At 41.9% G+C, this 240,446-nt stretch overlaps 18 protein-coding genes, 1 long non-coding RNA gene and 2 other non-coding genes across 36 annotated transcripts; 6 read left to right on the forward strand and 15 right to left on the reverse strand.

Annotated features, from left to right (window-relative positions):
- Positions 1-2,707: 2,707 nt before the first annotated feature.
- Positions 2,708-15,181, reverse strand: LOC110977316 (ras association domain-containing protein 2-like). Its single transcript, XM_087129791.1, is given in 10 exon segments — positions 2,708-6,448; positions 6,803-6,859; positions 7,225-7,321; positions 7,907-8,026; positions 8,487-8,640; positions 9,444-9,887; positions 10,932-10,978; positions 10,981-11,012; positions 11,312-11,431; positions 15,022-15,181. Coding segments are annotated over 9 exon segments (1,089 nt in total). The 5' UTR covers positions 11,371-11,431; positions 15,022-15,181; the 3' UTR covers positions 2,708-6,369.
- Positions 15,182-15,932: 751 nt separating this feature from the next.
- On the forward strand, positions 15,933-32,540 carry LOC110977152 (uncharacterized). Of its 2 annotated transcripts, none has more exons than XM_022231059.2 (16): positions 15,933-16,097; positions 16,745-16,906; positions 17,249-17,341; positions 17,831-17,965; positions 18,637-18,750; positions 19,201-19,280; positions 19,541-19,646; positions 20,286-20,343; positions 20,837-20,931; positions 21,659-21,808; positions 22,265-22,427; positions 22,823-24,553; positions 24,965-25,136; positions 25,879-26,618; positions 29,167-29,219; positions 29,997-32,540. In XM_022231059.2, the coding sequence occupies exons 2-16, from the start codon at positions 16,757-16,759 to the stop codon at positions 30,339-30,341; spliced, it is 4,185 nt and encodes a 1,394-aa protein (XP_022086751.2). In that variant the 5' UTR covers positions 15,933-16,097; positions 16,745-16,756; the 3' UTR covers positions 30,342-32,540. The 2 variants fall into 2 exon arrangements, with proteins under 2 accessions (XP_022086751.2, XP_022086834.2); XM_022231142.2 differs by lacking the exon at positions 15,933-16,097 and adding an exon at positions 16,107-16,235.
- A 421-nt stretch (positions 32,541-32,961) lies between these two features.
- On the reverse strand, positions 32,962-78,666 carry LOC110987097 (dual 3',5'-cyclic-AMP and -GMP phosphodiesterase 11-like). 2 transcript variants are annotated; one of them, XM_022249967.2, is made up of 20 exons: positions 77,069-78,666; positions 62,969-63,136; positions 61,236-61,325; positions 60,512-60,649; positions 58,871-58,906; positions 56,005-56,075; positions 54,230-54,290; positions 53,045-53,092; positions 50,885-51,028; positions 50,110-50,202; positions 48,537-48,587; positions 46,230-46,376; positions 45,906-46,013; positions 44,721-44,830; positions 43,372-43,459; positions 42,602-42,702; positions 42,136-42,277; positions 41,831-41,905; positions 41,330-41,413; positions 32,962-41,058 (listed from the first exon to the last, which is right to left on the reverse strand). In XM_022249967.2, exons 1-20 carry the CDS (start codon positions 77,870-77,872, stop codon positions 40,858-40,860), a joined length of 2,760 nt encoding a protein of 919 aa, XP_022105659.1. In that variant the 5' UTR covers positions 77,873-78,666; the 3' UTR covers positions 32,962-40,857. The 2 variants fall into 2 exon arrangements, with proteins under 2 accessions (XP_022105659.1, XP_022106502.1); XM_022250810.2 differs by lacking the exon at positions 58,871-58,906.
- A 105-nt stretch (positions 78,667-78,771) lies between these two features.
- Positions 78,772-84,608, reverse strand: catsper3 (cation channel sperm associated 3). Its single transcript, XM_022252029.2, has 8 exons — positions 84,193-84,608; positions 83,661-83,816; positions 82,008-82,121; positions 81,329-81,514; positions 80,551-80,739; positions 80,258-80,329; positions 79,550-79,707; positions 78,772-79,362 (listed from the first exon to the last, which is right to left on the reverse strand). The coding sequence occupies exons 1-8, from the start codon at positions 84,418-84,420 to the stop codon at positions 79,278-79,280; spliced, it is 1,188 nt and encodes a 395-aa protein (XP_022107721.1). The 5' UTR covers positions 84,421-84,608; the 3' UTR covers positions 78,772-79,277.
- Positions 84,609-84,960: 352 nt separating this feature from the next.
- polr3d (RNA polymerase III subunit D) lies at positions 84,961-94,410 on the forward strand. 3 transcript variants are annotated; one of them, XM_087129683.1, is made up of 9 exons: positions 84,961-85,125; positions 89,083-89,285; positions 89,702-89,760; positions 90,135-90,316; positions 90,617-90,738; positions 91,322-91,463; positions 91,798-92,099; positions 92,756-92,902; positions 93,336-94,410. In XM_087129683.1, exons 2-9 carry the CDS (start codon positions 89,124-89,126, stop codon positions 93,462-93,464), a joined length of 1,245 nt encoding a protein of 414 aa, XP_086985809.1. In that variant the 5' UTR covers positions 84,961-85,125; positions 89,083-89,123; the 3' UTR covers positions 93,465-94,410. The 3 variants fall into 3 exon arrangements, with proteins under 3 accessions (XP_086985809.1, XP_022083769.2, XP_086985808.1); XM_022228077.2 differs by lacking the exon at positions 84,961-85,125 and adding an exon at positions 88,639-88,774; XM_087129682.1 differs by lacking the exon at positions 84,961-85,125 and adding an exon at positions 88,782-88,877.
- Positions 85,225-107,314, reverse strand: LOC110975861 (THAP domain-containing protein 1-like). 2 transcript variants are annotated; one of them, XM_087129684.1, is made up of 3 exons: positions 107,172-107,314; positions 87,103-87,295; positions 85,225-86,585 (listed from the first exon to the last, which is right to left on the reverse strand). In XM_087129684.1, the coding sequence occupies exons 1-3, from the start codon at positions 107,279-107,281 to the stop codon at positions 86,169-86,171; spliced, it is 720 nt and encodes a 239-aa protein (XP_086985810.1). In that variant the 5' UTR covers positions 107,282-107,314; the 3' UTR covers positions 85,225-86,168. The 2 variants fall into 2 exon arrangements, with proteins under 2 accessions (XP_086985810.1, XP_022084441.1); XM_022228749.2 differs by lacking the exon at positions 107,172-107,314 and adding an exon at positions 88,072-88,308.
- On the forward strand, positions 94,998-98,380 carry LOC110975624 (carbohydrate sulfotransferase 14-like). Of its 5 annotated transcripts, none has more exons than XM_022228277.2 (4): positions 94,998-95,131; positions 95,876-96,094; positions 96,312-96,397; positions 97,535-98,380. In XM_022228277.2, the coding sequence occupies exons 2-4, from the start codon at positions 95,998-96,000 to the stop codon at positions 98,372-98,374; spliced, it is 1,023 nt and encodes a 340-aa protein (XP_022083969.2). In that variant the 5' UTR covers positions 94,998-95,131; positions 95,876-95,997; the 3' UTR covers positions 98,375-98,380. The 5 variants fall into 5 exon arrangements, with proteins under 5 accessions (XP_022083969.2, XP_022084060.2, XP_022084145.2 ...); XM_022228368.2 differs by having other exon boundaries at positions 95,006-95,121; XM_022228453.2 differs by having other exon boundaries at positions 95,010-95,131; positions 95,903-96,094.
- Positions 103,657-122,643, forward strand: LOC110974843 (gamma-aminobutyric acid type B receptor subunit 2-like). Its single transcript, XM_022226789.2, has 17 exons — positions 103,657-104,200; positions 106,021-106,158; positions 109,404-109,571; positions 110,572-110,679; positions 110,844-110,909; positions 111,433-111,624; positions 111,868-112,104; positions 112,306-112,369; positions 112,960-113,040; positions 114,080-114,230; positions 115,179-115,311; positions 116,749-116,862; positions 117,687-117,809; positions 119,111-119,291; positions 119,963-120,126; positions 121,056-121,199; positions 121,501-122,643. The coding sequence occupies exons 1-17, from the start codon at positions 103,934-103,936 to the stop codon at positions 121,537-121,539; spliced, it is 2,370 nt and encodes a 789-aa protein (XP_022082481.2). The 5' UTR covers positions 103,657-103,933; the 3' UTR covers positions 121,540-122,643.
- Positions 122,644-122,800: 157 nt separating this feature from the next.
- Positions 122,801-130,022, reverse strand: LOC110975111 (steroid 17-alpha-hydroxylase/17,20 lyase-like). The gene is made up of 8 exons (XM_022227294.2): positions 128,700-130,022; positions 127,763-127,942; positions 127,143-127,236; positions 126,544-126,702; positions 125,875-126,083; positions 125,391-125,516; positions 124,666-124,905; positions 122,801-124,386 (listed from the first exon to the last, which is right to left on the reverse strand). Exons 1-8 carry the CDS (start codon positions 128,857-128,859, stop codon positions 124,025-124,027), a joined length of 1,530 nt encoding a protein of 509 aa, XP_022082986.2. The 5' UTR covers positions 128,860-130,022; the 3' UTR covers positions 122,801-124,024.
- Positions 130,023-130,215: 193 nt separating this feature from the next.
- LOC110975354 (cytochrome P450 1A5-like) lies at positions 130,216-136,715 on the reverse strand. Its single transcript, XM_022227829.2, has 9 exons — positions 136,396-136,715; positions 135,410-135,589; positions 134,918-135,011; positions 134,309-134,467; positions 133,902-134,110; positions 132,975-133,100; positions 132,237-132,476; positions 131,886-131,984; positions 130,216-131,533 (listed from the first exon to the last, which is right to left on the reverse strand). Exons 1-9 carry the CDS (start codon positions 136,544-136,546, stop codon positions 131,271-131,273), a joined length of 1,521 nt encoding a protein of 506 aa, XP_022083521.2. The 5' UTR covers positions 136,547-136,715; the 3' UTR covers positions 130,216-131,270.
- Positions 136,716-136,824: 109 nt separating this feature from the next.
- On the forward strand, positions 136,825-139,858 carry LOC147795958 (uncharacterized). The gene is made up of 2 exons (XR_015423338.1): positions 136,825-137,212; positions 137,818-139,858. It is a non-coding gene; the product is annotated as an uncharacterized LOC147795958 (long non-coding RNA).
- LOC147795959 (cytochrome P450 2U1-like) lies at positions 139,024-145,794 on the reverse strand. The gene is made up of 9 exons (XM_022226918.2): positions 144,777-145,794; positions 143,846-144,025; positions 143,342-143,435; positions 142,807-142,965; positions 142,404-142,612; positions 141,432-141,557; positions 140,759-140,998; positions 140,532-140,630; positions 139,024-140,169 (listed from the first exon to the last, which is right to left on the reverse strand). The coding sequence occupies exons 1-9, from the start codon at positions 144,925-144,927 to the stop codon at positions 139,907-139,909; spliced, it is 1,521 nt and encodes a 506-aa protein (XP_022082610.2). The 5' UTR covers positions 144,928-145,794; the 3' UTR covers positions 139,024-139,906.
- A 147-nt stretch (positions 145,795-145,941) lies between these two features.
- Positions 145,942-153,400, reverse strand: LOC147795960 (cytochrome P450 1A1-like). 3 transcript variants are annotated; one of them, XM_087129679.1, is made up of 9 exons: positions 153,066-153,400; positions 152,326-152,505; positions 150,964-151,057; positions 150,104-150,262; positions 149,689-149,897; positions 148,745-148,870; positions 148,007-148,243; positions 147,274-147,372; positions 145,942-146,911 (listed from the first exon to the last, which is right to left on the reverse strand). In XM_087129679.1, the coding sequence occupies exons 1-9, from the start codon at positions 153,214-153,216 to the stop codon at positions 146,649-146,651; spliced, it is 1,518 nt and encodes a 505-aa protein (XP_086985805.1). In that variant the 5' UTR covers positions 153,217-153,400; the 3' UTR covers positions 145,942-146,648. The 3 variants fall into 3 exon arrangements, with proteins under 3 accessions (XP_086985805.1, XP_086985804.1, XP_086985806.1); XM_087129678.1 differs by having other exon boundaries at positions 148,007-148,246; positions 153,066-153,399; XM_087129680.1 differs by lacking the exon at positions 152,326-152,505 and having other exon boundaries at positions 148,007-148,246.
- Positions 153,401-154,648: 1,248 nt separating this feature from the next.
- Positions 154,649-162,607, reverse strand: LOC110974916 (steroid 17-alpha-hydroxylase/17,20 lyase-like). The gene is made up of 9 exons (XM_022227176.2): positions 162,198-162,607; positions 161,474-161,656; positions 160,977-161,070; positions 160,366-160,524; positions 158,869-159,077; positions 158,045-158,170; positions 157,434-157,673; positions 156,599-156,697; positions 154,649-155,937 (listed from the first exon to the last, which is right to left on the reverse strand). The coding sequence occupies exons 1-9, from the start codon at positions 162,346-162,348 to the stop codon at positions 155,675-155,677; spliced, it is 1,524 nt and encodes a 507-aa protein (XP_022082868.2). The 5' UTR covers positions 162,349-162,607; the 3' UTR covers positions 154,649-155,674.
- A 1,826-nt stretch (positions 162,608-164,433) lies between these two features.
- Positions 164,434-173,265, reverse strand: LOC110975250 (steroid 17-alpha-hydroxylase/17,20 lyase-like). Its single transcript, XM_022227612.2, has 9 exons — positions 172,815-173,265; positions 172,076-172,258; positions 171,585-171,678; positions 170,902-171,060; positions 169,487-169,695; positions 168,680-168,805; positions 168,059-168,298; positions 167,116-167,214; positions 164,434-166,548 (listed from the first exon to the last, which is right to left on the reverse strand). Exons 1-9 carry the CDS (start codon positions 172,963-172,965, stop codon positions 166,286-166,288), a joined length of 1,524 nt encoding a protein of 507 aa, XP_022083304.2. The 5' UTR covers positions 172,966-173,265; the 3' UTR covers positions 164,434-166,285.
- Positions 173,266-173,418: 153 nt separating this feature from the next.
- LOC110975423 (cytochrome P450 2U1-like) lies at positions 173,419-181,220 on the reverse strand. Of its 3 annotated transcripts, none has more exons than XM_087129676.1 (9): positions 180,510-181,216; positions 178,738-178,917; positions 178,129-178,222; positions 177,483-177,641; positions 176,468-176,676; positions 175,897-176,022; positions 175,430-175,669; positions 174,889-174,987; positions 173,419-174,733 (listed from the first exon to the last, which is right to left on the reverse strand). In XM_087129676.1, the coding sequence occupies exons 1-9, from the start codon at positions 180,691-180,693 to the stop codon at positions 174,471-174,473; spliced, it is 1,554 nt and encodes a 517-aa protein (XP_086985802.1). In that variant the 5' UTR covers positions 180,694-181,216; the 3' UTR covers positions 173,419-174,470. The 3 variants fall into 3 exon arrangements, with proteins under 3 accessions (XP_086985802.1, XP_022083647.2, XP_086985803.1); XM_022227955.2 differs by having other exon boundaries at positions 180,543-181,211; XM_087129677.1 differs by lacking the exon at positions 175,430-175,669 and having other exon boundaries at positions 180,510-181,220.
- A 116-nt stretch (positions 181,221-181,336) lies between these two features.
- On the reverse strand, positions 181,337-188,957 carry LOC110974083 (steroid 17-alpha-hydroxylase/17,20 lyase-like). Of its 2 annotated transcripts, XM_022225447.2 has the most exons (10): positions 188,821-188,948; positions 188,570-188,707; positions 187,610-187,780; positions 187,323-187,416; positions 186,270-186,428; positions 184,745-184,953; positions 184,296-184,421; positions 183,619-183,858; positions 183,087-183,185; positions 181,337-182,734 (listed from the first exon to the last, which is right to left on the reverse strand). In XM_022225447.2, the coding sequence occupies exons 3-10, from the start codon at positions 187,767-187,769 to the stop codon at positions 182,472-182,474; spliced, it is 1,350 nt and encodes a 449-aa protein (XP_022081139.2). In that variant the 5' UTR covers positions 187,770-187,780; positions 188,570-188,707; positions 188,821-188,948; the 3' UTR covers positions 181,337-182,471. The 2 variants fall into 2 exon arrangements, with proteins under 2 accessions (XP_022081139.2, XP_022081129.2); XM_022225437.2 differs by having other exon boundaries at positions 188,570-188,957.
- A 2,318-nt stretch (positions 188,958-191,275) lies between these two features.
- Positions 191,276-199,908, forward strand: LOC110980103 (stearoyl-CoA desaturase 5-like). Of its 2 annotated transcripts, none has more exons than XM_022236878.2 (5): positions 191,276-191,413; positions 194,299-194,626; positions 196,237-196,367; positions 196,961-197,166; positions 197,631-199,908. In XM_022236878.2, the coding sequence occupies exons 2-5, from the start codon at positions 194,341-194,343 to the stop codon at positions 198,067-198,069; spliced, it is 1,062 nt and encodes a 353-aa protein (XP_022092570.2). In that variant the 5' UTR covers positions 191,276-191,413; positions 194,299-194,340; the 3' UTR covers positions 198,070-199,908. The 2 variants fall into 2 exon arrangements, with proteins under 2 accessions (XP_022092570.2, XP_022093410.1); XM_022237718.2 differs by lacking the exon at positions 191,276-191,413 and adding an exon at positions 191,420-191,600.
- On the reverse strand, positions 195,768-195,839 carry Trnap-agg (transfer RNA proline (anticodon AGG)). The gene has a single exon. It is a non-coding gene; the product is annotated as a tRNA-Pro (tRNA).
- Trnap-cgg (transfer RNA proline (anticodon CGG)) lies at positions 195,911-195,982 on the reverse strand. Its single transcript has one exon. It is a non-coding gene; the product is annotated as a tRNA-Pro (tRNA).
- A 375-nt stretch (positions 199,909-200,283) lies between the features above and the next one.
- On the reverse strand, positions 200,284-236,646 carry LOC110978030 (prolactin-releasing peptide receptor-like). Its single transcript, XM_022233916.2, has 7 exons — positions 236,251-236,646; positions 221,843-222,879; positions 208,404-208,817; positions 205,774-205,983; positions 204,421-204,540; positions 203,613-203,737; positions 200,284-202,927 (listed from the first exon to the last, which is right to left on the reverse strand). The coding sequence occupies exons 2-7, from the start codon at positions 222,302-222,304 to the stop codon at positions 202,894-202,896; spliced, it is 1,365 nt and encodes a 454-aa protein (XP_022089608.2). The 5' UTR covers positions 222,305-222,879; positions 236,251-236,646; the 3' UTR covers positions 200,284-202,893.
- Between the last annotated feature and the right edge of the window lie 3,800 nt (positions 236,647-240,446).

A 240,446-nucleotide genomic window follows, 5' to 3' on the forward strand; every position in this document is an offset into this window, starting at 1 on the left:
CAAGGGGTCCTTAAAGGTGATATCGATCCACGGCCTTTTAATGATCCGCACGCGCGGGGATGGCGAAGTCACGTGGTCAAGATGGGTCGATAAAGGACGGAAAGTACAGCCTTAAGAGCAACTTGTCAGGCGTCCGGACAAGTTGCGAGTGAAAAGTGGAATTAACTCTCGCTGTGGGTCTGGCTGTCTGTTTTTTAACTTTCGCGTGCTGCTTAAAGGAGTTGTTCAGCAATGGGTGCACAGACACAATTCCCCCTTACTTAACTGATCTCCACAGCAACCCTTTGCAAGAACAAGAAACTTTTCAAATCATACGATTAAGCCACTATGCTCACACTAGATCTTCAAATACTGTTTAACTAGAAAGTTGTCTCCCAAACCACATCAAGAAAGCACACCTCGATCAATTGTCTCTCTGTATGGACGCGATGCTAACGAAGACACCGTATGCAGCCACATGTGGTTCCCGGACACGTGTACTTGAACCAGCAGTGTGCTCCTATGAGGCATTTAAATTTGAAACATTGTGTTTGAGCGTCGAGGCCCAAAGAGTCGTTGCTCCGTTATGGAATTCCTCTGGAAAATTGTTCCTTGAAAGAAGTTGGTTTGAACATTTGTCAGTGGTTTGGGAGACATATGGACCACGAGGAGTTAGATCGTCCACGCGGCTTCTTGACAGATTCACGAGAGATCGTCCAAGATGTTGCTGCTCCTTTAAAGTGAACCACCTGTTGTTTGTTTTTCAAAGGACTCACAAGTATTGGCATCGCCATTAATATTTCATAGTGACACATTCCACGATTGAAATGCCTTCTATAGCTTCGCAGTCGATGAAAAAAAAGTCCCCTGGGATTCTTTATACCACGGGACCCATTTTTATCAACACTTGTCCTAAAGCCGAGCACCGCCCTCCCGCAAATTCCAAAAAAACATCTCTGCGGAGACCGGGCCATATTCAGACAATTATGCCGGGAACTATCGACCGGCAAATTAGCGGTTTGCAGTTTTCATCAATTCTGTTAGAGCCAGCGCCCAAACCTTCCGACAATTCGCATAGATGCCAGTCCATTGCTCTGCGATCTTGTCACTATATTTATCGGTTAAAAAGTGGAAAAGATACCCACGGAGCTCTGGAAGTGCCATCCGACTTGTTGAAATCTTGACTTATTTTTTTCTCAATATGACGACATCCTTAGATAATTTATTCCAAGACGACGATATCCAGCACGTGTGATGTCTACCCTTTTACGATGTCGTCTTTCCTTGGTAAATTATCGCAGGATGTCGCCATCCAACTTTTACGATGTCGTCATCTCGAGATAAATTAGCTTAGGTTGTGAACATCTTGCCTGTACATATAAGACTTAAAGGTTTTCATGGTGAAAGAAACTAGATTGAGAGTAAAGATTGCGGTAACACCATGTAGTTTATCTCTTCTTTGAGTATGTGTGATTCTGAGAAGAACCGGGGAATAACTCGAAGACGGACAGAGTACACTGTTCGAAACGTCGAGTTATTCCCCGGTTCTTTTCAGAACCACACATACTCGAAGAAGAGATAAATACATGGCGTTACCGCAATCTTTACTATAAATCTTGCCTGCACATGTCGTTATCCCGAGAAACAATGTCAGAATGTCAACATGTTGGATGGCACTTCCAGAGCTCCGTAGATATCTAAAAAAAAAGGGGAAGGATCTTATGACTTGAATGACATTTTCATTTTTTTCCAAGAGAGCTTGGTTAATAAAACAAACCTAAAAAGTTAGGGCAATTATAAGTTCTGGGTTCTCCAAGGTGACTTTTTTTTCCCTAATACACAGACCACAATGAAATGACGAGACGCGTTCCAGATGTTTTCCTGGAAAACAGACGTAATTTTAATACAAAATGGTCGGCAAAATGTCCTTTAATTTTCGTGGAGTGCCGAAATGTTTATAGGCATAGAACTTCAAAAATAGAAACTTAAATGGGGGTACCTGGCCAGTCTTTTAGTTGTGGGTTTCCATATAGCATGTCCAGCATGATACATGTAGGCGGTTTTAGAATTTCCCTCAGTCCAAAATAGTTTTGGGTTTTGCCATGGATACCAAATGAAAGACTTCTATCAGTCAAGTGGTGGGTTTCTGCTCGCCACGAGGGCGCCAATATGCTTTAAAAATATAGTGGTGGTTACAGCTAGCGGTTGTTGGGAAGTTGCACTTGGCAGCTTGCTACTCATCCGACTGGACAGTGTGTCCGCAAGATTATCACAGGCCGTTCACCTGTGTCATTCTGGTCTGTCGCTTGAATTCAACCAAAAAATGCATGGCTGCTAGAAATGCTGTCTCGCCACACCACCGTTTCGTGAGTGATACATCGTCACCGATATTAATTGCCCGATATAAACAACAAACAATTTTTGACTTGCGAATCTCGGGCCACGACCAATGAGATAGAGTCAGAGGCCGTGTATTTGATGGCTCCAAACGATCCTTTTTAACGGGTACATTGCCCATGCTTTGCAAGCATGTTGAGGGCGCTGTGTATGTTGAGTAACACGATCATTGCGGATGAACGGAGTAAAGTGAAATTCTTGATTTGTTAGTTTTTTTTAAATGCGATTCGCTGGCAGTGGCACCCATTTGATGGGATTTTTTCAGCAGGGCATAGGTGCATAAACTTTACTCAACTGAATGCGTGTGATGAATACAAAATTAGTAGACGTATTTTTCAGTTAAAATTTTTATTGACCAAATTGGAGCACCTGGCATTTATGGACTTATAACCCAAATGAGAAATGTCTGCAACGTCTATGTTGCTTTATCTTCTGTAAACGAAAAAAGTCTAGAACAATACTCGACATATGAAATCAGTGCAATTAGTTAAATCAGTGCAATCAATCATTCGTTGGAAAACAAGCAGCTGTGTGCAGTTTCTTGTAGAAATATATCGCCTTTGCACACCATACAGACATGGGTTCAACACCCGGCAATTTCAAGATTAATTCACCTGCTTGCATTCTCCACACGAGACACTCGGATTCTGAACATATCAACAAAAAGTAAAGTATTTGGTGTAGTAAATTTCCATTTACTACACCAAATAAGAAACACACCAACAGTGAGTTACTATGCTCCCAGCTGGATAAAATCCACGATATTCTTCAAAATCTACATCTCATTAGAGACGATGGTGGGCATACAAGAGTAAATACTTTTCAAAAAGTCATCACCATCATCTCGCGTTGACGATATTCAGCCTTGCATATGAAATATGAAAGCAGGAAAAAAAGTCTTCCCTCGATTGGGTAAAACTTGCTGAAGATGTGTGTTGTTAAAATGACGAATGGACAATGAATGGAGTGTACAAGAGACATGAACTACATGTAATGCGATACATCAGCCACATTAACATAAACGTACAGTAGGGTGGACCAGGAACTCCACTGGTTATGTCAACATATCCCAATTTTATCACCTTTTGTAGACTTTAATCACTGAATTATGGTACAATTTTATTATTTTTTTGTAGACTTTAATAGTTGAACAATACACACATATAATCAGTGACAAACACTGATAAACTCTTGATTAACCATATTTCTCCAGTGCCATTTAACACTCCTTAAGGCACAGTCTGTACACACAAAATCAAACCCAGGAATTGATACCCAACATCGTTTGATTAATACTCAAGATGTCATGTAGCTTCGAGTTAGGTGGGAATGTTTTCTTGTACATGGGAATCTTTACCTCTTTCTACCATTTTACCGCTAACAACTGCACACACATTGCAGTATGGAGCATCTCAGTATTATTGCCTAGATCGTCAGGCACTTCCAAATATTCATAAATATATAATATCCTTTCATCAATCTAAATCGAATCTTTATATCGATCCATACATTACTTTGTACATATACAATGATTTAAACTTTAAAATTTCACTGTTTACAAATCATCAATACCATATAATAATACCATATAACTTGGCGTTTGACATTTTTTCAGTATGTACACATATTACAAAAACTTCGGATATTAACCAAAATATACTTTCAAAATATATTTTCACACAGACCGAGTCAAACAAATTTTTCTGGGGAAATACATGTACATGTAGAAATTAGAATCACAGTTGGTGAGGGTTGACAAAAATTGGTAGAATTTTTGAACAACTTTCACCCACAGTTTATTGAAAGGAGCTTCCTTTGGATCTAGAGAGAGACAGGGGTCGTGTTGGGAAGCCTGGCAGTCCAGAGAGCTGTAAATTCAGGTCACTTGTAGGTGACACATTAAAGCCTTGGTCTGCAGAAGCTTCGGTCACAGAGAGGACACCGGCTGATGCCTCGAGAGGCAGATTTAGACCATTCACTATTTCAAAAGGGGGGCATTTTAAGTAGAATTGAGTGACCTTATTTAGAATGCTTTGCAGGAGTTTCTGATACTAGTGGAAGTGATTTGTTTTTTGTACTGACGGCAAGCACGGCTTACCGTGCAAAGGCTTCGACTGTGACACCGGGGGGGGGGGGGGGGGAAGGTACAGCTAGGCTATTTAATAATACATGTCAACTGCACATATTATATGTACAGGGAAACGTCATGCACAGGTGGACTTGTGAAATGTCAAATTATCTAACAATGTGCAAAACTCTTCTATGTGCATTTCTCATGCGCTCTTGTATGTCAAGTTTATTGGCAGAACGGTATCAGACATGTACAAAAAAGCAATGAAGGTATTTTAATCAAAAATGAAGATCACAAGGGCCGAAGTGGATTGTGAAACAAATGACAGTGAAGTTGTGAATTAGACGAATGTGTCCGTATAGATGTGTTTATTTTACTGAAAAAAATATTTGTAAATATCAAAAATGTTTCATTTTTCACGTATCTTTAAGTTTCACACATGGTAGCAAATATATATCACACTGGAGACACATGTATGAAATGATGCTACATAGGTCACTGGACAGATTATCAAGTACATCATAATTGGAGATACACGTATGTAATGCTGATGAACCTCATTTAGGTGGCATATGAAATATAAAAACATGTTAAATGAAGGGTGGGTGATGCCATGTGTGACACTGGGTGGTGAGTTTGATCATGGGTCACACAATAATGCATGAGATGTAATTCTTAGTCTGATTCCCTGACCTGACAATAGGCTATAAAGGCATACTTAAATCACAGTTCTTCAACCTTACACCTGAAACTGTTTTTCTGACTTGGCATTGGCTCATAAATACACAAATTTTACACTCAGAGGTACCTGAGCATTTATGATTTAATTTCATTGGCAATATTTTTTTTCAGAACCGGGAGGAATTCCTCCAAGTTTGGTCTAGTAATGATACTTTCAGCTACCTGACTTTTGTTTTAGAGGAAGCATGCTGACAGGGAACCAGACTATGCCTTTCTGTGAAAACACAGCAAACGCTGGTACGCTGAAGAGATAACGTGCACCTTACCACTCCAGCAACATCCTACCATAGTCAGGACATGCACAAGCTCTCAAGGAACTCTGCATCAACCTCGCTCCCATGCATGGCTTTCGCTCACTATGCTAACCACTAGCCGCTGTCTTGCCCTGGTTATGGATCATTTGCATATTTTAAAAACCGTTGGTTATTATAATTAGACACACTGTGGCTGATGTGTTCTGGCTTGGTGGAAGTGGGTACCAAATGAGAAAATATATTTTTCGAGTTGTTTGAATGGAGTTAATAGAACCCTTTTTTTACCCAAACAGTCCCGAATCCTCCAATTTGCATATAATTTTGAATGCATTTTTGGAAGTTACAGTTAATTCTCTCTCCACTTATGCAAAATTTTACAAAGATGTCAAATTTATCAACAATACTTTAGATTTATGTGGCAGATGAACGTGTAAACAGTGTTGTACTTGAATCCATCACATACATGTATATATGCAAGCCCATCACAGGTCATCCAGTCTTGAGACAAGTTACAAGCTACTCAACTGAATTCCTACAGAAGTGCTGCTTTGTTATTCATGCCGTTAACTGTGACTGGTCTTGTGAAAGAACTTGTGATGGATTCAACGACAACACAGCTTAAAACCGGGCATTCCGCTCACCTCTCTTGCATGCTTGAGTACATCCCTAAGCATGCAGAACATTTAAAGTCACAGATATTCAACTGAATTAAGAAGGTTCATGATTGTCTCAGATTCAACGTAGAAGTTGAGACCTCTTAAGACCATGAAACAAAAGCGGTCTTTCATTTTTTGTTCTCCCTATTACTTGCGTCTGGTCTAGTGAAAGGTCTCAATGATACTGCTGAGGTTACAAATGCTGGAGTTTTGTGACTGGAGACCTGAAGTTGTTCTAACCGGCGAGGGGTTGCTGACGATAATTTTTTTTTTATTTCTTACCCTTGCTCTTCTTGTTTTTCTTCTTCTCTTTGTTCTTGTGCTTCGCATTGAACTTTGCCTCCTTTTCTCTGGGAAAAAACGAAAAAAAAAACACACAAAGAAAAATAAAAACACTTTGGAAGGCTTTCAAATATTGAAGGTGTCAAAAATCAGGTGTGCAACTTGGACTTGACAAAAGCGAGGAAATTCCAATCTCTTTAAGACTTTGTGTGGTGCGTTTTAATATTCCGTAGCATGAGTGTGAAGTGAAACACGAGGAAATCAGCTGATCCGAGGAAAAGTTGCAGGTCTGTGTAAATGTGTAAATAAAACCATTTGGGTAAAAATTTCGACTCAAGGGGAACAGATAGATTTGGCTAATGGGAAGCCAAACTGACACAGGCAACACTGTTATTTTTGGAAGAGGAGGATAATCTACTTACATTTCTGCTTTGAGTAATGCCAATTTCTTATTTAGGGTGGCTCTGTATTGGACATATCTAGGAGAGAATAACAACAGGTGAATGACATAAGCTGAAATTAACAAACTGACAAACTACGCTGAAGGGATTGGTGCACAAATGCCAGGTATGAACAAAATATTTTACTCTCTGATTTTGCAAGGGGCAGGTGTAACCGAACACGGACATCAAGTGCAATTATCATTCAGAAGGCACTGGCTCGTGTGGTGATGACAAGAGCTCTGTGGGCCACCAAGAGGCCACCAAGAGAATGAAGTTAATTTCGACCCCTGTCTCATTCAGTCATTAGTTCAGCCAACTTCAAACGAGCGAATTGCATACGCCACGTTTTTTATGCCTTGATCTTATTTAGACCCAACTGCTTGTGAGACGTTCACATTACCCTCTGCCGAATCTTCATGACTTCTTTCTCTTCCTCTTCTTGGAACCTTCTCAAGATGGCTTTCAACTCAGGGATGCGCAGATTCACATATCCCGCCAACCTGTCGTTATCACGGAAACAAAAAATTCTGATTGAATAATCCAGTCCTGTTGGTGGCACTGCCCTCATGTGCGTTCTCGAGCACGAGGTACATGTGCATGTTGGCAACTGGCAAACCACCCTACAGACCTCTGCACTGATGACGTCACACTTTGTTTACCCATGTGTTTTCCTATGGGGCTCAGTGGGACTCTGGGCCCGAGGTGGCTCCATAGGAAAGTGCACATGTAAAACACAGTGCACAGGGCCATCAGTCCATACAGCTCTGATCTGCCTCGAGCAGAAGCACCCCCTCATCGGTTGAAAAAAGCCATGCTGGTAAGGAGTGTTCACTTTGTGACTGTAACAAGTGCATTTCATAGTTGCTTGTGAACCTGCAGTTCAGAAGTGCAGTTCCCACCAAAGGGGCCTCTGTTTGCTGGGTAAATTGCGCCCTCCTCTTGGTTGGGCAAGGGTCTCATCAGCTGGAGAGGGACCCCGTCGTGTGGTACCACCAGCATCTCGACATGGTGCCCAATGCAGTACTGAATGGGCTTCTGATTGTTGTTGTTAGATTAGTCTATAAGGACAGGTCAGGGTGCTTACCTCAGGAGATATCTCATCTGACTTCTTCTCCTTGATAAATATCTTGGCCACATTTTCATTGGGGCCCAGCTGCACTCTCTTCAGCAGTGGAAAGTCGTTCATTTGGAATGCGTGCGTTTCTGTGGAAGACATCAAATCTGAGATCGTTATCTCGAAATAAAGAAAGTGGGGAGCTTAAGTGGTGTTTCCAATGGTTGGGATTTTAGGATTTAGGAATCAATTTGGTATTCCAAATGACAAAATTTACGCGTAAGAGCTTCGTAGCCTATTCGGAAGAATAAGTACATGTATGTGGGTGGGAATGAATGGTGCACAGCACATCCAAGCCGATGGCCTTCTTGCACCTGAAATACCACAGTGACATATTTGTACGCATCTGAAAAGGAATGAAAAAGCTGTTAGGATGTAGACACTTAGACTTTGTTGAAACTTCAAAATAATCCACAGGTTGGGTAAGGGAGGAGGCGGCTGAGACGGCAAGCCTTTGGGAAGTTTTCTTAAAAGACAGTTTTACTGATCTGAAATTGATGAGAGGATGGGATGGACAAATCTTTCAGAGTTTGATGAAAGGGTACCGACCTCCGTTATGCAAGACAGAGTACAGGTTGAACTCGTCCAGTCTGTTCTCCACGGCAAACTTCTTTAGCAGTAAGGCGATGACTTCGTATGTTGTCTGCCTGCTGGACACCCTCACGTTGGACACGGTTCCGTACTTGGGCCTGAATGCTGCAGTCTGAGAGGAGACAAGTGGCAGATCAGTTTATGTACATGTACAAGTGAGTTTGATTTACACACCCTTTATGGACCTGAGGACAAGAGATCTACAATTTGTAGGGTCTCAAAAAACCTCTATGAACTTGCCATGGTCCACACAGTGATTCTCAATCTCTGATGGACACTTTTTCAGAGGGGTGTTTTGGGATTAAAGTTATCTGAGACAAAAAAACAGGGAAGAGTCACGGATATCATAGTCATTTTAAGAAGTGTACACAATAGGAGAAAAATACATTTTTTTCCCCAAGTTTTCTAAACTACATGTACAGTGAAACAAACAAATGACCAGGTTCATGTACATGCAGATAAAGTGTGCATGAATGTTCACCTACATGTTGTGAATAAAATCCCTATCAAGAAATTATGACTCTCTGGATACAGTGAGCTAATAAGATGGCACCTACTAGAGAGACAAGCCCAATCCAATCTATACCCAGCAAGAAATGAGACCGAGGGGTACCCCCCCAACATGTCCAATCCCTATACACATTCCAGACTATTGTTACTTAACACATCCCCCCAAGATGTCTGAAAGGAATTCCCCAGATTCCTGCGAGACAATGACCAACACAAAGCAGGGGGGGGTTCTTTCCGTCTCATACCTTGCTGCATATGATCCGATCAGCTCTGTCTGATTTTGGAGTGGTTTCTTATTTAAGTCAGTACTGAACTTGAACGCAACATTCTGATCCCAGTCTCACGATGTATGACACTGGAACCTACTCACACCATTTAGCACAAATGCAGACCAACGACACTCACCTTACTGTTGTAGAGATGGCCGCTGAATGACATCGTCCTCCTCTGCAGGTTGCACCTTCGTGGCACGGTGGACGTCTGGCCAGCCCTCATTACTACTTTCTCCCCCAACGTATCTCTGTCTTCCTCAGCGCCCTCCTCATCTGCTCTGTTGTCGGCCCCCGCTCCCGTCTGCTCCGAGCTCCTGTCAGTGTGCGTCTGGCCAGACGGCTTCTGATCCTCACTGCTCTGACTATCTGATTCCTTGTGATCTGATGGCTTTGTGACGGAGCCTTTATTCTCGCCACCACTCTTCAGGATGCTAAGGAGATGCTCGTCCAGGCCATTTTCGAACACGACGCGCGTGCTTCGGCGTTTCCAGCTCAGCTCTTCCTGTTTCAGGCGAATCACTTTTTGCGTTCCCCAGTAAATCTTGAGCATGCCAAACAGAACAGGCATTCCATTCTCCTGCAAAAACCACAACATTAAAAGCCAAGTGCTCAACAAGGTTTCCCAACCTTGCATGGAGGGGCATTAGACAATTTTTGTCACATCATGTGCTTGGATACTGTAATTTCGTTGGTGGAGAATGTATCACCTGGCTGATGTAAAAAAAAATCATGTTTCACAGGTCAACCTCATAAAACACTTCATGTTGTAAGCACAAGCCAAGCCCCCATGCACACTTGAGACTGGGAACGACAACTGCTTATCCAACAGGAAAGCCTGCAGTTATCAGAGGTTGACGCCGGGATTTATTTCATTTCTTGCCTTGTGAGGATGTAACAAAACAATTGTTGACTGCATTGATGTGGTACATGTAATTTTTCGACCTCCTCCTGTACATAAGCATGGAACTACTGCACAGTGGCATAACTACTGACTGGTTGGGGAAGGTCACGTACCTCCCTCTCCTCAGTAGAAGTCCTGTCCCCATATAGTCTTAGCTACAAGAGAAAGTGAATCTGCTTCCAGCTAGAGTCGCTGTGACAAAACAGGGAGGGGAGCACAGGCTTCACCTTAGTGCTGTCACTACCTTACCACCACAGTAAAGTCATCTCATAAACCTTTTGCAGGTTAAGTTTGAATAAAATCTGGTGTCCGAGTTTTTTAAATTCACCTGAACATACCAATTTGAATTCTCCGTACTGAAGACACTACTGGTATACCTCATGATTTGGGGCAAGCTTTTCCTCGGTAACATGTACATAAGAGACAGCTTGCCTCAATACACATTATTTTTTCAATGGATAAGAAGGGCACAAAGGAACCAGTCCATTCCAGGGACGGTGGTCGCTATGCAAAAGGTTACTCTGAATCCCGAGGTATAGCAACAGCATTAGCCTGGGGAATTCAAATTGGTATGTTTACGTGCAATCAGATTTACAACTAAATCAGGGTACCAGATTTTGTTCAAATTTAACTCCCAAAAGGCTTACTCTGGTGGCTGGATATGTCTTGGGCTGTACGTACATGACGTTCTTCCGCAATGGTCATTGGGAACCTCCTTACCTGAATGACTTCCAGTTCTTGATTGGTCTTACTGTCACTCAGATGCATGTGAATGTTTTCAACTGGGACATGAACGTTCCACTGAAATGACAAATGATATCATTCAATTACAATAGAAAACCAGCAAACACTGCAAAGTGGAAGTAAAAGTGGAACTCTAGTCAGGGGTGCAAAAAGAAACAAAAGAGCCACAAATTAATATCTAAACAATGGAACGTTCGATCCCACTAGAAATTGAAGCTGTGCAGCAAGCACAACTGGTGAAAAGGTCAACACTTGAGTGTCCAGTGTTTACGTAACATGTAAGACACATATACAGGACTTTTACTTTCAGTACAATGAGTTTATTCATGTAAAGACCGATGAGGAAATGTACAAACCTTTGAATGATGGTTCTGTAGAACCGATCTTGGTGTTCCTGCAGATCTTGGGAATCCATAGGGCTTCAGTATGGTAGGCACGTTGACATCCAGGAAAACATAAACATCAGCTGCAACTATCTGGCAGCAAGCAAATCCGGGGAAAATTTCACCACAGACTAGAATTTTTAAAACTCACCCCTACAATGCGACTTGTGCTACAAAGTACAGTGTACTGTGCATGTCACATGTACATGTACACACAAAATATGTGCATTTCATTCAATGGGGAGCCTAAAAGTTTCTGAAAAGTATTCTTTTCCTTGGATTATAAAGTTAATGTGATTTTAAGCAACAGTGTCATTAGTGAGGCTGGAATTATGCTGATGCTGGACAGATCAACAGCTGTCATGGGGGAAAAACAGTTTACCTACATCGTTGGAACTGCATGTAACCTGCAGAAGGCAAATTCAGGCCAGACACTGTGGAGCAAATGAGTGTAATGTCGCCAGGTTGGTTTTCCCCCTCGGCAAAATGCATTGGGCAAGCTCCGAACTTTCTCGACGTGGTTCGAGACTACAGTTGTTACTTGGAAAAAATTTAGTCGCTGTCGGTCAAGCATTTGTCGCATATCCGTGTGGCGGTGCCGGTAGCACTTGGAACTAGACCACTTCCCTGGTGTTGTGTAAGCCACAACTAAGCCGCGTTGGGCCGGCCTCTCACAATACAAGGCAGGTCAACATCCTGTGGTAATACCAATCTAGGCCACCCATCCAGTCCTGTTGAATTATGCTGTGATGTGCATTGCCCAGCTTGTCTTGCTCTGCCGGAGCATACTGCCGGCGAAAGGACTGATTATGAGCCAGAAGCAATCCAGTACAGTCTGGAATATAATATGTGCTTCTTTGCAAATTTCTTTAAGATGTACAAAATGAAAGTGTATAAACAAACAGTACATGTACATGTATTTGTACATGTACACGCAATGTATTCAACCATTGAAACCAGTAGCTGGGAAGGCAGAGAGGCACACTGGGGCAAGACAGAAATTTGAAGAAAAACTGTGCCAACGTCAGCAAAACTAGGACAGAGAAAATGAGTTAATTGGGCTTAAAATTCTATTTTATGATGGGAAAAAAGTCCTGGCTGTGCACTGGCTACAATTGCTGTTTTTAAAGCAATAACTTTAGGTTTAGATGTTTGATGCATTCAAAAAAAGAAAAGAAAAATTTACGAAGGAGTAAAGTTAATTTGGGTGTTGAAAAAAAAAGAAGAACAAACAAACAGAATCTGAAACTGAGTTTTGTGCATGGTTAGATGCGGGAAGAGGACCTCAGTATTTTAGAGCCAACATTTCTCTTGGCCAAACTTGATTTCGTTGCAACAAGGTTAGGATAATTAAGAAAATAAATCCAAACATGTCATAATAAGGTCACATGGCTAAAACAGCCACATTGAGTTCTGAACAAATGAATCATTTCTATATGACACACAACTTGTGTCCTTGGACAATCTAGTCACTACATGTACATGTAGGTCCCAGTCTAATATACAACCATGATGTACATGTACATTACACTCGCATGTACCCATGTGACCTTTGAAGGAAGGAAGGCACAAAGTACAGTACAGTACATTTATAATGAGTCAAGGGAAGTCAACACTAGTCTACTTACATTTTGCAATGTGCATACATGGACAGTTTCACGCTATCAGTTCTGTCTGTCATTTCTATACATGTATGTGCGAAATCTGTTTGCAGTTTTGATCAAATCAATAAACTTACATCATACTGGTAATAACTACTGCTCATTAATCTCTGTGACCTGGGTTCAAATCCTGCCTGGGTCAACAGCTTGATTGTTTTCCAGTACCTAGGATGTCAGGCACATCTCTCTGCCCGACTCCATTCAACCAAGTACACGCGAAACTGAAAATAAAAATCTTCCTTGTTATCTCTTTGTACTGGTTTCTCAAGGGCTTAGCACTTTGGGGGGCCTTCAGTTTATGACCAGAAATAAAAAGAAGCCTATCACGACAGTGAAAATGCTAATCTAACAAAGTAACAAAATCAGTATACTCTTCCATTTCCCTCTTGTCCATGTTTCTTCTTACAATCTGCCATTTTTCCCCTCTCCTAAATCCTCTTTTCTTTACAACAATTGGACACAGTTGGGCAATCACCTGATTGTGTTTGATGTCTGTACATGGCCAATGGAGTATTTAAAAACATGAAGTAAAATTATTGAACAAAATGGGTCAGAAATTTGTCATTTTAAAACTTGTTTTGACCGACTCAAAAAGGTGTTTATGATTGGGAAAATGTATGTGCCTGGCTGGTCACGGTAAACTAAAGTATACGACTGGACAAGCGCATTTATTCCCAAATTAAAAATCAGGAAATCACTATGGTGATTGCTTGGGTACCGGGATTTCAATGAAATTTAATACTCATGACGTTTCCTCTTGAATTGAAGCTCTGAAATGAAGCTTACACCACACAGGTGTTCATTCAATATCAGGACATGGGAAATAAGCACTTTCATGGTAATACATGGAGGCCTGGGCGCTTTCATGCTCAGCCTAAAGGGGTAAAAAGGACACACATGCTCATGGTTGGACATGCGGGAAGTTTGGTGCCATCGGACAGCATGATGGGCTGGGTATACGGCCTTTTGCAGTGTGTTAAAAGATGGCATAATGACGTCATGCCAGGAGGAGTGCTGAGCATAGATGCCAATCCAATACTTTCGTGCTTCCAAATATTTTGTGTTCATTCCAATATGCGCTTGCATTTAGTAACTCATGTTCTTTTTGCCCTTATCCGCCCCAAGCTGAAGTGCACCCCCAATCGGCAAAAGACAGACAGACCTGGTTACAAGCGGGTTCTTACACGCGTTATGCGTGTACGCAAAGACCATACAAGCCGAAATAAATTAGTTACGTGAACTCAGAGTGCTCCGTGTCAAACATGCATATACTTGTGCGTCTCATGGCGTGCCTATGCAGTGAGTACCCAAAAAAACACGCCCTCATTTGTTCCACTCGGAGTGGATGACAAGATGGCGCAAACATGTATGGCTGTGAAACTAACCTTGGAGGAATGAAAAATACAAACACTAGGACTAACATGTGTGATGGTGTATATAGTCTTCAGGTGTCTTATCTCGCGACGTAATGTGAAAAGCAATGAGACTTGACAGTAGGGGGCGAAATTAGGGAACCTGGTGACTACACGGTCATGCACGTTACATGTACATGTACTATGTAGGCTAGGCCTACCTGTACCAGGAAATAAAAAGGCAGTTAGCCCGAGTGCCGAGAAAGTTGTTTGTTCAATTGTACTTGTAGAGAGTCTGCTGCAGTGTGTGTTATTCACTGTACATAATTATTATAACCTCCATTCAGCCATACCATGATTACATCTGATCTGTCCCTGTAATCTAAGGAAGAAAGGCCCGGACCTCGGAATTCAATCACAGTGCAAGTTTAACTTCCCGGGCTTCTGGGTCAAGTTTGCATAGGTCTACACATGTACGTGTATTGCGATTGATCGTGTTTGCTGTAATGAACACAACACAACACAAACACTGCCTGCAGCTGGATGGACGTCTGTTGGCAACACGTCACTCAAACGTACATGTCAAAAGCAATTTCTTTCTACGCGTATATTCCTTTCTATTCTGTAAAATTTCACTTCAAAAGGTCTAATAAAGGCTATGCTTACTTACAATTTATCACTCAGTTCGACTGCGGTAAAGTTGCCCGGTACCTATTCATTACATGCAATTTTGTGACCGATGTCCGTTATCGGATCGGTAATCCCCACAACAAAATGACGGCGTATTCCATGTTGTACATAACCTTAACCACTGATAGTGCGGTGAAGTACGTACATATTATTTATGTAGTCTTTTCTCAAGGCGTTTTACTCTTCCTCCCTGTTGTTTTTGATACTCTATGGTTGCGAGAGGGCGTCGTTGAAATTCGCAGTGTACGTTTTCACGTCATCCCAGAGCGATCAGATGATGTTTTGATAGCACAACTCCCCAGGCTCCGCGTGAAAGGGTTGGCGTGCCTTGGTATTTATTTGATGGAAAGCCGACTTTAAACTGACAAAAATTCCCCCTTCTGTATGTGAAAAACAGCTGACCATTTTAATTGATCATCGGTGAACGACTCGAACGGCTGGCATAAAACGATCACCAATAAAAGAAAGGAAGAAAAAAAAAGAGGGATTCTTCACTTTCAATAGGCTGCCAGTCCTGACAAAAGATACCTTTCGTTTATTTTATCATAGGGGTTCTAGGTAGGAACTACTGTGAAAGATTAACCAACAAATTACGAACTAAAAAGAAAAAAATACGTTTTGCCCCCCAAAATTATATTAATAATTCTTGGCAAAAGAAAGGCAGAGAAAAAAATAAAATTCAATTTCGAGGTGCTTTACTGCTATTCTGGTGAAAGAAAAACAGATTGCTACTCTGCATCTTCCATAAATGTACAGGAGGAAATTGATTTCAGGACTTACATGTAGTGTGAACATGAATTTTGCGATGCCGTGAAATGATTTTTTTCTGGACCGATGTCAATTCAGACCCACCATACCGGTAGTATTAGCGTTGATTATTGTGTGTCAAATGCATGTCACGCATAAATTACTCGCATACTATGGTGATCGTCGACATCATGTGAACGCTGGTAACTCAACTGTAGATAAATCTTCCCAACGTTCCGTCAGTGCTGTATCGGTCTTTATTATCATCCGATGTCATTAATCTTACTCTTTTTACGTGTTCTGTTGTTTGTAAGTACACCCTGATATATTTTGAGTTCCTAGAAGTTCATTTGTGTCTCCTATTTGAACAATTTTTGGACAATAAAACTTCGCTTCAATTTCCGTATGACTGTGCGGTGGCTTGGAGCATTGGAGGTCAGTTGTTAGGTATGTTCGTTACACCCGTTGACACCTTGTGTCACTGCCCCAACTGTGTCCACGACCTATGCTACCGCCAGGACACAGCTTGGAAAGAATTCCATGCACGGACATCACTTGACACGTGCACAAAACCTATGACTACGAGACTTGTCCGAAAGAGTCTGTTCTATGAACTGGATAGGCCAGTGTCAGGTGTAGCCTGCATGCATTGTTTGCGCTGACTGTACTGAAGCATACCCTCTCAAAGTTGACTATGAATGCCAACCCCAACCTGTGTATTGGGTGCGATTGGTAGATCAGAACGATTGGCCGTCAGTTGATCTTGTTGGAAACGTTGGACTTTACTTTTCAAAACAATTGACTTGTAGAACCAGAGGTGTGAACTTTGTTAGATTTTTCTATTCAGTTGATTGAAAAACCAAGTTTCTGAAAATAAAAACTTCCTTTCAATTGGTGAGAGAGAATGGTTCAAATCTTCATTCATTGGGAAATTCTCTTCGTTTTTTAACCATCAGGGTTAAGTCACAATGGCTAGCTTGTATCAGAGTCTAGCCAGTCGGAGCAGACAAACAGCATCTCGTGTATGGCAACCGAGGAACACCAGTTCCATCATATTCTCTAAGGGATTGCTGAATGCGCCGGGAGAGAACAATTGTTTCCTCAACAGTGCCGTACAGGTGTGTATGTTACAAAACGAGGTAGTAGTGAGTACAGGTGTGCCAAATTAAACAGACTTCTTGCATTAAATTGCACATCTACGGCATTGATGTACGTATAAGTACTGCAACTGTAACAAAAGTCGGAAAAGATTCCACAGTCACAAATTTTGAGTAGCATGGACACCAGATGGTTTACCTTACATTTTAAACTTGTTCCACCAAGGTACTGAACCCTCTCCTTGCTAAAATGTCCCTGGAATTCACAGGTGTCCCTTATTAAACGTGGTGTGCACGGCTCTTGAAATGTCATGTACAGGATGTTTATTATGTACAATGTGGACATTGTTCCTCTCATTGTAGGTACTGTGGCATCTAGATGTATTTCGAAGGAGTTTTCGGCAAATGGGTGGACATGCCTGCATGGGTAATGCCTGCATCTTCTGTGCGTTGAAGGTAAGAAGCTGTGAATTCTGAAATACTTGTAGTGGAACAGACTGACCCAAGTGTCAAGCAACAGTTAGCACGTGTGCTGGAGGTGATCGGTTCCACCAACAGCTCAACTGTGACCCAACCTAGGAAAGAGAGTCGTAAGTTTCCAGAGCCACTTTTGAGTCGAACGTCTTTTGAATCTTGCCTAATGGAAATCAGTAGGAACCCTCAATATTTTCCACTCTCGGAATGTCCATTTTCATCAGGATGTTCCAGATTTTAAGTTAGACAACTTCACAGATTGTCAAATTTAAGCCCAAAGTGACATTTGAAATGGCCCTATATTCCACCAGTACTGCACTAACTCATAATTAACCTCTTACCCAAATGTGCCAGATTTTGACATACTATGTCATGTTGTTGACTGTTTCCATGAACTAGACAAAAGAATCACATGTCGCAGCCCTTTGGATGCTGTTCATGACTGTGTTGATGTGTTGCTTTCCCTTCAAGGTCTTATTCACTCAGTTGCGGTACAGTGAGCGGCAGTCTCTACCACCTGATGCCCTCAGGAAGGCCCTGGCAGTAGCATTTCAAGATGAACATCGCTTCCAGCTCGGCTGTATGGACGATGCTGCGGAGTGCTTTGTGAGTACATTTGCAATGCAGGACCAAGGTATTGTGCTGCATTTCCCAAAGCCAAATGTTTCAGCAGCATGGATGGCAAAGTTTCAGAGACCGTCAACTTTGACTGACCTTTCTTTGTATTGTGCTGCGTGTACTTGTGAGCAGGTGAGAGCAGGTAGACTGTGGGTGTGTTACTTAGAGTGATGGTATGTGTTCGTCAGGAGCTTGGTCAAAACCTCAGAAAATATGGATCATCCAAGTTCCCATTTTTAACATAGCTACTCCCTTCTGAATTATTTGTGAGTAAATCAAGGACTCACATTCAGAGAGGATGGAGTTTCTTGACCAGATGATTACAAAACAGTTTGTACCTTGTATCTGTTTTCAGATTTATCATGATGTATTGTTGAAACACGGCTTCACTGTAAGCGAACAGTTAGGCCTCTTTGTGGGTAACAGCCACTGTACCATTTTTAATCTGGAAAAAAATTTGTGTATAAGTAGTTCTTTTGGATACAGCAGGCAATGACTAAGCCAAATATCATCAAATTAATGAAAAGCAGTTCATAAAATATGCTGAATTGACATGGATATTACAAAAGGTTGAGTCATGTAACTGGAAATGCTTTTTTGGGGGGGCATTTTGGCCTAATACCCATTTCTACTTGTATTGATGCTTTTTTCCTGCCCAGGAGAATATCTTGACTCGTATTCACTTCCATCTTGCCCGTGACATCAAGGAGGATTTGTGTGACGCCAAATACTGCATCCCACATCGCAAGTTTGCTATGACCCTCATTGAGCATGTATGTATAGTCAACAGATAATGCACTCCACACTTTCAACTTGTACTTTGAGTAGATTAACACTGGGATTAAAAAGCAATGTAATTTTACTTTTCCAAAGTAATTTCAAGAAGTTTGGGTACTGGAAATTATAAGAACATTTTAGGAAGTGTGACGGTAGATGCATATGTGTTTGAATCATCTTAGGTCTCATTTGTTGGCAAATTTTTAAGGCAAGTATCATTACAATGACAATTTTAAAACTCCAGTAAAGGAAGTTATTCAAAAACAGCGGTTGTTCGTTTCTTCAGTCAATTAAAAAAATCACTTGGAACAAAATTAAAAGAGGGGAAAATCATAAGTTTAGGGTAAAAAGAATCTTGTGGCCCAATGAATAGGGGGTTATAATTGAAAACCTCTGTGGCATTATGGAGCCTACATAAACAACACATATTGTCATATGATTTACAGAGTGTTTGCAGGTGCGGAGCTACATCAGAACCATTTCCCTTCACTCAGATGGTACATTACGTGTCCTGTACTGCCTTGTGGTAAGCCCATGCCCTTAACTATTTAGAACTGTAGTTGAGTCCCACCTGTACTTCCTGAGTACCGAGTAAGCTGCAAGATCTTGTGCCGGTCTGATTTAGATAAAGCTGCTTGATAAAAAACTTTGGAATGTGAATACTTACCTTAAGAAAGCAAACGGAGAACTTTGAAGCAGGTTCAGTGTTGCAAGGGCCAGCCAAATATAAGATTCGACAACGGCTGATCAGACTTTGTTTTGCTGTTTGTACTCGTACGTGTACAGCGCTGAAGCTAAGAAGTTGAAGGAGAAACACCATTGGAGTAATTCTGTCTGCTTTGGTCACGTGTTGAGAAATGCTGGCGCTCTGGGAGATATCCGGGATTGTCCGGTAGGAAAGGTCCTATCTAAAGACAGTAGTGATTAATGGAGTAGGTCATACTTCTCTCTGTAGCATGTGTAGAATATATGAAGGTAAAGAACAACTTTATTTATATCCGCTAAATGAAGGCCAATGGCAGCGCTGGTAATTTCTCACTTTCAACAGAAATAGTTACCAAGTACAACACCCACATGTACAAGTCTGCTACAGATTGTAGTTAGAGAGTTTCCCCACTGGTGCTGTATTTCTAGAGTTCCTATCATTTCAGAGAAAAAATGTTGTGCCATTTGTTAAGTGTACTGTAAAAATCAACTTGCGAGGTAACTTTTCCAAGTGGCGATGAATGCCGGACTTGGTTATAGACTAATCTAATGAGAAACCATTACTGCAGTGGCTCCACGCTCATGCACGCTTCCATGAACTCGAGGTGTAGATGCATTTGTTAGTCACAGCAGCCTGGTCGTTGAAGAAGTATCACACACACAACTTCCATGCTGGAATAGTACCATCACAGTAACGGCTTGTAATCCTAGTTGCCGGATTAGTCTACAGACTTTGTGTATGATTATCAGGGTGAAGCTGGCCTTGTTTCCCGTTTACTTCTGGAGGAAAGTTTAATTGAGAAGGTTCGTGTTTTTTTTTTGTTAGAGTGAATGTGGAAGGAAGATCAACATCAGAAGGGTGCTGATGAATAGCCCCGATGTTGGTAAGTTGGAATCTTGAGGTGCGTTCGCGTGGTTACTCTGGTAGGATGCTTGCGCATTACACTCGGGTATATGAGTATACTCTCCCTCAAGCGAGAGTATACTCTTGCTGACCCTCGGGTCGTACTCCAGCTGTTCAGGTGCTCAGGAGTATACTCGTGTTAACGTGAGTAGCTCGCTCGAACGCATCCTTGTAATTTGGGTTCATTCTATCAATTTAGGGTCCAATTTTTTCCTGTCCCTGTTACATCTGGTTTATGATTTTTTTAAGTTTAGAACTTGCGCTTAAATTTCCAAGAGTGCATAAGTACTGCAAATTACCTGCCACACAATTTACACAAAAATAGCTGGAGATCAACTTTATTGATACGTAAAATACGTACGCTTAAATTTCCAAGAGTGCATAAGTACTGCAAATTACCTGCCACACAATTTACACAAAAATAGCTGGAGATCAACTTTATTGATACGTTTGTTTGTCCATGCTTTCTGCAGTGGCCATCGGCCTGGTTTGGGACAGTGACCGGCCAGAGAAGGACCACATTGTGGACGTCATTGACTGTCTTGGCACATCACTACGGATGCCGGATGTAAGTTAAACAAGTCACAGTCTTGAACAAAATCCATATCAAACGTGTAACAAGATGACTCAATGTGTCCATTTTCCAAACTGTTCTTTCAGTAATTGCTTAGAATGTATGCATTTCTAAGTAAAGTTTGACGCTGTTATGTTACTCAGTTTCGACATCCATATGTACGTGTACATAAAAGTAATGTAGGGCCCTGAACATGGAGGCTCGTAGATGTAGGTGACTCTTCTTGAGCTCTGTTAGGGCAAGCGACAGTGTTGGCCTTGGGTTGCCAAGCTCATGCTTGTAAAATATATTACATGGCACATCTATGTCTTGTGAAATTTTCGTCTGAGCAAGCAACCTGTCTTGTGAGAAAATGATGAACTCTCTTCGTGGTTGCAACTCATTAGGGCTTGCCATCAGTTGATTTGAGCCCTCAGCCCCCGAATAGGAAGAAAATATTATGAAATGAATAAATAAAATGGAAAAACACACACATTTATCCGGACGAAAAGCACTCTCCTTAAAAATTCAATGTGGTACGTAACAAGACGAAAGCTGATTGTCATCACAAATTGGCAGTTGTAATTTACCTTTCATATTTGGAATGTTTTGAAGCCTGAGTTTCATTCATTTAAGAAGGACCTACGACTGAAATACATTGATTTAGTTTGTCAAAGTTGATGCTTCAGTGATATCCACACGTGCTCATTTTACTGACCGATGTGTTTCTACTTGTTTTCAGTTATTTAATTCTGTCGTCGATGAAAAAGCGAAGCAGGCTGCTCTTCACTTGGTGGGTGTGGTCACATACTACGGCAAACACTACTCAACGTTCTTCTACAACACGGCGCTGAGAGTCTGGGTGTACTTTGACGATGCGACTGTCAAACAGGTAACAGAGTGCCAGGCTGACTTGTGGGTTAATATAGGTGATTGCTGGCCAACAGTGCACATATCTCTACTTAAAATAGGAGTGAAAGGTACAGATATTACTAGCAAGTAACGATTCCAGACCAAAAGAGGTTCTGTATTTCTGCACTGTGAATGACTCCTGTAGACATGCCATTCAGGAGCAAACCAATCTGGATCGAATGATAAAATGAGTCCATAGGTTATGTTTTCAGTATCGTTTTGATCACGTTAGAAAGAAGTAATTTAGGTCACTGTTGCAATGCATCACTTAGATATTTGTAGATGAGTAGCTGGTTTCACGATCAGTCGAAGTTAGTATCACTGTGCTTGTAATGTTGTGCAAGCAGTTCTCGTCAATTATTTTAGCCTTAGTCACGCCGTTGACATCTTCATTTCTTGCATTATGCATTCCTCCTGCCTCTTTCTTTTGACGAAGGTTGGACCTAACTGGAGGGACGTTGTGAACAGATGTAAGCGAGGCCACTCCCAGCCGTTGCTGCTTCTGTTTGCTAATCCTGACGGCACTCCCGTACCAACAGACACGGCTCCCAAAGAAACCACATTGTTACCTGGTTATACCAAGATGAAAAGTCCCACAGGTACTCCCAACGTTAATGTTTGCATTTCATCTCAGATGGAAATGTGATATTCACTTGAAACTTTATCAAAGAAACTTTGCCATGGAACATCAGATGCAGATGTTCTTTGTGTTGCGCATAGATTTTGATTGATGAATAGGGCCAATCAACCTATTTTAGTATGTGATGAAATGATTACAAAAAAAGCAAAATGGTACCAATAAAATGTCTTTCATACCCTAATCTTCAAAGCAAAGTTACTGTCTTCATAGTGTGAGTGTGTCTGACTGAATTGTATATTCTCAGCTTATTTGGTTTCATTTTGATCAAACAATCTGCAATATTTATCCCAAAGTTTGAAAAATCTAAAGCCCACTATGATCAATAATTCAAAGTGTTAACTGTTTTCTTCACAGATGTCAGAAGTTCAAGAACCCATTTAGCACATGATCCCCACAAAGCCTCAAATGCCGTCAAATTTCGGTCATTGCAGCCAGTTGTGGAGTACAAGCCAGCATACACAATTGCAGAGGAATCGTTGCAGGGATCTAAAACGCATGACAAGTACGTCGTAGAGATCGGGCATGATGCAGTGCAGAAAATCCAGGCAAGACGCGATGGTGGCCATAGTGCAAGTCAAGACAGCTACAGGGGCAAAGGCAACTATGTGGGAAAGACCACTGTGCAGGCAAATCAGGGTTTTGACACCAGCCTAAAGAAACCGTTACCTGTGAAGCAGCCGGATGTCGAAACCCACTATTCACCAGGGGGTGTGTCATCACACCATAACTACCAGAGTTTACATATAGGGCAGAACAGAACAAATGCAAAGACACATGGGGATCAACTTCATCCCTTGTCTGATGGTTTGAGGAGCGACATGGGATATTCTCGGCAGGGTGACGACACGAGTGACAATTTGTCACTTGCCAGTTTTCAAGACCTGTCTGTGCCTATTTTGTCTGCTGCAACATCAGCTGCACCTGATGCTCCTCAAGGTTACAATGCGACTTATCCTCTTCGTCATGTGGCAGATCCTGGTAAACCACCCCATCCTAAAAGATTAGAGAGACATGAATCTTGGAATGGTCGGCCAAATCCTGCCACAGATCTGGCTCCCAAGGTATCCCAGTCATGGCTGAATGGTGATAAAAAGGGTACTGTGCAACGTCACAACTCTTTCAGTCATGGCACAATGTCGGACTCACAGTATAGCATTCCAGTGCAGCAGCAAGATAGTGGACAGATGAGTAAGTCCACCAACAAGATGCTTCACAGCATAGCAAATAGGAACCATGAAGGGGTACACTATCCAAGGAAGGAAAGTAAGATGCAGTTTGGCAGTGTGCCCAACCTGAACCAGGGTTTTGACCTGAGAGCTAGCAAGTCAGTTTCTGTTCAGAACATTGCGATGGCAGAGGACGGCATTCTAGCCAGCGCGGTGAAGAATAACCTCCAGCAGAAGAGAGCTAGCACCAGTGACGTGCCAATGGGCATGGGAAGTAGCAGTGGGCACCGTCCGTTGCAGGTGAATCACAAACAAATGCCTGGTATGGAGAGAACATTTGTATCATCAACTGGTGGTGAGTGCGCTGAAAACATGCAGCCCTTCTGGGCTGGTCAGCACGATCAATCCAACTCAAAGCATTCACAAAGGACGGACAGAGATCACAATCCAGGATCAGAATCTGGTTGGAATGCAAGTCATCTGGAGTTGCTGAACACTGATAGAGCTCAGAGTAGCATGAGCAATGATCACAAAACAAACAGGCCTTCACAACAGCACATGCATAACAGCAGCCCGATGTCAGGCCAGGGTCTTCGCGACAGAGATTCGATTGCAAGCAAAGATTCTGGCTACCGAAGCAGGGACAGATCGAGTGCCAGCTCAGGCAGCCTGCATTCCATTGAGGCACCCACAACTACCTGCAAAGGACTCAACACTGTGGGTGCAGCTGAGAAGTCTAACGAAGAGAAACAACTGGACAAGCTAGAGAGGGATGAGAAAGTTTTGAGTTGGACACAAGATAAGGATACGATCTGTGATGAAGTATGTGCCGAATGTGCCATTCTTGAAGCCCAGTCCAGACAAAAAGGAGATGCAGGGGACTTGGCGACAGCTCTAGCTCTTTGCACTGCATCAGTCAGTGAGTAGGAAACAGTAACCGTCTCTTTGACATTAACATAATAATACAAAATTTATATATAATTAAAATTTGAAGCAGTACACTAAAGCAATCGGGTAGGGTTTGCATTTCTCCCAAGACCTCTGTAGAATAGGAGATTTTGTTATACATATAATACTTCTTACATTATGTTTGGGATTCTCTTGAAATTATGTTGAGTTTTGTTTGGGTATGAATTAGGTCAGTCTGAGTTCAAAGATTCATTTTCTTGTTGAAGAAATTTAATCTCAGAACTTGCTGGGGCTAATCTTGGCCAGATTGGTCTTTAATGTAAATTGGAAATGTTTGGTGATGTTCTAGCAGTAAACATCTCATCAGCATTGGAGTAACCAGGAAATGTAACTGGGCTTTCTCTTTCTTAATTTGTTTCAGCCAAGTTGAAGCAGTGCTTGAGAATGGATGGTATTTCCCCACAGAAGTGGCAGTCGCTACACAACAGATATAACAACGCCGTGCTGCAGTCCAGAAACCTGCACAGGCGTTTGACTCTATTACGTGGGCTAGATTCCCTCCCTGCTTATCAGAATGACACCACTCCCATCGGGTGAGCCTCGTTCTTTCCACAAACTTCCAGTGTCAGGATTACCTGGCTTAGGCTGGCTACAACCAGTAACGGTTCATGTCTGTTGACATGTCTGCAGCCACTAACTCGTGAATTCCATAGACCGTTATCATGATACTGTTGTGTTTGTCTTGTTTCCATAGACCCATTGGCAACAGTAATACATCTCCACTTACTGATAAAAGGGAATAGACTATCCTTCCAGCCTCAGTTTGTTTTGCTTTAGTGGTAGAAAGCAAGATGGCTGCTCCATGACACAGGTCTATAGGGGCATATGCCGCATAGAGCCATAGCTAAGTAATTCGGACACGGCCTTCAAGATTGTAGTCACATTGAAGATTTGGGTTTTAATGGTGGAATCAGGGACTGACTGAAACAGGACTGAGACCTTTAAAGTTCTTGGTAGAGCTAAAAACTGATCGGGAGGTTTTCAGCGTGAGAGGGCTTGACTGAAACAATAGCTAAGACAGAGTAAGGGGCTTCAGAGATTTGAAACAGAGATGTGATTAGATGAGCAAACTTACCTCTTTGTTTTGATGTGTCACTCAGTTCAGCATCATGATGAACACTGATATACCTGGGTGAAAAATGTTGGACATTCTGTATATTTTACACATTGTGCAAGATTTTTTGAAAGGCATTCATTCAACAGTAGCTCTGGTTACTTACTCATATTCAGTACTTGGATCAAAATACACTTTTTTGTATTTTATTTCACACACAGCTCAAGTCAGCTGCTTCAAACAGGCAAAGAACTTGATCTCATCAACTTAGATGATGAGTATGATGAGATCAGTCGCGTTGACGAGCTGAAGCAACAGGTGCATAAGTTGTACATGCAGGAAGAGAAGTTCCACAACACAGTGGTGAGACAGGGCCCAAATGTCCAGACACCTGCAAGAGTGTGGTCAACAGATGCATTGAACGGGAAGAGAACGTTTGAAGAGTCATTGGAGTCCCAAAACAATCACCGTGGAATGACGAGTTTCAACAGGAATCAGAATGCTGACAGTGCGTCATTTATCTCCAAACACTGGTTAACAGACTCACTGAAACCTCTGAGACGTGAAGCGCAGAGAGGCACAGCATATGAATGTCAAAGTTATGGCTTGAGCAAAGATGGAAGGGACAGAAACAGTGCATCCCAGCAAGACTTGCTTGAAGATCCAATGAGGAACAGCTCGGTTCAGCAAGACATGTACAGAGACCTCAGGAGACACAGCATGACACAGCAAGGCACATACAAAGACCTGAGGGGACACGGCACGACACTGCAAGGCATGCGCGAAGATCCAGGAAGACATCTTATGACACAACAATGGAAACACAATGACCCAAGGGGACAAGGCAGGACACAGCAAGGCATTCACCAAGACCAGAGGAGACACAGCATGACACACCAAGGCATACATGTACAAACAGATCCATGGCAAAACAATACGAAGACACCACAGAACAAATATGGTGAGAAATGCAACTTGAAATTTTGATGGACAGTTTCTGTTTGGGTGTGTGTTTTTTATTTTAGTGATTTGCTTTCCTCTTTAGTGGTGTAATTTTTCTTACATTATTTGCACAATAAAGTTTCAGAATGCACTGAGCGTATGGTGCTGATTTAAATTGAATAAACAGAGAATAAGGTGATACTTGTGGAATGTGATTGAAAATCATGATACGGGGTGCATTTAAATAATCTCTGGAAAGCCATATTTGATGTTATGTTAAGGAAGACGAATTAAAGAACTTAGAACAATTTCAAACCAGTGATCTGTTGCCAATGATATACGTACCAGTCCAGAAGAGGAATATGATCCGAGCCAGGCCCTCACCAGTCTGTTGCTGACAGCTCTTTCTCTTTTCATTACAACACCGCTGTAACAGACAGAACAGGATCCACACAAAATGTTTGGTTTGGTTCATTCGGCGACTTTCAGTCATTACAGCATCTGTGCACCTATTCACATGCACATTGTACAAGTACCCATGAATACTACTGACCACACCCGTGTGTTGGCCATTGCTCCTTCGCGAAAAAGATTTTCCTTAATTCTTAAGTCATTATCATCGATCCTATATATACTTTTTTCTTTTGTTTTAAAGCAAAGCTTCAGTTTTTTTCTAAAAGTGTATTGAAAATATGGACCCAAGGGAATGTTTGATATACCTGATTGTTCGGTTTAGCAGTGTTTAATATAGCAGCATTGTTCTGCATTAGTAGTTTCACTTGCAGACCATCGGGATTTTGAACCACTGAAATGAAAAATATAATCAAAGTATAGTTCAAGGATATACATGTACATGTATATGAAAAGTTCCTCAAGAATTAAAATTAAATACATATAGTTCCAATAGATTTGATATGTTTTCACCACACCTGCTGCATGTTAACTGGTTGCGTTCAAGCTTGCATTTTTTTTCAAGCTAAATTATTGCACTGTATTGGGATTGCCCAGATGTTTTTCTATACCACATCAAACGTATTTGCTGTTTGCATTATATAGTGAAGTCAACTCTCATAACAAGATTGGTGTGGCCAAAATTGCCTGATTTTAATCACACATACAAAAGAGAGTTTGCATGGTGCTACTACTAACCTGTTACGTTTGGTTGTCGCCTTCACCGTGGGAAATCTTCAAACCTCAACCAGAATCTTCTTATAAAACGACAGGAAAAAATTAAAGAAAACAAAACAAAACAAGTCAAGACATGGGAACCCTCAAAATTTGCTCTTTAAAATAGCATTTTAAGAGCACTCTTTATACCAAGAGTTGACTGTACTCTTCAGTTGTCCCTCAGCGTTCAAATATTAACCCTCACAGTCCTCAATCCTTCACCTGTTGGAGGACTGATGACTGTTAGGGTTAATACCCAAACTGCCAGAAGCAAATCATGTCTACATACTGGTACATGTAGGATGACTAATGAATGGTCCCCCTTGCCCGCAAAACATGCAAGCTATGTTTGACAATTCTGTCACTTTCCATCACCTTTAAATCAGTAAATAGGTACAGGTCTGTGTTGGGACTTTCGTTTAAGGGCTTGTGCTGGGAGCCTGCAGCACCCTCTGAGTATCTCTGTCAATGCAGGACTCTGAGGTCATCATCATGTGTGAGAGTCTATGTCATGCAGAAATCTGCTGGTACACGTGTGCTTGGCTCCTGTTGTAAGTTCTTCAACTCAAAACCCCAAATGTACCTGTTTATTGATTTGATTCTGTGATGGGATGGTAACAAGCTGTCAGGCTCAATTCTCACCCATTGCCAGTGTTTAATTTCTTGCATTGTTCTCCACTTGTTTTCAACCACATTTGCTTGCTGATCACCATTTCATATGGACTTTTTGTCGGCAGACTTCACAAGGTAAAGTAACTGGTTGCACAATTGTGCTTAATTTCTTTTTGACTAACCTCACACAGTTGAGGCTTACATGCACACCAAGCCAGAAACCATCAAAAATTCCTGCTTGCTAATCTCTGGAGACTTGCCTGAAGGCTTTGGTGGTTGTGTAACTCACTTGTTACATATTTGAACCCAAACCTGTTCCAGTTTTGGAGACATAAAACACAGCCAAAGAGATTTCAGGAATTTACAATGACATGATCAGCAGAGTTTCTACACATGTATGACATTTAAAAAATGTGAGCATTCCCTATTGGTCATTAGTAATGCACATCAGCAAGCAGACTAAATCTAGATTGAATGAAAATAAACTTGACTGTCTTTGTTGAAGATGTTCCTATTAAAATGTTGTAAACTGTCCTATTCTCTCCATTTTCCTAACTGAAAACATGAAAAACTGAAATGAAAAGCTGCTGTGTCTTTTTTGGCTTGAGTGCTGATTTTCGTGTGGAACAGTTGTTGGAAGTTTTGTTGTAGTGACGAAAAGAGGAAATATTGTGTGGATATTACAGGGTTAATGAAGATTGGCCAGGAATTTTGATAGCATTTTGCATTACACGAGTGTGTATTCTATTCATTTTTCATTTTTGTTCCTACATGTACTATGTCTACAGGCAGGGTGACAAATCAGAACCAGCCCCTCACAGCACATATGTCTAATGTACCGGTATGTTGTCCTAATATTGAGATTTACCTGACTATGTGAATTTCATGGGCTAAGTTTTAAACCCTTCCACTTTCTAAGATCTGTTATCTTTGATAGAAACAGTAAAGCCACATGAAGGTTTTGTTTACGATGTACAGTCTGTTCAGATATGTCAAAAAATCGTCAATAAGTTAGTCTTTGTTTTTACTTGGATATTTTTGTTTTTAAGTTGCAATAAAGGAAATTATGCATTGCATGCACCTTGTGTGAGACACGGAGAGCTAAAACACTAGAGTTGATGCTTCTGACATGGACACATGCTTTTGAGGCAGTCACTATTACAGTGCATGAACTTAGACCCTGATTATTTGTCCAGAACAGAAGACATCATATTTGAAGGATTTAGTGCCATGAATGCAACACCTTTCAACCATCTGTCAGACTGGATGGGGATCCACAGACTTTTATTTTAGTGGGCAAACCAAACTCTTCAGATAGATGTGAGCACGTCTTAAAAACATGAGAGTCACAGGTTGCATAGCCACTTTTGAGCTCAAGGCCTTCAAAAAAACTCACAAAAAATTCTTGCAAACAATCTGTAAATCAGCAGGAACGCTCATCACCTTTCACCCACCTGATGTCCATTTTGATCAGGATGCCAGGCTGAGCAATCAAAGAGCTCAGTTCAGTCTTTCTATTGCAAACTAAAACTAAATATGCATGACTGAAGAAAGGCCTTACATGTAGAACTCATTTTGGGGATTCTGTTCCATACTGGCTCTTTTGTTTTGATTCCAGAATTGTACACAGGGAAGTAGAACAAGTCCAAATGCAGTCAACTCAGTGACTGGCAGTGAAACGGCAACCTCAGCACAACAACGTTCACCTAATCAGCAAGAAACTTCCACCAATTACGATGTCAGAGAATTCCACACAGAGCAACCGACAGCATCCAGTACTATGGTGTACCACGTTAATGCTGTCCCCTCACTGGTGGCTCACAAGGCCTACTGCACAGAAGTCCCCAGACCAAAGCCAGCCAGTAATCCTATCCCAGTTGACAGAGAACTTGCGGCCAAGACAAATGCCTTGATGAATAAAAACTTGCATGAACTGGCTGCGGAATGGGACAGTTTCCGATGAATGTTACCGATGAATGACTGATATTTCCTTAAAACATTTGCCACAAAATCCATCCATCAACCTTTTTGGTTTTACTGAGAATAGTCACTATGACCCCCATATACCAAACTGAACTAAATTGAAAAGGGTTCGGCTTAAGCAATTGGGCAATTTGACATGGAATGACCACTCAACCGTGAATATTTTCCTGCCAAGAGAAACTTAGTTTGCCTGCAAAATCATTTGAAATGGGTAAATCATTCAAAATTCAATTTGGCCAGGTAATGTTCTTGAGTTTTGCACAGTATTGATCCTTGCAACAGCTGTCTGTAGGTAAATCCTTACACGTACTGTGAGAACCCTGTTCCTAACACACAGTAGACTTACGCCTATCTATCTTCAGCTGTGAAATTAGCAATAGTTTCCAGTAACCTTACTCACAAAATGACTTCTACATCCTCCACTTACGTAGAAAGAAAACTTTCCATGGCTGCAAAGGTACTTTATACTGAAAACACCTTGTAAGAAGTTAAAAATTTAACTGAAGCAAAACATAAAGACGTCCTGAAGATAAGGATTACTGCATGTAAACCTACAACTTCAGCCATGTGAATATGGCGGGAAAGAAGCCACCTAAAAATTGTCGAAAGACACGACTAACACAGTGAAACACTTTGGCTAATTGTCATTTCACAAATGCAAAGTAAAGACTTACCTATATATACACATAATTTCGTTGGCACAGGATCTGTCATTTTCAAGGAATTCAAGATAAAACTTGCTGCCAGGAACAGACGGTGTGCCGGGGTTCCCTTACCCCGCCATTGGCACGTCTGAGGGGTCATACACCCAGACTCCTTCCTGCGCAAATGGTACCAATTCTCGGAAGTACGTCTTGGTAGGCCTACCTGTCAAAACACCACACGTGCGCACATGCAGCACGCTCGTCTATGCTGCATAGTCTGTGCAATGCGTTCATCGTTTGTGGTATGCATTGTTTACATGGTTTGCGAACAGACCTCGGCCGTTTTCCAATACATGTGCTCAACTTCGTTCCGTCTCAGGCGTCGTTCCCCAAACCAATTCCCGATTGTGGGCCTGAAGCGTTTAAATTAAATTGGATTACTGTAATTGTGGGCTTTTTTTTTGCATCTTATTTGATGTTCAATGGCACTATGAGACTGATTACTGCGCTTATAGCTTCAAAGTCAGCTATTAAAAAAACAGTTGAAGCCTGAGACGGAGCCGAATTGAGTATTGGAAAACGGCCCTGGTGCAAGATCGGATCTACCACTGGTAATTATTTGCACCGTGACAAGTTAAGAATGTTGGGTAAATCATGGTAAATCAACAGGCATTACATTTACTCGCAAGTATTTAAGGCACGCGTATTTATTCCAAAAACAACAGGTAGTCCTTGCGCAATGTTTTCTTGGTTGTAAACAATGAAACAGGTATCAGTAGATGTGGTGTGCAAAATTAATCATGCATTAGTTTTGTTAAAAGTATTCATATTTTTAATCAGCCGCACATGACTTGTAGATTTATATTTGTATATTTGCATCTTATACCAAAGGTATATTTAAGTTTGAACTCAAATACAAAAAAAGTACTGATTGTCGCATAAATTATTGTTTCTTTGTTTTTCATGGCAGCGTTTTTACGAACAGATTTTGGACGTACATACTTAACCGTACGTTTTGTTAGGAATAAATAAGTGAAACTACGATGCAAAAATAAATAGATAAATAAAAGGAAAAAGCAGGCAGAGGAGAATTTTTTTCTCGGCCCATTTTAACGGAATTTTATTTTCAGCTGTTGCATTGAGAAACCTTAATGTTTTACATGAAGTAATTTGTCAAACATCGGTGTTTTTAGTTATGGCATGGCAAGAGCCGTATTCTTTTCTTCGTCTGAGAAAATTTTGAACACACTAGGTTTGTAAACCAGTGCACTGTGAAATGTCTGCATTTTCAACTTTCAACAGTTGCGTATATCTGAACTAGATTACATATACAATGTCAGCACTCTTATCAATGCCAAAGATTTGATACTAACAACGCCCTGAAATGTGGAATTTTATTTTTCTAATGCAACGTCTCTGTAAAAAATTGTTGAAATTAATGTTTTATTCAACGTTTGTTTCCTTTTGGCACGTGCAGTTATTTTGACATGAAAAGTCGTCGCGAGAATTAAAAAAAAATACATGGACTGACATAACTTTTTGTTTTCAAGCTTCATGTAATTTATGTGTAATATTTGAACTGAATTTAAATTTTACAAACTTCCGGTAATTCAACTGTTTCGTGATTGTAATCAGGAATTTTTGGAATGTTTACTATTGTTCGTCTGACCGGGCGGCGATGATCATCGAGCACTTTGATGTGCCCGAGTTGTAACTCCTTCTGTGTCCTTCCTCCATGGTCGGAGCATCTGGACCCCACAACCTGGCCAGAGGTTGTTGTTGAGCATATCTGGCCACTGATACTGTCCGAGTATTTAGCATTGGGCTACACAAGAACGGACCCTCAAAACCTTTGCCTCATCTGTCTCAAAAGGTACAGTGTATTCTCTCCTTTCTGATATAAAGCCGTTACAAGTTAGGACACATACAAGCCAAAATAAGCACAATCACAACATGTCAGAGCAGATAGTTGAATTTAATAAGAATCAGATGAAAGGGTAGTCTCTGTACTCAAATAAATAAATATGTACAAAATATACTACAGTTGGCGCAGCACTGATGAGTTAAACCATAAATACGTAACTTCATGTCCACGAGCTGAGGTGCTTGTACGGGTTTCGAATGGACACCCATCGTCACTATCTCTTCATTATTTTAGAGATAATCAGTTTGATGTTGAGTCACATGAATGGCAACTTGCATTAACACTGTGCTTTTTAATCAAAAACAAAAAAGACAACAAAAGCATCCAGGATTACACATGAAGTGCAGGAGCAGTCTAGCTGGTCCTAAAACGACTGCTCACACAATACACCCCAATAATGATCATGGATCATCCACGTTAGTACTGAAAAAGTCAGTAAAAGAAACTGCTTTACAACAGTACAAAATAAAACTCATATGAAAGATGTACAAACTATGCCACACAACTGAAACGACTTTGGCATACTTTAAGTATGAGCTCTGAGTTGACGTAAATACTTGAAATCCCCACTACGAGGCAATACTATCTTGAGTATATTTTTATATTTAAACGAAAAAAATTCGAACTTGATCCTTAATTAAGAACTTGTCATATTTCATCATTACGACAGTGCTCTGAGGGCATACAGTTGGCTCAAGTAGTACTTGTGACGGGTTATGTCCCAATAGCGCTAAGCAAAGCGCGGTGCTGGTCCAACGATTTCACAAATGAAGCAAGCCAGAGTTTTTGTCCACACACAAGCAAAGATGTGTGTGGGATGCCAAATCTGAAGAAAAACAGACGTCTGGAAAACAAAGACAAAGCTGATTTCCGAACGTGCCAGGATTTTTTCAAAAATGGCCCGACTTGTCATGACCCTGACAAGCCTGTCGTACTGCCGTAAATCCATCAGGTGAATACCGGTAACAAGAGTGAACTCGGCAACGAGCTCATGACTGATATTAACGTGGAACATGCCCACGCCAAGTACATTTGTGAGATGCCTTTCTGTTTTTCTGGAGCATCGTACACCAGAGCCCTATTTCACGGAGCCGCTTAACGCAAAAAAATACCGATACTTTCAAAGCGGTACTTCGCGTGGCAGTACTAACAGTTTCGCGCGCATTGAGATTTTCATTGTCACGCTACGTCACTAAGCTGAGCGCATAGAGTACCGACGTGAATACGTCACGCGCACAATTAGTGTGTAAAAGGCATTAGCGCGTGAACCAACAAGAAGTGTGACGTCACTCTAAACCAGAAGTGCAATGCAAACGAATGGAGTACGCGCGCGTGTTGGTTCACGCACACTAATTGTGCGCGTGACGTATTCAATTCGGTACTCTGTTAGGTGTGCATTTTTGCTGTGTTTACTGCTTACGATAAACACGGTGCCTTGCTAGCGTGAAATTGTGCGCTAAGCAGCACCGCTGCCGGACGACATCATTTTCTAGGTCTGTGGTTTGCTTCTGTCGAAATGGATAATGTAGAAATTCTTATGTTGTCACCAACAACCCCCTTTCAACACCGAAGTAATTCTACAAAGTCTTCCTCCTGTTTTGCGGCAGCCGTTCTAAAGGCTATGTCAGATTTGTGAAGTAAATCAGTTCCAAATCACAGCATGTAAAAGACATTTTCCACTCTGCCATCAGGGCACCTGTCAAAAATACTGACCCAGATTCGAACCTCACTACGTTATAAGAGCGTAACCCTGCGCCACAGTTCTGTTTCAGAACACTACTGGCTCAAATGTCAAATATCAAGTTCTTCTCAACAAAGCTTATATTTAGCAACCCCCAAAATTCAAAAATAATCACTGCTGTTGTTAGTAAATACAGAAGCATTTAAAAGTCAAAATGTATCGGAAAGCCTCAATCATAAATTTTTGGAGTAAAATGAGAGAAGTCACTCAATACTACTCTTACACCCATAGCAATACAAATTTTCTCATAAGGGATTAAACGTGACTACTGCAGAACCATTAATATGCTTGAAGTACCTCAAACTTGACTGTGCACAATTTCATAGAGAAAAAAATCTACTTTTTCCAATTGCCATGAATACAGATCAAACAGGAAAAAAACAGTAAAAATATTTGAATATCAAAGACAAGAAGAATTGTGAACGATTGAGCTACTGGTATACAGCTTCCTATGTACACATACTTTTCATTTCTTTTTTCTAAATTAGCATTTGGCAAAAAGATTTGATGGAGAACATCAAAGATTCTCAAGATGATCCTATTGCTTTAGAAGATAACAGGTACTGCATTCCAGTATTTTTTTTAAAAATCACTGCAAGAACTAGTGATTCACGCCCAATGCACACTGATATTCTGATCATGCAGTCCCCTAATTACAGAAAAAACAAGCAAGAACAATAGAAAAAACAGCAAAGTTGTCGAAAGCAGACAGGCTCCATCGTTTTGTGAAGTGTAGCGGTTCATCTACTTTCAACTGTAACGATTTTGACCATCAACCCAGCTCTACGTGTACCTCGTCCAGAAAAACCCCGCACGGGCAACATGTCTACCATTATTAAGGGGGGGAACAATTTGTTCACTCTTGTTTTGTTGAAAGTCATTCCTTTTATGTTGTCTAGAAATCAAAGTAAATCCAAGGTATAGGCTAGTGTTGCAAGGTATAACATTAAAAGGTTAAGGGGGAGTATTAATGCAGATGTATCGATTGAGCGTCACTGCCACACCTCCAGGGAAGTCTCACACCACTGTCAGCTCCATTCAACACCACGAATTCTAGGAATTCCAAAAATCCATTCATTCCCCGTGACAGGCTCTGAATGACTTATACCGGCACCGATCAAAGGACTTGATTTCACTCAAGACAATTACGCGAATTTTAAATTGCAAATTTTGAACTGCTAACTACTTGTTTCATGGCGTCTATTATTAAAAGAACCTTCCATATTTAAACATCGGTGCTCACATTCGAAATCGGAGGCCTACTTCCCAATGCTACGGCACTTCACCCAAAACACCACAGAATAATTTGCTTACTTGCGCCAAGATTATGAGGACAATTCAAGAGATTTTAAAAAGTACTTATGTTCCGCCATGGGGATGAACTACTTCTAAAAAGTAAAATCTCAACATTGAATCGCAGAATTGAAAAAGAAAACCTTAGATGCCAGCATAACGTGGGAAATGTGTAGGGCGACTGTGACCTCTAAGACACCCAAAACATGTTTTTTTTTTTTAAATTCTGCCTAACAAGAGAAGTTACTCCTTGAATCTACGGATAACCTGCCACGGAGTCTTGAGTTTGAAGCTGGTAAAAATGGTCAATCTGTTCACCTCACAATGTCTCCGTTTGTCACTCATGTTCGAAAGATACACAGAAACAAAGTACTCATGAGTTTCACACCGAAAAAAATTACCTTTCTTGGTCGCTATTATCGTTAAGCTCTTCAACTACTTTAGCTGTAACAAACTACAAGTAAGGAACTGTATATTCTACACAAAAATGTCTATGACAAAGAGCTGGAAACAGCACTTTTTGTTGTCGACCAAAGATCACAGAATACATGGTTACTACGCAGTCCTCTGCTTTCAACAGGTGAAGAATGAGGACTGTCAGGGACAAGCATTTCCTTCCAGAGAGACGCAGAATATGCTATACAAGCTACCACGAGAACTGTATTGCCAGGATGCTTACATCGCCAGTCTTATCACTTACGTATGTATTTGTGAAATAAAAAGAGATTCAACCCCGAAAAGGAATATGCAGCTAAAGGTGTCCGGTTCGTATTTTAATGTGACTTCGTCATACACGCGCACGCACCACTGAGTGCAAGCTTCGATTGGATGAGCACTCTATGCACAGTGGGCGTGGTTTGACTAAAGTGAAGTCACAGTTATGACCCGGCTTGCATGCAAGACGCAGAAGGGGTCTACTCATCAGACCCATTAAGACGTTTGAGGTACAAGTATGTCCAAACAAATTGACTTCCAGCGGCTGTAAGCATCCACACGATCAGCAGCAATTTACCCAAACTGACAGCTCCTAAACGTGAACTATGACCAGTTTCCCAGCTAAAGGGAAGACCATTCACGCCGAACTACTGTGGCCCGAATAATGACGAACGACATCACGTTTGCTTTCCACATGGACAGCAAGCTTAACTGGAACAAAAAAAGGCCTGAAGATTTTGTTTTTCATATCAAAAGAAGTTTGGCTGCAGATGTACACTTTAGCAGCAAACTGATAATGACGATAAATGCCATTTTCAAATGAACACACTCTCCACCAACTTAATAAAACCTGTCTAGTTAAGTGCATAGTTTGGGTACAATTTGTGAAATTCTCAAACATCAAAACTTAAGTTTATTGCTGAGAGCATTAACAATCGTTATTTATAGATACATGTATGACATGATTTATCTGACGTAATATGAACACGCTACAATGAGAAATCATCACTTGGTCCCATTTGGGCAACTCTTCCCAAACGGTCACACGGCGAGACTGCCTTCCTTATACACGTCCACGATTTGATACATACATGAATAAAAACGGCTGACTTAACATGGTGCAATTCTCATGCTATTAGTTCTTTATGCTACTTTCCAGTAGTATTTCTTCAAAATGAAGTTACTTTTTTGTTAATTTTCTACTCTTCTAAATTTTTTTTTAAATACAATTCAGGGCCACACTGCTGTTGTGGCTTCTCTGTGTGTAAAATATGCTGTCTCTGCAAATATGCAGCGAGCATATTTGCACAGCATGTTTCGAGTTTCCTGACTGTTATTTGACAAAAGCTTGAGAAATTCCTCTAAAAAGGCTGAATAAATCACTAGTTACCAACAACTAAGGTTAACACTAGCATTAAAATGTATTGGTTAATACTCATGAAGTACGCACTCATGTCCAGGTAAACACCAAAAAAAATTCAAGGTTCTATTTATGATCAAATCATCATTTAACTGAGAAAACAAGTTTCTTGATGAACGCAACAAGCTGCCAACAAACAGAAACAGTTGAGTACAGCTGGAGGCCAGAAGCACTCAAACCTCTTCACTTTCAGTTTTGAATCCACAGTCTGTCTTAAATTTCCGCACACATGATGCAACGACCCAAAAATCATGTCTAGAAATGCAGGGTTTTTTCCCCCTTCAAGTAAACTCTCAGACTTGCAAGTCTTACAAGACTTGCAAGTCCACAAATTAGGAGATGACGGCACTCACTGTTTGCAACCAAAATGTTCTTGATTGGTCTCGTCCTAAATTTCCTAAGATTGCTACCTGAGTAAACTCTCTTACACACTCCTTTTTTACATTTTCATATTGTTGACAATACCTGGGTATTACCAAGGGTTCCAATAGTTCCCACGGTGCCATCTCTTGCTGTTTTGTTGACAGTGTAACAAGGTGTCAAGAGTAACAAATTAAAACAATTGCAAAATTAAAACACTGTAAAGCGGAAAGATTCTTTCTTAGTAGAGTACCAAAACTGGATGCATCACCCACACGCGTAATACTGTATCGTCTCGAGGAAAAACCAGCAAATAAATTTCCTAGCTATCCATTAAGTACCACTTGGGTTACCACAGAGAATTTGAGCTGGTGGAAAATAAAAGGAAATTCTTTCTCAATACGAACAGAGTTTAAGAAAACAAGACAATGATCAAATGAATAAATTTTCCCCAAAACAAACCGGGCAAAGGTATCAAAACAGAAACTGAAAGTTGAAGAAAAAAACCCCAAATTGTTATAACAAATGTGTATTGCCATCAGGAGGTCAAAGGATCTTCAATTAGAATTCAATAGAGACGAAAAGCAGCAAGGAAATGTAAAGGATTGATATCACTTGGTCAATATCCAAAACTGTGGAAAACACTGAAAGTAAAATTCCCCGCCGCAGGAATCATAATTTTAAAAATTTATCTTCCCACCACCACGATCCACAAATGGCAGCAGCAAATCCACACCCATCTGTCTTGGTGATTCATTTTGGTGGGTACCGGAAGAGAAATAACTCCCCAATTACAACTTGTACATGTAGTTGAACTGATATGACTTTTGGTAAACTGCCAAGTGCCAATGCCCTTTTTTCATTAATAACTTGTGTCTGTCAGATCTTGTTATGCTTAGCATTGTAATATACATGTACTTTTACTTCCTAGCCTGTAGATTGAATATTATGCCGAGGAAACTGCAGCTAAACACTGGCATGATGGGCCAAATGGGCTTGGAACCAAATCAAGGGGTGCACTTCTCTCCTAACAAAGAATGCATGCTCAGCGGAAAACGCATGCCCCGAGTTTCGCTACACATTCAAGTTTCTATATTATCCTGGATAGCAATAATAAAGTGACAACTGAGATTTGTAATGCAGACGGGCTTCAGGGGGACCGCAGTTTGGCCTGAACGTTTGATGTGGTATTCATGAATGCTGCTGTTGAGCCAACTATAGAGGTTATGCGTTGCTGGCGTCTCCACGGTGTCTTAGATATTGGTTTTGTTAATTTAACTTAGTTACAACGAATGCACGAAAGGTTTACTTGAGCCTACCCAGTGTTATAAAACTCTTGCCCTCTCAGGATTCGTTAATTAATGCATAACCTCTACTCAGTCCATCAAGCAGGTGAAATTGCTTGAACACTTTTGAGGGACATACTGCGACACAGCAGCATTTGAAGCCTACCCCAACTAACAAGTAAATTGTGTGCCAGTTCATATATCGTACCGTAACTAGTTTTGTCCCTAAGTACAAACTTAACCTTCAAGAATAAAAAAAAGTTGACTGTTACTGTGAAGAGGTAAGACAAAATAGAAAGTTTCTATTTATGTTGATTTTTGACAAAGTCAAAATTCTGTTCACTTTTTCTTGACCTTCACCAAACACATATAACTTGAAGTTTGAACGTAGCTTTGATGTGAATGCAGTAAAGCTAGAAAAAAGCAAAAAAAGTGTCCAAAAGGGCAATTCATAATTTCATCTCCATTCATCAATTTTAAATGTCTACCCCCCAAGAATTAATTCCGAGAAGCAAATACGTCCACAGATGATCTGGTCACACCACGAGGACAGAATACTTGTACTGGAGCGAAATGTTACTGTTATGTTGTAGCACACATGCTAAACGGAGCACTATTTACAAATATCTGTACAAATACGTCCAAAGGTGGAGAGTGAGCGAATGGCAGAACGAGCTTGCAAGCAACCCTGAGAGTACGGCCGATTGAACCTCCAAATACTGCAGAAATCAACCAGGTGGGATGGACCAAAACACCCACTCAGCTACCCACATCGCAAAGTTGCACTTTCCCATAAATTAATCATAAAAACTATCCAACCACGTTAAATTATATACATACATCTGACAATAAAATTTACCGCAAATTTTTTTTTTTTTTAGAGTGAAACACGGGAGGGATGAACGGTTTCACAAAGAATACTTTCTGCTACGAGGCAGACCGTCTCAACACCACCAAATGCAGCAATTTGCAATTGTACGTGCCTTTGTATGTTTATCCGGCTTAAAACTTGAAGTTGAACGACACAAGAGCTTCAAATTGACTAAAAAATTCGTAGTACGTCCTCTTCTAAAAGTACTAGGAAAAAAGTTCCTCGGTATACTAAATCTATGCCACTAGAATCTTAAATTGAATAAGTAGAAATCGTTGAAAACAGTGCTGTATTCGAGTCCATTACAAGTGCCTTCAAAAGGCCAGTCAAAAGTAACAGGGTGAACAATGACAAAGGAATGCTTTTGTCACAGGTCATTTGAATGGTTTGCGAATTGGCTGAAGACTGAATGACTTGTGATGGACTTATGAAAGGACTTGTGATGGACTCGAATACAACACTGGTTGAAAAGGACTGACTAAAAGGAGCAACATTATGTGGGTACACACTTGTACGATTCAATCAATCTTTATTGCTTGGCTGGACTGGCGCGGAGGCTGGCAGTGCTTCCGATTCGTCGATGTCCTTCTCGTCGGATGACGCCTTCTCCTTCGTCTCTGTCCCCGGCTGCTTGCAGTCCTCGGCGATCTCCTTCCAGTGGTCGCGGTTCTGTTTGCAGCCGCTGAGCAGCGGAGTACACTTCTCTGAGGTCTTTGCCAGGGCCTGTCGCAATGCGTATGAAAAGAATCGTGGGCATTAAAATATCTCAGCCGGTCCTCGTGCAAGACGCTATTACTTGCAGCTACCCTCGGCAACATTTACAACTCCAGCTTGAATTAACGAATGAATTACTTTTATTAGCATTTGAAATCAGCATTTTTCTCAATTGTGGGAGAAATCCTGAAAACCAGAAAAATCCTGATAGAAAAAAAAATCCTGAAAACACGAAACATCCTGACAAATCTCACCCCTGCTAACTGTGATGAGTACGTACCTCATACACCGGCATGCATATTGAGTCCACAAACCCCACTTGCATCTTTGGTAGCAGGTGAAGCTTCTCTCGATTCATCATGTCCTGCCATTAAACGTTATCACAAACCTGTGAGTTCACTGATCACTCGATCCGTTTACTCCAGTAAGGTCCCGTAACAGGTGGCCAAAAACGAAACACTTTCTTGTCCTGAAGTAATAGGCGACTTAATGAATTACTCTACATGTGTGCACTCCGTGGGGGCTCTAAACTAACAGAAATGCCATGTGCATTCTTGAGGAGTGTCTCATAATTCTGAATGGTCGGAACATTCCATTCCAAATGACATTTTCATTCATTCCGGAATAGAAGGCCACTCCACTGGGACCACAGCCTTCCCAATTGGTGGACGTAACCTCAGATTCATCAAAATCTAACAGAAAGCTATTAAAGGCTGGGACATAAACATGTTTTGCAAAAAAACCATGAAGCTATCTTTCACTTATTCTTAGGAACACATACCTCTGGTGTTTTGTTGAATTGCTGTCTTTCTAGATCACCTTGCTCAAAGAACTCCCCAAAAATCAGCTGCGCAACCTGGGTGACATGAACAAAAAATGTACCCAACTCATGCAAATCTGTTCAGTGCCACAGACAAGCTGTCTTCCCAATTCACCTAAAAAACAATTTTTCACAACCTTGAAAGTAACCAAAGCAGTGAAGTACAAGTCAATACGAAGTCATATGTGAACTTTAGCAAATGTGTCGTATGATAAATTTTGACTTAAAGGTGACAATCTGACAATCGTGATAGCAGGGTTTCTGACCTCTTTCTGCACTTCCCAGGGCTTTGTGATGGCTGACACATCGGAGGCTGTCATCAGCATTCCACGAAGCAGCTCCTTGTTGTCGTCATCGGTCCAATCTTCGTTGCCCTCCTCCACCAGTCTGAAGAACTCTCCCCGGAACCTACAAGTCCAATCATTGAATTGAGAACATGCATGCCTATACGGCCCTTATATAAAAGGATGTCGTCAATGAAGAAGCTAACCGAGTAATCCAAGATTATGCCACTCAATTTGTCAACCTGGCCAAAATGGGCTTCATATGGGTAAACAATGGTCAGGGTTCCAACTGATTCATGTTTTCCAAGATTTCTTTTAAAACGTCTTTAACTCAACATGGCTCTAGTGACTTGTGACTTGTATCCCTATGTCGAGCCTCACATTGCTTCAGACTTGACCACCAGCGTACATGTACCGCATGGTCATTGGTCATAGGTTCAATGCTTACTTGAAGTACAGTGCCAAGTCGGTGGCCAGAATAGCATGCTCCAAGAGACGCATAGCCTGGCTGTACTCTTCAGCGTTCAAATTCATGAAGATCTCATTACCCTGTTGAGAACAAGCCGAGATAATCATGGGCCATACATGCACATGCCAGTTTGAACCCTCGCTACGTGACCTGTTGAGTGCAACAGAACTCAACGCAGCTGAAGTAAGAACCACGCTGAATGCAACAAAATGCAACAAAGGGCAATGATGGATTCTGTGACCCTTTGCAGTGGACTGAATACACACCATCCTGGACACTATCAAGGCATGAAGTGTGCTCTACCACTTACGCTGAATGCTAAATGCAACGATACATATGTACAACAACTTTTGTCCAACATTGAATTCTGTTGCATTTAGCAGGGTTGGGATTAATCACGGCTCCCTGCGACATTTTGCGGAGAAATTTTCCCAATCTTCAAAAACCCTCCCCTGTGTGCAAAATCAATGGGTAAGGTAACAGTGGCTGGGCTCTCCCTCCCTGCAGTTTTCACAATCTTCGCAAACTGCTCCAAAATCGCTTGGTACAAGTGCAAACTTGAAACGTGGAGTAAAGTGCTTGATGGTGCACCATCTGCTCCTTTTCAGCTAAAAAAACTGTGCCCTGTTTGTGAGAATGTGGCTTCTGCCTACCCAGAAGAGGTGACAGAGGGCTAAGCAGAGCCCTGACAACACCGATGACCCCGCAGGCAGATAAATAATACAATAAACAGGGACATAACCACCCACCTTGCTACTGAGGATCATGATGCACTGGTCAAAGTGGTGGTGCTCCATGGTCGAGGTAGAGTAGAGCTGGGCGAGTGGTGACTCAGACCTGTCGATGAACACAGGGGAATACTATAACTCCGATGACGTCTTTGAGTCTTTTTATTATTCAAACAAACAGTTCACGCCTTCAAGTCACTCAGGAAACTCTGCACCAGACTATCTTTCGTCTCTTGGGAGTACCCAGGCTACTTTAAAGTCCCTCTGCTCTTCTTGTGGTTCTACACATATCATCCCTATGCCTCAAAAGAAGGCTGGGGACTGGATTTTTCCTATTGCAAGTGCCCACCTGTGGGACAATCTACCCGATCACATAAAGACCACAGACAGTTGAATCATTGTTCAAAGCTGCTCTCAAGATCCTTGTACAGTGTATCCTCTGCTAATTTGGCACTGTTTAATTTACTGTCATTTAAATACTGAAACCCATTGTGGTATACATGTAACCGGGCCTCTTGGATTGGACAATGCGATGAAGTGCTCTTGATGAATACCGGAAATACAAGTGTTTGGACAAACAATCTGAAAAATGCACAAGTATCAGTACAGGGACTCAAAGTTCGAGTGCTTCCGCATGAACGTGTCTTTCGGGCTGTGCGTTCACTCACTGGGTAAATATGAAACAGGCTCGGACAAAAGTTCAAGTACTTCCTGCACAAACGTCGGTGTTTAAGACGTGGGTTCAAAAGCCCATGTTCCTTCTTGTGAGAAAAAAAACAAAGGGAAAGACCAAGGTCAAGTTCAGCTTTCTTCTTCTTCTGGTTATGTAGTCAAACGCTTTCGGTTTCTAATTCAATGGAACAGCCTTTCTGTTCGGTCTCTAACTCTGCGCAGCCTTGTGTTTCATTATTATTGGTGGACTGGTTTCAAGGCAGCTTTGTTTCACTTTGGAAAGACACGTCTCTCAAAAACCATCATTCTGCCAGTTGACGAGGGTAACTCTGCAAAACATATGCTGAGATGTTTTTACGCTGATAATTTTAGGAACGGGAACATAATTGAAATGAAGATATTTGGGGGCTTCCAACACTGATGAACCCGGACATAAACAAGAAGGTACAATCTGTGAAAAGTCTGTGAAATTCAGTGCTGTGGTTGAGTCTGTCATAAGTCCAGTCACAAGTCCTATCACCAGGCCAGTCACAGGTTAACAGCGTGAAAAGTGACTAGAGGATCCTGCAGTCATAGTTATAGTTCACTTGGATTGCTTGTGACCCGACTGAGACTGGATGACTCGTGAGGGACCAGCAGAGTCTTATGACAAACTTGACTGCCAACAGCAGCAAGATTTGCATTTGTCAACCACTCACATGATTTGGTAGTTGTTGGTGGTGCCTCGATGATCTAGGTCATGTGACAAGCAACCAACCAATAGCGCTAGACACTCCAGATCCGTCAGTACATCTCGCATACCTCCGTTCTGTTCAGACCAGATCAAGAATTTGTGAAATTCTGTACACACCGATACTGGAATTGCTGACACTGAATGGTTGGCAAGGACAAACTTACTTCTCCTTGTCTCTTGATGCTTTAACAGGTATATTTTTCAGCTAATACGGTATTTTAACACATTCTCAAAAACTGATAACCTGAATCTGGCAACTTATTACCCATTTCTCTAGAGCCGGTCACAAAAAAGTTTCAAGTTCCATTGACTAATGAAAAATTACATCAGGGTTGATTGAAAAAAAAGTGGAAAGTGCTCGAGATCTACCGTTAATTCGGAGTGCATCAGCACTGACATGTTACCTTGGAGTCAGTCAATTTGCCAACAGAAAAACACTTCCTGCCAATTTCAAGGTACGTGCAATTCGAGAAGTCTACCGTTTGCTCAGGTGTAACTTCCTTCTCAATAACACACGGACTGATAGCTTTGTTTGTCAACTGGTGGAGACCACTGCATTATCAGACCTGCCAACCTGTCGTACTCCTTCCTGAGGTCAGGCATCACCACATAATAGATTAGAATTTTAAATGAACTGAGGGCTCATTTAAATACCTTTTAGGGTATTGTGTGGTATTGCCTAGCCTCAGGAAGGAATATGACGTGTGAGTGGACGGATGATGCAGCCAAACATAACTGATGAATTATTCACAGCATAAGGGGCCTAATTTTACCTTCTTAATCATTTTTAAGAACAGCCATCAAAAGATATTGGCATGGAAACCGCTTGCTCAAATATTCATGAACTGACAGGCATGTCAAACGTACTCTCAATGATCTGAACAGTTCACAGTTTGAAGTTTTTACGACATGATATTTGCATGATACTGGGAGCGCATTTTGTCAATACTAAACAAAAAAAACAACTCAGTTGTGGAAAACGACAACCTTTACTTCAATGAAACATCACCATCGCATAGTTGGTCGCAGAGTGGGCAATCTGACAGGATTTTGTGTGATACCCCAACCACACAGTACTAGTGTTTGATTTTTCCAGTTACTTTACTAATACATTCAACGCTTTTGGGGGGGGGGGCGGACGGTGTCTGACCTTGATCAGCGCAAACATGGTTTGCGTTACTGTGAAGGCGTGGCGCCAGTTGTGGTATCTCACGCTGCGATAGTTCTTCCTGACGCTCAGTAGCCATCTACACAGAGTCTGTGAAAAAAATAAAACGCCAACACTATGGATCAGAGGAAAGCATCAGACGATTCTGATTGGGAAGGTTACTCGCAGGTTCCAGACAATATTTACTGATCAGGTTTATTTCAATGGTCGAGTACGACCTGTCACGTGTCCCAGAAAGTATGGACTGCCACACCAGCACGAACTGGTCAGGGAACTTTTTTCCAGACTTTTCAGAGACTCGTTTACCTCATAATTGATCCGAAAGCGGTTGACGAGATCCAAATCTAAGAACATCCTGAGTGATGCAGTGAGTGTCTCATCCTCCGTTAGTTTCATGTCGCTGAAGAAGTAGTCGTCAAGCCCAACCTCTCTGATTGTAGGAACAGCCAGTTTCTGCAAAGTGAAAAGAACAGGGTTACATGTACTGTATGTGTCCGCAGGTAAGAATGTTCTCCTAACCCTAACCCTGGCTGCCTCAGGCCCCTCAAACTCCAACGGTAGGTTGTGTGAAGTTTGGGCTGATTCTGTGCCACACATTATAAACTTATTCTACTTTGTTGGATTGATGAACAAAGGCGTAGGGTGATGGTTTTAAACCAAGTATGAACATATACGGGCTGTCCGGTGAAGTGGCTGGCTGGTACAGTGTGCTGGACTTGGCTTGATTTTGTCAGGTTTGGTATCTCTACTCTGTATGCTACAAAGATCAATCCATACCACATGACTCAAACTTCGGTGTGTTGACTTGCTGGAGTTCAACAGGTTCTGCCCAGTCATGTGCCATTAATTACATTGACCTGCTTCAATCTGATGAAATGTTAGATTCAGTAATGTTTCTAGTTCAAAGGCTGGAGGGTAAGGTTAATAGTGTACAACAGTTTATGACCAAATCTCACAGCATGGGTCTTAAAGATTTTTTTTACTGATAATTTTGCTTTAATTTCTTTTAATTAGACGAGCAAGCTGATGGTTTTGAAGGAACATTCAGTTTCTAGGCATCCCAATACAAATGGACACAATGTGGGTGAAAAAAGGTTCATGGTTCTCTATTTATTCACACTGAAGATCCTTTCAAAAATCAAAACTGGCTCTAGCAACGTGTGACTCATTTTGTGAGCCTGGGTCATAGATTTGTTTCAGCCACACAAGTACTTTTATGAATAATGCATTTGTATTCTGACATCCCTCATTGAATCTAATTGTTCTGGAATTTACTCTAGCACTGCAGTAAATTGACCACTTCTGACATCTGAATGAGTAAGACAGCCCCTTCCCAAAACTTAGCGCTTTTCCTGACAATCAATCCGCTTGAATTCTCGTTAATCACTGTCATGAAAGCCATCAATTCCAAATAAGTGTATGAGTAACATGGTGTGGTTTATGCATGGGATATGTATACATGGACACGTATGCGTACCAACAAAAAAACATTCACAGGAAGTTTTAAGAAACATGAACCCTTATGATTTTGGAGGCTGAAAGTGGCAAGTTAGCTTGACTTCCTCTTGTAAACCATCAAATCACACATGCATGTAGCTTTTCTTGGAACCCTGCGCCTCAAATGAGACAGTCGTCTGGTGCAGCCGCAGACGTCCGGTGGGTGTGTGATGACCATTCCACTGGGTACATGTTGCAATCTCATCCCAGTGCTAAATTAAAGGTCATTATGCGGATGGCAGCTCTATTTTTGTATATTACGTGTATACTGTTTCAATAATATACAAAACTGTAGAAAAAAAACCCAGGTTTTTGAGAATGCCACTTGCAAAGGTGCTCCAAAATGGTTTGATCTGAAGTTTTCAGGTTTCTGATCAACTAGTTCAATTTCACCGGGAGTTCTGAAAATTTTTAGGCTACTTGGTCACTTCATGAAAAGAACCGCTCACGAGACAGACTGATACATATTACTCCTGGTCACAAACAAATCATAAAATCATTTGGGGTTTGGAGACAGATATGGAAATTTTCGCTACATGTTTGGCTGAACGGAACAAGAATGTGTAACACAGCATTGAGAAGTTAACACACTTTTAATTCCAGGGTAAAACCTTGCCTTTCGAAACTACAATCATGAAACCTTTGTTACAACAGGGATACTTGTAGAACAAGAAGACAGATTTGATTGAACAACCTTGCCCTTGTGTTTGACTGTTACATCACCCATACATCACCGATATAGGGGTGAGATTTGGCGGAGAAGAGAAATCCACGAAACCCTCAGCAAAAGCTTTTTATTTTTTAAAAAATCACAACAAAATGACTAAAAATATTCGAGTATTCCCACAAATGGCTACACTTACATGTGTGTGCATTGTGCACATTCTGAACAATGTTATCAAAACCTGAAGAATAAACCTCTCAAACATCCGACACTTCTGAAATATTCTGGAAATTTCCAGAGGAATCGCATCTCCTGCCCAAAATCTTAAAGGTTGGAATGGTGCATACTGTAACTTGGCCCAAAGAAATCCTTCATGTCTGATTTTTTTTTTATACCCACGGACTCAAGTTAATGGGGGTAAACTTGACCTACGAAGCAAGGCAAGATTCTACCTTTAATCTGATGGCCTCTTCACGCGGAGCTGTTGCATGATATGACAGCGTCTGCAATCAAAGACGAAGAATACACGATATATTGCGGGAAAACGTGGGCAGTGTTTATACGACGAGGCGAGGCCCAGCCGTAAACTGATTAGGGAACCCTATCATGCATATCAAAACACGCCATCCATCCAAGACAGAGGGACAGAAGGGTGTCTTGGGTAGCATGATTCTTGAACCTTACTTACAGGAGGCAGTGGACTATAAAGTGATGACTTGATGACTTTCAACCTCGCTGCCGACCAAGGTTTCAGAATTCCGATCAATCCAATTTTGTCTGCTCAGCCTCAAATTTGGGAAAAACCTGAGGCAATCGTAACGGGACATTTTAAAATCACTTTACACGTCGCTCTGTGGCACGATCCACATTAATCTAAAAGGCATTTTTTTCCCCTCCTGATTGACTCAGCCTTCTCAATTTTTCATGATGTGGAGACAGTGATTATTAATTTGTGATATAGGGGGGTTGAAAATTCCACCTCAAGGTCTCCGATCTGGACTGCATTCATAAACATGGCACTACCGCTCTCAAGTGAGCAGGTATACATTGTTTTAGCTGAACTACATGTACCAAGCAAGATCCCTGTGCCACTGACGATGGGTGACTGGAGGTCAAAGGCACTGAACCGGGGGAAATTTTATCATGCCTGAATGAAGCTCCTCTGGAAGGCAAATTCTAGAGTTAGCGTGCGCTGCAATCAATTTTTCATCGACCTCATCAAACTGTCAATTAGAGGAAGCTATTTTCTTCATTGTTTGTCTTTTAATCCAATTTTGTTTGGGTGGTGGATCTGTGATGTGCATTAAAAAAGAGACCGGATGCACATCAAATACATCCTTATTTAGGAGGCTGCTGTGAGAAGAACCAGGAGTTTGCGATATGCATGCAGGCCAACATGGGAATTCTGTGTGGCATTAACGCATGTATTAATCATTTACCGCCACTTGCTTCTCCACCTGCGTTATACATGCAATTCATTCCAATGGAAACACCATGATTTACGTGATGTTATAGCTACGTGCACATCACCAGCACCATAGTGTATACCATGTTCACCCTTCACACACATGAAAAAGGAAACCTTTCTATGTAATTTTTGCACGTGATTTGGGGGAAAAAGTGTAAACATACGAGAGTAAATGTGGGTAAATCTTGGCCTCCACAGATTATGCAGTGAAACTGTTACTGATGATAGCAATGACTGTGGTCATAAATAAAATTTTTTGGAATGCACACAGAAGGGGAGGAGAAAATACAGTATTACTATCGAGCCTCATCTCTTCATGGACAAAGCAAGCCTTTTCTGTTCACTGATGCGGAGAATTAATGAAACGGAGACCTGTAAAGGATAGTTTACACCCAAGATTTCATCATCATCATCATCATCACGTCACTTTATATTTGACATTTAAGGCATGCATTTTACACTACGCCATTACCTGCGGCTTTATTGCGATTCAAGTAAAGACCCCATTAAAGACAGATGTGTTCGTTAAACAGCACAGACAGTGGTGACTGCCTTACCTCTAAGGCTACCCGTTGCTTAGCAACAGCTCGGCACACATTCTCGTACATGTGGGTGTTGTTGATACCCATTCCGCAGAAGATGGAGAAAGCCTGTTCGTGTTTGACAGAGCGGAGGATAAAAAGGAAAAAAAAAAGCAATCATCAAATTGGTGCCTTCTACAAAACTCTCCCATGTCTGATTGCTCAAGAATATTTTGTGGTACCGCGCAGCACTGAAAGGTTGCAATCAAATGAAGCGGAAAAAAAGAAAGAAAAGAGAATCCTCTTCAGTTCTGCTCATAATGCATTTGCTTTGACCTTTGAGTGAGACCGATTTTCTAGGGCAGAAACAGCTGCAGGGCAGAGCATGGGACAGCAGCCAAGTGTACTTGTAGACTTATGATTAATTCTCACATATTTTATCTTGCCTTTTAGAGTAAGTCGGCAAGACAGCAAGTGCATGTAGACATGGTAAAATCTACTCACACAAACCACTTGCTGATTTCCAGATCATTTCAATGTCCACTTTATTTCTGCTTCAAAGCAGATGGCAAATGTCACCTTAAGACACAACTCCACTGAAGTGAAGATGACACATTTATGAAATGAAACGCATCGGGTTCTTGAACCAGATATTATTTGGATTCGACTTCTAGGCTGTACGAATACGATACTTGGAAATGGTCTATTCTATGCAGTTGGTAGGACAGACCCAATCAATACACGGAACATGTGAACTTAACCAACATCTCTCACGACCGGAATAGGATAACCCCAGACTGATTCTGCATACCTCGAACATGTCCTCATCATTCCTATTGAACGGCGTCCCGTCCTGTTTATTGACCAATAGGATGACACCTAGGATGGACCCGTAGGCATTCTTGATGGGCATGCACAGCATCTGCCGCGTCTTATACCCTGTTTCTTCATCAACCTGTCGACGGCAATCAGGATATTTGAGCGGTACAATACGCACGTGTATTTCACACCATACAGGGGCTGTGACTGGAACAGTCATGCAAGCGGTTATCTATGCACCTCTGACTTGATTCCATGATGTTACTACTTGGACATATGACTGCAAAATCGGGCTAAAGACACAATCTGCTCAGCAAAAGCAGGTTACTAGCCACAATGGCAAGCATTCTATATACTTTTCACCGGTCCCCTGCTGATTTTCATATAGCGCATAAATCTAATCTTAGTTTTTCCAACTGGGTCATTCCATGAGGATGGGGCACAATTTGTGATGGTGTCAATTGTTACACAGGTTCCATAAAAATGGACAGCTATTTCCCTGCATCTGGATTCTAAATTGACATTGTTATACATCTTGCAAGGCTGAATACAGAGGGTGTTATTTTTAGAGTACATGTAAATGACCTACTCTACAGGTGGTAAAAGTTACCAATGTAAACAAGGACACCATCACAAGTTGTGCCCCAACCTCATGGAATGACCCAACTAGCCAGCTTCATTACAATGGGACTAGGAATTCCCTAACCACAAGATATATTATTTTGCTTTGTAAATTCAAGTTACTGATCAATACTTCATGCCATCTACATTATGCCTGAGCGGTAACTGGGCTGATTTTGGCTTAGTATGGAAACTTATAGTGAGCTATTTTTCTTTCTGCATGTACGTGTACATAGGATAGCTCAATAACAAAATTTGGCCCAGGCTGGAAAGCTGTAACAACATGATTATGCTCCGTCAATCCTGAATTAATAGGGAAGGGTGTGACACGACCCAGGAGAAAGATCCCCTGAGCCAGTGTCATACTACAGTGACTCTTTCATAGGATTCAATGCTCCGGGGGGGGGGGGGACTTCTGATGGGCATCAAATGCAGGATCACTGGAGATGATTACCCAAGACACAGCCTGTGGGTCTGCCAGACACAAACGCATACACTGCACATGTAATAATGTTGAGGTTTAGTCTTCATTCAAGGCACCGCTGTATTGATAAACAAAACAATGCCACGGGGAAGAGCTCTCCTATGCAAACCGGCCAGGCATGGCCTTTCCGACGCTCAGTAAGATGATGCAGATCACCTGAGGTGTGAGTACATGTACCTAGTACATCAAAATACTGTACTTGGTACTACGTACTAGTACTTGGGAGCAATCTTGCCAAATACCGTATTAAATGTACATGTGTAAGAACGACATGTTCCTGTGTCGTCACAAACGCAAGCCTGCACTTAATTCATGGCCTAATGAATACGTGCAACATATTACATGTATGAACAATACCGGTAGATAAGACTTAAAGCTTTGCATGGTGGAGATACCGTAGATTAAAGAGAGGGCTTGCAGTGCAGTAACACTATGTGGATAGATCTCTTTTGGGAGAGGTACATGTATGTATGGTTCAGATAAGAACTGTTGAGTGTGAAATCGACATTTCCACCAGTGTGCTCTGGTCGTCTTCAGGTGTGGATATTGCGATCAAGTAACTGCATTACTGTTTGAGGTCAGAGTGGGAGGTCAGTCCAACCAAGCTATGAGACAAATACATGTAGCTTGGCGTGTACATCCATGTAAGAGACAGCTCATTTTGACATGCTGAAATATTAGGAAGTTCCATCAATAGGCAACGGCAGCGTCTTGAACTGTGACTAAAATTCTACAGCACTTGTCTACAATCAAAACTTGATTGACCAATCAAAAATCATGTCGCACATCCAGACAATCTGGAATCATTTTTCAACTGAAAATCTGCTTGTGTGCTCCAACTTAACAATGCTGTGCGTGGTTTCTGTCTGCACAGTGAAGTTCTGTGTAAAGTACATTACCAACACCCAAGATTTACACAACGCAAGATTTACAGAGCACATATTCATTGTGGTCCAACATAACCATGAGCCCATAATTGACTGTTCAAGCCAATCAGCACTACACAAATTCACCACCCATCCCCGAGTTCAATGAACAAGAACCCACCTTTGGATCAAACTTAGAATCCTTGTACACATCGGCGATGTTCAAAGTCTGTGTAAAAAAGCAGAAAAAAGTAAACAGTGCGGCAGTAGACCAATAACAAGGTTGGGTCGACGGAAATGAGGTAAGCAGCAGAAAGCAGTCCCATAACAAATACAGCTGCATACAAGCCACGAAGGAAAATATTTGGGTTGGCCTAGGGCAATTTGAGTTCGCTAATAATGTTCCAGGCTTAAAGGTTGTAATCTATCTCCGACGCCAGCCCTAACTACTTGTATTCTGCATGGGTGCTTTTGCATGTACATGTGTTTACTCCAGGATGATGATCAGAATATCCCATTTTGGACGGTGACCAAGGTCAAGTTTTCCCCCCCCCCCTTTTAATCCGGGCTGGTGAAAACAGTCATGCATGTTACACTTTGTAAAAGTACAGTTACTGCTTGTTTGCAAGGCCACTCTGACTATGGGAAACTATGTACCATACTGTGTATGCACAATCAGCGCTCGGCAATGTACATAGCAACCAATGACATTTCAGTTTCTTAGACGGTGTAAGCTGTCCTTTTACTGTACATGTACACGTATATGACATGTGTATGTGGTCAGCACTGTGGACTGTACTTACAGGCCAACGAGACCTGAACTTACGGGTGTATGGCACATGTATGCATTCAAATGCTTTGCAATTAAAATCTGTTTTATAAATGTCTTGACTAGCGTGTTCACAGCACTTCACAGAGCTTGCAACCATGTTGTCTTTTGAATCCGCCCCGAGCTGAAGTGCGCCCCCAATCAGCGTAAGAAAGACAGGTGTCTACAAGCGGGTTCTTTTAGGCGTTCTGCGTTTACGCAACGACCATACAAGCCGGACTAAATTAGTTACGCGAACTCAGCGTGCTCCGCGTCAAATGTGCACACACTTGCGGGCCTCATGGTGCGCCTATGCGGTGAGTACCCAAAAAACGCCCTCTTTTGTTCCGCTCGGAGCGGATAACCCGGAGGTTTCTATCCCCATGGTAACACCGTACATATGCATGGGGTGGAACATTACACACGTACATGTATTCATGGACATACTTTGGGTTCCCATTATGCAGACAGCTTCCTCAAATGCACACACATGCATCCTTGCTACGCTCGTCGTGTTAAAATAGAAGAGGAGGGCATTCCTGACATTGCTAGTCTTACCTCACCAGTAGTTGCTGTATACCCTGTGATTCCAATGTGGATTGGAAAACGACACTCGGTGCTGGAAAGTAAGAATGATGAGTCATTCAAAAAAATCTTTCTGTCTTCATTACACATGCACAAAACTCCCTGTGGTATATAAACGTACATGTACAGTACCAACAGATACCAACAGTTTCTACCATTGTTACATTTTGTCCGGACTTTATCCTGTCATTAAAACAAAGTCATATTTTGTGAACTGTTATTTTCACCTACATGCACATGTATATATTGTCTACATGTTTGTGGGCATGTCGTTTGGCTTGTTAGTCGAGTTAGAGGGAAAGTATGCCGAGGGTTACAATTATTAATTCCGAACTTTAAAGATGAAGTTCAACAATGGAGGACATTTTCTGCAGTGTGTCTTACAATGTAGAGTGTATCCATTGTATCCATATAAGGGTAATTCCAGAAATTAGGGGTCCCTTTTTTTTGTGTGCCCGTCACATCTGACATATGATAAGTTCAGTTCAGAACACATTTTCTAATTTCCAAGAGTGATGAATTAATGCAAATTACCTGCCAAACAAATAGTAGTAGTTTGAAATCACTTCCAGTGATATTTCCAGTCAAATAAGAAAGGTCAGATGTAACAGGTCAGGTGTCCCACTTTTGGACCCTTATTTCTGGAATTACCGGTACGTATATGTACATGTATCACAGAGACAAGGTCTCAATTTTTTAAACTGTGTATTTCAAACTCAATATGAGAAACAAGTTTGCAGTTTGGAGGTCCAGTGGACTTGAAAAGAGAAACAACAGTCCTCGGTTTCATTTTGCAATGGGAGTCGCAACACCTACATGTACATTTACATGTACGACTTCTTTGCTCCTAAACATGCATAGTCTGTACACAATGAAGGGCTCCGAGCCTACCTGTCTCAGCGCCCGTGTGTTTTTGACAGGGATATGGATGAAAAGTCAATTTTTTTTATCACTTGTATGATGAGAATAATCTTGTCAACCACATCGGCAGCACCGAGGCGGTTTTGCCAAACCAAAAACTTGGCAAGCAGATGCCATTAACTACAAGCATGCAGTTTCAAGCACTGCTGGCATCGACCGGGAAGGACATGACAAGGCGGCAGAATACCGACAGTGTGTTTTATCGTGTGACAGATGCCTTCATATTGTGCATGGTTACTGCATAGACCGCGCTGCATGGAGTGATTTAAAATACCTCACCGGAACTACTCACACGTATCATGTCATAATTTTGGCTGATCACATGCTGCCGTCAACAACTATTTCTAGACAGATAATGACTTTTTTAATAATTCAGTTCAGGAAATAAACTAAGGTTCTAAAAGGCATTTTTAACATTGGTCGGACGGCAAGAATCATGTTTCTTGCGGTTTAGTATGTTTTCAGTTACACATGAGCCAAATTTGACACAATTGCCCTCCATCGTTGAACATCTTCGAAAGGTCAAAAATATCGTACATGCATACTGCAAAGGAATGTAATGCATTCTAGCCAAAGGGGAGCATCTTTTTATTGGTGAAAAATTCTAAAATTTCTAAATGCCACGAGAGCACCTTGAATAAGAAGAATCTATCATAGTTTAATGAAATCAATTTCAAACACGGAAAATACAACACTTCTCCCAATGAACCTGACACCAACCTGGCAAAAGTGACACTGATTTATCGAGTGGCACGGTCTCAACATCTCAAGAAAAACTTTTTCATGCTATCAGTTTACAGTCTGCTGTAAACTGCTCTTTGACCAACCTTCCTCCGTTGTTGGGGCCTTTGTTCTCCAGATCATCCACGCCCATCTCAAACACTTGCGAAAAGATGCTCTGTACATTGCATGAAATAAACATTGCTAATTTAACAACGGGTATGCAGCAACGGCTGGCATCATCTGTTGAACAAGTCTCGCACTTGTGTTGAATATTCACTCCATGTACTATACCTATAATGTTTACAGGCCAATCGTGATTGTTTGAATTGTTTTTTAATAAAACTAAAAATCAGCCATGATGTATTTATAATGAAGACAACAATCACAATATTTTTGCTCATGCACACTACAAATGAAACACATTTATAAACTAAACTGCCACACACAAACTAAACCTAAACTTTAAAGAAGATTCATCACAGGGTGTACCTGTATGTACATGTAATCAGTCACTCTTATGTACATGTACATTATTATCACACACTGCATTACATGTTTACTGTATGTACATGTACATGTGGCAGATAAAAATTAACCCACAAATCGATGGATTCTAGAACATATTGTCTAAAACAATTGGCACACTTGCACGTATTCTGAAATATGAAAAAACCGACACTGCACAAATAATGTATCGGCTACAAACGGCTGATTCAAAAAAAAAGGAACAAAACAGGTACCGGTGAAAGCATGATGAACTGGCCTTCAACCAAGGTAACCAATGAGAAAGGGAACAACTATGATGCATAATACATCTGTCAAAAGCAGGAATATGGCATGGACTGTGTACCGTGCGGATACAGGAAAGTGTGAAAGATGTGCTGATAATGAATGGAAAACTGATAATGACAAAAAATATGAAAAATCACATGCACGCTGATAAATGTCTTGTACAGTATTCCCATACATACCGGTACACCCCAGACCACGGCTGGCACATTTCAAAAGGGACAATGTGGCTATTCCACTTGTAAAATAAAATACACACTTTGTAGAAACTGTAAACACCAATTCTGTGGACACACTTGTGTCAAAAAAAAGAAAACCACCAAAAACACCCCCCCAAAAAATTTCTTAAGTTTTCTTCTATTGTGAGCAAGACAATCTTATCTCCTGTTCAAGAATGTTGGCAAAAGTACAACTTCCAAGGCTTGTGAGGAAAGCTCTTAAAGAAACAGAAAGAAGTAACATCATAGACACAATGACAGATACATGTACACGTGCACATAAATTCCCAGATTTCAATGTCACCACTTCTCATTTTCACTATCGATAGAGCATTACCAATGACAATCATCATTTGAAATTGAAACTGGAGGGCTACACATGAGTACATACATGTACATGTATGCCTCATGGTTTTCAAAGCAAACGCACACGTACAGTACATGTACATTGAACATCACATGCATACTGTGCTACGTACATGTACATGTGCGTGACATGCACTCCTACTCAGAAAAGGGTAATTTATTCAGCACAAGGAGTCACTTGCACATACGAGAGAAAAAAAAAGCAAAGTTAATGATCTGCCCCTTAATTTTCCCACACGGTTTGATTGCTCAATGGTTTAAACGAGTGAGATTTTTGAGTGGTTTACATGTGTGATGAGTGCACGGCACATGGCCCGAGGGAAAATACGTGAAGGGCCACTGCATTGCACCACAGCAGTCGTAATTTTGTCCCAACGTTTCCATATCGACTTCTACTAAACCCCTTTTGGTGTTTTACCTGACATGCGATGCGACCTACATCTACATGTACCGGTACAGGCAGATAACAAATATTGCTGCATCAAAATTTATCAAACTGTCGTGAGGAGAGCATGCCTAAGCTGGACATTCACTGACCTGATGACCTGGAGAGATGGAAACAGGTCATTTGTGCTTTTTCTAACACAATGTACATGTACAGGTGCATCATACATGTACACGTACCATGCATAATATACATACAATGTATGTATAGGGGCATGTACATGTGTGTAAATAATGGCACCTAGCAATGCCAATGCTTGCATCTGAAAAATTTTCTTATCAAATTAGATGGACCAAAGAAATGAAATGCAGAACCAGAGTGAAAAGTGAAATCACAAAGGGGACAGATCTGCTACCGCTGAGTGGTTAGGTTACCCGGGCACACAGTAAATGTGAACGCTAATGTAATATTAGGGTCCATGGGTAACATGTACCAGTACACTGACAAGCTGTAACGGAAGTACATGTACACACATTAAAAATATCGCACAATATGGCTACCGGTACCTGCTGTTTTCACCCGACAGTGGGGTGGAAAAAAAAATGCATAGTAGGGCGGTGAACTGCTGCATAAAACATGGGCATTTTGTTTTTTTTTCTTCAAGAAACAGCTCGGGGACAGAGTGCTCTGGCCAATCGGCAGTCTTGTTAGGTATGACATAATGGACTTTCGATTATTCCAGCAAGGCAGTATTGCTGTGAGTCTGTAATTGCCATTCGGTCTTGTGCAACAAATGTAAAATACTGCACAGCACATGTACCGGTATTGCCTTCGGTAAACACTTTCCGTTACCATTTGTCCGTGTATTTTTCCAAAGGCTCTTGCTGAACTGATTCCAGACCAAACAAAACATCCTGCAGTGTACGGTGATGCTTTTGGAGTTTCTCTATATTTGGAGATCCCCCCCCAGCCATCAAGTAAACATGGTGCAATTAAACACCCCAAAACCTGGCAGTGAAAGAGGAGGAACCAAGACGACAAAACAGCATGTAGCATGACTACAGGGGAACCGGTGAATGTGAGTTGAAACATGCAGGCATTTAGCATGACCACAGGAGAACCGGTGAGAGTCAAAACATGCAGGCAAGACAAGGCCGGGGGCGATGGTAGGGAGGGGGGGAGGGGCATGAAAAGACAAGTTAGCGTATGTACCGTTTCTTTGCTTGGCTGACGCTTATTTTTTCTTCTCTGCAAATATGAGCAAACAGATCCCGTGAGTTTATGAGAGACAACATTACAGTCACACGTACAGTGAAGGCAAAAAAGATTAAACTACATGTATCCTTTGGAGTCTCAACTGCCAAGAAACACGTACCAGACATTTCAAATGCACCTTCCAGAGTTATGATCACACAATAGCATGTGCATGTCCATACATGCATGGCAGCGTCTTCAAGAAAGTGTTCTAGTCAGTCAATACGACATGCTATTATTGAACAATAACTGTAAGAAGATCCATGAAATCTGAGCGCCATATCTGATTGAAGTTAAAGCAAGTTACACGTACTTGTATACACTGGCACATTAATATGGATATATTGAGTTATGTCTTCTTTTTAATATTCAATCTCAATATACATGTAGCATATATGTGATTACTTAAGGAGTTAAACCTTGCTACAAGTAGAACGGGTAGGTACATGTACGTGCATATGACACAAGTTTCCAGAGGAAAAGACAAAAACATCTGGTATCAATGTAGAGTACTTTTTTGGGTTGGTGCATGAAAGCACTCTAATGCATTTGTACAGTCTACATGTACATTAAATTTTATCTGGCAAGGCACAAGAGCGTTCCTACTGGTCCTTGGCATTCACGCGCACCAGTTTGTAAGCTGCCCAAATTACTGGTATAATTGAGATTCAAACGTTGCACATGTACAGCATTTTGGAGGCAAAGAATGACGATCCTGCAGTCTGAGCGCAATCAATCTAAAAATGACTATCCTCCTTGGACTTTCATCCTGCATCGCTGCGTCTCCTCCTGCTTTCCTTCCCCAGCATTTTCCTGGCCCGTAGCCATGGCAACACCTCAACCCATTGGAGAGTTGAGAGTACAATGGCATCCTCGCCGAGTACGTTTTGGGCAATCTGCAGGAGGCCCGTTCAGAAACTGTCTTCTTCCAAAAATGAACGGGGACAGAACGCAATGGAAAACAAACGAAATGCAACAAATACTACACAGACAGTTAAGCAAAAAAAAAAAAAAGTGACCAGCGACGGAAAAAATTACACAGAAAAAAAGAGAGCATGTTGAAGGAAGAGAAACAAATATAGAGCAGTGTGTGCAATGATCAATCTGTCCTGCAGATTCTGTGCATTCTGTACTGACCTGCTTGAAGTTAATACCGTGTATTTATAATACCCTCCACGTATAGAGGTGATCTTATACAGGCATGCAGCTCTACATGTATGCGCTGTCCCTGGCCGCTTCATTATGCACATGGAGATGGCTTTGCCGTCTCCCCGATGCATGCACTGTCACGCACAGCATGGGTCCGTTTCTCCGACGCATTACAAAGACAGCGCTACGCCAACATCGGGCGTTTGTATATGAGTGCAACAGTCTGAAGTATTTGTCCGCATTGCTCCACTGCATAAAAACTGTTCACACAACGGCGCGCGGGCATCGGTTGTTATCAGACAAATGAAGTAAATGTTTATTTTATGTGGGTAGGCATTACAGTTAGTGTCGCCGATATGGGAAGATTTACCGCTGTAATACCTCGGGGCACTGAAATCACTTACATGTACACACATTTACTTTTTTAATACCCATATAATATTAACTGACCTTAGATGTCTCGTCCACTAATAGGATTGAGCACCGTTCACAGCGCAAGAGGGATATGGTCAGTTCCATAATCCGTCGCACTATGTTGGACAGTGTGCTTTGTTCCTCAAACAAAACCTTGGCCAGTTCCAACAACACCTTGGATGAAAGACAGAAACACCAATTCATGTTAGTGCTGAGTGGAAACATTTCAAGAATCCTTGTCTCTTGTTTCGTGCGTAAATCAAGACAGACGTAAACGCTTCATCACTGCAAATGAGTGGAAGTTGAGATTGATGGCTATTGATTGATGGGTGATCACCTCCACAAAACACAATTTGAGAAGGGAACAGTGCATCAATTGGATGTCTCCATTTTGTGTTTGATCATGGCTGTTCTAAACTGTGACACTGACATACATGTATGACGTAAATACATACACAGACATCATATCCAAGTTCATGTACACGAACAGCATGTGCAGGCCACTCATACTGTTTCATGAAATGGATTCGGAAAGGTTTGAAATGTGTGACTTTTATGCAATCTGTACTGCACCGAGACACATTACAATGTTTAGTAGTTACCTCTGCAGGTACCGGTGTGCATATTAAAAGGGAGATTTGTCTGACTTTCTTTGATTACATACATGTACATGTATGAACTCTGTAACAAGTCTACTTTCAGCTTGATCTTTGTATGTACATGTACATGTAAAAATGGCACTTTCTCCAGAATAACTCACCTGGTTTCGTCTTATTTCCATGGTGGCCCGTTCATAGATCCTTGCATTATTGATGCCGATGCCACAAAATTGGAGATATTGAGCAAATACCTATACATATTCAGAGAATAAAATATGAGGCAAAAAAAGCATAAACCATACATGTACGTGTACCATCCTGTAATAGAATGGGCAATGAAAGTGTCTGTGACAGGGAAGCAATGGACCACTTTACCGGTAAGTTGCGTATATGGCTCATACATCGTAGTTGTGTTGGATACACTTTTAGAGGGTAATTTGTCCTGACTTCTACAAACATTTCAAGCTCGTTTTAAAACAGAGCAGAAAAATAGCTACCATCCATGACACGCTACACCTGTACAACGGGTTTAGATCAGGGGTGGGGGTGGGATACATGTATGTCCCCCTTCCCTGTCTGCTGCCCTTGTGACTAGGAAAGGAAGGGTTGCGATGAAAGGATGAAGAAAAATCTAGAAACATCCAGCAGAGGTGCCGTTGCCATGACAACAATAAAATATGGTGACATTCCCAGCTTTTCAACAGCTAAAAACGGCGTGAACTCACTCACAAATGGCTACGATTACCCTGTATTGATTCCCAAATGCATGAGTTTTTCCAAGATGCTAAAATGTACTCGAAGCACAAGCCTGAGAAATATCCAATTTGGGTCAAAACTTTTTGCAATCCCGTAAAAAAGAACGAGAAATCACACCCCTGCCATGCTGGCCATAGCATGTATGGTAGGATCATATCCAAGTTTGTTGGCACCATTCCCAAACAAATTGCACAATCCCTTGATCAATATTGCTTGGGATATGTATTTTGTCTCTGTTTGGTTGTCTCTTTATTCCCGTAAATCTCGAAAATCACAGGTCCCTAATTTCATCCTCGTCATCCTTCCACTTGAACCTATTCTCTTGTTTGTTAATATTCAACAGTTTACATTACAAGTCTGCAACATTCTGTCGTGAGAATTTGCTGTTTCTAAAGCATAAACTGCACGGTAACCAAGAACTTTACTGGTACAATGTAACCAAGAGCTTAACTTCAGAAAACCAGTCTGTGACTGGAGAGGTGATGCAGGTGAACCAGTAAATACAATGCCTAATTCACATGGTTGCAGGTGAACCAGTAAATACAATGCCTAGTTCACATGGTTGCAGGTGAACCAGTAAATACAATGCCTAGTTCACATGGTTGACTGCGAGCAACAGTGGATTTTTTCTATGGGCTTATTTCTGGTGGCAGGCCATGTTCATGATCCGTGTTAGGGAGGGGAGGGAGGTAGTAGGCTTGCACTTTCCGCAAGCTCAGCTGTGAGGTGAATACAGCATCACATCACAAAACATCACACGATGCTTTGATAATGGGGCAGGCCTGGGAGGGGACTGGAAATCACATGACTCAACAGTAGCACTGTGCTTAATCCAGATGCACCTTGTTTCGTGTATGTACATGTATGTGCAAGCTTACACGCCATATCAAAATGGTACTTTTTGTATTGTTGGCTCACCATTTTGGCAGTTGGAAAGTTCAATTTCGCATATAGGACAGTGTCTATATGTACGTGTACATTTAGCCTCAAAATACACTTTTTGTCCCCCACCTCCAAAAAAACAAGTGAGAGGGGAAGGGATACATAGCCCCATCCTCCCAGTGTTTACGCCCATTCATTTGTTTCTTGATAACATTTTTAGGAAGCTGCACAGGTGCATGTCGGCAAACCGCCTTACCTTTTCGTCGCCATCAGTGAAGGCTTCAAGCCTGTCCTTACTGCCAATCTTGTTGATGACCTGCGCCACACCTATCACTTCCCCAGAGGGGGCTTTGATGGGCATAGACAGCATACTTCTGGTTTTGTACCCTGTTTGCAGGTCGATTTCACAATTGAATCGAGGATCCTGCAGTCAACACCACAGAAAAGACAAACAAAAAAATTGTCAGCAGCAGATCATAAAATTTACAGCTGAGTTTGAGGAAACAGTAGCTGAAGCAATGTGACAGAAATACATGTTCACTGTCCGCGTACCATACCAGTAGGTGTATGTAACTAAAGTACAGTCAACATGTACGATCGATTTCTTGAAAAATGTACATGTGTGGAACAGCTGTGCAATGGCTTTCATATTAAACAGTATTTTCGACATGTGGCCCGACGAAAATAGCATAAACACTTGGTTATGCAAACACGTACATGTGTATGCCTGCAGCTGTTTACTAAGACTCCATGACTGCCCCCAAATAGTCCTTGAATTACACTGTACATGAAGCTCCGGGCATTTATGAGAGAAGTACACAACTGTACTAAGTACATGTACATGTACAACAGTATTCACAATTTCAGTCTGCCCGACAGTACAGTCGAACCTCATTAATTTACGGCAATTAATAAGAGCACAGTTAACACGGCATTCTTTTTATAACAAGGACATTTTTAGGTCCCAATCCATTTGTTTACTTATTGTTTCCACTCTAAGTAATACAAGGTTCTTGTTATATAACAGGGTAATCTGCAGCAGTACATCTCAAGGACCTGTTATTATGGTTTAACCATACTTGTAAATATAATACAGTACATGTTCCTGGTACATTTGTAAACACTTCACAGAGAACTATTATTGTTATTATGATTAAATATTATAATTTCTACATTCACATGATGAAAAAATTAAACGAAAAACTGTCAAATATTCACAAAGAGAGCATGTAATGTGCTGGTACCGTGATTATCAGTGTGCACACAGAATCCATCAATACGACTCTCATTTGTTCTCTCGATACTCTACGGGCCGAGGAGAAAAAAAAAAGGTCATAACAAAAGGTCCAGGTACGTGTGTAATTACACAGGACCCGATTAATTTGACCTGTGAGCCACAAGTGGCAAAACGAACGAGTCTACTGGCCATTAGGAATAAGAGTGCCATACACGTACCGGTATGAAGTATCTACTTATGAAGTAGGCTGTGAATTCCCTGCATTATACATGCGCCGGGGGTTCAGTACGTACATACAGTGTACTGTATGTACACAACGTCATTGCGTAGTTGGGACAAAAAATTAGTTCAGAATCCCATTACGTATAGATGCCACTTAAAGACAGGGTACACTTGTAGGTATGGTACAGCAGGTGGGCCAAAATGTTTCTGGCTTTATTTTGTACTGATTCGGGGAGACTGGGTGGCATTTAAATATGGTTCCAACGACAAACCGGTACCATATATACAACACTTCAAAGGTTAGAGCCGGTATACATGTAGTTGTACATGTACATGTATACAGAAATACCCGGTGCACTGTACATGTAAATGTACATACATACTGGTAAGTCTCTTGAACCTTTTGGCACCACATTCAAACCACAATTCACAATTTTTTTCTGTATTTCAAACTTTACTTTTTTCCCCAAATTTCCCCTTCCCACTCAAAAAAACCCCCCAACTTCAGGGTCACACCATGACAATATGTGTACATGTACACGTAGATTGGGAAGCACGAGGAATAACTATTTATTGGGCCTAAACTTGCTAGCTTCAAATGCATGCACAACAAGTACTCTTACTAGTACATGTACGTACACTGAAGTGTATAGCCAGATACACATGGAAGTGAAAATTCTTGAGACTACACGTACATGAATAAATTTCTCAATTTTCTTGAATGTGTCAAGTGCATGTACTTGTACTCCATTATACGGGTATTTTGTAGAAGTGCGCCCTCAAGAGTTTGCATGTGTTGACCACTCACAATGCGCGAAATCTGTCGACCCTTTGCAAATGTGCACTGGGTCAACAGATTTCGCCCATTGTGATTGGCCAACGCATTGCAAACTCTTGGTGGTGCACTATTGTGAAGCGCCCAAATTGTGGGTGTTCCTGTATTGTGTGCGTTTACATACATGTACATAATGTACATGTCCAGCAGTGTACATACATGTACATTCCAGAGGATGTGCTTTGATTAGCTGAAGAGAACGTTAACTGTTAAGATTTTTTGTTGCTAGAGCACCAGTGATACAAAGTACCGGAACATGAGCATTGACACCGTTTCCCTTTTTAAATGTGATATCAATGTAAATCCCATCTGCAGGTTAATAAAGAGACATTTATAACATTGTAAAAGACACTCTTTACTGAGCCAAACCTGAAGTATGTATCCAAGGGAGGGTGGAAGAGGTAGAAAGGTTGGGAGAGGTAGAGAGGTCAATGGAAGGCATGGCCTTCCTTCAAAAAGCAATGTACATGTACACAAGAGGGACTGTCCTGAACTGAAATTGAGAAAATGTCATCATTTTTTTTAAATACAAGAAAAGACAAGAGAAAGGCTGCCCATTTTGTAAATGAACTTTAATGACAACTTCCATACCTTCACCTTTCACACTAACAGCCAGCAACCGAAAAATTGAACAGTGTCTGGCTATCACCTGTGCTGCCCCCCCACTCACTCAGAGCATATGTAGCCAATAGTCTGTAACAGCAGGTTGTTTATGGACAAAATTGGCCTTACATGACACCCATGCAGTTCATCACCAGAACCATTCCCAGGCTGATCAGTGCCATGTTCATGTTCAGTATGAGGTTCCCTCTCTCCTCCATCACTCAGCAGGGGCTTGTAGGGCCCAGCGGCGGTACTCCTGTGCTAACAGTCTGCTACCCCATCCATACTGTTTCCATAGCAACAGGTGATAGTTCGTGGGGGAACCTTTTTTTGTTGTGTATTCTCACATTTTTGGCATGCTTAACGGTTGGGGGATCTTGGAAGCTCATAACCAAGCCACTCGCTGGGCACTGCTTGGGAGGTTACAAGGGTGACTGTCAAGTTCAAGTTTGGTTCAGTAAAAGCTCTCATGAGCATTTTGTTTTTAAGAGCTCTGGGACAGCACTCGGTTAACAATGTTATGAATATTTACATCAGTGTGAAGGGCAAAACCCATAATAATTAACTTCTCCCTCACCAAAAGTTCCAGCATGTCTTTGGAAATGGTTCCGCAAGGTTCTGGGAATTCTGTCCAAAGTGTGAGTCAGAATTGGCAAGCCGCAAATTTGCTGTAAGTCTTGGTCTTCGCCAGGTGCACAACACACTTTCAGCAGGTACATGTACATGTATGGTACATGAACTGTAGACTCAAACCCCTCATTTGGCAAGACACCACAAGAGCATGATACAATAGTGAGTGAGTGATTCACGGTCACACCACCAAGAGGTCAGCCAGGAAACCTTTGCATTCTCCCACACATGGGGAAACCTCCCCACATCTTTCCAGAAGCAAACCCTTCGTGCATTGGGTATTTTCTCTTGCAAACTGATGCAAAAAAAGATGTCAGTGCTTAAATGGGAAATGTTAATGGGCGACTCTGAGTTAATGACGAATGAGAAGAAAACAGAACAGCCTTACGTGTCAATCAAGACTCGTGACAGAAAAAATAATTTATGTCCCCATCCGAGAGTACATGAAGCTCATGCACACTGGTACATGTCCAGCACGATGACTGCAGAATTTCAAAAGTAGCAGCTACGCATGATCACTGTAGAGACATCTTCGTACTGGATCAAAGAAACTTTAGTGGTCCACAAGTGTACCTTTGCAGCTTACCAACATACCCCATGTTGCACACATATGTAAACTGAACCAACAACGGCCTTTTACACATGTTCATGTTCCAGTATGTGTGGCGCTCTACATGTAGTTCTGGCACCTCATGTGTGCACAGAACACAGCATATGTGCATCATTTATGTGTCAGCATCACATTTATTTGTCTATTAATTGTAAGATTCTCGTACATGTATTGTACGGGTACTCAGGAGCACCTCAGATGGTTCTAGTAATTTTGCCTCATCTGCAATGACGGACACTTAAAACCCTCGGACAACTTGCTATATTGCTGAGAAAGGCACACTTCAACCTGACAAGATGCTGTGGAGAGCCTGCGCCAGTGGCACCCCTTTACCTTATTTGCAGAGCTTCCTCAAGAAGGGCCGCATCTTCTTCGACTCTTCTGAACGCGCATCTACCAAGGTACGCGTGCATGTACAGAGGCCGACGATTCAGTGATTTATTTCTGCCGTGGACCTCCTCTTTTGTTCACTGTTGGCTCATCTCCTTTTCTCTGTAGCTAGTTTCCTTCGTCTTGCCTAGAGAATATACATATCTGAATTGAAGCCAAGCAGAAACCTTGTTGTCTCCCCCAGCCACATTTGTTAACTTTTAAGTACGCAGGCAAATCAATTTATAAGGGACACTGTGGAAGTAATCGGAGGGTGAATTATTTAGACAAGGAAAATGCTCAAACAATGTTCATGTTTCGTCTGTAATTGATGGAGATCTGAAGAAGTACATTTACATTTGCAGTGTCGTTCAGACAAAAAAGGCGCAGGTACCATGAATGAGTGGAAAATGCCCCACATCTGACAGGTCTTTCATTCTCTGAGTACATCTACATTGTAGCATTAAAGGGACAGTTTCCAGGGCTGATCATGGTTGACTTAACGGCACACATGAATTGGGAAAAGGTTACTCTGGCTTAGTGACATTTACCACAAAAGTCTGATGTTTACAGAACTTTAGGGCACAACATCCCTCCCTTTACCTCCTCCCCCAATTTATCTTAATGGTCTTACGGTAGGTTCTTGTGCATGTACAAACTGACTAAACAGGTTCATATCAAGAAATCCACTTCAAAAGAAGCAGTCACTGTCTCCAAGCTGGTATACTTGCATCCAACTACATGTACAGTATTACACGGCACAGTGCACAAGAACCTTGTTGACTTGAGTCTAGAGGACAATGTACAAAATATGCAAGGCCATGAAAACCTTTATGTACTGTCATGACTGTTGGCTCCAACTCCGGCACTTTGCAATCAATTAAAGCAAACCAGGCGGGCGTCAAGTTAAATCTTAAACTTTAAGCCATTTTTTGGAAAGTGGCATTCAAGCCTTACTATCTCCCACATTATTTTTTGCCTCATCACAGTTACTAATCTGCACAATCAGCTATGTACACGTACACATTATATGTACATGTATAATGTCCATGAACGTGTGACTACATGAAATTTCCACCCCAGCAAACCGTACAATGTGGATGCGGAGCCCAGGGCCTATTACCTGTGGCATACTGTCGCGTGCGAAGGAATGCACCCATGCATGGGCGCAAGACAGAAATGCCACTGAGGTCACCCCTGCTCATATTCAGCCCAGAGCCCACAGACATGCACACAAGACTTCTTCACCGAATAGCACCATCAATCATGCGACTGTGTTTGTCAAAATATTCTGGCCACAATGTCCCATCGGCGTACAGAGCTGGGAGTCTCAAACATGTCAGCGCTCAAAATGTGATCCTCAACCTTCGCATACCCACTGATGAATGCCCCCTTCAAATATTGTCCAAATAGCCTGCAATATTGTGCGTTGCAGTAAAGCACACCAAGTGTGCAATATTGTACAGCCAGTGTACCATAGCAGTGGTGCATGTACAGTGTATATGGCCACTATAACGCACATGTGCACAGGCCTCCATGTGCCCCACATGTACCTCTATGAATACTGCAAATATGCTAAGTAACGTACCGTACGGTACATGTACCTTTGCAATACTGTACGATGGGCCTACTGTATGATGGGCCTACTGTATGATGGGCCTACTGTATGATGGGCCTACTGTATGATGGGCCTACTGTACGGTGGGCCTACTGTACGGTGGGCCTACTGTTTGATGGGCCTATTGCATGTACATGTACATGCATGTATGTACATGTACAGGAACATGGACACTTGTACCATAGATGTACATGAACCATCCATGGTGGAATGCATATTTACGAATATATGTACCGCTACATGAACATTGTACATATATACGTACATTCATGTACCTGAAAAGCCCCCAAAACTTAAGGGATTATGGCCTCTATTAGCCACCGTAGCTACATGCAGTACCAAAGGCTAACTGCAAAATGCTTGATCTCTGGTGACTCAGGGAGGGTCGCTGCAAAAATGCCTAGAGGGCGAGGGTTAAGTCACAAACGGAGGAGCGGCTGAATGCAAGAGCGCTGGCACGACGACCAACACCAAGACAATGGGATGACTGCCTGTCTTCCTTCCACGGAATGTTAAAGAGCTCCACGATGTAAGCCTGTGAGAACTAACTACATCGTGTGTTGTAGTGTACATCACTCCGTTCCAAATGGAAAATGAATAGAAGAAAGTACGAGAACAACAGTGAACAAAGAAATTAACACAAAACAAGCGAGTTTCCTCTCCCCATGCATAAATGTACAAAGCAAGACAAGCGAACGTTTTTACTGCACCGGTTAATAACATGGCGCGCACACTGTCCAACATATTTACATTTGGGGAAAAGTCACTGAAGCCTCTAATACAATATGCATATGCCCATTATACAAACAGCAGCAGAGGCACTGATGATGTGGCTTCTACTGGGGCTCGTGTTCAGCATGCTTGAGGGGGTGCATAAATGGCATACCAGGAAGCTATTATGAAGATACTGCCTCCAAGGGTGTACAATATAAAATGTACAGACTATAACCCATATATAAACAATGCACTGTTTGATATACAACAGGCTAGTACTATTAATGTACATGTACACCATGCATCTTTTATGATTTTGAAATATGGAAACTATATTGAGTATGTACACATGCAGCAGGATAATTCAATTCAATTACAGTGTGGGAAAATTTATTAGGGCAAAAATCCTTTCCTGTTCTCACTGCATCATGGGTTGCATGACAAACTACGCATTTTATATGTCACATGGACATTACGTGTACATGTACCATACGTGCACAAACCTTTGAAGGAAGTTAAACAGGCCAATAGATGAGGATATGATATACATGTACAGTGTCTGGTGGTAACATTTGTCTTCAGATTATTTCTCAAATGACATCTGCTCATCAAGTCACAGTTGACTCGTTTCTATTCCAAGCAGGAGAAATAGAGGGGAGGATGGGACAAGCTGACAGGGAGGCGAGTTATGGTACACAGCAACGATACCGTAATAATGATAATGGATGGTACTTACAGAGAAACCACATTACAAAGTGTCAATGTGCTTACATTATTAATGCATGTGATCGTTGCATGTACATTGTCCACTGTTGGTATAGACTGAGACAGAGTTGGTACATGTATACTTTCCAGGATGAAGGATTGCCCCGTGCATACTACATGTACATTGAGTTTGCCTCTCATCATCTGAGTAGCCCAGAGGCTGGTGATATCATTCTTATGAGTCATGCCAGGCAGCCACGATGGACTCTACTCCTGAGACAAAGTTGTGGTGACTCGCCCAGGCAAATTACACGTACGTGTACATGAGCATGCAGGCGGAGTTGATCTCAAGACAGCAAAAGTATCGGTCCATCTAACTGTATTAAGGGACACTGGAAACGGAACGGGCTTGGAAGATTAACCCTAACCCTCCTCAATCCTCCAACAGGTGAAGGATTGAGGAGGGTTAGGGTCAACCTTGCATGCAATATGGGCCAAAATCAGATTCCAAGTTATAATGAACGTTTTTCTGTTACTGTTTTTGGAAATTACAGTCGAATTTCCCTTATAAGAGGTCCTACGGACTTGGGAAATTACCTTGTTATAACAGGAACCTTGTATAATATTATCAGGAATTTAAACAATAAAAAAAACAAAGGATTGGGACCTCAAAATTTCCTCGTTAAAAGCCAAATCTTGTATTAACAGTGCTCTTATTCACGAGGTTACACTGCATTCTATTGGAGATTGGTTTGCTCACTTAAAGGTTGTGCATTGTAAATGTATGTATATGGGCCAAAAGATCTCTGTGGATTTTGAAGGTTGACAGGGAAGGTTAGGTTACAAAGTACAACGATATGTAACAGTAGAGCTGAAGGTTGTGTAAAATTTAAAAAAAGATGCATGTGCCACAGGAGTGTGAAAGATACGGTAAGAGTCTTTCCCGCGGATGTTAAAAAGAGGCCAAGACGATTGGCAGCAGATCTACGATCGCCACAGGTATACAATAGGACTACGTGCATTTCAAGTCCTACAAGCCCTTCACTGAAATACAGTGGTGCTTTACAGATCAGAACAGATGGCGGCCTTGCAGGTCTCCAAATGATCAACAGTTACACGTATCAGACTAACATCTGAAGGACCACTTGAAAGATACTGGTACAGACCACTACATGTATGTGCAAATTCAACATGAAACACTCGGCAGTCTCCCTGTGTATGTACAGTCCATCCAAATTACTTGGGAAATTTATTGCTTAATAAATCTGCGTTAATGGTGTCAAATGTCTGTAACTTAATATCACTCAGCCAAAACTGCCTCGGCCATTTTAGTATTGTGATATCAATGAGGTGCACAGGGCCTGAGAAAAAAAAATTGAACCAAATAAAACACAAAATAAAATAATATTAATATGCACGCACAATGTATGCCAATTTTAGCATAAATTCATGGGAATATCATGAAGGCAGGTCATTTGGTCAGGATGGAGATCTTTTCCAGTGGCAGGATAGACAAATGAAGGGACTAACAAGAAGCCAGATTTGTTAGTTCGTTTGTGCTTACTACTCTACCAGAATCCTTCACTTTCAGTATTATTAGCTTCAAAACATTAATGCAAACATTTATGATTTTCTGGGGAAACTTTTGGTGACTTTTGTGAAGTACCGGTAATGCACAGTGCTTTGACTGGTTAATCGGATTTCTTCAGCATGAGCATGAGTCTTCTAATTTCACAATAATGGAGTCAGAAATTTACCTGGAATAAAATGCAATTAATCTGATTCTTTTATTGACGTGGTCGGCTTGAGATTTGATCAAAACTGCAGGTGCGTTTACGCACGTGTACACGTGATGACATTCTTGGGATATTTTTGTCAAGAATTAATGACAGGGTCCCCTCCCCAAAGCCCGCAGAACGGAACCACCGCATCACGTCCATGAACGTGTGCACGTACATGTACACTACGTACGAAATGTACATGTGCATGTACATTTCGATGCAGGTGCGGGAGACTGGTGTGAATTCCCCAGTGAAGGTTGCTGCTGGCCAGGTTGAAATGCCAGGCCCTGAGTACCCAGCTGAGCTGCAGTGGCAGAACTCCATAAGGAGTGAATTTGAGACCTTGCTCATTACCTACGTATTACAGTTCATGCACTGGTACATGCACTGGTACATGTACAGGTGCAAGTATGGTACCGGTGCTCCGTTGTACATGTAGGTACACACCCCACACGTACAGGTGCGTACACTTGTACTTGATGTATACACGTAACTTTACAGGTACATATACCGGTACATGTAGGTCTTTCACATTTTGGTACTAGTAAGTTGGCTGTACAAATACGGTGTTCAATACACTACCCAAATTTTGTCAATTATGCACATTCACATCACACAGCTGCTCCACAATGTTCCATAATTTATGCCGACAGTTTTATTGAAAATCTCACACTCCCTTGTATATATGTACATACGATGTACTGTACGTACATGTACCTACATGTATATGTACGTACATGTTGGTATAATGTGACCATGTGTACAGTGTACCGGTATATGTACATTGTGCGTACATGTTCATGTACATGCATGTACATGTACAGTACATGCAGTTAAATCTCGTTAATAAGAGGTCCTCTCGACTTGGCAAATTATCTTGTTATAACAGGAACCTTGTATTTTCAGGAATGAAAACAAAAGCAAAAGGATTGGCACTTAAATACATGTACATGTATTTCATTGTTTTAAGCAGAATCTTACATTTACAGTGCTCTCATTAATGAGGTTTCACTGTCCCCACATGTACAGTGTACACGTGTTATTGAAACCGCCCATTTGTGTAGTCAGTGTTCGATGTGTGAATCTGTGTGCTTTGGCTTCACAAAAATCCAGACAGTTCTTTGGGAATTCAACATAAACTGCCGCCTCTCTTTCTCCGTCCAACTTCTGTGACATCAATCTCTGTCCATGTACATACACACACTGTACACTACCTTCCCCTATACGATTTGTTAGATTTGTCCTTCATATCGTCATTCTCTCTATTGATTATGCAACCTTTGCAGTCTACGTGTACCGATAACATGATTATCCTCATTGTGAATCGGCTATTAATTTGTCCCGTGCGATTAGAAATATGTCGCTGTGAGAAGTTCTGAGATTGTAGTGACTGTGTGTGAAATTAATGCAACCCATCTCTTCCGAATGCGCAATTCAGATTTGTTCAAGAGTTGATGGGATGTTATTAGACCAAGTGTGCGCACTTATCACACCGATAAAGACTGAACAATGACGCAGTCTACATGTACCTTGTCTCTTGCAGGGTTATCTGCACTGACCTAGATTAGTAACCCTCCCTAAACTCTCAACGATTTTCTTTTCCCATAGTGGGCATTAAGATATATATGATACAAAATTAACAGTGATCTACTCTGTACATATGCAGAACTCTGGGGACAGACTCCCGACCTTTGAAAAACTGTTCAGATGGAAACTTTCCAGAGTTTTAAAGAGGATCCTTACTTTCAAGAAAAAGAGGCAATCAGACAATCTTTTAAAAAGCACCACTGTGTGTACACGTAATCTGAGCGCACAAAATGTGGGTAAATTCAAGGGTACCCTGTACCCTTGGTACTTTATTGGTCCTGCAAAGTATTGATTTGTTGTAAACAGCAGGCTTATTTGACGTCACTGTTTGTCAGAGCTGATTGGTTAGATTACCGAGTGCATTTTTTTGGTTGGCTCTGGATAAGACACCATGAGCATGTTGGTATGTGTTATCCATGTACATACACTTTTGTATTTAATTTCAAATTAACGCGCTCACACTGACATTTTCGACACCTTCTGTTTGACGTCATGAAGCTAAAGTGGCACCCATGCCATAAATACAGTCAGGCGCTGCATCCCTGAATTATTTTCCTGACATGGATCAGGGACCCCACAATCACTTAGCCATGGTAACTGCTGCTGGTAGCATTTAAATGATTAAAAGGGTTCAGAGAACTGTAACCCTTGAACAGGATCTACACGCCGTTTTATCTTTTTATGCACCCTGGCGCCCAGTATCCCACTGAGCACATGTAACAGTAACGAGGGTTCCAGCTAGTAAATTTTGTATACCCAGCAAGAAATGAGACCGAGGGATACCCCCCCCAACATGTCCAATCCCTGTACACATTCCAGACTATTGTTACTTAACACATCCCCCCAAACATGTCTGAAAGGAATTCCCAGATTCCTGCGAGACAATGACCAACACAAAGCAGGGGGGGGTTCTCTCCGTCTCATACCTTGCTGCATATGAAATTTTGAACTTCATGGACCGAGTTTCATTGAAACACAAATTTTGCAATTAATACTTGCCTTTTTATGCAGTGCAACATGCATTCATGATTGCCAAAGTTCTGCTCAGGATAGACGGTGGCAAACTTGGTAGCTATCCACCATGTACGGTACACATTTCTACATGTCGACTTAAACACGTACAATACATGGTTAATTCCAGAAATTAGGGGTCCATTTTTTTGTGTCCCAGTCACATCTGACATGACTTTGTAAGTTTAGAAAACATTTTCCAATTTCCAAGAGTGATGAATTAATGCAAATTACCTACCAAACAAATAGTAATAGTTGGAAATGAATTCTGGTGATATTTCCATGTATAATAACAAAGATCAGATGTACATGTAACAAGGACACAAAAATGTCACACTTTTGGACCCCTAATTTCTGGAATTACCCATCTAAGTGTACAGGTAATTGGAACACCGGTAACTTGTAGGAACTTGTTTCATTTCAAGAGTAACAGCAAGACTGTCAAGTGTGTACTGAATATAAAAACAATGACAACGAAACTGCAGTTCGCTTCTAGGTGCAAACATAGCCAAACATGTACCGTACATGTACATGAACCCTGGAAATTCTTTGATTTACATGTCAGTGAAACTTTCAAATCCCAAAAGTGTTGGAAAGTACATGTACGTTGCTAACACAATATGAACAGGTACAATATGTTCCACAGCAGTGCATGTTACGGTACATGTACATGTACATGTCACATACGCTGCATACATACATGTACATATTCAGTAAGTACGCTTCCTAACCACATATTTTGTTAAATACACATGTACGGGAGTACGTTCGTGTACAAACAGATCACAACATGTACATGTATACATACTTGTACCGTTGTACATCAACTACATGGTATGTACCTCTATGCACCTAGTATGGTACATTTACACATGCATATGCTGATAGACTAGAGGCAACCCAGAAGTTCAGGGATATTGAGATACTGGTGCGGCACATAACTTCTTGTAGTCTACATGTACTACGGTACTCAGCATCTGAGGCTCATTCGAAGGCTCATTCGGAGGGTCTGGTACATTTAAAAGCCACACGTCACGAAACATGAATCAGACTTTAGGGTCTCCTCAAATCCACACAGGGAAAAGAACACACACTCCAGATTTCAAGAGCAAACAGGTTAACAGAGTTCAGCCTAAATGTATTCCCGATCCATGACTGGTTAAAAGTGAGATCCTTGAGCTCTTGATCCACCAAGACACCGATTCCCCCCTTCCCTCGTTAAAAACCCCCCAACAATTAAGCAAGCCCTCTTTTAAACTTGTTGGCGATTCACTCCAAAAAGTGTGATGGTCCGACAGTCTTTCACCAAGGGGGCCAACTATCCACCCCAATCGGACACACCCTTCACCAGCAAGCGGGGGGTGAATTCCTACCAAAGGACCATGTGAACTCAATCTCCTGCACGGAACAGACACACCTCCACATCACATTTAAAACTACGGTGTCCTGGATGGAACCAGTCTCCACTAAACCAATCACAGCAAAGCTTCTTGTAATAGCTGCAGCCATCCCGTAGGTATGCATTCTAAGCCAAGCCTTATGACTGGTTCATTGGGAAATGATTCCTGTCACCGTGCAATATGCCGTCAAACAAAACGAAACAAAATGGCCATGAATGAGAGACAGAAAAGGTGATTGGCTGATGGCAGGCGGATCAGCAAAGCGGTTGGTCCATCTGTGCGATCCCCGCATTGTTACTAAAGCAAGCAATCAATATTGGAATGTGATCAAACAATTAGTTGACTTGATTTCTTTTCCATCATCACCAAATCACCCTTGCGACCGATCCATTCTAGAGTGGTGTTTTGAAAAGGGAATGTAAAGCCCAAAATTTCCCACAAGATTGGCCAAAATCGCAGTGCGATTGTGCCGTAAATACATAGAGCCTTATGCGTACTTGTAGACAGGGGAAATGGAAGGGGTCTGACTGCTGTCTTTAACTCAACAGCTAAGTAAGGTTGAGTCGATTTGAATAATTCACTATTCGAATATTCGACCTTCAATTTGATTGAATATCTGAATATTCAGTTGTACTGAACAAACCATATACAAAATCAATTGCAATAATGCACACAACTGTAAATTATAATCACTATAACAGCTTCTCACATCTGGGAGAATCTCCAGCCATGATTTAGCAAGATTTAAGAGATGAACAATACTTCTTGCCATGTTGTAAATTTCTATTCCTTTTAAATTGTTTAATGAATAATTTACTTTTTGATTCGTTGAAAGATTTGTCGTTTTCTTTGAATCTGCTTGAAACAAGCCTCCATAGTGCAATTTTTCTAATTTAAAACAAAGGAAATTTTCCCTATTCATGAATTTTGCATTCGAATATTCAAATTTGGAAAATAACATTCAAATATTCGATAATCGATCAAATATTGGGTTATTTAGATATTCGGCACAGCCCTACAGCTAACATACGTACCTCGTAAGCATTGGCAATATTGACAGGTTCGCCTGTCTTCGCGACATATCCTATGATTCCTTTGCCCCAGCTCACACGTACTTCCTCATTCCCGGCCACTTCTACGGTCGACTCGCTAGTCACATCGAACAGCTTGGAACCTAGATAGCAGTGGTCTGTCCCTTTGCCGTAAACCAAGAACAGGGACCCGCGATCTGCCTTGGTCAGAATCAGGACATTCTGAAGAATTTTGTGGCACAAGGAGTTCAGGTCCAGGTCATTCGCAATGTCCTTGACTAATTCCATCAGCACAGCTCGGTCATCAAGCTGTTTTAGCTCACTGATGGACTTCCGTGATCGCGTCGGTGAGGACCTGGAATTCCCTTGAAGATGTAGGTGGCTGGTGCCCAGGAAACTCGGGGCCCCATCCACAGTGGAAATCATCCTGCCCAGCGAGCCCCCAGAACCTTGGACTTCAAATTCGGAGGCCGACACCTTCCTGACTGGAGTATTGCTTCCAGACGAGCTGCTCGGTGAATGTGGCGACTCGGCCATTGGAGGCTTGGCAGTTTGGGACACCGCCCGGGCTATGTACCAGCCGTCGATCATGCTCCGTGTAGCCTTGCGAGCGAAATAATCGTGGGCAAACTCCGGGTGAGAGTCCAGCCATTTCTCCATGCGCTCGTAGTCACCGCTGCGATCGCCGTTGTTGTCCGGTATGGTGTCTCCATTTCCCGGCACCGGCCCCATACTGTACGCTGGCCTCAGCAACGCCGGCAGACTCGTTCCCTGTTCAACCCGGTCAGGCCCGGGTGACCGGGCCATTCACAATCCGCCAAATTCCAGTTTGAGGCGTCTCTAACCCCAATCAAATATCCCAGTCTGCTTCCTTGTCCTTTGGTCATGCCAACCCGGCCCGATTAAAAGCGTCTCCTCCCTCTGTCTTCCCGAGGTTTGAGTGTCCTGTTTCCGTCTTGATCTTGATGATCGACCAACTCAGCGCGAGCTGCCGCGATCGGGTTACGTGTGGTCATTAATAATGTGCATCGTCAAGCAGTTTCACCCACTAGCGAAAAATGGCACACCGTCGAGGGCAGTACACACAGTGCATGTGGGGTAAAGCAAATACTACCTATAGTCCGCAAATAAAAAGTGTCCGGCAGGCAAATACAAGTGCTTGACCAAGCAAACCGATGGAGGTATAACATTTTGCATCTGTCGACTCGAAGAGTTCGAAACGAAAGACGCAAACTGACCGGAAAAATGAAACGCAAATACACCTCGCATTGAGGGCGCGCTATAAATTAGACAGTTAAAAAAGTAGGGCTTCCATAGACTGGTTCCCAGTCCCTTCATCATTTAACGGTGACTAATGAAGAGTCTTATCTTGCAGATGTCCTCCTATTTGTACGGGACAAACAAAAATTCATGCTATGTCACAAAAGCAGCTGTTAACCCCCTTGGTGCATTTGACCTACGAATTGAACACCTTAAGGTGACCTGAGTGCGATTTATTTTTATTTTTCCAGCAGAACTTGGCTAGTTGTTGATCATGTTTATGGAGACAGGTATTCACAGTACGTTTTTTCTTCCGGTAAAAAGACGGTGAGAGCTCTTATAATGATGTTTCGTATATTTACCATCGCGTCTCCATATCCCATAAACGAGAGCTCATATATGCGGTAAGAAAAATAAGACTTTAAAAAGCTTTGAACTCGAAAAACTTTTCATATTCAAATGTTTTAATAACGCTATACCTTGTATACGTAGGTAAGTTACATTTGACATGAGTATTTTAATCCACTGCAGGCACAGGTCTAAATACGTTTTGGTAACCGACCACGAGGTTGAAACGCGTTTTTAGGTAACTTTATAAGCGTATTTTACTGTTGATCGTATTTGATTAGGCCCATTAATTGTTTCATATTTAGATTTCAGGTTAGTGCGTCGGTGCAAAGAGACTGTGTTGTTAAATATTGTGAAATATATCTTTTTCGGGAGTGTCGTCCTTCCTAAACTGTCTGTAAGATCGCCAAGTGCAGTTGGAATAATAAATGCTCCAATCGAAAACATCACCGCGGGTTTATACTAATTTCCAGTGAAATATTTCACTGGATCTAGAGCTTTTAACCAATTAGCCTAACGGTCAAAAGTTGTCGTGGGATCAAGGCTCCAAAGGAGAAAGTTCCCGGAGGAATGGCTATATCGGAGTGCCATGCCGGCCACCTCATTAAGCCATGCCGTATCGCTCCCTCAGCTTTCTCTCCAGCACCGTGGCTAGCACGTGACACATCTCGAACTGCAATTGCTGAAGCCTATTGCAAAATGACAGTGAAATGTAATGAATGGGCTTCAGCTCGTTCTTTCACATCTGTGACAGGGTTTTATCGTAATGAAAACTATGGACACAAAATCCTGATTTGAATTGGCGCTATTGACTGGTGTTTTGTTTAGGAATCCTTCCACACTCTCATGGTGATATACTCGAGATAGAGGGCATACCTATACACGGTGTCGTCGTGGTGCTCCATAGAGGCCATGTAGGTTTCTAGCCAAGTCAGATTCGTCGCCAGGTCAACTGAAATGACGTAGTCGTCGTGACTGAGAGTATTCTGAAACTCCCTTACCATCTCGGATAAGTTCTTGAAATGACCACGATTCTGGGCAAAAATCATCGCAAATAGTGGACTTGTAAAATGGTAATCAGACAGACATGATGACTGTGCATGCCACTAATTCACTTTTGAACTCGTGCACGCAAGAGTGGTGCAATGATGCAAGATGTTACATGCTGTTCTTGACAACCGAGGGCGCTTTTGCCATGATGTCTGTATAAGGAAAGGAATAATTTCTGTTCTAATTTAACCTATTTAAACCCATCGAAAACATACGTACTTCTTAAGTTTCCTCCTTACTGACTTAAATCATTGAAATATTACCGATAAATTACCCCCAAGTAAAACAACGAAGCAACCAAACTAAAAAAACCCAGAAGTTTCGCCTGCGGTGTCTTGTTGATATAACAATAAATTACCATAAAAGTTATGAAGTTCCTAAACAGTATGTTCAGACTTGAAAATGTCTACACGGAAATTTTAAATATGAATAAATGAGAGACCTTGACTGCATCAAAAATCTAACACACGCCCAAAGGCACTTTTAGTTAAAAAGAAAAAAGGTTGCCAGACGGATGATGATCTACAAACTGACCTGCTTGTCTAGCATTTGACGAACTTCATTGTGCTGTCTCTGAATCATGTATTCCTTCTTTCGCTGGACGGCCTGATAGCCGAAAATCAAGAAAAAGCCACCAAATCGTTTTATAGCAAAGTTCACCACCAGACTAAGGAAGTCTCTGCATTCTACAAAATGTTTACCAAAAATACCTCCAAAACTAGCCTCAAAATTGCAGAGGTACAAGAGATACTGCGTAAGAAAATCCTAAATTTTAGGGCCCGATTTGCCCCTGATGGGTCTTTGCCGAGGACCATCTTGCACCTTACCTCTTCTCTCTCCAGCTCTTGCTCCCGCCTATAGGCTTCAGTGGCGTCATGAATGTTCATTATAATCATCCCAATGAAGACATTGGTGAAGATGAAGTGGCCCAGAAATATGAACGCAATGGTGTAGAAGCGACTCCCTGTCATGTTGCGCTTGTCCAGCTCGGCCTGGAGGTCTGTCCAACCCTCCACCTGACAAATAAAGCGCCATTGAATTAAAAATGTTCAAACTTAATTAAAGACTGTTAAAGTAGTTGATTCTTGATTTTCCTTGCACTAACAAATGACGTCTCCTCGGGTTAGATTATTCTTAGACGGACTGTGGAGCTGTATTGATATAATTTTGCCATAGGGACCGATCAATCCACCCGTTAGAGGAGTGAACATGAACCTCCATCGATTGCCGCAATGTATGCAGAGATGATAGACCGACCCCAATAAACCCCTCCCATTACGCACGTGGGCAATTTGCACGTGCTCTCCCTAACGCTACGCTACCCGGTTCGTAAGTGTGACGTCACTTCAGTTTAAACCACGCCCGCTGTACATGCACTGCACATAGAGTTACATGTATTAATCGCCGTTTAAGCGCAACTCAGCGATCGTCCAATGGCAGCCTGCAAATCGTGGCGCGTCCGCCTTTGTGACGAAGTCACTTACGAACGGCCGGACAGGTTCGAGCCGCGCGCATCACACGGGCGTGCACTCAAGTCAGGCCTAAATCACGGCCGTGATCGGTCAGAAAACAATGGGGAGGGGCTTAATGGCGCGTGTTCCTCACCGTCACGTAGCTAAACAACGTCAGCATGGCGGAGCCGAGGTTGCCCCAGTGTTCCTTGTCGCTGCCCTCGTTGTATCCGAAGAAATAGTAGCCCATGATGCCGAAGAGGAACATCATGAGAAGCAGCAGGAGCACGACATTCAGGACAGAGTTACGGATGGTGTCCAAAAGGGCGGTTACCAACACCTTTTGCGGCGTGGGAGACAAGAGGGGAACAAGCATAATAGCACATAGACTGACTACCAAGGACATGTCTGGGAAATATCCACTGTTCCCTTCGCTTTCCATCAGTTTCCATCCCCTTGGAGAATAAAGCGTATGATGCCATCATCATATAGTTTAGATTTTCTCGCGTGATTGGCTGCCTCGGTAAATGAGGTGAAAGATTAGTTTGCTGCTCATGTCCAGAAATGTTATTTTTTGTCTGTCATTGAGGGATTCTTTTTTTATGGAATGGATGGACACAATAACTGTTTTTGTGATTCACTGAATGGAGTACGGGCGTACGCTCATTCATAACTTCCCCTAATTGGGTTTTGTATATGCAGTTCCGCATGGTTTTACACTGTTCACACCCATGTTGGAATGGTAGGAAAACTGATAAATTCAAAAAGTTTCACATTATTAAAAAAATTACCAAGATGGGGATTGAAGGATACGAGCATAATGTTAGACTTACCTGGAGGCCGCGAACAAAGGAAACAGTTCGCAAAGTTCTCAATGTGCGAAGAGCCCGCAACGTTCGCAGCGCGCCGAGATTAGTTTGTCCTCCGGCCACGTGAAAAAGAAGTACCTGTCATAGAAACAGTGCGGAAGGATACATGTAATGTGGTTTGACAGAGACTGGTCATTTCTCAGACTTCACCTTTATGATATTATGTGAGATTTCTCCATCTCATTAACATGAATTAAACCAAAGCCTTTAACCCTAGCCCGTATATACCAGGCAAGATATGGGACGGAGGGGTACCCCCCTTACCTGTCCAATCCCTATACACACTGTATACTATTGTTACGTAACACATACCCCAAGAAGTCTGTAAAGAATTCCTGAGATTCCGATCGAACAATGACCACCACAAAGGCGGGGGGGGGGGATTCTCTCCGTCCCATATTTTGCTTCAAATGTTAGCCCGGAGGAGGCGCAATACATATCCAGCAAGAAATGAGACCGAGAGGTACCTCCAACTTTTCCAATCGCTACACACACTATAGACAATTGTTACGTAACAACCCCCCCCATGTCTGAAAAGAACTCCTCAGATTACAGTGAGACATTGACCAACACAAAGCGGGGGGGGGGGTTCCTGTCTCATATATCTTGCTTCATATGGCGCAATACAAGTTTTAAAAATAACCCCTTTTGATCGTTTTGAGTCCAACTTCGTGAAAATCGGTCACACTGTTCTCATGCAAACCCCTTTTGCCGAGAGTATAGGCCTATAGACCAATAAAAAAAATTAAGTTTTCCACTTAAATGCTCAGTGCACAGGGCTGGCAATGAACTTGATAACTTCAACCGTGACAAAACGTTGGATAGATTTTAAATTTCACAGTTGTACTGATAATGGGTGCTTCTACGTGCGTGCAACTAAGTTGCAGAATTATGGGACAGCTGATTTCTTTGGGGCAGAATCTGATCCCAGCTGTGGGATGGTCGGAATAATAGTCAGTTCTTAAATAGCGCATATTATGGAATTTCTCCATGCGCTTATTATCCATTATCCCTGCACACTGGGCTCACATGATAATGAACTTTCCTGAAACCATCTCAGCTCCCTTGGGAGTATACTAGCCTGATGCTGCCATTTCGGCACAAATGGCTGCCCATTCACTCCTTGGTGGAGAGAGGCACATAGGGGTAAAGTGACTTGCCCAAGATCACAACATGTTGCCACCAGCTGGATTCGAACCCCCGACCCTTATCAGAAGCTACAAACCCTAACCACTGGGCCACATGCCCCTTAAGAGCAGGAACTACGGCAGAAGTCCTCGGGTCTTTCAAGGTGAAGGAAGTAAAGGAGAACATCCAGGTTCTGGCTAAATTTTCCAGCTCACAAAGCCGAAACCTTGCAGGAAAATAAGCATGCAATATGCATTGCACGGCATTTAACAAAGGCAAATCGACGTCTTATAAGATGTCGACATCGTGAGATATTTTCTTATCAGAGATGGGATGACTTCATCATGAAAGCAAGTGCTTAAATCGTTGAATTGCACGGATTAAACCGCCTCATTTTCCAAGCTGTACAGCCCCTCCCAAGATAGGCCCAATTGTATTAATCATGAAACCTGTCGACGCTCGACAGGAAAGCTTCTTTTCATCACAAACCTGCACATATGACATCAAGAGAACCAAAAGATCGAACAAGTTGTAACTGCTGTAGAAATAGCGAATCGGCTCCGCATAGATTTTCATCAAGAACTCCAGGGTATAAATCCCAAGAAAGAGCTCATCCAGAACAATGAAAGCTGTTCGGAACCTGGACTGTATGTTCAGAAAAAAGCAACAATGAAAAATTCATCTTAAGGACATAATTATTCACGTCTTTTTTTCTTTTCGTCTGAGTTCATCACACACCATCAAGGAAAACCAAAGGTCCTCAGCCTATGTGAAATGACTGTCGAGATATTCTCTCGACTTTGTCTGATTCCATTACCCTCAAAATTGAATTATACCTAAATTTATACATTTCGAAGTATTTATGTACATGTATGTACGTGACGCTATTTTTCTGATGTATAGAATTTGGGTACTAGCTGTACGTTATCTTAGGTCTTGAAATCATTTTATGGCATTGCAAAATACAACCTAGTGGTAAGCCTACATCTTGCCCACTCGACACTCAGGTCTACTTCCTCACCTTGAGTGTGAAGTCGGTCTCCAGGGCCATTACAATCGCATTGAGGACAATGGTGAACATGATGAAAGCGTTGAAAGGTGTCGACTCGGTGATTTTCATGACGAAGCGGTGAAAAGATAGATCGCAGCGGACCCATCGACGTTCCGGCCCCTCGTCGTCAATGATGAGGTCACTGCCGCTGTCGGAGACGACGCTTTCCTCCGACATCTGTCTTTGCGCGTCTGACATGTCGCCGAAACGTGAAACGATTTAATGTGAGTGGATTAAAGCGTTTACCTAGAGCCAAGGCCTACCTCTGTATTACTTTACGGGGGGCCCTAACACTACGATAAGATTAAATTAACTCGGGAAATGCAGGATACAGATGTCTGCTCGTCACACAGTTACCGCAGTTAACGCGTTCATAACTGAGAACGGAACTCGTTTAAACTAGAAAGTACGCGCGCGTACGCGCCATTTACGCTAAGCCTCTTTTCCACATTACTGAACACAAAGGGATGATGGACGATTTTAAAATGGTTTGTTTGATAATTATTTCGCCAGAATAAAGTATATGTAGGCTATTTCCATCGATGAGAGACCCATGTTTGTGGGAGAGAAACATCAGGAGACAAACAATAGCATCGCATTGGAAGCATTTTCTCTTCAAACGATCTCCAAATCAAAGGTTATCTTTCAGGGCATGCCATGGTGCGCAGGGCGCTCAGTAGACGCGCGCGTAAACTGAACCGAGCTTGCGCGAGCCTTTGGTACCGGTACCGAGAGCCTGGATGAGGTATAACTCATCAGGGCTCTCGCAGTCACATCGCAACAAAAGCTCTTCATTTGAAACTTTTGTGGCTTATTTCTGATCGTAAATAGGAAACGATGTTGTTTTTTCATTAGAGCTGAAAGTGACGAGAAGCCTCAACTGTGCAGTTCTGCTATTTTCCGGTATGGAGAAACTCTGATCTTATATTTCCCATTCATGGCTATTTTTGGCGGCAAGGGGTGTGTTCTAAAAATGAGAACTGACCAGCCAAAGCACACTCATGCGTTCAAAATGGGCTGATTGCGTGTATTTACTATAAAAATGTAATTACAAAATTACCAGAATTACTGTAAATTACTTGTTGCAGTTCATTTGAATAGCTTGTGCTTAAATCCAGACTGGAGGTCTTCAGTGGTCTCGACTACAACACTGGACACTGTCGAGATCATTACACGCTCATGTGAACTTAACACCCTTAATTTTGTTTCAATTCGACTCAACTTCAGTTCCTGTGAATTTCCAAAATGTCACACTATGAACTATTCTACAGAAGAGAACTACTAGAATTTCTGGCTGTAAGAAACAGAACATTAACCGATACACATATGCACTGACAATAAATACAGCAAAAACTGAAGTCCAGTTAGGAATCATTGTAACCAATGGCGCCCCCCGGTGGATGGCAACCCTCCTTCCAAGGTTTTTTGTCACTTTCTGAAAAACAGAGATACACACATCTTGAATAGTTCACTCCGATACACGGTCAGGCTGTAAATCCATTTCCTCTGTGGTGCTATATGGGGGAAGGTCTCGAGCATCTTGAGCTATATTATGGGTAAATTTCGGTCCAAGCCCCTCCCCCCTTCCCCAACATATCCTGGGTGCGTCATTCTTGTAACTTGCCAATGCCCGGTCGAAAAACCCAAGACCATGTTCCAGTTACCGCTGGGGATCTTATTTCATGGCCCTTAAGAATTAGCAGAAAATTTTACTTAACATAACTATGGAGGTGCTTGGCCTGTCTGTGCTTAAGGTTGCACGCACACAGAGATTTCCATAGTTTTGTCACTTCATTAAGTGAGTTTTTCCTCCAAGGTAAAAGTCCCTTTTGCAGTGCTTAATTCTCACCGTCTTTAAGAAATACAAGGAGCCTCTGTTAGTGTGAAGTCGTCTGTTTAGCGCCGCAGTGAAATTGGGCCGAGTTCTTGAAATTTCGACTTGACTGTCAGAGATCATCCCATTCACCCTCTGCATTGTGGTTAGGTCCCGTTCCCTGGCCTTCCTTCAACAATTGAACCATTGAGCTGACAGAGGACTCCAGCATCTCGGCGCAGTCCACCGTGATGTACTGCCGGCGCCGTAGACTGTCCAGCACGGAGTGCAGCCGGTCCACACGGAGCGCCAACCGCCGCCTCCTCTGCTGTTCGATTTTAAGCTTCTTCTTGCAGGCCTGTAACCTGTCCACCACCTCGTTCAGTCTCTGCTTAAGCTGTTTAGGGGTCTCCCTTGTGGCGTAAGTGTGATCTCCTGGGTTCTTCCTCCTCAAACATCGTCCAAGGACCTTTGGTATTCCGTCGGGGTCAATGTTCTGCTTCTCCTGTGACGTTCCAAGCACTGGTGGCAAATTCTGAATTGAAGATTGCTGAAATGTTCACGAAAAATGAACTCAGGTGAATATTAAAAAGGACCTTATAACAGTGGAAAGCAGACTGTTTCATCAACATGAAAGTGTGTGCATGAACCTTTATGTCAGTCCCCCATCACCACAGGACCAACATTTCCAGGTAAAAACATGCCCTCTCCTGCTCAGAGGTGCTACTCTTATCCAGTTGTTATGAAGTACTGCAGAACGATTTAAAGTTTTTCATTACCAGTTTTTTTTTATGGTTTCACATGTAATAAAGTGGATACCAAATAATTTTCATAAATTTCAAAGACAAATTTGTACCAACCAAGTAGCAGAAGACATGCTTTTTCACGCTTCGAGGAAGTTAAACGTGAAGTCTTTTGAAGAAATCTGTTGAATGACCCTGGAAGTTTCTGATGTCCATTGAAAGTTTTCTTGGAATACCCCTAAGAGGCTAAGACTAGCCATTCTTAAGTTGTCTCAAAATATGTCCCAACTTCATTAACAGAACAATAGACCCTCATCACATTACCTTTGGAGGTTGATCTGAAACTGAAAGTATGGTTGGCTCTACACCCTCTCGAAGACGAACAGTCTGTCCTGTTCTGTCAAACGACTGGGGTGTGAAATGGTTGGAGCACACCTGAGCATTCGGCGAGGGCTCCCAGTGGCCTCGTTTCAAGTTGGCTACCCATTTTTTTTGCCTATTTTTGTCAGTCGGAAATCTGAAAAATGATCATATAATGACAAAACAACAAATTTATCCAGCACATCTACATATGTATATCATCTCATCTGTGAACACGTAACTGTTGAACTAAAATGTGTTCTGATTTTTTCATGACAGTACAATCCATCGGCTGGCATGTTCCTTTGAGGTAACAAAATTACTCAAATTCTACAGAATGGCACCTAAGGTTAAAACAAATCTCAACTTTCAGCTCAGTGAATGTGTTATATCCTGACAAAACAGTAGCATATTCGCAGATTTTGATTTCAGATCAAAAGTTGGTGAGTCGTGTTTTAACTTGACTCAGCAAGTCATGCAAGTGGCGATTTGTGGAGACCTAGACTACTTCAAGTACTTGCATCATGGAGGAAGGAATCTACCAACATGACCTAGGCCTATTCCCAAACAGAAATTTTTCTCAGTCTCAAAGTCATGGAAAGAGTTCCATATACGGATGCCACTTGACGCCCTGTGCACAAACCCTATGAGACTTGTCTGAAAAATTCTAGACAAGGCCGGGGGTAATCTCATAAACAACTTGATACTTTCCCTCCAAATTGAACTTCCCTTGACATGTTTTTGCTTTCTGCTGGCCATTATGGTCACACGCTGCAGACAGGAATTACTGGCGTCCGTAAATTCTTCCCTATCACCAACACTTGAAAATAAGCTCACGTTCTTAGGCCTATGTGACCGGGCCATGCATGCCTAGCCTACGGCCCGGACATGCCGCGCTAGCATGGCCGCCTAGGGGGCAGGCTGCTGGCTTACCGATGAAAGGTGATACCCTTCGCGCGTGTTCCTCGGTCGTTGCGATTCGGGCATCCAATTGCTGCACACGGCGTTGGCATTTTGTGTTTGTCTCGGCAAAGACGTTGTCCTGAAAAAACCTTAACTTTTGGGTTTGCTGCCCAAATCGATATAAATCCCACCGTTCACAGAACTGCCTAAACTGAAGCCAAAATAAGTGACCTTAGCAAAATGGCCACTGGCGTGCGCGCGCACTTGCAATTAGACTAGTTGCAAGCCCTCCTATCCTTTTTGGACTAAAAAAGAGAACATATCGGTTGAATTTATTATCACTGTCATGACCATTGTAGAATGGTTTTGAAACAAAATAGTATGCATTTTTCAGGAGATCAAACTGTACTTAATTTATAAAAGAAACATACAACGGGCCAATCACATCATAAATCTTTACATTGACAGACTTTATGAAGTTTGGTAAAAGCCGTTTGCAAGTCTTGTATCTAGAGCTAGGTCTACGTCCTACTGTTCACCGATAGATGGACACACGTATTGACGTAGCCGTTGTACGATGTGCTGAAAGTCCGTACCCGTCACGCAATCACAGTGCAGCATATACAATGCATCCACACGAACGACAGTACGTGTACATGTGTGCACACTGGTCATTTCTGAAATCTTTCTTCATGCATGATTGACATGTATTTAGCAGACGTGACACCTTCAGGTTGTAATGTATTTTAGTAAAATAGTAGTCTTAGCCTGCATGTTTTCTATAATGGTGTATAGATCCAGCTGTTTGGGTGTACCCCCTTTTTGGAATTCTGAGTGTACGTGTAGCTTAAACCATGCTTAAACGTACATGGAGATATGTCATGTTTGTACGCGCTTGACTGAGGCTTGAGGACTTAACATGTTTAGAAAATCCAAAATGTTTTAAACCTCAAATTTGGCAATATTTTTCCTGCAACATAGCACACTGCATTACAGGCCTACATAATAAATCTGCTTGACTGTTACTTTTTGGCAATTAAGGCTTGTCTTGACAGTAGATAAGATTTTAGAAGACGGACGGCATGTCAGACCAGCAGCAACAGCAGAAACAGCATCCCTCGGGGGAGGGTGCAGGCCCCCTACCCAGGGGTCTGATCGGACGGTGTGGGGGTGCAGTCAACCCCAGCACCAGACTCCCATCCCTGCGGCCAGCTAGGGACCTTACCCTTGGGGGAGTACAAAAGGTAATTTCCATATTTTACTAGAAAACCTCAGATTTCCGACGTCATTGGGAGGGAGGGGATATGATGCAGGCTACTTTTTGGCAGAGATGAGGCCAGCAAGATTTTGATAAGCTTTCTCATTGGGTATCATTTCATCCTTGATTGCGAGTTTGATTAATTGAACTATATTGTCTCTTAAGTTTCATGCAAGGTTTAATCGCCAGTGAGAAAGAAATGAACAGTCTGCTGTGAAAACTTTTTCTGTTGGCCATCTTTAGAGTTCATATTGTCCCCTTGCGTGTATCAAGCTACAAACTTTCCTTGCCCCGCATGGTTTGCTCAAGAATGTGCCAGATGTTTGGTGCAAGCAGTTGCCGCCATTAATCACACCAGTTACAGAAACAGGGGAGTACATGTTCTGATTATTTGTCTTGCAGAGAGCGTTTAAGCCCAATCTTAACATGGCTGGAAGAAAAGACAAAAGCCAAAAGGAATCGTAAGTATTTATATATACAAGTTCTTTTTAAAACTTAATTCAAATGGCCCTCAGTTCACCTTTAGTGCGATTCATGTGGGTTTTTTTTCTGTTGGATTATCAACTGAAATTTGTTTACAACTTCAAGAGTTACAAGTCAACTGTTCTCAAGACACAAGCTCTTAAACTTGCAAAGGTCCGGCGTCCTTTTTTGTCACTAGTAACCTGTGTTCAGACTTGTTATTTCAGACTTGATGGTTGATTTCCAGTTTATAATTTGTTTGGCTCATGCATAAATGTGTTCATGTTCACGAAGTGTCTGTGAATTCTGCATGTTATGAGAATGTGTCAGATTTTTGCCCCAAGGATAAGTTTAAGCGTTTTCCACTTTGAAGTTCAAAATGCAACACCGGCAACGGAGTCCCGACATCCTCAACACCAAGGCAAAAAGGTCAAAGTTCAGAAAGGGGTGACAGAGGTCGAGGTCGCGGACGAGGCAGGGGGCGTGGCAGGCCAGAAACTATTCAGTCCCATTCCATTTTTGAGGAGGGCCCCGCTGACAGGCTTAATAAGAGAGGTGAGGTGTTAATTACCAGTTAATAGCTAGGATGAGTTAAAAACATGTGAAAACAGTAATGTGAAAAGCACCCTAGTCTCTAAGGTTTTAATTAATGGTGGAAACATCTTAAGCAGGAAATGTTAGGGTCTCATCTGGGATGAAATTATCTGCCTGTCCACTCCTGATGAGGTTGATTCACCTGTTCTCTCTCAGCCAAATCTTTTCAAACTGACAACCCTGGCCTTGGTACTTTCGGACTGGGACCATAAAATGAGCCAGGTTTTGTTTTTTGTTGCTGTGTATTTTTCTTGGATGCAGGAGGTGGTCATTATGGGGGAGGGGACAGCCGTACCCCGTCGTCCTCATCCAAAACAATCAAGAGGGAGAAGATGACCGAGGAGGAGTCCAAGAGAATGCGAGACATCCTCTTCAGAGATGATGTGAGTCGCCATTCTAAGCTGTCTTGGATCCTTTCAAAATCCTTGAAGATGCTTTGGAAGATTTTTGTATGGGGCTTGATGCTCCGTGAACCCTTTACATACAGATAATGAGCTGTTTGTTTTGGCACAGTGTAGGATGTTGGAGAACACAGAGGCAGTGAGAATTTCTTGGGAGTTTGGGATACATGGTCATTCACGAGTCATTTAGATCTAAAACATCTATGCCAAATCATACCACTGCTTCAGTTCTAGAAGTGCCAAGTGTTATCTACGAACGCTTTAATAGCATTTGTTTACATTATGTGTTCCAGCTCAGGTGCGGTCTTTTGTATGCAGAAAAGCTTTGACTTTGTGCACATTCAGTTGCAAATTGGTTGCATGATATTCCATGCCATTTGCATATTCAAGCAAGCCAGTGTATGCACAAGATACCCACATTTTAGTCATAGTCTTTACAAATTACAAAAGTGTACAGTGTCTCTTCAAGTGGGCTTTTCTAAGACAGTCTTGATCACTGGATGGAAGTCTGAAAAGGCCAAACTGTGCAGGACTGCATTGAGTTTGTGATGTTGTTCTTTGTCAGTTTGTTAGCGACTTGGATAAAGATGAAGACACAAAGTACTGCCCCATCCACCTCCCCCTCCAGTCCTCACTGACGGTAAAAAAAGAACTGAAGAAAGAGAAAGACTCAGATGCGATGGAATGTACAGATGACAGCATGAAAGGTATTCGGATCAATGTTCTTGGTATACACTTTCAATCTGAAAAGACTTTTGATTAGTTAGGAATCCTGTGGCAGTTGGAACTGTTGAAATGTCAGGTTTTATATTCATTGTATCCTTGGGTCATTTTGGATTGAAGTCTAATTTCGTAATTCAAAATCTGGAGAGATTTTTTTATTTATGTTGGTTGATACAAATTAATGGGTAAATTGTTGCAGTACCAGTAGACAGAATGTTGCAAGTCACCAACCTGTCACATTGCTAAATTAATCTTAAATATGACTGCTTTTCAAGTCCGTCATTTTAACCACAGTCCTAATTTTCATTTTTTTGTCAGAAATTAAAAAAGAGCTCACCGATGACAATGACATTGAAATGATGGAAGTTGACACCAAACCAGTCCCCGAAAAGCTCAGCACGCAGCCCAAAACAGCAACAAAGTCCCTGCCTAAGAGGACCACGTGTGCTGCCTTGTTTGGCCGCCGCTTGAAATCGGAGGGCGAACTCATGTTCTTCCAGTTGCCCGACACCCTCCCCGGTCAGCCCCTGTCGAAGGAGGATGAGGACCAGAGGCCAAAGGTCAAGCGGGAGCCGGGCACCCCGATAGCTGAGCAAGATGCAAAGAAGAAACAAAAAGAGGTGAAATGGAAACACAACCAAAAGTTTGTGTCGTTTTGTTTTTTGCAGTTATCATGTCTTGAATTTGATTCACAACCTCTTGTCTTGAATTGTTTGACATCAGATTTGCTCTGCTCAATTTGTCACAAAGATTTTGGCAAGGCTCATGGCCACATTGTGTGAATTCAAGAAGTTTATCGTAAATCTTTTTTTTTTACACTTGACTTTTTTCCTAAGTACTGAACTTTTTTCCCAAGTGAAATACATCATAAGGGATTTATGGTACCCCAATTTATTTGTCAGAAAGAACTACTCTGCTTCCAAAAGTGACATATAAAAGGGGGGGTGTAAATTCAACCTGCTGAGCTTTTAGTGTTTGGGGAATACAGTTTTGCAGTGTGATATTAATGCTGGAGGGCAACCTCTTTGTGGTACAGTGTAGTGTCAATCATAATTTTTTCAGTAGTTGTGGAGTTTCCAAACAGAGTACCGAAGTGAATACGTCACGTGCACAGTTGCGTGTGAAAGGCACTAGGGCAAAACCCAGTGCGTGATCCAACACATGCACTCCATTTGTTTGTACTGCACTCCCTTGTTCATAATGACGTCAAGCGTCGGTACTCTGTAGTGAATGGTCCAACTGATCGTTGGTTTCAAACTGAATGTGTGACTTTCAGGAGAAGAGATCAAACAAGTGCACCCTTGAGAGTCTACCTGAAGGGTATCTGGGCAAGCTACAAGTGCTGAAATCTGGAAGGACGAGGCTCCTCCTCGGAAACGTCACTCTTGATGTAACCACGGGAGCACCCTGTGGGTTTTTACAGGTTCGTCACCGAATCACAGACTTACATGCACATGCGTACTCGTGTGTTAAAGCTGTAATTCCCAGAGCAGAAATGTTGGCCATGTTTCTTTCATACAGGTCTGGATCACAATCAGTGATCCGTCCTTGGTTTACAGACATCAAAACCTGCTTAATAGATGGTGCAAACCAGCATCAGAATCACTGATCGAGTTCTGGATCCATGTGAAACAAACAGGCCCCAAGACACATCTTACAGAAGGAAACAAGCCTACCTCAAATTAGTACATGTGTCGACTGAGACAATGTGGTTAACGAGATCTTGTTAATAGGGTGACGTTGCAAACCAAATGTTGAAGTACCCAAACCTTTAATTATACCCACAACCAGATTGTCACATTCTTCTGTACTCACTGTGTAAAAGCGTTTCATTTGTGTGTTTACTTTTTGGTCAGGATCTGATGTCCATCCGGCTGGACGATGACGAAAGGACAGGGGAGATGACCAGGTTAGGACAAGTCAGTCATCGGATTGTCTGCACACCGGACTTTGAAAGTCTGTTACGCCTAGCACCTTCAAAGTGAATCCCACTCCTAGAGGTTGATGGACTGAAAGGCTAAAAATCTGAAGGCTATCCTTGGGCATACCATTTGACATAATCAACCATTGCAATGCAGAAATGGACACAGTTCCTTGAGCCACCATGACGAGCTTTACGCCAGATGAATGAATTTTTCTTTCAAGACATGCGTCACTTAAAAGGATGTGTACTCCAGACTCTAGGCATGTCTGTTTTTACAACAGATAAAAGCTAATGACTTCTGTAATCAACAGACAATTGCATTATCACCCAAGCTCAGGTGCATTTCTGTAAAAATGAAGGCAGTACCATTTGTGCACATTCAGTTTATAACCGATCACACCCACCTCTTGCCATTTGCGCAGTGATTAACTGAAAAATCTTTTCCTTTGTTGGACAACACCTCCTGCCCTTGCATTCAACGTTATCAAAGACAGTAAATTAAACCAGTTCAAGTAGAAAGCTTTACAGTTACTGCAGTGCAACTCCTATAACGATGTCTCTCTTTCTTCTCTATTATATTGCACTATGGCTTCCCACTGTTGTCCCCTGAACAAATGTATTGACACTTGGGAATAATCCCAAACTGGGTAGCTCAGTTGGCAGAGCATTCCAGAGGCTGCAGATCACGTCTCACTCGTTATATATCGTTGTTTACCTGTATAATTTACTTTGTACCACTAAGAAATCTAGACCATTGCTCATGTACTCGGATAAATCCATCCTTTGTGAATACTTGTACATTAACCAGGACCTCTGGTTGGAGTGAATACCATGTAACACAGGTACACTCTTGGCCAATCAGGACAGAGTATTCTGCTTATGTCGTGGTAAGCAACTAGTCGTATGAGAAAATTGTGAAGACTGACTTTCCAGTTTAACTGAGTTACCTGTTTATATTTGACAATTTTGTTATTAAAATACATCTGTGTAAAGTGATAACTAGCAAACCCTGTGTCCAGCAATTTCATGCGTTTTGTGTTCTTTTCCCACTCTGCTAAATTTGGACGGTGAAAAGCCCAGAATATTATTCCGCTCATCACATGTAATTCAAAGTGAAAAGTACTGCACGTACTTTTCTGAGAGTGCTTTCAATGCTCAGAAATATACAGAATACCGACAGGAACTTTGTCTTGAAGTTCACAAATTTGGTTCTCTTTGTCTGAATCTGTCATAGTTAATTCTCATCACCATCTATCACATAAGGGGTAGTGAAGACAAAGAAGGAAAGTCCCCCCCCCCCTGCGGTTCCATTAGCGTCAACGACGCGTTTGTGCCAAATCTGTCCGCCTCCCCCGTCCATTGTTAAACGTGTAGAGCGTCAAAAATACACGTACAGTACACATACACGGGGCATCACAGCGTAGCAGCAGCCTGGAACAGGAGAGGGCGCGCGCAAGATCAGCAGACGGGATTTATGCTGAATTCACGACTTGAACTGCGTCTAGATGATATCCTGACACCTCATTCTCCGCGATTTCTGCGCCGGTGATCTTTTGTATGCCTGCTAGCGTGGCGCCGCGGGTACGAGGCTCGAGTTTATTTACTTTGAGTTCGATTACGTAGAGTGCATGCACGTTATCAAGTTAGGATAGGTGAACCATGATGGGGGATCCGGGAAGGAGTAACACAGCGTCTCTATGATTTCTCGCAGAATTCCTGTATGGAGTGGTAGGAGGATATTTATGCCATATGTTACCGCCATTTGTCCTGTGAAGTGCTGTCGATTGTTTGTTGAAATTTACAGGGACTGTATTACCTGCATTTCTGACATGCATGACATGTCTGCATGCAGTGAGTGCAATGTGAAATGTCAAGGCTGGAACATTTGAGTTAGGCCTACGGGTCGACTTCCACTGGAAGTTCCAGTGGATGTCGACCCGTAAACTCTACGTAGGCTAGGCTATAGACTACTCCTTCGTCGATATACGGTATATCGACGAAGGACGATGTAGGGCCCTGTTTATGGGTGGTGTAGGCTGCAACTTGCTACTCATCTGCTCCGGTACTTAACCTACATGGACTAAAACGGTAACATGCCCAACCTAAAAACTCAACCCCTTGCCAAATCGCCCGCTTTCATAGTCGGCCAACGCAACAATTACTCTCACAATTGTGAAGTACAGGGCTGTATTGTCAGGTAAATTCCAGTGCATTTATACTATACTAGGGAGGTGGGCAGGGATTGGGGGTTCGGCTAGAGATTACCCAACCCAGGTACTCCTAGGTATGAACTAGGCCTACCGTCACTGTTTACCACCAGTGCAAGTGGTGTGTTTGCATTTACAAATAACAGCATTTAACAAAGATGAACCCTGAACATAACTCATCCGCAGATCGATCAAAAAAATGGAAATTATATCTAACTGATTAATTAACGAAATTAATTTTGATTGGTGTCTTTTTCGTGTGCAGGAACACTAATGGCTGATTACATTTCAGTGTAGAACAAGGGTACAGTACCAACTGTAGTCTGTCATCAGATGCACTGAGTTAGTGTACACTGCCAGGAACCTATCTTCAAGCCACATCCAACTATGGCCCGTATTTCTCTGAAGAAGGGATTGACGCTGGCAATAGCCTTTGCTGTGGTGTATATCTTGGGTCTAAAGTCATGTTGGCTGAAGAATAAAGGCAAGCACAATTTTAGGATATGTAAATTGTCAGTATTTGCCAAGTTTATCGCGGGAGGTTATGTTTCAGATTTTGGCAAAGTTGGCCTGATACTAAGTATTTGCTGCATGGAACACCAGAGATATTTTCGAATGATTGGACATTAATATTTACAGATGATCCTGTGAAACTGGATTTGACCGATTACAAATTTAAAACGATACCTATTGTATTGCAGGATTGATTGAAAAGAGACAGATGTCAGATTTAAGTAATGATGAAGAAATAGAAGCTGGTTTTCCAGTTGCGGACACAAATCTGAAGGTAATAAAGCATTTTTAGAAGGTCTGACTTCTAGACTCCATTCAGTGATATGAAAATCTACGTGTTTGGTCCACTTGTACATTATGTGCCATACATGTACATGCACATGAACTTCACATTATGCTGAGAAAAGATCTCCATTGGAATGCTTTTATGGGTGTGTTTGATTACACAGGGCAACCTGACCAGGGGATCACTGTGTGGGCTGTGTCAAACAAGCATGATAATGGGAGCAAGGTTAAACGTGTCAACTTGTTTAAGCTAATCGAATGCACCTTAAATTTCTTTTATTACGGACAACTTGCAAGTCACTTCCTTTGTTTTAATTGCTAGTCAAATATGCAAGTGCCATGGTTAAGTACATGTAGCTGATTAGAGTGCCTATTATTAATTCTGTGATCTTGGAAAAGATGTTAAAAACACAGGCATCAGATACTAGGTTAATCACCTGGCATTAATGAGTCATTTCGGTATTCCAACAGTGCCTGCCCCAAATGAAGTGTATCTGAGCTCTTAAGTCATTCAAGAACAGCAATACAAGTGCAAGGCTTGCCTTATTAGCGTGGCCATGCACTGACCTGACTTACACGTGCGCATGCTTTGTTTCTCAAGTACCTTGCCTTCAGAAATACTGAACTGGCTTAGAATGAATATGGGTGATTCACAATGCAGTGCGCCACCAAGAGGTCATTATGGAGAGGCCTTTTTTGCAGTGCATTATGGTATAAATAGTTCACAAAGTTACATTCTCTAACTGCGTTGTGCGCGGAAAGCTTGAACTTTTCCCGAATTTTTGTTTATCTTGGTTGAAAATTCAAAATTCCTTTTTTTGCGAATGGGTGTTAGGTAGTCCAAATAATTGTTTGTGTGGTGCACGGAATGGCCCAATCAGCCTAATATCTCCAAATTAAGTATGCAGTGAGCTTTATCACGGCAGCTCGTGTCGACGATAAACTTGAAAAGTGGCCTGTTCAAGTCAAACTCTTGGTTGCGCGCTGTATTGTGAATTGTCTGTATTTATGGTTGAGAAGTCCAGAGAAAAGAGTACTATTTGCGGGTTTGTGAAAATAATAAGAACAAAAAAATGGACGACCTCTAAATAAATGGGTTGACGTATTTTTATACATGTATTTGCAGGATGAACAGGCATGGTTGAAAAAGATGGACGAAAAACACGAAACCCGCATTAATGCTCTTCGCAGAGCATGTTCAGATCATTACAACATGTCGTTAGAGAGTGTGACTTCACTGGCGACTCAGCCAGGCAGACTACGGCCCCTGATCGTAAATGACGAACACCAGTTTATCTACAGCATCGTCTACAAAGTGGGTTCCACTAATTGGGAACGATTGCTGGTTGAAGACCTTGGTGGTTACAAGAACGTGCCCAATCAGAAGTTGTATAGCCATAAAGCTATTCACTGGATGCCTAGGTTCAATTCGACAGATATTCAGCAGCGTCTGTCTAAATACACAATCTTTATGTTTGTTAGGAATCCCCTAGCCCGAATTCTGTCTGCGTACAGAGATAAGTTTGTCAACCACCACAACAGCGTTTTCTCGAAAATGGGCCGAAGCATCGTCGAAAATTACCGCGAGAAGTCTGACGGCTCGCCGGCCACGGGAAACGTGACCCTGACCGAATTTGTGAGGTACCTGGTGGACTCGCCCGCGCATCGGGCGAACCCTCACTGGAAACCGATATTTGGCCAGAACCTTCCGTGTCAGATAAGATACGACATCGTTGGCAAGCTGGAGGAAGCTGCCGACGACATCCCCTATGTGCTGAGGCGGCTCCGGATCGATCAACTAGTCAGCTACGCACGGGGACAGAAGAAAAGCACCTCGGAAAAAGATTTGTTACGGAAACACTTTTCACAGGTGCCAAACGACCTGCTCCAGAAGCTGTGTTTGATATACCGGGCGGATTTTATTTTGTTTGGTTATGACATTCCTGAAAGAAATACAGAAGTATGAACTGTTGTTTTTCTGACTGTGACCAAAGCTTCCCGAGGCGATGTTCCCTGGGTCGCTTAATGAATTGTCAGGGTCCTTTGAATTTTAACACGCAGCGGGTATATATTGAGCCACAGCCATTTTCCAATACTTAACTTCGTCTCCGTCTCAGGCTTCGTCGCCGAAACCAATTCCCAATTGTGGACCCGAATTAAGTTGAAGTACAGTGGTTAAATCACAGCTTCTCGTGGTTATCAGCCCACTAAGCAGTGTCCATTTCACATTCATATGCTCGCGTATACACACATAGGTGTTTTAGAATAACCGCACAACTGGCGATATTACCTCCGAGTTTTCCCAGCCGCATAGGCCTATCCCACATTCACTCCATTTTGAATGGTCCTCCGATTGTGATTTAGATGCAGATACATGTGTATACAAAGCGAACGTACACATGGTGATATAGGCATGGGTGTCCATTGTGTTGAGGGTAAGGGTGCTTCCCCCCTCCCCCAAATAAAAAAGCTAAAAAATATATAAAGAAAAACGGGTAAAAATGAAAGGAGCGGAAGGGAAGGGGATCATGACCGGATGAAAATCCGCAATGTACCCGGAAACAACTTGGAATGTACCCTCTTCCCTACGGAGCCTAACGGTTTGCTAGTTCGCTGCTTTGCTCCTCTGAAAAAAATCTTGGCAACACCCTCGAGCGTAAGCTCTGTCTCCAATCTCGTTTGACAAGTTCAAATGCCTAGTAGAGCTGACGTCATTTCAAATTTAACTAAATAGACTAAAATTGTCAAACTTTCTTTTGTTTCTAAAATGACTTATTAGGCGTGTGTGCCTAAAATGTGACTGTCGACGTGAGTTTACTTTTCTGATGCAACTACACGAAGTTGCAGGTGGAAACCTTCCGTCAGTTTTCTTGATTCATGAATTTTCTTATAATAGACCTATATTGATAGTTACATTGGTTTATTAATTTCACTCGTACATTTTCGAAATGGCAGGATATTTGTAAATTTTTACTGTTTGTACATTTTGACATTTGTATTTGGTAGTCATGGTATTCATTATTTATATCTGTACGAGCGTTTATACAGTATATCGTTAAAATTATGTGGAAATTTCCATTCCAGTGGAGAACTAGAAGTTGGTTAGAATCCAAAGAAACGTATGAAGTAACTATAGGTATACCGTATGGTGCAATAATCACAGATCGGACATGTAATTTTCTGATTAAAAATATTTATAAGGCCCTCCTCTATCTGATATGATTACGTTGTATTTATGGCACGTATATGTGGTTTATTTTGCGTTTTCAGGGTCTGCGTTTTTCAGGTCGTGTTGCAAGCAGGTATCTACATGTACCTGTACGTACTTGGCATACAAAGAGTGTTGCAACATTCCACTTTTCGATCCAGTTTATTAGCTTTATCTTGTTTGAAATTTATGTACAATATATTAAATATACCAACAACCGAGGTTTCTTGAAACACTAACATTTTCCAAAAGCCCCGCTTTGTATTGCGTCACTGAGTTTAGAACGTCGCGCTGTTTCCAATGGTTAGAAGTGAAGTCAATGCCACGCTATAATGTACGGTTTAAACGCGCGTGGAAGCTTTTATTTATAACGGCTTAGTAAAAACATTTCCCAGTGTGAGAACCATAAGGAAAGTGCATTAACCACATGAAAATCGGGGCATAAAGGCGCTCGAAGTGCAGATGTCTGTCAGTTCAGTTGAATTGCCATAAAAGTGCATCATTCCTCGAAAGTTGCTTGGATGTTTCTCATCCAAATGAGGACATCGAAACAGATCGATAGGTTTTACCCTGCCTTTGCATAAGAGTGTGCTTTAGGATCAAACGTCGGGCCAGCTTCGTTTTAAGCTTTAAGTTACTCCAGGTCACTTTAGTCGACCTACGTTTCTGATGGCAACACCCACAATGTTTTCCATTAGCTTTTATCCTTGTTAAGATGTCCTGCTACCGTATACCCCCTGCGAGGGCATTTCCAGCTGGTGAATGGTTGAGATTCGTCAGCCATCCAGCGCTCCAGCGAGAGACGCCAGCTGAGCTCACGATGCCACTCAACACTCAACATTGTGGATCAACATTGACGGGAGCGTCGCTGTTGTCCAATATTGACAATGCGTGACCTTGTGGAGCAAAGCAAAGATTTTTTAAGGCATTACTGCCGGAGTTGCCACGTAGTAATTTTGATATACGTTTTGACAACGGAAGCGAATCAAAAGTACGGTCAAATAAGGACCCATTACATATCGATTATCGATAGTAATCACGGTGGACGTTGGAAATCTTTTTTATGTTTTGTTGAGAGATTTGTTTTAACGTGCAACATGCAACAGTCGAAGCGGAATGACTTTAGAGACTAGAACATTGGGTTTTTTTTTTGCCTTCTGGCCCAAAGTGCCAATATCCTTATATAAATGGCATATTTTGGTGCCAGTTCAGTGTACTGCAGGTGAAGCCTAGTTAACCCAAGTGAGCCCCAAGCTGAACCAAGAGCGGGCGCTATTTCCCTAACGACGCAGGCTCCTTTCGTAGGAACTACACTTCGCAGGTCCACAAGTGAATATGAAATGCCCATTACAGTTGCATCGCAACCATAAAAGGAGCAGTCCCAGTCAGCCGACGAAGTGTGCTTCTGGGGCCAATGTCATAGAGCTGCCAAGCACAAAATTTGCTTAAGCATGAAAAAACCTTGCTTGACAAATCAGGTTACCAGCCAAAACTCCATGTGATGTACATATTGTTTTGGAATGGTATTCACCTGTCTTTTGGTTAGCATGACAATCACATAGATTTTGAGCTGGTAACCTTTTTTAAACAAGGTTTCTAGCGCTTAAGCAAATTCAGTGCTTATGCAGCTCTGTGAAATTGGCCCCAGCTCAGGGCGGATAGGGGCGTGAATCGCAAAAACTTCTGGGATCAAGTCAACCTATATAAACATTACCCTTTAAGGCACCATGTGCCTCTCTGTGCAGATCTTTTTAATTAAGTAGCATAATATTGCCCTCATCACTCGGCCTAAAAAAATACAGTACGGGGCAAGGAAATTCTGAGAAGGCTTATTTTAGGTAGAGCTTCTCGAATTGGTTGACATCTACTGCGACATTTTAAGTGTTTTTATTTGCAACCAGACCTTGTTTGTTTCTTTGAGTGCTTTATCGGACCTTCGCTGCCCTCTTTCTCAAAGTTTTCCATTTTTATCGGGTTATCAGCGACGTCTGGCAAGGCCAGAATGACCTAATTGGGGTTTCCAACAGCGCGTGCGTAAAATGAAGTGTGTCCGAGGTCATTCAGACACATACACGGCGTGCGAGGTCTTCCCTATTAGCGCGGCCCTCATAGATATAGAATAAACAGTCCTTTTTTATTCCATAATTTGTTGTTCCCCAAAGACCCCTTTTTTTGAAAAACTGAACTGGCTCACTCCGCAAATCAAGAAATCCTTGCAAGGGGTTCAGTCCCTTGACAGGAAATTTTTTCTACAAAGCTCCTTTTTTAAAATAAGTGAAACTCTGACGGTCAGTCCCACAAGGTCCTAGCTTTTTTGGGAAGTAACGAATTTGACAAATCAATTCCGGTGTGTAACTAGGCGAAAGAATTCGATGCCTCAATTTGCCATGGGTAGACAATGTAGTCAGTAATTGACGCTGAATTTTGAGTAAAATTCCTATGGGGATACAACTGGAAAAATAATTAAGCCCACAGAGACCGAAGTATTCCATGCTTCAAGGCAATTTGAAAGGCACGGGTTTATGTAATTGAATTTTGAATACTCGGGAGGATGGAGTATTCTTCTGGGGAGGCAGAATGTGGGGTGTAGCAGATTGGTGACAACTTAAAAACAAGAAATATAGCAGCTCCGTACCGTTCCCCTTTGTGAAGCGATCTCATACATGCTCAGCGCCAGTTTGACCGGACTGAATGTATGAAAAATGATGGATTTGCAGTTGAAATGAAATCAAAACCTCCAAGAGAGGTATCTCAACTGTTACCTTTTCAAGTTACCCGTCATGACAGACGTACTATCCTCTCTTCTTCTCACGCTAAAACTTAAGGGAAATTTAATCGTTAACGTTAATTTTGCGCATTAATGGAACAGAAAATAAACATTTTAACTGATGCCTCAATATACTCTCAAGGCTTGATATCTGCCAACGCAAATAAAGCCTGTACAACATAAATATACGCCCAATTAATATGCCTCCGTATACTACAGACCCCTTTGCCAAAGGTAAAAGAAAATATTCAGAACCATGTAGATTGAAATACCACTTTTCATTGCCCGGAGAATGGAAAAGGAAAGTTCTTGTCCAAATGGCGTTTGCACACGTGATGTCCTATGACAAGGTAATCTTTCCCGTGCCATTATAATCATGTGGCATTTTATGATGAATTCTGCCCTTTCAAGAGCACGTTTGGTGACCTTCTGTCCCCCATCATTATGATTCTTTGTAAAGCGACCTGGTGCATAAAAAATACCATACGGTTAAGTGGTATTCACGGTAGGGGTATTAAAAATTGCATCGAGTTCTCTACCAAGTACGGTCTCTTCGTCAATAGAGGAGAGGATGTTTTACGCTTCGAGTGTGCACCACTTTGTACCCCCCTTCGTTCAGCAGTGAGACATGGGATAAATTGTATAGACCAACAGCTTTGTCATGTAAACGTCATGTCCATCGGGTTTCCGACATAAAATGTTAGTTTCCACTTCATAACAGCGCGTCATAGACAGTTTCACTCCGTACGATTGATCGATTAGAAATGATCAACTTTGATTCAACGTACGGTTGAAGGGCGTTGATAAATTCGAACGCTTGTTGGTAGAGTAGTACTCCCAACATGTGTACAATAGAAATAACAGTTTTTTTAGATGACTTAACCGCACGTCTTGAGTATTGTTTAGAGAGAAGTGTGCATCTTTCGTCAAACATTCAACCTTAAACTGGGATTCTAAAATATTAAAGTCTTGATGGACCACATAACGCACAGCTTTGTGATAACACGTGTGACTTTGAGAACGCCATCGCATAGGGCTGCACGTGACTATGGTGATGTAGCCATTTACAATTAAGATATAAGATATATGTATATATAATAAACTGAACCCGCCAATAGCAACAGACTTGAATTAAGGCTATAAGTGCTTCGGATCAATATTCATCATTTTGCTGCTCGTCACAACTTCGGCGCAACGGTCTTCAGTTTCGGACAGCGAGGGTGGCAATTAACACGACGAGCTGTGGCTGAACTGTTGGAAACAGCTTGCTCGACGCGAAACGACAAACAAAACAAAACACGTTTCCTCAACGCCTGCCAGCCTGAAACTTTGAAGGCTCTGAGAGTGTATGCTTAACTGCACAAAGGTGCACAGACTTGAAATATGGCGTCAAAGAGAGAAGTTGTCAAGGGGTAGACTTCATTTCTCTACAAGTTGTCACCAACCCCCCCCAAAAAAAGGGCAATGTGAAAACCATCTTCTTTTAAATTTTCACCAGTTCCCAGGTAATGACAGTTAGTTTCTAACTGTATAGAACAGTACTGTTCACCATGCGGTTTGGCGTTCCGCCAACGGTCTGCTTGCTTCTGACGATAGCAGTCTGTATTGATGAACTACCCGAGTTAGGAGGAATGGCATTCGCCTACCGAGACGGCGATGAACCTCTACCGGTGTATGTTGGCGGATTCTTCCCGATTGGATTCCAGCCCTTCTTTTCTTCTCTCCCCTTGACCGTGCAGTCGGCAGTGGACCATGTCAACAACTTGACGGGAATATTGGACGGCTACGAGTTGCGGATGCGGTGGAACTGGACTCAGGTATGAGAAATACTAATAATAATCCAGGAAAGCAAGTAGAAAAGAACCCGAAAAACACACTGTAGACTAACAGCGTAAACAAAAGTGTCAAAAGTGCTCTTTGACAATAGGGTTTTTAAAGTGCTGCTACGGAATTAAAATCTTCGTAGGCCTATATCCGAATTTTACTCTTTTCATCATTTGCTTTTGCTTGTGTTGGAAATCGATCGCAAAACGTCACACCCCTTGGTGACTTAGCCGATGATTTAATAATTGATTTATAATCACTAAAAATCTCCGATCTAGCACAGTGGTTATGATTTCAGTGATGCAAAGCGTCGCACAATGGATTTTTTTCTCAGGGAATCTTGCTTTTTGATCACTTTATATTATCTATAAAATCCACACACATGTAAAATAAAATTTTTTTAACGAGCATATAAACAATTTACGAAATACTTGAGTTCGACATTTTCTTAGAATTAGAACGAGTTTCATAGGATACATCATAAATTTAATCCGAAACCATAGTTCTTTTTCAAAATCATTAGTGTTTGCTGTTTGACGCCTTTTCATTTCTTATTCATTTTTCGTTATTTTGCATTTTTTTCAAATAAACGGATTTTCCGAGAAAAGAGTTTGCTTAAAACATGAAAACACTGTCTAAAAAGGAGTTGTTTAAATGTTGATTATATTATGTTAAGGAAATTCAAGCACTGTGTTGGTCGTTTTCCCTGATATAGACACACGGGAAGACCATAACCAATACTCGGACATTAATTTTGTTGAGGGCCTTTGTGTATTTTTGAATATTGGCAGTATCAGAGTTAATACTCTGCCCCATTGAATCACGATCAAAGTAAGCAACCCGACTGTGCAATGGAGATTGAACTATGACTCAACGACGCCAACTCGTATTCGAACTTGCATTTGATTTTTAGAAGGTTTAGTTTTGCAGATTTATTATACGCTTTTTTTTGAAAAAGCGGCCAGCACTCATTTTGTCTTCAGCAAACCTCGTTTCTTGATAAGTAGTAGATAGTGTCGATGCAAAACAAAACAATGAAAACCACGCCATTTCCGTCTGGGAGCAAGTGTTTGCTTGGCCGGCTGATCGTTGGCCAACGTCGACTTAGAAACCGTCTGAATAAACACAGTTTACTTTGTTTAATGATATCTCAAGAAGGAAAACATTCGGGGGAAATTTTGGGATCTTAATGAAATTTTAAGGGGTTAAGCTTTAAACAGCACAGGACGTACATTCAGTTTATTATATTTATATAGGCCTAGGTTTTGTTAAAGCGCTGATTTTGGCGAATCGAACTCGGGCGCATGTTACTATACGTCAACTGCAAAACTGAAAAATATCAACGTTGCAGCATTATTGTTTTATATATTGGTCAACTTCAAGTACATTCATTGGACGGAGCAAGACGGTTATAAACGTCAGCAACAATTATCTAAACGTTCTTATTGAAAGTGTCTGTTTTAAATAAGAATTCATGGCCAAGACCCGAGTGTTTCATCCCACTAAGGGTGTTTATGATTCTGTAGGTTCTCTGGAGTAGATTAAAAAAAGGCCAGTCCTTAAACGAGATAATTGTCTTTAATATCTCAACAACACTTTGAATTTCAAAAATCCCAGCTTTCTCAGACACTAAACATGTGCATTCATAGATGTTCTCAGTTCCTCGCAGATGGCAAACAGTAGGGCTATAATTAGTATTAAAACAAAGTGCAATAAACCTGTTTCTAGTTTTAAACAGTTGTAAAGTCAGTTAATTGTTACTGATGGTATCTGATGGCAGCAATTTTGTTCATTTGATTTCGACGAAACTAAGGGAAGTCCCGCCAACGCCCTGGGACTCCTGAACGACTTCATCCAGAATGGGCCACCGGTTGTAATGACATGGGGCCCCATGTTCTCCAGTGTCGCAGTGGTGGTGAATGAGGTGGTGCCTCTCTATGGTATCGTTCAGGTGAGGTTTGAGGACTATACCACCAAGATCCCCTTTAAATATTCCAATTGAAAAGAATCAGATTTGGGATAAATTGATTCAGCATTTTATTTATTGCCACGGTAGTGAGGGTAGCGTGACCCGTTGAAGCCGGGTACACCTAATTATGAATACTAGGATCAATCTCTTTGGCAATGAAAAAAAATATTCGCAAGATTAATTCCGATTCAAAATGCTGAGTGTACAAAAATAATAGAGAATAGAGTGTTGATCTTAGAACGAGTATTCAATGGGCTAGCGAAGATACAAATATGATAATAGAACTAAGCGAATAGAATTGGTAATGCAATGGGTTAATGGTGAAAGCCAATAGCTTCATATGTTCATTATGATTGATTGATGTTGGGCAACTGATTAATGAAAGACTAAATTAGTATTGTATGAGCTCTACGTGGTAAAAGCAGCGGTGTGGGCAAGGGCACTGTGCAAACCTACTCTCTCTCCCTTCAGAGCCAATGTCTTGGCAAAATTAACTCTTGCCAAAAACAGGCACTTTGTCACGGCGAGCACGTCGTGCATAAGCTTACAAAACTGGGCCAGCGTTCGGTACGAGACAATCGTAATTTGGGACAAGCGATAAAAGACTGGTCGCTCCTTAAAGCCCTATGAATCGTATGGTGATTGCATAATTGGTCACGAGGAGTGACTGAAGGAGTTTAGCCAGTCACAGGGAACATAGAATAGAATTTTTTAACGACAAACCCACGATTGCAACTCAAGCAACACAAGAAAACTAGGAAATCTATACCCAGTTTCAAAGGTTTAGAGTTACTTCAAATTTATTAATAGGCATTCTTTCACCAAACAGTATGAATAATCCATTAGGGGAGAGCAAATCAGTTCACAATAATGTAATACAAAAAAGGAAAATAGTTACTGACATAGCAAAGAATGTGGATATGAATTGATGGTGAAGGTGTGACACCCAAAAATTTCTGGACAAGGTAAAAGTAGTAAAATTGGATCGTACTTACATTGAGACTTTACAGACCACTGGATCCTTCCTGAAAAAACTGGGTTGGTGACGGTGGTGCAAAGTAACAAACGTGATACAAGGCAGAGTAACTATAAGGAACGAAACCATCCACCACTACACCTCAGTCGTAAGTCCACGCCCTACTGGCCTCCATGCACATTTTATATAGCCCTGGTCACAATAATTTCAAGGAATGTTCACCTGGACTAACAAAATGCACAGAATTCACAGAACTTAATGAACCAAAGGAACATCGTGATTACTCAAAGCACAGAGCCACGGAAAAGACTCCTCGGTGAGAATGACAACAAAAGGTACATCAACAATGGGGGCTCTGAAGTACTGTAGCCAAAACGCTAATCTGATTTAAAGGTGCAACTGCATGTCTCAAAAAAGAAGATATTGACTCAAATTTAGTCCTTCAAATAGACCCCTTTCACCCTTGATGTTTGCACGTTTGGGGCCAAGTTCTTGGCCCCCCCATAATTAAAAGACCTCTGCCTCCTCCCTGGCAACGTGATTGCTGTACCCTCTGCTGTCTCAAACTCGGGTGACCCTAATGAACTCGGTTTTCAAGTGGACAGTGTTGGAATCAAGTCCTCAAATCCGAGTACAGAGTACTCTAAGACTGGCGAAGACCTACCTACACCAGTAAGCAGGGAGCCTTGGGTTCCCCTCCAACCCGAGCAAGTTTGCGAATTTTCATTCGTGCGCACTCTCCGAAGCCCTGAGTGCGTCGTGCTTTGTAACTCCCTTCACTGTTTTATGATGAGCAACGTGCCGATTATTAGAACCCACGCAAGCTTTCGTCAGCAAAACTATCAAACGAGCGATTGAACTTCAACCTAAACTCGTGAACGTCACCAACTTAATTGATATCAATTCCGAAGATCGTTCATCACTGCACGTAAATTTGCCAGCGATTAAATTAACCTTGACTGTGTACGAGGACGGCAAATTACATGCAATCTTGGTTCCAGGCATGTGCACAATCACGTGATTTTAAATTGTGCAGCAGTAAGTGCACTTACAAAGTTCATTTAAAATGGCCCACTGATCAAACCAACCATGACATTCAAGATTCTTTAAAAAGACGACCACGCGCATTGATATGACGTGACGACGAATTACGTGTACTTTCGATTCATGGTCGCAAGACACTTATTAAGTAAGAAGCATGCAGCTCTCTTGAACGTGTTTTATGCTCATATTTAATTTTTGTACCAGTTAATGTCTGCCCTTAAAGTTCACTAGCGCTTGCACCTTTTTGCTGAGCGTGAAAATACATTTGGAGATGTTCAATTTAGATCTTTTTAGAAAATGCTCCTCGGCATATAGACAATAACCTGGGTTTGAAGCATGGAGCAATCAATGAAAAAAGTCCGTTTTATTAAGCAGGGTAAGAGATCGATTGCGCCAGCTAAGTCACATGACATAAAGTAGGTATCAAATAACAATAAACTCGGTGTGTTTCCATATATCCAGCAAGAAATAGGGGTAACCCCGAACATGTCCAATCCCTATACACACTCTGGACTGTTGTTACCTAACACATCTCCCAGATGAATTCCTAAGATTCCAGTGAAAAAATGACCAACACAAATGCGAGGGGTTCTCTCAGTCTCTTATCTTGCTTCATATAATTATCCTTCCATGGCAACGTGTGTCGCAAGTATTGTTTACCAAAAATAAACCCGGATTTCGGTATAATTTCGCCATTTCCGAAGTGAGACGAAAATGACGAAAAATGGGACTCAGTCTAATAAGTGTGTTTTTTTGTGATTTACAACGCTCTGAAATTGAAATGTAGTGGTGTTATTTCGAAATTAGAATAAACATTTAGAGTGAGTGACCCCTCTTTGACGAAATTAAACTTTCGTTTAAGCAATTTTAAGTGAAAGACAGAAGTGCTAAATTAACCGGGAAACGTTATGTGAAACCAAGGCGTCAGAGATAAAGCTGTTTGACTTTTTGTGATTCATCCAAGAGGCCTGCTCCACTTAAAAGAGCAAAACTGCACTGCAATACATGTTCTTTGTTCAGAGCAGAGACGGGGGAATATCATGGGACATTTAAACTCGACTGTAGACTGTGCAAGTCCAAGTTTGAGTGAATGACCGTCGAGGGGGCACTTTGCGTTGAGTTTCCTCATATGCAATTCTAAAAGCTTTCTGTAATTCAAAATTAGAAACCACCTGTCTGTCTGTCTGTGTACATCACGCATGTCTAGGTGGTAATCGCATCATCAACCACTCTGAAGGACCGGGCCCGTTATCCGCTGACGGTGCAAGTCTCCGTGGACGAGGATTTGTTGAATCCCACCCGAGTGGCTTTTGTAAAGCGCATGGGATGGAGGAGGGTGGCGCTGATATTCGAAGATAACGAGTATTTCAGACAGGTAAATGACATTACAATATGGCTATAAGCACCAACCATGAACAAGTTCTGATCGCTAAACGAAGAATACAATGGTGTGCTGACTACAGCTATCGGTAACTTAATCACAAAACAAACTGACGCAGGCTTATATGCGAACGGTAAGCATATTACTTCCACTTCATCAGTGACACCTGCTATGGAAGCATTTGCCACGTGTCATTGATGGAAGTCAGCAATACATTCAGATACGCTAATTTTACCAAAACAACTCTGATTTGGCGCCAATACTGAAGCCACCTGTCCAACGTCGCTTCCGCTGTCAATAGCAGATAAATACTTCCTGATATGCTCAAAGGGAAGTAGATTGTTTCCTATTGCACCTATCGTCATAGTTAGAACAGAAACTTTAACGTACATTTCGAGAGACATTATTGAGGCACCTCCGGGGCGCTTAAATGACCAAAACTGCCGGAGTAACACTGGTATTATTGTATTATAATTTTATTTTTGGTAATGACACCAAGGATTCCTCAAAAGCGCCCCAGGTACTGTAGCTTGCAAGCCTGAAAGTTACCTGTAGAGAGGAGACAATGAGAAGCAGTTGCAGTTTTAGAGGTGGGAGGAAAACCCTAGAGGAATATTATGGGTAAAACCCACGAAATCAGGCAAGAAATGAAGATACAATCTACATGTGGACCGAGCCGGGAACTGAACCCGGACCGCAGAGGTGGAAGGCGAGAAAAGAATCACTACACCAACCTGACTCCCTTTCTACGGTTAGTTTTTTCCATTTTGTAGCCAAATCTTCCCAGTTGCTTCAAGAAGCTTTCCCTCCCTCGTGGATGAAAGGATAGGCAAGTCCTTGTAGGCTGTCGTGAAAACAGCCAGTGGCCACCACTGCATTCCTCAAACATTCTAAAGAAAGAACAATTAAAGCAGAGAACTCCCAACTTCTCAATAGGATAATTCAATTCCCTAAGTGAAACAAATAAGTGCTGTCTTACCATTTTGTTCAACAGAATATGGCAAAGCTTGCTCACCAACTGCGGGAAAATAACATCACTGTTTTGACGACAGAAGCTGTCACGGATCCGGACAATTCCGATGAACAAATACAAAGTCTCAAGGTAAAAGCAAAGAGACGCCTTTATTAGCACTTTAATGACCGTGGACCTGAACTAATGTCTTTATGTATCATCTTCACAGCGCAGTGGTGATTTTTTAGGCACTGTTAATTATGATCAGCTGGATGATTTCTTTGTCAGTAATTCTTTATCTTTGCTTGTGCCAGAGGCATGATGCCCGGGTGATCATTACGGCGTTCTATCCTGATCCAGCAGCTAAACTATTTTGTAAGGTAAAGTGCCTCTTGCCAGTGTCTCTAGTCCTATTTTAAAGTCTAATAGGTTCTGCTCACTAACAATATTTACGAAAAGATACAGGGTGACCGACAGTTTACCAGGGATTCGACTGAGTGATCGACTGACCATGCAGACAACTGACTGTTGCCAGATCAATAACCAAGCGATCACCTCGGCTGATGCCATATAGCGCTAAATAGGGCTGATGCAGTCATTTTGAACTATTGACCGACTTTTCCAGAATCATTTTGCAGCCTCTGCCAAAAAGACCGTCAAAGTAAAAAACTGAAAGTACGTCTGTCAAATTAACTACCAGTATTTGGTCCGTTACAGGAGAACTCAACCGAATTTCGCTACAAAAATACCTCCTCTCTATTACAAAATCTTTACACTCAATCCACATGTTCTTCCCGCAGCATACTCATGTGTGATCGTCAACATGTATGATTGCTTTTACCCTAAAAAGTGATCATTTCACACAGAGGGATTATGTCAAACGAGATCAGTATTTTTTACCAGGTCTATAAAGCCAAGCTGTTTGGCGCGAAGTATGTGTGGATTTTGCCAGGCTGGTACCCTGACGGCTGGTGGCGTGATCTGCCTGATGTGTCCTGCTCCAATGACGAAATTGCCGCAGCGCTGGATCTGCACGTGGCTTTTGACGGTGACCAGGCTGTGAGTGACGTTTCCCTGATCGATTTCAATGGAGTGGTAAGTATTGTATGCATGAACAGACTATGGAGACGTATAATGAATCATTACAGCTAACAAAAAGTTGGTACCATCATTAATTACATGTAGCAGAATTTGAAATATTCCGCCCTCAAAAGGACTCAAAGCAGGGAACCAGCCACGATTGTTAATCTGAACATTTTCCATGTACTGGGCACGATCTTGGCATGTTCTAATGATCTGCTTTGGCGAACATTTTGCTGTGTCCTCCTGAACATCCAGAAACCATTTCCAGAGCAACTTGAATATCTGGAAAGGCTTCACAATATGGAGGACAATTCTCGTGACATTTATGCCTACGACTGTCTGTTCACGATGGCCATGGCTCTCAACGCCTCGATAGGCGAGCTGCTGCAGCTGACACCACCAAGGCGGCTGGACCAGTTTGAGTACGGAGATAAGAATATGGCCGAGATTCTCTTGCGAAATACACTGAAGGCAGAATTCGTCGGTTTGACGGTAGGTTACTAATTCCGTGTCAACCTAAACTTTTCTGGGCTCTCTAAGGCGACTTTCTTCTCGCGCTATGTTGATGTCGGTATAGTTTAGTCAGTTTACACACCGAGAACGAAGGAGCCGGTGATTGTCTGAATTCCAGAAAATGAACGTGCAGTGTTGATCGACCTCCACGGCAAATTATAGATGCTTGTTTTTCCGCAGGATCTTGTTGTCATAGGTGAAGAAGGAGTTCGCCATTCAACAGTCTACGTTGAACAGTTTCAAGGTAAATTATTGGGAGACATTTTGTCGTAAATCTTTCAACATCAGGGAGACATCGATCATTATAGGGAGACATTTCAATGTCTCCCTAATGCTCCAACTACCAAAAGGAGGAAAATTGTTATCGTCCACATTTTGAGAGATGATAAATTAGGGTCTGAAAGGAAAACATGCAAAGTTTGGTTAAGATCGGATTAGGAAATATTGAATCATTGGATGGTAAAGTGTGAAAAATTTTGTGTACGTTCCTATGGGAATGTCTCCCAAGTGCCCATTTTTGGTAATAAACAAATCTATCATTATTAAAGGATCATGATAGGATGCTTTTGAAATATCAATAAAGGGGGATTCATGAGAATAACAATTTCTTCTTGAAATAACACCATGCACAAAACAAGACGAGTTCCTTAATTTTATTTGTGTTCCATATACACTGTGTTGGCCTTGCGGAATGAAAAGCACGAAGATTGCAATTAACCAATCGAATTCTCCCGAATTTGCCCAACCGTTGGAGATTGCCTTGAAGTTGTTTATCCATGCTAAATGTGTTTTCTTATAATATCGACAATGCTATCATTACTTTCGGAACTGCAGACGGACAACCGGTGAGGATCACCAATTACCTTGCCGATGGCGATTACAAGAACATTCCCAATGCGACAATTCGGTGGAAAGGTTAGGAAATATGGTCATGTTTATTGGCCATTGGGGGCAGTCGGAATCCGGGTATTGTATAGCCGTGCAGTGGCGGATTTTATTTGCACACGAATGTAGACGAATTCATGTTCATTAAATCGAAATGATTGAGTTTAGTTAAATTCGCTTTGTATTGCCACTGAAAGACACTCTTTGTGGAAAATTTTGGCACTGTTCCAGTCTTCGCTTGGGGTTTTGTTAAATTTGCCAGTTGCAGAAATGATGTTTACTGTCGTTTATAGGTTTATAAGACGACACGAGTAAGATAAAACGTTGATTTGGTAGCATTTCTGTAGCACATTATTCAGTGAGAGGTTTTATTATTTAGATATATTTTCATCTTCCCCATTTTGAAATTTATCAGCCAATTTGACGCCCCCATTTAGCGTCTGCCAGTGAACTGATTTCTATTTGTATTCTGCCTATTCACTCCTCCGGCTATATGCACCACTGCATTTCTTGAGAACAGTGTGCTCAAAGTGCACCGCAAACAACACTTTGCCACATTGACAAGATAAGCAGACGGGCCGGTGCACATGTCAGGATTCGGCTTATGCCTGTGAGACAGCGCGGGTTGTCAGTTGGGGCGTCGGTATACGTCTGCTTTTTTTCTTACCAGTTGAAGCAACTTTTATTGTTGGAACCACGAGAAAAATCCTTAACAGTAGTTTCTCTTCGGTTTGAGGGTTTAATAATAATAAATTAAGGTTTAATAATAACCAATTAATAATAATGAACATTTATAGAGCTCCGGTATTCACCACGACATAAAACGACTTGATAGAAATATCTGGCGTCACTTCCGCCATTGTCTTTTCACGGATTAACGTATTTAATGCCGTGATTTAATGCCGTTGCATAATTATTGTACTCTTTTTTATCAGGAAACACTGAACTTACATCACTGAACTATTTTCATAAATTCAAAATCGGGACATTGTTAGTATTAATACCTCCCTGGCATAAACTTGCAGCTTGTGAAATAGTTTAAGTTTGTATCATGTGCCCTTAATGACAGGCTCGGGAGTACCCATTGACGGGAGGACAGAAATACCGCGGCTCGTTCAAATCTCCTTGCCCTATCAAATCGGAATTTTCACCGTAGCAGGCTTTGGCGTTCTTCTTGCTTTGTTATTCCTTGCCCTGAACATTGCTCTCCGTAACCAAAGGTATTATCATATCCTTGAAGGGATAAATCTGTTTGTTTTGTTTTGTTTGTTTTTTTGCTTTTGGTTGTTTTCTCTTTGGATGTGCCTCGTTCAATTCCTTCCCTAGGAAAGTTGTACACAAAGTAATAGTGACGAATTACGTAAAATCACGCAGTAAATTTTATTACCCAAATATGACAAAATCATTGGTATTTGCTAATTGTTTAATTCCGTTATGTCGTTTTTATGTTTCTTCGTCTCCTATTGTTTTTAAAGGAGAGATTGTTTTATGAAGTTTTCTAGGCTACAATAATTGTTATCATTGTTAGAAATACTTTTTAACTTTTCCACGAATGACCATGATGAGCAACATTTTATCGCTTCTTTGCTTTACAAAAATTATAAGGAATTAATCATTGTTAAAACAATTAAAAGTTAGAGCATTTATAATTATTCACGATGTACCAAAGTAGGAACGAGGCTAAGCGAAGATGGAGGGTGTATTGCATTGTAAAGCCATTCTATGACTACTTGCCGATTGATGTGTTTACCTAAACCCGCAATGTGCGGGATTCTGCTTTGAACAGCGGACCTTTTCGAAAGAAATTCCATTCGGCACAAGTGTCAAAATACCTGTCAGCTCTGTGTGTTTGACCGAAAAGCGCATTAGCGAGCCCGGCTTAAAGAACCAAATTGTCACGAGCGCCAGACAGTTTGACATACTTTGTCCCACAGTTTTCAGTTCACTGCTTGGACGAAACATGCTAGCTGTGGCAGGGAAAGCAATATTAATCTGTCGCTTTTGTTAAATTAACTGACAGATATCATCCGACAGCTATTTCATTTTTTTCGCTCGAACCAACATTTAGATTTGTTACTTTTGTTGTAGATTGAAAGGACAGCTGTCAACTGGATGCTTATTTTATTATCGTTCCAACTAGAATTTTTCCCTTTTGTTCCATTCAACAGAGCCATTAAGATTTCCAGCCCGCTTATCAACAATCTGATTGTCTTGGGCTGTCTTCTCCTCTATTCGTCTGTGTTTGTGTCTGGCCTCGACACATCTGGCATAACAGATGGTTCTTTCATCCTCTTGTGCCATGTAAGTTTTAACAATTACCGGCCCCGTATTGAGAAATATCCACGCTAACGCGGCGGAATTCAAGACATGCCTATTGTTAGACATATCCTGTAATTAACACATAGAATTAATAGGAGTGCCGTGAGTAACATGAAATGTCTTGAGGCAGTTCTGTGATAAGTCCATACGATTCATAGGTGAGCTGAGAATTACTGGTTTATTGACATTTTGAAGATGTATAATTATCTCTAAATCCATTTCACAACATCTCTGTAGGACTGTAGTTTATCTTGATGCCATTATGGAAATGAAAATAAATACAGGGTAGTCTATCATGATGTTTATATAGATATCTAGGAATACAGCGCGGCTAAGATCCAATCGATTTAAGGCTGGTTCATACAGTGAAATTTGCTAGAGTTGAAATAATGTTCACAAATTCGCAGAAGGAGTATTTAATCTGATGTCTTAATTTGGTTTCGTACTTGCTTTTGCGCTGAGAGTATGGACCGGCCTTTACAGAGATACTTGGCGCTCGTTTATTTCTTCGGTTCTCATTGGGACCGGTCCCAATGTTGGCCCCCGATCGAACAAAAAACCTTTTCATGCTGCCGACCCTTCCTGCAACGCGTAGACCAATAAAACCAAAGGAAAAGACCGTATGCCACAATTCTCCAACAATTGCAACGTAGAGTGCGCCCAGTGGGCGCCGATCTGTAAGATTTAATGAAGATCCGAAAGAAATGACCAATTTTTCCCCATTCGACATAATGCAATATGTCCGTCACAACCGTCGTCTGAGAACCTGAGATGAAAAGAGCCTATAATTGCATTACCCTGAACAAATTCACTGCGGTTGGCACAAATATGCAAGATCTTAATTTGTAATATTTGATTGGAAAAAATGATAAGAAATCTTTTTTTTTTCCATGCGACGTTATTCAATATGCCCTTGACCGCCTCAGAACGAGAGATCCCATTCTTATCATCTGATATCGCGTGCTGTCTGATCTCCGGAGTAGGCTGTGATCCTAAAATACCCCTACATTCAAGAAAAGCAAGATTTGCAATATATTCAGATGTTAGAAAGCAGAAATACGACTTCCATGGGGGGATGAAAATAGTTTCCTGCTCAAGCTCGTAAATAATTTGTAAATTATAGTATTAATAGTAAAATTGAATGACTTAGGTAAAATTGAATGTGATTTGATGGCGCCTTCTACGTTTTCTTGAAACAGTCTATGAAATTGGACCATTTTTCTTACTAATACCAGAGCTGATGCCTATACCTCTGTATACAAAGTAAATAAATACAATACACGTGCCAGGTTTTGGTATCACAGACGCACTGTTTTGCTAATCTGTATAGCCAAATGATTCGTTGCTCGGGAAAAAGCTGGCGGGTTCCAAACGCTTTCACTAAAAGGTGGACTAACCCGCAACTTCTGTATTTTCCAGGTGAAAGTCGGCTTGATATGTGTCGGTATATCACTGTCGTTCGGGTCTCTGTTGGTCAAGACGTATCGCATCTTTGCCATCTTCCAAAAGGCTGTTGCCAGATTCAAGAAGATCGTAAGTGACGCGTGAAAACCAACCACGTTCAACCTTGACAGGGAGGGTTTAATTTTCTCCATTTGAAAGTGAGAACGGAAAGCGTGATTTTAACGATATTGCTTGCTTCAGGCTTGTCTGCTTTAGGCTATCGCTGAATACGACGAGCGGTTCCCTTTCCGTTGCTTCACCAATATTGCGTCTCGAAGCTTTCCTTCCTGAGTGCGTGCGCAAGGCTTTGATGTTTAAAACAAAAGGATTGTTTCAATGGAATGGCTTTTACGGAAAAAGTACGGCGGAGTACAGACAGGAAGTGGGAGCTCTTATGACAGATGTCACTCTGGGAATAAAGTTGAAGGTGTTTGTAGAAGGGACCCAAGCGTGTATTAATCTTCGCAGAGTCGTAAACGACATTGTATACCTATAAATAATGTCGAAATACCAAAAGGCTGCATCTTAGGGGAATATCTCTCATGAAGATCCTCTTACTCCGCAGCTCAAGTCTGTTTGAGCAACACTGGCGACGTGGGCGTCGCCAGGATTTTTTAATCTCTACCTTTTGAATAGTCATATAATGAATATTTAACTTCGAATAATCATCTTATCAATTTGACGAAAGATCTTTTGTAGAATAACCCATGGAATTCAAATCAATATTAGACCTTGCTAACTCAACAGTTTTTGTCATGTCTCTGTTTAAAGATTCCAAGGAAGTGTTCAAACACGAAAACCTGAGTGATTTATACCACGGTTGTAAGAAAAGAACACAATTTACAGCATTTACATGTTCGAATTTTGTAATCTTTATAATCATTATTTTCAACTTGGGATGCCCCCTTCTTCAGGATCTGCCCGATAAGAAATTGATTTTCGTTGTCTTGGGTCTTGTACTGGTCGATTGTATCATCATCATACTATGGGTTTTCGTCGGACAGTCCACAGTCAACACCTTCCACCTTGAGGCCCAAGTAAGTTTAGATGACGACATTTTGACCGATTGAATTAAATTTCTTTGCTTTTCGACTTTTCTGAGGTCAGTTGGAGCCAACGTTGCTTCCATGCTGATAACGTTTACATGCTTTATTCATGATCAAAGTAAAGTATAACATGCAAACTTGTTCTCTCCAAATATCTCAAAACACGTTTTAGACATTCACACTCTAAAATATTCCTATAGTGTTGTTATCCATTTCTCAGAAAAGTCGTAACCAATAAAATGGTACCCAAAACTGATATGTGAATACAGTTTTGTATTTACCAACGGTTGTCCCCTATAAATTTTATCTAGGGTGAATTGTAGGCAGTCCATATAGGAAGTCCCGGATTGAGGCCTTAAGACGGCACTTCATTCGACACGTTCAAATGGCATACAAAGTACAAGAGAGCTCCCAAACCAAACGTTCACAAGTGCATGTATAACTAAGCATGGGCGTAAATCCAGGGGGAGTATGTATCACTCACTTTATTGGGGGGGTTATTATTTTTAGATTGAAGGGCTTATTTTTGGACAACAAACTGTCACACATCCGACGTAATTTGTCCTTGCTTTACGTTCCTGGCATTAAACCTCTCTTGCGAATGAAGAGCACAGACAAACAGTTTCAAGAATCTCAATGAAACTAATTATACCTTACTCAAGCTAAGTGTACACAACCTTATCACGAGCAAAATCTGTAACGAACTTAGAATTCATTGAAAGAATTGGAAAAGGACCTTTTTCTCTAAAGAGGATTGGCACTGAAAGGGAAAATGCAGACAACATTATGTATTATGCTATCACAAAAATATAGATAAAAACACGGCAAACCAAACTTTCACTTATGTCCAAAGTCTCGTTTTTATTTAAATTGTCAGTTAAAGAATGCTTAATGTGACACTCTATCTAAGGCTGTGGATGAACGTGGTTTGTTATGGAATTGAGACAATAGAGCGATTTCACCAGCTAAGTCACGTGACCTAAATAGTGGGTATCAAACATATCAACAAACCTGGCGTCCTTCCATAGCAGAGTGTGTCATAAGTCATATGTTTACCAAAAATAATGCCAATCTTCTGCATAGTGTTCAACACTTTGCCGACTGTCGGCTTTATTTTTGGTAAATGACACATATGACACATTTTAGTGTGGGAAGACGCTATGTTTGCTGATGTTTGATACCTACTATATCACTTGACGTAGCGGGCGCAATCGGTCTATTCTTATCTATTGTCTCTGTGCGCTCCGAAACACGCACTTTAGTGATTCTCAACATGACCCTTGTTTTTTAAGTTGTCAGACACGGCAAGTCCAGAGAGCGAGACGTATATTATACCTGTCCTGAGACAGTGTGGGTCCAACCATGAGATTTACTTCATCTGCGCCATCTACGGCTTCAAAGGAATCCTTTTGGTTTTTGGCGTATTTCTGTCGTGGGAGAACAGAAATATCACCGTCGCAGGACTCAACGATAGTGAGTATAACAGCCCATAAGAGAGGGCAAGGTCGGGAAACGACAGTAGGTAAATGTACATGTAGTTTGACCAAAGTTACCAAAACGATGGATGATATGATTATACATGTGCATGTACAGTTGACTATCTCGAACCGGTCCATGTAGCTTGGTTCCACCTCTGGCTATCGACAGTCTTAAGCATAGGGATGGTCGCTGGCATGTATGAAATGACAGATACCGTGAAAGCAACTAGGGCGCTACAAATGGCAAAATTTGACAGACGATGGCATGTCGTGAAACGGGGTAGTGCTCACTGATCAGAAGCATATTGACCAAACTGCAGGAACCGTGCAATAACAACGTTGCGAAGAGGTAGCTAGCGAGTGTTGTTGACGATGACGGTGACGATGTGGTGGCAATCACACGAAGACAATGACAACTGAGTTGGTGACAAAGTCAACGATATGACGATGACACCGACAGAGACAACAAAGTAAGAGTTCAACAGGGAATACAAAATTCTAATTGATTTCATATTTTCCAATAAGATTAAAAATTACATGTATGTATTCTTGTCGGAAGACGCGATTCTCAATCTTCTGGGGGAAAAAAACAAAGCGCATACGCTTAAACTACCAATCAGCAACATGTACAATGTACCGAGCTCTGCCAGTTTGTTTTCTATGCAGGTAAATATCTAGCTTTGTCCGTTTACATCGTCGGGATCACCATTGTTCTAGCTGTCCCCGCTCTTCAAGTCTTCGTCAACAATGTCGATGTGCATTTCTGCATCTTGGGTTTCGCAATCGTCTTTGCTAACACTGCCGTCTTGTGCTTGGTCTTTGCTCCCAAGGTAAAAGGGGGGGGGATGATAGTATCGGATACTGCGAAGGGGGTGTTTGTGTAGTACATGTATTCACTTTTCTCTTATTTAAAAACATTGACTGCCATCTTAGGGCAGGCAACATTTATGGTTGCATTCGACAAACACTAAAGTTATAAAGGTACTTCGTCACGGTCAGCAAATTTGTTGGGGTTTCAATCAGGGTCTCAGACATAACGAGAAAATGGGTGAAATTCGTGGTGGGGTTTATACATGCCATAGTCGTCATGTAGTAGTGGGCCTACTCTTACAACTCGGCGCAGACAGTAGGCAAAGTCGAACTTGATACCAATTTGTTTACTGTGTTTGCCTGTGCAAACCTGTTTCGGTATAATTATGACGTGTCAACGGACATCGTTCGGCGATGCTGTTGGCGACTTTTACATCGATATGGAAACTACTGTAACGAGCCAAGCAGGCCGGTGCGTGAGAAAATGAATACAAATCGACAACCCCCCAAAACACGCAACAAGACAGACTTCAGGGGCGCCTCCCGAATTTAGTTTCGAAATCACACAAAGCAAACGAGTATTTACAAAGATATGAAAAAGGCAAATTAAGAAATGTAGGCCTAGATAAATTACAATATTGGGTATCACTTACAAGTAATAAGACCAGTGCAGGTGCGGAGCTGGAGGAGAGGGCGTGGCTAAGGCAAAGAAACCCAAACGTCTCAGTGGCTACAAAAATAAAGAAGCTGGAAGAATGACCAACGCCCCAATGCGCGCAGCAGTCTTATATACCTGCAGATTGCACCTAACCAAAAAGGTATTAAAAGAATTTGTGGAGTGTGTGCGGTATGCCAGCAGGTGGAGTTCAGGTATACTGTTACACTACAAAGCAAAGAGTATCTGGCGTGTTATCACTTTGTCCCTGGGCTGTTGTACCAATCATTGCAGTTTGCTCTGTGCTACTCCACCCGCGGAAATCAACTTCGCATCAGTTTGATGGAAGCATCCAGCGTGTCGACGGGTACCAAGTCAGTATCATCGAGTTATCGAGACAAGACCAGGCTCAGCGAGCTCCAAGATGAGCTTCGACAGGTACACGATGAAAAACATTCAAGTTTGTTTCTAGAAGTTTCCTTGGGCAGCTCAATGTCTAGCGGGGTATTTTGGCAGGTCTGCAATGAAAGGGATCCAATATTAAGCATTTACAGCAAGAGTGATGTTGATATTTGAGTATTATAATTCTTTAAACATGAATTTTTTCCTCAGAATCTGCTCTCAACTTCTCTTTGATAAAAAACGCTGCCGGGAAAAAATTACCAACAAAAGTTATGCCGAGAGCATGACATTTCTAATAATTTGGGCAATGCCTTATTTTTTTTTTTACTTCCGGCAGAAACGGCACACTCTTGCTGGTCTCCTGGCAGATTTATAAGGTGCAAGCGACTTCTCAGACTACATCTGACAGCAGAAAACTGTAGGGCGAGAATAATCGCTGTGTATATGTATTATAGTCCGTCTGACCGTAAGGAACCACAGCATCACCACTGAAAGAGGCACAGTACCACAAACACAGATGGCACTTAACGACAATAAAACTATAGTCTCAATCAAAGATAATACGGAGCCGCGTAGCGGCGCAAGATGGGTAATTCTGCCATAAAGGTGTTATCACCATGGGCGCAATTTGAGTGTGAACGTTAGTGTGTGTGCGTGCCTGTCGCGGCGCCTACGCGCACGTACATTAACATGCACTGCGCAGGCGTAGTCCAACCAGAATGGCGCCCATGTGATAACAACGTTTTACGCGTATTCATGTTGAAGTTCCCCATCTTGCGCCGCGCGCTACGCGCGATACGATCTTTGGTCTCAATGACTGAACAATGTATCTGTGCACTTTTCAAGGGAGACTTGCACGACATATGTCAATGGAGGCCACTGTGCGTCCTTTAAATATTATTTTCATTGCGTTCCCTCCCCTTGTATTTCCAATTTTCAATCGCTGTTGCTTTCTTGTGTACTCCAAAATGAATGTTGTCTACATGTGCATTTAACTTCACATCTTATATAGTGTATCACCGATAATAGTGTGCAGTAATATCATTCCAGGGCACCACTCAGTGAGATCATGCAGACGTTTCGATCTTCTTTCTGCATTAAAATAAAATGGCTGAGTTTTTGCTTCATTCTGTGATGTGTAATATGGCTTGTAATCTAATTCTGCTTGATATATGTTTACACTTTTTGTGATTTGTAAGTTCGGTTGTTGATTACTATGTTTAACGAATTTACAAGCACGCTCGTTCACACAGCTTAAAGCACTGGATATACATTATGTCAATTCAAGATAACATCTGGAGTGTTTACTTTTGTTTATGTGAAAAATCGATTATCTTATTTTTATCATGGGAATCACTGGTATGCGTATTAATTATGCATCTGTATCTTGTCACTGGAAACACTCGTGTACATGTGATAACCAATGTCGATGGACCGAAGATTTAAACAAAAAAATTAATATGTTTATTTATGTTTCTATTTACTATGTTTATAAGAATATAAAGTATGGTCAAATGGAATACAACATGAACTAGTGGTGAATTTGACTTAGATGGTAGTCTTTTAAGTGTGGTAAGGCTTGAGCCAAAACTAGAGAGATGAGATTGGGAGCTGAGGAAAACAAAACGAGGGGCACATTATGTTTTGCACCGCCTTTTGTATTGCATCACTTTTTGTTGGACAAGCCATTCAGTAAGAAAGTGGAAGACTTATCACTCCTTTTAAAATAAATTACATGTACTCGGCGGAGCGATGTTAATTTCGGCCAAGTCAACGGGTAGCATGCGATTGTGTAACGACTTATTATCAAGTGAGGTTTGACTAAAACAGATCACAACTGCAGAAACAGAAAAAGGTGGCACACAGCAAACGTTGAACAACAAGTGTTCAGGGTTACCGGCAAGAAAATCAAGAAGAAAGACAGGACAAGAAAAATCACGTGAATGTATTCAATAGTTCTGCATCACTGCAAACTGAAAACTGCAATCAACCAGCACAGCTGAAATGCAAGGAAGAAATATTTTGTATCCTGAGCTTTCTTGGAAGTTACTTCGTTGAAATAGGAACAAGCAGTACAAAATATATACATCATTACAATACAAAACCCAAATTAAGTCACAATGTACAGAAAAAGACAAAATGGATGTGTCTATCTTTACTTGATGCCACCCATTCAAGGAATAAGATGTGGCACATGTATTGGGGAAGAAGATTCTCACTTCCCCAGAAAGTAAACACATATAGGCGAAAAATCAGTTTCCATCTTGCAGTTGAGTCCGAGTATTATAAATATCCCCTACTTCTTTGACAAGATATCTACTTCACCCGATGAGGTTGTGGCTTCCATGCAGACTGCCATTGACAGTGCGGTGTGGTTAACTAACTGGAGACGAAGAACACTGCACTGACACACAGGTAGAATGTTAAACGGACACACAGGCAAATAACCGTGCACTGGGTTCATCTTTCAATAACAGACATCCTTTACATTTTGACAATTCGGGGTCTACGTGGTAAAAATCTTTATTTCTCATAGGCCCTACATGTACTTTGAAAATATCCTCTTTTAAGGTAAACCTTTAAAACAATATTTCTATATAATTTGGACGCACTCCAGTCTTCCAAAAACTAAAAAATATATTTCTTATAAAAATATTTCACCATTGTTTTGACGATTTCCTTTCTTCCCCATTATCTACACCTACATTCAGTAAATCAACCTTATATCAGAATAAAACTGCACTGCATGAAGACTAACTCGTACAGCCTTCCTAACATATAAACTCTTGCCAAACCCTACAAAAGGTACAGGACTGACACGACATGGGTATCACTCTTAACATGGCCCTCAATCATTGAGCCTAGAAGCGTCTCTTCACGCAGACTTCAATCTCGTCGTAGGGTTGGTGAGCAAAGGCTGCCGACTCTTTCACCGTCAGCAAGGACTCCCCTTCCCTGCCCGGTACCTTGTAGACCGTGTAACGGCTCAGCAGCCACGTGAAAAGCAAGAAGATTTCCTTCTGGGCGAAGTCCTTACCGAGGCAGACGCGGCGTCCGCAGGAGAAGGGTAAGAAGCTGTTTGGGAGTTGAGAGGCCAGCCGCCCATTGCTATCCAGAAAACGTTTTGGTTGGAATATCTCTGGCTCAACCCATTGACTGCGGTCGTAGTGCAAAGCAAAAAGATTGATCAACACCGTTGTTCCCTTTGGAATGCTGTATCCACCTGAAGAAAAAGTATGTCTACAATGTATTACGTTGGTCCGTAAAATAGCACTCTCCCATATAAGCAAAGTTTCATACACCAGAGGACAGACTTGCGCAAATGAGACCGCCTTTTGTTTCTGTCTCCTCTAGTCTGTTTTTCTCGTCAAGTAAGCCATTGTCCTTCATTGTCTTTAAAAAATCCAAATGGACAAATTATAACAAATGTTAGACCTCATCTTTTTAAACTGGTTGAAATACAACCGGAATGAGAACACTTAAATAGAGAGGGGACACTTACCCAAAGTTGTGTCAGCCATCACACGATGTGGAACACCAAAGGGAATTACTGAACCATAGCGCAGAATCTCCAGGATGGTGGCTTCAGTGAAAGGCAGTGAACCCATGTCATCCAGCGACGGCATGCGATCCCGGCCTACGACCTCATCAATTTCCATGGCAATCTTTTCCTGAATGCTGGGGTGCTCTGCCATTAGAGCGACAGCCCAGTGTAAGCTTACCGTTGTTGTCTCTGTTGCCGCTAAAATAAAGGAAAAACAGACCCACGGCTCTTTTTAAGAGGAATGACACTTGACATGACACTATTAAATAACTGCAAAGTCACATGGGTCTTTCCATGATAGTGCAGACTGACCTGTGACATTGGGAACATTTTGTGGATATGGTACAAGCGTTCTCTCGGGGAAACAAAATAGCTAAAAAATATTATGATGAAAATTCAACGTAAAGTCTAAGCGATTGAACAAATAACTTGACCATATATAATCAGACTTTTAATTTGGTGTTTAGTGACAGTTTTTATCAAATATCTGTAAAGCTTTACGTGAATTTTCTCAAATACAAGTTAATTAAATGGTGTGTTGCAATCTTAGCTAGTTTAACTAAAGTAAAACTAAAGAAACTGTTGCAAAAAACTTTACCAAACTTGTCTCCCTATTTGAGGGATTTATGAACGGCACAGCTTTACGTATACATCATCTTCTTCACGGTGCCTTCTTTACCTACCCACAACAGTATCTACCACTGTCTGGACGAGGTGAGTGTCTGTCAGACGATCAGCTCCCTCCTCTCCCGCTTCCATGTTCTCCTTCTGGGTGCGCAGCAACGAGTCCAAGAAATCATTTATGCACTCTATTTATGCAAAAGAAAGCTGGTTGTTACTACCTTTATTTCACTGTGTTAGGCCAAAAAAGCGGTATCATTTCGCACACACAGATATTTCGGCAGGGGCAAAAACATTAAAACTGTTACAGGTTAATTTTCTAGGAACATTCTTTAACCTACTGAAGCCAGTGAACATTCTTTACTCTCAAACATTCAAGTTGTCTCATGACCCTTGCAAATTGGAGAAGATCTAGTCCACCTTCCTAAGCCACATAGAATCTTCTCAAACACCTCCTGGTCTGTTTTAGGAACAAAGAGGTAGATGTCTACCTCCTTTACTATGTCAGTTCCTCAGAATCCTAGCACGTTTGTCTTCACCACTCACCTGGATCGAAGCTGTGACGATGTTTGTTGAACTCATGATAAAACTTGTCATGGAATATTTTCAGGAATTTCTTGAATTTGGTCTCCTTTGGGGTTGGGATGTACCGAAAGAGGGGTATGTAATCGGCTGGTAGACCATCAATCAGACACTGAATCACATTAGTGTAGGCGTCAATCCATTTCATGAGTTCTGGTTCATTGAACTGGTACCTGTTGAGATGTACAGGAATGGAAGCAATGAAGTTCTATTGTTTGGTTTAACTTCTTTTTTGTTGTGTAAGTTTCAGCTGCTTAACAGCTTTCCATACTACTTGCATTAATTTGAAGCAACGTAATAACTTAAGGATTACTGGAAAGATTGTACGTAAACAGTATTGTGAAACGAACATTAATCTTGCTCATTTTTGAGCAAATAGATTCATTGAACAAGTCTCATATTTGGAAAATGGATTATTCTTTTGTCAAGCATGTCAAGCCAGGGTGCATTTACGAAATCTTGATCATATGTTTATCTTGAACACAAAGCTGATTATTTTCTGAACCAGCTGCTTTATACAAGTTGGAAAAACTCCTTAAATTCAAACGATAACTAGTCCTATCCTAGTCACTTTAAACATATTGTGCTTAGTGCGTGGTTATTATTAATATTGTACTTTTAACCGATACTCACTGCTTCCCGAAGCACAAGTTGGCTATGACAGTGAAGACGATTTGGCCCATTATCCATTTAGGAGCAAATGGCTTATCTCCCAGGTCGTCAAGATATTTGGAGATTTGAGGGATGGTGTCAAACACAAGCTTCTCCAACTGCTCCTTCTGTGCGAAATGCCTGATCATGAAAGCATTGGTACAATGCTCTTCGTTGTAACTACATGTACCTGCAATGTGCTCATCACTCAACAAGTACGTATCTCAGCATGAAAACTTTCTGTCCAAATCCATTCGTTGACCACGTCAAGGTTGAGTTGGAAGTCATTCTTTTGGTGTGAATTAGTATTCAAATGGTGTAATTAATTGGTACTCATGCAAATGAAGGTGCACCTACGGCTAGAAATTAGAGATGAAGAATAGCACATCCTTAGCACTTAAGTTTTGTTAGATGCACTTTTATTGCAAGATGAACTGCTGTGTCTGAAGTGACAGCCACCTTTATCGAGAAAATCAGGGTACAAGGTTTATTTCACTCTCTGCACTCCTCAGCTGGCTTTGACCAAGTAAAAAGTGAAATTGTTTTAAATATGACAGATGTAAACAAGTGAACTGACTTACCTTACTGCAGTATGACCAAGTTTGCGTTGATATCGCCACTGCGGTCCATAATTGGGTGAGGCGATATTCTTAAATCCTTCGGTAAATAAGTCACCTAAAATTTCAAAGAACAATTTTAGAGGGAGGATACTTCAAACTGAATTTCATTTTGATTTAATATCCTTTTAATGTGATTCACGCACTGTCTGAATGCATCATCCTTGTTATTAATCATTTGTAAGCACTTTTTGATTCTTTGTTTGTACCATTCTGTATCTGTGTATAGAAGGTTTGAAAATAGCACATGCATTCGATTCCTAGCTGTGAGTTCCACCTGAATAAAGCAAATTTAGAAATGTAACCCAACATATTCATTAAATCAGTCAAACGGCCTTTCTTCAGCAATTTATTGTGAAAGAGAAAGTAACCTCTCTTTTTTTGTTTATCGCCCATTTCCAATGGCATTCCGATTAAGCTAGTTGAGGGCTCCTTGTGATTCGCACACGTGTACATTGTGTAAGGTTCTTCTTAAGGCCTCGAACTCGAAAATGCCTCTACAGCGACTTTTGACTCATTCTGTTACATAGGCAGAGTCACAGATAATAAACCGTGAATGAGGTCTTCCTATGTGGCAGCATTACTTGAGTATATCCATGGACGACCGGCGAACTCCACACCCTTTGTGAGAAGAGCCTCCTTGACAATGTCTATGCTGCTAAGAACGATCGCGTTCTCATTGATCAGCGTAAGGGAATAAACGCTGCCATATTTCTTCGAGAGATCTTGAAACACTTTCTGGGGAGCCTTCTTGGTCAAAAATACTAAAAGAAAGAAAGCAAAAATGTAAAAAAGTAAAACAAGAAACAAAGTGGAATTCCCTGACTCACATTTAATTACGTAAGGCCAGGTAGACTGAGAATAATCTAAGAATGTGGAAATTGACACAGATGCATGGTAAAACACACTTTCAATGTTTGTTTGATGATAATGCCCCTCAGAATTACAAATCTCTCAAAATTTAAGTCGCATGATCAACTGTAATCTGCATCCATTTCTAACCCAAGCTCTGTTTTTTTGCACTGTAGGTTATTGTGATCAAAACATCATGCTTCAGCACCAATCCTTGCGGCTCAGCTCTTATTGTTTCATTCCTCATATCTGCCAAGTCCAAAGGACCTCTGAGGTTCGACTCCCGTACACTGTACGTGCTCACAATCCCAACAGTCTAGTCTCTATTCTTTGCTTTATGATACAGTTCACAGCGTCCACATAATTGTAGCAGTTGCCATTTATATTTTAAAATATTCCTACCTCTATGGTTCAGTGAACACACAATAGCAAACTATATTTTATATCTCGAGATTCCTCTATATTATCATGACTTTGCTTGATTTTGGCTTTTGAGTGACCGACTAAACCACAACCCCGTGACCACGCTAAGTCATACAGGCCTACAACTGCAAGAAGTCACATTCCCTTAGGTGGCAATTGAACTTGGCCAAGTGTGTGATCCTATCAAGCACGATACTTAGCAAGCATTAATTGGAAGTTGGACTTTTACGTTCAGTCAGTACTCACGGGAAATGTTTCCCACAAGCGGTAGTGCAGTTGGCCCGGGCGGGAAGCCTGCGGGCCGCTTGGTGCTTCTGTACAGGGCATAGAGAGCCAGCGTTCCTATGGCCACCAACAATGTGGTCACATTCAGGTAAACATCTCCAACAACGTCAAAAGCAGCCATTTTATTGCTGCTTCTGTCGCAAGGTCAACCAATATATTATTATGCACGCCACACTTGGTGCGCCTAGTGTATGGTGGCAGCTGACGGCCAATTGTGCAGACAGCCCAACAATACAGATTCACCTTGGTCAAGAGGTCAGTCGTGGTTACAAAAATCAGACAACCAACCTTTGGGCGCGGCGGTACGGTGCACAGTGAAGGGGAGGCACTGGTGACGGAAGCAGGGGGGTAGGGGGACTGTGGTACGTCCCCGCTTTTTCGGCTGGGGGAATGGCTCCCCCGCACTTTTTGCAGGGCCTTATAGAATGGGGCTAAATGGATCGGCCTATTTAATAGCTTTTTTCTCAAATACTTTTAATTATACTTATAGGCCTGGTCTAACAACTGGTTCCCCCCCACTTTGAAAATCGTTTCGCCGGAGGGGAGGGGCACGAATGACCAAGTTAAACACTTCCCTTCGAATTCTTCAACAAGGGCAAGCATAACAATGTGCAGCTACATACATATACGTCACAGATGCACGTGCATGTACATGTACGTCACAGATGCACGTGCATGTACATGTTACGTCACGGATAACTGCACGCAAATTTGTCCGTGACCCAGTTCCATGTTGCGTTGAAATTTAAAGTACATTTCAGAGTATCAGCTTCTATAAACAGACTACGTAAGCGGGGCTCCTTTGTTTCGTTCGTATCGAAAAGGTTTGGCCAAGCTCCATGATGGGCTTAACCCTAACCCTCCTCAATCCTTCACCTGTTGGAGGATTGAGGAGGGTTAGGGTTAACTTTTACACTGTGCAGCGTTTAGAAGTTTTGTATAACAGAGCAGTTGTTTACTTGTGAATGTTGCCAATAACAGTGGCCGTATTTTTGACACAGATGCCATGGAAAGACAACAAAAAACAAACAAAAGCTCCCTGTGGCTTACTTTCTCAAGTGAATGCTTTTGTAGCGTTAGCAAAGAACGCCAAATTTAGCTAAAGGGATGATACCAATTGATGTAGTTGGCACTCCACGTGTTTCAACTTTTTAAAAAAAACTCTTATGGCGTTTCAGTAGCGAGGCTACATTTGGGGGCTTCTTACAGGCTTTTGGAAGGGAAATGAAAAAGATAAAATTAGGGCTTAAAGACTTTCTCCTTTAAAAAATAAAAATGCTTGTTCCCTTTCAGAGGAGCCATGACGCCCATCGCCTTTCCGACTGGATCTACTCGTGTTTACTTAATATGAGGGTGTCTGAAACTCAAACTTCATCTTCCAATCGTATACAATGGCTATGTGCTCAACACATACTCAATGTTGGCAGTTCTGCGTCGCTGGCTTTAATTCCTGAATAACATACTCTTACGAATACAATTGATTTTAACGTTTATTATGTTAACATCAGCTTATGTGAGCCTTCTGAGGAAAGAAATGCTTCATTCCTAGAGACATCTGTCGTTCAGTTAAGTTTTACCTTTACAATTAGACAAAATAGATTTCTGTAAGTCATCTATCAACATATACATTTACACCAATCAAACAGTTAAACTTACAGGATATCGATGTTCTGTCACCATACAATTTAACAAAAATGTTTGAACAGTTTACAAATCAAATGGTTACATTGTCTTTTGATCGTAACCAACAACAAACTTCAGTAACTACACTGTTTGCAATGCACGTGTAAAAATATACGATATAAAAATGATACAAACTGGTAAAAATGATTACATTGTCAGAGAGGCAAAACTTGACAAAGATAAGGTTAGATAATTATTACGTTTCAAATCACAGAGTACAGAATTTTGACACTATACTTCTTGGATCAGATGCATATTTCTTATTTTCACCAGAGTAATCATTTCGAAAGACAGAATCAGCGAAATACTTGCTATGTGTTTGAATCTCTCGACTAACTACCTGCATAAATACATGTATATCTCATATATTCATACATTATGTATAATATAATCAAAATATAAGCTTCATAATTTTATTAGGTAAATGGTTATTTCTCACAAGCTACTATTTTAATAGGCACTTAACCAGTGGTACATTGTAAAACTGCCTTTCAAAGGGCATAAAAAATAACAGCGTCATTTAAAAAGTTACTCCTGATTCACAAAGACTTCAATCATTAATCCAGATTAATCATATTTCTGAATAGGGAACATTTGTAGTCAGATCTCTAGATATTTCACTCAAGAGTGTTCGCATTAGAGTTTAATGGGGATACCAACGACACTTTATCAACACACTGAGAGGTGCTAAACGCAACTTTACGTGGTATGCAGCTGACAGTAAGGCAGGATGCCTAACATTAACTCTATCGTCAAGGTTTACAATAGAAATCCAACTCAAGACTGTGAAAACCATCTAAACTTTTGATACAATGCACGACTGTACCTATTTTCTCAAGGCGATTTAAACTAGAGGCGTTTTTTAACGCAGACCTCGATATCATCATAGAGCTGGTAAGCAAACGCCAGTTCCTTGTTCAATCTCAGCACGGTTTCCTCCTCTTTGCCTGGTACTTTGTAGAAAGTGTACCGGCTGAAGAGCCAGGTGAAGAGCAGAAAGACTTCCTTCTTAGCGAAGTCCTCGCCGAGGCAGACACGGCGTCCAGTCCCAAAAGGGAGGAGGCTCTCTGGAAGCTTGGCAGGGAGCTGGCCGTCTTCGTTCAGAAAACGTTCTAAAATTGAAAGAAAAGATGTATCACACAATATTTAAAAATGTAACAGGTTCAAAAAGGGCATTAGAGAAAACACACAAGTACCATGTAAATTATGACTCCAGACAGACTTGAAAAAGGGGAGGAATGATGTTGTGACTTGAGTAAGGGAACGAAAAGACTCAAAACAGGACTCGACACAAGAAAAATCGACTCGAAACCTGACTTGTGAGGAAATGACTCATGACTAGACTTGAATTGCAGTCACAAAAAATGATGTGATTGTGACAATGCGGTGTGGTGCTGCTGCTGCTCTTATGTAAAATAATTATGAGCAAGACATGTGCAAAGACTTACTCTTGTGTTTCCTTACCTGGTTTAAACTTGTCCGGCTCTTCCCACTCAGCTGGGCTGAAGTGAAGAGCCATATGGTTGATCATCACAGTGGTTTTCTTTGGGAGTTTGTATCCACCTGGATGAGAAAGAAAAAGACTTCAGAAGGATCACGGCAGCCTGCTTTTAACGGTCAAGTACTTGACTGTAGTTTGGGCTTGGAGTGCGAGTTTTCAAGTGGTTTGTTGGGAATTGTTCTTGACTTTTCTAATTGGAGTTTCTTGCCAGTGACATGACCAGGAACCACGGAAGAGGGGTTTCATGGTATCAATATGAATTGTCTTGATAGTCGTTTGGGTCTTCATGCATTGAGTGAATAGGCAATACATACACAGTGTTGTGTCTTCCATCACAGAATGCGGAACGCCAAGAGGTGCCACGGGACCATACCGAAATATCTCCAGAAGGGTGGCTTCAGTAAACGGCAAAGAGCCCCTATCGGTCAATGAGGGCATCCTGTCATGACCTATGACCTCATCAATTTCCATAGCAACCTTTTCCTGGAGTTCGGGATACTCAGTCATGAGGAGGACAGCCCAGTGGAGGGTGATAATGGTGGTGTCTGTTCCCGCTGTGAGACGGAAAAAGATAGATTAAGATATGCCCAACCGGATTCCTTATTAAATAGATGAATGACAACTGGATCAGGATTTATATCAAGGGAGTTGGGAGCAGGTGAGAATCTGGCTCCTTGTCACTGTCTCTGATATCATTGGAATGAATGTTATTATTGTGTTTCATGCAGAGACTCTGGGCGCTTTTTTAATGATGTCTTATGGTCATTTCAACACTAAGTTTATGAGACATTGCACATACATGTACTATTCTCATCATTGTCATGAAATGTCAACTTTACAAGGACAGGTCAGCCAAAAATTGTATGACAATGTGAATTATAAAGACTCTCACAACATACACTTTACACTAGGTTGAACTGCAACTTCACATATACACTCATGATGGTTGCCTTTACAACCATTCTAAGATTCAAAATGAACAGTCTGAAATCTTGAAGGGGACGGGGGGGTTGTAATAAAAAACCTGGCTCTTCGTGGATTTAAGCATGTACCTCCAAAAATGTCCATCACCGTTTGGACTAGGTGCGTGTCTGTCAGACAGTCGGCTCCCTCCTCTCCAGCTTCAATGTTCTCCTTCTGGGTCAGCAGTAAGGAGTCCACAAAGTCACGGATGTTTTCTACAGATGAAAAAAAAGTGGTTTGCTTACACACACAATATCCATAAGGTGATGTTTAAAACATGAAGAGATAAGACAGAACATGCAACCAGCTTCTTAGTTTGGCAAGTGCATGCAACCTGAACATTTACGTACACTCTACTCTGATGACATCATAAAATTATTATGATTGATTTGTGGTAATGACACTAAGGATTCCTCAAATGCATCCTAGGCACTGTACCTGGCAAGCTGGCATAAATCTGTAGAAAAAATGAGAAGCAAGTACAATAGGGACTGAACATTCAAGCCACCTGTGGATGGAGCTGGGAATCGAACCCGTACCACAGAGGTGGAAGGTGAGGAAAGAATCACTACGCCAACCCGACTATGCATTCACGTAAACCCAATTCTGTACATAGTACATAGGTCCGGGCACATGAAATGAATGTTACCAGCAATTGTGCATATTCTGCAGAATACCCAAGAAAACCAAGTTTGCACAAATGTTGAGCATGCTACCAATTAACATGTTTACGGCCGGCAAGTGAGACATGGTGTCTATAATCCCTTTTTATTTGAGGTAAAAAATAGACAAACTCAAAGCCTGAATAGACAAACTCAAAGCCTGATTAGGAATTTTCTCTGACGAAAAACAACACTTTGATAGCTGACCAGGATATTTGTACCAACATCATAGTGTCTATGAAAAATATAACGAAGCAAGCCATTCCTGAAACAAATCCAGACTCAAGCAATGAAATGATCAACTCATTTACAAGCTTACTATAAGCCTGTGGTCTTTGATCGAGTGAACTTTACCTGGGTCGAAGGTTTGACGGTGTCTCTGAAACTCCTCTTGGTACATTTGCTTTACGCGCTTCAGGAGATGCCTGAACTTTGTATCAGTCGGAGTTGGGATGTACTGGAAAATGGTCATGAAATCCCCAGGTATACCGCCACCAAAAACTTTGGTGAATTCGGTGTTGACATCAATCCAGTTCAGTAAGTCGGGATCGTTGAATTCGTACCTGATCAATGCCAAGATGAGATTCAGACTTAAACCTTAAGTTGGTAGCAACTTCAAAATGTACAGAATAAAAATGAGCATATGTTGATGGCTGTGCTTAAGGTCACATGACAGTAACATATGACTGTTATGACATTGTATGATCTCTGTCTGTTCATGCTGTTGCCGTTGTAAATTGCCAGAAATACATTATACTCACGTTTTGGCAAAGCACAGGGTAGCCAAGACATTGTACACTATCCGGCCAATCGTCCATTTGGGAGCAAATGGCTTGTCTCCCATTTCATCCAGAATTTGGGCAATTCCTGGGGTGACGCTGAAAACAATTGGCTCGAAACGCCCCTCCTGTGTAAAGTGCCTGCCATTAAATGTATTCCCGATTTCAAAAAAGGTAAAGTTATGTGCAGAATTCAGCGAAATTTGAAAGTTCACTTGCCTTTTACACTTTCTTAAAATGAACAATCAGGGCCCATTCTTCTGTAATTCTTTTTGAGAAAATCTGTTTCTTAACAAAGGAAGCAAAGATCAATTAACTTGTAACTACATGCATTCTCATTTATCAATTACGCAGACCACCACCATATCATGAAATAACATTTTCAAAAACCTTTTGTAACATGATGAGGTAATTTTTCATGTGGCTTTTGTTTTGAATACCACTACTTTATTTGGTCTCTTTTCTGCAGCTGTGCATTATGTTGCAAAAAAGTAGCATTATCTTCACATTAACCTTATGCCACTGTGCAAAATTCAAACTTACAGAGATATGGACTGAGAAACCTCATTTCTCATAAATTCTTAGTAATACCTGATGGCAGTGTGGCCAAGTTTGCGTTGGTAACGCCACTGGGGGCCATAGGTTGAGAAGGCAATATCCTTGAATCCATCGGTGAGCAATCCAACTAGAATCAGAGAAATAAAGCACAAGATGTTGCATAACCAAAGGAAAAATAAAATAAAGTATCAAACTAGATTATACTTTCTATAATGGAAAAAAATCAACGCCTGAGGGCTTGACAACTTCTGTGTTGAATGATCTTGCTAACTCCCAAACACTACCCATACCCACTATCATACTAGGCCAACAATTCTTTAAGATTCCCACGCGAATACTAAGCAATCCTGGAAAAATGTGCAATATTTGAGAAAATTCTACAGACAATGTTTTTATTTTCATCGAAGAATACGTACATGTGCAAAATATTACTTTTTCAAAGTCTTTGCATTTTGGTGGATAACTAAATAAGAAACTTAAAACTACTGCATGGAGTTTCGACAGATTTTTTCCCAATGGACTAACTTGAGTATGACTTAGGACGTCCAGCAAACACCGCAGCTTTCTTGATTAATGCCTCTTTGACCACATCAATAGTGTTCAGCACGACGAAATTGGCGGTGGCAAACTTCAAGGAGTACACTGCTCCGTATTTCTGCCACAGCTCTTTGAAGACTTGTAGGGGGGATTTTGCAAAATACAACTCTAGAAATGGAAAAAAGGATAAGTGAAAATTAAACTGAAGATAAAATTTGTTTTTCGAGCACTACTGGTGGGTCCCACTTTTTTATGTTACCATTTTCATTAAAGGAAAGGCGGGGGAGCGGGTGGATTTACCATGGGTAGATGTGCATCTGAAGCACAATGTATGGGGCAGCACGGACATCCAGGAGTTCCACAAAATATCAGGTAGCAACCACACCGCGCCGATGAAAACAACTGCAACGAGTGTACGCATTTGTCTGATCAAAGAAAAGACAATGTACCCTGATCCTTGGACTGGATGGTGCGTGCGTTCGTCACTGTTGCCACAGTCTTGTCATTTTGCAAGAATCCCGGATGTCCGCGCTGCCCCATAATGTTAGGATACCAAGTGTATGTGCCTGTTTGACCCCAAAGTGACAAATGAGTTACATCAGGAGAAAGGAGATTGGACGAAAATGAACTACGCCTATAAATGAAACAATCACAAAAGGTTTTAACTTTAAGGCCCAACATGTTTGTGCCTGCTTAAAGGCACTCCTTTTCCTACCTCCATGTTGAAATCCCCACTCCATGTGTTGGCCTAGGGCTCTCTATCAACTTTCATGTAAAAAACACCTTACAAGTTACTGATAAATACTGCAATTATAAAGTTTTGGCATTTAAACAAAATTGTTTGAAAAATCCTGAAAATCAAGAAAATCCTGAAGGTGAAATCCTCAAATCAGGAATACTCCTGATATAAATCCAAGCTAACTAGTCCTACATCATCACATGCAAGTATGACGTGTTAAAAAGTGGGAACTTACGAGGAATATTTCCGACAAGCGGTAGTGCGGCTGGCCCGGGCGGGAAACCTGCGGGCCGCCTGGTGCTTCTGTACAGTGCGTAGGCAACCAGGGTTCCTACACCCACCAAGAGCGTGGTCACGTTCAGGTAAAGGTCTCCAATGATTTGCATTTTTTTCAGTTTGCACCTGCGTTGCTCGAAGATGAATGTACTTACAGACAAAACCTCCAGTAGTGCACTCGTAGTGGCATCATCATGCTTTCGCAACTGGGACGCCCCATCAGGCGACTCGAGTACATTATGTACATATAGTTACGTAATTACATGTACATGAACCGTGTACTGTACATGAACATTACGCTGTACTATACACATGACATGTACATGTACATAACAATGTACATGTACAGTACATGAACAGACTTGCACATGTAATAAGTCCAGTTTCCAGTTTCGATTTCCGTGCACCAGTCTATAAAACTCGACCTCCAACCCCTGACCTCTTTTGATGCATGTAGCGCGAGCGACAAACTGCGAGCAAGCGTGATGGGAGAATTTTTCAAAGTTCTCTGCTGCTGATTGAAAAATTACTGCCATGTGACATATCCAAGGATAAAGGGAACAGTTGTGTAAATAACACGGACGAGACATATGAGCCTGTGCCTGGTTTATCATCTGGTTCTCTTCACTCCTCTATGGTCTGAGTGCCTAATTCGCCCTAACGTTACACTCGTCCTAGTCTGAGTGTCGTGCGTTGGTTGGGAAATCATATTTCTCATGCGTGATTACTGGAAGGCCTTCTGTGTTTTCTGACTTCATGAAACTGAGCTCTCTAAGGTGAATTTTGTCGTCAGTTGGATGCTTTGTATTAAACTGATAGCGCAGGGTGATAAGCCCAACTTTCTCGCTGTGTAATCCATGGCATCACTAGGTGTCACACATATATCCATATAGCCCTCCGTTAGCCCAGGTTGGACGAAGTTTACATTGCATTGGCAACCTGCTGGGCTGAAAAGCCCACCATAATGTCGATTTATGTACCGCCTAATCCGTTTAAAATCAATGCTCCCAGGCGCTTTACAATCAACCAGCGTTGCAATTACAAAAAGAAGAACTAAGAACAAAAATGTCAAATATAAACAACTAAAAATGTCATGGGCATGCGTCACCGAACAGCAGAAAAAAAGCTAAAAAACCTCACCGGAAACATCACAAAAGCAAGACTTGACAAATTATTGCTACCGAAAAGTGCGTTAAAAAGAACAACAAAAACTACTGACATGCCTCACAGAACAGAAAAAATTACGACCCCCCATAAAAATGGTAACACATGTAGCTAAAAGGAAAACAGTGATCAAAAACAATTCATTAAAACCCGAGAAACAGAAAAACATAAAAACCCTTACTTTAAAAAAGGCTAATCAATATATCATTATCTACAGGTAGGCCTACATGAAGACTAGATACGTAGGTCGAGGGTACTAGTCGCGAACTGCCAGGGATGAGACGCCGAGTAAACCGTGGAGCCTAGGAAGAGCTAACTTTAATAAATGACTATGAGGAATCTTCATCTTATCATCAATAGATGAGAGATGAATCAGCCCGTTTGAAAACCTTCTTGAGGCCAATCGGAAGCTCAGGGGGAGCGACATATCTGTTCTTGCCCCTCTGAAACTGCAAAAACACTGAGCTCGTCTCTTAATTCGCCACGAGACAATTTATGAGATCTAAGATCCTGCCACCAAGAAATAACATTACCAGAGAGAGGAATACCTGAATCCTTCTTGTAAGGGTCGCGAAACTTCACACCACTTGATATGCCAGACAGCATGTGATGACATCTGAAATGTCAGTAATGGCCGACGCCTCGTCGTCACCACTGCCGCTGTACGTCAGAAGGGCTGCAGCTGTATCGGTACAGCAGTGTTACTGCTACAAACGCCGAAGTTCCTGGATGTACCGACATAAGCGCTGGATGGAGTGGCGGAAAAATTAAAGTTTGCACCTTGCGAAGCCACAGGCGGAGGCTTAGCCAGAGGAAATCCCCAAGGATCAAACATGTAGGGAAGAACAGGCCCTGAAGGCAAGGATGGCACAGGCTGACCAAATGCTGTCGAAGGATACAGGGAAAAAGAATTCCACGCCCCTTGGCCCCACAAATATGGTGCACCCCACTGAGCCGCCAGAGGCCAAGAAGGAGCGTGAAAAACCGGTGGATTAGTGTTACCAGCCGAAGACGGCGTGACAGAACCAGCCGAGTTACCTTGGAGCCCTGGTGTAGTAATAGAAGAAGACGCCGGCGAAGGATTGGAGGAGGCTGCCATTGCCGGTAGGTCTTGATTTGGGCCAGGGCACAGCGACCGACTGACCTATTAGAGCTACCACCTACGACGGGACTGGCGCAGCTGGGCACTCTCCTGGCGATCCGCCCCGGGCCTTGGACGTGACCGACTCGCGCGTATTCAGCTGCCGCTCAATCTCTCTGGCTGCAATGGCCAAAATGTCGACAGCTACGTCTTCTGGAGGTCTGGGGACCGTGGAGGTTGCTGTAGAATGAACACGACTTCCCGTAGAATACTTAGGCATGGCGAAAAAATTGTGTTATATAATTGTATACAACAGCCAAGTGCACAACACACTACTCAATGTTGACAGCTCTGCAATGTAGGCTTTCATTCCTGAAAAACATTCTCTAACACATACAACTGATTTTAAAGCCTATATGTTAGCATCAGCTTGTGTGACCCTTCTTAGGAAAGAAATGCTTCATTCCTTGAGGCAGTAATCTGTCAAGTTAAGTTTATTAGACAACATGCATTCCTACAAGACATATATCAAAATACAAATTTACACCAATTAATCAGTTAAACTTAGCAAATGATATTGATGTTCTGTCACCGTTCAATTTTACAAAAGTTTTATAGAATTTACAAATCAAATGATGGTTACATTGTCTTTTGATCGGAGCTTCAGTAACTACACTGTTTGCAATGCACGTGTAACGATATCAAAATGATACAAACTGGTACAAATTACATTGTCAGAGGCAAAACCTGACAAAGATAAGGTTAGATAATCATTACGTTTCAAATCCCAGATAGAGTAAAGAATTTTGACACTACGTGTATATTTCTTAAAAAATGCACATTTCTCATTTTCACCAGAGTAATCATTTCGAAAGAGCGTATCGGCAAAATACTTGCTATGTGTTCAAATCTCTCGACTACCTACCTGCACAAATATCTCTCATATTCATGTATTCATAATTACGCAAGATACATTCAAAATATAAGCTTCATAATTTTATAGGGTAAATGGTTATTTCTCACAAGCTACTATTTTAATAGACACTTAACCAGTGGTACAGGTGCTTAACGCAACTTCACACGATATGCAATATGACGGTAAGGGAGGGAGGATGCCTATCATTAACTCTATCAGCGAGGTTTGTAATTAAAACCCAACTCCAGACAGTGAAAACCATCCAAACTTGAATGCACGACTGTACCTATTTTCACCAGGCCATTCGAATTAGAAGCGTTTTTTAACGCAGACCTCGATATCATCATAGAGCTGGTGAGCAAGTGCCAGTTCCTTGTTCAATCTTAGCACGGTTTCCTCCTCTTTGCCTGGTACTTTGTAGAAAGTGTACCGGCTACAGAGCCAGGTGAAAAGCAGAAAGACTTCCTTCTTAGCAAAGTCTTCACCGAGGCAGACACGGCGTCCAATCCCAAAAGGGATGAGGCTCTCTGGAAGCTTGGCAGGGAGCTGGCCGTTTTCGTTCAGAAAACGTTCTAAAATTGAAAGAAAAGATGTATCAGACCATATTGAAAAATGTAACAGGTTCCAAAAAAGGGCATTAGAGAAAACACTGAAGTACCATGTTCATTATGACTCCAGACGGGCTTGAAAAAAATGGGGAGAGGGAAGAACGAATGATTTTGTGACTATAAGTAGGGGAAAGAAAAGACTCAAAACATGACTTGACTCGAGAAAAATCGACCCGAGACCTTGACTTGTGGGGAAATGACTCATGACTTGACTCGAATTGCAGTAGCTAAAAATGAAGTGATTACGAAAATGTAGTGTGGTGCTGCTGCTCTAATATAAAATATGAGCAAGACATGTGCAAAGACTTACTCTTGTGTTACCTTACCTGGTTTAAACTTGTTCGGCTCTTCCCACTCAGCTGGGCTGAAGTGAAGAGCCATATGGTTGATCATCACAGTGGTATCCTTAGGGAGTTTGTATCCACCTGGATGAGGAAGAAATTTGAGATAAAAAGTGCCTTTTCCTGGTAAAACAATTTGCATTGTCACACCTGGTATGTTGTCAGGATAGTTGTTTGGGTCTTCATGCATTGAGTGGATAGGCAATACATACACAGTGTTGTGTCTTCCATCACAGAATGCAGAACGCCCACTGGTGCCACCGTACCAAACCGGAAAATCTCAAGGAGGGTGGCTTCAGTGAATGGCACAGAGCCCCTGTCAGTCAGTGAGGGCATTCTATCATGACCTATGACCTCATCAATTTCCATGGCAACCTTTTCCTGGATTTCGGGATACTCGGCTATGAGGAGGACAGCCCAATGAAGGGTGAGAATGGTGGTTTCTGTTCCCGCTGTGAGACGGAAAAAGATGGATTAAGATATGCTCAACGGTATTCCTTATTAAAATGACAGCTGGATCAGGATTTATTTCAAGGGGGTTGGGCGCAGGTTAGAATCTGCCTCCTTGACACCTTCTCTGATATCATTATCATCACAACGAATTTCATTATTTTGTAGAATTCAGAGCCTGTAGGCATTTATGGCTATTTCAACACCAGTTTATCAAAAAGTGCTCATACTCTTCTTATCATTGTCATGAAATGTCAACTTTACAAGGGCAGGTCAGCCAAAAATTGTATGACAAAGTGAATTGTGAAAGACTCTAACAATATAAACTCTACACTAGGTTACCTTTACAACCATTCTAAGATTCAAAATGAACAGGCTGAAGGGGAAGGGAGGTCGGAAAAAAACACCTAGCTTTTTAGGGATTTAAGCATGTACCTCCAAAAATGTCGGACACCGTCTGGACCAGGTGCGTGTCTGTCAGACGGTCGGCTCCCTCCTCTCCAGCTTCAATATTCTCCTTCTGGGTCAGCAGTAAGGAGTCCACAAAGTCACGAATGTTTTCTACAGATGAAACCAAAAATGTGGTTTGCCTACACACAGAATATCCATCAGGTGATGTTTCAACATGAAGATATAAGACAGCACATGCAACCAGCTTCTTTGTATGACAAGTAACCTTAACATTTATTTATAAACTCTGCTTTGCTGACAACGTAAATCATTATTGGTATTATTTATTTCTGGTAATGACACCAAAGATTCCTCAAAAGCACCCTTGGCACTGTAGCTCCTTGCACGCCTGACGAAACTGGTAGAGAAGAGACAATGAGAAGCAGTCACAGTTTTAGTAGTGGGAGGAAAACCCCTGAGGAATACGGGACTTAAAAACCCCACAGAATCAGGTAGGGACTGAAAACCCAGTCCACTAACAGTGTGGATGGAGCGGGGAATCCAACCCGGACTGCAGAGGTGGAAGGCGAGGAAAGAACCACTACACCAACCTGACTATGCATTTACGTAAATCCCATTCTATACACGGTACGTAGGTCGGGGCACATAAAATGAATATTACCGGTAGCTGTGCATATTCTGCAGAATACCCAAGAGAACCAAGGTGCACAAATGTTGAACATACTACCAATTACAGTGTAAAAGGTTTACAGTTTGCAAGTCAGACGTGGTACCTAAAAACATTTCTCTTTTAAGTTAAAAACCAGACCAACTCAAAGCCTTGATAGCAATTTTGATAGGTGACCAGGTTATTTGTACAACGATAAATAACTTATTTATTGTCTACGAAAACTAAAACGCAGCAATCCATTGTTTACAATAAAACCAGACTCAAACAATGAAAGGAGCAACTCATTTACAAGTTAACTGCAAGCCGGTGGTCTGGTGAACTTTTACCTGGGTCAAAGGTTTGACGGTGTCTCTGAAACTCCTCTCGGTACGTTTGCCTTAAGTGCTTCAGGAGACGCCTGAACTTTGTATCACCAGGAGTTGGGATGTACTGGAAAATGGTCATGAAATCCCCAGGTAGACCGTTACCAAAAGCTTTGGTGATTTCAGTGTTGAGATCAATCCAGTTCAGTAAGTCTGGATCGTTGAATTCGTACCTGATCAACGCCAAGATGTGATTCAGAATTAAACCTTAAGTTGGTAGCAACTTCAAAATGTACAGAATAAAAATGAGCATATGTTGATGGCTGTGCTTAAGGTCACATGACAGTAACATATGACTGTTGTGACATTGTATGACCTCTGTTTATGCTGTTGACGCAGTAAATTTCCAGAAATACATTTTACTCACGTTTTGGCAAAGCACAGGGTAGCCAAGACATTGTACACTATCCGGCCAATCGTCCATTTGGGAGCAAATGGCTTGTCTCCCATTTCATCCAGAGTCTTGGCAATTCCTGGGGTGACACTGAAAACAAGTTGCTCCAAACGCTCCTTCTGTGCAAAATGCCTGCCATTGAGAGTGTTCCCAATTTTGTAAAAGGTACATGTAGTTATGTGTAGAATTCACCGAAATTTGAAAGTTCACTTGCCTTTCACACTTTTATAAATTGAATAATCATTCACTTGTTATTACATACATTCTCATTTCTCAATTATGTAAACCAACACCATGTCATGGAATAAAATTTTCAAAAAAGCTTTTGTACTATAATGAGGTAATTTTTCATTTGGCTTTTGTTTTGAATACCACTATTTATTCGGTCTTTAGTGAATTTTTCTGCAGCTGTGAATTATGTTACATAAAGTTTACACCACTTTGAAAAATTAAAACTTATAGAGATATGGACTTAGAGACCTTATTTCTCACGAATTCTTAGTAATACCTGATGGCAGTGTGGCCAAGTTTGCGTTGGTAACGCCACTGAGGGCCATAGGTCGAGAAGGCAATATCCTTGAATCCTTCGGTGAACAATCCAACTAGAATCAGAGAAATAAAGCACACAATGTTGCATAAGCAAACGAAAAATAAAAAATCATAAAGTCTCAAACTAGATTGTAATTTCCATATTGGAAAAAAATCAATGCTTGAGGGCTTGACACCTTCTGTGTTCAATATAAAACAATGACCTTGATAACTCCCAAACACTAACCATTATCACACTAGGCCTACAATTCTTTAAGATCCCCACTTAAAATAGTAAGCAATGTAGTACAGCATAATGTACAATTTTGCAAAATTCTACCCACATTGTTTTTATTTTCATCCAAGAATATGTACATGTGCCAAATTTAACTTTTCTATGTCTTTGCATTTTGGTGGATTACTGAATAAGACATTTAAAAACTACTACTTGGAGTCTCCATAAATTTTTCCCCAATTGACTAACATGAGTATGACTCAGGACGTCCAGCAAACACTGCGGCTTGCTTGATAAATGCCTCTTTGACCACATCAATAGTGTTCAGAACGACAATATTGGTGCTGGCAAACTTCAACGAGTACACTGCTCCGTATTTCTGCCACAGCTTTTTGAAGACTTGAAGGGTGGATTTTGCAAAATAAAACTCTGGAAATTGAAAAAAGGACAACTGAAATTTAACCGAAGATTACAATTCGTTTTTCGAGCAAGAGGGGTGGGTCCCGCTTTTCTATGGGACCATTTTCAATAGGGAAGCTGGGGTGGGTTTACTCTGGTAGGTGTGCATGTGACGTATGGGGCAGCACGGACATCTGGGAGTTTCACAAAATTGCAGGCCGCAACCACACTGTGCCAATGAAAACAACTGCAACGAACGGATGGTGCATAGGTACGTCACCATGGTCGATGTTTTCACCGTCGCGGTACCTGCCATTTTGCAAGAATCCCAGATGTCTGCGTTGCCCCATAATGTTAGGATACTATGTGCTTGTTTGACCCTAAATTCACACATGACTTACATGTACATCGGGGAAAGGAGATTGGCTGAAAATGAAACATAAATGAAATAATTACAAGAGGTTTTACCTTTCAGGGCCCCAGAGTAGCAGAGGATCAATGGTCTACATTTGTGCCTGTTTAAAGGCACTCCTTGAAATACCCATTTCATGTGTTGTTGGCCTGGGCTACATGTACCTATCAACTTTCACGTAAAAATACCTTATTATCCAGTGATTACTGATAAATACTGTAATTACAAAGTGTTCGGATTTTTGAAGAAAGTGTTTGAAAAGTCCTGAACATCAAGAAAATCCTGAAATTGGGAACACTTCTGACAAGTCCAAGCTAACTACAATCATTACATGTACGATGACGCTTTAAAAACTAAGAACTTACTTACGAGGAATATTTCCGACAAGCGGTAGTGCGGCTGGCCCTGGTGGGAAGCCTGCGGGCCGCCTGGTGCTTCTGTACAGTGCGTAGGCAACCAGGGTTCCTACAACCACCAAGAGCGTGGCTGCGTTCAGGTAAATGTCTCCACTGACTTGCATTTTGTCAGTTTCCACCTGCGTTGCTTGGAGATGAATGTAATCAGACAAAACCTAGTGGCACTTGATATGTGTTGATGCTCCCGCAACTGACGACGACAAGGCGATTCGAGTATTGCAGGTACACGTACCTGTAATAAGTCCAGTTTCCAGCTTCGGTGCACCAGTCTATAAAATTCGACCTCCGACCTCTCACCTGGTATTTCTTTCGATGCATATGGTGTGATCGACAAAATGCAAGCCTCGCGTGATGGGAGAATTTTTCAAAGTTCTCTGCCGCTGATTGAAAAATTCCTGCCATGTTTTACAGCCTAGGATAAAGGGAACAGTTATGGAAACAACATTGACGAGATGTATGGCTCTGTGCGTGGTATGTCATCTGGTTCTCAGGCTGTCTTCGTGTGTCTTCCTTCCCTGAGTGCCAAATTCGCCGAATATAACGTTACACGTGCCCTAGTCTGAGTGTCATGCGTTGACAGTGAAGTCTTATTTTTCATGCGTGATAACATGTAGGCCTGCTGTGTTTTGTGACTTAATGAAATTGTGCTCTCTAAGGTGAATTTTGTCTTCAGTCGGATGCTTTGCATTTAACTGATAGCCGCTTTATCGGCCCGACTTTCTTGCTGAGTAATCCATCACTCTGTGTCACATACATATACGGCCTTCCAACATGTAGGCCTAAATGGAGATTAGGTTGACGGTCTTCGCGAGGTGGGACGAGACGTCAAAAGTTTTAAACCATTGAGGAAGGAAAATTATGATTCAATCAAGGCGATTATTGATAATTGAAGTCAACAAGCAGCATGACCAGTCCTGGGGGGGGAAGAGTGTGATTTGTATATGGCTCCCAGTCCAAGTACGTGTACATGTATTGAAGTTTCCACCACTGGCGCCAAGCACGCCAATTGTGGTCATCTATGGTCTGCGGATCCTAGCCAGTATAACATTGCATTGTGACACGGTACGAGTTTTATACACGCAACAGCATAAATAGATTAAAGTAAACATATAAAGGGATTTGCCTTGCTTACGTGTAATGCAGAAAATGCATTTTTCCACATTCAAACATAATTATTCAGTGCTGTGTGGTAATTAATACCTGTACAATATATTCCTGTAAACTCAACATATTATGCATCAATAATTAGTGCATTGTTTAACAAAAGATTTTTGGGACAGACTGTGTAGACTAAAATAAAGTGTGAGGCTGGTATTAAATTCAATATAACGAAGGTCAGTACGGCTGTATACATGTACATGTATGTAACACGAATTGTTTGGTATACTTTATACGCAGGTACTGTGTGAGTTCTACGGTTTGAAAATACCACTTTACTGCCCTATCTCAAAGCACTTTACTCCAACACAAATATAAAATTTTTTAAAGAACAAAACATGTACTATTCATTGGTAATTACGTTTGTTGCATAAAAACCAACTAGTAGGCCTATATTTCCAATCTTTTGCAACCAGCATTTACTAATTTCTTCGATTCTAATTTCTGTGTCTGACATTTTCAACTTCTACACCTAAACTGACAGGAAAGCCCAAAGCATAAAAGCATGAACTCCAACAGTCGGGGATCAACGTGGATTTTCGACACACTTAATGACTTATCATTTACTCTATCAGCGAGGCTTGTAATTAAAATCCGACTCCAGACGGTGAAAACCACTCAAACGTTTGAAGGCACGACTGTACCTATTTTTACAAGGTGATTTGAATTAGAATCGTTTTTTAACGCAGACCTCGATATCATCATAGAGCTGGTAAGCAAGCGTCACTTCCTTGTTCAATCTCAGCACGGTTTCCTCCTCTTTGCCTGGTACTTTGTAGAAAGTGTACCGGCTACAGAGCCAGGTGAAGAGCAGAAAGACTTCCTTCTTAGCAAAGTCTTCACCGAGGCAGACACGGCGTCCAATCCCAAAAGGGATGAGGCTCTCTGGGAGCTTGACAGGGAGCTCACCGTCTTCGTTCAGAAAACGCTCTAAAATTGAAAGAAAAGATGCATCAGACCATATTGAAAAATGTAACAGGTTCCAAAAAAGGGCATTAGAGAAAACACTGAAGTACCATGTACATTATGACTCCAGACGGGCTTGAAAAAAAAGGGGAGAGGGAAGAACGAATGATTTTGTGACTATAAGTTGGGGAAAGAAAAGACTCAAAACACGACTTGACTCGAGAAAAATCGACCCGAGACCTTGACTTGTGGGGAAATGACTCATGACTAGACTTGAATTGCAGTAGCTAAAAATGAAGTGATTACGAAAATGTAGTGCGGTGCTGCTGCTCTGATATAAAATATGAGCAAGACATGTGCAAAGACTTACTCTTGTGTTTCCTTACCTGGTTTAAACTTGTCCGGCTCTTCCCACTCAACTGGGCTGAAGTGAAGAGCCATATGGTTGATCATCACAGTGGTATCCTTTGGGAGTTTGTATCCACCTGGATGAGGAAGAAAAAGACTTCAGGACGATCACGGCAGCCTGCTTTTAACGGTCAAGTACTTGACTGTAGTAAGGGTTAGGAGTGCGAGTTTTCAAGTGGCTTGGTGGGAATTGTTCCTGACTTTACTGTGTTATTGTTCACATAACAGTGACTTCTAATTGGAGTTTCTTGCGACATTACCATGAACCACGGAAGAGGGGTTTTATGGTATAATCTGAATGGCAAGTGTGTAGAATTTTTGGTGTTTTGCTTTCAAAATGTTTCGTATGTCTACATTTTCTTTGCTTTCTTTTTTGGGGGGGGGGCAGGGGACACATCCCTTGGAGGGAGAGTGTTCCACAGCCCCATTTGCCCAAAGACCCATTTCATATTCTAATCCTAATTCATGCACTTCATCTCCAACTACATTTACCGAAATTTGAGACTTAAAAGTGCCTTTTCCTGGTAAAACAATTTGGCATTGTCACACCTGTCGTGGATACGGCAATGACAGTGGAGTCGAATGGGCCTGGCCACATGACCCACGTGCATATTGAGGATTTAATATGACGTCCATGTTATTCACTCTCCTAGTATGTTGTCTTGATAGTCGTTTGGGTCTTCATGCATTGAGTGGATAGGCAATACATACACAGTGTTGTGTCTTCCATCACAGAATGCAGAACGCCCACTGGTGCCACCGTACCATACCGGAAAATCTCAAGGAGGGTGGCTTCAGTGAACGGCAAAGAACCCCTGTCGGTCAGTGAGGGCATTCTATCATGACCTATGATCTCATCAATTTCCATGGCAACCTTTTCCTGGATTTGGGGATACTCAGTCATGAGGAGGACAGCCCAGTGGAGGGTGACTGTGGTAGTTCCTGTTCCTGCTGTGAGACGGAAAAAGATAGATTATGATATGCCCAACCGGATTCCTTATTAAATAGATGAATGACAACTGGATCAGGATTTATTTCAAGGGAGTTGAGAGCAGGTGAGAATCTGCCTCCTTGTCACCATCTCTCTGATATAATTGCAATGAATTTTATTATTTTTTATCATGCAGAGACTCTAGGCGTTTTTTCAATGATGCCTTATAGTCATTTCAACGCTAGGTTTATGAAACATTGAACATACTATTCTCATCATTGTCATGAAATGTCAACATTACAAGAACAGGTCAGCCAAAAATTGTATGACAGAGTGAATTATGAAAGACTCTAACAACATAAACTTTACACTAGGTTGAACTGCAACTTCACATACACACTCATGATGGTTGCCTTTACAACCATTCTAAGATTCAAAATGAGTGTAGAGGCTGAGATCTTGAAGAGGAAGGGGGGTTGTATTAAAAAACCTGGCTCTTTATGGATTTAACCATGTACCTCCAAAAATGTCCATCACCGTCTGGACCAGGTGCGTGTCTGTCAGACGGTCGGCTCCCTCCTCTCCGGCTTCAATGTTCTCCTTCTGGTTCAGCAGTAAGGAGTCCACAAAGTCACGGATGTTTTCTACAGATGAAAAATGTGTGGTTTGCTTACACACAGAATATCCATAAGATGACGTTTAAAACATAGAGAGAAGACAGCACATGTAACCAGCTTCTTTACTTGACATGAGCATTTAACCTTAACATTCACATAAACTCTAATCTGCTGGCAACACAAATTATGATTATTATTTCTTATTTCTGGTACTGACACCAAGGATTCCTCAAAAGTGCCCTACGCACTGTAGCTCGCAAGCCTGAAGAAACCTGTAGAGAAAATGAGACGCAGTTACAGTTTTAGTGGTGGGAGGAAACCCAAGAGGAATACGGGTAAAACCCATGGTATCACGTAGGGACTGAAAACCCAATCCATATGTTGACGGAGCTGGGAATCGCAGAGGTGGAAGACGAGGAAAGAATCACTGCCGAACTGACTACGTATTCACGTAAACCCATTTTGTACAATAGGTCCTGGTACATAAAATGAATGTTACCAGTAATTGTGCATATGCTGCAGAATATCCAAGAGAACCAAGTTTGCACAAATGTTGAGCATGCTACCAATTAAAATGTTTACGGCCGGCAAGTGAGACATGGTGTCTGAGATCATTTCTATTTGAGGTAAAAAATAGACAAACTCAAAGCCTGGATAGTAATTTTCTTCGATGAAAACAACATTTTGACAGCTGACCAGGATGTTTGTACAAAGATCATAGTATATACGAAGAACACAATGTAACAATCCAGTGTTTAAAATAAAACCAGACTCAAGAAATGAAACGAGAAACTCATTTACAAGCTAACTGCAAGCCAGTTTTCTTCGATCTGGTAAAGTTTTACCTGGGTCAAAGGTTTGACGGTGTCTCTGAAGCTCCTCTTGGTACATTTGCTTTAAGCGATTCAGGAGACGCCTGAGCTTTGTATCACCAGGAGTTGGAATGTACTGGAAAATTGTCATGAAATCCCCAGGTAGACCACTACCAAAAGCTTCGTTGATTTCAGTGTTGAGATCAATCCAGTTCAGTAAGTCGGGATCGTTGAATTCGTACCTGATCAACGCCAAGATGAGATTCAGACTTAAACCTCAAGTTGGTAGCAACTTCACAATATACAGAGTACAGTACAGAATAAAAATGAGCATGTGTTGATGGCTGTGCTTAAGGTCAGATGACAGTAACATATGACTGTTATGACATTCTATGATCTCTGTTTATGCTGTTGATGCTGTAAATTGCCAGAAATACATTTTACTCACGTTTTGGCAAAGCACATGGTAGCCAAGACATTGAACACTATCCGGCCGATCGTCCATTTGGGAGCAAATGGCTTGTCTCCCATTTCATCAAGAATTTTGGCAATTCCTGGAGTGACGCTGAAAACAAGTGGCTCCAAACGCTCCTTCTGTGCTAAATGCCTGCCATTGAGAGTGTTCCCAATTTGGCAAGAGGTAAAGTTATGTGTAGAATTCAGCGAATTTGAAAGTTCACTTGCCTTTCACCCTTTTATAAATTGAGAAATCAGGGTGAATTCTTTTGTAATGCTATTTGACATATTCCGTTTCATAACAAAGGAAGCAACGACCAATTCACTTATTACATACGTGTACATTCTCATTTCTCAAAATTATGAAGACCACCATGTCACGGAATAACATCATTTAAAACAAAATTATTTGTACTATGATGCAGTAATTTTTCCTATAGCCTATTGTCTTGAATACCACTACTTTATAATTTATTCGGTTTTCAGTAAATTTTTCTGCAGCTGTGAATTATGTTTCAAAAACAGTAGCATTATCTTCACATATAAAGTTTATTCCACTGTGTGAAAGTCAAACTTATAGACCTTTTTCACCCACGTGACTATATTGCACTAAATGTAACAATACCACGTGTGTACCCTCCTAGCCACGGTGATTGCATAATCCTACGGGCAGCTTCAACCGTGTGGCCGTGGAAGCACACGTGCCAATGCTGCGCGCTTGAGTAGTTTATCTTGAATAAGTAGATTACCATCACAACACATGGCGGTCCAGCACGATTGTGACATCACATGAAAAAGGTCTATAGAGATATGGACTGACAGACCTCGTTCCCCACAAATTCTCAGTAATACCTGATCGCAGTGTGGCCGAGTTTGCGTTGGTAACGCCATTGAGGGCCATATGTTGAGAAGGCAATGTCCTTGAATCCGTCAGTGAACAATCCAACTAGAATCACAGAAATAAAGCACAAGATGTTGCATAACCATAAGAAAAATAAAATATCATAAAGTCTCAAACTAGATTGTAATTTCCATATTGGAAAAAAAAAATCAATGCTTGAGGGATTGACTAGTTGACGTCTTCTGTGTTCAATATAAAACAATGACCTTCCTAATTCCCAAACACTAATTAAAATAATAATCATACTAGGCCTACGATAGAGCCTGAAAGTAAAACGTCTCGCACCGCCCTCCTATGGGAATTTTTACAGTGGGCCGTCCTATTACGTTCGATAATTTTCGGAAGAATAATTCCTATCACTAAACCTCCCAATGAAACACCAATGTTGGAATTTTACCTTTGTCTTCCTCAAGTAATATTTAGGAAAGGTCACCTGGAGATGGGTAAAAAACCAATTTTCTTAACAACCTTTAACGTCCGGCAATATCGTACCTAGGTCTCCTTGTTCATGCACGTTTGTTTTCACTGCCCGTACTTACGTGAAAACGAGATTATACAACGTTGTAAAGATTAACCTACCTGCCGTCTAATGGGTTCGGATTTCGTCGAGTTGACATCATGAAGTTGTGATCAGCAAAGGTTAGATAAAGGATTACAATCTTTAGAAATTAAAGTAGAATACTGCTTTAAGTTTATTACCTATAAATTTTAAAGCTATGTAAAATATTTCAATCTGTTTTTATTTCGGCTTCTACCGACGGACCACCATAATATTTTTAACCTAAATGTTCATCTGCATACAAGACTGCCTCATTGCACTGCTCTTCAAGTATTTTAGATTTTCGGAAGTGATGGGTCAGCTTTTGGCTGGATGTTTCTCATTTAGGTCAGGTGATTTAAAGTTTTTAGTTTCTATAAATTGATATACTTGCAAATATTTTCCAATGAACTTTTTCTGAGTCAGATTTTTAAAGAAGTAACTGAACAAAAAATGTTACAAATTCTAAAATTTTCGCATATTATTTTTCCTATCCAAGGGTTCCGGAAGCGCGCCATCAGGGGTCAACTTTCAGGCTCTATTCTTCACGATTTTCTCCACCTTTTCTGTCCCCTCACCACATAAAATGTTGGGCAATCCTGGAATAATATGCAAATTTGAGAAATTCTACCCATAATGTTTTTATTTTCAACCAAGAATATATACATGTACTAAATATAACTTTTTCAAAGTCTTTGCATTTTGGTGGATAACTAAATAAGAAACTTAAAACTACTGCATGAAGTTTCGACAGATTTTTTCCCAAGGGACTAACTTGAGTATGACTCAGGACGTCCAGCAAACACTGTGGCTTGCTTGACAAATGCCTCTTTGACCACATCAATAGTGTTCAGAACGACAATATTGGTGCTGGCAAACTTCAAGGAGTACACTGCTCCGTATTTTTGCCACAGATCTTTGAAGACTTGTAGGGTGGATTTTGCAAAATAAAACTCTGGAAATGGAAAAAAGGACAACGGAAATTTAAACTGAAGATACAATTCATTTTTCGAGCACTGGGGGGGGGCAGGCTGCTATTTCATGGTACCATCTTCAATAGGGAAGCCGGGGTGGGACTACTATGGTAGATGTGCATCTGATGACGTATAATGTTAGGACAGTGCCTGATTGACACACAATTGGCAAATGACTTACATCAGGGGGAAAGGAGATTGAATACAAATAAATGAAATAATCGCAAGAGGTTTCAACGTAAGGGCCCCAGAGTACTATAGGATCTATGGTATACATTTGTGCCTGCTTAAAGGCACTCCCTGAAATACCCATTCCATATGTTGGAATAGGGCTATCTATCAACTTCAATGTAAAAAACCTTATAAGTTACCGATAGATGCTGTAATTATAAAGCTTTCGAATTTTTAAAGAAATTGTTTGAAAACTCCTGAAATTCAAAAAAATCTTGAAGTAGAAACCCTGAAATCCGGAACACTCCTGACATATCCAAGCCATCTACATGTATTATGAGGCGTTAAAAAGATAGCCTGAGGAACTCACGAGGAATATTTCCGACAAGCGGTAGTGCAGTTGGCCCGGGTGGGAAGCCTGAGGGCCGTTTGGTGCTTCTGTACAGTGCGTAGGCAACCAGGGTTCCTACAGCCACCAAGAGCGTGGTCGAATTCAGGTAAACGTCTGCACTGACTTCCATTTTTTCAGTTCCCACCTGCGTTGTTTGGAAATCACAGACAAAACCTCCTCCACTCCTGGTACAGTGGTGGCAGGTCGTCACATTTTGCTAGATGCTTCCGTAATTACGACACCAAAGAGGCGACTTGTGTGATGTACATTACATGTCTACACGAACATGCAATCAGTGCAGTTTCCCGTCAACCTCGACTCCATGGGGATGGGCTGCGTGCGCGTTCCTTCACTAACTTGATCGCGCAAGGCATGGTGACAACCACATGGTGTGACAAGATCGCACCCATGGGAACGAGGTTAGTTTCCAATTGCGGTTTCCGTGCACCATGTACCAGTCTATAAAACTCGACCTCCGACCTCTTTTGACGTGCATGGTAAGAGCCACAAAACTTGATTTTAAGTTTGCAAGGAAGTTTGGGCAAATTTGGCAAAGTCAAGTTCTCTGCAGCTGATTGAAAATTTACTGCTAAGGATAAAGGGAACAGTTGTGGAAACAAAATGGAGAATATAGAAAGACCTGTCTTCGTCTTCCTTCATGGCAATATGTTAATGCGAGTAACTTGGACCCTACAAATCGCCCTTTGTAACATTTTCAGAGTACAGGGTCGGGCAAGTAGGGTCCAAGTATGCCTTCCATAGGCTGTTGCTTTCATTGATTCATTTAGTAGCCTAGGCGTACCCTGAATCAAAATCCTCCGAATTCACCTCCAAAATGGTCATTAAACTGTCCAACGATGATGCGCCCGGCTTATGGGTCAAGTGAGAATCGGGGATTTCAATAATGATGATAATGTTTTCTAACATTTGGAAAGAAAAGAGAAATTTCCCCTTCAAATCGGAAATGGTCTCGTGGTCGAGTTCTATATTTGGCCATCTTGTTCAAATAGCGATTTGAATGTATGTTTAACCCTAACTCCCTAGGGTGTATGTAAAATCATATTGAAATAGGAGGATTTGGGACTGTTAGGGTTGATGTCCTGAAGACAACGTCACAGCGGACCACTCGGAAAAAAATCATGCCGACCGGATGACTGATTCCTGAGCGTCGCAATGTTCTGTGTACAGTTCTGATGTGATCACAGCTCCTCGGACATAAGGAACGGTGTATGATTCTTTTGGACCCCCGTTTAGGGCACCCCTTCAGTACGCTGATCAACCCCACCGCCCCCCGGCATTTTCTGAATGCTAGATCTCCCCAATCTGTGATGTTTACCTTTTGAAAAGCTACTGCTTTATTTGAAGGTATTTACCACAATACAGATGCAATTATTATTATGTTGTACTACAAAGCAGGTATAAAAAGTCTTTAGATCATTACGTTTGTGGAATAGAACAAATTAAGCAGTTTCCAAAAAGGGTTACTCTTTTTCTAACTACCATGTCAACCTGTTCAAATTCTATACTACGGTATTAGGCAAAATAAAAGAAGAATCATGAACTTCAAGAACGATCGAGAGATCAGCATCTATTTTTCACACACTGGGATGACGGATGGAATGACCGTTTACGCATGTAATGTCGAAGCTTGAAGATCCCCTGAGTGAGTCAAAGTTTCTGTTTCAAATGTGGGGGATATCTCAAGGCCATACATCACACAAGCTTGCTACACCAATGTACTGTAAATGGATCAGAGAAATTTTGATTCGAACTTTAAGCAGTATTTTCAAAACAACTTTACCAAAATATTGGAACTTGACCATGTTGCTGATTCTTACACTTCATTAAAGATTTTGGCAACTCTTGACCCTAATTCAATATTTCTGACTCAGATTTTTGAATTGGCTGATACTTGAAACAGCTCGGTTAACAGCAAGTTTACAATGAAGGACCGTTGCGGGTGCTTACCCTTTCCTGCTGAGATAATGCTAGTGAATCAAGTTTTTTGGGGCCTGAATCTTTGAATGACAGCTAAAGGTTTACGCACTAGTAAAAAATTTTGAAACTGCCAATAGATGCATATTTGCCAGTTCACCAGTGTAACCATTTCGACAAAAATATCTAACTATAACTCCCAGCTTGAATGTGTCATAAAGGGTATTCCAGCATGACCTTCACAACTTTATTGGGTACATGGTTACGGCTCACTCCAAGCTATTTTAGGCTCTAAGTTGGTAGATAATGTGGAACTACCTGTCAATGTGATGCAAGGTATAGGAGAATCAACAACGCAGTAATTTGATACTTCCCTACGAAAGGGGTTGAAATCTAAATCCTGACTCGGAACACTTCTGATTGGGACACACTTGAAGGTGAATTTCTAAAGACTCCTTTACGAGAGATGTTATGTGCCACCTTCCATGATACACAACTGATAGTGGGGGTGGTGAATTCGTACGTTAGCCTTATCAGCAAATGATGTTGTAATCATAAAAGAACCCTACTCAAGATTGTTAAAGCCGTCTTTGGTCCAAAACTTTGACTAAGTGCACAACTGTTCCGAACAATTTTTCTCAAAGCCATTTGAATTATAGTCGTGTTTTAACGCAGACCTCGATATCATCGAGGGGCTGGTGAGCAAAGCCAAGTGCGTCATTCAACTTCAGTACAGTTTCCTTCTCTTTGCCTGGTACTTTGTAGAAGGTATACCGGCTGAAGAGCCAGGTGAAGAGCAGAAAGACTTCCTTCTTAGCGAAGTCCTCGCCGAGGCAGACACGGCGCCCAGTGCTGAAAGGTAGGAGGCTCTCTGGAAGCCTGGCAGGGAGCTGACCGTTGTCGTTTAGGAAACGTTCTAAATATTGGAACAAGACAGCATATTTAGAGTTTCTGGTTTTCAGAACATAGGTTAGGTAAAACGTAAAACTTTGTACTGTGGAGGCTAGACCGAGAGAAAGGTTGCGGGTACACATGTGGAATCTATCAATTCTAAAAGAGTAGTGGTTCTGAGAGCAGGTGAGTGCATGTGAACTCGATGTTTTGACCAGGATGCTCTGGTCGTCCTTGGGAGAGATGCCAAGTAAAATGGAGAGCTCGACTTGGTGGTGTGGAATTGGTGAAGCGTGAAAGAGGCGAAAATGCCACCCCAACCCCACCCAAACCATCAACCCAGGCAACATCCGGTATCCACCCCTTATCACCCCATTATAACTAGCAACCCAAGCCAATTAAGCCATTTTATGCTCGAGCCACCGGTCTCGCATCCGTATGCATTCAGTCGAAGTTCAAGTCTATCAGCTTTCGTGCACTGAACTCGGCGGTGGGAAAGTATACATTTTTGGCTGACCTGTCTCGGAAAAATGGGTGCTACAAAATTGGTGTCAGAATGACTGCAAACAGCTACTTAAGAATTCCCAAAGGCCCAGATCGTGAAAAAACCTACTTTGACGATACTGGGCGAAATGTTGGGGTAGATTCCGCCCCTGGCTCTTTAAGGGTCAATTCCTATATGTTACCTGGTTTGAACTTTTCCGGCTCCTCCCACTCAGTTGCACTGAAGTGAAGGGCGAGGTGGTTGATTATCACAGTGGTATCCTTCGGGAGTTTGTATTCACCTGGACGAGAAAGACTTCAGCAGGTTCATGGAAGCCTGCTTTAATTGTGACACACTTGACTCTATTTGGCCACAGCTGAGTCCAGAAATATCTTATTGGCAAACGGTCTTGACATTGTTATGTTAAGTTTCTTGCAACATTTGTTTTGAACACTGACATGACCAGGAACAAAGAAAGAGGGATATGGAATGTTCTTAACGACTTGAGAAGGGTGTGGAATTTGCAGTGATTTGTTTCTGCTGCCAACATGTACTTTTTGTCTTCGGGGACGTCGGAAAGCATCCCATTCGACCCAATAGGCCTACCCTGTGCCTTTATTTACTGAACTTCGGTTCTCTTTCGCCATAATTGCATCCTTGTATGTGTTCTGAAGATGACGACGTGCATCGCGTCGTGGCGTCGTCTGTGACGTCGTGCCGTCGCCTATTTGCTCAGTGTCAATGGATGTTCAACAGCGTTGAGGAAACAGGCCAGGGCATGACGTGATGACACGACACCCTGACGCAACAGCTCGACGAAACGTGCATTTTTAGAACACCATATAAGAACCTTGAGATACAAAGTGCATTTATTATTTAAACATTTCTGAATTGTCACAGTAATAACTATTTGATATCGACTACACGACCATGACCATAATAGAAATTCACTATGATGTCAATTTGTTTTCAGTAGTACGGCCCAGATCTTCATTTATTTTGGCGCTTAATGGATAAACTAGATAGGCAGTACATACCCAGTGTTGTGTCTTCCATCACAGAATGCGGAACGCCAAGTGGTGCCACGGTACCATACCGGAATATCTCCAGAAGGGTGGCTTCAGTGAACGGCAAAGAGCCCCTGTCGGTCAATGAGGGCATCCTGTCATGACCTATGACCTCATCGATTTCCATGGCAACCTTTTTCTGGATTTCAGGATACTCGGCCATGAGGAGTACGCCCCAGTGGAGGGTGAGAATGGTGGTTTCTGTTCCCGCTGTGAGACGGAAAAAAAGATTCTCTGACATTTTCTCTGATACGTCACAATGCATTTATTCATGTTTCGTGGGTATTAAACATTAGTTTTATAGGAGTCGACCACACTATTCTCATAACATATTCACTTTGACAGTGGACAGGTAAGCCGAAGACCTTCCCACTGATGAATTAGCTGACGTGTTAGAGAGTGAACCATGAAAAGCAATAATAACGATACCCTACACTGAGTTGAATTTCATTCTCACACTTCTGCTCATAATGGATGCTCTTAAACTCGAGCCAAGTTTCAAAAGACTGTTGAAGATGGTATCGGCTGGGAGAAGAGAAGATCTTAGGAAACCTGAATTTGCTGAGTTCTCTTGAGTATACCTCCAAAAATGTCCATGACAGTTTGGATGAGGTGCGTATCTGTCAGACGATCAGCTCCTTCCTCTCCAGCTTCAATGTTCTCCTTCTGGGTCAGCAACAACGAGTCAAAGAAGTCACGGATATTCTCTACGGATGGACACAAAATTGTGTTGACATATGTCGTTACACACAGGACATCCACAAAATGATGCTGGCCAAAAACAGCACACAAACAACTTCCGAATTCTTTGACGCATGCGTGTAACCTGAAAGCATTAATTAACATCCAACTCTACTCTTCTGGCAACATAGACGCTAGCCTGTCTGTGCATAACACTGATTCCAATCTGCACGTGGTATATGGGTCTGGCCACGTTAATAATACAGCACATCCGAATCTGTTGGCTAGAGCTTGGCCTAGGTCTAAACTCCATTGAAAACATGCAGAGACGCGGAGACAATAGACCCAGCCGTAGATCTTGAAGCCCAAATTTCGGACACGTTACCCGAAGCATTCTGTGCAACCATGGAGGAATAATTCCTCCATGATGCAACACCCACGGAAACTAGGGCACGCAAATGTTGATGCACTGTCAATTGCTACAGTTATGTGTATGTAGCTGTCAAGGAAAGCATGCTAGCTGAATCCACTTCCACTTTAGGAAAAACACTGGACGATCCCAAAGCCCGGAAAGCCACTTTCTTTGATGAAAAAGAGGTTTTGACAGGAGTTTTAGGAAGCTTATGTAGCGTTTGCAAAACCCCACTCAGTCGTTTGATTATTTATAGGAAACAACAGTAAAACAAGTATCAGTTTGTTGAATTTTGATCTGATGTGATATTACCCGGGTCAAAGGTGTCACGGTGTCTCTGGAACTCCTCTTGGAACATTTGCCTGAAGGGCTTCAGCAGACGCTTTAACTTGGTATCGGCAGGAGTTGGGATGTACTGGAAAATGGTTATGAAATCCCCTGGCAGACCATTTCCAAATGCTTTGTTGAGTTCAGTGTTGACATCAATCCAATTCAGCAAATCGGGATCGTTAAATTTGTACCTGACAAACAACAGGTCGAGAATATGGATGCTTTGGAAAAAACTCATAAGTCTGACACATGTGCACAAGGAGCCTTAATTACTGCATTTTTTGACACTGTAGCAAACTATTCTTGTATCCCAAGACGTAATGTTCTAACAAAGTGACTAAATAAAATTTATTAACGATATCCTAGTGCGTGGTCTAAATCAACAGCCAAATATAATTAATAATTGAATAGTTTCCTTGACTGGCTTCCAATTATTGTTGACCACCCATACTTGTTATTCTACTGCAAAATGAACATCACTGACACAGCTGTGAATATACGTATACACTGTTCTCATGTTTCATTTCTGAAACCTCTAGTTTTTGGAACAAGAGTTTCAACCTATCAGTAATAATCACTGTAAGGGTGAAGGTGGGTGTAGGCAGTGAACCTGAGCTGATGAGCAAAGGTGCATGCATGCTACATAAGGGTGGAAATTTACAGGTGTTACTGCTGCCCTAACACCTATTGCGCAAGTGAAGTTCCTTTTTGGAGCTTAATTGCTCTGATAAATGGGGTCACCTATCATGTACACGTACCAGATACGTACAATAGGTCACTGTGCTTTATCAGAACAGGCCCCCTCGCAAGTACAAATGCACATGCCTCTTTCAAGTACATGAGACGTACTTTGGAATCTCGAGCGGACAGGAAGATGGAATGAGTCTCAACACAGAATGAAAAACTGTCATCTCAATGATCTCGTGTTAAACGACGAATAACAGTCAGGTGTATCATTCGATGTTCTAAACAGACTTGCTCGTGTACTAACAACGTCATGTGTTGGGCAAACACCGTGTTGGTAGCTTTTTGTTAACAGAGCAAAGAGGATCGGGTGAGCATGTTTGCTTTTGTAGGGGGTAAAGATTGAAGAGGGTTATTGATTTTGATTGTACTAGGCCTATCTTTGTTCGAGCGTTGTGGTCATGTGGCACTATGTTGGCCATGCAAAAAGTTTTTGTGCATTCAGTGGTATTTCAGCTAGTGTTTGAAATTTTGGTGACTACCTTTGCTGATTTTTTTTAAAAAGTTGCTAGGGATACTTAATATCAAATGCATACATGTTAGTTGTCCAAAATGGCCTACAGGCCACAGGTGTCCAAAAAGTTGTTGGTTACTTGACCATGTAAAATAAGAATATGTTGATGGTTGCATTTAATGCCGCATCACTGCAATGTAATGAGACTGTGATGACGATTTGTGTTCAAGCTGCTGCTGTTGTACAGTAGAAATGCTACATAGAGAAATCATTATACTCACGTCTTAGCAAAGCACAGGGTGCCCAAGATGTTGTACACTATCTGGCCGATCGTCCATTTGGGAGCGAATGGCTTGTCTCCCATTTCATCCAGAATCTTGGCAATTCCTGGGGTGACGGCTGAAACAAGTTGCTCCAAACGCTCCTTCTGTGCAAAGTGCCTGCCATTAGATGTTTCAGAGGTAAAGATACGTGTGGACGTTAATATGTAAAAACTATACTTCTCTTTCCTTTTCTTGTAAACTGGGCGATTAGAACAAATTCTACCGTAATGCTTTCGACAAATTCTGTTTGATAAAAACGGAAACAACAACCTATTCAATTTTTACCATGCCACCTGAATAACATTTCACGCAAACCTTTCATGTCGGCTTTTGTAACGAGTTGTGGTGATTCTTTCAATCAGTGCCACAATTTTCATTATCATCCACCAGTACTTTATTTGCCCTTCAGTCATTTTTTTTTTACAGCTGTGAACTATTCTGCTAAAGGGTAGCATTATATTCACATCAACTTTACCTACATAATTGTTTAAAGTCTTTCCTCCAGTGTGTGAATGTAACAATTAGAGCCACGGATCGAAAGTCCTTGATTCCCACACCTTGTTGTTTACCTGATGGCAGTGTGGCCAAGTTTGCGTTGGTAACGCCACTGGGGGCCATAGGTCGAGAAAACAATGTCCTTGAAACCGTCGGTGAACAATCCAACTACAAACAGAAGCAAAGCACAGAATGGAGCAGGAAACGTGAGGACTGAAAATTTCGTAAAAATCTCTGGTAAATTTAATTAGTAATTTCGATGTTTCGAAAACAAACTCAAAGCTGGAGTGCTTGACTTGTTAACACGTTCAGTGTTGAATGAAACATACTCAGTTTCCTGAACTCTACAACACGATATTTTAGGCCTACCATACTACCATCGTTTCAGGCCGATCACCATGGAAAATAGTGAGTGATCCTCGAATCACGTACAACTTTTAAACATTCTGCTCAAATTGGTGTATTTTCATCCAGGAGAATGTAATTTGGCATTTTAAGTCTTGACAATCTGGTAGATTAACTAAAAATGAACTGGTTCCATCGATTCGCCCCACGGTACCACTTGACTAACGTGAGTAGGTTTCAGGACGTCCAGCAAACACAACAGCTTTCTTGACCAAAGCCTCTTTGACCACATCAATGGTGTTCAACACGACAACGTCCCCGCTGGCAAACTTCAAGGAATAGACTGCTCCGTATTTCTGCCAGAGCTCGTTAAAGACTCCTTGTTGAGTGGTGTTTGCGAAGTAAAACTCTGGAAATCGAAAAGGGACAAATGAGAATCAGATTGGAAATATGATTAACATGATTAATATGATTTGTATTATTTATAAAGTATACATACACGTACGCATTCAGGTAGTACCTAAACAATCATCACTTCGCCAGACTTTGTTTGGAAGGAGTGCACTTTTTTCAAGATCACCTCAAGATGACCTTACCCAATCCACGTACCAACGGTAAGAATTCCAGATACGGTCACTAAAGTTTGTTTATATTCATATCAACCATGAGAAAGTAACAGCATGACCTAGAAAGTAAAATTTAGCAGGGAAAATATTGAAGCATTAACTTAGAAGCACTTGGAATTTCTCCGCCCAAAGTCATCAGGCTTGTCAACAGGGTGTCTAGTGATGTCCGGGTATGGACCTCGTTCTTTCGTTTGTTATAATCTTTGATAACGGTTGAACACCGAGGTCGTTAGCCGTGCCAGATGGCATACGTGTTGGTAGTGATGTAGGCCTAAGTGCATTTAGTTGGCCTACAATAATGACGCACATCTAATTGGAACTTACGAGGAATGTTTCCGACAAACGGTAGTGCGGGTGGCCCAGGCGGGAAGCCTGCAGGCCGCTTGGTGCTTTTGTACAGTGCGTAGGCAACCAAGGTTCCTACAGCCACCAAGAGCGTCGTCACATTCAGGTAAACGTCTCCGTTGACTTCCATTTTTCAGCTCCTGATGCGATGCTCGACAGTGCAGCTACGTGATAGCTACTTATATCAAGCACTGTTGAGTCAGCTCGAGGTAGCAGAGATTATGAATATGAATAGATTCACTCGAACATGTCGCGTTACGGACCAGACTGTCAACACCGTATACGTAGCCTTCAATCAACGCAATCACTGCGACAACCGTCGTTCCTTCTTATCATCCGATTTTTATTTGCTTCTCGTGTAGTGTGAGTCACGCTAACTACAGCATCGACCGAAAGGAGATCAAACAACTTACCAATGCCGTTCAAAAAATGGTGTTTGGTATGTCAGGTTGTCAGGTGAGGACGGAGGCTCTCTGGAAGCCTTGCAGGGAGCTGACTGTTGTCGTTCAGGAATCGTTCTAAAAAAATGAAAGAAGAAGGCAATTATCAAAAAATTAATTCGTTCAAATAACAGCAACTTGTTGTGGCAGTTTGATTCTGAGACCAGACATTACTGCATGATGAATTAATAGAGTGTTAATTTGGGAAACTGACACCACAAAGACAAGTTCCGTGTTACCCGTGGTTTGAATTTGTCGGGATCTTCCCATTCACTGGGGCTGAAGTGTAAAGCAAGGTGGTCCATCAACACAACTGTTACTTTAGGAAGCTTGTATCAACCTGACCAAGAAAAAATAGCAGAGCAGAAAGATAAGAATGGATATTGGTTTTGTGTGTTTGTTTCTTCTTCTTTGCCGGTCGGCAGAATGACTCTATTCTAAGCCTCAGCAGTTCACGTCAGCAACACCAGTCAAGCAGTAAAATTTGATTCGCCTGCCGATGATTATAAAATGCTTGCATCACAATATGTGCCGCTAAAAGTATAATTTTTGTCATTTTTTTGATGTGTCAGATGGGAGCGTTATTTGAATAATAAAAATGCTAATCGTGGGGTGAATACATGCGCCTGTCAGAGCCGCAGTAAAGAAACTTTTATTCCCGCTAAATTTTCTAATGTTAGTGTAGTGGTACGCCGCTGTGGGACAGCGTGTGCTTTACAACATCGAAGAAAAGATGTCTGCAACACCAATCACGTTACAGCATGCACCTGACCATTTCGTCTACATTTCTGATGTCCTGGCCCTCCAAAAGTATCCCTGGGTGTGTTACTACGTTATTTATAAATAATATATAACCACAAACAAAAGATAGTGAAAATTGACGTGCGAAATAAGTAAGGACACAACGAATAAAAGCACAGTCACAGCTCAACTCAACACTTACATGTAACACATGTGCATGTATGCAGTTTGTGGACAACAGAGCAAATGTGGTTTGAGCACGGAGGTACAAATCCTAAAATTTATGCATACCAAACTAACAGAAAAATTATTATGCAACGGAGCAAATGTGGTTTGAGCACGCAGGTACGTACAAATCCTAAAATTTATGCATACCAAACTAACAGAAAAATTATTAAACGCATTCTGTAGGGAACCTCATTGGCACAAGAAACCACATGAAGGATTTACTCACCACAAGCTCCGGAGGAAATTACCCATTTTTAACTCGGCATATTGCCATGAAGAAAGCTCATGGCGAACTCGTGACCAAGATTGGAAACGGCAGACTTGCACCAAAATCCGCGCGTCTCCGTCCATCTGTGTGTCTGCTCACTATTCCTACGCCGCTTAAAATACTCAAATTATAAACACACCCCAAGTAAACTTAGAGAGATCTTTATCTAAATTTCCTTAAGCAATATTATTTTCTGCAAGGTACTGCCTGTAAAGAATTACAATTGGTGCCCCATTTCTGTTGGGCATGAATATAATGTTTACATTTCTGTAGGTAGTGATGAGTTGCGAAAGTATATTTTTGGCGGTAAACGAAATGATACCTAGACTGGTTACGTGGCTTACAAAATATAATTTGGGTTTAGAAATGGACTGGCTTTCTGTCCTGTGAACTGATGCAGTCTCCCACATTAGGTTTTATATAGTAGTCCACGATCTGATCTTTGCCAGTGGTTTGTATCACACCTTACGGTATAAATTGGTACCAATCACGCTACCCAGTGCCCATTTCAAAAAGGTCTCCACGAGCTTACATACTGTTTCAATCATAGTTTTGGAAAGTCAAGTAGCGCATTTATTCTCTATTTTAGCCCAAATTTAAACATTTTTAGAGTGTTTGAAAAAGTTGGATTGAATTGGAGGATCTAGCCAGCCTGTCAAAGCCGCTATCAAGATTGATAGTTGTTATTGGTCTCCATAATGTATTTTTTCAACTTTTATTGCATCATAGCTGGTGCATCACTGCATATACACATATAACACTTTAACAGTGCAAGTTTTATAGCTGCATAGATTGATTAACACATAAACGGATCTGCTAAGCTTACTTAATGCAGAATCTTTGCGCGCAATCATTAGTTTCTTTGCAATATATTTCTATAATCTCAACATAATACGAAGCTATTATTAGTATTAGTCAATGTCAGACTCTTTTTGAATTCTATCAAACTTTGATTGATATATGTAGCAGGATTTTTGGGGGCACACTACATGTTTAATTTGCAGAGGCAGATCTAGAGGGGTGTTGCAACCCCCCCCCCGTTCAGCCGCGGACTAAATGGAACTGCCAGTGAAATGACGGAAAATGAGTATTAAAAGAAAGTCTTGGACTAGGGTTGCGCCGTCCATCTGTCCATATATATTTCAGTTTTCTTTTTCATCAGGGAACGGTGGTTGATGCTTTTGGACCCCCTCAGCAGGCCATCCCTTCAGTACACCCACCAACCCCCATTTCCTGAAAGCTACATCTGCCCCTGATTTGTAAAGTTTACGTTTTGAAAAAACTCCTGCTTTGTTTCAAGGTATTTACTTCAATACAGATTCAATTTGTTATACTACAGAGTAGGTAATGTCCTTAGAGAATTACGTTTGTGGAATTGAGGAACGAATTAATTTCAAATCAGACGCAACCAGCTAGGGTTACTGTCTTTCTAAAAAACTACCATGTCCGCCTGTTCAAACTCTACACCTACGGAAAGCAAAGAAGGCTGAAGAATCATGAATTTCAACAGCGAGAGATCAACATGTATTTATGACACACTGGATGACGGATGAAATGACTGTGTATGCATGTGATGTCGAAGCCTGAAGATCACCATAAGGAGTTGAAGTTTCTGCTATACATCATTAAAAATTCCACTTCATTAAAAATTTAGGCAACGTTTGACGCAAATTTATTTTTTCTGAGTCAGGTTTTTGAATTGGCTGATACTCGGTTCACAGCAAGTTTGCAATGAAAAACTTAGCGGGTGCTTGCCAAGGTGTACATAGCTTGCCCTCTTTCATTGAGATATGCTGGTGCACCAAATTTCTTTGGTCCAGTATCTTTAAAATGATGCATAGCTAAAGGTAAGCACTAGTAAAGAATTTTGAAACTGTCAATAGATACATATTTACCAGTTCACCAGTGTAACCATTTCGACAAATATGTCAGTAATAATTTTGTAAATACATTGACTAACTACCAGCGTGAATGTCTCATAAAAGGTATTTAAGTATGACCTTCACAACTTTATTGGGTACATGCTACGTCTCACTCCAAGCTATTTTAAGAGGGCTCTAAGTTGGCAGCATGATGTGGAACTACCTGTCAATGTGATTCAAGGTATATATGAGAATCAACGCCGCAGTAATTTGGTACTTCCCTACGAAAGGGGTTGAAATCTAAATCCAGACTCGGAACACTTCTGATCGGGCACACTTCCAAATGAATTTCTAAAGACTCCTTTACGAGAGATATTATGTGCTACCTTCCATGATACACAACTGATACTGGGGGTGGTCAATTATTGCTGTTGCATGTATTATAAAAGAGCTGTACTAAAGATTGTTAAAGCCATCTTTGACAAAGTGCGCAACTGTTCCGAACAACTTTTCTGAAAGCCATTTGAATTACAGTCGTGTTTTAACGCAGACCTCGATGTCATCGAGGGGCTGGTGAGCAAAACCCAGTTCTTCATTCAACTTCAGCACAGTTTCCTTCTCTTTGCCTGGTACTTTGTAGAAGGTATACCGGCTGAAAAGCCAGGTGAAGAGCAGAAAGACTTCCTTCTTAGCGAAGTCCTCGCCGAGGCAGACACGGCGTCCAGTGCTAAAAGGCAGAAGGCTCTCTGGAAGCTTGGCAGGGAGCTGACCATTGTCGTTTAGGAAACGTTCTAAATATTGAAACGAGACAGCGTATTTTTATGGAAAAATGAGTTGGACAAGTCAAACCTAGTTTTCAAAACGTAATAGGTTTGGTAACATTTAAAACTTTGTATTGTGGAGGCTAGACAGAGAGAAGGGTTGCGGGTACACGTGTGGAATCTATCAATTCTATAAGAGTAGTGGTTCTGAGAAGAACCGGCGAGTGCATGTGAACTCGACGTTTTGATCAGGATGCTCTGGCTGTACTTGGGAGAGATGAGGAGTAGAGTGGAGAGCTGACTTATGAGGTCAAGAGAAGAAGCCATGGCCAGCCACCAGTCTCGCAACAGTATGCGTTCATTTGAAGTTCAAGGCTATTATCCTTCGTGCATTGAGCTCAGCGGTGGAAAGGCATGGCTGACCTGTCTCGGACAAATGGGCGCTAAGCAAGAACTATAAGATTATATATTATGTCAAAATGACTGCAAAGAGCTACTGAAAAAATACCCAAGGCCCCGCTCGTGAAAAAATACACTTCGGCGATATCGGGAAAATGGGGCGGATTCCGCCCCTTAAAGGGTCAATTCCGGCGTTACCTGGTTTGAACTTTTCCGGTTCCTCCCATTTAGCAGGGTTGAAATGAAGGGCCATGTGGTTGATCATCACAGTGGTATCCTTCGGGAGTTTGTATCCACCTGGATGAGAAAGACTTCAGCAGGTTCATGGAAGCCTGCTTTAATTGTCATATACTTGACTCAAACGGGCCACGCGTGAGTTTAGCAGTAGCTTATTGCCGCTCTTGACATTGTTATGGCATTGTCTAAATATCCCACTTTTTATTGGAGTTTCTTGCCACATTTGTGTCGAACACTGACATGAACGGGAACCAAAGAAAGAGGGATATTTAATTTTCTTAACGACCTGAGAAGGATGTGGATTTTCCAGTGATTCGGCCTGATAATGTTTCTGCTGCCTACATGTACTTTTTTGTCTTTGGGGGCTTTGGGAGGCAGAATGTTGTGCATCCCCTTTTCCCCAATAGGCCTACCCTGTGTCTTCATTTACGGTACTGAAATACGGTTCTGTTTTGTCATAATTGCATCCTTGTATGCGTTCTGAAGATGACGATGTGCATCGCGTCGTGGCGTCGTCCATGACGTCGTGCCGTCGCCTGTTTTCTCAATGCTGATTAAGACATTGCAACAGGTCGCAAAGGGCGACGGCACGACGCGACACGCTGCAATGGTTGTTCAATAGTATTGAGGAAACAGGCCAAGGCATGACGTGATGGCACGACAACCTGACGCAACAGCTCGACGAAACGTGCATTTTTTAGAACACCATATAAGATCCTTGAGATAAAAAGTGCCTTTATTATTTAAACATTTCTGAATTGTCACTGTAATATTTATTTGATACCGACTACACGACCATGACCCTAATAGAAATTCACTATGATGTCAATTTGTTTTCAGTAGTACGGCCCAGATCTTCATTTATTTTGGCTCTTAATGGATAAACTAGATAGGCAGTACATACCCAGTGTTGTGTCTTCCATCACAGAATGCGGAAGACCAAGTGGTGCCACGGTACCATACCGAAATATCTCCAGAAGGGTGGCTTCAGTGAACGGCAAAGAGCCCCTGTCAGTCAATGAGGGCATCCTGTCATGACCTATGATCTCATCAATTTCCATGGCAACCTTTTTCTGGATTTCAGGATACTCGGCCATGAGGAGCACGCTCCAGTGGAGGGTGAGAATGGTGGTTTCTGTTCCCGCTGTGAGACGGAAAAAAAAGATTCTCTGACATTTTCTCTGATACGTCCCAATGCATTTATTCATGTTTCGTGGTTATTAAATTAGTTTTATGGGAGTTGACCACATTATTCTCATAAAATGTCTACTTTGACAGAGGACAGGTAAGCTGAAGACCTTCCGACTGACTTGTGCTCATTGAATTATCCAATGTGTTAGAGAGTGAACCCTGAAAAGCCAGAACAACGATACCCTACACTGAGTTGAATTTTAATCTCACACTTCTGCTTATAATGGATACTCTTACAATCAGGCCAAGTTTCAAAAGACTGTTGAAGAAGAGATCGGTTGGGAGAAGAGAGGGTCTGAGGAAACCTGAAGTTTCAGGGTTCACGCGGGTATACCTCCAAAAATGTCCATGACCGTTTGGATGAGGTGCGTGTCTGTCAGACGATCAGCTCCTTCCTCCCCTGCTTCAATGTTCTCCTTCTGGGTCAGCAGCAACGAGTCAAAGAAGTCACGAATATTCTCTACGGTTGGACACGAAAATGTGTTAGCATAATGTCTTTACACGACATCCACACAATGGTGCTTCAAATGTAAAGGGCAAACAGCACATACAAAGAACTTCTTCTGTGTTCGTTGACATATGCGTGCAATCTTAGAATTTACATCCAACTCTACTCTTATGGCAACATGGACGCTGGTATGCCGATGCATTAACAGTAATTCTAATCTGCACGTGGTATAAAGGTCTGGCCTCATTAAGACAATACGGTGCACCTGAATCTGTTGTCTAGAGCTCGGTCTATTTCTATACTCCAATGGAAATACGTGGAGTGGCGGAGACAGCTCTGGATGCCCGTTTAGGACACGCTCTACGTACACATTACCTAAAGCAGTCTGTGTAACAACCATGGAACGCAAATCTTGATGTGCTGCCGATTGCTACAGTTACGTGTATGTATCTGTCAAGCAAAACGCAGTGGCTGAAACCACTTTCATTTGAGGAAAAAAAATGGACGAACCCAAAGCCGGGAAAGCCACTTTATTTGATGAAAAAGAGGATTTAACAGGTGGCTAGGAGTTTTAGAAAGCTTTTGTCGTTTGCAAAATCCTAATGCAGTCATTAGATTATTTAAAGGAAACAACAGTAAATTCATTTACAGGAATATTGCGAATCTGTGGTGTTTGATAAGGAGTGAGATTACCTGGATCAAAAGTATCACGGTGTCTCTCAAACTCCTCTTGGAACATTTGCTTGAAGGGCTTCAGCAGACGCTTTAACTTGGTATCGGCAGGAGTTGGGATGTACTGGAAAATGGTCATGAAATCCCCAGGCAGACCGCTTCCAAAAGCATTGTTGATTTCAGTGTTGATGTCAATCCAATTCAGTAAATCGGGATCGTTGAATTTGTACCTGATAAATGCCATGTTCAGAATATCGATGCTTTAGAAAAAACGCTTAAGTCTGACACGTTGAGCCTTAATTATTGCAGTTTTTGACACAGTAGCAAACTGTTCTTGTATCCAAGACAAAACGTTCCAAGAAAGTGACCAAATAAAATTTAAATGCCGATCCCAGTGTGTGGTCAAAATCATCGGTCAAATTTGATTAATAATGAGACAATTTCCTGTTTGGTTTTCAAGTAATGTAGATCACTCCCATACTTGCTTTTCCACTGCGAATGACAAGCGCTGGCACAGTTACTCTGAAAATACGTGTACTAAAAGGTGAAAGTGCAGGTGTAAGCAGCGAACCTGAGTTGATAAGGAAAAGTGCATGCACGATAAATTTGGGCACGGTGAAAATTTACAGGTTGTACTGCTACCTTAACACGATCTCTTGCTCAAGCCTTAGAGGGAGCTAAGCACCAGTCGTACATGTATCGGGTATGTACTAATAATAGGTCACTGTGCTTTCTATCAGAACCGGCTCCCTTACATGTACATTTGCACATGCCTCTTTCAAGTACACGAGGCTGCGCTTTGAAATCCTGAGCAGACAGGAAGATCAAGAATGAGTCCTCACGCAGAATGAAAACTTGTTATCGTAATATCTCATGTCATACCAAGAACAGACAGGTATCATTCCATGTTCCGAACCGCAGACTTGCCCGTGTCCTAACAAAACCATGTGTTGTGCAAACACAAGCTTAAGAAGATCAGGTGACCATGTTTGCCATCGCAGAGGGTTAAGATTGGTTATTGATTTTGACTGTACAATCTTTGTTTGAGCACTGAGTGTTGTGGTCATGTGGTACTATCTGACTTTGGCCATACAAAAAGCTTTTGTGCATTCAGTGGTATTTCAGTTAATATTTGAAAGCTGGTTGACGAACTTTGCTGATTGTTTTTACAGGTTGTTAGGGAAATTTTCTATCAAGATACATACATCTTTATGTTAAGTGTCCAAAATGGCCTATAGGCCACGGGGATCTGAAAACTGCTCACGCGTGATTTATTGGTATCTGAGCCACTGTACAGAGTACTATACAAAAGACAAAAATGAGGATTTGTTGCCGCATCAGTCACAGTGATGACATTGCATGTGTACATTTTTCTTCATGCTGCTGCTGTTTGTACGGTACTAACGCTACCAGACATATACAGTCATTGTACTCACGTCTTGGCAAAGCACATGGTGCCCAAAATGTTGAACACTATCTGGCCGATCGTCCATTTGGGAGCGAATGGCTTGTCTCCCATTTCGTCCAGAACCTTGGCAATTCCTGGGGTGACGGTGGAGACAAGTTGCTCCAAACGCTCCTTCTGTGCAAATTGCCTGCCATTAAGAAAATGTGCCCAGGTTTTTCAGAGCCAAAGATACGTGTGGAAGTTAATAAAGTTGTAAAAATGACACGTGCCTATCCTTTTTTCCGTTAAGTGGGCGATCAGAACAAATTCTGCCGTGATGCTATTTGACAAATTCTATTTTATAGAATGCAAGCAACAACCTATGGGATTAATTACGACGTGTGTTCCCTATTATGGAGCAGCATCATACCACGCCAACAGAATAATACTGAACACACACACCTTTCTAAAAGCCTTTTGTTACGAGATGCAATGATTCTTCTAATCGATGCCATAATTTTCGTATACATGTACCTCTGCTTTATTTGCCCTTCAGTGATTATTTGTAGCTGTGTACTTTTTTGCAAAAAAGTATAGCATTATCTCCACATCATCTTGAAAAAAGAACTGTGAATAACACTTGCAAACTTGTTTAAAGTCTTTCAGTCCATCGAGTGAAAGTAACAGAGCCATCGGCTGAAAGTCATTGATCCCCAAAACGTCTTTGTTTACCTGATCGCAGTGTGGCCAAGTTTGCGTTGGTAACGCCACTGGGGGCCGTAGGTCGAGAAGGCAATGTCCTTGAAACCGTCAGTGAACAATCCAACTAGAATCAGATAAATAAAGCACATGATGGAATGGCGCCAGGATGAAAAAAACATGGGAAATGAACATTTCATTAAAAAAATCAGGCAAACTTGAATTTCAACTTCAATTTTGCAAAAACAAAAATCGATGTTTGAGTGCTTGACACCGTTAGTGTCTTTCCTCAACTCTACAACATGAATTTTAGCCCTACCTATACCTTACTACCATCGTTCAGGACTCCTTCCACATTTTCAGACCTATGCCCTCATAAAATAATAAGAGATCCTGGCATTATATTCAATTTTGAGGAATTCCGCTCATAAATTGTTTTTATTTTCATCCAGGAGAGTGTAATTTGGCGTGTTAAAAATCTAGACAATCTGGTGTATTCATTAAAAATGAACTACTTGACTAACGTGAGTAGGTTTCAGGACGTCCAGCAAACACCACAGCTTTCTTAACCAGTGCCTCTTTGACCACATCAATGGTGTTCAGCACAACAACGTCCCCGCTGGCAAACTTCAAGGAATAGACTGCTCCGTATTTCTGCCAGAGCTCGTTGAAGACTCCTTGTTGAGTAGTTTTTGCAAAGTAAAACTCTGGAAATCGAGAAGGGACAAATGAGAATCGGATTGGAAACGTGATTAACAATATTAATATGATTTGTATTGATTTATAAAGTATACATACACGTATGCACGCACATAATACATGTGCTCTGGCAATCATCACTCCGTAAGCCTTTGTTTGGAAGGAGTGCAATTTATTGAGAATCTCTTTTTTTTTCAAGATCATCTCAAAATGACCTTACCCAATTTGCCAAGGGTAAGGATTCCCGATACTTTCACTAAAGTTTGTTTATAGTCATATCAACCATGAGAAAGCGAAAACATGACCTAGAAAGTCAAATTTAGCAGGGAAAATATTGAAGCATCTACTTAGAAACACTTGGAATTTTTTGACCAGTGTCATCAGGGGGTGAACAGGGTGCTCGTTTAGTGATGTCCGGATATGGAATTCATTCTGTCTGTTATGATCTTTGTTAATTAAACGGTTGAACATCCGAGGTCGTTAGCCGTGGCAGATGGCATAGGCGGTAGTGATGTAGGCCTAAGTACAATTAGTTGGCCTACAATACATCTTAGAGGAACTTACGAGGAATATTTCCAACAAGCGGTAGTGCGGTTGGCCCGGGCGGGAAGCCTGCGGGCCGCTTGGCGCTTCTGTAAAGTGCGTAGGCAATCAGGGTTCCTACAGCCACCAAGAGCGTGGTCACATTCAGGTAAACGTCTCCGTTGACTTCCATTTTTTCAGCTCCTGGTCGATTGCAATGCTCGACAGTGCAGCTTTGCGATAGCTACTTATCATATCATGCACTGTTGAGTCACTTCGTGGTAGCAGAGATTATGAATACATATAGATTCACTCGAGCAAGTGGCGTTACGGACCAGTATGTCAACACCGTAGCTTTCAATCAACACAATCACTGCGATTGAAGCACAAACAAAGGTCGAGCCAGGTCTCGCACGCGATTCCACCGTCGTTCATTCATATCATCAGTTTTTTTATTTGCTCTTTGTCTAGTGTGAGTCACTCTAACCACAGCACCGACCGAAAAGAGATCAAACAACTTTCCAATGCCGTTCAAAGAATGGGTTTTGGTATGTCAGGTTGCCAAGTGGGGACGTTTCCAATTAACCCGAATATTAAAAATGCTATTCTTAAGGTTTTGTGAAGTAGTTGAATTGGAGAATTCAGCTGGCCTGTCAGGGCTGCAGTACAGATACTTTTATTCAAGCAAAGCTTTGTTAATTTCAAGTTTTATACCTTTGTCGATGGTCTTATCCAGTTGGCCAGTGGTACAACATGATATATTTATGGTACAGATTAAGTAGCAGCGTATATTGATAAGAACACCGGATTTTCTGAAATGCACTAAATACAGTGTCAGACAGTTGTCGAAGTTTAATAGTTGAATATCTCGTCTCAGAATTTGTTGGGTAAACTACAAAGTTTGGCCCAATTCGACATGTTGAGAATAACTAAGTTTACAGTATCACCTCTACAGTTGTTATTTTGAATTATGAATGAATATGAATCGCTAAATTAAACGCATTGCTAGGTATTGCTTCATGTTACCTCTCTAAAGAAAACAGTATTTGATGGTAAAGAACCAATAATTCAATCCTAAGGCACGGCTGTAAGTTTTACCAAATTGGACGTAACCAACATCATTATTTTGCTCTTTTGCTTAGTTTGGAATATCCGCCTATTAAATTCTACGCTAAATGTTTCATTGGAAAGCCGTAACTTTAAAAGCATGAACTTTCCTACCGAAGTGACAACGTCACGCGCGGAATTGTGTGTGTATATTATATTACAGCGAGAATCAGCGCGCGAAACCAACACGCATGCGTACCGCTCCATTTGTTGCCACTACACTTTTTGGTTCACAGTGACGTCACACTTTGGTACTCGATAGATCGGGCACTATCATGACACACTGCATGAAACAAAACGTCTGTACGACATGCACGTATTTTCAAAACTCAAATGAGTTTTTTAAAAATCGGACGTGAATGAAATAGTTTATACAGTATTCTAAAAGTGCAATCATTTTAACTCGAGGTTCTTAACGAAGGGTTTCATGGATTTTTTCCACACCTTGCTTTTTTGGTGTGACTGCACCATCCAATAATGACATGGCTTAACCTTTCGCAGTGAGATGCTGGTAAGGAAGCCTTATTTGGTCCGAATTTTGGGAAGGATTTACATGATCATGCTTTTTTGCTTTGCGTTTTCTCAATGAGGCTAGAAGCGTCTTTTAACGCAGACCTCAATGTCATCACAGGGCTGATGAGCCAGGACCAGTTCTTCATTCAACTTCAGCACAGTTTCCTTCTCTTTGCCTGGTACTTTGTAGAAGGTATACCGGCTGAAGAGCCAGGTGAAGAGCAGAAAGACTTCCTTCTTAGCGAAGTCCTCGCCGAGGCAGACACGGCGTCCAGTGCTAAAAGGCAAGAGGCTCTCTGGAAGTTTGGCAAGGAGCTGACCGTTGTCGTTCAGGAATCGCTCTAAAAGGGGCAAATTATCACAACGTTTTAGTACCAGTACACAAGTAAGTTACTCCTGTGTTTGAAATTGCTGTTTCTGAAGCAAGACATTACTGCTTGATGACCTGAGCTATCATCTGTAAAACTGACATCCACAAAGACTAGTTCTGCGTTACCTGGTTTGAAGTTTTCAGGATCTTCCCATTCAGTGGGGCTGTAGTGCAAGGCCAGATGGTTAACCATCACAACTGTATCTTTGGGAAGCCTGTATCCGCCTGGCCAAGAGAAGCAATACAGCAGGAAGAAAACAATATGTGTTGGTTTTTGTGAGGTTAGAATTATATTTTTCTTCTTTATTTTTGAGGTTTCCACCAAATTCCAACGACCGTTTTGGTGTACATTTCTTTGCAATAACCACTTTGGACACTTCATTTGTACAAGTGGAGTCTAAAGACAAGCGTTGCGAATTTCAAGTTTAGAATGACATGTAATCTAAACCAGCGTTCACATCTGCAGTACAGTCGACCGTTAATATTTGATTGGATAGCTGATAATTATCTAGTTTTACGTGCCTTGAATACTGTAATTTTATTGGTGTAGATGTACTTGTCATCTACCCTCAGATTGCAGATTGTCTACGTTGTAATTAATGCCTAAAATGCTGCTTTGACCTTTTCCTGGGTCTTAGTGAGTTGTGACACATGATGAGATACATACACAGTGTTGTGTCTTCCATCACAGAATGCGGGACGCCAAGTGGTACCACCGTGCCATACCGGAAAATCTCCAGGAGAGTGGCTTCAGTGAACGGCAAGGAGCCCCTGTCGGACAACGACGGCATGCTGTCACGACCTAGGACCTCATCAATTTCCCTGACGACCTTTTTCTGGATTTCAGGATACTCGGCCATGAGGAGCACAGCCCAGTGAAGGGTGAGAATGGTGGTTTCTGTTCCCGCTGATGTGAGACGGAAGATGCATTAAACTATGCCTAATTATCATTTGGCCGAACTTTCGTGGGGTCATTATTGTCTTTATATGTGACGTATACAAGACCAGGAGCTGATTCATTCGCAGGAATTAATCTCATCAGAATAGCATGTGTTTACCTGTATAGAAAAATGCACTCGTGAATTGTACTGAGGGGAAGCAGTCTTTCGTTACAGCTAATTCCAAAGGCCTTACCCGAAAAAATGTCCATGACAGTGTAGATGAGGTGCGTATCTGTCAGACGGTCAGCTCCTTCTTCTCCTGCTTCGATGTTCTCTTTCTGGGTCAGCAACAACGAATCCATAAAGTCACGGATGTTCTCTGAAGACAACAGGGAAATTGTTTGCTTGGAGTGTTATTCAAAACAATACGGGGCTCTGTAAACATATGCGCGACACAATGTCGGACTATTAATCCTATTAAAAGGTAACTTAAAAACAAATTTTCTTGGGGGGGGTTGTTTAATAAAGGGAAGTGGGCCAAAAATTTGGAATTTTAGCGTGTAACTTTTGTAGACCTTTTGGCGTAGAGGTTTTTGGGCCTTTTCTTTTACATGCTTTCAGAAATGTTATCGTCCCCCAGATGTCTTTCCAACATTAAAACAAAAACAAAACAAAAAAATCCCCCTACTTGGTAGCGGCTGGGGGAAAACAGAGAGATGCCGATAAGGCTTTCAGGAATGTTCAATGAGATAATATCTTAATTTGCGTTTAATTAAACAGAAAATGGAATGATTACTTAAAATAATCGCTGCTAGCCCCATTACCTGGATCAAAGCTCTCTTGGTGTTTGTCTAACTCGTCACTGAACATTTTCCTGAAGGACTTCAGGAGGTGCCGGTATTTGAAGTCGGAAGGAGTGCGAATGTACTGGAAAATAGCTATGAAATCTCCCAGTAATCCGTTACTAAATACTTTGGTTATGCCGGTATTCAGGTCGATCCAATCCAACAAATCGGGATCGTTGAATTTGTACCTGTCACGATAACACATAAAAATGCATGCTCGTCAGCCTACACGAAAACGACAGTTAATTCTCCTTTCAATCACCCTACGCGAAACTGAGTGGCGGGTATCCAGCGTCCAGTTCGAAACAAGTACTTTGAAAGAACACAGTTTGACGTTTGCAAAAGAATCTAAAGACTCTCAGCTTTGAGAGAAAAAAATAAAAAAAGCATGGGAGAAAATGACCAGAGGAAAATCGTTCGAACATGTAGGCCCCTATGCATGTTGATGAATGTGACAAAGGTTTTGGCAAATTCGGCAGGAAACGAGGGAAGGTTCTGACATGAATACTCAATGAGTACATGGTCCTGCAGACCAACAGTGAGCGACATCCAAAACTATTAGACCCAAAGAATGTTCATGTATATGTACCTCTGTGTTTGTGGGGTCAAAATCCATTCCATATTGTCAGTGTTTTTGTGAGCCTGTTCATTAAAATGATGTAGCGTTAACATGATTCACGTAGATGGTAAAACGTTTGGAGACTGCAATTTGCAGTTTGGACCATACCACATAGGGAGCCATAGTGTAACAATGAGAACAATTAGAGAATAAACATTGTTATCTAAACTCACAGAACAGTCTGGTCTGAAAAAGTATTTTCTTTTTGATTCAATGATCAAAAAGACTTTGCACCCTGTAAGGCGTGGCACAAACACTGCATGAGTGACTAAAAAGGGTGAACTGGCGTTGACAGTTGCACCTCGACTGAAATCGCTTCTTATACCTATATATCTGAATTACACGTACATGTACTACAAATAAAGTTATACTGACCGCTTGGCAAAGCACAGGGTGCCCAAGATATTGTACACTATCTGGCCGATCGTCCATTTGGGAGCGAATGGCTTGTCTCCCATTTCATCCAGAATCTTGGCAACTCCAGGGGTGACGCTGAAAACCAGTTGCTCCAAACGCTCCTTCTGTGCGAAATGCCTGTCACAAAGAAAAAAGGAAGAACATGTACACAATCTAACTGTACACTGATACAAAGTTTCAGACAGGACTCTGAATAATTATACTTGCCTTGTGTATTTGGAGTGTGATTTAATTCGTTGGTGCTTTCCTGGTTAAAAAGCGTGACTGGAGCCCGCAACCTTAAAAGTGATGAGAGTTGAATGTGTAGATTACCCATCAGATTTGGTCTTCTGAGCAGAACCATTTTGGTGACAAATTTCCGCCAAGGGACATTTGACATGCATTTTTCTCAAAGCTTTCTTTCTGCAACCACCTGATTGTTTTGAACAACATGATTTAGTCTGTATAGAAAAGCCATTTCTGTAATGATAGGCACGGAATAATTCCTTTCCGAGGATTCCCGTGGTAATTATTTTAAAATTTTAGTCAGAGAACTAGAAGCTTTCCTGAGGTTACCAAATTCTCAAAGAATGGGGTTGAACTTCCTGACATTATCTTCATTTACCTGATGGCAGTATGGCCAAGTTTGCGTTGATAACGCCACTGAGGTCCGTAGGTTGAGAAAACAATGTCTTTGAACCCTTCTGTTAGTAATCCAACTATAATAGAATTAGAGAAACACGAGACAATTAAAAAGTAACATTGAAGAATATTTTGGATGGCAAATCCATGAAGAAGAACACTAAAACATTTTCGTAAACTCTGAATCTAGTTGAATGCAACATTACTGTAGCCTATGTACAAACTGCACCGGCGTAGCCAGGATTCAGGGGGCGGGGTGGCGAGCGGGGAGATTATCGCTTCAGTGGGGGGGGGGGAGTCTATCTGGTAGTTGGAAATACATGTATACATGTCCATAATCGTGACCACATCAAGTGGGGGGGCCACGATTTCTCATGGGGGGGGCGTGCGCCCCTACCCCCCCTTAGCCACGCCGCGGACGAACTGTATTGTTCACCAGTCTATTTCATATCAGGTGTGACTGTTAAGTTTTTGGAACTTTATTTGGTGGAACAGTTTTTTCCTCCAAACTGCTGGCAACTTCAAGCAAACTTTCTGAAAAGTACTGCAATTAAAGGGACCCTGGTCAATATCTGACCTCGATGCACCTCACCTGAGTATGTTGCAGGACGTCCAGCAAACACAGTGGCTTTCTTGACGAGTGCCTCTTTAACCACATCAAAAGTGTTTAGCAAAACAACGTCACCACTGGCGAATTTCAAGGAGACGATTGCGCCATATTTCTTCGAAAGATCCAGGAAAGCTTGTTTTGGATGTTTTGCAAAGTAAAACACTGGACGGAATGCAATGAAGGAAGGACACTGAATTTTAATCAAGTGAGTAAAATTCTTTGGTATTGCTACATTGAATTTACAATTAAACTGCTGCAATGAATTGACAATTGAACAATCACGTTCTTCCTGTTATTTTAAAAATTCTGTAAGTGAATATAACTTTGTTAGTTTATCTTTTTCACTTCCCTCCTAAAAAGAGTATAAAACCTTAACATGTAGCTTCAACCCTCAGAAAGGTCATGAAAGGTTAAAGAGCCTACGTAACTGCCCCCTCATCAAACAAGTTCCCCTCCATCGAAAATTTGGTTCTGGATACACCCTTGATTAGGACTGAATTACCTACTCAAGTTAGGCCTACTTATGTTATGATTAAGCATGTGTTACACCCCCACATGTTCCAACAACAGAGCTAGTTGGGAAGGTCCCAAATTATGGTGCTTTAGTTGGCCGGCATGTATAAAAACCATACTCAACAAATTCTGTGAAAGACCTCAAGAACCATCTCGAAGTTAATGCAGCTCACACCTTACGGAATTAATTATGACACACAGCTGGAATGTGTGACATACTTTGGTCGTCCCAACTACAGCCGTACTTCCAAATTGGTTCGTTATCCTGGTTGGCTGAAACATTGTCACGAGGGGTTCACGGTTACAGACTACAAAAATTATTAACTTTTTGGTCAGTGTAAATTAGACACGCGCCAAGACATCGCACAACAGTGGACTACAATTTATATTGGTCGTGTAAGATTTTACTTTAAATTTTGACTGTTACAGGGCCCTCAAATCACGACAAGAAAAGTGAAGAGTAACACAAAAACTGAATTTAAGGAAGACAAAAGTGTTCCTTTAATTGCGTATGAGTTGGAGGAAAACAGTTACGTTACAAAATCTCGATTTTTTGTATTCGACATTTCGGACAGTGTGTTTTAAAACAAATGGACTGGAATAATTTGGTCATCGGTAGTGCAAGTTTATATTCCCTGTCGGACCTGTGATGAGTGAGCAGAGGGTTGAATTTCGCTTTGTCGGCCTTAGGAAATACGACCCTCTCTTGGTTACTCACAGTTCGTCACCGACACCACCAACTGACACTCATTTCCAAGTGAGTGTCAGTTCGCCGTGAAAGTTGCGTTATCAACAATTTCGGTTTCACAAACTAACGCTCGATGGTGCGCGCGCACATCGGATACTGAAGTGAAATAGATACAGTAAGGAGCAAATTCTTTGAAAGGTTTGACATGCATTTGACCCATCCCTGTATCTGATACCTGACACAGAAATTAATTAGAAGTTGTTTAACTGGTATAATTAAAATAGCTTTCAGTTTGTGAAACGACAATGCACAGAGTGCCTGCCGAAAGCGAAAGCATGATTTGCCAAATACACGCGCATGGAGTACGGTACCATATCAATTTAAGGGGTCTATTCCTTTTAGTCCGTAGCTGGAGGGTAATCCATAGCTGGGGTAACACATATTCATCATAATTCTTGAGGACGAAAGAATTCTGTGTCGTTTCACACTATACATGTATTTATAACCAACCAAAATTGTTCCGGTACCAAAGAAGGTAAGGCATAGACCCTACCTATAGCTGCTTGCATATTAGGATACAACTCACGAGGAATATTTCCGACAAGTGGTAGTGCGGTTGGCCCGGGTGGGAAGCCCGCAGGCCGCCTGGTGCTCCTGTACAGCACATACGCTGCCAAGGTTCCTACAGCCACCAAAAGAGTAGTCATGTTCAGGTACAGGTCTCCGTGCATTTCCATTTTTCTTCACTCCCTCTTTACGATGCTGGCCTCAAAATTGGGGGGAGAGGTTGATTAGTGGCTCCCTTTTATGATATCAAATTCTGTGCGTGCGGTGCAGCGGCAGTCAACGCCAGGGTTTGGGAAAACAAGGTTTTGGGTCTTGGGCTTCGTGCAAGTGTACTGCTAGTACTTGTCACATGTAATTTTGTGTAGGCGGTGAACAGGTAAAAATAGTCTGGCAGCAATACTTACAATTTTGACATCCGTCAAAAAACTAAAACAGAAGTCCAGAACCTAGCTCGGCAAACACTCAGTATTGAGAATGTTCAAAGGCATGCAGCACGGCGAGAAAGATCAAATGGTGCATTGAGAGATCATGTCGAATGTGCTTTGCTCGAGCAGACGTTGCTATTTTTTGAAAACCTGAGGGTGTTGATTGACAATGCAACTCATTCATGTATTTCATTTTGTACAGCTGTATACCCAATTACTGCATTGCATAAAGTCAGCATCTGAAGTCGAACTCGGTGTTCCCTCGTGCATTTGCCTGTGTTGGCGTACCACGTAATGTCTGGCATACACGGAAGAGACTACGTTTTGTTAATGTGTTGGGATGGGGTGGATAGATATGACTTTGAAATACACTCTTTTGTAGTCTGAATTCGATCATCTAACCACTGAAGTTTATTAACTCATTACTTTTGGCAACATGACTACTCTCAATTAATTATATTACTTGCTAGAAATGACATAGACTAAAAAATAGATTTTTTCTTTCAAAATGTACATACATGTATTACAGATATTTCAGTATTGGATTGTTGAACACTGACCCTGGTTTTGATTTGGAAAATATTGCTTTTATTTCAGAGAAAAAAATCAGGTCCACTACTTACCAATTTGTTCCTATAGCAAAGGAGCAACGTGTGTGATTAAACATCAGAAAGTAGTGCTACTCCAATTAAAATACATTTGTAGCTTTAATCTGCGGATTTCTTTCTTCCTTATGAATAGACCAACATGAAGTACCTTTGAACTCTGAGGATTACCAAGGTAAGTCAGGTCCAAATTTGAACAGCAAGTGTCATATGGACGACCGATAACGTTCTATTTCAGTCTAAAACTGTCACAGGCACAAGCCATTCATTTGTGCACCCAGTCCATTTTCTTCAAAAGCAGCAAGCGTATATGCAGAATGTAGCTGTTTGCCTATTCTGACCAGGGTCTGTCAGCTCTTTTTTAGGCCACGTACGCTCATATTTTGCCTACCGTTGACAGGGAGAACTACGACTAGCCTGTTGGTCAGTCCGGAAGTAGAAGAATCCAAGATGCTTTCGATAACACTCATTGCTGCCTCCCCAAACACCAAATAAACTCTACTGTTTAGTACTGAATGAAACTTTGCCCCTCTTCACAGTGATGAGGTGGATGGATATTTTTCACAGTAAAACTGAGCAAAAACCAAGGCTGCAACCATTAGCCACCCATAGGTAAAGAAGGTACCATGGAGACCTATTTTGACAACAATTTTCTTTCGGCACCTCACTAGTATATTCAGTTGTTATGTGTGAGAAATCCCATATGGGTGTGAGCTATGAGAGGTACGTTAGAATAGCATGAAATATATGAGAGTCTCATGCTCTCGAGCGTAGACTCCAGTCAATTCCACTACAGAGCATTTGCATGGTAGCCATCTTGCAGGGCAGTTCTTTTGTTGTACAGGGAAACCTCTTACCCTATGAAACAAACGTACTGGTCTGCAAGATGGCAACCATACAAAACTTCTATTCAGACTGCTAGAAGCGCTTCTTCACGCAGACTTCTGCGTCATCCAGGGGTTGGTGTGCAAAGCCCGAAGCACGGTTCAGCTTCAGCAGGGACTCGCTCATGTTGCCTGGTACTTTGTAGAAGGTATACCGGCTGCAGAGCCAGGTGAAGAGCAAGAAGATTTCCTTCTTAGCGAAGTCCTCGCCGAGGCAGACGCGACGTCCGCAGCCAAAGGGCAAAAGGTTCTCTGGAGGCTTGGCAGGGAGTTGGCCATTGTCATTCAGGAATCGCTCTGGGAAGGAAACAGAGACACTAGACAAGAACTGTCAACAGACTTTTTTTCTCTTGCTGCATCCAGTCACAGTTTTTGCTTACCAGTAGCTGGTAAACCATGGCTGGCCTTCAGTGTGCAGTTGCGAAAAGACATTACATATCTAAGTACCAAATAATACATTGCATAACACTCTGAACAACATATACTCCAAATTCTGATATAACTCCCCTTTAACACTTAATAAGTGAATGTGCATATTCGGGCAAAACATGTTGCCAGCCAAGAGTCAATTTTCTCTGCTAGTACAAATGGGTAGACAATGTTTGTTTCAAAACAAAATACGTGTAAGTAAATCCTCATCAACCCTGACCTGGTTTAAACTTCTTCGGCTCTGTCCACACATCAGGATCATAGTGCAGGGCAAAATGGTTGATCATCACCAATGTTCCTTTGGTGATCCGGTAACCATCTGAAAATCAGGGAACAAAGGACAATGTGCATGTGGCCGTAGGTATTTGTTGCTTGCCAACAGTACTGGACGTATTCCGCATTGAACTTGTCTCTGTATTACTTTTGGCCTGAAAATACCAACTTTTTGAAACGACAAGACACCACAACACAAGTCCTTTAAAAAGTTAAAGTTTGCAAATACTGACCCTTGGTGGTCACTTGTTCAAGACTTGTGTAACCTATTTTATTGCATCATTACTTTTTAAAACTCTGAGACAATATCATGGAGCAATATTTGCAACATTGCCCAGCCGTGGCCCACGGCAACTGGAGGGCTCCATCACGCTCAACCTCAGAGGAACAGTTGGAGCCTCTGTGTGTGTACAAACTCGGTGAGCATCACTCAAGGTTTGGGGTAAGTGCATAGAGAATGAGAGGGATGCAGTGCTCACGAAGTTTGGAGTCTGTCATCGCTGTGTGAGGAACCCCAAAAGGAACTGCCGACCCGAACCGGAAAATCTCCCAGATGGTGGCCTCTGTGAAGGGCACTGAGCCCCTGTCATCCAATGATGGCATTCTGTTACGACCTATGACCTCGTCAATTTCCATGGCAACCTTCTCCTGGATGTCAGGATGCTCTGCCATCAGAAGCACAGCCCAGTGGAGGGTGAGAATGGTAGTTTCCGTTCCCGCTTTGGTGAGAAAATAAAAACGAGTGAAATTAAACACCACTCAATCAAAGAGGGATGTGATAGGGAATCTGAGACAACCGAATGAAAAAGACAAAAGTCCAAACTTAAAACCAACGAAGCTGAGAAACTCTGCCATTCCAAGAGGTTACTTCAAGTCTAGGTTTACGATTTGTTTTTACCAGAATAGATGTACCACGTCCCAGTGACTTGTCCTGACTCAATTGTCATGAGGTGCACACTGTGATTTTGAACACTTTGGCAAAATCTAAGCAACAAATAGTTTGCATAGAGCCAATAAAAACCAAGATAGGCCATGACCAAATTACTTGGCTATGGCTGAAGACAGTACAATCTGTGGAAGGTGACAGCCACAGCCATTCGATTTGAAATCAGCCACACAGTTTTTCCATTACGATTTCTGCCACGTATCTCGATACCTCCAAAAATGTCTGCCACCGTCTGGACCAGGTGGGTGTCTGTCAGACGGTCGGCTCCCTCCTCTCCGGCTTCAATGTTCTCCTTCTGGGTCAGCAGCAAGGAGTCAAAGAAGTCACGGATGTTCTCTGCCAATCAGTGTGAGACACAGACCAGTCAGAAATTGAATTCACTTTCGTAAGGGTGACTCCAAACACGTATGAGTTATAGAAAGAAACTTGAAAAATCATGCCAGGTCTCAGTCCGGGAAAACAAAATATACTGGCGTTGAGTGCATGGATGCAGGATTTTGGTCTAAATTGTGATAACCACGATTCTGTTGTACAAATGACAGCAAGCCATGCATGCAGTTTGTGGTGTCAGGGAGAGTATGTTGAAATAAGTTCCTTCAAAAAGGAGGCAGTCACGTAGGAACACAGAGTTAGCTTAGCATTTGATGCATCGGTTGTACCTGGATCGAAACTTTCTCGGTGTTTCTGGAGCTCTTTATAATACATTGCATGGTACTGCTTCAACACACGACCAAATTTCCTGTCTTTTGGGGTTGGCAGATAACGGAAGATTGGCAATATATCCGACGGCAGACCAGTACTAGCAACTCCAGATAGCTCCTGATTGATGCTTATCCATTCCATCAACTCTGGCTGGTTGAACTCGTATCTGTTACAAAAGAAAAGGCGTAGAGTGGATAGCACAGACAAGGTGCCGGATGACGTTTCATGGGTACAAATGCGTGCTGCCTCTCGTATTGGGAGCATTCAACCATTCAGCCATTCCACAACATCATGCCTAGCAAGATCAACTGATTGGCCAGAATGTACATTCTCTGCATGAAACATGGGTGTTAATCAGTGGGGGAAGATGTCCTGTGCCCCCCACCCACTTATTAAAAGCGGGGAGAATATCATATGTCTCCTCCTGCCCGTTTTTCATTGCCAAATAAAAGTAGTAAGCCTGAATTTGGTGATACAGCTCACAGTATAAATTAGGGGTGTGAGTGGCCAGTCAAAATCCAAGCTGAAAATAGCTGGCAAAAAGCTGAAATGTTGAAAGTTCCCATATTTTTGTACAAACCAGGTGTACAAAAAAGCTGAAATTCAGGGTCAACATCTACAAAATGTAAACAACAAAAATCTGAAATCAGTTAAAAGCTGAATTCTCACACCCCCTCATGAATTCCTACGAACTTGAAAGCTATGGCAAAAAATGTAAACAAATATTGGGTAAAGTGGTCAGAAAATGCCTCAGATTTCACCACAGCGCACCTACAATCAAATTGTTCAGGGCTTTTAAGAGGGCCCCAGACTCTACACTTTTGGGGGCTTCACGGTCTTACTGGCATTGCTATTAGTTTAAGAGCTAGCTACATAAGATTTCTACCCATTTCACCCAGAAGGTTTGACCCCTTCAAGTTAATTAGGTTGTCCATGTCATTCAAAAAAATTGGTCAGCCCCCCCCCCCCCCCCGAGGTCAGACGGTTTATTTCACCCCATCTCATTCATGGATCAAACTTTGTCAAAGCAAAGTAATATGATAGTACATTACAAAAAAAAACTGACTAAATATCTGGTTAGGAAGGTGTGGTCAGACCCCCTACAAAGTGCCCCCAACAGCACCCCCAGGCTGACCAATTTTTTCTGAATGACATGGACCATCGAATTAACTTTAAGGGGTCAAACCATCTGGGTGAAATGGGTAGAAATCTTAGGTAGCTAGCTCTAAGACTATATAGGTATTATGTCTTCCCCACTTTTCAAAAGTGACTGATCCCCTTGCCAAGGTACCAGCATGTTTCGAAATCGCTCGGGCTCTAAGCATACCAATTTATCACCATACAGTGCAGCCTGTCCATTCTCAGTCCCACAGGAAACCACTATGCTGGACACTTTTTACATGGAATGTTGCTCTTCATTTGTGTCAATGGGCCCTTGTGCATGCCATTCTGATCGCTGAGAGCTCATGGGTGACTACTCACTGCTTTGCAAAGCACAACGTAGACAGGATGTTGAAAACAATCTGGCCTACTGTCCATTTTGGAGCAAAGGGTTTGTCTCCAAGATCATCCAGGATTTTGGCGATACCAGGAATGACGGTGAATACAAGCTTCTCCAAGTGCTCTTTCTGGGCAAAATGTCTAAAAACGTATCAATAGAGAGAGCAAAGTAGTTTTTAAAGTTAAATTTAACAATAGAGGGCCTGCATGGAGCGCCCTCATAGAGGACAGGTCTTAGTTCCTGCCTGATATGCTTGAGTAGATACTTCATTGTCATCTAAATCTAAATAACAAAACATGTCCTCTGTGAGGGCACTCTACACAGGCCTTCTATAAATTTATGCACAACTGCCATAGGTACAATTAGACATGACACCAGGGGCTCAATTCTGGTCCTTCTGCTACCATCTTCATTCAGTCTCTGTTAAAGCATTTCACTTTGGTTATGTTAAAAAAACCAAGACCTCATCTGTCTTTGCATCTATCAAGAACTAGGATCTAAATGTACTTCTAACAAGTGGAGTGGTAATGTTACCGAGGGAAATGCCAAATTTTCTTTTCTGAAAGAATCTTACTATCTACAAATATTTGGTTTGAGCCTTGGAGTGGATGGTTGGTACAAGCTCCCAAGGCATAGGAAGTTGTCAAACTAGTTCCTGTAAACAGGATATCAGGGAACTTTTTACAAACTTCAATGAATTGTACACATATTTATCAATATTGTACTTGAGACCCGTTAAGACGATCACAAGGCCCAACAAGACCATCATGAGACCAACACAAGACCTCCGGTCGGAATTGAAGTCACAAGCTATTCAAATGAACTGCATCACAAGCAGTCCTTTTGTTGTTGTTCACTTCGTTAATTGTGACCGGTCTTTTGACTGGTCTGGTGTCTGGTCTTGTGACGGTCTACACAACAGCACTGCTCTAATAGTGGCCAAATGAATTCCACACCATCACGCAATGAAGGGCAGGGCAGGGCAAATTGGGGGGGGGGTTACAGGTGGGCTAGATGTACAAAGTTACAAGCACCTGATTGCAGTGTGGCCGAGTTTGCGTTGATATCTCCACTGAGGCCCGTAGTCTGTGAAAGCGATGTCTTTATATCCTTCCGTAATCAAGCTGACTGGAATGGGTAAAAAAACAATTCAAAAATTTTAATCATGAAGTTTTGAGCGACTTTAAGGGCTCACAAAAGGCAGATTCTCAACCAAGCATGAATCCTAGTTGACCTCCGGTAGCTGTCTAGAAGCTTTGGTTGTTTCATTAATACCACACAACCCCGCTGCAGGCCAAATAGTCTTGTTTTCTCTTAATACCTGAGTGAATGCTCGGTCGCCCGACAAAATCCAGTCCCTTTTTAATCAGAGCCTCCTTGACAACCTCAATGTTGTTCAGCAAGACCACGTTGCTGGTGCCCATCTTGAGGGAGACAATTGGCCCATACTTCTTCTTGAATTCTGCCGCTGATTCCAACATGGAAAAGAATTCTACAGAATGGAGAGAATGATTAAAAGGTTGGTACAATGAATTTTTCATTGATGCACTTCGAAGAGCAGAAAAACTGTGAAATATCAAGCAATATTATGAGGAAGTCTTCCGTGTCTGAGGATTGTTTGAGTGGGGTTAAAACTTCAATTCTTTCAAATGTCAAAATGGTCTGTGCTTTTCTGGACAACTGAGGGCGCTGTTGCTGTGGTATCATTTGGGGGAAAGACACTGCAGTCATCATTATATGAGTGAATACATACAATCGGTTATGGAAACTGCAGTGATCAGTAAAAACCCTAAACACGGGTTGGAAGTACATGCGTAGCTCCAGGCTAGGACCAGTCTACTGGACTCCACCCCTCCCCCTCCCTCATGTATCCTTGATAGGGAGGGAGTACAGTAGACTGGCTCTAGTTTGGGGCTAAAGTTGAGGTACACGTACCCGATAATGTGGATCAGTCATATACTATAGGCCCCTATAGAAAATAGGCTAGTCAAACACCGATCACATTGCCATCATATGGCCTTGTGTATTAATAATATTGTCGGACGTGACGTTCATGGTGGGGTAGAATTAGCCCCAGGCTGGGGACCAGTCTACTGGACTCCCTCCATATCAAGGATACGTGAGGGAGAGGGAGGGGTGGAGTCCAGTACTAGCAGTAGACTGGCCCCCAGTCTGGGGCTAGGGTAGAGCATGCCATGGAGCTAGCTTTGGAGGAAGGAAGTCAAGTCATGCATGGATAGAGGAAAGTGTACAATACTACGTTAATTTTTATTCAACTTACGGGTAATGTTTCCGACAAGCGGCAGTGCAGCTGGCCCGGGCGGGAAACCTGCGGGCCGCCTGGTGCTTCTGTAGAGTGCGTAGGCAACCAGGGTTCCTACAGCCACCAAGAGCGTGGTCACGTTCAGATAAGCATCTCCTGAAATGTTCAGAACAGCCATCGTATTGTCATACTTAAACTACATAAACCGAGGAGACTGGAACTCCGGCAGTAATTACTTGCGGAATGTTTTCAGAAAGGATCTAAGTTACATTTTGGACTCTGGTGGTGGTCACTCCTTGATCCTTCTGCACACAAGTTCTAGTGCCGGCTTACTGCTACGGTTTCGGTGCAAAGTCCAACAATAACACCACAAACTGACGCTCTTGCGAATTGCAACAAGATCGAATCATGCGACGTCGGACATAAAGGACGCCATCTCTTGGCCACTGTCCACTTAATTATGAGATATTGAAAAAAACAGCCAAAAAGCAAAACAAAACCAGCTGTTACCACTATCTTGACTACTTTGTGACATTGGCAAATTTTTCAGCGATTTAAACCTTCCATTATCTTTCCATTATCTTTCCTCTCGAAAAAGAAAGCCTGTAAAATATATATTTTGATTTCAATCATACAGTCAACTCCAGACTGCCAGGATCGGTCGCAACTTTATTTAAATCTTTATCCTTCAGTTCATTTTGTCATTATGCTCGATTTTCGCTCACTAATTTATACAAAGTTTACGTGTACAAAAACATGTGGAATGCGATGACATTATACTAGTGGGGAGATGCCATGCTGACGGTTCTGAACATGCCAAAAACGCACGCTGTGACGAAAAGCTTGAGATTTCTCAGTCAATTAAATCCTTAAAATAATGTACAAGTACATGTTTAATACGCTTAAATTTAAAACGGTTACAATGAATAAAAAATGGATGAGTGGGGCTCCAACCGTAAATACAATTCCTAATCGAGAACAATGCACGATGTAGGTTCAACGTTTACACTAGTCAGTGTCAGGATCAAGTTCGGGTCACGTGCGCAACCTAACATGTCACACAATCTCGACCAATCGCCGTCACGGAACGTGGCTCCAGGTCACGTCACTAGCACTGCTGTGTCACCTGTTAAGACGCAGAAATCATCACTAAAAATGTATACCCCGCTCATCATTTTCGGGCTCCGCATGCTCCATCGTCTAGGGAGCCCTCCGACGTTTGTGTGATGGTTTTCTTCGGTAACGAACATTTTTTTTACACAACACTGGGGAAACAAGACTTGAATAAAAGCCACAATTATGGCCCTGGAGTAAATTATCGAAGGCGAAGTACCGTGCATAATATAGCCTCCACGGATGTGTTCGCGCGGTTGTTCCAGTTATCACCGTAGGATGCGTGCGCATTAGTAGCGAGTATACTCTCGCTGACCCTGGGGTCGTACTACAGCTGTTCGAGCGCTTAGGAGTATACTCGTGTTAATCATTACTCGTGTTAATGCGAGTAGCTCGCTCGAACGCATCCCACGAATCGTCGTGTCCTCTCGAGACTGGCAATAGGAATCTGGTACATGGTGTTTCCCCAGCATCGGTCACGTTGTGTAATAAAAACCACGTCGCCAGGTAAATCCGCTTGATTAGTCATCCTTACATGACCGATCGGTTACGACTCATCCACCTTGTGACAATTTATACCTCGAGATAAGTTCATCAAACTTCCTAAATGAAGAATCTTACATGAGAAGTTTTACTCCCCACGGTACATAAATCGTCCCGCCCAATTGGGGTGGGGGAATGATTTGCTTAGGGCGCCAAAATATTTGTGAAACTATTTAGAAAATTAGGAGCTCATCTATGACCTATATATATATATATCAGCGACTAGGTCATTACGAATACCGTTTGGTCTACTTAGCCGCTTTGGGAGGGAAGGAATGATACAGTAAAACATTAACCTATAACTCTCTTGATTTATGAATTTTTTTAAAAATGCCGGGGGGGGTGTTCATGGCCCCCGTTATGTTTTATTCTGGATCGATCCGTGTTTTCCCCTGCCTGCAATTTGTTTCTCAAAAACAAGAAGCCGGGGGGAATCCACCTTGAATGAAGGCTACGTATTCTTGGCTTTGGAGGATTTTTTTTTCAAGGAAGTAAATTCCGCCATTTTAACGGGAACTTTGCTTCCACGTCTCTTGAAGAATAGTCTCCCATTTCAAGACAAGCCGGCGATGAAACAATTTTCCCAACGAAAGTTCCCCCAGAATGTTGTGCAATCAAAAATATACGCGGCCCCGCCTCTGTCCCGCGACGTGACCATGCACATACCGAGCTACAAATATCACTTAAAATAATTATTTCCCGAAAGATGGATCCCACAACCCAGTGCATGATCGTACCAAGAAGCTAGACAGACGGTGACCTTCTAAGCACAGTTTTGTGCGTCAGAGTGACCAGCAAAAATAACGAAAGTTCCAAGTTGAAAGAAAATTATGCAGAAGGCTGCAAGTGCAAAAGAAGTGGCTTGACCGCTTTGTGTGACTCATCACAATTTTTCTTTCGCGGACTACAAACAAAACCGGGAATCCTCTCCCAAATTGAAAGGGCCGGGGAAAATCATAGCATTCTTGCATCATATTATACTGCGCGATTTACTTCATATGCATAAAATATAACAGCTGTGGAAATCCTCCCAAAAGTAACGTCACGAGATATCACGCCATTCACACTGGCAACCAACCGCTTGTCCCGTCAAACCTGGGTGAATGGTGATCGCAGGGCACCAGTTCATGCACGCAGTTTGTGTGCGTGAGTGCACCTTGCAGGCCAGACGACGCGTGATGTGCGGTTGCACTCCCACATACACCGGTAATGTATGTAAAATTCGCATTGTGCAGATATTCTGGGACGGGTGACCTTGCAGCAGTGCCCTCGAATTTCGAGTGCGGGAATTCGTAGATTGATATATTCTTCACAGTTCTGCTCAGTATTTGTAGGCAAGCAGTCCTGCGGACCAAATCGTCCTAACGTCAAGTTTTGGTTCAAGCATTTCAAAGTAAGTGTCATTTTTCAAATGCTCGCAAAATTTGCCTTTTGGCTTTGAAAGTGTTAGGCCTGGATCTTAGCACTTTCTGATGTAGCCCGAGTCTCATCGGCACATTCCACAGTAATTCTTGTTTCGACGTCTTCTTTCGTCTCTTGTTTGTCTTGCACGGCTGCTGCCTGCATCTGCATATTTCTTCCTCGTCAGTGACATCCGTCCAGGTCTGCTGACCTGGAGGCTGTTGATTTTGGGATAATGAGCTAGGATTATAAATACTGTGTGCAATATTTTGTTCTTGCAATAATGTTCTTCGCTTCCAATGTGGTACGTGGGATCATGCAGTCACGGTGCACGCATGACTAACACTGTGTTATAGCTGCATAATACAGAGAATTATTGATCAATTTTCGGAGCAATATTTCCTGTATTATCGAGTCGATTGTAGTATTTTTCTCTTGACAATCATCTTTTAAACACGTGTGGGGAAAGTATAATTATTTCTTCGTTGTACCTCGATAGGGTGCAAGGCAGCCTCACGGAGATTAAATCACTTATCACTTAAAAGCCTGAATATTCAATAGTAGGCCTAGTCGTCTTGTTTGTTGTCACTGAATTTCAAATTATTTTAGGATCTTACAGAGGACTCGATTCGTATCTCAGTCATGTATTTTCCTTTCTAGGTTTCGTTTTATCGCGAGTTTTCTGACATATATTTCTAATCTGATTTCTAAAAATCTGGCTCCCTTCTAGTCACAGTACTGTATGCCCTGATCCAAAAACAGTTGACTGAGAGGATTGTGCATAGTTATCTTGCATAAAATTAATGGTCGACTTCCATGTCGAGCTTCCAGAGCTACGGCTACGTCTATTGTCAGCGCTTCTCCCCGTACACGCTTACCGCATATTTTCAATGGAGCGAATACCTAGACCTATAGCTGTAGGCAACAGATTCGGATGAAGCCTTAGGCTAATTATAAGGACGTGGAATGAAAGTTGCATGTGCTTCAGTATCCTTGACTAAATAATTAAAATGGTGTTTTCGTTATCCCCGGCATAATCTCATGTAAACCTGTGCATAATACGCGCTTATCGGAGTTAGGGGCTTTATACAATGTTACAGCAGTTGACTGAAACTTGAATGAAGTGTGATTACCGGTATTTGATTATTAAAAATATTAGCAATTGATTTTACAAATCTGATTCAATTTTGACAAATTTCGATATTTTTGATGGAAAAAAAATCATTAGTCCTATTTGAACAAACCTGAGCATGATACATGTACTGAGAAAAATCCCTTCGTTCTATAGCTTCCTTTGTGCATAGGCCTGAAGCAGCTTGCAGTGCAAAGGTGTAGTGGTACTTTACTATCACCCGATCGAAGACAGGTTGATTAGACAAATACTTGACAGCTCAGCCAAACATTTTTTATACATGTGCTCCATCGGGACAATAGACCATAAATAACTTATAGTTTCTGTGGGTTATGGTTAATCAGGTCAGCGAAACTATGCAGGCCTATTATGATGGAGATGCTATCCGAGAGTGGACCTGCTTGTGTATGCAGCTAGCTAGAGCCAGCCAGGTACATGACGACATGACCGAGCGGGGAGCGGCTGGTGCGCGAGACATGACGTTCGCAGTGCATATCGTGTACATGCATTGAGATGCGAATGTGCCATGATGTATGCACGACGATGAATTTTAAATTGGCTCCGGAGTCCATTGCATTTACATGTCGACTGCGGCTTCGCACTGCACGCTTGTTTTTGACCCTTTGCGTTTTGCGCCCCCCCCACCTCTCTGAAAATCCTGTATCCGCCCTTGGTGTCACATGACTGGTTCAGTGCACCGCCATGGAGATGTGACTAGTTGATGCCTTTTTTGTCTAGAAAAAGGCAGGCCATGTCTTGAAAAAAGGGAGTGCCCTTTGTATTTGCCACATCATATACTCCTGGAGTTTTAAAAAAAAGTGAGATTTAAAAATTGTTTTCCCGTAAAAAGAAGACAAAGTAGAATCATCTGGATGTGTCAGCGCTGCGCCGCGCAACATTACATCTCATTTGCTTTCAGAAATTGCATTTTATTGAACATTAAACGGATGGGGAGTCTGACACTGTCTACAATTTTCCTGGTACCATCTGTCGGAACTTTTCCTCCAGTCGACAGTACGGCAGTTTACACGTAGCCACTTTTAATTTATTAATGGAAATTGAACTAGCCTATTTTACATAATTTACCAGAAATGATTTTATTATAAATACCATAAAAATCGTCCTCTTCCTGTGACGTTCGTGGAATCGTTAAAACAGGTTTTGGGGCAAAAGTAAAAAAAAAAATTGTTGACCTGAAAACTAAACGAAAAACTTTTTCTTTCTGTCCCAGGGGTGAGATTTCTCAGCTTTTTAGCTGATTTCAGCTTTTTGGTTTGGGATTTCAGTTTTTGTTCCTCACTGGCTGTGTACAGAAGTAAAGGAGATTTTCACATTTTAGCTTCTTTATGCCCTTTGTTCAGCTGTTTTCAGCTATTTTGATCATCAGTCAATCTCATCCCGGTTGTCCCAAACACACCCCAAGCATCCTGTTGTGCTTTTGCTACGCATCCCATTGGCTAGGCTATGAATCAGTGGTTTTTCAAATGAAATTATAGAATTTCTGATTTTTTTAACAAATAAGGAAGGCTACAAATAAAATTTTTTTGTCTTTCCTCAGCTTTTGTGCGAACTAAAAAAAAAACAAAACAAAACAAGAGTGATGGCACCAAAGAATATAGTCTACGGCACCGTAGAGGTCGCCCAGGAAGATACCCCTGAGGATGACACTGCCGCCACCAACCCCTTGGACGACGACCCAGACATGCCGAGCACGGCCGAGGGGCCGCCCCGCACGGCGACCGGTACCGCCAAGCCTGGGGACCCGTCCGAAAACCAGACCAGGATCGTCTGGCGGAACGTGATTTTGATGGCAGCATTGCACGTGGTCTCGGTGTACTCGTTCTTTTTCCTGACTTGGAAATGCCGCCCCTACACCTTGCTTTGGGGTGAGTTAGAAAGTTACATGTACATCAATTTTCCTTCAAAAATTGTTTTTTCACATGTCGCATGGCACTAAAAGTAATCGTTCTATGTGTTCTAGTTTCCTTGAAATATTTTGGCCACCCCTTATTTACTCTTTCTTCCTGGCCAGACGTTTAATTGCATTTTTACTATGCGATATTATCTAAACACAAACGGACTCAATACGAATATGACGGACAGTGTATTGAACTGAGCAAACAGTTCGGGACAATCCCAGCTGGTCCCTTTTCTGTAGGTTTTCCTTTTAGTTTGCCCATTACTACTACATTTTGGACAATGTGGAGTCGGGTGAATTAAGAGCAGCATCAAAAAAGTGAGGCGAAGTGAAGTTCCCCTGGTAGCATAAATGATTTGTAATTGCCTGTAAGCCATTTCATGGGTGCTCTCAGGATCTGCCAGAGAGTCATCCATGAATTAAATTTGCACACAGCAGTCGCTATGTTGATAATCTGAAATTTGCACAGGGTGGCATCAGTCGGGTTTAAACTTCAAAAGGCGCAAGGGTTAAGTACTTCATCACTGCTGCATGTGATTTAACTTCTCTGCGATCACAAAAGGCAGATCTGATAAAATTTCCAACTGGTGTAGTCATACTGAACATTTTATCTTGTGCGCGGATTTAATCGCATACAATAGGGAATAACGGATTTCATCATATGCAAGATGAGTCATGTTTCTTTTGCCTGTGTGCCTAAATGGTATGCTCAAAGCAAGAGGGACAGACTATCTATATCAGCGGACTAAAGGTCGGTTCACACTTGGTGCGAAAGGGGGTAGGAACTTGACATGTGACGTCAGATAAAATATTCACGAATGCAAGAACTGACTTTATGTATTTTTGTCAGCATTCCAGTTCAAGAGCATTTCACTGCGAATGTGTCGCGACGTCAAAATTGCTTGGCTTTTGCCTGAAGTCTGAAATATCCACAACGCTCAAAGTATTGTTTCCAGTCATTCAGAAAACTAATAAGGGGGAGTCTTGGATTCCACCCTGGACCTCTCTCGGCCAAAGAAATTCACAAGCCGATGTTTCGACATGAAGTCCTGTGGCCCTTCTTTGAACCTTTAACATTTAAATGTCCAAAATTAATTTCCCTAAAAGTAGGGCTTGTCCGGGAATCGAACCCGGGACCTCTCGCACCCTAAGCGAGAATCATGCCACTAGACCAACAAGCCGAGGTGTTAGACCCTTGAACCAAAACGTTATTTCAAAATGATAACATTATGAGGGAAAAAAAATACTTTACGGGCTTGTCCGGGAATTGAACCCGGGACCTCTCGCACCCGAAGCGAGAATCATGCCACTAGACCAACAAGCCACATGAAATGGCTCGGAAAAAGCTGTTTATAGCGAGTTGCGAACGAGCGACGTGAGGTTCAATCATTGTTTTAGAACCAGAACAGTGGACAGTGAGCATACAGTCGTCCTGCACACATAATAAAGCATACATTTTTCCCCCAATTCTCAAGTTAGCGCTACACTCCCTCCACATACGGCTCTGGCTTAGACGAATAATACCTTACCTAGAAAGAGTGTGGCAACAACTTTATTGTCTTCATTTCCTGATTGCAGCCGTCGGTATGTATGTCTGCTCGGGCCTGGGTATCACTGCTGGTGCTCATCGCCTGTGGGCCCATCGTTGCTACAAGGCAAAACTTCCGCTTAGGATTCTTCTGGCCATTTTTAACTGTATGGCATTCCAGGTAAGCTGGAATATTGATAACCGTGACGACAAATATACATAAAGCCACTGAAAATGAATCAAGGGAAACCGAGAACAACATGATCAAAATGCTTGAGGAAACCTGGCTGTGGGTTGGAAAACTGTCGTTGCAATTTCTCAATGATCTACTAAAGTGAGCCCACTTGAAATAATCGAGATACATACACACACATATATTAAAGGCCTTCTCAGTAGTTATAGAGTACCGAAGTGAATACGTCACGCGCACAATTAGTGTGTTAAAGGCATTAGCGCATTCGTTTGCACTGCACCTTCTGGTTCACAGTGACGTCACACTTCGGTACTCTATTGTGCATCACAATTTGAGTGGTCACTGAAGTGCGCCAGAAAACCGAAACACCCAAATTAACTTGAACAAATGGTTTGGTGTTTAACACGCGTATGCCAGTCAGACGTTGGTTGTTGGTTCCATCGTAAACTCGGCAAGACACTTGCTGCTTGTGCATATTCCAACTCCACTTTTCAGGACTGCTTTGCCTAAAACGTCCTCGTATGTCAGTAGTCGTTGATTTCGGCAGATTCAGCAACATGTCTATGTGTCTTTCCATCAAGAATGACATCTTCGAATGGGCTCGCGACCACCGTGTTCACCATAAGTACTCAGAAACGGATGCAGACCCACACAACGCCACCAGGGGCTTCTTCTTCTCCCATGTGGGCTGGCTGTTGGTCCGTAAGCACCCTAAGGTCATCGAGAAGGGGTCGAAGATTAACCTCCGGGACCTCATCGACGACCCGGTGGTCAGGTTCCAGCGAAAGTGAGTGTTACCGCTGTTTGTAGTCGACTTTTAACCTTTGGATGCCGCGTTGTTTTCACATCCAAAGCACGATTCTGAAGTCAATCTGTTGTCGGTGGTCACCTCGGGGTTCGACTTTGCCGAAGTGAAATTCTGTTAATTAATGAATTGACCACCTGTTCAGGTTTATTGCGTTGAGAAGTTTCTTTCTGCGCTCAATGTTTTAACAGATGGGCCTTTAGACCCCTCCATATCAGCTCGGTGTGTTGATTAGTTTCCAAATTAAAACTCGTTCCCGAACTTGCGCTGTCCTGTCAGTTGATTGTTTCAGAAGAAAATTAAAAAAAAAAAGAAAATTGCGAAACAAAAACAAACAAAACTACATTTCTCAGGAGAAAACGATGCTGTCGAACTTTTCAACATGTAGCCTATGGGACATACTGAGAAAGAAAATAAATTGTTGCTGCCTTTTATGATCTTTGCAGGTACTACCAGTCACTGATGTTCTTTTTCTGCTTCGTGGGACCGACTATAGTCCCCATTTATCTGTGGGGGGAGACATTCTGGAACACGCTGTGCGTGGCCACGCTGCTCCGCTACTGCTTCCTGCTCAACTGCACCTGGATGGTCAACAGCGTGGCGCACCTGTGGGGCTCCCGACCCTACGACCGCTTCATCAACCCGGCCGAGAACCGCCTGGTCTCCTCCTTGGCCATCGGCGAGGGCTGGCACAACTACCACCACACGTTCCCCTGGGACTACAAGACGGGCGAGTTGGGTTGGCGGATCAACTTCACCACCATGTTCATCGACCTGATGGCCGCCCTGGGTCAGGTGTCCGACAGGAAGGTCGTGCCCAAGGCGACTATCGTAGCCCGGAAGAAGCGCACTGGTTCGTTGGTGGCAGCGGCGGGATGCGATTAGACAGCATTTACTCATAGGCTTCTACTTTAAATTAAAAGAGTTTTTTGTGCATGTAGACAGTTTTCCTTCTGGGGATTTCCTTTGTTGATCGTTGAATTAATGATTTACATTCTAAGAGCGGGCGGAACAACTTGAACTCTGAACTAACGATGAAAGTCAAATATGCTTGTCTTTACAAATGCGAATTACATTAAAGCTTCTAGAAATGACTGGTGTTATGCAATCGTTTCCAACAACGGAGTGACGTGTGCAGTATTTCTTGGCGTTAGCTTAAATTATCTTACAGTGTAAAGTGAATTTTGACTAATAAGCGTTAGTCATTCCCTATACCTGAAGTGACGTTAATTAGTCAGGTAAGCCAAATGACCATCACTTAGTCAAATATAAGTCACAAATTAGCCACGGTGATTAAATAAAAAATTCTAAAATCACAAAACGCTGGTCATCTGATTTTTGCTGTTAGTCATTTAAAGTCATTCTTTGAAGGCACGAAAGACTGAACTTTAACTGAAGATAACTAGCTTCATAGCTGACTTCAAAGTTCATCTGAAAAAACTAGATATAATGTAAAGATAACGAACAGATCCAATGAAAGCAAAGGTTTATTGTTTGGATTTGCCTTAATTCATTATCGAGATTACCCAGCGATATCTCAAGTCCTACCAGGAGGTTCTCAAAAAAATACATGCACGTGTAGTTTTTAACTTTATTGGTCAGTTAACAGTAGTTTTATAACCATCTCCAAATTTATCCACAAGCAACTCAGTCATACAATATTTTTTTCACCACACAAGCAAGTTTGCACTTTAAAAAAAGATTAAGTAATAAAAAATGACGTATTTCTTGTTGCAGTAGAGTGATACAACGTGAAGAAAGAAATGTTGCCCCCAGCTCACCTTTTCTTCGCGGTGGAATCCTTAGAATGATGCTCCTCGGTCCATGTCAAGTATTCTCGCTGGTTCACGGCTCAGTTGTGGTGTATTTTACATTTATATTCTAGACAGCTACATTTACCAAAATAACCACAACGTGTTTTTCATATTACTTCACGATTAGCAGTGACATTTTAGGAAAATTAGTTTCGTGTTTTATATCCGGTTCGTAGGTGACTTTGTCACAAAGGCGGAAGCGCCACAATTTGCAGGCTCCCATTGGACGATCGCTGAAATTGCGCGTTAACTTCCGGTTCCATGTAAACGGTGATCAGTGCATGATAACTCTATGTCCAGTGCATGTGCAGTGGGCATGGTTTAAACTAAAGTGAAGTCACACTTAAGAACCGGATAGATGTACCGAGGTGTGACGTCATTTTGGACCAGGAAGTGTAGTGCAAATGAATGGATCCTCACGCGTGTTGGTTCACAACCATCCAATTCGTGACTTTGTCATACATGCGCACGCACCACAAATTGCTCCCATTGATGAACCGACAAGTTGCGCGTTTATAACTTCCGGTTTCATGGTTCCTCACACTCTATGTGCAGTGGACGTGGTTGAAACTGAAGTGACGTCACACTTACGAATCAAGGTTGCGTTTTGGCGGTCTTAATAAGAACCGGTTCGGCTGTAATTTTTCATAGATTTTCTTTGGTAATTTTAATCAAATAAGAATTGAGTGCGATGATGTAGTACTCAAACCCTCAAAGCGATTAACCAAAGAGAAACAAACGAACCAGTCCTTGGTTATGACCGCCAAAACACACCCCAGATAATCAGATCGCGTGACGTATTCACTTTGGTACTCTCTAAGGAAAGCACCGTTTGTAATTTCTGTGTTAAGATAAACAAAAGCAGTGAGTGTTTTGAGGTAAGAATTAAAACAATGCATTGAAAAATTAATGCGGGAGTGCATTGCAGGATCGTTTTTTTATGTGTACAATAATAGCCACACCCCCTACATCCTGGCCTTTAAAACTGGTCGCGGCCCCGTGCGCATGATTATTACATTCGTTTATAAACATCTGAACTCATCTGATGCAGTTATGTCGACCTGCGATGGCTTAAAATAACGAACCAGCGTCTGGAAACGTAAGCATTCTGCAGGTAACGTAAACTGGAATCTACCTCTGTTAAGCTCCATGAGGCAGTCATTTCTGTGTTTAAAAAAGACGTAAAGAAAAGTATGCCAATGTAAGGCAGTTAAACAGGCGGAGGACTGACGCGTTTCGAAGGTTGAACGACACACAAATCGGATATAATCTCGATAGTCGGATATTTCAGGTATTATCTTGGTTTTAATACAGACGAACCCGCCACCACTTCATACAGGACAATTGCCTCTGTTAACCTCTGACAAATTAAGCAGAAAGAACTCGACAGTAAAAAAGATAACTTTTCCGATGCACAGTTTTCACAAAATATGAACTGGTTACATAATCGCAACAAATTTAGAGTAAATAAATATTTCACCAGCGTTATAGACACTCAAGTCGTCTATTATGTAACTTTGAATGGAAAGGAATGTACATGCAGATCAAACGTATACGATTCACTATACACACGTATGGTTTTAATGAGTGTATATTTTCAAAGTAACGTTCATTTTACCGTAATCCATTCCACATTCCCCATATTCAGTAAAAATGGATCAGCCCATACATGTACATCCCATGCACTGATATGGAAATGATCCAAAATGTACAACTGATTTTAAAAGGTGTGAGAACTGACATTTGGAATACTGTATTATCAAATTTCAACGTTGAATTCCACATTTTAAGACAGTTGACACTACTGCAGGCCTTAACTGAGAAGTTGAGAAACGTACAGCAGTGTCATTGTGAACATCTGGCTACTCGGAAGTCCACGTGTGGGCAGAACTACTAATCTAGGCCTATTAGCCCAGAGATGGACCAAGAGAGGGTGCAATTTTCCATGCACCTCTGGTTCACAAACGACTATAAAATGCTTGCGACACGGTCGCATTGCTACCAACAAAATGAGCACTCCCGACCAACATGGCTGTTTTCAACCGATGAGCGAAACAGCACGGGAGACAGACGGGTATGCTTGGAGAGTGAAGTTTTCAAAGTAAACTGTGATCCTACTTGATTGAGCAGCTAAAACGATGTTTCGTGAATGTTCAACCCATAAACAAAATTGGTGCACGCTCTTCTGTATGCGTAGAGGACAATGAACGCAGTTTCCTATAAGATTCTATTAAATTCATTTTGCAGGTATTTATTTTGATTTTGTGCCAAAATAGTTCACATCATAAGTGTGTACGAGTCAAATCAACCCAAACCGAATCACTTCAAGCGTATAACTTTGTACATGTCGTACGTAAAGTAAGTTAAATGTACATAAAACGGAATACACAAACATAACCTACGCCTATTTACAAAGTGAATCGTAAAATTTAAAACAACAGACATTGTTAAGCGTCAGATATTAGTGTAATATTCGACATACCAGTGGCTTAAATTTCCTAAAGGAAGGCCTTAATTCTCTTAGACAATAATCGATTATGCAGTGATTTATTTCGTAAAAATGGCAGCATTTTGCAAGGATTGTGGTCGGTTCTGTTGCTATAGTTTGAAAGCCAATAAAGCACTTGGCAGGTTTTGATAACAACAAATAGCGTGGATAAACTTTTTTCGCGTTGTAATAAACAGTATCCGCAAAGCATTACGCTCGCAGTCTATTAACAGTATTTGTCATTCAAAGATACTGATATTAATCAGTGTCCTTGTTTATCGGGCTCACGCCATCGGAACATTTCTGAAACCATCTTAGCTCCCTTGGGCGACAGTGTGGACGGTTAGATGTGCCTGGAGGTGGATATTTGGTGGGGGAGGGCAGAATTACCTTTAGCATCGGCAACGATGCTGGTACAAATTCAGTTCGCAATCGTGAACTTCTGGCCTGCCGTTTCACCCTCCTTTTCCAGAAACACAAAAATACAACTTCCAGGAAACAAAGAGTGAAGACATCATTTAAGTATACTGGTAACATTTCATGGCGATAATTAGGCTGTTGCTGGGTTATTTTTTAGATTGGGAATTTTTAGATTGAGTGTGCGATCACGCAATGTGTTCGTTTCTAGTTTGCGGCGCGAAGCCAGCATGTCGAGAGGCTGGTTTCACCTTACCCCTGTTTATAAACCGCTCAATTCGAGAAATACTATCAGAGGCTTCCCAACTGCCCACTCCAGCCCTCACTGTGTTTATAACATGCAAACAGCTAACTGTGGAGGCTTTTCGTGGTAGCCATTTTACACGGCAGTTCTTTTGTTCCTCCTTTGTGCAGACCCTATGGAACAAAAGCACTGGCCTGCAAGATGGCAGCCATGCAAATTCTGTATAAATAACAAACCTCGGTCTTCGTAGAGTAATTAATTACTGAGTGGTAAATTGCTTTGCCCAAGGACATGCGTGACTCAGCACGACTGGCTGGACACCCGTGTTCAGGTTGTATCATAAGTCTGATAAGCCAGTCGACGAGTTAAATTATGTCCCAGTGGTTTTAGATTATTTCTCGTTTCAGGCAAAAATTTGGGTTATCAAAGATATCAGTACTCAACTTTTTCAACCGCGGGATTTTAGGAGTACACTACACTGTACTAACTGCAGACACTGCACACTAGACAGCCATTTTGGGGGTGATCATCACAAGTATTGGTGGTCGGCAGGCGGAGAGCAGACCTGCTTTCGTAGATGCTGATGTGGATAGCGGAAACACATCGTACATGACTTTATCACGCAAGTGGTCTCCAAAAGGAAACCGTGATTTACTGTGGTGCAGTTTGTTAATATTTCGCATTACAACCTGTCACCGTTTTGGTGGTAGCTCGAAAGGCCCTCTTTCAGCTTAGGGGGAGTAGGCCTAGTCTTCTACCAGAAGTTGACCCCTTCCGTTCCTAAAAATAGGCAACAGTGAGAGGAAATAAAAGAAAAATATGCATGTGAACAGGTGCTGGTGGGTGTCGACGTGATGACCATCATAGGACAAGAAGCTACTTTTCCATAGCAACCCAAATACGTTTAGCAGTTTACAAGTACTAAAGGAAATAAACTCACGGAACAATTTGCTCTTGTAGTCTAGACAATTTAAAAAAATCTTATCCAGCTTTTGGTGACAAGCACTATATCAGGCCAGCCCGACTGCATCCAGAACCCTTCGACTACTAGAAAGCAAATCTTCGCAATGTTATACATTCTCGTTCTCACGTAACTACATGAAGTGAAAACAAACAAGGCTGAACAAGGAGACATATAGGTGGAAACGCTAATGTCGGAAGTGAAAGGTCGTTAATGAAATTCGTGATACCCATCTCCAGCTGACTTCGCAACAATATTACTTGAAGAATTCAAAGATCAAATTCAAACATGAGTGCTTCCTGAGGTGGTTTCAGGCAGAAATCATTCTTCCAAAATTTATAAAATGTGAGGGCGGTCCCATGGAAAATCACACAGGTGGGTCGCATCAGGGTTGAGGAAGCCCGCTGTGCCACTTTTTACTTTCGGGCTGCATTGTGTTGAGAGTAGGCCAAACTCGTCAACCGACAGGAACTCCAAAAAGAGACTGTAATGTATAAAACTCACGGTGTGTAGGTCCTTTCGTTCCATTTCTGACCGTTGCCAATTCTCTCCAGGGCTTGTTGGTCAGGTGGGCCCAAACTAGTTGGCATGGGCGGGCCGCCATTTTTACCAGACCGCTGGTGGTTGAACTGTAGATAAAGCACAGACGGCTTTTCCGATTAGCAAGTGACTGTTAATGGAGTTTTGGAATTGGACTGAGGAAGAGTTCGCAGGGAGTCTAGTTTTAGTCGAATCTTTCACATGCCCCTTCACGGTTCAATTTACTTGTCCCCTTCACAAGACCGGTCATACAACTTGGAAGAACACTGACAAAAGAATGCTTTTGTCATATTCCATGTGAATAGCTTATGACTTAATTGGTCGAAGACGGATGACCTCTAATGGACATAGAATAGACTCGTGATGGACCGTGACTCGACTAAAACATGGCTAATGGACATGCAATGAAAGGGACACATTTGGAGTTCACAATTTGTATTCTATGAAGATGAACGAATTAATTCAGCGATGAACGTCACTGTTTCCAGATTTATAAAAGCTTTTTTTTTCAGTATTTAAAGTTTGGCTAACTTAAATGTTTGTTTTCAGTGCAAGGACGATTCTGGAATATTACCCTAAACTGTGTTCCAAAAAGGAAAGTATTGAAGGACGAATCCTGGTGCTCACGCACAGCCTCATATTTCAGCTATCGTTCCTGAGGTCTGATTCGACGTTTCCCTTTTCATTACACTTATTCGGAGTCAGGTAAACAAGTTGTTGAAATCTGCTTTGTGCACACTTGCAGTAATAAGGAACACAGTTTTAACCCTACCAAGCTGGAAGTTCGTGTGGTGAGGCTGGACGTGGTACTCATGCGGCTTCGGAGGCGTCGGCGCTGGTTAAGCTTCTCCGTGCACGGCCCGCATCGCTGCAGCAATCGCCGCACGTCAGCCTATGGGTCACCAAAAAAGAAGAGAGAACAGAACTAAAAAGTCTTTACCATGCACAGAGCGTGTTCTTCATTAACTCCTCCAAACACACTACAGGTGAACAGTTCCAAGCAGGCATGTTTTAATTGATTACAGAATATTTCTGTCTATTGCGACGATGGCTTTTCAATTTGGTCATCTAGCTTTATTTGCTTTGCTTTAACAACTGATGTAATTTGTCTTGTGACTAAATACGGCCAGCCAGTTGAGGACCTTCTCATGCCATGTAATAATTATATTCTGCGCTATCGATCTTTGTACTAAAAACATACAAACAAAGCTGCATTTATCAATTTCAACATACATTTATTCAGTGGCAATATTAATTAAATAACGGACGCGGTTTATCACGTAATAACAATTGTACTGACGCACTATATAAAAATAAAACCACTAAACCATCACGAAGCTGTATGCACTTCTCAAGTTTAATAAACAATTTCAAAATCATGAATAAATTTTCATCAGGGCATGCCCTGCTAGCCTTCGTGGATGCAGCTATTACAATCCCTCCTTAAGAAGTGGGACGCCACTGACGCAAATACCACCCCAAACTACATCCAGAAGATCTGGTGACCTATATCACGAGCAAGCCTTTCATACACAGCTGAATTACTGATATCCTGTAAGCTAAAAGCGATAGATTACTGGAAAATGAACACAACCGGATTGAATATGGGATTTAAATACAGTGTACATGCAGATGATTGTATTCTTCCCGAAATGGACATGGAAATCATGAATGTCACTGACAAATAAGACGTGACAATATAAAATGATGTGAAATGTGACAACTTGTGCGTTGTCATTAACATGAAAAACAGATTTAATGACTTGTTTCTATTCGTCCACATCTCGCAAAGCGCACGGCCCTTTGAAAATAATTCTCTCTGACGAGAGCTGTTTATGTCATAGAGCTTTGTCAGGCTTGCAGGTTGACATAAAAAATCGACGAAATACCACTATGATTTGAAGATGGAGAACATGCAAGTCAACAAATTACAAAAATTAACTAATGAGCGACACAAGGATCATTATATTGACGAGAAGCGTAATGTCGATCATTTCCCACAATGCCATTACCACTACATGCCTTCTATTGAGCGACAGGTTCAGCTGTACTCTATGCACAATGCCCCTGTTCGGTCAAGGAATTCTGTGGCTGGACTTCACACTCTCTCTTCCTGCATAGTTACCCGGAAACTGTCGTTCAGGAAGCCGAAGACGATGGGGTTCATGAAGCTGTTGGCCATGGCGAGCCAGTGGCCGGTGAAGAAGTAGACGAAGAAGAAGTTCGGGTAATCGCTGACCACAGCGTTGTTGGTGATGACGATCAGATGGTAGATGTAGAGTGGAAGCCAGGAGCCGATGAAGAGAAATACGATCATCATCAACATCTTGATCACCTGAAATGACAGAAAACAAAGAACCTTAGGCTAGGCTACACGCCTTGTCCGACTTAATGGGTGTAGCGATTGTACGGGCGGCAGCGGCACTAAACGCCGAATTTGAAAAAAGCTGCGTTGTTCCACTGCCATTCGAGAGCACGGCATACAGTGCATCGTGTCACACTACATGGCTGCTGTGCCAAAATGCAATACGCGCGTTTTGCAGTAGTGCGCCTCCAAGAGTTAGCAACACGTCGGCCCATCACAATGCGCGAAATCTGTCGACCCGATGCGCGTTTGGAAATTGCTACATGCCAAAACAGGTCATGGCAGTTCACAATGGATATTTCAGAGAAGTCTAGAACCGTGATCAGTCGTTTCCACAAGAAGACCTTTCACAGCAAACAGCTGGCTCCCAATCCTCGCTGGTGCACGGCCACTCAACCAGCTCATTCTCGACTCATCGACTGTGCCTGACTAAGTAACCAAATTTAACAACGGTGATTGGCCCCTGCGTTGATGCATGGTTGTAAGCAAAAGGGTACATGTAGTATTTCCTTATCTGACTTTGATTCTATACGTGATTAACGCGGTTCTTTGTTGCGTGGTGTTTGTGGTACTTAGGCCTGTGAATGTTGGTACAAAGGCCCGTGAATGTTGGTACTTAGGCCCGTGGATGTTGGTACAAAGGCCTGTGGATGTTGGTACAAAGGCCTGTGGATGTTGGTACAAAGGCCTGTGGATGTTGGTACAAAGGCCTGTGGATGCTGCTACAAAGGCATGTGGATGTTGGTACAAAGGCCTGTGGATGTTGGTACAAAGGCCTGTGGATGTTGCTGCAAAGGCCTGCGAATGTTGGTACAGAGGCCTGTGAATGTTGGTACAAAGGCCTGTGAATGTTGGTACAAATGCCTGTGAATGTTGGTACAAATGCCTGTGAATGTTGGCACAAAGGCCTGTGGATGTTGCTACAAAGGCCTGTGAATGTTGATACAGAGGCCTGTGAATGTTGGTACAAAGGCCTGTGAATGTTGGTACAAATGCCTGTGAATTTTGGCACAAAGGCCTGTGAATGTTGGTACAGAGGCCTGTGAATGTTGGTACAAAGGCCTGTGAATGTTGATACTTAGGCCTGTAAATGTCAAAAGCACTCTTGCACGTACAGAATGTTTTTTTCGATTTCAGCGGCAGGACTTGCTATCTGACAATGCCAAAAGGTGATCATTAGTGAAGTTTATTTCCAAAAACACACAACTTTGGAATCAATGTTGAAACAGTTGCCTCGCGAGGGTTTGGCAGCAGCAAAGTCCTTATTAGAAGTCACCACAAAGGAATTTCTACGGGGAACTATTAGCCAATACAGGAGCATATTCCTTTTCAAGCATCAGGGCCTTTTAATTCCAAGGAGCAGGTAATGGTTGAAAATGTCAACACTAACACGGCAGTAGCCATTACCTCATAGTGACGAAAGCCTCCTAGAGCAATACGTCCCCTCAGGTCAAATCAATCGGTTTAAGATCTGGTAATTCGGCCGGGAAAGTAGTTTGAGCTTTCCAAAAACACAGAACGAAACTGAAAAGGTCGAATAGTTAACACAAACCTTTTTTGCGGGGGGGATCTCTTTCATTATGTAAATGGCCTCTCCTCGAACCCCATACCCTTTGCGTGGATCGAGTCTTTGATGTGACTGGCAAAGGACAGCCATGGGCAAGCTATCCATTAAGTTCCTGAAAGATGCTTCTCGGGAAGTTTGCTTTAAAATAGAGGCCGGCGATAGAGTGGTGCTTAAAGGCGCAAACTGACATCAACATGTCTATGTATACCGATCACTATAACTTACCGTTGTTCGTAGGAAAGGAGATAGCTTAAAAGTTGTCTAACTCTCTACTACACCAGGCACAGTATTAATGGCGTAGGGTTTTGAAAGCCATTCAAAAGAACCTTAATAAAGGCCAGTTTGTTCCACCGACAACTACATGGCTGACATTAGTTCGACCAACACGGTGGATTTGGACTGGACTATCAAATCGGCTACGTGGATTTAGGCTCAGGGGCACGGTTGAATCACTGGCTATCGATAGCCTTTTTCATAGCTAAGAATATAGAGGGTATCACTTAAACAGTAATGGTGGGAGACCGCGAAGAGCAGCAAATGATACTATACATAATGTCAAAATGTGAAAGACATTGAGATTTCATAAAAGCGGTTGTCCTACGGGACAAAATGTATTCTATCGAGCGGGTGCATTGGTAAGAGGCAATGCACTAGCGGTCAAAGTACAGATTGCACATGGAGTTGCCCAGGCTGTAACTCGGACTCAATTATCATCGACTAGTTTCGGTACTGACAATCTGCTATTAAACTGGCCACAGAATGTAAAATGTAAAAAGCAACCTTTGTTATCTGTTTATTTTCCACCTGTAAGCTCTCGAGTTACCTTTCGCTTGGCCTTCCTGTGGCAGGCGTCTCTCATGTGGTCAGCGTTACCGGGGAGGTTGCGGCCCCACAGCTTGCGCCCGACCACGCTGTACGTGAAGCAGAAGATGATCAAGGGGGCGAAGTAGGTGGCGCCCATGTTAAAGATCTCGTAGCCGAACTCCAGGTTCTCGTCGGGCCAGTGCTCTGTGCAGACCGCCAGGTGGCGCTCGCCGTAGCACCAGTGGTACTCCTGGGTGCGGGCCAGGAGGAGTTGGACCAGCCCCATCATGCACGAGGCCACCCAGATGCCCGAAATGACCAGGACCGTCTTGGCGTTGGAGCGGGCGATGCGCGCCTTGAGGGGCCGCACCACGGCGAAGTAGCGGTCTATGCTGACGGCGGTTAGGGTGAACACACTCACGCAGATGACCACCTTCAAGGGAATTGAAAAGAAAAGAAAAAGACCAAAACCAAAATCAATGAATAAATGTGTTATCTATAATCTAACGAAATTAACAACTTTTCCAAGTACAAAGCAAAATATAGCGAAATAGTCCATTAAGTATAAAATCTCCTGAGAGTTTTGTATTGCATCTACGAATATTACTAGCGGCGAAGCCTTTTTTAGCCATACTCAAAAGAAGCTTTGTGATTTTCTGCCGTCACCTCCGCATGCATGTACTCTCCTGGTTTGTGGTCATGATGTTTTTAACTAAAGGCCGCATCACAATTGGCCTTGGTGGAAATGAGTGATATTTGCGGAATCGTATTGTCCTTATAACACTCTCTAATAAACACTGCGCAGGCGCTGACCACAGAGGGCAGAATTGAATGAGGACTAGACCAATGACGTCAGGGAACGTAGTTTGTTTCCTTTGTGTTTTTTCTCCACGTTAAGTCATACATAAGTCAGTCATAAGCCTGTTTCTAACACAAGGCTAAGAGAACGTTTGTCCCGAGATACCTTGATCTTGAAAAATCCCATACAAATCCAAATCGAGTCTCCAGACATTTTCATAAATTCCTGATACCTCATAATTCCTGAAAAGTTGATTTCTCATAAACATACAGCCTGCTAAACGAAGGTATCACATAGCCAGATGTAACAGATTCATCAGTAAGCTTTCACAATTTTTACGAAATTTCTACAACATAGACCAAGCGAACATGCCGTGATTTCATAACAAAGTAAGTGGCTAAAAATTTCAATACCAATTTCAATGCAGGAGAAAAAAACAGACACAAAGAAGTGCTTGAAGGAATTCCTATTGAACTCGACCACTGGGTCCGTAATTGTGACGTGGCATATTAATATTCTGCCCTGAAAAAATGCTCAAGGTGAACGCAAGTTCATTTCGTCTCATCTGACATCATCCTTAGCTCATCCCATCCATAGCCATCTTATTTGGTTCCTTTTTTCTCTCTCATTGCCAAAAAAGAGAAAAACGTACCGTGACGTCGGTTGTGTTTTGCTCTGTTTGCCACAAGCGCAATCGTTTTGGCGTTCAGCGAAGCCAGAAATCATTTTTCAGTCCAATAATGTACATGTATTTCACATCGCAGGCACAGCCCATGAGGCGGAAAGTTGGAGACTGATGTTTCGTTACAGGGTGAAAAAACACATGCAAACTCCGTTCAAGAACAAATTGTTTGGGAGAATGTTTGGAACCAAGGGTTCTTGGTAACAACCTTGATGGCGATCTTTTCTCGGAGACCATTGAAATATCTTTAATAGCACCAAGGGTCAGGCCTTTGTACGTTTGTGATGGACAGATTATTGGCTCAGGGTTAAACCAGAGAGCGTTCTAATCAAACTCCCCCCCCCGTCGTAACAGCGCGCGAACACAGAGCAAATACGTGTACTTTCTGCATGTCACACAGTTGCTCCAGGATTCTTACCCCTGGCTTAAAGGTTGGCGTTCAGCAAGTCACGGATGGAAATATTTTTTTATTATCTCCAGCGTTTTTTTTCTTTTAGACCGAATGCATTCATGCCTCATGCAAGCTGGCAGCTGCTCACTGAAGCCTTGAATTAAGGCTACGTGGCAGCTGACTGAATCCTGGTCCAGTGCGGAACTGTGAAACCCAGAGAGGCCTTGTAAACGCAAAGTCGTGACCACGACTCCATATCAACAGCGGGATACCCTCATCGTTGTCAAGTAAAATGTACAAGTACTTGAAATAGCTATGTGGAACTTGATTCCAACTTGATTCCTATAACCCAAACCATCCACATGCGTCGAAGACTATAGATGGATCTGGTGACAAGAATCAGGAGCTGTTACTGTGGTGTCCCCACAAAAGAGATGCACATTGAATGCTTCCTCATCAGCCAATGGGAACACACTGCCACAATCAAGCGCTCGCCAAGCTTAGGCCGTTTTCCAATACTTGACTTGGGCTCCGTCTCAGGCTTCAACTGTTTTTTTTTTCTTCTAGACTTTGAGGTTGTAAGCGCAATAGTAAGTCATCAAGTAAGATGCAAAAGAGCCAAACATGACAGTATTTCAATTTAATTTAAATGCTTCAGGCCCACAATCGGGGATTGGTTTCCTACACGAAGCCTGAGACGGAGACGAAGTTGAGTTTTGGAAAACGGCCTTAATAGGAATGCGCGCTTGAGTGACGGGGACACTGCAGTACTGGTCAGCGATTCAGTCGGTAGCTTCTGCTCTATGGCTTCCTACAATCTCTTATCTATGCCTGATTCTTTTAATAGGTAAAACGGCAAACGAGCAAAGGTCTAGGTCTTCACTCCATCGGAAATGCGTGGAGACGCCTAGACAATAGACCTAGCCGTAGCTCTGGAAGCCCTTTTCGGACATGGCCTCAATTTCCAATTTGAGACAAAATTGGAAGTGTAAAAGCAGCTGGACCTTTCGTTCAGAAAGTCTAATTCAGAAGGCTATTAGAGCTTTGCCGTCAACTAAAGCATTCTGCTTGGCGATATCCTGCTCTGTCTTGCTGTTACCTGTGGAAAGCAAAGGATCTACTGATGTAGAGGAAAAAAACGTGTTTACAGTTGAACATTTTGGAAACACTTTCTTGCTGCCAGATTGTAATCATTACAGTGCAAAAGATATTTAGAGTATTGCACGAAATTGATGGAAGCTATTGCAGAAAATAATCACACAATGTGTTTAATTGCGTTTTTTTTAGCGTTTAGGTATGATGTCAAAGAGGAGGAAGTAACTATGCAATAGGTTAAAAGTGAATCCAAGCACAAACGAAAGTAACACAACATGTTTCAAAATGAAGAAAGTGAGAATATATTATTTCAGTCTTTTAAACACACGAACTATACCCAGCTGGAACAACCACAAACACCGTATATCCTAAACCCTTTCCTCAAGACATAGGGAAATAAGATACAAAATGCCTAGGGAAATTGGCATGATATTCGAAACGCGAATTGTGAAGTTAATACATGTCTTGGCATGTACAGGTGTTTTGACGATAAACAGGGTCCTCTGGAATCTTGCCTTCCACAGGATGTCAGGAAAGCAAAATTGTTTTGGCACAAGAAATGTTTGCATCAGCATGGAGGTTTTGTCTGTCGTTCAACTTGCGTTTTCAAGTTGAATCCTGATTGATCATGCATGCACTTGAAAAAGCGCTACGGAAACAATCTCGTTCAGTGTTGCTTTGTTTACAAAAACCAACCATGCTCCGATGGATTAAGTTTGCTTGCGCTGTATCCCAACAGTGCGGGGTGTTGGACACGTCGTTCTAGATATCCCGGAAGCAGGCTAGAGCACATCATTGATTTCATATTGGATTACTCAATTTTCCTGGCGAATCAGGAATGTAAAGTGGTAATTCTAACCCTGCACAGCATGAGTAATTTGATCTCATTCAGTTATAAAACATGACGTCAATTAGAAAAGCTTTAACAACTTCAGACCTGGCCTGAAGTCAAATAACATTGGCAATACAGACATCTGAAACTGACAGCTCGTAAGAAAGCAAAACTAAACCCACAAAATCGCCACAGAGGCGGCTCCCTATGGTCTCAAATCGCACTGGACGCTTTGGTTGAGGGTTTTCCCGCCACTGATACTAGAGAAAGGTCCACGTGGTTCCAGTGGACAAGCGGTAATATTTCTGACCGTTGGTCCAGGTCGTCCTCGGTGTAAAATGATCCAGAGCTTCCCGTTTTATGCTCAGTCACATTTTTATCTGCAACTCATCCGAGAAACTCCAGATCAAGAAATAGTTTGGATCACTGAGGAAAGTGTCTGAGTTACCGCGTATAGAAACTATTGCTTTCTGAGCGTAATCACTCGGTTTAACGTAAACGGTGAGATGTTTTGTAGAACGGTGCTTTTACCACAAGGCCTAGCCAGTTGTAGTCAATTTCACCAAACAGTGAAACCCAAGTTCAGTTATTTTTGCATCTGGCAATCTGTATCAATGATTCCGAAGGCTAAATCTTTCACGCCGAGAGCCACTGTCACAAGGTCTCGTGCATGTGATCGTTAGGGGATTTTATTGTTGTAACGAAATCCTCCTAGATTCCTATAATCCTAGGGGATCGGACCCCCCCACCCCCAGCAAAATAAGCAACTCAAGGGGGGGGGTGCTATAATAAGGGCAATACCCATTCTTAACTGCGACCCCATAAAGTCATATACAATGGTGTCACTGTGATACTTCTGTGGCGTTTTCCCCCGTGAAATCTGTAACGTGTCAGTTTTCATTTGCAATTTCGCTGTTAGATAAATGACTTTAGAAGCGAGGGACCGTATGAAAGAGAGCCAGCCACACGATCTGGCGAGGCAATGTGAAATATACTCCGCTCTTATCTGATTTCATCACATGGTCTCCAGCTAATAAATTGACTGCCGCTACCGTCGTTTACCAAATGAGCTTATCAATCAGGAGTTCAGCGTTCGACTGGATTGACCCATGAGTTCGCTTGATAATAAACAACAGATTTGATCATAATAATCTTCACGTTAACACAGAAACATCCATGCTTTCAACACGATCAACTGAACGAAGTATCGTACTGTTATATGCCTATATGTTTATAGACCAAACACTACCGAAATCAAAGGGAAGCCAAATTTCCAGCACTCAGCATCCAAACTAGGGCTTGGATCCCAAATCAGTTGTTATCCATTTAACATTTTACACTTTTGCATGCATCTTCGTCATCGACAGAGAAAAGATTGACCCAGTTCACTATTTGCGCATGCATGAAAGTTACAAAATATTATATCCACATTTATAAACAGTACGGTTCGCTGGAGCTCCCTTTCGGTTGACTGGACACGGTCAAATACTTTCCGGCATGTGTTTATACTTCCTATCCTGAGCAGTGGAAAAAGCAGTAACGTTTGGATGAAGGTGTTACGTTACTTACGTACGAGTTCGTTAATCGTTTATGTCTTATTTGCCAACGTGCTCTATCCAAGAACGCTTATCAAGGCTGATCTTTCGCACTGACTATTATTGTGAAGAAGGGGATTAATGGGGAAAAGGAAAGAAGAGGACAGGTGGAAGTAGTAAGATGTACATGTAGTTTCTTTGAAATTTCCCAGCAGAAATATTGCGACAATGCAGGTGAATGTATGATAATTAATTGTCTAGGCAACGTATAATAAACACCACACCCTTTGCTCAGTTTACCTGTTGTATTACTATCAGGTATTCTGATAACTACTATACTGCTCTTAAAAATTAATTTGAATTGTAATTCTTTTAAATTTTTTAAAAACAATTCGACAAGGAAAGACATGTTTTCGAATATCAAGATTACAATTTTGTTTCCCGTGAGCAATCCTGTCTTGATGTATATATTTTTGACATACATGTATATAAATAATCCAAGTATAAAGTTTCTACAAACATATCTGATAATTGGAAAACATCACAAAATAGGGATTATCAACTCGGTTTCAAATCTTTTGGCATGAACATGCATTTATGCAAAAGACACATCTACACAAACGTGATTGATTGCGTGACACTTTTTACCCTGACTGGCGAATCAAAACAGAACAGCAGTTCTCTACCTATTTAGAGGTCAAAGTTTAATCTTCGAGATTCGTAGAGAAACTCTTCTTCATTTTTGTTCCGTTGTAAAATTGTGCTCTTAAATGATGTGTAGAATAGAATTGACAAGGATGATGTGTGGACGTTGTCTGTTGTCTCACTAGACAATCATGCGATAGGACCATCGAAAACGTACTGAACCAGGTCGGTATTCTAAAAGAGGAAGGTCATTTGGGAACAGAGCACATCACGCAAGCGTAGATCTGCGTCGCGCGTAAACGACCTGACTAAAGTCCTAATTTAATATTTAAAGAAGGTTACATAGAGCAAGGCATGGTGGGAACCAACATGACGCTGCAAGATCGTACCCATGGGAGCGAGGTTGCCTTGGGAGCGCTTCATTTTGGAGCATGCGCTGTTGAAATGCCGAACGGGCTCATTCTCACCAGTCAAGCGGCACAGAAGAAGCTCTGTCTCTTCGCACGAGCGCAGGTTCGTCCACCGGTTGCATCCAGGGCCTCACAGAATGATTCCATATTCATATCCCTTCGGGGTCCTCACGGGACTGTGTAATAAGGTGTTTAATGAAGTCCAAACGAGCTTGCTGTATATTGCACTGCATGGGCAAGTGAGAAAATACCAAGAAGCACAAATGCATGCACACAGTCATGTTTGTAGACTGAAGTGTTAAAATAACCAAGCTATTGGTGAGTGACCGAGTCCATTTGTATTTTTCAACTGTCAGACTTTACATCACAAGACCCATACAATTATCACTATGGGTGGCCAAAAATTCCTGTACCACATAAAATGTAGTGCGCTGACTTATTTCTTGGAAATGTTGAATACGTTCCGCGGCAAAAGTAAAAGATAAAGCTGTGCTCTTCTTGAACGTTCACATTCGGACTTTGATCGAGTACTGAAAATGAAAGGGTGGTACAACGCTCTCCAGTCGACGATTTATATTTATATTACTTTACTCAATTTACATTGGAAGGGCGACCTAATACAGTCAGTTTCCAGAGTTGGTTTATTTGATGGGTGTTTTAAAAGGGTATTTTTCTTATTATGGCAAAGTCCACTTAAGGAGTAGTCTGATGGTTCTGGAACTAATGTGATTGGTTGGTTGTTTCGTACTATTGCAAAGCGCATGCGTGCAGACCAAGTTTTGTTCGACATCCCTCCCCTTCTCACCAGTGAATTAGTTAATCTTATCAAATAATTCAAGTTAATTTGGTTTCTAATTTAGAAGCTTAGAAAAACCAATAGAAGGGAGTCATTTATCTCTTTAAGAAATGTTTTTATCTTTTTGTTCTCGAAATTGCTCCTTTAAAATGCGCTTGCCAACCTATATTTGAGAGAATTTTGCCAGTTTCGCTCCCAGGCTGATAGCAGAGAACACTGGCCCGCAGATCCATTAGAACTGCCGCAGCATTTCATTTCCTCTCGGCATGAGGGCTACTTTATTGTGCAAATACAACGATCGGGTGCAGCTCCAGTCAACACGTTAGCTAGGAATGCCGAGAGAAAGCATGCAGTCGACTTTGACGTTTTGAAACCGACTGCTTAAGTAGGGGCAAGTGCCCACAGAGAGTGTCTATCTCGCACTGGCAACAAGACCCAGTCTGATGATGTATTGAACTCGTGACAGTAGCGGGCTTCCCTGTCAAACATACTAAGAGAGTTTAACACTTCGTTGTGATGTACGTTTCACCCCCAGCAGTATAGTGACAAATATTTATCAACGACTTCCCGCTGACATTTGAAACTTGGGGTCAGATGCAGGCTTAAAGGGGCTTCAACATAATTTCTTTGAAATTCCCTAAATGTCATCGACATAGTTCCTTAAAATGCCAGATGGTGTAGACTCATTTTATAGGTTTGCTCTTTAATATTTTAGGTTTGTATGTTGCAACGTAGTAATATGTGAAAATGAAACATCACTCTGTTTGCATCTGGTTGCAAAAAAACACGTGACTACGTATAAAACGCCAAAATGTTCCCACATATTTCCTTTGGTAACGCAATCTTCTCAACCTCGCTCGGCGTTAATGAGCAATAAACAATACTCACAAGGATGCCATTTTGTTATTTTTCCCCAGATCTGTTTTGTATATTGGAAACTGATGTCGATTACGCTGGCACCAGACTGTTTTATAATTCTGTGCGTTCCAAGACCCCCTTTCAATAATTTTCCGGAATCTGACAAGGTAGGCCTACAGTTCTATGTGGTCAATCATGAATTTGAAATTATTTATCAGAGTAGACAGGTGCAAATTGGTCATGAAATTTCATTTTATTGCTTTCATTGGTATTCTCAACATTAAAACATGAAGACTTAACCTCGCTTTCAAATTCAATATGGCTGGCCCTATGAATAAAGTCTATGCGTCCGATTCGCTCATCATCCCTTACGCCCTTAAAAGCGCTGGAAAGGGCGAGGTTAATGCATAACGTAATTTCGTCGACCACTCAATGGATAGAATCATAGGTCAACAATTCCGTGTGGGGATGACAAGGAACTAAATGTGCACACATAACGCACAATGCCTTGTGGATCAGTAACTGTGACGTATTTCCTTCAAAAAAAGGCATTTGCTCTTCTAAGCGCCTTGTAAAGGTGGAGGGGACCAGTGAATGCGCCCAGCAGCTACCTGCTCTCTTGTTGTTGGAGGGCAGCTTAGAAATAACATAATTCCCAGGGGAACAGCGTTGGCAGATCCAAGAATTTTTCGGGGGGGGGTTCAGGCCCGTCAAATTTTTTATGCCCGATCGTTATGGACAGATCTAGACGGGAACAAAGGAAATGCATTACATAGTGCTGTATGCGCACAACAACCTTTACATGATGTCATTCAAAAATGACGACTATCTATGTCATTGTTTTTCGTTTTTTGTATTATGTCCTTTAGTGGGTGTCAGAGTGGGTTTGACCACCTCCCTCTATATCCACGCCTCGGGTGAGGCTCCTGAAACTTCCCAGGGTTTTTTGGCAAAGGGCCAATAGACACGGCAGCATGGCTTCAATGGATGAAAACTGCGCGTGAAAATGTCAAAGCGGAAGCCGGACCTGGGAATTAAATCCCGAAGAATAAAGGATTTCTGTAGTAGAGGAAACCCTTAGGATCTGGCGAAAGAGCGCTGACCGTCGAAAAAACAGAGTGCTCTAATGGCTTTTGTCTAACCCTAACAGTCCCAAATCCTTCGATTTCAATGTGATTTTACATACACCCTCGGGGATTAGCGTTAAGTACCGGGCGTGCAGCGTCTGCAAAAACACTACACCCCATGAGGGTTCACTCTCAGCAGAAAACAGACTGAAACCACATCATCTTTCATGCAAGCATCTTATCCGGGCTTTGCAGGGATTGAACAGTGTCTTTTTATGGTATCCCGCAATCTAATGAAATTATTACATTTCCCTGTCATTGATTGTATTTTTTGAAGTCTCCACAAATAAGCTTGTTGATTGAAGCATATATCAGTCCTTGTGTGCGGCTTTAACTCAACGTCTGGTGCGTAATTTCCTCAAGCCAACTTTACTTGTGATCTGCTAGTGCTTCCCATCGACAAGTTAAATGCCAACTTGCTCGACAGTGCCCGGCTGTTGCGTGTGGACGTGTTTCGCTTGTCTTTTCAATACACGGATCCCTCATTTGTGGAGGGATTTTGGGGGGTGCGCAAATGCCACGTACATGTATATTCCTAGCAATGCTGAGAGAAATAAGCTAACTTTTGACGAAATATTTCCAGCTTCGCGAAGCTGCTCCAGTCGTGGTTTATAAGACGAGATGTCAGATTACGCTGAACTTACACTCAATACATTTAATGGTTGTGGTCTTCTGCAAGTGGCGGTAACGCTTGCCACTGCTTTTATAACTTGTATTAAACTGAAGAGAGCAAAAGATCTCTATATTTGCACACTAACACTCTTTCAACAAAACTGTTTGACGATCACGTCATTGAAGTTTCTTCACTTTATGACCAATAATGCCAACCACAAAATAGCCAAACTGCTTTCCAAGCGAGGAAACTTGTTTAACCGGGCATTTCCGCACAGTGCCTTCCCCACGTCAGGCGCCCAGTGTCAAATGCATTTAACCTCGCCGCAGCTACCAAGCCAGTGCTTTGCTCGGATCGTCTAACGGCTGTGGTTGATAACAGTCGAGTTATCTCTCCTCCTTTCTTTCTTTCTCTCATGACACCATTTCACCTTCCCTCCTGGTGTCAGGTCGATATTTCACATCTGCTCCTATCGACATTCACATCATTATTTTATCATCCCGAGCTCGGTATCGCAAGTGATAGTTTTTATATCATCGATTTCCTCATTCTCTCTGTCACAATTCCAGAACAGTTGACGCCTGGTGCAACACACCTAATACAAGATGTTCAGCAGGTGTGTGCTGGCCGACGCCTCGCGGTGTCTTTGACCAGTTCTTCTGATTCGTTTGGTATGTATTTATGCGGCATCCGGTCTTCGGATACCCATTGACGTGAAACACACTTTTTTCCCTGGGGACTATATTGTTACACTCCCCTTCGTACCTGACCAACGCCTGAGCGTGTTTGCACCAGTAACCGCTTGTTACTTTGCATTGCTCCTCAACTTTATTGGCCCTTGAAAAGGAAACAATTCTTCTTTGAAAATGTCAGCCGATGCGATGTTCTCAATAACGGCAGATGTCTTTCGGGATTTACGAACTCCCGCGTGGCTGACTTATATAGGAATTGCGTGTGTCATGCCAAATAGGTAAAAATAAAGTCGGTGGAAGATACCAAGTAAATACCTCTCACAAGAAAATCATTTAATTTTCTCGATTTTTGATTCTCAAAACTTAATTTTCTCTCGGATAAACCTCGGGAGAAAACTTTGAAGTCTTTTGCTATGTAAACTGGCTACTAATCTAATACTGAAGATCGCTACACCACTTAGACAACAAGTGACAACTGAAAATTAAACAGGATATCATCGACGTTTACAGTGAACGAGTAACACATTGTAAGCATTATTTATTTCATAAAATCAGTTCAATACTGGTAACATTGTATAATGTCTGGGTCGATGCAGAAGTTAGTTTCATTTCGCCATGATTTAGTTGTGCATTCAACCATGAAGACGTTTTCCGAATTTACTGTGCTTTATTTCGTGTTTTGCCTCTAAAACCAAATATAACAAACCAAAACAAATACATGTAGGTCGACATTGATGACGGGTACAGCATGAGGGAAAACATCGGTCGATAACAGACTGCACGGTGGTTTAAGGTCTCCAGGGCACCTATGAAGTCTTGCAGTCGAAAAGCACTTTGAGATGGAGCCACTGGTCCCAACATAGGCTAAAATGCAGATACATATCTGGTATCACTTGCGGGGGAAAACCCTGCAAGGTAGCATTTTAATCAAAAACGCCATCTACCTCTGGCGCCTCTTTCGCGGTCGGAACTTTGCATGATGATTATTTGCTTCAGGGACAATTAACATGGGATTGCAAGCAATCCAGTGAAGTAGTCTACCAGCGGTCGTGAGCAAAATTGGAAGAGATTTCTAAAACCGATACTCATGTCTCCCGTTTCAAGCGTCAATAACTGTCTGTTCCACACATGATTCAGAAAAGCAAGTTTGTACCGATGAGAGGTTTCTTCAGGCTAAAGTTCCAATTGTGGGAAATATCAATGAAAACTTAAAGAAAAGCGTCAGACATATATCTTTATCTAAACTGTGAAGGTATCTTTAATTATGAAGTTAAAGATGCCTAAAGTTGTTTACCGAAAGAGATAACTCCTACCGCTGATATCAGGCACTGATGCAGTACAGTGTATTAAGACAACACCCACTCAGTATATCACCTTGACCACGAAAAGAGAAATGACCCTCGTCACTAAAGATTAAGTAAACACTGTATAACTTTAAGAATAAATGCAGCTAGGTTGTTTTCTTCCGCTGATAAAGCGGTTTTCATTGGTAAAATGAAAACAGCACTCGAAATCAGTGGCAGCAACGCCAGTGATACATCTTGGACAAATGTTCTGTTCAGTAGAACACCAGGGGGCGTTAATCCCCTGTGAAAAAAATCGTGTGGAAAACAATTTTGTGGGTAGTTTTCAAACTTAACGCCATTGGATAGCACACAAAGACGGGTCCTTTTAGGAAGCAACCGGAGCCGAAGTATTTGCTCATTTTACTTGTGCAATATGCTTTATACACATATGCCAACAAAGGCTAGTTTTTCTCATTGATGAGACAAACGGGGAGATACAATGCATGGGATTCCGTAATTATGGAAGACGCTACGTTCGAATCATTCCATAAAGCATTGGTGCAGTATCATATTTAAGGTTGCTTCTAACTACTAATTTCATCGCTCCCTGCGTATAATGATTGTGTTTATTTTGGAAGATCAAGTAGCATTAAGACTGCAGGAAATACATTCAATTCATTCGAAAGGATGCTATTCGATTGTAATGGACAAACACAGGTAATGATTTATTTTCAGGGAAGCGTGGGTATGAATTTAAATGAAAATTAATAAACTAGTCGTACACCTAGTTCGACAGCACCCAGCAACAAACAGTTAAGATATGGAAGGAGAAAGAATTACATTGAGGATTCTTCTGCACAGTTAGAATTTGTATTTATACACCCCGAAGATCACATCATACAAATACCAGGTGCTGGATTCGCACCTCCGACCTGTGACTGGGAGTTACAAATCTAGATTTCCGGGGCTCCTGTCACAAAACATGGTACCACTGTCATGATAATAAGTCGGCACCTTTGAATAACAAACATTGCCAGATATCCGACCGTAATCCTTATAAATGTTGTCGTGCTGTTGCAATGACGACCATCGGCACTGGCGCTTGCTGCAGCGAATCTTCAAGAGTCGCGCTCGCATTCTAACCTTTCCCGCCAACTCTCCCTCCAACAAACTACGGGCCATTACTTTAACAACTCGCTAGCGAGTAGGTCACATCCACAAGACACTTTCACTTCACACAATCGATGGATCTAACGTTGCCCCATCCGGTGGTGCGGGCAGAATGAAAATGCAACAGTTTAACCCAGGGGAAAGTGTCACACGGAGCAGCATATTGTTGGTTAGGCCTAATGTGAATCAGGAGACATGACCCCGAGTATTATTTTTTGGGGGAAGTGGAATATTGGCTTTCTGTATTGACAGCATGCGAGTGCAGAATAGAGGATATCACTTCCACAACATAACAATTACTAGGAAATTTTTCTTTGATCGCACAGCCAATCTATACGATGCAGAAGCCATCACACATACTTTACTAAATCTATCAACTTACATTTGGTTTTAGAACGTCTTCCTTAACATTAAACGGAATCTAAGCAGGAACTTTAAATGTTACCAATTTGGTATTTCTTAGTGTCATCGCGAATGAAACGTTTGGAAATGTTAGTCTGACAGTTCTGACGGGAAAGTTGACTTACCTGCTGAATGAAAAATATAAGGGGGCATCCCAGTGAGCCGAAATACCAGTCCTCCTTCATGATGTAGACGAAGGTAAAGGGCATACAGAAAACGGCCGAAAGGAGATCCGCCACGGCCAAATTGACCAGGAAATGGTTGAGGTCCGTCTTGGCCCGGGCAGCGAAGCCCAGCACGGCGATCACGATGACGTTGCCGACCACAGCAAGGAGGATGGTGAGAGAGTAGACGGCGGTGATGAGGGACTGCGCCGTCTGGTCCTGGACCCCGTACTGTAGGTCGCAGAAATCCTCCTCGGGCTCTCTGGATGGCTCGCTCGATGGGGGGAACCCGGTGCCGTTCGCCGGCAGCAAGCCCGTGTCGTTACCCAACGGCAGGTAGAGAGCCTGGGTGGAGTTTGTCCCGGCGATCTGATCGAAAGCCGAACCCAACAGGGCAGGAAGAAGATTTTCTTCAGCTGCCATAATGTGAACCGTAATCAGCGTTATCGGGGAATGAGGGAATAGAGCTCCTACTCCAAATGTTCAGTATTTGTCCATTAATTTTAACTGTTACATTGGGTTTATAAACATCTCTCACTGACGGAACCTTTTTAATGTGAAATGCCCGCTTATTAACAAAACCCTTTACTTAACACGCCGCGTGGCTTTAACGTGGCTTGTTCAAACACATTTGAGTGAAATGAGTGCCTGGCAAGTTGCATCATCTCCACTTGAAACGTTTCTTGGAGCACGCTCTTACTGCTGTCTTTGCGGGGACTTCTCAACAGCAGTCACATTTCCCCTGTAGTCTCCTTTCAAGGCGCCGGTGGTGCAACCTCAAGTGAGATTAGTTTTCATTGTTCTGGCCAGCTCAACGCCGTGTTCTGAAGCAACTCCAGCCGTCACGCCTGCTGCTCAGGCTTTTTTATCAATCCACTTACTGTTCCCATGGTGACGAATGACACAAGGGTACCGTTCTTCCGTCGAGAAAGATAAGTTACATGGTGGCGCAATATTAAAAAGCCCGCAGGGGATATGACGTCAGCAGATGCACCTCTCTAAAAAACAAGAGGGAGAAATACTCGTTATACAAGAAAAATGATTGAAAAGCTAGGTACACTTTGTACTTTGATAACGGTGCAAGGTTATTCCGCCATTCTTCATTTTTATTATTTTTTTCTTACAAAAATGCCCGAGGGTGACAATTTTTTCAAAGCACTGTCATCCTGTCTTACTGCAGTGTCGTAAAAATGTAGGAGCTATTGCTTCCGCTCCATTCATGCTGGAGCACCGGGAGAGGCTTACCTATATAATGCAGCTTATAAGAATTTGGCCATGGGAATCGGCAACAGGTTACGCAAAGTTTGCCTGCGTACAGGTTCAGCACGGAGTTGAGCTCGAGCGGGACTTGGCACGTTTCCTTCAGAGTACGTATAGGATTCCACTAAACCTGTGCCAGATAATCGATTATTCGAATGTTCGATCATCAGACCTCCATTTCGCTCACTGGAAGTGCAATCATCGCAAGAACTGATAGCGAGAGAAACATTGCGCTTCGTCTCTTAATAATTGTGCAAACACCAACCACCCACGCGATGCGGACTTGAGGAGAGAAAAGATCTTGCTTGTTGGGAATGGCCGTCTGGTATTTTTGTATCGTCACAAGTGAGAAAGGACAGCATGTATTATGCAAAGTGGACGATGCTTCTTCCGTGTCTCACACGTGTTTTGTTGTTGCTTTTGTTTATTTTACTACACTATGCCCCAACTTATCCTATGGTCTTACGAAACTATTGTTGCGTCCCAGTCACTAAAGCAATACCAACATTAGCAAAGGACGCGTTTAATAGCTTAATACCTTTTGTATTGCCTGCATTCCACAAACAATAAAGGTAAGTATGGTATGCCTATACCGGAGCACGTTTTGTGCTATTGGCCTTTCAGAAGCACGGGCGGACACCATAGGAGGGCGCTGTTTGGTTTGGGTAAAATCTTTTGTGTTTGCTCCAAATTTACCTACTTCAAAAAGCGCCCTCGTACTGTGTCAGCCCCAGCTTCTAAAAGGCTAATTGAACGTACCCCAGGTGAAGTTTTCCAAAAAGATCTGCCAATGAATATTTACAATAGTGAGGACACCTGGAAAGTAGGTTTGAAATTCGTTCTGTTTCATCCGTAACGCAGATTCCAGCCTCTTCTCTAGACTGTTACTCAAATGAAATGCGCTCAAACCCCTCGTCGTAAAATAATAGATACATAAAATGTAATTTAAAGAAAGATGTCGCTGCATGGCTCCTTTAGGTGAAGAGTACTCTTTGTAAGTTGTGTTATTTCCCTCTGCGGCAAAAATGGACAACTAACATCGATCGGACTTTTATCATATAGACACTGTCTGTTATGAAAATCGAAAATCCAGCACGACCGGACTTTACTCTAAATTCACACAATTGAGTAATAAACGTGGAGAGCGACGGTGTCTCCTTGCTGACAAGCCCACCTGTTGAAAACTGTCCCTTGCTACTCCGGTAATTGGCTCAAAAAGGGTCAGGTTGCAAGGTGGATTCATCACTGTTGACTATACGTGCGATAAACAAGGTACACCGCTTTCATAATCGGATCAGAGATCTGCCTTTTTGCCTTTCATTAAGAATCCTTGCAGTCGTTATAAGACTCATCCCTTTCCAATAAAGATGAGCAGTTACTATAGTTCCTAACACACTATGAACTATTTTTACTCTCGAAAGGCTTTGCTGATTTGATAGGAAAGATAAGAAAAGACATCCTACTCCTTTATTTCCCCATATCAAACGAACATTGGACACTGAATTGTGTCTGATACAAAAAACCCACTAATACATCAAGCTTTTTGAGAGATACATAATGGACATACATGATGTGACCTGATGCGATTTCGAGTACAACGAGCGAGGTAATTTGTCTCTGTGGCTCCAGAAGGGGTTCCGGCGCCCCCAAGCGGTATTTACGTCAATGAGGAGTATACATACATGTATTACGACGAATGAGACCAAAATCATTAATGACGCAGAACGTCAGCACAAGTCGTCTTGTTTTGTCTCAACGTTTGCATTTCCATATGCTGACGGCAGAATGGCGCCTGCGTTGGGACATGCTTTCTTCCTGATCACATGACAAGCACCAGGATGTAGTTTTGGTATGTGTTCCCTGGGAACACTTCAACGTGAATAACTTCCCCGGGGACGAACGAGAAAAAGTACACGCGGACACGTATGTAGATAAACAAGGCGAATGCCTGTTACATGTAACTTACCCTGAGCTAGCGCTTCTGAACGAAATGAAGTCATCACAAGGGAGAATTATTCACTTAACGTGCATTTGAACGCCAATGGTCGTGAACGCTATGCACACTCTTGTGAAGAACAGCAAGGAATCTGTTCGAGGCTGCGAACTAAAATGTCAGTCCACCTCAGCTTCCGTCTTCTTCCTCCGATACAAGACAATCATGCCAGATAAATTCCATGAAAAGGGTAATTTCAACAAATCTGCCCAGACTTACAGGGAGGAGCCTCGTCGCGTTGTTAAGTTAATTGGCTATTTCATCAGGATATCCTTTCACACTCACTCCACAAATTTGCGACGAGGCCGGAAATGTCCTAATTCCCGCCGGCGGTCGTCTCTCCAGCCGGTCGCCAACTCACTGCCCATCCAGTTGAGCACCGTTGACTGACCGGCTAATAATTTATTCCAGCGACGAGCTGTTGACCTGCTTTTTGCTTTATCATCTTCTCCACCAGCGAGATGAAGTTGGGTCATATTCGAGGGGAGAACAGAGAGCGTGCGAGTGCATGTCTGCTTGGAGTCTCGGTGGGGTGACCGCAGCTTGTACTTGAATTACCGAGGCCGGCACGCGCGCGAAAGGTCGCACGCCGTCCAGATATTGGATCGTGCTTAAGTGGACCCGAAAAATAGATCAGATTAAAACAAGTAACACAGAGATACCAATTAGCACTTATAAAGGCTTAAGTTTACAAGAGTTATCAAAGTTTACTTATTAAGATAGGATAAACCGAAAAAAATTCATAAAATGTGGGAAAAAATTATTGATTTATTTCATGGTACTGTGATATTCTAAACAGAGATTAAAACACAACAAAGCAACATTTTGTAGAACTTAATCGAATCGTTAAAATCGTTGAAAAAGAAGCACGGATTGAAGGTTCATTTGGAGCAATGATTTTTCTTCTGAAAGGATTCTTGTATAAAGATACAAATAACCGAAAATTTAAAGAATTCACTCATCGAAATTTTGATCCAGGCATTACACTTTATGTCTCAATTTTTTACTCAACAGTAGAGACATGTACATGCCTCCTCAGTTCGAGCGAAACAACAGCATTTTTTTCAGCAAAATACCCTTCGGAAGATGCTCACGCGAAGTGAGGTGTTTCTGTCAAAAGAAACTAATGAAAGTTTTATGTTGAAAACAGCGAGAAGAGTTTGATGTTATGGTTTATGCCAGTTGTTATTGGTTTTTTGTTTGGTTTTTAACATTGGCGTGTTCACTTTTCTGTTTGCTGTACTGACTAGACACCATCAAAGGGCAGCTGAACACTGCAGGCCACAGCAAAACGTCAATTAGAAGTATTGGGCATCCTATATCAATTTTCCGCAGAAAATGAACGCCGAATTCGATTGTGCACGTGAGAGTTTCTCATGACAGGCGTTGGACCATTGAGCGCCATGACCATGAAGATCGCTTTTACACCTCTCCATACTCGCCAGGGTCCCGCCAACTCACACCTCAAGAATGACATGACACCTGTATGGGTAGAAGCCACAACACCCTGGCTTCTGGATTCATATAGCACTCATCGCTTCGCCCATATTGACAAAGCCCAAGAGTTCAGGTAACGGCTTTGGCTTTGTTAATAGGAGTTTAACAAATAAGTGGAAATCACCATAATCCAAGAAAACTTGAACACTAACCACACAGTTCTAGTCTCCCAGATTCCTCGTTTTTTCAACTACCAGTTTTCCATGAAAGCGTCTGTTCACTTGTGCAAGCTGCTAAAGTATGGTTGGCACAATAGCCATACGTTCGGCAATTCACTGAAAAGTTACAACACTTTAACCCCTTGAAAAAAAATTGACACCCCAAAATGAACAATTTTGATTCAACTGCAAAATTTGCGTGGGGAGATTATGATGATATAACAACATCAAGGAGTTCAACGAAGACATCAACAAAGATGGCAACAAGCAAACAAATTTAATCCCATCTTACCTTTCTAAATAACTCCCAGCTATCCCACTCGGGTCATCCCAATGTTGCTGAGAGTATGTCGTTCCAGTATTTCAAAAAGGGCCAGTGAACAAGCAAGTACACGTAGATATTATCTCATCTTCTCCTCTCCAAATCTCAGGTGCGTTGTAGATGTACTAGTTCCGTGGCTTGATACTAGGCTCATACAAGACTGCAGAACGGAAGGTGTTCTGCCCAAGGCGTATAGCGCATACTACATTTATACTAATCCCGTTCTCTCTCATTTTCTCACGTGTGGTGATCTCCAAAACATGACAAGTGGGTAATACTAAGTAAATACCAAGCCTCGTCGACCTTCAAAGCTACACGTGTTGGGTCACAAAACAAATATCACCACGACGTGACAATTATGAGTCTCTGCATTTTGTTCTCTGGCAGTGAAAGTAAACATAGCAGAAGAAGGCCACGATGTTGGTAGTTTGTAAAGATGCGAGGGACATTAGATTCACCCCGCTAATGACTCAAGAAAATGAAAGGATATTTTTGCAAGTTTGAATAGAAAAAAAGGAAAAACGTCTTTGCATTGTGTGACATCATTCTGTAAGAGGGTATCAGCGACCCAAGGCCCCCACAACCTTCAAAACGAGGCGGATTGAGGTATACTGTCTAACATAAATAAGTGTCTTGGCTCCAATAGTCATTTGTGAGTGACATGCAAGACACAACCTCCAGCAAATTTGCGTAGGCCTTAGCTGCTAACCCTTGCCTCTGCCACCGAAGCCTGTTTTGAAGACCTACATGTAAATAAAACCCTTACAGAAAAGGGAGTTTTTCATCTACTCTGTAGTGTCTATCCAAACCCTTCCAAAATGAATTACTTCATTCCACCTTATCAACCGCTTGGCTAGGACATAGCTCCAAGTTTCTTTTTGTATTAAAACCAATTAAGCATAAGGAATTGCCAAAGTATTTTTATCGAATTTGCCTTTTTGATATAGTGTGAAAAATACATCCGAAAGCTAAAGGTCAGGGTCAATATGGCAGTAAATTTGCAGGTACTACAATGTAGTTGGTAGTGGTCATGCTCTACACACTGCAAGCCTGGCTTTTGTGTACTCCACAGATGCGTACTGTGCACCGTTGTGGCTGAGAGTTGCCATGTCAGACAAATCGAGCCCGTCCTGAGCTGGGCCATGAGGATTATCTCGGCGACTCTTCTATCTACGCCTATCTTAGTTTCTCACTTGAATCCTATGTCCAAAATGAGGGAGCTGATCCACAAGAACCTGAATAATCTACCTAAAAGGCGCCTGGAATCTTGCAAACCCGTCTAGGTTTCCAAAGCGACCCTTCGTGCCAAGTTCAAACTGCAAAATATCTGGATAGATGCCAGTGTCACCAACAAAAGACCTTGTCCACTCAGTGTCCCGCGAAAACAGTGGACGGCTCCTAACAGGACCCGTACAGTACGTGACAAATCAGCTCATGACCTGGTCAATATAAACGTTTACAGACAGCCTTGCATGTGACTACAGGCACCTTGGTCAGACTGTCCAACACATCATTCAAGGCAGCCATGGCCCTCTAGAGGGCCTTCCTGGGCCTGGGGGCTTCAATGCACTCCATGAAGTCACAAGCGCAGCACTGACCTGGCCGTCACTCTAAGCTGTTCATATTACGAAAGAAGAAGTGACTTAATGTATTTCAGGTATTTGCAAACGAAGAATTTATTTCCAAAACGTGATACATTTATATCCATTTAAAAAGGGGAAATTTTCCCCTTCATTTGTTAAATATTAAACAATGAAAGCATTGCATGTAAGACGTGTTCCTAATCTTCATCTTCGCTGTATTAGGTTGTGCTTAACATAAAACCAGTCAAAACTGATTTTTGGGTGACCAGATGATGGTGGGATTCTACAACGTGCAAAAATGGCGCTTATTGGGTTTTATAAACAAACTCAAGTTTCCTGGCAGATCTGATTCCCCAAAGTATGCCTGAACAAGTTTCCCATTAATGACAACGCTCATAGGTTAAGTCAGATTATGAGGATCATTACCAATTGTGTACTTTGGTGTTTACATATTTCTTCACCTTCCAGTGAAACAGTAGGTCCAAGACTTTAACATGGTATTGAGATAAGCGATTTTACTATCCGAGATTTGCATATGTAGTCCAGTTGCTGGTGTGATTCAACTTCTATCAGCGTCCCTATTTAACTTTTGAATTCTTCAGCCTGTTGAATTCTGCCACTCGCTGGACTCCCCTTGGTTAATACGCCATTGCATCAGGCAAAGAGAACAACGAAATATACCGCCCCAAGTAGCTGCGATAACCAATCCCTGGTATGTTCCTTCTGTCAGCGCCGTGCCCCCAGAACGAAGACATCCGTCAGGCTGACATGGGATGGTATTGATTGACGACGTTGTTTCGAGGTGCCATTTTGTCTAATTTCGCGTCCTTCTGTACTTCTGTCTGTGATTCATTCGCTCACTTTTTTCTCTCTTTCCACTATATACACACGACTCTCTTTTGTGACAACACAGCGGAAAAGGCTACTAATGCACGACTCCATTATCTACAAACACTGGATATGAGAGGTCGTGGAAACAGGAAACTCAAAATAACAAAAGATTCCTGACAAGACCTCTGCGCAGCGGTGGCATGGCTTTTAGTGCTGCTGGTGATGACTGGTGGTGAGGACAGTGATTAGAAATAATGGAAGGCCGAGTGTGTTAGTGTAGGGCTTCAAATTACTAAGCAATCACTATCCAACCGAAGATCTGTTATCAAATGTAATAATATACAATTGGAAACCTGACACGAAAGCTTCTTTCCGTGCTGAAAATGTGACCCAGCTCAACCGTCAAATAGCATCAAAAAGTAGGCCTTTACGGCATTCTTAGTGTGGAAAAATAGGTGTTAGCCACCTGAATACCTTGATCATGAATGACGTAAATTAATTTGAAATTAATCCTCTGGCGCCTTTACAAGGCAAACCAATACCAGCTCCCGTTGGGTGTGTAAGATGTCACTGGAAAATTAAAGTCACACTTATGCAAATTAACAAGTGATGGATTAAAAATAATAGCGTACACTGGGGCAAATTCGAGCAACGACTTTAATTTAAGAGGTTACGGCAGCCATCTTCCTTGACAGTGTTTTTGTTCCATAGGGATACACATGAGTTGAGTACATGTAACTCTTGTGCACATCCCAAAAGCACTGGCTGGGAGAGATGACTGCCGTGCATTGCATATTGTTTGGTGACCAACAACACCGCCTAAATGACCATTTGGAACCAATGCTTGATATCGGGAATATGTACTTGGCGCTAGTCTGTGTGCTTAAATTATATTTGGTACCAGTTTTGAATGATGGAGTTTTAAAAGTATGAGGGTTCATCATCCACGAATTCTTAGTTTAGTTTTTTTTTCTGCAGTTACCGAAAATAAAGAGATCGTACAATCCAAACGAACTGTGTTATCCCTTTAACATGGCTCTATATTACAAAATCTGTTAATATTTAATGATAAATGTAATCCTCGGGCTGCTTGGGTAAGTCTGTCTAAAACACATCTACATTTTCTTCCAAAACACGTGTACATTTTCTCCCATGGAAACAAATTAAATACTGTTGTTCGGATATTACAAACTACTTAATCTCCTGCAGTCGTATTTTCAGCTGCCAAAGTTGTTCGGATATTACAAACTACTTAATCTCCTGCAGTCGTATTTTCAGCTGCCAAAGTATCAGTTGTTTACTTACTTGACAATTTCCGACGCCGAGCACATGTTGTTTGTCTATACACTGCTGATGTCTTGCAACAGGAACGTTAGCCTTGCTAAGGTAAGCCAATGAGATGAGAGAGGAGGAAGTCACTCAGCTCTTGACCAGTACGTTGAATCAGAATACAGGAACAACTGAATTTAGTTCGCAGAATCCTCACGCTCACAAAATCCTCAACTGTTTGCGAAAGTGTGTCGGCATCCCTGCCTGCAAGACAAAGCCTTTAGAATCCAATGTAGGCCTACGGAACCAATCGAAAAATTGCTTATCCAACGTCCGCAGAGTCGTCAAATCACAGAATCGATTGTAGGCCTTTCCACACCCTCTCATGTGCGCAACAAACTGCAGCCTGGCTGCGGGTCGCACGGTGCTTCGGAGTCCTTCGAAAGGGATAAGCCTTTGTTTTCTTTCCATTTTGACGAAACTTTGCCAAAACCTCGCGCCCTTTTAACCGAAAACAGTGGGATACTGTACGGGGCTTAAGGACTTACAATCAGAATCGCCCTGCGCTGTGGAAGCAAACGCTTTGACAAAAGCTAAAGATAACAATGTGAACCGTAAGGTTTTGTTTCGATCCACAAGGACAACGAACATGTAAAGGGATTTAAGGTATTTAGACAGTTTCAAATTGAAATCCCATCTGCGCTGCTAAGGGTTCTGATGGAAGCGTTCTACAGCTTTTCTTGCTTTGGTGGAGCTTTTTTATCATTCGTGCTTTTCATCGTTGACAAAGAAGTTGAAATCGAAAGCCAAGAAGCACCCTGGTAGAATAACATGTCAGCACCTTCACGGGAAGCTAAAAGGCAACTTCGGAGAAGAGGTTGCGGTTGAGCGTCCCATCCTATGAACCGTACTTAGGGTCAGTTACACAGTATAGCAAAGACTGCGGCTTGTTTTTATTGAATTCTTAGAGAGTTCCAACAAGAACTGAAGAGAAAAAACTAGGAATAGACTTCTTGCTTATCTTTGATATTTCAAAATGTTATCTCCGAGCTCATTTCAATACCATGCTGTCGGGGCAATAACCTGTTCTATGTATAGAGGAATATATAATCTGAAACTGTCCCATACTCGATTTCAAATTCATATGTAACCAGAGAAACCCTCCTCCCCATGACATTTCGATGCCAAGTTAGGCCATAGATAACCACATGAAGTTTTTCCCGCCTTTACTTCGCTCGTCACCTAGCGCCCAAACAGGGTGCTGATAAGGGCTGATGGCTTTGCACTGTGATTTGCTACATTGTGCACGACCTGTGACGGCGAGGTTAGCACTTCCTGTTAGCGAAGCGTTATTTAAATTTTTTGGTTCGCCAGTGGCAATGCTTTGACACGAGCGAAGTCTCGGCTATAATAAAAACATGGTCTTGGTATTGTGACGCGATAGATGGCGCTCTGCACGGTAACAGACGGCAAATGTCAACCTCGACACCATGGACTGCTTGTGCGTTCCTTCACTAGACCCTGGTTGCGTAGAATTCGAAAATGACGCTGATGACCGGCTATTCAGGTTAAATATACATAAACGTAAAGTGAATCCATCGATCTCCATTATATAGACAATCATAGGCCTACACGTATTTCCAAAGCTACACGCTCGCGCCCCTGTATTCTCCTTCGCTTCACACACGCGTAAATCTGCATTGCTCGTGAATACACTGACTAAAGAATTATGGAAGGGCTGCATAGCGTAATTTAAATATCCCAACTAGTTGGATATAAATTGGCAGGGGTAAGATCACGCAAGCTATGTTGGGAACCAACATGGCGTGACAAGATCATACCCGTGGGAACCAGCTGGTTGGGCAGATGTATACTTGCAAATGTATACTTGCGTGTAATTGTAAGATGAGCGGGCGCAGTGCTTAGGCTCCGCCTTGCGCGTGGGCAATCGCAATGCTAGTCACTGCTTGGTCACATGTAGTGGGCGCGCAGGCGTGATGAAGGGGCTGTGTATTTGGTTCGATTCTGCTATAACAAATCCAGGTCTGTGGTTTAGGCAGAGCAAGCAACTGAGTTTGATACACCTTGTACGTTGGTGTAAGGGCCGTCAGCGTGACTAGTGTCTAGTCCTGAGTGGTGCGTGTGTCGATAGTTGGGGGGCTTATGATGGGTCGAGGGGCTGTTTGGTAGTGCGGAGCTCCTTATGGGAGCTTATACGGTCAATTGATTTTTAAAGGGTGGATCGCTATCTCGCAGCACGAATTGTGAGTTTAGTTTCTAATCTAAGCGGGATCTTTAGTGTTCTGTAATGACTTTACTCTTTAATGAATTTACAGTCCTGATTTTTCCTATATGCACACGAGATTGCCGTATTTAAGCCGGTCTCCTTTCGAGCCATTTTATAGCAAAAAACTGAACACAACCGAAAAACCTGAGAGGAAATTACCAAAATCGCACCCCTGTGCGTTTTCAATGGCCCGCTCACACGTCTTGCTGCCAAGGCCATTAGTGCGCATGCGTGCATAATTATGAATTTATAAGTGAAAAGGTCTATAGATAGAGCTGAAGGTTTCAAATTTAAAGGTGTTTTTCTAATCCCCTGGGAAATAAATACGTTCATCAATGCCAACCCAACGTTCTTTCGAAAGAAAATTGAAAGGGCCAATATGTGTCATTACTCGTTGTAAGATTTTACTGAAATTGAGACAAAGACAGATTGTTATATCACGCTATGTGAGTCAACAAAAGTATGATTTTGAAAAGGTTGCCATGTCGTGAATGCTCATTTATGCCTACGAACAACAGATTACAAAGTTGCAGGAAGTGTTTGGATTTTCATGACCAAATCCCCCCCCCCCGAAAAAGGAGGTGACCACTGCTGGCTTCGAGCTGAATTCATCTCGTTTCATTTCGCTGACCCAGTTATTGTCTAATCAGACTTTTCGATAACCTATTAAAAGGCTGTCTCTTCAACAACTGTTCCGAACCCCCAACTCCGCCAAGAAATCCCCAATTCGACCGACGAGCGCGGCCACGCGTGAGTGGTAGCATCTGCAACTTGAATACTTGGGTACATGACGTGTTAGCCATTTGGTGACATCTTATTTGACAATTTGACCACTTGATAGGTAGACAGTCGTTATGACAAATTTGTATGGTATCAGCTTACAAAAAGTGCAACATTAGCTGACCCAAGGAGATTTTGTTGTCGACATCAAAGTGCAATTTTTTTCAACTGTCGGGGGAATTTGAAGATACATGTAGTGCTACGCATTAGTCCCCATTGCGCTTGAAACTGTTTATTTAGGCCTCCCACTATGCAAGGAGAAAAGTATAATGTGGAAGTTAAAAAAGATATGGGTAGACAAACTGAACTGACGCAAACAACAATTTGTATACGTCAACAACTTGCCAATTTAAAGCACGCTTATTTGAATGTCCCTTCTCGCCTTTTCCTCGAATTTTCCCGAGTGGAAACATTTTATTTATAGGTCCCTTAAATCTTGTAGTCATTAGTCATTTTCAGGTGCACTCGGGCCAAGCTTTGTTCGGTACAATCGTCAGTAAGCTGCAAGCCGAAATCAAGAAAGGCAAATGGGAAGAGTACTCGAAATAACACAGATTAGATTACGTGACAGGCTCTCGAGACAGATCTCGAGGGTGATGCTATATGTCGCGCATGCGAATTTCGATCAAATGGCCTGATGCATTGGCCTTACGGGCATGATCCGAACGGAGCATCAGGTTATCACATAATTATGATACCTAATTCATCTTCTAAAGTGAAAACGATGGTCAAAGTCGTGGCAAAGGTGGGTGCAACCTCGGAATGTCCCCAACGTGGTTGTTCGTGGCAAATTTTAAAACTAATATGCCTTCCTTCCTCCATGCTCAGTGCTGTGAAGTAAAACGAACCTACTGTCGTTTGACATAGCTGAACTGCAGTGGTTCAGATAATACAGTGAAGACCATAAGGCCCCAGGCTACCGCAGATAAAATGCACATTTAAAGCGTGCACTCTGTGAACTGCCCTGAATAAATTTTACTCAACAATGTAATCAGTATTTCCACCGGAAACGCGTGTTAGTGGGCACTGAAGTACTGTGAAGATTTTTTATAAAGCAATGGTTTGGTTTTTATGCATTCTGTTCCGTCGTTAAGGATGATTGAATGTGAAGAAGTAGCAGCGACTCAGTGCATTCAAGCACTTACCAGGAATAATGACCAGCGGGAGGCACGTTGTTGACCGCCGTCAGAACGGGGAAGGGGGGGACACAGGGTTCCCAGTGCGCAACGAAAGGATTGGAAATCTAACGCACAAGGTTGAGACAAAAACTAACTACCGTCTCGACCAACCGAGATTTTCAGGGTGCTAGCGCCTGCTGACCTCGCTTGGAAAGGAGACCTACCTCTTTAAGGGGTTTTATAGGAGAGGTGAATCATTATTCATCAGGGGAAAAATGACTTTTTTTGTATTCCAGGGGCATCGCTTGAGATGGAACATCCCGTTACATCCGGGTTCCTCAAAGCCACCGATTTCATATAGGCATGAGCGCAACACCCGTTGCAAGTACGGGCGATTCACAACAGTGCGCCACCAAGAGTTTGCAACGCGTTGACCAATCACAGTGCATGAAATCTGTCGACCCTTTCCAAAACGCGCGTTGGGTCGACAGATTTCGCGCACTGTGACTGGTCAACGCGTTGCAAACTCTTGGAGGCGCGCTATTATGAAACGCCCGTATTGTTTTGATCCCCCATGAACACTTAAGGTTGAACGAGTTAAAAGAACGGGAGGGAGTACAGGGAAAAGAACAGCCTGGTCATTCGCACCGTTGATTTAAAGTGGAAGTCATCGGTGCATCCTACCGACAATAGACGTGAATTTTAGCTGCAAACACAGCGGTATTTGTTGTGTGAAATTAACACCGGATTAACTCCACCGTTGTTACAGCGTGTGCATAAAAGTTGTTTGCCATTTTTGTCACGAACACTAAGCATCATTCGATGTCTATCCCTAACCCCCGTATCCTTACAGCGCCAGGAAAATCCCAACCCTAGTACGCACAATCTGAGGTGTTTTGCAAGGTTACATCTCAACAGCTAAATAAAACCAACGTTGATTTTGAACTCTGGCGAATGCAATTCAAATGGATTTATCGAGCTACGAAGTTCAGTTTTGTTTCTCTTTTTTATATACAGTGCCATTTTTACCACTGACAGAAGAGCCTAGGAAGGAAAAAAACGGGCACTGGAAAAGAGATCACAAGTAGATTCCTCAAAAGTGTTGTACATATGAAATCATAGCTAATGCAGAGAAGCCATTACTCCATTAGAGTAGACCAGAAATACATTTCCCCTATGAAGTTTTCCCAACGATGCCAATAAGGTACACAAGAAGCACTAAAATGCCATCAAGGGAAGAGATAATTAGAATTTCACGCTAGCTAACTCACCTCAGTTGCGAAGAGGCAAACCTTGGGTATCCTACGAGCAGAAGCTACAGACTGTGTCCAATGCCGAAGGTGTTTTCCCATCTTATCACAGGCCTGGGATCATGGCCTTCCCTTAATTGGGTATTTACCGTTTTAGTTGTGATCTGAAACGCAACCGGCTGCACGCCACGGGCGGAATGTTGTCCTAAGATGCCGTGGCTGGCCATGGCATGCACAGTGGACCTTTGCGGAGCTCCAACTGGCGGTGGGCAGACGTACAAGACGCAGAAGCAGAAACGAAATCACTGACTGGAAGAAGCAGTACATGGGATGACGGTAGCCCTCGCGGAAAGCCGCTCATAAAACGCTCGGATTACAACTGCTCCGCACTACAGCCAGTCAAACAGATGTCTGCAATAAGGTAGTCCGGCGACACTTGGGTGATTGCATCGTAGTAAGTATCCCAACGGGTTATTAACTCTCATTACGTGCTTGTCGAACTTCTTGCACAGAATAGCCGTCGGCTCAAGGGTAATTAAAGCCGACGCAAAGATCGCAGCAAGTGTTTTCCGTCACACTCGAATGGGAGTTTCCACACAGATCAGCTGGGATCACTGGCGTCGGTTCCAGTAGTTTTTAAATCCGTGTCTGAAGTTCCCAATAAAAAATTGCTCTGATGGACCGTCAAAAGACTACGTGCGATTTCGAAGATGTTTGGGAACCGATGACACTCATCCATCTTCCTTCAGCCTTCAGGAAACGCATGCACAGTTTTGATGTGCATATGGGTTTGTAGGGCTAAATGTAGTAAATTCATTCTGTAAATAAGAAGTGTGTGCAGTGATGATCGTTAAAAAGTTGAAAACACCCCCCCCCCAAAAAAACCCGCAGTACTCATAACTTCAAATCTGGCACTAAATGAAGGCACGAGCGAACTTTGTTGAACGAAAGATGAGTTTACACTTAAATAAAGGTTGAACTGTTATGAATTTACACATTCATATTATACTTTGATGTGGCGCATCTGGCATCTACAGTTTGGCGGGAGAAAAAGGGGCGATCTGGCTTATCTGAAATGGTGGTTAAAAAACAACGACTCACAGAAGGTCCGTGGTTGGAAACCTGGGTGCCGCTCCTTTTCTTGTTTCTTTTTAATGTTTTATTTCACTTGATTACTTTTAGCCCCCCCCCAAAAAAAAACGTTTTGAAGACTTTTTGATTTTCCCACTTTCTAGTGTCAAATCTGCAGCCTTAGAATTGGTTTCATTTGAAAGAAACGACAACCGAGCTCGTTTTGTCAACGTTGGTACAGGCCTAGCGTATTCGCGTGCAGTATAGGGTACGTTTCCTATTTAACATATTGGTACATGAGATATCTTGAAATCAAAATTTTGAGTCTGATGAAACGGTATAGAAAAATACAAAGTGCCGTTCTGCCTAAGCACTAAGGCCTGTCGCCGGTCGATGCCGGAAATTTGACGCCCTAGCCAACAAATTGGAGCAATGCCCATTCAGTCGGTCATTCGTGGTATATGTTGCTTGCAAGTCTCACATTTTGCCCTGCGGGAGACACTTCGACTAAACAGTTGAGACGTGACATAATTCCACTGTAAACCAACCAAAGTGTGATCAGAGGGGATAACGGAGAGCTTCAATTTGTTCTCACTTTGCTTGGCTTTATGAAATTTGATTTCAGCTGTGCCAATCACACCGTCCTTAGTCGTCGGTTTATGCAATGATTCCCCATTGGCGACGTATCTTTCCAGGAAGCCAGACCAGTTTCACCTCGTCCACATCTCTGGTGACGTCCCATCTTCAAGGTCGAAAGCCGAAACCTTTTTTGTGGGGATAATGAACAGAATTCAGTATCTTGTTCATTTCCCGTCTGGAACAGGTGGAATTGGATAAGCACAGGGGTCAGCATCTATGCAAGGCCTCACGGATGGACCGCTAGCAATTTTTCTTTTTATGAAGCAATAGCCCGAGGATTCACCCGTCATTTCCTGCGAGCAAATGGTTTTATTACCACTCTCTTGAAATGAGACTATAATCTTCGTACTGTCGTTGAAGCCCCACCCCCCTGAAACATCGGACTTCTGTTCCATTTCAACATATTCCTTCAGGGTCACGATTCTACCCTTGTATTCAAGCCTAGCTACCCCAGGGGGCTATGTAAAAACATCGCAACACGCCAGCCACAAGAAGTTCCAGCAAGGTAATTTATGCATGGTGCTTTCACTATACATACTGGTAAACTTATTCCCGTCAGGTTGACAGTGGAGTATCCATCGGCGTAATTCCCAGGAGGATGGGGGTATACATCCCCCACACTTTTTGAGGTGGAGGATGAGCTGTTGAATCATCCCCCCTCCCCACTTTTTGTGAGGAGCCAAAAAAAATTTAAGTGGATTGTGAAGAATTTACAGGGTTTCCCAACGACTACTAAGTTTGCAATAATTATCACCAAAAAGGAAAAGCAATTTTAAAAAGCTATAAATATACCATTCTGACGTAAGATTCCGCATGCATTTGATATACATTACAGATTTGCATCTCCATCATGAAAATTGCCCTTATTTAATGTATGTAGTGCCCCCCCCCCGCTTTTCGAATTTCCATGGCCGGGCATGTCATCCCCTCACCTTTCCCGATCCCCTCCATTACCAACACAGATTTATGCCACTGGGAGTATCAATCAAATATAGAGTCTTAACTAAGACAATCGTATAAGCAATTACCAACAGAATGCAATCGCTAGTCAGTCACTATCACGAAGACTCTATTGGACATTGGACAGCTTGACACTGCTGATTTACCTCCCCTAACTACCAGGCTACAAATGTCAAAACTCAGAAAGTTTGAGGACCCATTTGTTGCGGTCACTCTTTTTTAAAAAAAAAAATAAAAAGCTGTCACACAAGTCATTTCGGGGGATTCAAACTGAGCATAACCTTAACGAAGCGACTTATGAAATAAGAAGTAATTTCAGATTGGAATGAATTTATAGCCTCCTAATTGCTGACGTCATGAACACGAAATCGACTACACCACGTGTCACTGGTGGAGCCAGCATTTGTCAACAGTAGAAAGTAAAGAAACTGACACATGTGGTTCCTTTTTAGACAGATCTCGCTTCTCAGTCTGAATACTAAATCACATTATCAACTGAAATTAGTTTAAGAGCAGGTGTAAATTAATTGATGTTTCGGGAGTGTGTCTATAATGGTGGCTTTATATTCGGAGTTGTACGTGGCTAGCTGACCGACACGTTTATATACGCAGCAAAGTTGATAAACAGGCTCGTATCGAGTAAATTGAGTGGCCTCAGGTCCATGCCACATTTGGGAATTTTGAAAGAAGTCCTTCAAATTGATACTTTGATCGGATTTCGACTTGGGGTCATCCACAACATCAGTATTTTCGCGCGAAGGTAGATACCGTCCTGGAACAGTCTTCAAAGCAGTAGGAATTTTGGCCAAGCTTGGCAAGAGTTTGGCGGCCCATTTCCAATTTTCAGTAGGGTGAAGTCTTAGAATCTGTTTCTTTTTCGAAAAAGAAAAAAATTTGATTTTTGACCTGGGTGAGTAAAACATGCTGCTCATTCTTTCCCATTTATGTGCAACTGAAAATTACGGTGGCTTGATATCGTGCACATCAACATTAGGGTCTAAGGTTTCAACGCGAGCCCGAAGTGGAGTGGTTTTTACAGAAATAATGAGCAAAAATATGTGATATGCAGCAACAAACGCTGCTCATCCATAACAATGTCGTTGACTCCAAAAAGAGGGGAAACATTTAAAGAACTGCATGCGCTGACATTGTATAGATAGCAATTCAATCTTAGAAGATGGGGACTATACTCAAGCGAGGGATAGAAGATGTCTATGTAGCCCTCGTCGGCGGTTCATCCATCGTTTGAGAAAACTCTCCGATGGGGGTCATTCACTCGACTACAATACCTCCGATGGAGACACTGAAAATGGGGACTTATCTCACCGCAATCAGCGGCTGATCGTATTACAGAACAGACAAATCCCACCTTGACGTCACTTCAATACTTTCGTTATCAGGGGATACCACCGGCCGGAGAGATTTCATCAGTAGATCTGCGTCTACTGGGCGGGATAGTTTCAACGGGGTATTTTTTTCAACGTTTTCCTAAATGATAATGATCTAGTACCGCGATAGTGCTTCCTCCAAAGAAATGGAAGCAGCTG

Source organism: Acanthaster planci, linkage group LG19 (assembly GCF_054643075.1).
Source record: "Acanthaster planci isolate LZ-2023a linkage group LG19, COTS_SCS, whole genome shotgun sequence".
Classification (NCBI taxonomy): Eukaryota; Metazoa; Echinodermata; class Asteroidea; order Valvatida; family Acanthasteridae; genus Acanthaster; species Acanthaster planci.

Excerpts from the sequence above, each read along its gene's own strand:
- LOC110977152 (XM_022231059.2), top strand. The coding sequence starts at position 16,757 with ATGGCTAGCTTGTATCAGAGTCTAGCCAGTCGGAGCAGACAAACAGCA. Across the intron at positions 16,907-17,248 it reads TCCTCAACAGTGCCGTACAG|GTACTGTGGCATCTAGATGT; the intron begins GTGTGTATGTTA and ends CTCTCATTGTAG. Across the intron at positions 20,344-20,836 it reads GATGAATAGCCCCGATGTTG|TGGCCATCGGCCTGGTTTGG; the intron begins GTAAGTTGGAAT and ends TGCTTTCTGCAG.
- LOC110987097 (XM_022249967.2), bottom strand. The coding sequence starts at position 77,872 with ATGGCCCGGTCACCCGGGCCTGACCGGGTTGAACAGGGAACGAGTCTG. Across the intron at positions 60,650-61,235 it reads TGGAAATAAGACGAAACCAG|GTGTTGTTGGAACTGGCCAA; the intron begins GTGAGTTATTCT and ends CTTTCATCCAAG. Across the intron at positions 56,076-58,870 it reads GTCAGCCAAGCAAAGAAACG|AGCATCTTTTCGCAAGTGTT; the intron begins GTACATACGCTA and ends TGCAATGTACAG.
- catsper3 (XM_022252029.2), bottom strand. The coding sequence starts at position 84,420 with ATGTCAGACGCGCAAAGACAGATGTCGGAGGAAAGCGTCGTCTCCGAC. Across the intron at positions 81,515-82,007 it reads CCTTTGTTCGCGGCCTCCAG|GTGTTGGTAACCGCCCTTTT; the intron begins GTAAGTCTAACA and ends ACGCCGCAAAAG. Across the intron at positions 79,363-79,549 it reads CACGACGACACCGTGTATAG|GCTTCAGCAATTGCAGTTCG; the intron begins GTATGCCCTCTA and ends ATTTTGCAATAG.
- polr3d (XM_087129683.1), top strand. The coding sequence starts at position 89,124 with ATGTCAGACCAGCAGCAACAGCAGAAACAGCATCCCTCGGGGGAGGGT. Across the intron at positions 90,739-91,321 it reads ACATCCTCTTCAGAGATGAT|TTTGTTAGCGACTTGGATAA; the intron begins GTGAGTCGCCAT and ends GTTCTTTGTCAG. Across the intron at positions 91,464-91,797 it reads TACAGATGACAGCATGAAAG|AAATTAAAAAAGAGCTCACC; the intron begins GTATTCGGATCA and ends TTTTTTTGTCAG.
- LOC110975624 (XM_022228277.2), top strand. The coding sequence starts at position 95,998 with ATGGCCCGTATTTCTCTGAAGAAGGGATTGACGCTGGCAATAGCCTTT. Across the intron at positions 96,095-96,311 it reads ATGTTGGCTGAAGAATAAAG|GATTGATTGAAAAGAGACAG; the intron begins GCAAGCACAATT and ends ATTGTATTGCAG. Across the intron at positions 96,398-97,534 it reads TTGCGGACACAAATCTGAAG|GATGAACAGGCATGGTTGAA; the intron begins GTAATAAAGCAT and ends ATGTATTTGCAG.
- LOC110974843 (XM_022226789.2), top strand. The coding sequence starts at position 103,934 with ATGCGGTTTGGCGTTCCGCCAACGGTCTGCTTGCTTCTGACGATAGCA. Across the intron at positions 116,863-117,686 it reads TTGCCAGATTCAAGAAGATC|GATCTGCCCGATAAGAAATT; the intron begins GTAAGTGACGCG and ends CCCCTTCTTCAG. Across the intron at positions 120,127-121,055 it reads GCTTGGTCTTTGCTCCCAAG|TTTGCTCTGTGCTACTCCAC; the intron begins GTAAAAGGGGGG and ends CAATCATTGCAG.
- LOC110975861 (XM_087129684.1), bottom strand. The coding sequence starts at position 107,281 with ATGGTTTCGTTCCTTATAGTTACTCTGCCTTGTATCACGTTTGTTACT. Across the intron at positions 87,296-107,171 it reads GTGGTCTGTAAAGTCTCAAT|ATTTCCGACTGACAAAAATA; the intron begins GTAAGTACGATC and ends ATCATTTTTCAG. Across the intron at positions 86,586-87,102 it reads TTTCAGATCAACCTCCAAAG|CAATCTTCAATTCAGAATTT; the intron begins GTAATGTGATGA and ends TGAACATTTCAG.
- LOC110975111 (XM_022227294.2), bottom strand. The coding sequence starts at position 128,859 with ATGGCTGCTTTTGACGTTGTTGGAGATGTTTACCTGAATGTGACCACA. Across the intron at positions 126,703-127,142 it reads CTTGGTCATACTGCAGTAAG|GCATTTCGCACAGAAGGAGC; the intron begins GTAAGTCAGTTC and ends TTTCATGATCAG. Across the intron at positions 124,906-125,390 it reads AGTGGTAGATACTGTTGTGG|CGGCAACAGAGACAACAACG; the intron begins GTAGGTAAAGAA and ends CCTTTATTTTAG.
- LOC110975354 (XM_022227829.2), bottom strand. The coding sequence starts at position 136,546 with ATGCAAATCATTGGAGACCTTTACCTGAACGTGACCACGCTCTTGGTG. Across the intron at positions 134,111-134,308 it reads ACCCTGTGCTTTGCCAAAAC|GTACGAATTCAACGATCCCG; the intron begins GTGAGTATAATG and ends GGCATTGATCAG. Across the intron at positions 131,985-132,236 it reads GATGGAAGACACAACACTGT|GTGGATACAAACTCCCAAAG; the intron begins GTATGTATTGCC and ends TTTCTCATCCAG.
- LOC147795959 (XM_022226918.2), bottom strand. The coding sequence starts at position 144,927 with ATGCAAGTCAGTGGAGACATTTACCTGAACGCAGCCACGCTCTTGGTG. Across the intron at positions 144,026-144,776 it reads GCTTGTCGGAAATATTCCTC|AGTTTTATTTTGCAAAATCC; the intron begins GTAAGTAAGTTC and ends TTCAATTTCCAG. Across the intron at positions 141,558-142,403 it reads CCGTCAAACCTTTGACCCAG|AAAACATTCGTGACTTTGTG; the intron begins GTAAAAGTTCAC and ends TTTCATCTGTAG.
- LOC147795960 (XM_087129678.1), bottom strand. The coding sequence starts at position 153,216 with ATGGAAGTCAGTGCAGACGTTTACCTGAATTCGACCACGCTCTTGGTG. Across the intron at positions 148,247-148,744 it reads GGTGATGGACATTTTTGGAG|CAGGAACAGGAACTACCACA; the intron begins GTACATGGTTAA and ends TCCGTCTCACAG. Across the intron at positions 147,373-148,006 it reads GATGGAAGACACAACACTGT|GTGGATACAAACTCCCAAAG; the intron begins GTATGTATTGCC and ends TTCCTCATCCAG.
- LOC110974916 (XM_022227176.2), bottom strand. The coding sequence starts at position 162,348 with ATGGAAGTCAACGGAGACGTTTACCTGAATGTGACGACGCTCTTGGTG. Across the intron at positions 161,657-162,197 it reads GTTTGTCGGAAACATTCCTC|AGTTTTACTTCGCAAACACC; the intron begins GTAAGTTCCAAT and ends TTCGATTTCCAG. Across the intron at positions 159,078-160,365 it reads ACCCTGTGCTTTGCTAAGAC|GTACAAATTTAACGATCCCG; the intron begins GTGAGTATAATG and ends GTTGTTTGTCAG.
- LOC110975250 (XM_022227612.2), bottom strand. The coding sequence starts at position 172,965 with ATGGAAGTCAACGGAGACGTTTACCTGAATGTGACCACGCTCTTGGTG. Across the intron at positions 172,259-172,814 it reads GCTTGTTGGAAATATTCCTC|AGTTTTACTTTGCAAAAACT; the intron begins GTAAGTTCCTCT and ends CTCGATTTCCAG. Across the intron at positions 167,215-168,058 it reads GATGGAAGACACAACACTGG|GTGGATACAAACTCCCGAAG; the intron begins GTATGTACTGCC and ends TTTCTCATCCAG.
- LOC110975423 (XM_087129676.1), bottom strand. The coding sequence starts at position 180,693 with ATGGAAATGCACGGAGACCTGTACCTGAACATGACTACTCTTTTGGTG. Across the intron at positions 178,918-180,509 it reads TAATATGCAAGCAGCTATAG|TGTTTTACTTTGCAAAACAT; the intron begins GTAGGGTCTATG and ends CATTCCGTCCAG. Across the intron at positions 174,988-175,429 it reads GATGGAAGACACAACACTGT|GCGGATACAGGCTTCCCAAA; the intron begins GTATGTATCTCA and ends TCTCTTGGCCAG.
- LOC110974083 (XM_022225437.2), bottom strand. The coding sequence starts at position 188,729 with ATGGCTGTTCTGAACATTTCAGGAGATGCTTATCTGAACGTGACCACG. Across the intron at positions 186,429-187,322 it reads CTCGGCCACACTGCAATCAG|ACATTTTGCCCAGAAAGAGC; the intron begins GTGCTTGTAACT and ends ATACGTTTTTAG. Across the intron at positions 182,735-183,086 it reads GCCGAAGAAGTTTAAACCAG|AGCGATTCCTGAATGACAAT; the intron begins GTCAGGGTTGAT and ends TTTCCTTCCCAG.
- LOC110980103 (XM_022236878.2), top strand. The coding sequence starts at position 194,341 with ATGGCACCAAAGAATATAGTCTACGGCACCGTAGAGGTCGCCCAGGAA. Across the intron at positions 194,627-196,236 it reads CCCCTACACCTTGCTTTGGG|CCGTCGGTATGTATGTCTGC; the intron begins GTGAGTTAGAAA and ends TCCTGATTGCAG. Across the intron at positions 197,167-197,630 it reads GTGGTCAGGTTCCAGCGAAA|GTACTACCAGTCACTGATGT; the intron begins GTGAGTGTTACC and ends TGATCTTTGCAG.
- LOC110978030 (XM_022233916.2), bottom strand. The coding sequence starts at position 222,304 with ATGGCAGCTGAAGAAAATCTTCTTCCTGCCCTGTTGGGTTCGGCTTTC. Across the intron at positions 208,818-221,842 it reads TTATATTTTTCATTCAGCAG|GTGGTCATCTGCGTGAGTGT; the intron begins GTAAGTCAACTT and ends ATTCCCTTGAAG. Across the intron at positions 205,984-208,403 it reads ACAGGAAGGCCAAGCGAAAG|GTGATCAAGATGTTGATGAT; the intron begins GTAACTCGAGAG and ends CTGTCATTTCAG.